Source organism: Cetorhinus maximus, chromosome 9 (genome assembly GCF_964194155.1).
Source record: "Cetorhinus maximus chromosome 9, sCetMax3.hap1.1, whole genome shotgun sequence".
NCBI lineage: Eukaryota > Metazoa > Chordata > Chondrichthyes > Lamniformes > Cetorhinidae > Cetorhinus > Cetorhinus maximus.
In genome coordinates, this window is record NC_135887.1 from 51400350 (window position 1) to 51661594 (window position 261245).

Genomic DNA, 261245 nt, shown 5'->3' on the forward strand with positions numbered 1-261245 from the left:
TGCTATAGTGAGGAATAATATAGGCACTGGAGAACAAGACGTAGAGTCAGTCTGGGTAGAAATAAGAAATAGCAAGGGAAAGAAGTCCCTGGTGGGAGTAATCTATAGGTCCCCAAACAGTAGTTCAGCAGTAGGGCACAGTATAAACCAGGAAATACTGGAAGCATGTAAGAAAGGCACGGCAATAATTATGGGTGATTTTAATATGCCTATAGACTGAGCTAATCAAATTGGCAAGCGTAGCCTCAAGGGAGAGTACATAGAATGTATTAGAAATTGTTTCTTGGAGAAATATGTTGTGGAACCAACCAGGGAGCAGGCTATTCTGGATTTGGTTTTGTGTAATGAGATGGGATTAATTAATGATCTCATAGTAAAGGATCCTGTAGGGAAGAGTGATCATAGCATGCTAGAATTTCAAGTACAGTTTGAGAGCGAGAAACCTGAGTTCCACACTAGTGTTCTGGAGATTAACAAAGGTAACTACATAAGCATGAGGGCAGATTTGGCCCTAGTGGACTGGGTAGGAAGACTACAAGGTAGGACAGTTGATGTACAGTAGCAGATATTTAAGGAGTTATTCAATTCCTCCCAACCAAAATATATTCCAAAGAGGGAGAAAGATGGTAAGAGGGGGAAAAAGCATCCATGGCTAAGCAAGGAAGTTAAAGATAACATAAAGGCAAAATCTAAGGCATACCAAATTGCAAAGGTCACTGGCAGGCTGGAAGATTGGGAAACTTTTAAAGGTCAACAAAGGGCTACAAAAAAAATAAATAAAAAGAGCAAAGGTAAATTCTGAAATAAAACTAGTGCAAAATGTAAAAACTGATAGCAAAAGCTTCCACAAGTATATAAAAGAAAAGAGAGTAGCTAAAGTGAATGTTTGTCCCTTGGAGGATGAGACTGGGGAGTTAATAGTGGGGAACGCAGAAATGGCAGAGACGCTTAATCAATATTTTGCCTCAGTTTTCACAGTGGAGTACACTAGTACCACCCAATAGTAAGAGGTAGTGCAGAGGGTATAGAGAAGGAGGAACTTAGAACAATCACCATCACTAGAGAAAAAGTACTGAGCAAACTATTGGAATTAAAGGGTGATAAGTCCCCAGGACCTGATGGCCTACATCCCAGGGTCTTAAAGGAAGTGGCAGCGGAGATAGTGGATGCATTGGCTATAATATTCCAAAATTCCCTGGATTCTGGAAAGGTTCCAGTGGATTGGAAAAATGCTAATATAATGCCCTTATTCAAAAAGGGGGGGGCGAGGCAGAAAGTAGGAGGCATTTGGAAAGTCAAAATGCAATCCATCAGAGTCAGCATGGTTTTATGAAGAGTAAATCATGCTTGACTAATTTGCTAGAGTTCTTTGAAGACGTGACAAGCAAAGTGGATAATGGGGACCCTGTAGATGTAGTATATCTGGACTTCCAGAAGGCCTTTGACAAGGCACAAAAGATTAATACAAAAGATAAGATCACATGGAGTTAGGGTAATATATTAGCTTGGATAGAGGATTGGCTAACCAACAGAAAGCAGAGGGTCGGGATAAATGGGTCTTCTTCTGGATGGCAAGCGTAACTGGTGGGATGCCACAGGGTTCAGTCTGTGGGCCCCAACTATTTACAATCTATATTAATGACTTGGATTCAGGGATAGAAGGTACTATAGCTAAATTTGCAGATGACACCAAAATAGGTAGGAAAGTAAGTTGCTATGAAGAAATAAGAAATTTACAAATGGATATGGACAGGATAGGTGGATGGGCCAAAATTTGGCAGATGGAGTTTAACCTGGATAAGTGTGAGGTTACCCATTTTGGTCGGAAGAATAAAAAGGAGACTTATTATTTAAATGGAGAGAAACTTCAGAATGCTTCAGTGCAGAGGGATCTGGGTGTCCTTGTGCATGAATCGCTGAAAGCTAGTATGCAGGTACAGCAGGTAATAAGGAAGGCAAATGGAATTTTGGCATTTATTGCTAAAGGAATAGAGTATAAAAATAGGGAGGTGTTGTTGCAACTGTACAAGGCATTGGTGAGACTGCACCTGGAGTACTGTGCTAGGTTTTGGTCCCCTTACTTGAGGATGGATGTAGTTGCATTGGAGGCTGTTCAGTGGAGGTTCACTAGATTGATCCCAGAGATGTGGGGCTTGTCTTATGAGGAGAGATTGAGCAGTTTAGGCCTAAACTCGCTAGAGTTTAGAAAGACAAGAGGAGATCTAATTGAGGTATATAAGATGCTAAAGGGGATAGACAAAGTAGACGTGGAGTGGATATTTCCCTTTGTGAGGCACTCTAGAATGAGAGGCCATAGTTTTAGGCTAAGGGGTGGTAGATTTAAATCGGAGATGAGGAGGAATTACTTTTCTCAAAGGGTCGTGAATCTGCGAAATTCACTACCTCAGAGTGCAGTGGATGCTGGGACGCTGAATAAATTTAAGGAGGAGATAGACAGATTTTTAATTAGTAATGGGTTGAAAGATTATGGGGAGAGGGCGGCAAATTGGAGTCGAGAACGAAATGAGATCAGCCATGATTGTATCGAATGGCGGGCAGGCTTGAGGGGCTGAATTGCCTACTCCTGCTCCTAGTTCTTATGCTCTTATGTAATGTTATTCCCATTGCTCTCATGACTGAACATGACACTGTTTCCCTTCTCAACCCACCCCCACCCCCTTTATGAGTTTCAGTGCGACCCATCCCTCATGTGCCACACTAACACACTCGCTCCCCTTTCCTATTCTAGAACCTATGTGCATCCCCTTCCATTTATACATGATGTGTCCCATCCACCCCCTTGTTTGTCAGTGTTTCAGTTTCCCTCACTGAGCTCCAGCTTCCGACCCCTCCGTCTCTCTGCTATCTTCCATCCTTCCCCCTCCTCCGCCCCAACCCTTCGCAATGCCTTCCTGCCCCTTTGCCGCCCTGTGTGTCCGTTATCCTCCCCTCTCCACCCCACTCCAGCCCAGTCGAAATGCTGGTCCCTGTCTGAACGTTCAGCCCTGCCTGAGTACCGCTGCACAATGGAGTCCTTCTGGACTACAGAGACACCCAACAGGAGCAGACCAACCCTACACCCTCAGCAGTGTTCCACTGGCATCGCAACGAGACCAGCGCAGCGCTGTGGCAGGCGGGCTATGAATGTTGCAATCACCTCGATGTCATGAGTGCGGTGAGGTCCAGCTGCTGCAGCCACTCTTTTTCAAACAAGATTCATCCGATGTGACTTCCTGCTGGCGTGACACATGATTGGACGGTGGCATGAAATTCCAGCAAGCAGCATATTTAATGAGCATTCATGAGATGGTAATGAATGCAAATGGCATTCACATCGCTTGTCATGAACCCACCATTGGGAGAATTGCAAGTTGTTTTCACACAGGCAGGATTCCAATTTTTTGGCTCCCACTACATTCTCTGATCCTACCGATCATGAAACTCACCACAGACAGGATGGGAAAATTCCACCCTTTGTGTGTAAAACATCTTATTTGCAGTGTTTAAAATGTCTGCTCCATGGTTCAACTCTGTCTTCCAACAATTTCCACAGTTTGTTTATCCTGAATCCGCACCCAGGGTTGACTAATCAAGCATAATGAGCATCAATAGTAAACGGACTCTCATAATCGAACACAGAACAATTGAACACTATGAAAGGCACAAGGATAGGGTTGTGGGGAAGGAAGTGGAGGATGTGGATGCTTACACCATCTGCAGCTTGTAAATCAGGAGAGATTGTGGGACGCAGCTAGGTGAGGTGTGAAGAGGAGGATTAGCGATGAGGATACCGTCATCTCCAATTGAGTCATCTCTGCCACTGGCCATGGCTTGAGTGATGATCACATCACCGTCTTCTCCACGAGGGTCAGAACATGTAGCTGTACTTGGGTAGAGAGTGATGGGAAATTGTGGTCAGATCGGTCAGGATGATATTTCTAACTGCCCAATGTTTTGCGCATTTTATCTGCTGCACTCCTGCCTAATTTTTGGAGGAAGAAAATTTCCCCCAAATCTCTGGGGACTATTTCAACTGTATAAATACCTCACACCAGAGACTCCCTCAGTGACTCCGCTGCTAAATACTCTGTTTAGCATGGAACTCAAATATATCAGGTCTGATCATTGCTCTGCACTAAGTTAGCTCATCTCACCAGAGGCACTTGGTACTGTAACTGGTCTCAACTCTCCTGGATCAAAGAGGAACTATGTCAGGTTTTCTGTTTCTAGCTGGAATGACCCTGGCTGGAAAATGTACATGTGTTGAGGTCAGGTCAGGACAGAATCTGGTTCAGCTGCAATGCTAAAACTGTGGGTAAATAGCCTTCCAACACTCACAGGTGCAGGAAAACTGATGTGTGTGCAATTCTATCCCAGTGAGAATTACTTCTGTCAGTGGACGGGAAATTTGGAAGGAAAAATAATACAAACCAAAAAATTACTTAAACAAGCTACCATATAATTAGCTCTAAGCTATCTCGTATGGGAATCACACTTTCACCCAATTCCCTATTTAACTATTGCGCCATTTCCTTTCCTTATTCTGCTTTTTCCATCAATTTATGCATGGTGTTCTTCTGGGTTTGCAATCTTTTGTCTATAATCCTCTCTCTATCCAGTCTCACACCCTCTTGCTTCCTCCCTTCTACATTTTTCCCTGATTTTAGTCAATATTAAACTCCCCTCATAATGCTCCATTCAAACATGGTCTCATATCACTGTGCCAAGTGAACACCCTGCTGTAAAATTGTAATAAGGGTCCATCACTTTTCTCTCCTGGTTTTATACAAGGTGTTAACAAAGACAGAATGAGACAGTTTCTAAAATTCCCACCCCTGCCCGGAGATCGTGGCTTGGTTGCTGATGGGCTGGCACAATGAGGGTAGCAGCTGACTGTGGGTGAAATCGTCCCAGATTTGCACTAAGTGTGGTAGTGGGTGGGTAAAACTATGTTTCACCCGCCGGCAGCGATGGCAGGTTTTCATGCCATTTCGCCCCAAACCCGCCGCATTACTTATGCATTCCCGGGGAACACGCCGTTTCCATGATGGGCGGGCTCTCATTCGCCCGCCCACCACACCATCACCTCACCACTTCATCACACCGGGCGCCATATTTAAAGTCCAGCCACGTGCACACATCTCAGTGCTTCCAGCCCAGACCTGCTGCAGGGAAGGTGTCCACAAGGGGCAAAAAGACTGCAGCCCCCAGGTTTAATGATGCATCACTGGAATGCCATTTGGATGCTGTGAAGGCCTGTTGTGATGTCCTCTACCCCCGCTCAGGCTACAGAGCAGGCAGAGGTATCACCAATCCAGCATGGCAGGTGGTGGCAATGGTGGTCAATGCCAATGCTGCACAGAAGAGGTTTGCCATCCAATGCAGGTAGAGGTTGAATCATCCCATCCGTGCAGCCAGGGTATGGCAACCATCTCATCGTTCTGAACTCACACACTCAAGCCCATCACACACTCACTAGCACCCCTCTCACTGCCAGCTCAAGGGACATCACCACCCATTCTCACACACACACCCTCACATCTCCATCTGGCCTCATCTCCTCCGGAGACTGCCTCCATTCTCACCATTTTGAGGCCACTTGCACAGATCAACATGTGCCCCCACACACACCCTGGGATACCCCCTTTCCCTAGTACAGCCCTCACCCTGCAGCTTCTCCCCTTGCCTGAGGCCACTTCTCCCCCTTCCCTAAGCAAGCCCTAGCCCTGCAGCTGTTGAAAAGCCACCCACATTTGGCTGATCTGGTAGGTAGAGACCTGCCCGTGAGCCCCCTAAAAGTGATGTGGTGCTGTCTGTGAATCCTGGTACTGATGACTGCGAGTGCTGCCCGAAGCAAGATAGACAAACAAACCTCGAAGTCCTGAGTGAAGTGCAGCCTGCCAGGTGCTGTTGTGAAACACGTTGGCGTGTTTTCCCGCCAATGTGGGCGGACGATCCAGCGGGGGGGACATTCCAGCAGGCAGGCCTAATAATGATATGCTGATGTATTACAATGAGGTTCCCGACGTCCGATGGCGGGAAACGCAGCACGCCATCGACAGGCTGAGCGGACGATTGCAAACTGGTTTCACACCGTTGTGAAACCGATCATACCATATTGTCCACCCATGTCACTGAACATACACTATGCTGGCGGGGGTGGTAAACCCCAGCCCGTGCCTTTCACCAGCAACACCACCAATGGTGCTTACCGTAACCCTGGTACGCAGGGTTGGTCAGTCTTTATCTCCCTTCTAATAATGACCCAGTAAGAGAACTCCCTGGAGTACATAGGAACATAAGAACACAACAAACAGGAGCAGGAGTAGGCCATTCGGCCCTTTGAGCCCCCTCTGCCATTCAATAAGATCATGGCTGATCTGACTGAGGCCTCAACTCCACTTTCCTGCCTGCCCCCCATAACCCTTGACTCCTGTGTCAATCAAAAATCTGTCTAACAGTAGGAGCTGTCCAAGAATGAGCGCCCCATTCATGCATACCATGGAGCCCATGGATCAAAAACAAATTTTAAATTCATGTATTACCATTAATCGGGGGGAAATGGTGGCATAGTGGTAATATCACTGGAATACTAATCCAGAGGCTCAGGTTAATGTTCTTGGGACACGGGTTCAAATCCCGCCATGGCAGCTGGTGGAATTTAAATCTAATTAATAAATCTGGAATACAAAGCTAGTCTCAGTAATGGTGATCATGACAGCGATCAGTGATGGTTGTAAAAACCCATCTGGTTCATTAATGTCCTTTAAGGAAGGAAATCTGCCATCCCTACCAGGTTTGGCCTATACGTGACTCCAGAGCAACAGCAATGTGGTTGACTCTTAACTGCTGTGAAAAAGCCTAGTAAGCCACTCAGCTCAAGGGCAATTGGGGATGGGCAACAAATGCTGGCCTTGCCAGCGACACCCACATCCCATGAGAGAATTAAAAAAAGGTTTGCATATATCTCAAGCTGCTGAGGCAACAGATCTTGTGGGTGTGGTTTTCGAACTTTCCCTTAGAGAACTGTCTGAAGCAGCAGAGAGATTTGCAGGCTGATAAACAGCTTGATAGGTCATTATGTGAAGGCACCCTCTACAATTTTAACTGTCTTAACAGCAGATCATAGTGGGACTGGGGAGTGGTTACTCCGTCTGGCTCTCTCCTCAAAGTTCTGTATCCATCCAAAATGTCTTAAAGTCACAAAAACCTCAGTGAACTCTGTGTTTCTCTGATTTTTGCTTCTTGTCCACGCTCGTGTGTCCCCCAACCCCCTGCCCCACACCTCATCACCCGTCCCCATTGGTCTCTATACAGTTCAGCTGTTCAGGCCTACAGCTCAGGGATTCTCTCTAAACCTCTCCACCTCAAATCTCCTTTAAGATGCAACTTTAAAACCTTCTGCCCTAACCAAGATGTTGGTCATCTGTCCTCAGGTCTGCTTCTTTGGATCGGTGTCAATTTCTGTTTGATTACACTCCTGTAAAGCACTCTGAGAGGATTTATTCCCTCCACCCTTTCAAATCTCCGTCATCACCTCCCTCCTCAAAACAAAACCTTTGACCCTCCATCATTGCAAACCATCGCCCGATCTCCAGCCTGCCTTTCCTCCCCAAAGTCCTTGAACGTGTGGTCGCTTTATAAATTGTGCCCATCTTTCCCGGAACTTTGAGGGTGTCCCGTCAGGTTTCCACCATTGTCATAGTACTGAAACAGCTCTTATCAAAGTCACAAATGACATCTTTTGTGAAGGTGACTGTGGTAAAGTTTCCCTCCTCATCCTTCCTGACTTGCTTGCAGCCTTCGATACAGTTGATCACATTTTTCCCTTTCAACACTCCACTGTCATCCAGCTGGGTGGGACTGCTCTCACCTGGCTCCATCCTTATCTATCCAGTCATAACCAAAGAATCACCTGCAATGGCTTCTCTTCCTGCTCCTGCACCGTTACCTCTGGTGCCCCCCCATTGATTTACCCTTGGCCCCTCCTATTTCTCATCTACATTCTGCCTCTCAGCAACATCATCCAATAACACAATGTAAGCTTCCACATGTGCACCAGCTGTACCTCACCACCTCATCTCTCAACCCATCCACCATCTCTGATTTGTCACATTGTTTACCCAACATCCGGTACTGGAGGAGCTAAAATGTCCTGCAGCTAAATATTGGGAAGACTGAAGCCATTGCCTTTGTTCCCTGGCACCAACTCTGTTACCTAGTTACCAACCACATCCCTGGCAAATGCCTGAGGGTGGACCAGACTGTTCGCAACCTTGGTGGCATATTTGACCTCTAGATAGGCTCCTGATCATTTATTCATTCCATCTCCAAGACCTTTTGCTTCCATCTTTGAAATATTGCCCACATTCACTCCTGTCTCAGCTCATCTGCTACTGAAACCTTCATCCATGTCATTGTAACCTCCAGACTTGACTATTCCAATGCTCTCCTGACCAGCCTCGCAGTCTACCTGCCATACACCTGGGGCTATCCAAAATGCTGTATGCCTGTTTCCTAAATCACACTAAATCTCATTCATCTAACACCCCAGTCCTTGCTGAGCTACATTGATTGCCAGTCAATTTTACAATTTTCATGCAAATGCTGAGAATGCTGGAAATCTGAAATAAAAACAGAAAATGCTGGGAAATACTCAGCAGGTCTGACAGCATCTCTGAAGAGAGAAACAGAGTTAACATTTCAAGCCAATGGTCAGATTCCAGGTTCTGACGAAAAGTCATTTCCTGAAAGGTTGACTCTGTTTCTCTCTCTACAGATTGCAATGATCCATGTGATGGAAAAAGCCTGCATTTTCTTTAGTGCAACGTCCCTTCAGGATCAAAGTGGGCTGGGGAATATTCTGAAAGAGAGTTAATTAGTTTCCTGATTATGACATCACTGGGTTCCAAGAAATGTTCGTGGACCTGAGGTTGCCATGGGGATGAACAGCTAAGAAGCCAAAGGTAAATAGAAAGCTAACTGCAGTGATGTTGGGTCAGCCACTGTTTTCTGTTTGGCACCCCAGAACACAGAATTTTTGTAAAGAGGAAAGAAGGGAGGTTCTCTCTGAACTGAACAGTTTCTGTTTGGCAGTCTTTGAACTGATCCTGGTGTTATAGCAGGTCTCTGAGGATTGAACTGACACTGTGTTATTGTATGCGTCTTATAGTTGGAAAGGGTAGAGTGCTGAAGGGCAATGGATTGTTAATTGTACAAGACCCATTGCTGCTGTTTTAGTGTTCCTAGAGCCCTCTAAATGATTGGGAAGGGAGTCTCTGGGGATTCTGTGCCATCAGATTTGTCATGACCCGAGTGAGAGAGGATTCATAGACAGATGCTTTGTTGGTGGTAACCATGTCCAGTGACTCTGGATGGAAAAATGCTGCTGATAAACACAACTTAAGGGCTGAAGTGATTGAGTGGGAAGTGAGAGATCGTACAAAGCAGAGGCCAAGTTGGAAAGACTGTGAGATTGTGCAAGATTCCACATTTGTGCAGGGAGTAATGCAAGTGCTTATAACTACATGAGATATATCTTTATGGTATTCATTTTTTAAAAGTGAAATTTAACTTTTTACTTGAAATATCCTTCACTTGTTAATTAATGTTTGAATTACATTGATTTTAGTTGGTTTGTTACAGTAAAAGTTTTAAAACATGAAATCTTATCCAGCAGTTATCTGTTCATTGGTGTCACGGGAATTCTTTTCTTTTTAAAAAGTTACCGGTCTCTATGCGGATCAAAATTAGATGCTGCCTGACCTGCTGAGTATTTACAGAATTTTCTGTTTTCTGTTAATGTTCTCATCCTTGTTTTCAAATCCCTCTATGGCATTGTTCCTCCTATCTCTGTAATCTCCTCCAGCCCCACAACCCTCTGAGATCTCCTCTAATTCCGGTCTCTTGTGTATTCCCAATCATAATTGCTCCACTATTGGTGGTCGTGCCTTTAGCTGCCAGGCTCCAGGCTCTGGAATTCCCTCCCTAAACATCTCCATCTCCCTAGCTCTCTCCTCTCCTTTAAGACATGCCTTAAAACTTACCCCTTTGACCAAGGTCATCGGTCCTTAAATCTCTTTATGCTGCTCAATATAAAATTTTGATAGTGCTCCTGTGAAGCACCTTGGGACATTTTACTGCATGAAAAGCTCTATATAAATGCACTTTATTGTTACCCACTTTGTGCAACTGCCTACGACAATTTTTACCTGTTATTACTTTAGAATGTGTAGCACCTAGAGCTGGCACATAATCACTGTTGGGTATGATCTCTTGATGGTAGGTCCCAACTTGAGCCAAGTACTCTCCAAAAATGAAAGAAGCATGCAAGAAAGGAATTTAAGATGTCTTGTTGCACAACCTAATGATCGGAGACCCATGGAAAGTAGTGCCCAGAGTGGTACTCTGAACATCAATCTCATTCAGAGGCTCGCATGAGAACTGAAACTCCCACATGGGCAGGGTCAAGAGCTTGCATCTTTTTATTCTTTCACAGATATGAGTGTCACTGGCTTGGTCAGCATTTATTGCCCATCCCTAATTGCCCTTGAGAAGGTGTTGGTGAGCTGCATCCTGAACAGCTGCAGTCCATATGGTGTAGGTACACCCACAGTGCTGTTAGGAAGGGAGTCCCAGGATTTTGACCCAACAACAGTGAAGGAATGTTGAGATATTTCCAAGTCAAGATGGTGAGTGGCTTGGAGGGGAACTTCCAGGTAGTGGTGTTCCCAGGCATCTGCTTCCCTTGTCCTTCTAGATGGTAGAGGTCATGAGTTTGGAAGGTGCTGTCGAAGGAGCCTTGGTGAGTTCCTTCAGTGCATCTTGTAGATGTTACACACTGCTGCTACTGTGTATCAGTAGTGGAGGGAGTGAATATTGAAAGTGGTGGATGGGGTGCTAATCAAGCATACTGTTTTGTGCAGGATGGTGTTGAGCTTCTTGTTGTTGGAGCTGCACTCATCCAGGCAAGTGGAGAGTATTCCATCACACTCCTGTCTTGTGCCTTCTAGATGGTGGACAGGCTTTGGGGAGTCAGGAGGTGAGTTACTTGCTGCAGAATCTCCAGCCTCTGAAGAAAAATCTTACATTTATAAAGCCCCCTATAAATCCTTGTGACATCCCAAAGAACTTCAAAGGCAATGAATTCTTTTTGGAAAGCAATCACTGTTGTGTTGCAGTTGCAGTTTGCAAATAAGATGTTTCACCCGAAAAAAACAGATCTAACTAGAGACCATATTAATTTAAAATCACACTTCACTCTTTGAATACTGATCTCCATTTGACAGTGACATGCTCACTTATCACACATACTTGGGGACAGTATAATAAACTACATGACAGATTACAATGACTGACATTATATGGGTAAATGTTTGCAGCTGTTGCGCATTTGCAACATCCAACACACAGCAATAAGGCAAATGACCAGTTAGTCTGCATCTGGTAGTTTTTGCATCTCAAAACAGGGAAAACAGTGTGAAGTAATGGATGGATTCTGCTATGCTTTCTTGTTCTCTTATGAGTCCCTGATGTTGGTAATAATCACACTTGAAGCTTGGAAAGATCAGGACCCTTTATGTTTAGGCTACATTTGCTACCAATGCTGTGCATGTACAGTTGTATGTTGATGGTAGGCCCAGGTTAGCGGCTGCAATCTTTATAGGGGGCAATGTGCAACAGGGCACATGCGCGTTCATCAATGTCCCAGGCAGCAGGGGGAGAGAATGTTGTGAATTTCTATCCTGGACTGACAAATGATGGATTTTTGAAACTCATTTTACAGGGGTTAGAAAGGAAGTAATTGCAGATAGGAAAGTAAATTCTTTTCCTTGTGGGATATTTTACTGCAGTCATGTTGGTCAGTGTTTCTAAACTCTGTCTCACTATCCTAGTAATGTAAGTGGATTGTAGGTTGCTGTGAGTGTTAGATGATATTGCCTCTCCTCATTCTTCCCACTTCTGCCACTCTGAGTTCCAGGCTACAGGCTCCGCCAGTGATGTCATTGGATCTCTGCGCACGCACAGACCAGTGCACATGTGCAGAGGGGTTTTGGTGGCCATCTTGCATGGTCATATTGCGTTGACAGGAGACACAGTGTTATGTTTAATATTACCATGCTACCTTGAAGGACCGGTTTGAACTGCTTCTTTTGCACATTTCATGAGTCAGTAGTGCAGCCCTGAAATGTGTTCCCCTGGAGTACTTACACATAACAATTAGTTCCAAGCTAATTAATTCCTAGCTCTTTACAGATGCTTACAGATAATACAACAATAAATAAGAGATTTGTAGGCTGATTAAAAACCTGATAGGCCCTGAAGTGAATGCTTCCTCCTTGGCCATTACCATCTTTATACCAGCTGATGGGGGAAGGGTTAGTCCTGCATGACAAGTGGGTTTTATGAGCTCTCCCAACCTGTTCAACAATGGGAAGTGGGGGGTCCGCCAAAATGCACCAGATGGACAGGATCCCGCTGGATGTGAAAAACAATAACATGCATTTATATAGCACCTTTAACATAGTCAAACATCCCAAGGGTTCACAGAAGTTTAATCAACAAGATTTGGCACCAAGCCACATAAGGAGATTTTAGGACAGACGATCAAAAGCTTGGTCAAAAAGGTAAGTTTTAATGAGAATCTTAAAGGATCCAGAAGTTAGAGCCAGTTCTCTGGTCCCCACTCACTTGGATTACCTGAAGTGGAATTTGAACTCCGCTACTCTGACTCGAGGGAGGGGGAAGCTATCACAAAGCCAAAGTTGGCTTGATCTGATTTTTGTGGAATTGACTGAGGCACAATTATCACAAAATCACTGAACTGTTACAGCACAGAAGGAGGCCTTTCAGCCCACCGTGTCTGTACCGGCTCTCCAAATGAGCAATTTACCTTGTCCCATTCCTCCACCTTCTCCCATAACCCTGCACATTCTTCCTTTTCAGTAATAATCTAATTCCCTTTTGAATGCTTTGATTGAACCTGCCTCCACCACACTCTCAGGCAATGCATTCCAAACCCTAACCACTCGCTGTGTGAAAAAGTTTCTCCTCATCTCACTTTTGCTTCTTTTTCCATTTACTTTACATCTGTGCCTTTTTGTTCTCTATCCTTTCACAAGTGGGAACAGTTTCTCCCTATCTACTTTGTCCAGATCCCTCATAATTTTGAACACCTCTATCAAATCTCCTCTCAGCCTTCTCTTCTTCAAGGAGAACAGTCCCAGCTCCTCCAATCTATCTTCGTAACTGAAGTTCCTCATCCCTGGAACCATTCTTGTGAATCTTTTCTGCAGTCTTTCCCATGCCTTCACATCCTTCCTAAAGTGCGGAGCCCAGAACAGGACACGATACTCCTGCAGAGGCCGAACTATTGCCTTACACAGGTTCAACACAACCTCCTTGCTCTTATATTCTATGCCCCTATAATAAAGTCAAAGTTACTGTATGCTTTATTAACTGTTCTCCCAACCTGTCCTGCCACCTTTGATGACTTAAGTACATATACACCCAGGTCCCTCTGCTCCTGCACCCCCATTAGAATTGTATCCTTTATTTTATGTTGTCCCTACATGTTCTTCATACCAAAACAAATCACTTCACATTTCCTTGCATTCAACTTCATCTGCCACCTGCCTGCCCATTCCACCAACTTGTCTATGTCCCTTAGAAGTTCTACACTACCTTCCTCACAGTTCACAATGCTTCCAAGTTTCGTATCATCTACAAATTTTGAAATTGAGCCCTATACACTAAGGTCTAGGTCATTAATATATATCAGGAAGAGCAAGAGTCCCAACACTGACCCCTGGGAATTCCACTACAAACCTTCCTCCAGCCTAAAAAACACCCACTACCCGCTATTCTCTGTTTCCTGTCACTCAGCCAATTTTGCAATCATTGTTGTCACTGTCCCTTTTATTCCATGAGCTCTAACTTTGTTCACAAGTCTGTCGTGCAGCACTGTATCTTTTTGGAAGTCCACATCAACAGCATTGCCCTCATCGAGCCTCTCTGTTATCTCTTCAAAAAAACTCCAGCAAATTAGTTAAACACGATTTTCCCTAAATCCATGCTGGTTTTTCTTAATTAACTTGTTTTTGCCCATGTGACTATTAATTTTGTCCTGATCGAATTATTGTTTCTAGAATTTTCTCCATCACCGAGGTTAAACTGACTGGCCTGCAGTTGCTGGGCTTATCTTTACACCCTTTTTTGAACAGGGGTGTAACATTTGCAATTTTTCAGTCCTCTGGCACCATCCCTGAGTCTAAGTAAGACTGGAAGATTATAGACAATGCTTCCGCAATTTCCACTCTCACTTCCCTCAGTATCCTTGGATGCATCTCATCTGGTCTTGGTGCTTTATCAACTTTAAGTATACCTTGACTGTGCCCGAACTATCGCTTCTCCTGAAGGTAGCCCATTGTTCAGCTATCATTTCTCCTGCCAACCTTTGATTCCCATTTATTCAGTCCTTATCCCATTGAAGTTGGATTTCTCCCAGGTAATTATTCTTACTCTGGATTGTTCCTTGTCCTTTTCCGTAGCCAATCTAAACCTTATGATACAATGATCATTCTTCCCCTATTGATATTTGATCCCCTTGGCCCACTTCATTTCCAAGAACCAGGTCTAACAGTGCCTCCTTTCTCATTGGACTGGAAACATACTGCTGTAGGAATTTTCCCTAAACACAGTTTAGGAACTCTTACCCCTCTCTGCCCTTTACACAACTACTTTCTGAGTCTATATTCGGATATTTAAAGTCCTCGATTATAACTACTCTATAATTCTTGCACCTCTCTGTAATTTCCTTGCAAATTTGTTCCTCTACATCCTCCCCACTAGTTGGTGGTCTGTAGGCTACACCAAGCAATGTAAATGCATCTTTTTTGTTCCTTAGCTCTAGCCAAATAGATTCTGCCTTTGAACCCTCTGGGACATCCTCCTTCTCCAGCACCACAATATACTCTCCTTAATCAATACCACCATGCCTCCCCCTTTTCTTCATTTCCTACCTTTCCTGAACACCTTGTATCCAGGAATATTCAACACCCAGTCCTGCCCTTCCTTGAGCCAGGTCTCTATTATAGCTACAACATCATATTTCTACATTGTCCCATCATCTTTCCAGATACACATTCATCTGTTTTATCCTCCATTTTTTTTTATACTCACTTGTGTGTGGTACTGGGAGTAATCTAGAGATTGCTACTTTTGAGGTCCTGCTTGCTAATTTCCTACCTAGCTCCCTAATTCTGTCTGCAGGACCACATCCCCCTTTCTTCCCATGTCAATCGTATCAATGTGGACCACAGCTGCTGGCTGTTCACCCTCCCCTCTTAGGGTACTCTGCAGTCACTCAATGACATCCTTGACCCTAGGGCCAGGAAGGCAACACGTCATCCTGGATTCACGTCTGCAGGTGCAGAAACACCTAGCTATTCCCCTATTGAGTCACCCATCATTACTGCTCTTCCAGTCTTCCTTGTACCCCACCCCAATCACCCAACACCCCACTCCACCCCACACAGCTGAGTCACCCTCGTGGTGCCATGGACTTGGCTCTGGCTGGACTCCCCAGATGAACCATCACTCTCATCAGTATTCAGAACTGAACACTGGTTGGAGAGTGGCATGTAGTCACAGGACTCCTGCACTACTGCCTATTCCTTTTTGATTGGTGGTGACCCATTCCCTCTCTCCCTGCATACTCTTAAGCTGTAGAGTGATTACATCTATAAACGTGCTGATCACAAAGCTCTCATCTTCATGAGTGCACCCCAGTGACAGCAGCTGCTGCTCAAGTTTTGAAACAGGGAGCTCAAGCAGCTGCAGCTGATGACACTTCCTGCACAAATGGCTTTTCAGGACTCGGGAAGTGTCCTGGAGTTCCCACATAGCACATTATATACATTCTAAAGGTTAGAGCTGCCCTGTCATTTCTCTATTTAATAGTTAACCTTCTACTGCTAATAAACCTTACCAATACTAATAATCCTTGCCAATACTAATACTAATAAACATTACTGCTATTAATAAACCTTACTAATACTGATAAATCCTATAATACTTAACACACCTTACTCATAGTAATGAACCTTAGCTAAAGGTAAAAGAGAAGACTCACCAGCTACTCACTTGTTACTTATTATTAATGCTTTAATGTTTTTAACCCGCCAGTTGTTTAGACTCAGTCCCTAAGGAGCAAGACACTATTCACCAGCCAATCAAGTTACGACTTTTGTGTGCTGTCATGGCTTGATTTTTTTAAACTCCCTCTTGATCTTTATGGCCCCAAAGTCTCCCCCTCAGTAGTATAGCTACTGCTAATAAAACCTTACTTTTGCTAATAGGTAACCAGAGTTTTGAAAGATAAACTAGAGAATACTCATCAGCCAATCAATTATGTTTTCCCTGTGACACCATACCTTGATTTTCTTTGGAGACCTCCTGTTGGTCTCATAGTGTCTCTCTTGCTCTGTTCATTGCTCATTTCGCTGCCATTTGCTCTCTCCGCTCCAGCTGGTCTCACAGTGACCAAAACCAGGTAGTCATTACCCATCTGTCTTTTCCTGTGTGATTTGGTGCCAGTCCGTAGTTTTTGCCACTTTTGGCTATTTTTTAAAAAAAATTTCATGAAACATGAGCATTGCTTGCAAGGGATGTTGCCCACCCCTAATTGCCCTTGAACTGAGTGGGTTGCTAGTCCATTTCAGAGGGTATTCATTTCATTGCTGTGGGCCTGATATCACACGTGGACAAGACCCAGTAAGAAGATTTCCTTCCCTAAAGGGGCATTAGGGAACAAGATAGACTTCACAACAAGCATTGTAACTACTGCATATTCTAGTTTTTTTAATATATTATTCAAACTCAAGTCCCAGCATTGTCATGGTGGGATTTGAACCCATGGCCCCAGAGCATTAGCCTAAACCACTGGATTACTAGTCCAGTGACATTACCACTACCCTACCTTCCCACCCTAGCAGGTTGATTATTTTGTCAAATCCCATAATAACTTTGGAGACCACTATTTTTTGTATTCCTTCATGGGATCTGGGCATCACTACCAAGGTTAGCATTTGTTGCCCATCCCTACTGGATATTAGTGAACCAGATGGGTTTTTACAACATGATGGTAGCTTCATATGGTGGGATTTTCCAGTCCCACCAGTGGACGACATCGTCGCGGGTGGGACAGGAAATTTGGAGGGGGGGGGGTGCCAAAAGTCATTGGCCGTTCCCCAAATTTTCCCGTCCCGTCCCACCCACGACGTTACCTGCCACTGGCTGGACCGGAAAATCCCGACCATGGTCACCAATACTGAGGCCAGCTTTCAATTCTAGACTTTTATCAATTAAGTTAATTTATTTGTCACCATGCAGCTGCCATGGTGGGTTGTGAACCTTTATGCCCCGGGCATTAAAATAAAAGCAAAATACTGCGGACGCTGGAAAGCTGAAATAAAAATCAGAAAGTGCTGGAAAAGCTCAGCGGGTCTGGCAGTGTATGTGGAGAGAGAAACAGAGTTAATGCTTCGAGTCGAGTATGACTCTTCTTCGGAACACCCAGGGTATTAGCCTGGACCTCTGGTTTACTAATCCAATGACATCACTACCACACCACCTTACCACCCTGAATATATCGGGAGGCCTCCCAGCTTCTCTTGGAATAGCGCCACGGGATCCTTAGTGTGCACCAGGGACGGGCAGAGGAGTCTGACTGGATTGTTATATTGGAGTATCCCATACATGACACTGGGACAAGGTGTGCCCTTTGACCTGTCATCATGCTCTACCTGATGGACTGGTAAAAAAAAACTCACCAGCCTCTGCGGTGGGCTGTTTTCAAATCTCCACTGTCCACCACCCCTCCCCTCCTGTTTCTACCTAGCTGTGAGGGAAATGGAGGTGCTGAAATACTGTTGAGCCCTCACTCCAACCCCAATCTAATTTGGTGGAAAATGAACCTGGCTGTTCCCACAGCAAACAGGCAGGAGCCTCATGATTATTTCTTAATGAAGGTCAGATCAGATACTTGCAATCCTTGACAGCCTTTTTGTTTCAGTCCGCCAGATAGCCACCAATTTGCTCCTGTCAAACATGAAGGGGGCCAAAGTCAGAAAGCAGCCGTACGCCATTAGCCACCTTGGCACTAAGCTCTGAAATTCTGTCCCTAAACTTTTCCACTTCTCCACTTCCCTCTCTGCCTTTGTGAACCTCCTTAAAATCCACAACTTTGACCCAGCTTTAGGTCACACCTCCTAATACCTTTCTTTCGCCTGGCATCCATTTTTGGCCATTAACTTTGTGAAGACTCTTGGGACATTCCTGTACGTTGTTCTTGTGGACATATAATGATGTGGTACTCATACCATGACATTTTGTTTGAATTCTGCTTCAATGAGAAGACAGCTGGCTCCTGAATGAGGATTAATACCTTTATTTATTTGTTCCAGCAATCATCCTGTGTAACTGTTCCTACATACATAGGTCTCTCTATCACCTCAATGAGTTCATTGAATTGAAAAAAACACTCAAAGCAGCACTTGCAACCGGGCCAATGAAGTAACCAAATCTAAAGTGATGTAAAGTGAAAGTAACACGTTTGCCTTTGAGTTAGAAGATCATGGGTTTCAGCTTCACTCCAGTGACTTGAGCACAAAATCCAGACTGATGCCCCAGTGCAGCCCTGAGGGATGAAGTGTTTAAACCAATAACAAGGGAGTTCTCCCAGTGTCCTGGCCAATGTTTACAAGAATGGTTCCAGAGATGAGAAACTTCAGTTATGAAGGTAGATTGGAGAAGTTGGGACTGTTCTTCTTAGAGGGGAGAAGGCTAAGAGGAGATTTGATTGAGGTATTCAAAATCATGAGGGGGCTGGACCGAGTAGATAATGAGGGCATGTAAAAAAGGCAGTACATTAATCATGGGTGACTTTAATCTTCATGTAGATTGGGAAAATCAAATTGGCAGAGGTAGCCACAAGCAAGAATTCATAGAGTGTATCCGAGACAGTTTCCTCGAACAATATGTTGTGGATCCAACCAGGGATCAGACTTTTGTGTAATGGTAATGTGGTAATGTGATCTGGTAATGTGTAATGAGGGCTTCAGCATAGAGGGAGTTGTTCGGGTCTGGCATGCACTGTCTCAAAGTGTGGTGGAGGCAGGTTCAATCCAGGAATTCAGGAGGGCATTAGATTATTTAAATAGAAACAATGTGCAGGGTTACAGGAAAAAAGGCAGGAGAATGGCGCTGAGTCATAATGCTCATTTGGCGAGCTGGTGCAGACACAATGGGTTGAATGGCCTCCTTCTGCACCATAACAATTCTGTGATTCTGAACTCTTACCCCTCAACCAATGTCGCAGAAACAGATTATCTGGTCTTTATCACACTGCTGTTTGTGGGAGCTTTCTGTGCACAAATTGGCTGTTCTGTTTCTTATCCTACAACAGTGACTACACTTCAAAAGGTCTTCATTGATTCTAAAGCACTTTGGGGTGTTCTAATGTTGTGAAAAGCGCTATAAAATCAAAATGCGATGAATGAGGGTGAGAGGAAACTTGTGTGGAGGGTAAACAATGACATAATACATTGGGCCAACTGGTCTGTTTCTGTGCTGGAATGTGTATGAGAGCTGGAATGAGCAGGTTTTATGTGTTGTGTGGCCACAAGAGAGAATCTAACCATCGCCCCTTGACAGTCAATGACATTACCATCGCTGAATCCCCCACTGTCAACATCCTGGGAGTCATTGACGTCAACATCCTAGGGGTTACCATTGACCAGAAGCTGAACTCAACTAGCCATATAAATACTGTGGCTACAAGTGCAGGCCAGAGGCTGGGAATCCTGCAGTAGGTAACTCACCTCCTGACTCCCCAAAGCCTGACCACCATCTATAAGGCACAGGTCAGGAGTGATGGAATACTCTCCACTTGTCTGGATGAGTGCAGCTCCCACAACACGCAAGAAACTTGACACCATCCAGGACAAAGCAGCCCTGCTTGATTGGCACCCCATCCACAAACATTCACTCCCTCCACCACCGACGCACAATGGCAGCAGAGTGTACCATCTACAAGATGCACTGCAGGAATTCACCAAGCCTTCTTAGACAACGCCTTCCAAACTCATGACCATAACCATCTAGAAGGACAAGGGCAGCAGACACATGGGAACACCACCACCGGGAAGTTCCCCTCCAAGCCACTCGCCATCCTGACATGGAAATATATTGCTGTTCCTTCACAGTCACTGGGTCAAAATCCTGGAACTCCCTCCCTAACAGCACTGTGGGTGTACCTACACCACATGAACTGCAGCGGTTCAAGAAGGCAGCTCACCATCACCTTCTCAAGGGCAATTAAGGATGGGCAATAAACGCTGGCCTAGCCAGTGACACCCACATCCCATGAATGAATAAAAAAAAACATAAGGCTCAAAAGGATGCATGCAGGACAGAGCCAGGGAGAGAAATCGCAAGCCCTGGTGCTTCTCCTGTTTCTGGGCCCCTAATTCCTCCTCCCCACTTTAACCCTTACCCTCAATCATGCATTATTATTTTTCCCCTTTCAAGATTCACCAATCAGTTCACCAAACAATCACAGGGAGGTCCTAGTAAAGTGATTACATGCATGTTGGCAATCTGGTTACAAATATCGTCTGATATAAATGCAGCATGCGTCATTAATGTTAAGAGCAGCAACGATATAATGCATTTTGTTAGTTTTTGTGCACTTTATAGGTGATCCCACCATGACCATTTAACAAACCACAGAATGGAAATTTTATTTTATCAGCATCGTGTAATATTGTTAATTTGATAGGAAAATATCCCATTAGCTATTTTTGTGCAGATGAGAACACTGATTTCAGTGACTGCCTCAGCCCCTATTAACATGTACTCACGTTAATGTTCTCATAAGAAGCTCCAAAATAGAGTGGATAATAGGCAAGTAGACAAAAGGACTATATTGAAGTTAATGGAAAAGACTCTTGAGAATCACGTGCAGTGTAAAACAGGGAACTGATTCACTGTGAGCCCATTATTCACTCCTGTCCTGGCAATCTCACCCCACAAATCCTACTCACAGTAAACTTTCATTAGCAACAAAATAAACAGAACTCCAGCCATAATTCCACCCTCTGTTCACAAGATAATTATGGATGACAAAGGCCGTCTAGCCCAGTTCATCTCATCTATCCAGGATGACATACGGACATGTGTATTAGAAGCAGCAGTAGGCCATTCAGCCCCTTGAGCCTGCTCTGCCATTTGATAACATTGCCTACATTATACCAGTGACAACAACACGAAAGTACTTACTTGGCTATAAAGTGATTTGAGACATTGTGAAAGGTGTTGTACAAGAAGATTCCCCAGTGGCTGCAGTATTGCGGGTGGAAGGCTGCTGACTCTCAGTGGAGGAGACTTTGGAGGACAACCTCGAGTAACTCTGGGCCTAGACGGCCAGGCTTCAGACAGTACCGACTCAGTTGCAGCATTCTGAGCTGATTGCCCGACAGGCAACAGCAAGAGCATTGGCAGAGTGGCAAAGATGGGAACAGGTATCTCACCACATGTGGATCCTGGCCTCTAAAATAAGTGGTGTCAGTCCCTGAGCTGGCGGCTGCGCGTGTAAGATCAAGTGATGGTGTCTCTTCATCTTCACTGTCTTCTTCCTCTTCATCTACTGACTGGGAAAGCTCCAGTTCCTCTGTATTTGAAATGAAAAAGGGACAAGGATTGTGTGTGGTGAGGAAGAAAGGGGGGAAATGTATGAAATGATTACATCATGTGCAGCTTATTTGTAGAGATTGTGGGATGAGGGAGAAGTGGGAAAAGAGGAGGACTAGGTAAACAGATTCCCGCATCATTGATTCCTCCATCCCCACCAATGGCCATGGACTCAGTGATGCCCCTTTCCATAATGGGCAGCACTAACTTTTCCATAGGGGGTTAAAGCAGACTGGAGTGCTTGTCCTCCTCTAGCTCTTTCTTTCTGCCTCCTGTTATGCGTCACCTTCCCCTCAAAGAAAGAGGGAAGTGCGAGCGAGTGTTCTGGAATCTGTTTCGGTGATTTGGCTGTCATGATTGAATAGCTACCAGTTTGCACAATCTTTGAGCTATGTACGAGGCTTGCTACAGTGCTCAGTGTGTGAGGATGAGGTAAAGCATACGATTTGAAGGATTAAGTACTGATTGATAGATATTATTGGTAAATTGGTGATGGGGTGTGATGAATTGAGCACGGGAAAAGGCCAGTGGGGCAGTTGGTATGATATGGCATTTGAAGAGTGGACTTACCTTGACATCTTGTGTCAGAACGTTAAACTACTTGTTGCACTGTATTCATTTTGTTGGAGTTACACTCCTGGCATTGACCTCTGCCACACCTACATCCCATTGCCCCTGAGCATGTCTGCAGGACATCCGCCTGCTCCCTGCAAATGCAGCCTACCCTGTTCTCTACGTCTTTCACATGTTCAAACACTCCTCAAAATATCATAGCGCAGGTTCACTTATCAAAGGAATCCCACAGCTTTGTACAGCCACAATGCCCATCCTTAACAGGTGAAGTCTGCCTTTAAAAAGTGACTATATCACATCCCTCTGCTGCTACCCTCTGCAGCCAATGAGTACAGGGGATTGTACTGGCTGCATACAGCAATGAACACAGGATTGTACTGTCTGCATACAGCAATGAACAAGATATTGTACTGGCTGCATACAGCAATGAACATGGGATTGCACTGCCTGTATAAAGCAATGAACATAGGATTGTATTGGCTGCATAGAGAAATGAACAAAGGGCTGTTCTGCCTGCATAAAACAATGAATACGGGATTATACTTCCTGTATGCAGCAATGAACACAGGATTGTACTGACTACTTACAGCAATGAATCTGGGATTGTAATGGTTGCATACAGCAATGAATACGGGATTGTACTGGCTGCATACAGCAATGAAGATGGGATTGCACTGGCTGCATACAGCAATGAAGCTGGGATTGTACTGGCTGCATACAGCAATGAAGATGGGATTGTACTGGCTGCATACAGCAATGTAGATGGGATTGCACTGGCTGCATACAGCAAAGAACACAGGATTGTACTGGCTGCATACAGCAATATACACAGTATTGCACTGGCTGCATACTGCAATGAATACGGGATTGTACTGGCTGCATACAGCAATGAATATGGGATTCTGCTGGCTGCTTACAGCAACAAACACAGGATTGTACTGTCTGCATGCAGCAGTGAACATGAGATTGTACTGGCTGCATACAGCAACAAAATCTGGATTGCACTGGCTGCATGCAACAATGACCACGGGATTCAACTGGTTGCATGCAGCAATGAACATGGGATCATACTGGCTACATACAGCAATGAGTAAGGGATTATACTGGCTGCATGCAGCAATGAACATGGGACTGTACTGGCTGTATGCAACAATGAACATGGGATTTTACTGGCTGCATACAGCAATGAACGCAGGGGATGAGATGGTACTGGCTGCATACAGCTATGAACATGGGGTTGTACTGCCTGCATACAGCAATGAACATGGGATTGTTCTGGCTTCATGCAGCAATGAACACGTGATTATACTGGCAGCATACAGCAATGAACGTATGGGATTGTACCGGCTGCATGCAGAAATGAACACAGGATTGTATTGGCTGCCTACAGCATTGAATACGGGATTGTAATGGCTGCATACAGCAATGAGTAAGGGATTATACTGGCTGCATGGAGCAGTGAACACAGGACTGTACAGGTGGTACGCAACAATGAACACCGGGTTGTTCTGGCTGCATGCAGCAATGAACACGGGGGATTTTACTGGCTGCACACAGCAATGAACATAGGATTGCACTGGCTGAATGCATCAATGATCATGGAATTATACTGGCTGCATGCAGCAATGAACATGGGACTGTATTGGCTGTATGCAACAATGAACATGGGATTTTACTCCTCTACATTGGAGAGACCAAACGCAAACTGGGCGACCGTTTTGCGGAACACCTGCGGTCTGTCCGCAAGAAAGACCCAAACCTCCCTGTCGCTTGCCATTTTAACACTCCACCCTGTTCTCTTGCCCACATGTCTGTCCTTGGCTTGCTGCATTGTTCCAGTGAAGCCCAACGCAAACTGGAGGAACAGCACCTCATCTTCCGACTAGGCACTTTACAGCCTTCTGGGCTGAATATTGAATTCAACAACTTTAGATCTTAAACTCCCCCTCCCCCCATCCCCACCCCGTTTCTTTCCCCCCACCACCCGCCTTTTTTTTCAATAATTTATATAGATTCTTCTTTCCCCACCTATTTCCATTATTTTTAAATCTAAAACTAAAACCTTTAGTCTTTCCACCCCACCCCCACTAGAGCTGTACTTTGAATATCCTGTCTTGCATTCTTAATTAGCACTTTTCTCAGACAAAGACCACCACCTTCAACACCTCTTTGACCCTTTTGTCTCTGACATCTTTTGATTATCTGCTCACACCACACCCTCAATGTGTCTCTTCCCCCCCACCCACCTTAAACCAATTTATATTTCTCCCTTGTTGAAACTATGCTTCAGTTCTGCTGAAGGGCCATGAGGGCTCGAAACGTTGACTGATTTCTTCTCCACCGATGCTGCCAGACTTGCTGAGTTTTTCCAGGTAATTCTGTTTTTATTTTGTTTTGGATTTCCAGCATCCGCAGTAGCTTTTAGCTTTTTGTTTTTATCCATGGGATTTTACTGGCTGCATGCAGCAATGAATTGGGGATTGTACTGGCTGCATACAGCAATGAACGCAGGACTCTACTGGCTGCATGCAGCAATGAACATGGGATTGTATTGGCTGCATACAGCAATGAACACGGGCAATTATACTGGCTGCATACAGCACTGAACACAGGATTGTACTGGCTGAATGCAGTAATGAAAATGGGATTGTAATGGCTGCAAGCACAACAAGCCATTGCATTAGCTGCATGCATCAATGAACACAGGGAATTTTACAGCCTGCATGCAACAATAAACATGGGGGATTCTACTGCCTGCATACATCAGTGAACACAGGGGATTGTACTGGTTGCATGTGGCAATGAATTTGGGATTGCACTGGTTGCATACAGCAATGCACACAGTATTGTTCTGGCTGCATACAGCAATGAACACCAGATTGTACTGACTGTATGCAGAAATGAATATGGGATTCTACTGGCTGCACACAGCAATGATCACAGGATTGTGATGGCTGCATACAGCATTGACCATGGGATTGTACAGGCTGCATACAGCAATGAACACAGTATTGTACTGGCTGCATACAGCAATGAACATGGGATTGTACTGGCTGCATACAGCAATGAACACAGGATTGTACTGGCTGCATACAGCAATGAACATGGGATTGTACTGGCTGCATACAGCAATGAACACAGGATTGTACTGGCTGCGAACAGCAATGAACATGGGATTGTGCTGGCTGCATACAGCAATGAACACGGGCCATTGTACTGGCTGCATGCAGCCATGAATTCTGGGCACAATACTGGCTACTTACAGCAAGAACACCAGGGATTGTACTGGCTGTATGCAGCAATAATCACAGTGGATTGTATTGGCTGCATACAGCAATGAACACGGTATTGTACTGGCTGCATACAGCAATGAATATGGGATTGTACTGGCTGCATTCATCAATGAACACGGGATTGTACTGGCTGCATACAGCAATGAATATGGGATTGTACTGGCTGCATACAGCAATGTACACAGGATTGTACTGGCTGCATACAGCAATGAATATGGGATTGTACTGGCTGCATTCATCAATGAACACGGGATTGTACTGGCTGCATACAGCAATGAATATGGGATTGTACTGGCTGCATACAGCAATGGACACGGGATTGTACTGGCCGCATACAGCAATGTACACAGGATTGTACTGGCTGCATACAGCAATGAACACAGGATTGTACTGGCTGCATACAGCAATGTACAAGGGAGTGTACTGGCTGCATACAGCAATGAACACGGGATTGTACTGGCTGCATACAGCAATGAACACGGGATTGTACTGGCTGCATACAGCAATGTACAAGGGAGTGTACTGGCTGCATACAGCAATGTACACGGGATTGTACTGGCTGCATACAGCAATGTACACGGGATTGTACTGGCTGCATACAGCAATGAACACGGGATTGTACTGGCTGCATACAGCAATGTACACGGGATTGTACTGGCTGCATACAGCAATGAACACGGGATTGTACTGGCTGCATACAGCAATGAACACGGGATTGTACTGGCTGCATACAGCAATGTACACAGGATTGTACTGGCTGCATACAGCAATGAATATGGGATTGTACTGGCGGCATACAGCAATGTACACGGGATTGTACTGGCTGCATACAGCAATGGACACGGGATTGTACTTGCTGCATACAGCAATGTACACAGGATTGTACTGGCTGCATACAGCAATGAACACGGGATTGTACTGGCTGCATACAGCAATGAACAAGGGAGTGTACTGGCTGCATACAGCAATGTACACGGGATTGTACTGGCTGCATACAGCAATGGACACGGGATTGTACTGGCTGCATACAGCAATGAACACAGGTTTGTACTGGCTGCATATTGCAATGAACACGGGATTGTACTGGCTGCATACAGCAATGAACACAGGATTGTACTGGCTGCAAGCAGCAAAGAACAGGGGATTGTACTGGCTGCATACAGCAATGAACAGGGGATTGTACTGGCTGCATACAGCAATGAACACGGGATTGTACTGGCTGCAAGCAGCAAAGAACAGGGGATTGTACTTCGATCAGCCATGATCGAAGGGCCAGGTGTATCCTATCCACTAAAAGCATTACAAATCCAATCCAGCCAATTACTACCCGATCAGTCTACTCTCAATCATCAGCAAAGAGATGGAAGGTGTTGTTGACAGTGCTGTGAAGCAGTACTTTCTCATCAATAACCTGCTCACCGATGCTCAGTTTGATTTTGGCATTCTGCTCCTGACCTCAGTACAGCCTTGGTCCAAACATGGTTTAAAGGGTTGAATTCACACAGTGAGTGAGTGACCACCCTTGACATCAAGACAGTATTTGACCAAGTGTGGCAGCAAGAAGCTTTAACAAAATTGATGTCAATGGGAATCAAGTCATACATTGCACAAAGGAAGATGGTTGTGGTTGTTGGACTCAGGCCCATCTCAGCCCCAGAATGTTGTTGCAGGAGTTCCTGAGGGTGTTGTCTTATAGGCCCAACCATTCTCAGCTATGTCATCAAAACGTTCCCTCCATCATAAGGTCAGAAGTGGGGATGTTCGCTGATGATTGCACAATGTTCAGCACCATTCGCGACTCCTCAGATCCTGAAACAACCCATGCCTGCTTGCAGCAAGACCTGAACGATCTTCAGACCTGGGCTGATAAATGGCAACTAATATTTACACAATACAAGTGTCAGGCGATGACCATCTCTAAGAAAAGACCATCTCAACTTGACACTCAATGACATTACCATCACTAAATCCCCACTATCAACATCCTGGGAGTTATCATTGATCATCAACCTAACTGGACCAGCCATATAAATACTATGACTACAAGAGCAGGTCAGATGTTGGGAATTCTGTGGCGAGTAACTCACCTCGTGACTCCCAAAGTCTGTCCACCATCTACAAAGCACAAGTCAGTAGTGGGATGGAATACTCTCCACTTACCTGGTTGAGCACAGCTCCAACAACACTCAAGAAACTCAACGCCATCCAGGATAAAGCAGCCCACTTTACTGGCACCCCATCCACCATCTGAAACATTTACTCCCTCCACCACTGATGCACAGTGGCAGGGCAATTAGGGATGGACAATAAATGCTGGCCTAGGCAGCAACACCCACATCCTGTAAATGAATATAAAATAAAATCCTCCCAGTCTTCAGTTGGCCTGGATCAGGAAAATTTGGTGACAAAGTAGAATGTGTTAACATTTGCTGTTTCAGCTCCACACTACAGTTATTTAGCTGTAAGGACTTTTGACTCTGGGAACTAAATCTTTGTGTATCAGAAGTTTTGGCTTTAATAGAAGCAAACAGCTCCTGTAGGAGCAATGTACACGATTGGTATGATTGATTTGTTTATTTATCTGGATATGCTGTGCACTGCATCTTGCGTCTACTGCACTCTGGAGTCTGTGTAATAAAGATACTTGGCACTTTTTTGAATGCCTCAAGATTCCTTGACACTTAGGATGTTCTCTGTTTCTCAGAGGCCTCTGCAGGTTGGACTTTGAGTTGTTACCACTAGAAGATCATATTTTTGGGGCTTTTCTGTAAGGATTATGTATTTGGTTTGCAGCAATTTTGAGTTAAATTTGAGCAAGTAGCAATCATTTTCCTTCTTGCTGCTATACACAATGGGGCCAGTTCAGTCCTTTACTTGCTGCCCAGCATAAGACTGGGCTCCTAGTTCCATTAAAGTGAATACCTGATTTTACAGCAACAGACCATTCAGCAAAACCAGTCCATGCTGGTCCTTGCTCCACACAATTCTACGCCATCAAGTCCTTTCAGCATAACCTTCTATTCCTTTCTCCCTCATGTACTTAGCTGGCTTCTACTTATATACATCTATACTACTCAACTCAACCACTGCCTGTGGTAGTGAGTTCCACATTCTAACCACTCCCTGTGTAAAGAACTTTCTCCTGATTTCCCTATTGGATTTATTTCTGGTGATATCGTGGTATTGCCACTGGACTAGTATTCCAGATACTCAGAGTATTGAGCTGGGGACGGGGGTTCAAATCCCACCACGACAGATGGTGTAACCTGAAGTCAATAAAAATCTGGAATTAAAAGTCTGATGATGACCATGAAACGATTGTCAAAGATAAACTCAACTGGTTCACTAATGCCCTTTATGGAAGGAAATCTGCTGTCCTTACCTGGTCTGGCCTACATGTGACTCCAGACCCACAGCAATGTGCTTGACTCTTAAATGTCCTCTGAACAAGAGCAATTAGGGATGGGCAATAAATGCTGTCTTAGCCAGCGCTGCCCACATCCCATAAATGAACAATAAAAAAATCTAAAAGATCTTTAACTTTAACCCTCCAGTGACCTCCTTGCTGGAGAAAAGAAGACAGTTTGTTCAATATTTCCTGAAACGAGAATCAGGCCAATCTACTAACACCCATTTTGCTCTCCACTCCCACTCCCTGAAGTTGATGTTTACACCCTTTTGTGTCAGTTATGTTATGATTGGTCCCTGGGTGATGTCTTCCAATTGGTTAACTTCCCAAATGGGATGCCAGTTTTGTTATGCTCCTGGGTGAGGAGGAGAGAGCTGGCTCCTCTTTATTCAACCCCCTTGGTTGGTCACAACAAGGTTAATTTAAAAGGGATCCCTTTCCTTGTGTTTACCTTTTCCCAGTCCAAATGTAGTTTTTAGAAGGAGCCAATTTGACCAGGCTTTCTTGAGTCAAATAAAGTAAACTTATTAGTTACTAAAATCCAAGAAAAAAAATAAAAGTGCAGCACACATACACAAAGATCAGAAATGAGAAGTTAAGATAAAAGTTTTTTAAAAATACAAATCAGCTTTTGGCTTGCCTGTGAGGCCTAGATGGCAGTTAGTTGCGGCCGTTAAGTTGGGCGATTCCGGTTGAGCTGACTTTGGTAGTTTCACAGTTATTTTGGAAACACTTGGTTCTGCAGGGTGGCTGAGAGGCTGTCCTATTTTCTTTAGATTGTGGCTTCTGCTGATCTTTGCCTCCAGCGACAGAGAGCGAGAGAGAGAGGGAGAGAGAGAGAGAGATCCTTTTGCCTGCAAAACTTTGCCTGCAAGACTTGTTCTTCTGCTTGGTGTCACACAGAGTCACACACCAACACACCAGCTTTTTAACCGATTTTTCCCTGGGTATTCTGGAGGGGAAAAACTATGACTTGCACCCAGACCATTTTCATCTCAGACCATTTACATACCCTGAGATACAAATCAACAGGAGGTAGATTTCAGATATTTGCTGAGATGTGCAAATCAGTCTTTTGTCTCTGCAACTACAAGAGATTAAATTTTGCATCTTTCCTATCTCCCTTTCAAGTGCCTCTGTTTGAAGAAGGCCATGACACCTTTCAGGTACAACATTCCATGTCCTCTCAGGGCCAGTATAATCCACATAGGAATGTTCCAGAAAGCTGTCACTTTACATTATCAGCCATCTTTTGCTTAGCATCCTTACTTGTATTTATTTTTTTAAAAACAGGTCTTCCTTAAAATGTTCAAATTGCCCATAGGTAATTGGTACCCATAGTCCACTGTCATAACAGTATAAAAATTGTTCTTAATTTCCACCCAACATGGGCCCGGTATTTGTTTGAATCTATTTAATGTGAGACACTTGACACTGGTACACTGATAACAGTGGAACATTTTGGATGTCTGGGCAACCAACTGTTTAGTTTTATAAATTGATCCAAAGAGACTGTCAGTGGAAAGCTAGAGGGCTTGGATTCATGGACAAAGGGATAAATTATCTTCTTGGCACCTTTAATCTTGCAATTTTTCACTATTTTTAGTGCTCTTGTGTAATCTACAGGATGCACTGCAAGAACTCACCAAGGCTTCCTAGACTTTTAATAAGTAAGAGCACGATAAATAGTGAAAGATTGCACTTTTTTGACACAAACATTCACCTCCCTCCACCACCAACGCACAGTGGCAGCAGTGTGTACCATATACAAGACGCACTGCAGGGATTCACCAAGACTCCTTCGTCAGCAACTTCCAAACCCACGACCACTACCATCTAGAAGGACAAGGGCAGCAGATAGATGGGAACACCACCACCTGCAAGTTCCCCTCCAAGCCACTCACCATCCTGACTTAGAAATAAATCGCTGTTCCTTCACTGTCGCTGGATTAAAATCCTGGAACTCTCTTCCTAACAGCACTGTGGGTGGACTGCAGCGATTCAAGAAGGCAGCTCACCATCACCTTCTCAAGGGTAACTAGGGATGGGCAATAAATGCTGGCCCAACCAGCAAAGCCCACACCTCGTGAATGAATTAAGAAAAACTTGTTTGGAATTTCTTACATTGTTGGGTTAACTCTTTCGAATGAATGACTGCGCTAATCACAAAATCATAGATTCATACAGCACAGATGGGTACCATTTTGGCCGGCTCTTTGAACAACTTGTCCAATTAGTCACACACTCCCTACTCTTTTTCCTGGCATTGTAAATGTATCCTTTCCAAGTGGTGACCCAATTCCCTTTTGAAAGTTACCACTGAATCTGCTTCTACCGCCCTTTCAGACAGTGCGTTCCTGATCGCAGTAACCTACTGTGCATAAGAAAGTCTCCTCATCTCCCCCCTGACTTCTTACTGATTATTTTAAATTTTGGTCCTCATAAGGAGAATTTATTTCTCTCAGAAGGTCATCAGTCTGTGGAATTCTCTTCGGAAGACAACACTGGGGAATGGGTCATTGAATATAGTGGAGGCTGAATTAGACAGGTTGTTGATCAACAAGGGAGTCGAGAGTTATGGGGGGGAAGACAGGAATGTGGAGTTGAGGCCACAATCAGGTCAGCCATGATCTTCTTGAATGGCGGAACAGGCTCAAGGGGCCGAATAGCCTACTCCTGCTCCTAACGATCGTGATCTTGTGTTCTCAGGTTACCAATTCTGCAACCAGTGGAAACAGATTTTCCTAACTTACTCTATCAAAATCCTTCATAATTTTGAACACTTTCATTAAATTTTCCATAGCTTTCTCTGCTCTCAGGAGAATAATTAGCTTCTCTATTCTCTCCATATGAAACATCTCAATTCTTATGGTTAGGGAGGACTTGTGTTAGGACTTGCCCTTTCTTTCCCACTTGTTGATTGATTGGAACAGGGTTTTTTGGAGTTTATAAGGATGAATGTATTAATTTAATAACGGCGCTTAAACAAACACATGCTGATTTCAAAGAAACTAGCCTGGCAGGCTTTCTTGAGTTTAAACAAAAGGGGTTAGTTTTTATTGAGCAAAAAACGCACCCAGGTAAAGATGTAAAGATATTTAAACAGGTAAACCCATGTCCTGACCTTTGCAACACACACAAACACACAAGCATGCAAAATTACAAGTTCTACAGTAAGAGGTTACTCTTTGGCCAAATTAAAATTTTCTGATAAAAGGCAAAAAAAAAATCAAGAGTTCACTGTTTATGAGTCCTTCACTGGTATCCGTGGCTGAGGCATAATTTTTTTCGCAGTAGTCTTGAAATTCCAGTGGAGTTGAGGCTGATGTAAACTGCAATTTCTGGAGATAGTCTTTTTAAAACCATAATCCGTCCTTTCCAAAAGTCAATGCAATCAGTTCTTTTTGATGGAATTTCTCCATCTCTGTGGTGGCTTCCCAAAAGGAACAGAGATAGGGTCTTGAATTTGAGCGAGGCAGGAGAAAGAGAGATAGTGTTACTGCTCCATTGACAGATTTCTTCCAGACTCTTGTTTTTAGCAGTTTGGGTGTTGTACAAAAAGTCATTTCAAAATGAGTGTTCTGTTCACAAGACCTCTCTCCTGGTTGTGATTTCAGAAGGGAATTGATTAGCTCATGTCTGGATAGACCTTGGTTATTGCTATGGCCTTGGTGTTTGAATTCTTTAATGTCTCAACCATTTACTCCTAAATGATCCATCCTCCATCTTGATGAGATAGGGAGAACACCTCATACATAGCCATTGTCCAGGTAAATTTTCTGTCTCCACTTGAAAGGTACTTTATAGAAATGCAAATGGTGGGAGCCAGTACAGGTTCAGTAAATCTTTGAAGTAATTCTTGACATCAGCAGTTGTGAAATTCCATAGGAGGTGGCCTTGGAACCTTCCAGAAACTGGCCAGCTTGTAATACCAGACATCAAGTGACCTATGGCAATCATCTTAAATCAGTGCCTGCTTTTTTTTTAAAGGCCCTTTTAAAGCAGATCAATATGTATTTGATCTGCTGACTCCATTAAATTTTATCTTCCACGTGTTTGCCCATTTCACGCATGCACACATCACATCATTGTGACACAATCCTGGTACAATTCTAATAAATGGCACCAGCACATTCTCCACATTGTTGACATCTTTTCTAAAGCTTGTTGTCCAGAATTGTACACACTACTCTAGCTAAGGCTTAACCCATGATTTATAAATTCTGCTTTTCTGATCTGCTTTTATTAAACCTTCCTGGCTCTGGTTCTTGTAAACAGAACACTTGTTTACAAAGCCAAGTATTCTGTTTGCTTTTTAACGGCTTTATCAACCTGCCCTGCCAACTTTAAAGATTCGTGTACACACACCCTCGGGTCTCTCTGTTCCTGTGCCCTCTTTAAAATTGTACTATTTAGTTTATATTACATCACACCTTTCCAAAATGCATTGCTTCACACTTCACCCCATGAAATTTCATCTGCCATGTGAGTGCCCATTTCAACATTACCTCCTGAAATCTGCTACTAGCTTCCTCGCTGTTTACTACCTTTCCAAGCTTAGCATCATTTGCAAACTTTGAAGTGATGCCCTGTATACCCAAGTTCAGGTTATTTTAGGATGTACCATTAAAAGCAGTGACTCTACTAACAATCCCTGGAGGACATCACCGCACACTTCCCTTCAGTCTGAAAAGCAACTCTCTGATTTTCCTGAAAGCAAAATATTGCGGATGTAGGAAATCTGAAATTAAAAAATCCTCTGCACTCTTTGTATTCAGCTTGGTTCTCAACTATATTGTGAACCTGAAATTTATCATAAGATTGCTTTTTTGTTTCATTATAATTCCAGTTCCTTTAATCATCCAGCCAGCTCCAGCTGTGGATGTCCTTCCACACTCCTTCTAGGACCATGTCTAGCCTGTACCTGAGCTATCTCCTCTTTGAAGGTCTCCCATTGTTTGTTTTTCAACTGTCAGTCTTTGTTTCCAATTCCCCTGGGCCAGGTTCCTTTTCAGCTCTTAGGAATTAACCATTCTATAGTAAGTATCTTCACATTGTGATTGTTCCTTGCCCTTAGTATAAGGGTTTGGCATGCATAGGGTTAACGTGGGACTGAGTACAGTATCGTCCACACAATGATGTAAGAAAACACATAACCTGCACCTAGGGGTCAGTCTAGTACTGGACAGAGCAGTGTGCACAAGCAAGCATGGAGACCGCTCCTAGCTTGAACCCTTTAGTGCATTATATGTACATAGTTCTTATAGTTAATCAATAAAAGTTAACCTACTTAAGACTACAAAGGCTTCATTAAGACCTACTGAACGATATCCAACATCCTACAACAGTCCTTTTCCATAAATATTCTGAACCTAATGTACAGGTGGCTATGGCTGCTAAATAGGCAGAAAAGCCACTGCTGCATGGAAGACATGGCCCTGAAACTGAAACACGTCTCTTCCCTCTTCATAAAACTGGTGAGAGAGCAATACAGGGCAGGATACTGGCTGGAGAGGTGAAACAATTCTCCACTTGCAAGATCCATGCACAGTTGTTCAAAACTTACAGCAATAACCCTGGGCGGAATTTTCCCAGATTCACCCTAAGTGTGGTAGCGGGCAGGTAAAATTTACCTGCCAGCCGTGATGGCAGGTATCGCATCGTTCCAAACCTGCCACATTATTTATGCACTCCGGGAAACATGCTGTTTCGATGGCGGGTGGGCTCTCATTCGCCAGCCCACCATCACCCTGCCGCTGCATCACGCCAGGTGTCATATTTAAAGTCCAGTCACAAGCACACATCTCAGTGCTTCCAGACCACAACTGCTGCATGGAAGACATGGCCCTGAAACTGAAGAAGACTGAAGACCCTAGGTTCAATGACGCGTACCTCGAGTGACTGCTGGATGCCATGGAGGCCCGCCAGGATGTCCTCTGCCCCCGCCCTGGCCGCAGGATGGGCAGCAACATCATTAACCTGGCTTGGCAGTGCCAACGCCCTTCAAAAGAGGAAAGCCACCCAGTGCCACAAGAAATGAATGATTTCCTATGTTCCGCCAGGGTAACTCACTCTTCTCACACTCTCAACTCACACACTCACAAACCCATCACACATCCACAGGGCCCTCACTCACTTTCGGTTCAAGGGACATCATCATTCACTTTCTCACATTCACCGTCATTGTCCTCATCCCGTCCATAGGACTATTCACCACCCACACAGATTCTCCATCTCTATTCATGCAGGACAAGCTGGCACACAGCAAGAGGGAGAGGTTGCAGACTGGTAGAGGAACGCCTGAAATCAAGGTCGTCACTGACTTTGAAAACAGAGCCATCCAGCTGGCCGGCGATGACCGGGACCCGTCCTGTGCTGATGGTGAGGTTGGCGCTGCTCTACCAAGTGAAGGTCTAGCAGTGCAACATCCATCAGACAACCATGCTGTGAGTGATGTGTCCTCTTTCACAGGCCACTGCCATACACTAATTATCTCTCCTTGCTTTCACAGGCACATCTGGGAAACAGCCGACAGAGTCCATGACCCAGGACCTCGAATCAAGTCCTGAAGAAACTTCTGAAGAGAAATCTGGAGGCACCCTCCCTGAAGTCCTGTCATAGCGCTCACCCACACCCTCCACCAGCACAGAGACACACACCTTGGTGGGAACTGGCTTTAGAGTAGCCTTGGGATCACAATCTGGTGAGCACATCCACAGCAGGTGGAGGCAGGAACTTCCCAGGATTCTGGCACTCAGAGGATTGCTGGAGGCCAGAATATTGCTGAGTCCGAGTCAGATGACGAGCTTCTGGACTTGGTCATGTCACAGTTGCTGGAGCTGCAAAGGCAAGCTCAGGAATATCAGGAAGGGATGTCCGCTGCACTCCTCAGATTGCAAGGCATGATGGAGGAGTCTGTCCACCTTCAGGCTGAGGTGATAGCGCCGGCATGCCAATGCGCCAAGATCAACACTGGTAGGATGGTGGCCGCCATGGAGCCCTTAGTCCAGGACACCACTTGTGCACTGCTGCGTGGGCTCAACTTCATCGCTGATGCCATAGTTGGCCTCCAACAGTGTGTATGCGAGAGGGGTGCTGGGCAGCTTGATCTCACTCCAGTTACCCCTACTCCTCAAGGAGTCAGCTTGGGGCCCTCGGGCACCCACAGAGAAGAGGATCAGCAGGTGCACACTCCAGGCCCATCCATCCAGGTGACTCTGAGAATGTCTGGCCCATCCGAATCCCGTCTTCCTGTAACCTCAGCAGCTCCAGCTCCACTGGCCAAGGGAGGTGCCACTGCCACACAGCAAGACCCTGAAAGCAGGCCGGTGCCCACCAAGTCTCGGCCCTCCAGAGGACGCCTGCCAAAGTCATCACAGACAGGGTGTAGCAGTCAGCTGGCTGCCTCCTCCTCCTCTGTGGATGTCCGGGGAGCAACAAGACGTAGCGGCAGAGTTAGGAAAGTTAAGGAGAATTAGTTGCACAGCCTGGGCACAGGTATTAACCACTTGTACATAATGTTCACTATTGTCAATAAACTCCCAAGAATGTCTCCCTGTCTATGGCTCCTTGCTCTGATGAGCAGTGTTCTTGTCACTCAGATGTGAAACCTTTCTGCACAAGATAAAAGCAGGTGTCTCAGTCCAGGCTTCTTCCCTGTGCTCTGTGCAGACTTCAGACCACAGTCCACAGTGATGGTCCAGCGTCACACTCCTGGAAACATTACTGATACCTGCACCTTGCGGTGCTGAGCATTGCTGCCAGAATGTAGTGGGCAGGCGCCACAGAGTTCCATCATTCTCTCAGTGTGCTCTCAGCACCTTTGTTATGGAACAGCTGATGGTAAATGCTGAGCTGCGCAATTCCCAAAGGGAAACTTGAAACAACTGTTTTGCAATTTGTATAAATTTCAAGATGTGTCCTTGAATTCAGTAGTAATAAGACCACCAAGTCTTACAGGTTTCTTACAAAACTAAATTAAACCTTTATTAATAGAAGAAATAATTTGAAGCACATGCACAGATCTACCAATTACTACTATGATAACTTCTAACTCCCCTAGTTAATCTAAATCCCAGTTACACTTTCATTAATGCAATAGTAAGACACATGGATTTTAAAAGACCCAGGCAAGAAACACGATACCCTGAACAATCCAATTCAAAGTGAGTTTTTTTAACTTCAGTTCTTTGTAGACAGCAGCTTGAGGCATAGATGCCGGAGGTTTTCACACTTGTTAGATCTCAGAATGCCTCCCCTTACACACAACCTTCATTCCTTTATGCACATTTACCCCTTTGAATGCAAATTCCCATTGTTTCATATCTTTGGATTTTACCTCTCTGGCAATAAAAATCTCTCATAGTACCAATTTTAGCAGTAATCTTTGGGAAAAATAAACACACTGGGCAGGATCTTCTGGCTGGCATGTGGGTGGCGGAGCCCGCACGCCAGCGCTTAAAATGTCACATGCTGATGTCGCACGAGCGTCCCGACATCAGCGCGTGGCGTTGCGATATTTTGGTCGGTGGGCGCGCTCAGCAGTGGGACGCACACCCGTCTTTAACTAAAGGCCTCGTTAAGGCCCTTAACTTGCCAATCGTCAATGATTTTGAGGGGCCCGTGCAAACTTCGGCTCGGCGCATGGGCCCAACGGGCAGGCGGGTAAGTGATTTTTTTTACAAATCTCAATCAGTGGCGGGATGAGGTTTGATAGCGGTTTTCAAAATGTTTAATAAAGTTTTTGTTTATTTTATTAACATGTCCCATCTCGTGTGACATTTTCACATGAGGGGGACATGTTAATGAATTTTTTATTGTTCTGTTTTTTATATTTGCCAGCCTTTCAGCGATCTCCCTGAGGCAACACTTTGCCTCAGGGACATGTGCGCTCTTTCATGCGCACGCGCAAAAGAGCGCACTCTGACAGTTGGGGAATCCCCCCCCCCGGCACAGGAAGCAGATAGCGCTTCCCGTTGGGCAGCACGCTAGGCGGGCCTTAATTTGCCCGCCCACTTAAAATGGCGGCAGGGCCGGTTTTGGCGGCGGCGATCGGCTGCCCGCCAACCGCCAAGCCGGTGGGGCCCACCCACCCATCATTAACTTCTCCTGGCTAGGTGCAATATTTCACTCCTCCTTTGAAACCAATCTAGTCTGGTTCATTTAAATATGCACATATCCCCTTTACACCTATGTCTACCTACTTAACATTTCAAACCTAGCTTATCTTCTGTTACATCAAAGCCTTCAGACCAGCTGCCTTTAATTCAATTAAGTCACAGAGACATAGACATAGACCCCACTATTATTCTACACTACAATAAATTCCAAGAACATTATGAGAATTATTATACCTTCCTGACATTCCCCTCCTTATTAAAAAAATGAACTGTCATAATTTAAAAAGATGGCTTCATTTTATGAACCTATCTTATATTACCTCCTATACTTATTACTCTATTACATTACCAGATGCATACATTAACATTGCAATATATATACAAATCCTTGCTATCAACAGAAATCATTCCAGTTCAGTATCCAGGTTTTTAAATGTCCAATTTTCCCTTTAAGCTTCAAACTCCAGGCATTGCATCTGCAAGCAGATTTTCTCATCCCGCTACATGCATAATCTGTAGATTAAATAGTTGTAGTAATAAACTCCACCTGAATAGCCTTGCACTTTTGTTTCGAAATTTGTCCAGAAACTTTAAAGAATTGTGGTCCGTATTAACAATTGTTTCTGACAAATTCTGTGCAACATAAATCTCAAAATGTTGCAACACTAACACCAGACCCAGAGTCTCCTTTTCAATCATTAAGTATTTTCTCTGTTGTACATTCAACTTCAGTGAAAAATATCCTATCGGTTTTTCAATTCCGGTGTCATCTTCTCGTAACAGTACGGCCCCAATGCCTATATCACACGCATCAATGTCCAAATTAAATTGTTTGGTGTAATTGAGTACTGCCAATCCTGGTGTCATAGTCAATGCAGTTTTCAAATTGTCAAACGCCTTCTGACACTCCAGTGTCCATTGAAACTTCTTGTTCTTTTTTAATCGTTCAGTCAATGGAGCAACCACACGGCTAAAATATGGCACAAATTTCTGATAAAACCCACTCATGCCCAAAAATCTCAAAACTTCTCATTATGTTGTAGTCACGGGGAAATCCACGATAGCCTTGACTTTCACATTTCTCAGAGCCACCTTACCATGTCCGATGGTATGGTCCAGATACATAACTGCGCTTTTGCAAATTCACTTTTAGCCCAGTTCACCACCAAATTAGCTTCTTGTAATCGAGTAAATAATTCTTCCAGATGGTGTAAATGCTCCTTCCACATCTGACTGAAAATTATCAAGTCGTCAATATTAAACAGCACAATTGCCCAGACCTGCAATTATTTTATTTGTCGGTCTTTGAAATGTTGCAGGTGCATTTTTCATACCAAACGGCATGACTTTAAACTGATTTAGTCCATCTCAAAAGCTGATATCTCCTTTGCTCTCTCCGATAATGGTACTTGCCAATGTCCTCTTAGCAAGTCAATATTTGTGAGAAATTTTGATTGTCCCACTTTCAATGTGGCATAGGATATGAATCTGCTTTTGTCACTGCATTCACCTTTTGATAGTCCTCACACAGTCTTTGTGTTCCATTCGGTTACGGTATGTACAATAGGCGAACTCCAGTTACTGCAACTAGACTCAATTATATCATTTTGAAGCATGGATTCGATTTTTTTCTGTACTTGTGATAAGTTTGCCCGATTTCATCTATAAGGATGTTGCCTTAGCGAAGATGAAACTTCTACACGTACATCATGTAGACCTAGCTTTGTCCTTCCCAACTTATTTGCACAAATAGAGCTGTGTGACCGCAATAGCTTCTCCAAATCACTTTGGCACTTGTCTGGAAGGTAACTCAATATTACATTTAAATTTTCAAGTACCCCCTCGTTATCCAGTTTGATTAGTGGAAAATCAATTTCAGAATCCTGCATTTCTACTTCTTTCTCATTATCTACCACCACTAATACCTCCTTTTGTTCCTCTTCCCTGTCAAAGTACTTTTTAAGCATATTTACATGTCACACCCTCTGCTTCTTTCTTCTATCTGGAGCATTTATTAAATAATTGACTTCACTCAGCCTCTTTTCAATCCTGTAAGGCCCACTAAACCTTGCCTTTAATGATTCACCCAGTACTTGTAACAAAATTAACACTTTTCCCCAGCAACTATACTACGATCTGTGGCTCACCTGTCTGCCTTCACTTTCACCACTAGCTGTGATACCTTTAAATCTTCCCTAGCCAACTCAAATGCTCTGTCCAATCTGTCTCTGAAGTTTGATACATAATCCAGGAGAGTAGTTTCTGAATTTTGACCCACCAATTTCTCATGAATCAATTCCGTTGTCCTCTCACCTCATGACCATAAACTAGTTCAAAAGGATTAAAACCAATTGATGCATTTGGAGTGTCCCTAATAGCAAACAACAAGAATGGAATTTCGCCAGCCTAATCCTGTGGATAATCCTGACTATACCCTCATCGTAGTTTTTAAAGTTTGATGCCAAAGCCCCTTGTCATTCAGGATGATAAGCTGTTGACTTAAACTGTTTTATCCCCAAACTGTTCATTACTTCCTTAAACAGCTGCGATATGAAATTTGAACACTGATCTGATTGTATTTCTTTAGGTAAACCATATCTTGTAAAAAAATTTAGTTAACTTTTCCACAATTTTCTTTGTTGTAATATTTCTCAAAGGTATTGCTTCAGGAAATCTGGTAGACACATCCATCATTGTCTGTAAGTGCTGATTTCCAATTTTAGTCTTAGGGAGGGGCCCTACACAATCAGTCATGACCCTGATAAAAGGTTCTTCGAATGCTAGAATGGGAATTAAAGGTGCCAGCGTAATCACTGCTTGTGGTTTCCCTATTACCTGACATGTGTGACAGAATTTGACTACATCCCTATGCAATCCAGGCCAAAAAATATTTTTGCATCTTTGCCTGTGTCTTTCTAATTCCCAAATGTCTTCCCATTGGAATTTCATGAGCTTCCTCAGAAGCTCATTTCTATATCCAAATGGTATTACAATGTGATGCACCTCCCTCCAGCTTTCATTTCTGAACTGAGATAAGGCCTCCATTTTCTCATTAAAACAATACCTTTAAGGTAATAACATTGTGGAATGCATTTTGCCACTGTTTCTGAGTAAGCTGTCTGATATAAATGTTGTATTTGCGAATCCTTTTTCTATAACTCCACGAACTACCTTGAGTTAAACACTTCGGCTGAATTGTCCTCTGTTCTTTCATCCTGAACAATGTTATCAAACACCGTGTCAGCTAATTATACTTCCACACCTTCCCTCTGCCTTTGAACTTCCTGTTCTTCTTGTTACAACCTATGAACCTGTGATCGCATTATCACACACTCCGGAAGCAATCCAGAATGCTCTCTCTGCAACATTTCTGTTGAAAACACTGCTACTGGCTGCTCAACTACCATAGGCATCACCCAAATCTGTGGTCCAGCTATATCATTACCCAAAATAAATTGAACCCCTGCAATGGGCATTTTTCCACTACTCCAACAATCACCTCACCTGCTTTCCACTTACTCTTTAAATTTACCTTCAATAATGGAATAGGTTCAGCATCTCTATGAACCATCACCTGTTCATGCAATACTCCCCCTGAACAACAAATGTTACTATCCCACAACATTAAGGATTAACTAACCCCTGTGTCTCTTAAAATTTTAACATCTTTACCTACTCCACACTGTACAGATGGAATAACTTTCTCTTCATATACAAAATCTTTAAACATTTTTGCAACCTGCTCCTTGGAATTCTCTTGGGTAAATTGTGAACACACTTCTTTACCTATCAATGATTCTTTCTATTTTACCTGTAACAAACCATTGCTTTTTCCTGTGCCTGAACCTCAGAACCCACAGAACTTTTACTTTCAGAACTTCTCTGCACCCCTATAATTCCAACAGATTTTCCCTGCAATTTCCAACACACAGGTTTCATGTGTCCAACTTTATTACAATGAAAATACCTCAATTTTCAAATGTCACTTCTACCCTCAGCGCCTTCCTTTTTATTCTGAGAAAAAGCTTCCTGCAAAATTCCACTTACTCTTTCTCTTCCATGACTACCCATAATCCTTTCACCTTCCCACTTTCTATCCTTTTCTGCTAAAGAAGGGTGACAAAAAAGGTTTAGCTCTATGAACTAACTCATACTCATCAGCTATCTCTGCTGCTTGTCTTACCGTTTGAACACTCTGTTCCTCCACATGAGTTCTCACTACCGAAGGAATTGAATCTTTAAATTCTTCCAAAAGAATTACTTCTCTAGGGGCTGCAAATGTTGTCTCTATTTTTAATGTCCGTATCCACTGGTCAAAATTACTTTGCTTTACTCTTTCAAACTCAATATAGGTTTGCCCAGGCTGTTTTCTTATATTCCTAAATTTCTGCCTGTATGCTCAGGAACCAACTTGTATGCATTCAAAATAACCTTTTTTACCACATCATAGTTCACGGACGTTTCTTCTGACAGTGAAGCATAAACTTCATGTGCTGTACCCACCAACCTGGATTGTAACAACAATGTCCAATTTTCCTGTGGCCATTTCATCTGTTTAGCCATCTTCTCAAATGAAGTAAAGAATGTTTCAAAATCCCTTTCCTCAAACTTTGGAAGAGCTCGTACAAATTTAAATATCTCCCCACTGGGTTTTAGGTTAAAGGCTTTTTCATCATGGGCTGAATTTTCCCCCCATCGGGAGGTTGTGAGGGGGCAGGCAGGCGAAAGCGCAAACCTGATCGGCGCTCCCGATCGGGTCCACGCCACCAGTTTATGTGGGCGGGCCAATTAAGGCCCACCCAGCGTGACACTTGCCTGGATGTGCTGAGTGCTCCCTGTGTGGGCGGGGGTGGGGGTGGGGGGTGGGGGGCGGATTCCCTGAGTCGGGGCCTGCGCACTTTCGCACATACGTGCGAAAGAACACAGAAATCTCCCTGAGGCACAGAGATGCCTCAGGGAGACCAGTTTAAGGTTTTAAAATTTAAGTAAAAAAAATAAAACTTTTAAAACATGTCCCCTCATGTGACAGTGTCATATGAGCTGGGACATGTCAATGAATTTTTAAAATAATTCTTATTGAATTTTAAAACACTTCATGAAACCGCATCCCGCCCATGGATGAGGTTTCATGAAAAATGCAAAGGCCGGCTGGGCTGTTCACCTGCTCACCAACCTTAACTGTTTTAATTAGTTTTTAACAGGCCTTAATAGGCCTTTGACCGTCCGGTGGGCACGCAGCCATCTTGGTTGCGTGTCCACCGAACTGAAAATCTAAATGACGCACGGTGACATCGGGACACCCACCCGACGTCACCGCGCGTCAATTTATGTGTCAGCGAGCAGGCCCCACCCCCTCTCACCGACTGGAAAATTCTTCCCTATATTACAACTCAAAACAAGTATACTCACCTTGCATCATTCTATTATGGATCACTCACCACCAGATCTCATTACAGCCTTGGTCCAAACATGGACAAAAGGGCTGAACTCCAGAGGTGAGATGAGAGTGACTGCCCTCAATGTCAAGGCAGCATTTGACCAAGTGTGGCATCAAGGAGCCCTAGCAAAACTGGATTCAATGGGAATCAGGGGGAAAACTCTCCGCTGGTTGGAATAATACCTAGCACAAAGGAAGATGGCTGTGGTGGTTGGAGATCAGTCATCTCAGCTCCAGGACATCACTGCAGGAGTTGCTCAGGGTAATGTCCTCGGCCCAACCATCTTCAGCTGCTTCATCAATGACCTTCCTTCCATCATAAGGTCAGAAGTGGGGATCTTCACTGATGATTGCCCATTGTGTAGTCCATTCACAACTCCTCAGATACTGAAGCTGTTCATGCCTGCATGCGCCTGGACAACATTCAGGCTTGGGCTGATAAACAGCAAGTGATATTCATGCCACACAAGTGCCAGGCAATGTTATCTCCAACAAGAAAGAATTTAACAATGTCCCCTTGATAACCAATGGTATTATCATCACTGAATCCCCAACCATCAGCATTCTGAGGGGAGGAGAGGAAGGTCACCATCAATATCCCGACTGTTTTTTTTTGTTGTGCGTATTCTGTTCTTTTCTGTGTGGTACCTTTAATTTTTTTTTATCTGGATGTGAATGCATTATATCTTAAAGGGATGTGAGAAATGCTGGCATAAGGGGTGGTTTCCCTTGGCTGAGAAATCTAGAATGGGAAGCACCGTCTCAGAATAAAGGGCCAATTGTTTAGGACTGAGATGAGGTGAAATGTTTTTCACACAAATGGTTGTGAATCTTTGAAATTCTCTACCCCAGAGGGTAATGGATGCTCCACTGAGTTCTTTAAGCCTCTAGCAAAACTGAAGTCAATGGGAATCAGGAGGAAAACTCTCCGCTGGTTGGAGTCATACCTAGCACAAAGGAAGATGGTTGTGCTTGTTGGAGGTCAATCATCTCAGTTCCAGGACATCGCTGCAGGAGTTCCTCAGGATAGTGTCCTAGGCCCAATCATCTTCAGCTGCTTCACCAATGACCTTCCTTCCATCATAAGGTCAGAAGATGTTCGCTGCTGATTGCACAACGTTCAGCACCATTCGCAATTCCTCAGGTACCGAAACAGTTCGTATCCAAATGCAGCAAGACCTGGACAATATCCAGGTTTGAACTGAAAAAAAAAAACAAAAAAAAAACAAAGAGCGACCTCACAGGGAAACCTTAAGTTCATTGATTGGTAAGTAACTGCTAGTTTGAACTACCTATTCTGAGTTGATTTTAGATTAAAGGTGACTACTGGGACCTAGGTTCGGAGGCCTAACACTTCAGCTTCAACTCAGCAGAGAGAGCGAGTTCCAGTTGATTTTAACAAGTGTATTTTGAATCTCTATTCTAACTTGCTTTCAGATTAAAAGTTAATAGGAGAAATATTTTACAAGTTGATAAACTAAAGACCAGTAGGAAATTTAAAAACAAATTGAAAAATTAATTAAATAAAATAGAGATGCAGGGCCAGGCGATGTGTTGTAGCTGCATGATGTGGGAGCTAGTGGACCCCATTGTAGTTCCTAGTGACCACATCTGTAGGAAATGTTGGCTGCCCAAGGAACTCCAGCTCAGAGTTGATGAGCTGGAGTCTGAGCTTCGGACACTGCGACACATCAGGGAGGGGGAGAGTTACCTGGACGCTGTGTTTCAGGAGACAGTCACACCCCTTAGATTAGCTACCTTAAATTCGGCCAGTGGTTAGGGACAGGAGGGTGTGACTATGAGTGAAGCAGGTAGAGGGATCCAGGAAGTAGCACTGCAGGAGCCTCAGCCCTTGCCCTTATCCAACAGGTTCGAGATTCTTGCTCCCTGTGTGGACGAGAGTGGGGACTGTAGGGAGGATGAGCAAACTGACCATAGCACTCCTTGGTACAGGGAGCCGTTCAAGTGGGGGGAGAAAAGAGAAATGTAGTTGCAATCAGAGATAGTATAGTTAGGGGAATAGATACTGTTCTCTGTAGCCAGGATTGAGCGTCCTGAAGGCTGTGTTGCCTACCTGGTGCCAGGGTTAAGGATATCTCACCTGGGTTGCAGAGGAACTTGGAGTTGGAGGGGAAAGATCCAGTTGTCGTGGTCCACGTAGGTACCAACGATGTAGGTATAATGAGGAAAGAGGTTCTGCTGAGCGAATACGAGCAGTAGGGGCTAAATAAAACAGCAGAACCAAAAAGGTAATAATCTCTGGATTACTACCTGAGCCACGAGCTAATTGGTACAGAGTCAATAAGATTAAAAAGGTAAATGCATGGCTCAAAGATTGGTGTGGGAGAAATGGGTTTGAATTCTTGGGACATTGGCACTAGTATTGGGGAAAGAGGGAGCTATTCCATTCAGACAGGCTCCACTTGAATCATGCTGGGACCAGTGTCCTGGCGAATCACATAACTAGGGTTGTAGATAGGGCTTTAAACTAAATAGTGGGGGGGAGGGTTCAGTTCCATGGAAATATAAAAAATCAAAATTTAAGGAGAGGGTCAGAGTGCAGGTTAGTGACGAGGCTGAATGTTACCAAAAAGTGAAAGGAAGGGACAAAGTGTGTGAACGCCATATTGCACCAAAGAATCATATAAGAGTTGGGAAAATTGACAAAAGGGCAAACTTAAAGGCTTTGAAACTGTTTGCACGAAGCATTCGGAATAAAACTGATGAGTTAACAGCGCAAATAGAGATAAATAGGTATGATTTGGTGGCGATTACTGAGACGTGGTTACAGGGAGAACAGGTTTGGCAGTTGAATATCCAAGGATACTCAGTGTTTCGGAAGGATAGGCAGGAAGGAAAAGGAGGTGGTGTAGCTTTGTTAGTAAAGGAAGAGATCAGGGCTATAGTGAGGAATAATATAAGCACTGGAGAACAAGATGTAGAGTCAGTCTGGGTAGAAATAAGAAATAGCAAGGGAAAGAAGTCCCTGGTGGGAGTAATCTATAGGTCCCCAAACAGTAGTTCAGTGGTAGGGCACAGCATAAACCAGGAAATACTGGGAGCATGTAAGAAAGGCACAGCAATAATCATGGATGATTTTAATATGCATATAGACTGGACTAATCAAATTGGCAAGAGTAGCCTCAAGGGAGAGTTCATAGAGTGTATTAGAGATTGTTTCTTGGAGCAATATGTTGTGGAACCAACCAGGGAGCAGGCTATTCTGGATTTGGTTTTGTGTAATGAGATGGGATTAATTAATGATCTCATAGTAAAGGATCCTGTAGGGAAGAGTGATCATAGCATGCTAGAATTTCAAGTTCAATTTGAGAGCGAGAAACTTGAGTCCCACACTAGTGTTCTGGAGTTAAACAAAGGTAACTACATAGGCATGAGGGCAGATTTTGCCCTACTGGACTGGGCAGGAAGACTACAAGGTAGGACAGTTGATGAACAGTAGCAGATATTTAAGCAGATATCCAATTCCTCCCAAGTCAAATATATTCCAAAGAGGAAGAAAGATGGTAAGAGGGGAAAAAAGCATCCATGGCTAAGCAAGGAAGTTAAAGATAACATAAAGGCAAAATCTAAGGCATACCAAATTGCAAAGGTCAGTAGCAGGCTGGAAGATTGGGAAACTTTCAAAGGTCAACAAAGGGTTACTAACAAAAATAATAAAAAGAGCAAAGGTAAATTATGAAAGTAACTAACGCAAAATGTAAAAGCTGATAGCAAAAGCTTCTACAAGTATATAAAAGGAAAGAGAGTAGCTAAAGTGAATGTTGGTTCCTTGGAGGATGAGACTGGGGAGTGAATACTGGGGAACACAGAAATGGCAGAGATGCTTAATCAATATTTTGCCTCAGTTTTCACGGTGGAGGACACTAGTACCACCCCAATAGTAACAGGTAATGCAGAGGGTATAGAGAAGGAGGAACTTAGAACAATCAACATCACTAGAGTAAAAGTACTGAGTGAACAATTGGGATTGAAGGGTGACAAGTCCCCAGGACCTGATGGCCTACATCCCAAGGTCTTAAAGGAAGTGGCAGCGGAGACACTGGATGCATTGGCTATAATGTTCCAAAATTCCCTGGATTCTGGAAAGGTTCCAGTAGATTCGAAAAATGCTAATATAATGCCCTTATTCAAAAAGGGTGGGGAGGCAGAAAGTAGGAAACTATAGACCAATTAGTTTAAAGTCTGTCGTTGTGAAATTGTTGGAATCCATTATTAAGGAAGTAGTAATGGGGCATTTGGAAAGTCAAAATGCAATCCATCAGAGTCAGCATGGTTTTGTGAAGAGTAAATCATGTTTGACTAATTTGCTATAATTCTTTGAAGATGTGACAAGCAAAGTGGATAATGGGGATCCTGTAGATGTAGTATATCTGGACTTCCAGAAGGCTTTTGATAAGGTGCTGCACAAAAGATTAATACATAAGATAAGATCACATGGAGTTAGGGGTAATATATTAGCTTGGATAGAGGATTGGCTAACCAACAGAAAGCAGAGGGTCGGGATAAATGGGTCTTCTTCTGGATGGCAAGCTGTAACTAGTGGGGTGCCACAGGGTTCGGTCCTTGGGCCCCAACTATTTACAATCTATATTAATGACTTGGATTCAGGGATAGCAGGTACTATAACTAAATTTGCAGATGACACCAAAACAGGTGGGAAAGTAAGTTGCAATGAAGAAATAAGAAATTTACAAATGGATATGGACAGGTTGGGTGAATGGGCCAAAATTTGGCAGATGGAGTTTAACATGGATAAGTGTGAGGTTATCCATTTTGGTTGAATAGAATAAAAAGAAGACTTATTATTTAAACGGAGAGAAACTTCAGAATGCTTCAGTGCAAAGGGATCTGGGTCTCCTCGAGCATGAATCGCTGAAAGCTAGTATGCAGGTACAGCAGGTAATAAGGAAGGCAAATGGAATTTTGGCATTTATTGCTAAAGTAAGAGAGTACAAAACTAGGGAAGTGTTGTTGCAACTGTACAAGGCATCGGTGAGACCGCACCTGGAGTACTGTGCAAAGTTTTGGTCCCTTTACTTGAGGAAGGCTGTAGTTGCATTGGAGGCTGTTCAGAGGAGGTTCACTAGGTTGATTCCTGAGATGTCTTATGAGGAGAGATTGAGCAGTTTAGGCCTATACTCGCTAGAGCTTAGAAGGATGTGAGGAGATCTAATTCAGGTATATGAGATGCTAAAGGGGATAGACATAGTAGATGTGGAGTGGATGTTTCCCCTTGTGGGGCATTCTAGAATGAGAGGCCATAGTTTTAGGCTAAGGGGTGGTAGTTTTAAATCAGAGATGAGGAGGAATTACTTTTCTCAAAGGGCCGTGAATCTGTGGAATTCACTACCTCAGAGTGCAGTGGATGCTGGGACGCTGAATAAATTTAAGGAGGAGATAGACAGATTTTTAATTAGTAATGGGTTGAAATATTATGGGGAGAGGGCGGGAAATTGGAGTTGAGGCCGAAATGAGATCAGCATGATCGTATTGAATGGCGGGGCAGGCTCGAGGGGCTGAATTGCCTACTCCTGCTCCTAGTTTTTATGTTCTTATGATAAGTGGCAAGTAACATTCACATCACACAAGTGCTAGGCAATGACCATCTCCAACAAAAGAGAATCTAACCGTTGCCCCATGACATTCAATGGCTGAATCCCCACTGTCAACACCCTGGTGGTTACCATTGACCAGAAACTGAACTGGACTAGCCATATAAATACTATGGCTACAAGAGCAGGTCAGAGGCTTGAAATTCTGCAGTGTGTAACTGACCTCCTGACTCCCCAATGCCTGTTCGTCCCCTACAAGGCACAAGTCAGGAGTGTGATGGAATACTCCCCATTTGCCTGGATGACTGCAGCTCCCACAACACTCAAGAAACTTGACACCATCCAGGACAAAGCAGCCCACTTGATTGGCATCACATCCACAAACATTCACTCCCTCCACTACCCTCGCACAGTAGCAGCAGTCTGTACCATCTACAAGGTGCACTGCAGGAACTCACCAAGGCTCCTTAGACAGCACTTTCCAAACCCACGGCCACTACCATCTAGAAGGACAAGGGTGGCAGGCACATGGGGACAGCAGGCCAGAATTTTCCGCTCACTGAGTGGGCACTCAGTGGACACAAATGATTGCGAAATGGGATGCGATGGCATAAGGAGGGCATCCCGATGTCATCGCGCCACCTCGCGATATTTCAGTCGGCGGGCACACCTGGAAGTTGAAAGCGTGCCCGCCAACAATTAAAGGGCCAAGTAAGGGAATTTAAAAGGCAATTAACAGCGAGTTTGAATGGCCCTTGCGCTTTTATGGTCAACGCGTTAGGAGATTGTCTTTGAGTGGTTTGGTGTTGGTTTATAGATAGTTTCGGGCATTTTTGTGTTGCTGGAGAACTCTCTGATTCCTTACGATTTGCAGAGGACTGCCTGCCAATAAGACCCTTTAGTGCAGATTATGGAAACATCAGCACAAAAATGGGGACTGTGTACTCTGCTGGAGGGACCTCCTCTGAAGAGGAGGAAAGGGCCAGAAGGGAGAGGAGGACAGCTGCCCCCACGCACTGCCCCAGAGTGGGACCTGTGGATCGAGAGGCGCAGGCAGAAGGGGTGGAGGGCCAGCAGGAAGTGTAAGGCAGAAGGGTCCAGAGAAGGGGGCCATTACCCAGCAGGCAGAGCCTACAGGCAGAAATCATGCTACCTGGACATGTGTGAGGTTCAGTGCCGAAGAAGGCCCTGCCTCTCCAGGGAGACTGTCAACTTCATAGGTGAGATGACCTGTCCCGAAATCACCTCCAGCTGTGAAGGTGGCCACCCTATGACAGTAGCTCTGAAGGTGACAGTGGCCCTGAACTTTTATGCCTCAGGTTCTTTCCAGGGCTCAGTTGGAGATCTACGTGGTATTTCCCAATCGTCTGTCCACTGCTGCATCAAGCCGGTCACTGACACACTGTTCCGAAGGGTCAGCACCTTCATCCACTTCAGGACCAATGAAGCCAGCCAGGCTGAGCGAGCCAGAGGCTTCGCTGTCAATAGAAAGGGATTCCGCACTCTCAATGCCTGGATTGTGTGTGACCACAAGACTCAGATGCTGCAGGCTTGTGCCCAGTATCCAGATAGCTGTCATGATGTCTACATCCTGCATCGCTTCCAGGTGCCAAAGGCTCTTTGTTGCTCCAGCTCACATGGAAGGCTGGCTTCTGTCTGACAAAGGCTATCTGCTGAAAAGGAGCTGATGATGCCGCTGAGGCACAAGGACTGCAGTCGAGGATAGCTATAATCGGAGTCATGCCTCCACAAGGGCAGTAATTAAGAGGAAGTCCCGACCTCAGAAACAAGCTTTACCGCCCTTCTTCTGTGTCACACACGATTCCCAGGACTCTTCCCTATCAATTGCATGAAGCTCACTAAGGCCATTGTACATAATGCGGAGGTCAAGTCACTGAATATACTTAAGAAGGAAATAGATAGATTTCTGGACTCTAAAGGTGTCAAGGGGTATGGGGAGAGTGCAGGAGTACAGTGTTGAGATAGAGGATCAGCTATGATCATACTGAATGGCAGAGCAGGCTTGAAGAGCTGAATGACCTGCTCCTGCTCCTATTTTCTAAGGTTCTATGTAAGGCAAAGATACAAATAGACCAATACACGCATGCCAAGGAAACATAAATTATTATGACAACCCCTTATGTAACCATAGTGACTTAAATTTCCACTTGCGAGTGCCCTGTCTTCCGCTCTTCCCTCGCTGGCAGCTGGATTGGAGGCAGACGCTGACTCTGATACCCCAAATGCTTTGATGAACTTGGCGGCTGTCCTCTGGTTGCCAAAGCCTGTGTAGGCCCCGTCTGGGCGGGAGGGACCAGCACCATGGCTGGGCACTCCTCTGTCGTCGCGGTCTCCTCAGATGTGACAGTCACTGATAGAGGGGTGGAGGAGCTGCTGCCATCATCCAGAGCGCCCTGAGAGGAGCCCGCAGATGTGAGCTGCAGCTCGTCCACCAACATGAGGCTGGTTTAAGCCCCCCTGCTCACGATTGATGGACAGGCAGCTAGCAGAGTCACTAGGTGCCTCACCCATCTCTCACACTGGCAGTGATCTCAGCCTAGTGTGTGGGCTTGCAGGCGTGAACGCAACACCAGAAAGCCCCGATTGAGTTCCTGGAGCTGCCTCTCCATGAGAGTTGCCACTGTCCCTATGGAGGAGGCTGTGTGTTCTGAGCTCTGTCTGGGCCAATGCAATGCACACGCTCCAAATGGACTCCTCCAACACAGACCATGGCACACAGACCCTCAGGGAACTCTGCCAGATCCTCTCATGCATCCCACTGGACATCCTGCACCCGCTGCCTGATGGATGATTCCAGAGGCTCATCATCTGCCTCGGGCTCAGCATCGTCCTGTTATCCAGCAATCCTCCGTCTGCCAGCACCCTGGGGACTCTCCGCCTCCTCCAGCTCCTCACACGAGTGTGAGGTGCCTTTGCCATTGTGCACTATCATCTGCTCCGAAACACTCATGCCCACCAACGTACCTGTACCTGCGCAGGTGCATGGTGCAGAGGGAGGATCTGACATGGGAACATCTGGCAGCTGCTCACCCGCGGAGATCGGGGAGGAGAGAGGGGTCCTCAGGGTCCTTTTGGAGCCACCTGAGGGAAGAAGCAAATATGTCAGCATCGACTATCATTACGAAGTCAGAGTGCAGACAGTCTGGTTTCTATTTGGAATGGACACCTGGCTGAGCAAATACTTTCAAATGGACGAGCGACGGGAATAACTACATTTCACATATCGTCTTACAACCGCATCCTCACATCCCTTATACATCCCTTATACCCTACACCAGTCTCTTCCCTTTCCATTGGAATCCTCACCCTCATCCGACACCCCTGCCTCTCTCCGGCTAGTGGACCTGGCTCCATGTTCACAGGCCATTTCCAGTGCCTGTTCCTCCGCCTGACTGAGGAGAAGAAGGTTTGGGATCTTCCCGCCGTCTGTCTTCACTCCACCGCATTGTGACTCCTCTTCTCCTGTGAGGGAAAAGTGCTTTCATTAGTAAGTCTCAACATGCCAGGACATTGCAGCTGCCCCCCCGCAATCCCCAACATAGACGAAGGTACAGTTGCCCATCACATTGTCGCACCTCACCCTGACATACATGCCAGCCATGGTCTGTAAAGGCACATGATTATTTGCCACATTGTGCTCTGCTTTTCACACTCGTGAGCACCAACAAGTGCTGCCATCCACAAAGACATGTACCCAAGGGTCCAACTGGAACCAGTACTCACCCTGGCAGAGTGCAGAAGGTCATTGAACCCTTTCCAACACTGGATCCAAGTTCCGCGAACTACATCATGGCTGCTAGCCAGGCCTACCACCTCTGTCCAGACTTTCTTCATCATGTGAGGTGGCCTCCTCTGACGTCCCTTGGCAGCAGGATGTCACTGGGTCACGACGGTCACTTACTGCCTCTAGCAAGACCCTAAGGCACTCTTCCGAAAAATGATAGGGGGTGGGGAGATTGGATCCAGGCATTCCCATCACGCCTGGCATGGGCTCCTGACAACGATGCCAACCCGGACACAGGAGCGGCACTCTCAATCAGGAGCAGCACTCTAAATCAGGAGCGGTCACCAAAAAATTTTGATTCCAGTACCAGCTCCTGAGGTTCTGAGCCCAGACTTCCAGCCTTCAGGGAGCTGCATGTAAATCCCCCATTGCACACTTCCTGTCCCCAGAGCCCACCCTCTTCCCACCCCCTGCCGGCAGCACTAAACCTCTTGCAGCGAGCCTTTCACACTGGTGACTATTGATTGGCCAGCCAGTGTGAAATTGGCTTCTGGAGCCGATCGCGGATGGGATCGGAATTCACATCCGCTCTGGTCCCACTGATCACGCTCACATGCCAGGCTGAAAATTCAGGCTCACCACCTGCAGGTTCCCCTTCAATACACTCACCATCCTGACTTGAAATATATTGCCGTTCCTTCACTGTCGCTGGGTCAAATCCTGGAACTCCCTCTCTAACAGCACTGAGGGTGTACCAACACCACATGGACTGCAGCGGTTCAAGAAGGCAGCTCACCACCACCTTCTCAAGGGCAATTAGGGATGGGTAATGAATGTTGGCCCAGCCAGCAATATTCACAAGCAAGAATGAATTTTCTAAAACATATTAGAATGGCATCATTATTACAATACTACCTCCAAGAGATTGGCTTTGATTTGCAGTTCAGTTCATGAGCTCTTTGTATCGGAGCTGGTGGCACTCGCCTCAGTCTCATGTGATATAGAAGTTAGCTTCTGTAAGTCCAGTGTCTTGGTCTCAAACATCCTTCCTGCAGCCCAGACTGACTGTTGGCCACCCTCTGTGTAAGGAAATGCTTCCTGACATCTGTCCATAGCTTTTTAACCTCAGCCCCATGTCCTGTGTCTGAATGTATTGTCTGTTGTTGTTAAGTGTTGTTAAGTATATTAATATCTCAGCAAAATTTCCCTAATACGTTGAAGCTTCCTGTAGAACAAGAGCAAAGCCATTAGAACTGACATTACTTTCTAAGTAAATTACATGTAAGGAGAGCTAACAGCAGTTCGGGCCTGATTTTCAATTCTCAACCCCACCCTCGTTGGAGAGGGATGGGCAGGGCCGCAGTAAAATTGGCAGTACTAAAATTGACAATAACTGCCCTGTTGCCGCCAATGACCGGGTTTCTGCCATCTTGGTAGGGATCTGGCTATGGGCGGTTCAGATGCCTGCTGGAAACTGGTAGCAGCTTCATCAGCCCATGGGGGTTGGTGTCCAACATTTCACAGGGCATCTATCCAATTTTGAATTACCAGTTGGGAGGAGAATGTGCTACGAATGGTCTGCCCTGTTGTAGTGGATTAAGCGACCTCACCAACAGTCCTTAAAAGGGCCACTGGAGGCTGTTCAACAACAAAACTGGTTAATGATAGAGGGCGAAAAATGGCTTTTATGTGATCAGGAGGAGCAGTTAAGCCCCACGATCCTATCTTCCCAATCCCAACACTTATTTGACCTGCACCAGCTGGACTCCATGGTGGATCCGTGGGATGTCTTGATCCTCTTGACCGATGTGCAAGTCCACAAGGAGATCTCGGGCCTCAGACAATTTCTATTGGTTAGTTGGTAGACTGACTCTGCCCATGTCATGCCTGATGGTCACATTAGTTGAAAATCGTCCACTAAGTGAGCCTGGTTTTTTTATTCTTTCATGGGATGTGGGCATTTCTGGCTGGGCCAACATTTATTACCCATCCCTAATTGCCCTTGAGAAGGTGGTGGTGAGCTGCCTTCTTGAACCGCTGCAGTCCATGTGGTGTAGGTACACCCACAGTGCTGTTAGGGAGGGAGTTCCAGGATTTTGATCCAGCGACAGTGAAGGAATGGCGATATATGTCCAAGTCAGGATGGTGAGTGACTTGAAGGGGAACTTCCAGCTGGTGGTGTTCCTGTGCACCTGCTGCCCTTGTCCTTCTGTGGAAGGTGCTTTCTAAAGAGCCTTGGTGAGTTCCGGCAGTGCACCTTGTAGATGGTACACACTGCTGCTACTGTGCGTCGGTGGTGGAGGGGTGAATGTTTGTGGATGTGGTGCCAATCATGTGGGCTGCTTTCTCCTGGATGGTGTTGAGCTTCTTGAGTGTTGTTGGAGCTGCACCCATCCAGGCAAGTGAGGAGTATTCCATCACACTCCTGACTTGTGCCTTGTAGATGGTGGACAGATTTGGGGAGTCAGGAGGTGAGTGACTCTCCACAGTATTCCCAGCCTCTGATCTGCTCTTGCAGCCACAGTATTTATATGGCTAGTCCAGTTCAGTTTCTGGTCCCTCTCACCTTCATGAGTTTATCCTTCAGCTCTCATGGGCAGGCTGAGTCCAGGGGTTTTGCTCATTGGGTGTGGTGTTGCCAATGTTCTGTAGCTTTTACATCATGCGTTCCAGTCTATGTTACAGGATTGTTATCTTTCTTCATCACTATAATGAAGAGGAGAATGGGAGCTCTTCCCAGTGTCTTATCCCTCATCCAAAATCACAAAACCAGATTATTGGTCATTATCATTTCGCTATTTGTGCGTCTTTGGGACTTTGTTTGCAAATTGGCTTTCACGTTTGCTACAACATTGACGACACTTCAAATATACTTAATTGGCTGTAAAGTGCTTTGAGACATCTGGTGATCATGAAAGGCACTACATAAATACAACTTCTTTCATCTCTGTCTTCAAACATCTCTGGGTTTGTAATTAATTTCTCTCATTGAATCATCTTTAGGATTAAAGCATATCAGTGGACAGGGGAATTTCTGAAGAAAACAGATTTTTTTTTTGGACAGGCCTTTGATGGCAGGTGATTCTACAAGTAAAGATTTGGAATCGTGACATTACATAACCTCGAATGACAAAAACCAGCGTGTCAGAGCTGGTTAATTACCTTGTGACTGATAACCCTCCGAAGAAAATGTACTTAAGTGATGCAGACAGAACAGGTCGTTATAAATAATGAAAGATTAATGTGTTAATCAATAAATTATTACTGAAGCTTAGTTATAGAATCAATGGACACCTGACCTACATAAGCTCCATGGACTGCAGAAACAGCAGAACAACTGGTTAATTCTAATGATGTACAGAAATGTAAAAGAGAATTCTACAGCAACGCAGCAATCAAAGGTTGACCCTATGTTGACCCAGAAGGTAATGTGATCATGCAAGTGCGCACAAGGACTGCAGCATTCTGAATACCCTGAAGGACAGTAAGGCAATCTCTGTCTCACAGATGACTGACGGGTGGGTAAAAGGACTACTCAAAACCACTCAATGCCACCTACCAAGAGGTTTTCGCAAAGGTTCGTGTGTGGAGGGTGCGGGGCAGCCTGCTTGGGAGAAGCGGACAATTCATCTCAGGAGAGGAATACCTGCCTCAGCTGCACCTCATTTCCTGTTGTCATGCGGCAGCGTCTATCGTGATTGGTGGAAAATTGCAACCTCTCCAAACACCCTCCTCCCCCTGCCATCCCATCGATGCCAGGGAAGATCAGAGTGTGGAGTCCAGTGACCTTGCGTAGAAACAAACCAGAGGGAAAAGTATTGGAACACGTTGAGGTGTATTCTGACCAAAGTACGAGTTAAGTAGCATACTATATGAATTGTTACTGAAGCTTTTTATCTGTTACTGGCCAGGTTTGGGGTCATTTTGTTAAAATGAGTTTTCCTGATACTATCCTTGGCCACAAGGGTTAGTGGGCAAACCCTGGAACCCTCCTCATGAATGCCATTCTGAAATCACCCACTAAGATGTGAACAGCAGCAAGTTCAGATCAATACCTCGCTGAGGCCCATCATCATTTCCAATGGCTTCTGGAGTCAGGAAGTCGCCATGTAAAGAATCATGGGCGTAAGTGTATGTTCTGCCTGCTGTGGCTCAGTGGTAGCACTCTGGCCTCTGAGTGACAAGGTTATAAATTCAAGCCCCAGTCCAGAGGCTTGAGCCCATAATGAATGCTGACACTCCAGTGCAGTACTGAGGGACTGCCACACTAACACAAAAACAGAATTACCTGGAAAAACTCAGCAGGTCTGGCAGCATCGGTGGAGAAGAAAAGAGTCGATGTTTCGAGTCCTCACGACCCTTCAACAGAACCGACTGCCACACTGTTGGGCAAGGATTTTCAGCTTGGTCTGCAGGCACATACCCAACACGCACGAGTGTGAAATAGCGCACGATGACGTTGGGCGAGCATCCCAACGCCATCGCACACTCAAGCGATATTTCCTTAACCCGCCAAGAATTGAGGGTTGTAAAGCCCATTAATTAATCAATTAAAGTGAGACTTCCCCTGCCCGTCCAACCTTACGGATGGCAGGTGGGCGAATTGGCCTAGCGGCCATTGCATTTTTTGCAAAACTTCATTCACAGGTGGGGTGAGGTTTTGAACAATGATTTTTAAAAAAAATAAAGATTTTTAAAACTCATTTTTAACATGTCCCTGCTCATGTGACAGAGTCACATGATCGGGGACATGTATTCCTTATTTTTGAATTCCTTATTTTTAATGTTAGAAATCTTCAGCTCCCTGAGGCAGCCCTGTGCCTTAAGGGAGCTTTTACTGAGCACACCCACCACACATGCACAAGCTTCTGTACTCGTGTTCCTCCTGCTTTTTCCAGCTTTTTGCACCACTTTCGGCTGACTGTTCCCGCCTGACAAGGAGAGTGGTGCCATTTTGCACCCCTTGAATTGCTTGTGAATCCCTTACAGCGCTTTCTATTGCCAGTGCTATTTCTAACGCTTTCTTAAAATCAAAACTCACTCCAGTCAGCAATTTTCACTGAACATTGTCTTCCTGCACACCACATGCTAAACAATCCCTGAGCATGTCATTCAAGGTTTCACCGAAATCACAATATTTCATTAGTTTTTTTTAATTTCACCACATAGGTAGCAATTGTCTCCCCCAGGGCTCTATTCCGTGAATTGAACCTGAACCTCTACATTGTGACTGAGGGTTTGGGTTGAAAATGTTCCTTAATGAGGTCTACTAATTCACTGAAAGTCTTTAAACTTTCACTAGGGGCCATCAAACTTCGAATTAAATTGTAGGCCTTGCTCCCACAAATACTCAGGAGAATCGCTCTCCTCTTATCCTCCCCCATGATTTTGTTTGCTTTAAAGAAGAACACAAGACATTCTATATATTGGGACCAATCAACTGTGGCTGGCTCAAAGAGATCGATTCTGCCTAACTGTGGCATTTCAGATGAGTATAGCTTCTTTTATTCTTAACAAACTCAGATACTCACAATCATTGGGCAAGGTACAGCACTGAATCTGATTTATCCTCGTCGCCAGTTTGTTATAGGGTTGATCTTCAGACAACTTTACTTAGTGGAAACATTTAACTTTATTTACAAGACAGCAGCAGCAATTACGTGTGGGCATCAAACTCCATAACTAAAGAAGAACTCTCCTGTAGAGGTTCCCCGCACTGCTAACCATTGGTTTACATAGGTCATGTGATCTTACGACACAGGATTATTCTTAAAGCTACAGCCCAACATTTCCCAAAATTATAATTACTGCACTTTCTTTCTTTACCAGTGCATACAGGGCTGCAGTGTATTTTTCCACTCATGTCATTGACATCAACATCCTGAGTGCTTACCATTGACCAGAAACTGAACTCAACTATATAAATACAGTGGCTACAAGAGCAGGTCAGAGGCTGGGAATCCTGTGGTGAGTCACTCACCTCCTGACTCCCCAAAGCCTGTCCACCACCTACAAGGCATAAGTCAGGAGTGTGATGGAATACTCCCCACTTGCCTGGATGAGTGCAGCTCCCACGACACCCAAGAAGCTTAACACCATCCAGGAAAAAGCAGCCCACTTGATTGGCACCACATCCACAAACATTCACGCCGTCTACCACTGACGCACAGTAGCAGCAATGTGTACCATCTACAAGATGCACTGCAGAACCTCACCAAGGCTCCTTAGACAGCACCTTCCAAACCCACAACTGCGACCATCTCGAAGGACAAGGGCAACAGACACATGGGAACACCATCACCTGGAAGTTCCCCTCCAAGCCACTCACCATCCTGACTTGGAAATATATCGCCGTTCCTTCACTGTCGTGGTTCAAAATCCTGGAACTCCCTCCCTAACAGCACTGTGGGTGTACCTACACCACATGGACTGCAGCAGTTCAAGAAGGCAGCTCACCATCACCTTCTCAAGGGCAACTAGGGATGGGCAATAAATGCTGGCCCAGCAGTGAAGCCCACATCCCGTGAATGAATTTTAGAAAACTATAAATGTACCATCCAGGGAGACATGGGGACTACATCAAATAGGCAAGAAACTTACCTATGTCGGCCGGGCAGGGCGGGAGCAGGCGCGGGCAGTCGCGGAGCCGATCACCACCTGTGATTGGCTGCACACCGCCATTTTGCACGGAGCTGCGTCAGGGAGATTAAGTTGATATTAAAACAATTAAATAAAGCTTTAAAAAGTTATCTAAACATGTCCCCTCATGTGGCTGTGTCACATGAGATGGGACATGTTTTTATATTTTGGGAAAAATTTTATTTATTTAATAAAACCTTCAGGAAACCTCATCCCGCCCATGGATGAGGTTTCCTGAAAAATGCAAAGGCCGCTTGGGCTCTTCGCCTGCCCGCCAGCCTTAAGGTTGGACAGGCAGTGTCGTTAATAAGCTTCATTACATTTTTAATGGCCTTAATAAGCTGTTGACAGCTCAGCGAGCGCGCAGCCGCCTCCGGTGCACGCCCGCCAAGTGAAAGATCTAAATGACGCGCGATGACATCGGGACGCACACCTGACATCATCTCGCGTCATTTTGCACGTCGGCGTGTCAGGCCTGCCCCCTGCTCACCAACGGCAGTATCCTGTCCATGGGGTATTTCTGTTACTCACAAAAGGAAAGAGACTTGATTTGAACTGAATCCTTTTTTATTTCTGGATACAATAGAGTTTGATTTAATCCTATCAAGCAGCAGCCAGTTAGAAGTTGCCATTGGTACTTTGGAAATTGGGCAGTCAGGTTGTAGGTGAAACTCAGTATAAAGATATGTAAGCTGCTTCACATGGAGACAAAAGATCCAGGAAAGGGCTAATAATCTGATGGAGAAAATAACGTGAACAGAAAACGAAAGGGATCGGAGGATCCTGTTTGATAATAAATTGAAGCTATTGTAACTCTGCTCAATGGCAGTCAGCAAAGCTAATCAGATGTCAGGATGTATTAAGAGGTCAACATTGAGCTGGGATGTGAGGTAACCCTGCCAGTTTTGAAATTATTGAGGCCGCACTTAGAATACTGTGTACAGTTCTGGTCACCACAGCACAAAAAGTATACTGCAGCTATTGAGAGGGTTCAGAAAGGAGCAACTCACAGGTCTGTGGTGTAAAATGCAGTATTTTATGGAAACTGAGGTGAATACATGACCCCTTTAAGAATAACACCGTATTGTAGTCCCATGCAAAGGATTACAGTTATATCTGATAGTGGCTTGAGTATTAAATCCAATTTTAGTAAAACCGTGTTAATTAAAATAAACCAAAAGCGGGATTATTTTCTTTGCATTTGTTGGGAAATTACTGAAATCTATTATCAAAGCCAGAGTAACTGAGCAGTTCTGAGCTGAGCTGAGAGGGTCAGCCTCAACTCGTGAGGGGTGGGTCATGTCCGGCTCATTTGGTTGAATTTTTTGCCATGTTACATTGTTAGATTATTCCAAAATGATTTAGGAGCTATATTGTCATGCACAGGTGTACATGTATATCCAGAATGCCACATCACTCATTACTGCTCTATAGTCAGTGTACCGAAGGAACAATGTATCATTCCGCCTCAGCACATGGTGAGATCTGGAGAAATATCCCCAATGTCAGCTTCGGTATTTGTGTCTAGAAGTGTGATTATTTCAAGCTTCTGGGAACCACAACACACAACAGGTCATTAGCTCGATGGATAGGGACAGTATAAAGATGTTGGACGGGATTTTCCACACCCGCCCGCTGCCAGGATCTTCCAGACCCGTCGTGAGTCAATGGGCGTCTGGCTGGGGCGCCATCTCGCCCGCATTGGGTTCCACCCACGACAGGGCCGAAAAGTCCCGGCCATTGTCCTTACGAATTTCCGGAAGGAATTTGATAACAATTTGAATAAGCGATTATTAGCAAAAGTAAAAGCACATCGAATTGGAGGTAACCTTGTAACATGGGTTGGTGATTGGTTGAGAGATAGGAGGTAAAGAGTTGCTGTGATAATAGGAACATGTTCTACCTGACAGGATGTGACTAATGGCATTCCCCAATGATCTGCAATGGAGGCTCAGTTATTCACCAAATATTTCAACATCCTGGACAAAGAAAGGGAGTGCCACCCATCTAAGTTGACAGGTGATCCTTAGTTAGGAGGCACAGTAATTTTTGTAGATAGTAGCTGGAAGTTACAGAAGGGTAGAGAAAAATATATGGCTGGAAGGGGTTTCAACACAGGGGAAAGTGAGGTCATCTGCTTTTGATCTCAGCAAGAGAAATCAAAATATTTTCTTAATGGTGAGAGACTAGGGGGTGAATTTTACGGGGTGGGGGATGCATATTGCTCGCCCCCCACCCCTCTTAGAAAAGCCAGTCTTGAGCTGAGCGAATTTAAACAGGCTCACCCACGCAGTGATAACGAGCTGAGAGTGGAACTCCCCACCCCCCCCTGGGAAAGGAAGTCCCGCCCTCAGGGGCTGTCAGCCGATCTGACTGGCGGGCAACTGAATATAGTCCCAACAGCGCCAGACTGCAGTGATGGCCACTGCTGGGACTGTATCGAGTCCTGAGGAGGAAGAACATGTCTGCATGGTGAATCTGGGGTTTTTGATCAAGAGGGACTCAGGGACCCTAGGGAGGTGGTGGAGAAAGGGGAGGAAAAGCTCCAGAGGCCAGGGGAGAGGCTCAAAGTGAGGGGTATCATTTTGTTGGGGGGGGTGGTGACCCCAATGGGCACAGGTACTTGCCTTCCTGCTTTTTAGCCCGAAGTCATGGAAGAATGGTCTGGCCTCCTTCTTTCCAGTCACATGTATTAACTGGCCAGTTAAGGCCTTAATAGTCCTAAGTGGGCTAGTCATTTTATGCGCCACTGCCTGCCGGTGGGGGGCTGTAAAACTCCCCCCTAGAAGTTGTGGAGGATCGAAGAGATTTAGGCCAAGCACTAAAAACGAGTGCACAGGTTCCAAAAATAACCAAAATGACGAATGTAATGTTGGTATGTTGGCCTTTTTTCTCAAGGGGACTGAAATACAGAAGTGAAGAAATGATGCATCAGTTGTACAGAACCTTATCTCTCATCTGGTTGGTCTCATCTAGAGTATAAGGTAATTTGAGATATCTGTCAAAAGAAGGTGAATATATTTACGTAGTAAGGTATTACGATCTAGAATGCACTATCTAAAAAGGTGGTGGAAGTTGATTCAATACTAACTTAAAAGGGAATTGATAAATACTCAAAGGAGAGAATTTACAGGGCTATGACAGAAGGTCAAGGGATTGGAAATAATTAAATATCTCTTTCAAAGAGCGGGGATTGTCGGAGCCTTCAACGCACTGACCCAATGAAAAGAGCTACAAGGATGAAAAGGCCACAGCCTCAGCCACAATCAGTCCTGCAGAGGCTGCCCGTGACCTTAACAGCTGTGGGCTGAGATTGGGCCTCCTGTGTCACTGTTTTTCCTGCCATCCTTTACTGCACAGCGAATGGGGAGGCAGTCTCTTGATTGGCCACCACCCATAAAGCTGCACCGGCTCTGGGGGGTGGGATATGTTAGAGAACAATGGGGTCCCAGAAATGGTCCGACTATCACGGGCAATAAGCACTATGATTCTATGGAATACAGTGTTCAAGTTTAGACACTGAACCTTTAGAAAGGATATATTAGCCTTAAGAAGGAAGCAAGGCAGATTCAACCTGAATGAAATCAGAACTCTAAGAGTTAAACAATGATGACAAATTGCACAAATGTGGCTTGTCTTTCCTCGAGCTTAGAAGTGTTAAGGGGTTATCTAATTGAAATGTGTAAGATGATTAATGGATTTGATAGGGTGGACACAGAGAAACTATTTACTTTGGTGGGCGAGTCCAGAATAAAAGGATACAATTTCGAGCAGGGTTGAATCATCCTGTTTCTGGTGCAGAACAAACAATGATTTCGCATCACCATCCAGTTGAAGGAGCAGAGGGTTTATTTGTTGATGTTGGAATGGAAAAAGAAAACACTTTTTCACACAAACGGTAGAGGAAATCTGGATTTCTCTCTCTCAAGATGCTGTTAATTAAAATGTTCAAGGTTGAGAGTGATTTTTGTTCGGTAAGGGTATCACAGGATTCTGGAGAAAAGGCAGGCGAAAGAGGGTGAGGGACGGATCGGCCATGATCTAACAGAATGGCGGGACAGGCTTGAGGGACTGAATGGTCGGCTCTTACAAAATGGAGATTTCTAATATAAACTATGCATCAACATTAAGGTGACCTTTTTATTAAGCACATACTCCGAGCAGCTACTTCAGGTTTTCATTAAATATTGCATATCACGAGTAAGGGAAGTCTCATCATTCATTTTTGTTTCATATTTAGGTGTGGAAATGTTAGGTGTGTGTTAATCCTATGTGCATGGTACCATTATTTCTTGGGCCCATTCCCTACTTCATGAACAACAACAGGTGGAGTTTTCAATCTGGAGACTAAGTGTGCTGGTAGGCAGGAAAGTCGGTGTGATTTCCGTTGGGCAGCAGGTTGGATTAATCTGGGCGAAGTTCTGCTTTTCAGCCCATTATTTATGCATCAACGAGGAGCTTGTTGAACCTCGTGGCGGGGCAGCCAGGGACTCGTCCAACCTGCCGTTACCTCAAGGGCTCAAACGTCCTAGCGCCATATTTAAATGGCACCCACACAGACTTTCACTCACTGCAGGCCAGGTGTGTTAAAATCTGCGTCTCCATGGCACCCAAACGTACCAAACCCTCCACTCTGTGGTTCAGCAAGGCCTCCCTGGGGATTGTTCTCCAGGCCGTCCAGGAGAAATGGGATTTTCTCTTTCCTCGTGATGGGAGCCAGAGGTCCTCCCACCTGACCACACCAGCCTGGAAGGAGGTCGCCAGGGCGGTCAGCACCAGTGGCCAACAGAAAAGAACCATTCTGCATCCCAGGAAAAGACTGAATGATCTGATGCGCTCCGTCAGGGTAAGTGAAAATTCTACTCACTCAAAAGCTCACACTCTCAGAAGGGCATCAGGCAGTCTAAGGGATAGAGGCCACATGATGTCACACACAACTGGCAGATGGGATGTCGGTACTGAATGTCTGCCGGCCACTTTAAGCTCATAATTTCATGTAAGTTCCTGCACAAATGGTGTCTTAATCCCTTATTGGGGAGGGCTCAGCAGACACAACAGGCATACGTGCACTGAACTGCTCTTTCATGCATAGTGCTCACAGCCAATCCATCTGCCTTTGTGCAGGACATGATCTCCCACAACAAGAGGGAGAGAGTGAAGACTGGAGGGCGTACCCCTGAGCTGAGGACACTCTCCTCCCACGAGGAACAGGCTGTAGAGCTCGCTGGACAGGATAGAGATCATTCCTGCACAGAAGGCGAGATCGGCCTCCCCCAACAACCCAGTGAGGGTGCATCCAGTATACATCAGCCACATGCGCTCAAAGACTGAGAGTGACCTGTTATGCTGGTGCCTGCCCAGTCAATCACTGATTATCTCTTCTCTCTATTCCAGCCACCAGCAAGATAACGCAGGGGAAGATGACAAGCAAGCACCTCAGCCCCAGCCCCCAGAACACTTCAGATGAGGAGGCAAAGGAAGCATCAGGGGAAGACCCACCACTGCATTTACCTGCACCCTCCACCAGCACAGATACACACATCTGGTGGGACCTAGTTCTAGAGTAGGCTCGAGTTCAATATCTGGTGATCACCTCACCGACACAGCCCACAGCAGGTGGAGGCAGTGACAACCGCAGTCTCTGACACTTGGAGGACTGCTGGAGACCAGGCCACTGCTGAGTCCAAGTCCAATGGTGAACCTCTTGAATCAGCCCTGAGAGAAATGTTGGAGATGCAGAAACAGGCTGGGGGCCATCAGGTATGAAGGATCGAGGAGTCCGTCCACGTTCTATCTAATGTCGTGGTATGTGAGTGCATCAAAGTCTCCATGGGAAAGGTGGCGACTGCCTTGGAGACCCAGGTCCAGCAGTTTCTGCCAGGTTTGCAGTCAGACCTGCACGCCATTGCTCTAGCCATGGGTGCGTTCCAGCAGTGGCTAGGCACGAAAGGACAGGGCACCCCAACCTCCCTCCGGGTGCCCCTTCTCCTTAAGGAGTCAGGGAGGAGCACCAGCCAGGCACCCTGGGGGCATCCACCAAGGACACTGCAAGAGTGTCCTGCCACTCCAAATCCCCTCTACCAGTGACCCCATCAACTCTAGCAGGTCAGGCCGAGGAGGGTGCACCTGCCCCAGAGCAGAAGACCCTTAGCACCAGAGGATGCCCGCCAAAGTCATCTCAGACAACAGGGAATAGCAGTCAGCAAGCTGCCTCCATCTCTGCTGCAGACATCAGGGCTGCACCCAGACGTAGTGGTAGGGTACGAAAAATTAAGTAGTTTGGAATGCACAATGGCAGCACGGGTGTTCATTCACTGGGTATATAATCTGCACTATTTTAAATATAGTTTGCATTTATCCCTCTCCAAGCCTCAGGTACTGAATAGCTACTCTATGTGATGTAAGGTCCTGCGTTCATTCAAGGGTCCAAAATGCCACCCCCCTCCATCTCCAATTATCTCCCATTTGGTACCTCAGTTCCATTAAGTCTCACTCAATCACATCACAGTGAATCGTCTTTCATTCCACATCTGCACTTCATATGAGAAAATGATGACTGGACAATGCAACTGTGACCCTTGGATCTCAGTCAGGCATTATTTGGCCTCAAGTTTAATGATTATCCTAATGATGCTGCACTGAACTCTGTTGTTTGTGGATGTCACAAATATTCGTTGCAACCAACGTTGGGGTCTTTTCTCCCGAGTGCACTTTGCAATGGCGTTTATTTATGACAGTGAGCTTTTGGTAAAAGTATTGTTCATCGTTGAGCACCTTAGCCTTTCATGCCTCCCTTTGTATGTTTACATCTCCGTGTTTAAGCCTGAAATGTTTTTCCTTTCTTAGTTCCCACTCTCCCCATGCATGACGTTGAATAATTGAAGTAGATTCCACTCGGTGACATTTGAAATGTCTGCTGGAATGGAATGAGTGTGCGATGTCAGAGGTGTGTGCTCATCCTGATGAAACCGTCTACTTACCTGTGAGGATCGCAATTTGCTCCTGGTGCTCCACAGAATCCTTCTGTAAAGGCACAGTACGCAACTGGATATGGAATTCATTGCATGACTGCACTCATTGACTTAGGGTAGATAGAAAGGATTGGCCTTTGTGAGATGGACAATGTTGAGGACTGTAACGCTATGAAAGCGATGCTTCAGCACATCTCCCAAGTGCTCAGCAGGATCTATGAAGGGAAGAAGTTATCTTTGACTGTTGTGTCAATACTGACCGGGCCACGTCCCTCCCAGATGCCAAGGCAATGCAGGACGTAGACTTGCCAGGCTTCCAACAAATGCAGGGTCATGAGCGTTTATCAATAATCACACAATGGTCCTGCTGAGCCACTCTCTGTGAGGACAATGTGAACAAACTCACAGCTTTGGACGCATGCTGTCGATTAACAGGTCACTGCTTCCTGATGTCTGATGGCTAATTGGAGCTCAGTAGTAAGATGAGGCCTCTGAATTATTCATCCATGAGAGCTGGTGATTAGAGAGATGGTACTGTCCAGATGTAGCACCTTCTTGTGATGGTCAAGCATTAACCATTGGCACGTTTTTCCTGTTAGCACCGCCTTGATAAGCTGCTGTCATATTGGTATAAGTGTATCCATGTGTACAATGACGTTTCAGCTGCTGAAAGGCTACCATGCCCACTGATCTGTTGACACCATGTTTGAAAGGACTGCACTATGTGTAGTTGCTTCAGGAGGTGCACTAGTCGAGTGCCAATCACAGTCCACAGCAGCCACATGTTCCTCAACAATGACTCTATCGTTGGGGCAGAAGGTGACTTATGCTGCCTTTGCAATCATTTTGAGGTTGATGACATATGTTGACAATAAAGGTTTTGTTTTGTCCTCTGCTTCAAAGCCTGAAGAGGACTTCAATCGTGAAAACTTGTCTTCAACTTATTTGTCTTGAAATCTTGCAGCTATGAGGTTGTCAGTGGCACATACCCCTGCAGTGGCATCCTCATCTGGCTTGTCTGCATCGTTGCCCTCTTCAGATTCATCCCCTTCCAAGTCCTCCTCATCCGAGTAGACGTCTAGCTCCTCCATGTCTCCCTCTGGCAACACATACCCACTTTGTAACGCTAGGTTGTGCAGAGCACAGCAAACAACGATGATGCGGGACACTGTTTATGGTGAGTATGGGAAAGCCCCGCCTGACGGTCCAACACATTGGAAACACACCTTTTAAGAGGCCAATAGTCTGCTCTATTAAGGACCTTGTGGCAGAATGTCCAGCATTGTACCTCTCCTCAGATGCACTCTGTGGATGACGAACAGGCATCATTAGCCATGTCTTCTAGAGGTACCCCTTATCACTGAGGAGCCAACCCTCTAAGCGCCAAGCGCCCTCAAATATCTCTGATACCTGGGAGTGACTCAAAATGTACAAGTGAGCTCCCTGGGTATGTAGCACAAAACACGCTGGATCTGCTTTCTGTGATCACAAATTAGCTGAATGTTTAGAGAGTGAAATCCTTTTCTATTAATGAATCTCACAGGTTTCTGCCAGGGAGCTCTCAAGGCCACGTGTGCAGTCGATGGTGCCCTGCACTTGTGGGAAGCCTGAGTTTACAGCAAATCCCACAGGTCTGACAGCCTGGCTTGCTTCACCCATGCAGAACTGCACGTAATGGTGCGTTTTACTGAAAAGGGCATCTGTCACCTCCTTATGCATCTGTGTGTTGCAGACTGTGAGATTCTGTGAAGGTTTCAGTGGAGCCCTGGAAGGATCTGCAGACAAAAAAGTTTGGTGCAGCGGTAAAGTTCAGAGCAATCAGCATTGGATGCCTTCCAAGTCCGTACGGCATGAGTTCCTAAAGGAGAATGTGGCAATTATGAGCCACCACATGCCTAGACAAGTGAAGCTGCCTGTGGTACTGTCTTTTACTCATCTCCATGTATGAACTGCGCCTACTGTAGACCCTTGGTCTAACGTCTTTGTGGATTTAGCCCCTTCCTCATCAACATCTGGGACGTCCTGGGGCTCCACTGGCTCTTGGTCCTCAGGGTGATGGTCTTCCCTGAGCTAAGCCAATAGGTCACAGGCCCTTCTCCTCATTCTCAACAAGGCTATCAAGAAGACAGCATTGCCTGCAGCCTATATTCTTCACTCCTCCTTCTATCTGAACAGATACAATTGAGCAATCAATGGTAGTTCCTGTTGAATGGTCTCCCTTCATACACAAGGCAGGAATCCAGTCTCCAGCCCTTGATTTCCCCTTAGTCTGTACATCGCATACCACGGCCACCCCTTGCAGGATGAGATCACCCTGGAGTACGACAGGTGGCAGAGCTTTCCCCTCAAATGTGACTCCACATTCACAACAAGGGTCTTCATTAGGGTCACAAAGTCCCCACAAAGCCACACTCAGCCTTGTGTTGGTTGTACTCCAGTGGCCTTGACAATAACTATCGATCCCCAGTCCTTGCACTTATGTCCTGACTGCAAACATGGTACCTTGAAAGCCATGACCAGTACATTGGGAACATGGAGACTTGTAGGGTCCATGTTGCCTCTGCACAGCATACATGGCCCTTGATTGTTTGACCCTACACCCATTCTGACATGTCTCTGTAAGGATCAGATGCCAATTAAGACCATAAACACCGCAGCACCGAAACTTAACGGATTCCTGCCCGAATGTTCACCATTAGTAAAGGAGCCAAGCTTGTTCATTGTTCATGAGACCCTCGAGTCCAGCGCTCAGCTGAGACATACTCTCCATGGTTTAAGCAGGTCATTTGTAGGGTGTCCCATCAATTGGCCAAGAATTGCTGTGTTGAACTCCTCCCACATGCTCAGAGACCCCACCCCTCCAGAAGTCTTTCACTACTGCAGTGTGTTCCTTGACCACCCTCAGTCCGGCCTCTGTCTCCCCCTCCCCTCTCATGTTCCGCACCCCCAACGCCCAGCCCTGGCTCCGTTTCGCCCCTCCTCACTGGTCTTGCCTCCTGTGCCCAGCCTTGGTGCAGCTTGTGCTTCAGGCACCGGAAATCTCACAGCTACAATCTTAAAGGAAGGTGAAAGCAGCATCCACTGACCTCCAAGTTATGGATGAACTGAAGCTCAGCAGGTTCACACCACTTATATAGCATCTGGAAACAGATTGTTCTAATTATCCACTGGCGAGACACTTAATTTGGAAATGTAATTCTGGCAAGTTGGCCTTTAAATGAGCATTCATGAAATGCAAATGAATGCAAATGTGGTTCCTGACATCGATTAGCAGGAAACTTGACCCATCTTTAACTCGCCATCAAAGTCGGGGGAACAAAATTCCAAATTAATTTCCCGCCAGCGGGAAACTGACTTTTTCCATCACATCAAATTTAGTGCCCGGCCTGTCATGACTCCCACTGCTGGGAGGATTGGAAAATTCCACCAAACAACTGGTCTTTATAAAGTATCTTTAATGTAGTTAACACTTTGAGGCTTCACAAGAGTGTTATCAAATAAAACCTGACACTGAATTACATAAGGAGATATTCGGTTATGATCCCCAGCTGAGGTTACCCCTGGACAAGCCTGATCCTAGAATGGAACCCAACTTGATAGATCCTAACTTTTATTTGTTTTTATAGATATTTGGAGAGTAGCTACTGAACAGAGTCACAGGAGTCAGCTGATGAACTTTTCACAAAAGAATAAAACATTTATTCAACAAGAAAAGATGAACTATATTACAAGACTCCTTCACCCACAACTATACCTTTACAGATATATACAGATTTGTAAGGTTAACACACGTTACAAAAGCTATCTTATACTTTAATGTACACAGTATGTACACAGTCCATGTAAACCTATAGCACCCTGTGGTCAGACGCACCACACTCTGAAATCAAGTAACAGGTGTCGTCTCAACCAGATGCTATGGATCTCTCTTCAAATCCCCCCCCACCAGACGCTTGTCACACCGTGATCCAACCAGTCTCACTGAATTCCGTCCTTCACAGGAGGGTTTCCAATCTCCACTCTCCAGGACCTCGCTTTGGAATCTTCTCCCAAACTGACGGTTTCTCTCAGACACCTTCCACAAGGGTTCACCTCCAGGGTCTCGAACTCTCCTTCTGATGTTCCTCTTCCCTGGGTCACCACATACATTCAAGCTGTCTTCCATGCACTCTCTCCCACCAACTCAGCCTTAATAGTGCACCACTGCTTCACATGCCCCTGGCAAAGAGTTACAGACCTTCAGTTGTCTTTTTGAACCTTCTTGCTTCTTGCAAGCTGTTCTCACTTTAAATCTGAACTTGGAGCCTTTCTCTCTGCCCCTCACTCTTCATTTAACAGGACCTTTTTCCCAGGATCCTGTCGTTCCTTTGACTACAAGGTCTCCTTTGGACTTTCCACTCTTCTGGATTTTTGGGGTTTCTCTTCACTTGGGACTTTTTTGTTCTTTTGGGAAATCTGCAGTTCCCTCTCCCAGTGCCCAGTGTCTCTGGGGTCCTGGTTTCAACTGAACTTAAAACTGCTGTTTCTTTAGTTCTGTGTGTATGTCTATGGGAGGAACCTCCCTAGCTGCCCCCCCCGACCCACCCGCCCGCCACCGTGCTAGGCAACAGCACTATTTTTTCTACTCTTTTGTGTTTACTATTAGTTTGTAAGTGTCCTAAACGTCTCATTAGAAATGCAAGCAGACTTTTAAAGTGAAACTAAAACTCCATTTGACCTTTCTTAACACAGAAATACAAATCAAAGTTAAACTTCAAAGCTAAAACTCATTTCTAACACCCACAAATACAAATATAACTTACTTAAACTTTCTCTATTTCCAAACAGGACAGGTAGCCAAAAGATTAGTCAAAGATCTCATTCAAACACACTCAGCGCCTGATTGAAGGATCCTGCTTTGGGAAGGGGATGCCTGCCAAGAGTCACCCCTTTGCTCTTGCTGCCAACCCTTCTCCCCCTCACTCCCAGCAACCCCCACCCGCGAGCCCCACCCTGCCATCACTCACCTGTGGCCTGAGATCCAGCGACATTACCAGGCCTTGGGTTGGTGTCATACTGGCAGCTGGTGGCGCTGCTGTTCAAAAGAGCTGCTGGCCTCTGGTTGGCCAGCAGCTCTCGGCCAGCAAAACTTCTGCCCCCAGGGTCTTTGATCCTACGGAAGGCATGTTGCTGTCCAGTTAAGTGCCTGAGTGGCACTTAATGTGGTGGGCCTTCCTAAAAAGAAGTGACGTGGGGCACTCACCTCCATTAAATCCAGCCCTGAGGATCTAGCCGGAGGCAAGGCTGCAAATGTTGGAGCCACATAATTCAGGCTGTGGAAGAGATCAATTCTGGAGGAGTGCAGAGATCTCAAAGGGTTGCTGGGTTGGAAAAGGTTGAAAAGATAGGGAGGGGCGAGGCCATGATTTGAACACAAGGATGAGAGTTTTAAAATTTTCCAAATTGGCAGCTCAGTGAGATGCCAGGGCTTTAAGGCTGCTTGACGTGACTCTGATTGGCAGGTAGGTGATTGCATGGTGCGGCCAGGTCATGTGACTGTCAAGAAGCTGATCCAGGTGATAGCAAAAGAATAGGCCACACCTGTTTTAAGATTACTGTGTGAGATGCATTCGATTTAATACAGCCAGAGTTTACCTGAAGACTGCTTAATATTAATACCTGAATATTATTAAAGATAGCACACACATTGTTAAAAAGCATTTATTTTCTTTTTAGTAAATTTACTTTGTTATTTTACGAATTCATTGTACGTATAAATGTACTTTCATACACACATATATACATACATATCTATAATGCAAGCCCATTGTACATTAAAGTGTACATTTACACCAATATTTTATATAGGTATTGTATGTATAGCTATATCTTCACACATCCATTTTATAAAACCTTTGTATACTAAGTATAACTCACATATACATCTTATGAAGGTGGACATTTTTATACATATTTTATGAAGCCATGTACATTTTGATTGCACAATGTTAGCAGCAGGAATAAAACAATAGAACCAAACTCCTTTGCTGCTTCTGAAATACAGATAAAAGATTTCACAATGCAGGACTGATCTGGGGATACATACCTGGATTCTCCTATTTATGTGATACGTTGCAGCAGATTGCAAAATATATTCTGCAAGCCATTTGTCACATTATAAATGTTGAAAGTGTTGAGATGAAGCAGGGTGAGAGGATGCTCATGTGCAGCATAAGCATCAGTGTAGACCAGTTAGACCATTGCTTCCCAAACATTCCCAAACGGTGTGATCCTATTTTAATGCCTCAGACTTCGTGTGACACCGGGATGAAAATTTAGGGGGTAGGAGAGCTGTTGAGCGAGGGTGGGGGGAGCAAGGAGTTCAGTGTGCCCCATGTTACCCTCCGTCACCCCCATCCCCCCTCCTTCACCATCTCCTCATTCTTCAATCCCTATCTCCCCCTCCTTCACCCCATCTTTCCCTTTCACCCCAGTCCCCCTTCACCCACCTTGACCCCCCCCACCATGTACCCCTCTTTCACCCCCAATGCTCCCTCTCCTTCACTCCCCATCTGCCCCTCCTTTATCCCTCTCCCCCTTCACCCCCCATCTCCCCCTCCTTCATTACCATCCACCTTCACCCCACCTCCCCCTCCTTCACCTATCCCTCTTTCTCCATCACCCCTATTTCCCCCTCCTTCACCCCCATCTCTCCCTCCTTCACCCCATCTCTCTCTCCTTCGCCTCCATCTCCCCCCTTCACCCCATCTCCCCTTAACTCCATCCCCCTCCTTTACCTCCATCTCCCTCTCCTTCAACCCCATCTCTCCTCCTTCACCTCCATCTCCCCTCCTTCACCCTTTTCCCCCCTCCTTCACTCCATTTCCCCTCCCTCACTGCCCAATTTCCCCCTTCACCCCCATCTCCCTCTCCTTCACCCCCCCATCTTCCCCTCCTTTGCCCCATCTCCCCTTCCTACACTTGATTCTCTCTCCTTCACCCCATCTGCCCCTCCTACACCCCCATCTCCTCCTCCTTCATTGCCATCTCTCCCTCCTTTACCCTCACCCCTTCCTATACTTGAATCTCTCCCTCCTTTACCCCTATCTCCCCCTCCTTTACCCCCATCCCCCCCTCCTTCACCCCTATCTCCCCCCTTCACCCCATCTCCCCCTCCTTTGCCCCCATCTCCCCCTCCTTCGCCCCCATCTCCCCCTCCTTTGCCCCCATCGCCCCCTCCTTCACCCCCATCTCCCCCTCCTTTGCTCCCATCTCCCCCTCCTTCGCCCTATCTCCCCCTCCTTCCCCCCATCTCCCCCTCCTTTACCCCCCATCTCCCCCTCCTTCACCCCCATCTCCCCCTCCTTCACCCCCATCTCCCCCTTTGAATGGAGTGATTTATCCATGCTATAAAATTCTGCAATTTAATTTGGCAAAATAAAGCTATTTATAATGAGACAGTTTTACGGTGAGATTTTTGATGATTTGTAAATTTAAGTTGAATCATAACAGTTTTCGCTGCATCCTCATTAAAGACCAGGCCCAGAATGACTAAACTCACCTCCCAAGCAGCCGCTAATGAGGAGAGACCTGAAGCCATCAGTCTGCCCTGGATTTGAACTCGTGTCACCAAGTCACGCCTGAATGAAATGCATTATCTAATCTCCTAAGAGTAATCCTGTTTATAAAATGCTACAGATCTGCATTCCTTATTGGAATAATCCTGGATTTCCCTCCCCTTTGTCTAGATATACATTCCCAACATTGTTCCTTAAAATAGTGACAGTTGCGTTGGATGTGGATTCAAACAATGGTCTGAATAATAAAATGGCATAAACAACGCCATCTCCAATGGAATAAAGAACCCCTTTGAACAAACAAATCTTAGCAACAAACTCCAAGATGAAGGCAATTCTAGAATTATGATAAAGATTTACAGTCTAACCTGGAACTTTTCGGGAATTAATAAAACCCTACTCGTTGACACAATGGATAAATCCATGCCCTGGAGCCTCAATGATTTGTGCAGAATTCACTGAGCTACCTGGGGACTGGTAGGGGCAGTTTCGGGTACTCTCGGGGTCTTTGGCTAGGGAGGGTTGAAATAAAAACACAGGCGGGCTTCCCGTTTGCAATCCAGTGAGCACGATTGGAAAGTGTAAGTGTTTGGTCATCAGGCAATGGTGGGAGCTGGTCCTGCAATGAAGCCAGTATACTGACTGTCTGACCCCAGACATGGGGAACAGCCACTTGGGGGAGGTACTGGAACAGGGACAGTGCCTAAAAGGCCATCAGCACCTCCTGTGGCAGGACGGAGGTGGTGCAGGGAGAGTGCGGGTTTTCAACTTTTGAGGTATTTGACCTGGTGGGCGATTCAGCCATTGCTGGATGGCCAAGTTTCAAAGTTAACCTACTTCAGCATGTTCTGGAGGAGACATTAAACTGAGGCTCCATCTGCTCTCTCAGCTGGACATAAAAGACCCCATAGCATCATTTCAAAGAAGAGCAGTGGAGATCTACCTGGTGTCCTGGCCAATATTAATCCCTCAACCAACCTCAGTAAAACAGATTATCTGGTCATCATCACATTGCTACCTGTGGAATCTTGCTGTGTGCAAATTGGTTGTTATGTTTCCTGCATTACAACAGTGATGACATTGCAAAAGTACTCACTGGCTGCAAAGCGCTTTGGGATGTGCTGAGAAGTTATTCCTGTTCATTGGAGGTAATGAGTTTTTGAAAAGGCTCCTTTCTGAGCTAGGAGGCAGTAAACAGTCCATTAGTGATGTCCATGGCTGAACATTTAGCACTGTGTTCTGCTCAAAGCACTTTCTTTTTCATGTGACAGCAAAAGACCTTGTTACCACTGGAAACAACTTTCAAAAGCAGAGGCAGTTGGCTACACACTAGGGTTGACTTGCTGTACGTACAAGCAAAGCGGAAGAGTGAGGAATGGAGACATAAAGGCTGCCTTCAAAAAGCCGCTGCTGGAAGTGCTGTTTTCTCTGGTGTAGAAAATGACCGCTACCAGTGTTTTTATTTACTTAAAATCTTATTGTTTGATGTTCCAGCCAATCACAAAATTGTCCTTTAGTCTAGCAGCCTGAATGACTTTATTCAACTCAACACCTCAGCCACAGGCATGGCAATGGAGTCTTAGCTTCCTTGGAAGGAGACAATGTCTGCTGGATCTGCAAAAGACGTAACAACAATCACAGTGATGTAACAGCAACCATGTAAAACAAATTAACCTGACTATCCCAGGACACTCACTTGACACGTCTCGCGGATTTCTGAGAGCCAGGAAATGTCTGGCTCAAAAGGTTGAAGCTTCATTTGAACACTAAAATAAGGCTTGAAAATCATGCTCACCATTTGCCAATGTTCATCATAAATAATGGACAGCAGGCATTGCAAAGTGTGTTTAAAAAAAGCATGGTGTGCAAACTGATTCAGTTACAAGATGGGCTGCTTTTCTGCACTTCTTGTTTTTTCTCACTCTCCACCAGCCCTGAGCCTCGATGTAAATTAAATTTTGCGCCCTACAATATTTCTAGCACTAGTGGGTTTCGCAATGGGAATTCCCCCAATGGGGGAAAATCCAAATATATGACATCAACGACATTACCCTTGTCTACTCTTTCCAATAACTTTTCAAAGAATTATTTAAAAATTATTTCACAGAATTGCATTTATTGCCCATCCCTAATTTCCCTTGAGAAGCTGGTGGTGAGCTGCCTTCTTCAATCGCTGCAGTCCATGTGGTGTAGGTACACCCACAGTGCTGTTAGGGAGGGAGTTCCAGGATTTTGACCCAGTGACAGTGAAGGAACGGCGATATATTTCCAAGTCAAGATGGTGAGTGGCTTGGAGGGGAACTTCCAGGTGGTGGTGCTCTCATACATCTGCACCCCTTGTCCTTCTAGATGGTAGAGGTCATGAGTTTGGAAGGTGCTGTCAAAGGAGCCTTGGTGTTGCTGCAGTGCATCTTGTAGATGGTACACACTGCTGCCAAAGTTCATCAAAGGTGGTGGGAGTGAATGTTTAAGGTGGTGGATGAGCTGCCAATCAAGCGGGTTGCTTTGTCCCGGATGGTGTCAAGCTTCTTGAGTGTTGTGGGAGCTGCACTCATCCAGGCAGGTGGAGAGTATTCCATCACACTCCTGACCTGTGCCTTGTAGATGGTGGATAAGCTCTGGGAAGTCAGGAGGTGAGTTATTCACCACAGAATTCCCAGTCTCTGACCTGCTCTTGTAGCCACAGTATTTATACAGCTAGTCCAGTTCAGTTTCTGGTCAATGGTAACCCCCAGGATGTTGATAGTGGGGGAATCAGCAATGGTAATGTCATTGAATGTCAAGGGGTGATGGCTGGATTCTCTCTTGTTGGAGATGGTCATTGCCTGGCACTTGTGTGGCGTGAATTTTACTTGCCACTTGTCAGCCCAAGCCTGGATATTGCCCTGTTCTTGCTGCATATGAACGCAGACTTCAGTATCTGAGGAGTTACGAATGGTGCTGAACGTTATGCAATCATCAGTGAACATCCCAACTTCTGACCTTATGATGGAAGGAAGGTCATTGATGAAAACAGTTGAAGATGTTTGGGCCTAGGACACTACCCTGAGGGACTCCTGCAGTGATGTCACGAGGCCTTTATCAGGTTAGTTAAGCACAACCTAGCCTTTTTAAATCTTTCGTTGATTATATTTTCTCTCTCTCGATGCTCTTCTATCACTTATTTTGCTCATAGATTTCAGTATATTTCCTATCACTGATGATAAGCTATAGACTATGATCTCCTGGTTTTGTTCCATCTCCTTTTGTTTATACAGAAACAACATTAGATGATCTCCAATCCTCTGGCAAACCCTTTCTTCTATGGAGCCTTTGTATACATAAACTAGAGCCTCCTCCGTGGTTTCCTTGAGTACACGTGGGTGTGAGCCAACAGGGATTTTCCTCTTTAGCTTTGATTCTTTGCCTATTATTTTCTCCCTTTCCATCTGGACTGCATTAATATTCTGTTAAACTCATCCTCTTTTGAAGTAACTATTTTGTCATCTTCTTTAGTATAAGCTAAGTAAAATAGGTTTTCAATACTTCTGCCATTACATGAGTTTATCTTGCTCATCTGTAGGTGACGCTAGCCTTACTATGATTTTTTTTTTCTAATTTCTGTCATCTTCCACCTTCTATAAACTTCAGCTTATCTAAGACTCTGCTGCCCATATCCTAACTCGATCCAAGTCCTGTTCTTACTGACCTGCGTTGACTCATAGACATTTACACAGCAGAAGGAGGCCATTCGGCCCATCGTGTCCACGATGTTCAGCAAAGATCTGACTACATTAATCCCATTTTCCAGCGCTTGGCCCATAGCCCCGGAGTTTATGACAATGCAAGTGAATATCTAAATACTTCTTAAATGTAACAAGAGTTTCTGACTCAACCACCCTTTCAGGCAGTGAGTTCCAGACTCCCAGCGCCCTGTGGGTGAAGAAATTTCTCCTCAACTCCCCTCTTAGCCTTATACCTCTTACCTTAAATCTATGCCCTCTGGTTATTGACCCCTCTAATAATGGAAGAAGTGCCTTCCTATCCACCATATCTATGTCCCTCATAATCTTATACACCTCTATTAGGTTCCCTCTCAACCTTCAGTGCTCCAAGGAAAATAACCCCAGCCTATCCAATCTTTCCTCATAGCTCAGACCCTCCAGCCCAGGCAGCATCCTGGTAAATCTCTTCTGTACCCTCTCCAGTGCAATCACATCCTATAATGTGGTGACCAGAACTGCACGTAGTACTCTAGTTGTGGCCTAACCAGCGTTTTATACAGCTCCAGCATAACCTCCCTGCTCTTGAATTCTACGCCTCAGCTAATAAAGGCAAGTAGCCCATATGCCTTCTTAACCACCTTATCTAACTGCCCTGCTACCTTCAGGGATCTGTGGATATGCACACCAAGGTCCCTCTGATCTTCAGTACTTTCCAGGGTCCTTTTCCGGGTTGAATTCCATTTGCTACTGCTCTGCCCAGCGGACCAGTCCATTGATATCCTGCTGCAGCTTACGGCTATCCTCCTCATTATTTACCACCCTACCAATTTTCATGTCATCCACAAACTTCTTGATCATACCCCCTACAATTAAGTCCAAATAACTTATGTACATAATTGGCTCCATTTTAAAATTCACATCCTTGTTTTCAAATCCCTCATGGCCTCACCCTCCCTGTCACTGTAATCTCTTCCAGCCCCATAACCCTCTGAGATTTCTGTGTTCCTCCAAGTCTAGCTCCTTTGCGCAGCCCCAATTTTAACTGCTCCACCATTAGCGGCCATGCTGTCAGCTGCCTAGGCCCTAATCTCGGGATTTCCTTCCCTAAACCTCTGCACCTCCTTTAAGTGGCTCCTCAAAACCTACCTCTTTTACCAAGCTTTTGGTTGCTTATCCCAATATCTTCTTTTGTGGTTTGGTATCAAATTTTGCTTGATAACTTTCCTGTGAAGCCCCTTCGGACTCTTTACTATGTAAAGGTGCTATATTAATGCAAGCTGTTGTTGTAGAATGCTTTATTATTTCTTTTTACATTCCTCGATAATTTGATTTTGTAATTTCTCTTTACCTTCCTCATGATTTCCTGCTCTCCTGTTTTCTCTATTCTCTTTTGTCCTCCTCTTCTTCAATATCTAAATACTTCTTATATTCCATTTTCCTTAATTCCTTATTCATCTTTGCTGTCCCATAATTAGCTTGCTTGTTTTTGGCTTTGAGTGGATTGCATTTTTCTTAAACTCTATTTGTCATCCAAGACTTCCCACTGTTTTTCTGTCTCTTTGTTTTTCAAGATTTTCTCCCAGTTTACCTTCTTTAGTGCTACCCTCATTTCCTCATAATGTGCATTCTTCCAATCTATTAGTTGAGTCCTTGTCCTCCTTACGTCACACTTAAGTTCTAATCTTGAACCTTAATATGTTATGATCACTACTACTAAAATGCTCTCCTACTCTTCTCCTATCTGTTCTGATAACTTACCCATTAGAAAATCCAACAGCGATTTTTATTCTCATTAGACTTCTTACACGGTGAGTGAGACGCTGTAAGAATTTATTTTTTCCTTTCGCTATTTCTTCCTGCCAGTTTATCTGGGGATAATTGAAATCTCACATGATCATCATTCTATGCCTAATACCTACTTTGTAGATTTTCTGACACATTTCTTCCTCCAATTGACTTCCACTACTTGCTGGACTGTATTATAACCATATTAGATTGATGGACCCCTGCCCATTTCAATCCATCTGGATCCTGTGTCTATTTTTACTGCTAGTTACGCCTTTTTTTAATTGCCAGTATGTTATCTTTAACTAGTACAGCTACCCTACTTAAATGTGTTATATCCTGCAATTTTAGTTGCCAATCTTCTTCTCTAAGTAATCATGTTTGCTATGTCTGGATCGTCTCAACAAAGTATTGCCTCCAATTCATACTCATACATCGCTGTATCAATAGTTTAAATTGTTATTATTCCAGTCACTGACCTTATCCAATCTCTGGACATTCAACTTATTCCTATTTTCTCCTTTAGTTTGTCCTTTACTCTCTTTTCCTGATTATTTTGATAGATTTTATATCATTTCTAGGAGTCCCCTCCTTCTTTGTTATTAATTTAAATTTTTATTTTCAACCCTAGTAATCCTTTCCGATAGGATCCTGGTCCCATCCCTGTTCAGGTGGAGCCCATCCCAAAGGTAGAGCTCCTTCCTGTCCGAGTCCTGGTGCCAGAATCCCAGGAAGTGGAGGTCTTCTTTCCCACACCACTCCTTTAGTCACGTGTTGACTTTCCTGTTATGTTTACTCTTCTGCCAATTTGAACATGGCTCGGGTAGTAATCCTGAGATTATTAGCCGTGTATTTCTGGTTTTGAATTTAACTTCAGCAGAACCTCTTTGCTAATCTTATACGTCATTGGTTCCGACTGGGAGTGCTACTGGACTCCTCCTCCTCTCCTTCTAGGTTCTTTCCCAGCTGTTTTAGGATGCCAATTACACTGATATCAGGTAGGCAACACACCCGGGCCTCTTGATCCTAACTGTAAAGAATACTATCTATCCCCATCTTACAGAATCCCTGTAACTGTAACCTTTCTACTCTGCACCACCTGCTCCATCAGCTCCATGGTGCCTTGGCCAATATTCTGGATCTCTTTCAACTGTCTTTCTCCTTGTCTTCACGGGCATTGAGTACTTTCTACCTGCTGGACCTCCTTCACTACATATAAGTTAATATAGACAGGGGGGAGCAACCATATGGAACAGAACAGTCTCGAAACGAGAAACATGATGAAGTAACCTTGAGTAAGATAAGAGGTGGGCTCTCCTGCCTAATGGCTTTGCATCAAGACTAACCAAGTGATACATTGCAGAACTGGACAAATCTGATTTGAGTCCGTTTATGAGCACACAGTGCTTGAGTAACATCATGAGCTGAACTCCATGGGATTCTCACGATCTCTGTTCTTAACTGTGAGAGGATGTCAGAAAGCCTAGAGTAAATGGCTGTCCTTAACCAGTTCTTTCAATTGCCTGCGGAAATTGCAGGTTCCTTTATCGAACCACTTGAGTGTGAACTGCACCATCTGGGAAAGTGTAGCCTAAAGTGCTGTTGTTTCCCTTTCCTCTTGTGTCACCAACCCACAGTTAACAATTGTGCCTCTGAACAGCAACCCCTGTGCTCTGGCAGCCAACAATCGCCTGTCTGGCCGGCTCAGCGAGACGGATCACGGGGCTTTAGCAGATGTCTATGTGGAAGGATGATTGCTGGCTTTCAAACCGTTAACCCAATTGTGTAAACACAAGGTTCATTGAGGAGATGGCAGGATTCAGATGGATTTCACCATGCGACGCTACCAAACATCCTCGACACTGCAAGGAATAATATTTTTACATGTCTCAAAACCAATAACTGCAGCAGGAAGAAGAAAAAGAGCTCGAACCACCGAGCATGTCAGTCAGTATCCGGGAGGGAGCGAACATGTTTATGTTTTGGGTGTGGACACTCTTATCAGTCCTGGAAAAATAAGAGGCAGAGGGTGAGAGTTTCAACACAAACTGAAGAATGGGGAACGTATGCATAAAGCGCTCACAAGCCCAGAGAGGAAACCCTTTCGCGTTATCAACAGTTTCCGGGAGTGGGACATGAACCCACAACCCTCTGATTCAAAGGCGAGGGTGCTATGAACTGAGCCACAGCTGACACCTCAAACTTTACTTTAACTCTTTCGAGTTATCAACAGATCGCATGTAACTCTTTCGAGTACAATCACAGTTCTTGGTTTTCCGGGAGTGGGACATGAACCCACAACCCTCTGATTCAAAGGCGAGGGTGCTATGAACTGAGCCACAGCTGACACCTCTGCCCAGAGAGGAAACTCTTTCGAGTTATCAACAGTCACAGATTGCAACTCTTTCGAGTACAATCACAGTTCTTGGTTTCCGGGAGTGGGACATGAACCCACAACCCTCTGATTCAAAGGCGAGGGTGCTATGACCCCAGAGAGGAAACTCTTTCGAGTTATCAACAGTCACAGATTGCAACTCTTTCGAGTACAATCACAGTTCTTGGTTTCCAGGAGTGGGACATGAACCCACAACCCTCTGATTCAAAGGCGAGGGTGCTATGAACTGAGCCACAGCTGACACCTCTGCCCAGAGAGGAAACTCTTTCGAGTTATCAACAGTCACAGATTGCAACTCTTTCAAGTACAATCACAGTTCTTGGTTTCCGGGAGTGGGACATGAACCCACAACCCTCTGATTCAAAGGCAAGGGTGCTATGACCCCAGAGAGGAAACTCTTTCGAGATATCAACAGTCACAGATTGCAACTCTTTCGAGTACAATCACAGTTCTTGGTTTCCAGGAGTGGGACATGAACCCACAACCCTCTGATTCAAAGGCGAGGGTGCTATGAACTGAGCCACAGCTGACACCTCTGCCCAGAGAGGGAACTCTTTCGAGTTATCAACAGTCACAGATTGCAACTCTTTCGAGTACAATCACAGTTCTTGGTTTCCGGGAGTGGGACATGAACCCACAACCCTCTGATTCAAAGGTGAGGGTGCTATGAACTGAGCCACAGCTGACACCTCCCCCCAGAGAGGAAACTCTTTCGAGTTATCAACAGTCACAGATTGCAACTCTTTCGAGTACAATCACAGTTCTTGGTTTCCAGGAGTGGACATGAACCCACAACCCTCTGATTCAAAGGCGAGGGTGCTATGACCCCAGAGAGGAAACTCTTTCGAGTTATCAACAGTCACAGATTGCAACTCTTTCGAGTACAATCACAGTTCTTGGTTTCCGGGAGTGGGACATGAACCCACAACCCTCTGATTCAAAGGCGAGGGTGCTATGACCCCAGAGAGGAAAAAATTCCTTCGAGTTATCAACAGTCACAGATTGCAACTCTTTCGAGTACAATCACAGTTCTTGGTTTCCGGGAGTGGGACATGAACCCACAACCCTCTGATTCAAAGGCGAGGGTGCTATGACCCCAGAGAGGAAATGTGAACAAAAGCATGTAAAGAGTTAACCATGTTTAGCTGCTTCATTAATGACCCTCCCCCCCATCATAAGGTCAGAAGTGGGGATGTTCACTGATGATTGCACGATGTTCAGCACCATTTGCGATTCCTCAGATACTGAAGCAGTCCATGTCCAAATGCAACAAGACCTGGACAATATCCAGGATTGGTCTGGTAACATTCGTGCCTCACAAGTGCCAGGCAATGACCATCTCCAACAAGATAGAATCTAACCACCCCCTGACATTCAATGACATTACCATCACTGAATCCCCTACTATCAACATCCTGGGGGTTACTATTGACCAGGAACTGAACTGGACTAGCTATAAATAGGGACATTTTGGGAAATTAGAAATCAGGGACATAATTTAAGAATAAGAGCTCTCCCTTTTAAGACAGAGATGAGGAATTTTTTTCCTCTCGGAGGGCCATTACAGTGTGGAATTCTCTTCCCCAGAAGCTAGTGGAAGCGGGGTCTTTAAATTAATTCAAGGCCGAGTTTGATGGATTTTTGTTAAACAAGGAGGCAAGGGTTATGGATGCAGACAGGAAAGTGGAGTTGAGATCACAATTAGATCAGCCATGGTCTTATTGAATGGCAGAGCAGGCTCGAGGGGCCAAATGGCCTATTCCTGCTCCTAAGTCCTATGTTCCTATGAGTAACTCACTTCCTGACTCTCCAAAGCCTGTCCACCATCGACAAGGCACAAGTGTGATGGAATACTCTCCACTTGCCTGGATGAGTGCAGCTCCCACAACACTCAAGAAGCTCGACACTGTCCAGGACAAAGCAGCCCGCATGAATGGCACTTCATCCACCACCTTCAACGCTTACTCCCTCCACTGTTGATGCACAGTGGCAGCAGTGTGTACCATCTACAAGATACACCAGTGATAAAGACGAATTGAGGTCAGAGAGGGACAGGGGACAGAATGGAAACAGTGGAGGAGGGAGTTGGGGAGTGGTTGGAGAGGGTGGGGTGGTGCAGAGGAAGGGGGATGAAGAGCATCAGAGGAGGGGCAGGGCAATGTTCCCTCAGGATGCATGTATGTGGAACGATAGAATTTTGTAATAAACAGATCACACACAAAAGCAAGCTCGAGCGGGGGAGGTGCAAAGCTGAATACAAAACCCTCACTACAAAAGCTCAAGTCGCTGGAGAGAGAGAGGCAGAGAGAGAGAGAGGGAGAGAGATAGAACAGGAAAAATGCAGCTGTGATTGGAGGACCTTCAAGTGTGGGAGAGAGGGAATCTGATTGGATGAGAAGCAAGGGCGCGAATAAGCGTAGCTTTGATTGGACAGGCAGCAAGGCCGAACTGGAGGGAGGAGCCACGTGTCCCGAAGTGAGAAGGCTGGAAAGTGACACCACCAGACAAAGTCTCAGAACTCCCATGATTGACTGAGCTTCAGGAGGTGAGAGTGCTCCAGATTTGCAGGTCAAGGGTTGTGGGACAGGAGGGAGAGACTTGGGAAAATACCCTGCTGGGTACAGCCCATGAGGAGAGGGGAGGGCAGGCTTGAACCAAATGAAGGTCGCACGGAGCAGATTAAGACTGAGATTCGGGAGTGCTCGGATCAACCTAATCCTGTTTCTGTACCAATGACAAATTTGGTTGGATTTACTTCCTCTCTATCCCGTGAGTATAATTGTATTCCCAGCTAACTGCAGTGACTGAGATCAGATAACCTGACCCAGACTGGCGACAGCACTGGGGCTTTGCTGGTCTGCTTTTGTCCTGTAACCTTCTTCATAGTTAAGCAGTTTTTAAGGAGTTCACCTTAACCTTTTTTCTCTCCAAAACAATGGCTTTATCCAAAAAGTGTAACAACTTCAGTTCTGTTCAATGAACCCAACAGAAACAATAAACCACAGACGTTGCATTCATGTTTTTTTCATATATTGTTCTAGCTCTCTCAAGCATTGCATTACAGAACCAAATAGCTGCCAGAAATCACTACTGATTTATCTATTTGTTACTTCTTATGCCAGACAACCGAAGACAATAAGCTTTATCAAGTTAAGAGTTGTTAAATTGAATGAGACATTTTCTCTTCAGATTGTACTTTTATTTTGCTTTGTTTTATGGGGCTGGGGTGTTGGTGGGGGCAAGGTAAATATTATTCCATTATTTAATGGCATTCTCCTCCCCCACTGCATATAGTCGAGAATCTTTAACAATTAATCTTCAAACATATGGCACATCAATCCCATCAGCAAGAAACAATGTTTTACTCAATACGAGAAGATGAAATATGGATGACATAAAGAATACTAGCTGTCATGAGCTCAATGAGTACAGTGCTTCTTGTACTCTGTCATTATTGGGAATTAAAGTAACATGGCCGCTTCCAGTCAGTGCCTCTTGGCACAGGTCACCTGACTCCAGCAAACCAGGTAGGATCTTTAGTGCATGATTGCATTTCAATCATTCATCCGTGCTGGCTCTCTGCAAGAACAGCTCAGCTAGTCTCACTCTCCCACCTTTTCCCTGCCACCTTGTCATTTTTTTCCCTTCAGATAACAATCCAATTCCCTTTGGAAAATGACGATTGAATCTGCCTTGGCCGCACTCTTAGACAGTGCAGCCCAGGTCCCAAGCAGTTGCTGCAGAAAAAAGTGCATGTTACCATTGGTTCCTTTGCCAATCACCTTGAATCAATGTCCTCTGGTTCTGGGCCCTTCTGCCAATGGGAGCAGTGTCTCTCTATCTACTCTGTCCAGACCCCTTGTTGTTTTGAACACCTCTATTGAATCTCTATTTAATCTTCTCTTCTCTAAGGAGAACAGCCCCCAGCTTCTCCAACCTGTCCACATAACTGAAGTCTCTCATCCCAGGAACTATTCTCATAAATTGTTTCTGTGCCCTCTCTAATGCCCACCAACAGCCTAATCTAAAGTGGGGAATGCCTATTATTGATTTGTCAGGAGTTTTGCAGGTTGCAGCATTGTTTGAGAAAGCACTGTGTTGCCCTGCACGCCTAGTGTAGCCATTCTATGAAAGAATTTGCATTTATGTAGCACCTTTTATTACTTCAGGGTGTCCCAAAGACAATTAAGTACTTTTCTTTATTCATGGGATGGGGCATCGCTGGTTAGGCCAACATTTATTGCCCATCCCTAACTGCCCTTCAGAAGGTGGTGGTGAGCTACCTTTTTGACAACTGAGTGGCTTGTTTGGCCACTTCAGAGGACAGTTAAGAGTGAACCATATCGCTGTGGTTCTGGAGTCACATGTAGTCAGAATCGGTAATTTATTATTCATAGGTTTTTTTGTTTCTATTGGCTGCACACATCCAAATATTACTTTGATTGGTGCACATAACAAAATTCATTCCACACATGGATGGCAAAAATCAGTGGGAACGTTGTCAGGGAAGGGGAAGGGACAACAATCTGGCTGCAGCGCCTGTCAGCAGCACTATTCAGAGGTTCAATCAGAGGCAGGAACAAACCCACATTCTCCCTTTCAGTCAGCAGCAGGTACCTGTTGAGGTACCTGTCCCTCTGTGCCACCCCTTCCCAAACTGTGGGTCACGAACCCCAATGGAGTAGCAGAGGTCACAAGTGGGATTGTGAGCTACCCCTCCAAGTGGCAGTGGCGACTGTGGAGAGGAGGCGACCCAGTCTGGAGGTCCCAAGTTGTGGGGAAGAGGAGCTACTGAGTGTGTATGTGTGTGAGTGAATGTGGGTGTGTGAGTGGATGTGTCTGTCTGTGTGTGTTGTGTTTGTGTGTGTCTGTGTGTGTGGTTGTGTGCGTGAGTGTGTGTGTTGTGTGTGTGGTTGTGTGCGTGTGTTGTATGTGTCTGTGTGTGTTTTGTGTGTGTGTCTGTGTATGCGCCTCTGTGTGTGTATGTGTGTGTTGTGTGTGTAAGTGAGTTTGTGCCTGTGCATGTGTCTGTGTGTGTGTGTGCATGTGTGTTGTGTGTGAGTGAGTGTGTGTATGCCTGTGTGTGTGTCTGTGTGTGTTGTGTGAGTGTGCGTGTATTTCTGTGAGTGTGTGTGTGTCTGTGTGTGTTTTGCATGTGCGTCTGTGTCTGTGTATGTTGTGTGTGAGTGAGTGAGCGTGTGCCTGTGTGTGTGTCTCTATGTCTGTGTGTGTGATGTGTGAGTGAGTGTGTGTGTATTTCAGTGAGTGTGTGTGTGTCTGTGTATGTGTCTCTGTGTGTGTCTGTGTGTGTGTTGTATGAGTGAGTATGTGTCTGTGTGTGTGTGTTGTGTGCGTGAGTGTGTTGTAAGTTTGTGTGTGTTTCTGTGTCTCTGTGCATATGTGTGTGTCTTGTGTGTGCGTGTGTGTTTGTGTCTGTTGTAAGTTTGTGTGTGTGTTTCCGTGTGTGTCTGTGTGTGTGTTGTGTGAATGAGTATGCGTTTGTGTGTATTTGTTGTGTGTGTGTGAGTGTGTGCATGTTTGTGTCTGTGTGCGTGAGTGTGTGTGTTGTGTGTGTGAGTGTTTGTGTATTTCTCTGTGTGTGTGAGTATGTGTCTGTGTGTGTATTTGTTGTGTGTGTATTTTGTGTGTGTGTGTGTCTGTGTGAGTGTGTGTTTTGTGTGTGTCTGTGTGCATCTCTGTGTATGCATGTGTGCCTGTGTGTGTTGTGTGTGAGTGAATGAATGTGTGCCTGTGTGTGTCTGTGTGCATGAGTGTATGTGTGTTTTGTGTGTGTCTGTGTGAGCGTCTGTGTGTGTGTGTGTGTGTGTGTCTGTGTGTGTTGTGTGTGAGTGTGTGCCTGTGTGTTGTGTGAATGAGTGTGTATTTCTGTGAGCATGTCTGCCTGTGTGTGTGTGTTGTGTGAGTATGTGTCTGTGTGTGTGTATTTGTTGTGTGTGTGTTTTGTGTGTGAGTGTGTGCCTGTGTGTGTGTCTGTGTGCGAGAGTGTGTGTGTTGTGTGTGTTTTGTGTGTGTGTCTATGTGTGCATCTCTGTGTGTGCATGTGTGTCTGTGTGTGTTGTGTGTGAGTGAGTGAATGTGTGCTTGTGTGTGTCTGTGTGCGTGAGTGTGTGTGTGTCTGTGTGTGTTTTATGTGTGTGTCTGTGTGAGCGTCTCTGTGTGTGCCTGTGTGTGTTGTGTGAGTGAGTGTTTGTGTATTTCTGTGAGTGTGTGTGTGCATGTTGTGTCTGTGTATGTGTGTCTGTGTATGTTGTGTGAGTGAGTATGTGTGTGTGTTGTGTGAGTGAGTGTGCGTGCCTGTGTGTGCGTGTTGTGTCTGTGTATGTGTGTCTCTGTATGTGTGTTCTGTGTGTGTTGTATGAGTTTGTGTGTCTCTGAGTATGTCTGTGTGTGTGTATGTTGTGTCTGTGTGTGTGTGTACCTGTGTGTGAGTTTGTGTGTGTATCTGTGTATGTGTGAGTTTGTGTGTATGTCTGTGTATGTTGTGTGAGTTTGTGTGTGTGTGTGCTGTGTGTGTGAGTGTGTGTCTGTGTGTGTGAGTATGTGTGTGTGTGTATGTGGTGCACGGTGTGTCTGTGTATGTGTGTCTGTCTGTGTGTGTGTGTTGTGTGAGTGAGTGTGTGTGTCTGTGTGTGAGTTTGTGTGTGTATCTGTGTGTGTGAGTTTGTGTGTGTATTGTGTGTGTCTGTGTGTGTGTCTATGTGTGTTGTGTCTGTGTATGTGTGTCTCTCTGTGTGTATGTGTGTGTGCTTGTGTGTTGTATAAGTTTGTGTGTGTGTGTCTGCGTGTCTCTCTGTGTGTGTGTCTGTGTATGCATGTGTGTGTTGTGTCTGTGTGAGTTTGTGTGTGTATCTGTGTGTGTATTTGTTTGTGTATCTGTGTGTGTGTTTGTGTGTGTTGTGTGAATTTGTGTGTGTGTTTCTCTGTGTGTGTGTGTGTGCGTGTTCTATCTGTGTGTGTGTGCCTATGTGTGCATGTGCGTGTTGTGTCTGTGTGTGTGTGTTTCTGTGTGTGTCTGTGTCTGTGTGCTTTGTGTGTGTGTCTGTGTGCGCGCGTGTGTGTTTGTGTATATGTCTGTGTGTGTGCCTGTGTGCGAGTTTGTGTGTGTGTGTGTGCCTGTGTGTGAGTTTGTGTGTGTGTGTGTTGTGTGTGAGTTTGTGAGAGTTTGTGTATGTGTGTGTGTGTGTGGTGGGTGGAGGGTTTGGTAGAGAGGCTGATTACAGTGGATCTTCAGGGGTTGTGGGCAGAGACTTCTGTCATCAGTGAGTATGGAAAGCTCGACTGAAAATGACACAAGTTCAAAAAATAATATTTTTACAAAATGCTTTAAAGCAGAGTTTCATATTTATATGATGTGTTATCATATGTTGATCTATAGTACATGAACATTAATAATTACAATACTGAACGTTACTAGCTGCTTTCTTGCTGTTTTGTTTTTTCTGGTGTTTGTGGTCACGTTAATTTTCAGCTGTTAAAATGGGGTCACATTGGAAAATAGTTTGGGAAGCGCCACACGATAGTCTTTCCCCACCTCCTTTTGCAGCCGGCTTCTCCCCATCCCTTTCTCTTGATGCATAGGAGCAAAGCAACTGCAATCTAGATGGAGACTAGACGCTGCTAATAACAGTTAATTATATTTAACCAAGTTTATCCTATCAATCAGTGCTTACAGAATGTGTTCACAGGATATTTCTGAAGCAGGGGAGACAATACTAGATGGAAGAGTACAATGTCATATTGGTGGGATATAGACCTGTTCCTTCCTTGTTGATAGGTCAATATTGCCCTGGTGTGAGAACAGAACAACAGTGGTTCAAAGAGAAGGCTCATCAACACCATCACCAAGGAACTAGGATGGGCAATAAATGACTTTGCCAGCAATACCCATAACAGGAACATGAAAGGATGCCATGCTACTCCTTAATGATTGACCTTCCCTCTTCACTCTTATTTTCCAGTTACAACTCATGCTTATTAAGAATTTAAACAAAGTCACTACTGATTTTTATTGTTATGTTTTTTGGTTTTGTCTGGCAAATATGAATCTACAAATCTCTGCAAACTGCAGGGTGGTGGAAAATGACCCTTAATATAAAATCTAGGCTTACACTCCAGTGTAATACCCAGAGAGTGCTGCACTGTCAGATGTGCTATATTTCAGCTGACATGTCAAACTAAGGCCCTGCCTGCCCTATCTGGCAGACATAAAAGATCCCATGGCACATTTTTGAAGAAAAACAAGGCAGTTCTCCCTGATGTCCTGGCCAATATTTAAAAAGAGATGATCTGGCTGTTATCACATTGCTGTATGTGGGATCTTGCAGTGTGCGAATTTTCTGCTGTATTTCCTGCAGTATAACAATCACAACACTTCAAAAGTACTTCATTGGCTGTGAACCGCTTTGGGATGACGTAAAAGGTGCTATAAAAATACAACTCTTCCTTTCAAACTCGGATAACCGCCTCTAGAACGGAAAAATAAATGACGCTTTTTTTGGTTGAAGGAGCTGTGGATAATGGGGCAGCTGATCACCACCAGCCCATGTGGTAACCATGCATGGTCCAACCCTGGAGACTCTCCCACCGGAACCCTCCAGCAGCTTGTATTGGGAGAGTGGCCCACTTCACCTTGCTGCTGAAGTAACAGTGTCGGAAAATGAGTGCAGCTTGAAAGCAGATATACAATTGCCTGGCTGATGTTTTGTTGTTGGGAAGATGAATTACGCGGATATTGGGATGTCAAACTCAGCAGGCAATTGTTCTATTGTAAGGGTCAACAGCTGGAAGTTAAACATTCCAGGAAGTGCAATTTTACTAGGGAGAAAGATGATTTTGTCACTGAATTTGTTCTCCTCTCTATTCATTTGCAAACCTAAAAGCGGTGCCTTGGTGAGGAGATCTGTATTAATTATAGTTTTGGGAAATGTAGGACTGTAGCTTTAAGAATAATTCTGTGTTGTAAGATCACATGATCTGTGTAAACCAATGTGTTAAAAAGCCTGAAGATCAACTCCATAACAAACTCGCAATGAGGATAAATCAGATCTGTTGCTGTACCTCGCCCAACGATTGTGAGTATCTAAGTTCGTTAAGAATAAAAGAAAATATACTCATCTGAAATGCCACAGTTTGGCAGAATTGATCACTTTGAGCCAGCCGCAGACAATTGGTCTCAATATATAGAATGTCTTGCATTCTTCTTTCAAGCAAATGAAATCACAGAGGAGGAAAAGAGGAGAGTGATTCTCCTGAGTATTTGTGGGAGCAAGACCTACAATTTAATTCGAAGCTTGATGGCCCCCAGTGCCCCAGATTCAAAGACTTTCAGTGAATTAGTGGACCTCGTTAAGGGACATTTTCAACCCGAGTCCTCAGTCACAACGCAGACTTTCAGGTTCAATTCAGGGAATAGAGCCCGAGGGGAAATCGTTGCTACCTACATGCAAAATTAAAACAACTAATAAAATATTGTGATTTCAGTGAAACCCTGGTGACATGCTCAGGGATTGTTTGGTATGTGGTGTGCAGGAAGATGCTATTCAGCAAAGATTGCTGGCTAAAGTGAATCTTGATTTTAAGAAAGCGTTAGAAATAGTGTTGGCAATGGAAAGTGCTGTAAGGGATTCACAAGTAATTCAAGGGGCGCAAAATGGCACCACTCTCCTAGTCGGGCGGGAACAGTCAGCCAAAAGTGGTGCAAAAAGTCGGGACACCGCTGCAAAGCGGGAACAGCTCCCGCTAACCGAAAAATGAGAGGAAATAGCTTAGCAACTAAATCGAAAATAACCTCCATCAACGTGGGAACAATCAATCTTCTAGCAATTGGCAATTTTAAAAAGTAGAATGTTATTTTTGTCACAGAAGTGGACACGTAATGAGATTTAAATAGGCCTCCAAACAACAAACAAAGTCCAATGAAGCCTATAGTGTAGAAGAGCCTGAAACAGCCAATTCTGACATTTATTCATTACTCAACATGAAAGTTGGGAAGACAGAGCCAATACTTATTACAGCGCAAGTGAATGGTAAACCTTTAAAAATGGAAGTAGACACAGGGGCTTTTACCACTGTAATAGGAGAACACATTTTCAGTTGTTTAAATAAAGGTGATCAACAATTTAATTTGGAACAAACATCTGCCAAGTTGAAAACATACACAGGTGATGAAATCCAAGTGCAACATATCACCAGAGTAACTGTTCATTATAGACACCAATCAGCACAACTACCAGTGGTGGTATTAGCAGGTAGAGGATCAAACCTCCTATGTCGAAATTGGTCGTGGGAAATTAACCTTGATTGGCCTGTGAGATTTCAAAAGGAAGCAGGAAGAGTTCCTGAGTTGGAAAAGGTACAAGGCAAGGCACTTCAGAAAGAGCCTGGAGAGTCCAAGGACCACAACTGGATGAAAAAGGAGTGTGTAGCCATTCAGCAACCTGAAGAAATGAAGACTGCGTTAAACAACGACATGGAAGAACAGCAGAAGAACCCCAAGGAGACTCTGCTGAATGACAGAATTCCAGAAGAAGCAAGTGAGCTTCGCAAAGGAAAACCTGTTGAAAGACCTTCACTCACTACAAGGATCCCTCAGGTCATAGTTTGTACCTCTGGAAAATTACAAAGAGAAACAGGAAGAATTTAACACCTCTTTGAACAAACTGAAGAACCAGTTGGCAGAGAAGACACAGAAATGTTCAAATTTCCAGGAGGAAGCCAACAGATACAAGAAGGAGACAGAAGAGCTGAAGAATCAGCTGAATGAAGCTAAAAGGCTTTAAAAGCAAAAGTCGTAGAACTTTCCAAGTTGTGAGTAGATAACGAAGTCATGGGTAGCTCAATTACTGAACTAAGACGAGTTGAGACTGGATTTGAGAGAAGTCTGGCTGACAGTGAAGTCAAAAAGAATGCCGAGACTAAACTCTGTGGTAGAAAGAAGACATATAGAAAGAGGATGCAGAATTACTAATAAGGCACCAACTTTAAAAAGAATCATACTGTGTGGGATTCAGCATTGCTCAACATTTTGATTTTGTGAATCATTCTAGAACTCTGGATCAGAGGCAAGCCATGACTGTGCTATTTGTTCACTTGCAGCTACCAGAATTACCATATACAAACACAGGTCAATCCAGTGATACAAGTGCCAGTTCGCACCATTTACTTACCCAGGAGTTCCAAAAATGCCTCCATCTTTTTACCTTCAGACAAGACTGAGACTAATACTTCCAAATTTGGAGGGGAAGGTGAAGAAAAGTCAAGGGTACCAAAAGCGACTCATGATTTGCATAGTCATGAACGAAGATTTACTGTTGGAGAAGCAGCATATGTAAAGAATTTCAGTGGAGGACTGAAGTGGTTACTGGGTAAAGTGAGATTTGTGACCGGACCATTGTCGAACCACGTGGAAGTGGAGGGCCAGATCACCTAAAGCATGTGGATCATTTAAGAAAAAGGGAGATACCCCAACAAAATGATATTCCACCTGTAACCATGGCTGAACCTATAGTTCCTGTTGAAGTTGCTCAACCAAGGACAGACATGCTCGATGACTCTGTCAGAGAGGAAGACACTGAACTGCAAGTGTCTAATGAGGTACCTGATGTTAATGCGGTTCTAGAGAATGTGTTTCCTACAAAAGAATCGGAAGTCGTGGAACTACGACGTTCCACACGGATCAGGAAACCACCTGAAAGACTGAACTTGTAATTTCATGACCTGCGTAAATATTGTAATGTCGTGAGATAAATATCCTTGTAAATACAAAATGTACAGAAAAGTTAAAGGGGAAGGAATGTAGTAATTATAGTTTTGGGAAATAAGGGACTGTACTTTAAGAATAATCCTGTGTTGTAAAATCACAAGATCAGTGTAAACCAATGGTCAGCAGTGCGGGGAACCTCTATAAGAGTGTTCTTCTTTAGTTATGGAGTTTGATGCCCACGTGTAGTTGCTGCTGCTGTCTTGTAAATAAAGTTAAATGTTTCCACTAAGAAAAGTTGTCTGAAGATCAACTCTACAACAAGACCATACAGCATTTTCCTTCACTCTGAAATGAGGTTGCCACTTGCTGAGTGTACAGCTTACATCTCCCATCCTGTTTCTCCATCAAAGGGTGACAAAGTGAGAGGAAGTTTCAGCTCACTATCATGGGTAAGATTGAACTGAAAGCCACATCTATTGACACTGCGAATGCAGAGGGCATACTCACCACACATGCAGTTGCAGTGCCTGTAACATCCGTGGTTGCTTCCAGCTAGGGTTGCCAGCCGTTATTAGATGTATGCAAAGCAAAAGCAAAATACTGCAGATGCTGGAAATCTGAATCAAACAGAAAATGCTGGAAAAACTCAGCAGGGCTAGCAGCATCTGTGGAGAGAGAAGCAGAGTTAACGTTAACGTAAATACGAACTTGAAACGTTAACTCTGTTTCTCTCTCCACAGATGCTGCCAGACCTACTGAGTTTTTCCAGCATTTTCTGTTTTTGTTATTAGATGTATTTCTGGAGGATTCAACACATGACTTGGCCCCACCCTCCAGCCATTAGTCGGCCAACACATCCATCCTTGTGACACACTGCCCTCCTACGCCAATTGGAAAGCAAAAAGACTCATTACCCAATTGGATGATGCTTGACTGTCAGCCAAAAAGCCTTTTTCACCCCATTTTCAATATTTTTATATCTGATAAAGAGAAATGTTCAAAGAAAATGACAAAAAAATATCTTTTTTAATGTCCTGGCGATTTTTCTCCAGGGTTGCACACAGCAGTGTCCAGGAGATTGATCTTCAATTCTTGGAGACTCCAAACTAACCCTGGAGGGTTGGCAGCCGTAGACTTCCAGCACCGAAGGTGATGCAGATCAAACTCAACCCAATAAAAAGACTGTTTTCACTGTCTTCCGCTCGCCACCCCACTCACTGCCTCACTCACTGCCCCATTCACCACCCCACTCTCCACCCCGCTGTGCCCCATGGTGAGAGGGGTGGCGAGAGGGGTCAGGAGCAGGGCACCAAGTGGGAGGCGAGCAGGCCGTGAGTGAGGTGGTAAGTGGGGCGTCAAGTGGGAGGCGAGCAAAGCAGCAAGCGAGGGGACTGCAAGCGGGGGGCAAGGGTTTAACGGACAATGGGCGCACAACAATGCGCCAGCGGTGGGAAGAACTGCGCATGCGGCAGTGGACGGAGAGGATGCTGAGTTTCTGTTCTAGTCCGGAGTCAGGGGATAGAGTGTTCACTCAGTGAGGGTGAATTTCCTCGGAGCTTCACTGGGGCATGTGGCACATAAACCCTACTTAAACTGCACTTACATCGTAGTTACGATGGAGATGAGGTGGGCAAAGAAACTTCGAGGAAGTTCACCCCTCAATGTGACAAAAGGCATTAATTTCATACCTGACTCCACCCCAACGCCCTCTTCACCCTGACTCAGATTTCACATCCCTCATTTTCTTTATCTCAGCATCTTCCAATTTCTCAGCTATTGACACGCACTTTATCTCTTTAATTCCTTACTGCCCTCTCCCATTATTTGACTGAGGTAATCCTGTTCTTCCACTCACGGTTCCTCTCCTAGTTAGTCTGGTCTCTTTTTGTTAGGATTCCCCTCCCCATTTTTTAAAAAATATAATCAAATGAGGGGGGGCGGGGGAGGTGATTTTAACCCTATCCTAACCAATGAAAACTGATGTTTAAAGCTGGCTAGGGGCATGCTAATGATAGCCTGGCCTTGATCCAGCTCACTTCAAATTTAACTGGCTTTTTCAAGCAGCAATAAGGATGCCTCATTGCCACCCCCTCACCCACCCCATCACACCCACCCCCTCGCCAAGGCATGTTTTAAATATGCAGATCGAAGCCCAGTGATATCATTGAAATCCAACTGCAATTTTAACAGTGGCCTGAGGGGGTGGGGGAGCTGTTGTGACTTTCCTGCCTGAAGAAGATACAGGAAAAGGGTGGGGGGGCAGGAGAGACTCGAACGTAGAATTCGTTTTGCTTAACTGGTGTGACCAAGAGGAAATTTAGGCCTCCTATGTCCTGGGTTCCCCCAAATTCCCTCCTATGAGAGCCCGTACCCCCGAAAACTCCCTCCCCTTGACTTACCCTGTTTACCAGTGGCCTGCCACCAGAAATTCTCTTCCTGCCAGTGAACCAGTGTCTGATCAACAACTGCTGGGCCTCCTATCTTCCACTCTCCAACAGCTCGTCCGAAACTCTGCTGCCCATATCCTGACTTGCACCAGATCCCATTCACCCGTCACCTCTGTGCTCACTGTCCTATACAGGCAACATTGCGATTTTAAAATCCTCATCCTTGTTTTCAAATCCCTCCATGCCCCCCCACCCCCCACCTCTGTAATCTTGTCTAGCTCCAACAAGCCTCTGAGATATCTGCACTCCTCTAATTCTGGCCTCTTCAGCATCACCGATTTTAATCGCTTCACCATTGGTGGCCATGCTATCAGCTGCTTGGGTCCCAGCTCTGGAATTCCCTCCCTAAACCTTTCCACCTTTTTCCTCCTTTATGATACTCCTTGCTGGAGCTGAACAAACTAATGAACTTCCCACCATTGGGAATTTTATGTCAACATTTACCATGGGGATTTTCCTATGTAATCAGAGACCGGTAACAGTGTAGTGATAAGTTTCACCCACTAGGTGGAGCAGTAGTCAGTCTCCCAATTTTACCAATTCCAGCTGTGCGCCATTTTCCTTTTCACCCTGTTTTCACAGCTAAGTCCTTTCCTTTCAAACTTATTCCTCTTTTCCTCTTTTATTTTGATTTATTCCCCTGATGTCCTGTTTTTCCTGCTCTTTCACTCACCCATATCTTCCCACCTGGGCCCATCCTGAAGCCTGCAGCCATTTCCTTCTTCAACTCCCCCACTGCTATAATTGCTTCTGCTGGCCTTGCCCCTATAAGTCTCCTGTGAGTGGTCATATCTGTCCCTTCATCTCCCACTGCCTGGCCTCCCTCCCCACAGCCTAGTTATTCAGGGTCCCACATCATTCTCCCAGGCTTTGCTTCCAATCCCTGACCTCTCTCGCCTTCTCTTCTTCATGGTCTTAACTTTAACTTCTGCCTTGGGCTCTAATTCCACCCCAAAACCTATCCATTTTGGTAGGTCCCAGTGGTAAACTACTCGCCTCCCACTCCCACCGTAACTGTCCCTCGCCCTTTCCCTCTCCTATCATTCCCATTCCAACCAGTCTGCTGCATCCACCCCCAGGGAATGGGTCCCATGCCCTGGATTCCTTCCGGCCGCTTTGGCCTGCTACCCAAAAGGTGCCCAGGGCCTGCCAGCTCAGGGTAGCAGCAAATTCCTGTTCATGCCCGTGGTTGCTTACTGCAATCAGTGGCCTTCCAGCGGAATAAATGAAAGAGAGACAGGCACCAAAAAATGACAGGGGAAAATACAAGTTAGAAACAATCATCTTGAGGTCCACTTGCGGTCACCAACTAGCTCAGCATCGCCCACCTCTCCTGGTGGGGCTCCCAGCCATCCACATCTGCAGCTCCTCTGATTGGACCAGCAGCCTCAGGAAGAGGGGAAAAAGCAACAGGAGTGCAAAGGGCGGAATATGCTGCTGATCATTTATTTTCAGGAGCCTGGATCATTTCTGGGTCTCAACCCCGAACGGGTCTGCAGTGCGCATTCCGACATGATCTTCTCACAGGCAACCTCCTAATTGGCCGCATCCACGTCCACTGTCCAATTAAGGATGGTGGGTGGGTTTCTGAGGCTGCAGGGCCAATCAGAGGTCAATCAGCTGCCGGCAGCACCACAAGGAGAGGTGGGTGACGCTGAGGCAGGTAAGGAACCACGAGGGTGCCTCAAGATGGAGGCTTCAGAAGCATGAACAAATGACAAAAATAAAGAGGCCCGAAGCCAGTAGGCCTCACACGAGTGGAGCAGAAACTTCTGGAAGACTCGCAGGTGTGGCCTTTTATTCCTGCATCCCCATTGTCTGGGCTGGAGCTCCCTGCTGGGCTCCACATTCAGCGTGGGAGTCCACTCCGACACTGGGATGATCCTGGCGGAGTCCTCACTGACCCCTCGTTTGGCACTTCATTGGCCTAAGCAGCTACCGTTGCTGCTGCTGTCCAGCCACCGCTGGCAAGATCGCCCTGAGGTGGGATCGCATCGAAGCACTGACCCAATGGCCGAACCTCCAATTTTGCTCCCCGCTCTGCCTTCAAACCCACCTCCACGGAATCGGAAAGATTCAACCCGCAAAAAGCAGGAGCAATGTTAACGTGACAGCAATGAGAGAGGTGAAAGGTGAGAAAATTTTGTCCCACTGGCCTATCAACAATGGCACACGAGATCTGCTCAGGTCTGTAGAAAACTGCAAGGTGTTGTATGCATTGTGCTGACATATCACGGAAACTAAAATCAACGGATTACGTTTGTGGTGCAGAGCTGATGTCAGGGAATCTGAGGACCCGTCATTAATTCAACATCTGTCATCACCTTGTCTGGAAAACCACGGGCTGCTCCAGGTGAGTCAATAAGCCATCAGCTCCACGTAAATGAGGTTGGAATAGCTTTGTCGAATTTTGTTGACAAGCCCCAAATTCACTGACAAAGAAATGATTATCGGCTTTGCATAAAGAGGAGTCTGCTGGGCCACAGTTTGATTTGAGCTGTTCAAACAATGTCTTTCTGAATGCTTCTTCACTAATACCCTTGGTTCAAATATTCCTTTCCAGCCCTATGTAATTTAGTTCCATTTTCTCATGTTCAAATATTCCTTTCCAGCCCTATGTAATTTAGTTCCATTTTCTCATGTTCAAATATTCCTTTCCAGCCCTGTGTAATTTAGTTCCATTTTCTCATATTTTCCTGTCACCACTGCCCTTGGCAGCCACTCGGCTGGAATGTTCTGGAATGGAGAATACCCTGTTCATTAGACTTGTTCCTGCGCCCGTCAGCAGAAAAATGCTCATCCCACAAAGTTTCCGCCAGTGCGAGCTGATAACAGCAAGGAAAAGGGGGGCAGGGTTTTTGGAGGCCGATGGGGTAGGAACTGAGGCGGGTGGACATTTAATTTCGCGCCACCAGTCAGCTGGGCACCATTGCACCTGCAAGCCATTTTTCAGGAAGGCCAGGGCGGGGACGGGACGGCTACCCTCTCACATGTGGCAGCTCGTCAACTGAGGTAACTAAGGAGCTAAATAAGGCCCCTCTCTCATGCCAACTAGAATTTTGCAGTTGGCATGCGGGTTCCACACAGTGGCTGAAAACAACCAGTTAACCAGCCTCCCAGCGATTAGGGAGGACATGCTTCATTGTGCTAGGGAACCCCCCAACACCCCGGTACCCGGGGTCATGTAGTCATTAGGCCACAGCAGCAGCCGCTGGTCACCCAGTGGAGGGGTTGCCCCTCATGGCCAGGCAGTTGTGGCCTTTTTTAAAATTACATTTTTTCACCTGGCATTCAGAGGGTGCCACCATGATGAGGCACCCTCTCTCTCTCCCACCTCAGCAAATGCTGCTGCTGATGTGTCATCACTGGAGGGCCTCCTATTGTCCCTCTAGTTTTGACAGCCTACCCTCCTTCCTCAATTGGATAGTGAGCCCGCCCTCTGGCCACTAATTGGCCAATCCTTGAAAAATCGTTGTTGGGTAACAACATGCCAGGCCCGCACATACGGGATCAAAACAAGGTGTGGGAAGGCCTGATTCGGGACGCAGGATTAAAGGCCAAGTTATGGAATAGTCCCAGAGGGTTGGTCACTCTGACATACACTGTTAGTTGCTAGACTTAACTTCCTACAACAAATATAAAGAACAATTACTGTGCAATTGCAACAACTTCATTAATTCATGGGACGAGTAAGCGCGAGATGCCATGTTCACGGAGCTAATAGCAAAGCAACAGAAATTATCCAACAACTCATGGCATTGACAAATTGTGGGGTATCTCCTCCTTCACCACTGGTTGCTGGCTTAGTTACATATTGACAATAGTATGCAGAACCCATTATTGTTTCAGAAGGTTCTGGAAGGAAAGCAGAGAAGGTTTTGCTAGGCCTCAGCCCAATTGTGACAGGCATCTCCACTAGGAAGCACTCTTATGGGCCCAGGATGTTGTATCTTCTTCTCCCAATGGTTGGCTTGGTGGTTTTATGCTGTTTGACACTTGGGGCCAAATTTTTCTATTGTTGGAGAGTCCTTGTGCTAACCCTAATCTTAAACTTAACCCTTCTTTTCCAAGTAGTCTTTTTGCAATCTATTCTCTTGGTCAAAGAAAGACTCTCTCCCCCCACACAGTATTTGGGGCCATTCCTGCTGTAGTCTCAGGCCTACCACATTGGTGCTGGGCAGGGACAAGGGTACTGGGGTAGGAAATGGGCCAAGAACCGAGCCCTGGCAACATGGATACAACATTGGCTGAGGCATAACTACAGAAAGTTGTGGTGAATAGTTCTTTTTCAGTCTGAAGATAGATATACAGAGGTGTGCCCCCCCCCCCAACACCGCATCCCCCTGCCCTGTCAGTGTCCATTACTAGAGCCACTGATCTTTCTGAGGTACATTAATGACTTGGACTTGGGGGCTCAGGGCACAATTTCAAAATGTGCAGATGACATGAAGCTTGGAAGAGCTGTGTGGATGATAATGATAGGCTTCAAGAGGACATAGATAGGCTGGTGGAATGGGCAGATGTGTGGAAGAAATTCAACATAGAAAATTGTGTGGTGATTGATTTTGGGAAGAATTTAGAGAGCCAATGCATGCTAAAAAGGTACAAGCTTAAAGGGGCTGCAAGAACAGAGAGACCTGAGTGTGTTTGTGTGCAAAGGTGACAGAACAAAGTAACAAAGTAATTAAAGCTTATGGGATCCTGGACTTTATACAAGATCCAGGAAATTCAGCGAAATCTATATAACATACAATTTCAGCTCCAGTTGGAGCGATGTGTCCAATTCTGGTCATACACATTTGGAAAAATTTTCTTTTATTCATTCATGGGATGTGGGCATCGCTGGCTGGGTCAGCATCTGTGCCCTCCCTAATTGCCCTTAAGAAAGTGTTGGATCGCTGCAGTCCATGTAGCGTAGGTACACCCAAAGTGCTGTTAGGGAGGGAGTTCCAGGATTTTGACCCAGCGACAGTCAAGGAACAGCAATATTTTGCCAAGACAGGATGGTGTGTTGCTTGGAGGGAAACTTGCAAATGGTGATGTTCCCATGCATCTGCTGCCTTTGTCCTTCTAGGTGATAGAAGTCACAGGTTTGGAAGGTGCTGTCAAAGGAGCCTTGGTGAGTTCCTGCAGTACATCTTGTAGATGGTACACACTGCTGCTACTGTACGTCAGTGGAGAGAGAGAGCGAATGTTGAAGGTGGTGAATGGGGTGCCAATCAAGTGGGCTGCTTTGTTTTGGATAGTGTTGAGCTTCTTGAGTGTTGTTGGGGCTGCCCTCATACAGGCAAGTGGGGAGTATTCCATCACACTCCTGACTTGTGCCTTGTAGATGGTGGACAGGCTTTGGGTAGTTGGGAACAACATTCCCTTTAGACTTTAGCTATTATGGATGGCTCGATCTTTTCAGTGTGCGATCACTCTAAATTATTTTGTGTGCTCACGCACACACATTATTTCTCACAGAAGTACAGGGTGGATGATCCATCTCCGCCTCCTCCCAAGGTCCCCAGCATCACAAATGCCAGTCTTCAGCCAATTCAATTCACTCCATGTGATATCAAGAATTGGCTGAAGGCACTGGATACTGCAAAGGCTTTGGGCCCTGACAAATCCAACCCGGTCAATTACCACCCCCTCAGTCTACTCTCGTTCATCAACAAAGTGATGGAAGGCGTCATCGACAGTGCTATCATGAGGCACTTACACAACAATAACCTGCTCACTGATGCTCAATTTGGGTTCCACCAGGGCTACTTGGCTCCAGACCTCACTACAGCCTCGGTCCAAATATGGGCAAAATTTACTTGCCACTACCAGTCCAAGCCTGGATATTGTCCAGGTCTTACTGCATTTGGACATGGACTGCATCAGTATCTGAGGAGCTGTGAATGGTGTTGAACATTGTGCAATCATCAGCGAACATCCCCACTTCTGACCTTATGATGGAAGGTTGGTCATTGATGAAGCAGCTGAAGATGGTTGGGCTGAGGACACTACCCTGAAGAACTCCTGCAGTGGTGTCCTGGAACTGAGATGATTGACCTCCAACAACCAAAACTATGTTCCCTTGTGCTAGGTATGACTCCAATCAGAGGAGAGTTCTCCCATAATTCCCAATGGCTTGAATTTTGCCAGGGCTCCTTGACGCCACACTCTGTCAAATATTGCCATGATGTCAAGAATGTCACTGTCACCTCACCTCTTGAGTTCAGCTTTTTTGTCCAGGTTTGGATGGTCTGGAGCTGAGTTGTCCTGGTGGACCCAAAATGAGCATCGGTAAGCAGGCTATGGGTGAGTAAGTTCCACTTGATAGCACTGTCGGCGACACCCCACCCCCAGCTCTTTACTGATGGCCAAGAGTAGGCTGATGGGGCTGGTTTGGATTTGGCCTACTTTTTGTGGATGTGTGCCAGCTGTAGTTCACTTGGTACACTCTTGCCTCTGAATCAGTAGGTTGTGGGTTCAAGACCCACCCCAGAAACTTCAGCACAAAAATCTAGGCCAAAACCCCAATTCAGTACTAAGGGAATGCTGCACTGTTGGAGATGCTGCCTTTCTCTCGGGTGGATGTAAAAGATCCCATGGCACTATTTCAAAGAAGAGCAGAGGAGTTATTCCTGTTGTCCTGGCTGATATGTATCCCTCAATCAACAACACAAAAACAGATTATCTTGTCTTTATCACATTGCTGTTTATGGGAGCTTGCTGTGCACACATTGGCAACTGTGTTTCCTACATTACAACAGCGACCACACTACAAAAGTACCTTGTTGATTGTAAAGTGCTTTGGGATATCCTGAGGTTGTGAAAGGAGTTATATAAATGTAAGTTTTATTTCTTTTTAAGTTTTGGAGAGGGTGCAGAAGAGATTTACTAGAATGGTTTTATGGATGAGAGGGATTATGTGGAGAGACTTGAGAAGCTGGGGTTGTTCTCGTTAGAGCAGAGAAGGCAAAGTGAAGATTTGATAGAGGTGTTTAAAATCATGAAGGGTTTAGACAGGGTAAATAAAGAGAAACAGTTTCCAATGGCTGAAAAGGCAATAACCAGGGGAGAACAGATTTAAGGTGATTGGAAAAAGAACTAGAGGTGGCATGAAGAAAGACTCTTTTATACAGTAAGTAGTTAGGGTTTGGAATGTACTGCCTGATAGATATAGATTCAGTAGCAGCCTTCATAAGGGAACTGGATAAATTACAGAGATATGGGCTAAGTGTGGAGGAGTGAGACAAACTGGACTGCTCTTCAATAGAGCTTGCACAATAGAGTCTCGATGGGGCAAATAGCCTTCGATCTTGTACTATTCAAACATTCTATGATTCATTTGCATACGGCAGGCAGGAGACAGACAACCAGTCCATACAGAGGTGGGGTGGGTGGGTAGGTGTCAGGGGTGGTGGTTTGGTGTGTTTGGGGGGGCTGGGGGTGAGGTAAAGAAATTCCAGCTATGGCAACAGTAGACCTCACTGTCCAATTTCTCTGAAGGTAAAAACAGTTCGGACCAGTACCCTTATTTCCCAGTTTTTACTGGTGTTCCAGTTTAAGGTATACAAGACCAGTTCGGACCAGTATTCTTATTTCTCAGTTTTTACTATTTTTTCCCTTCTGGGTTTTACCTCTTCTTCGCACAACCTTGCTCAAGCAGAGTGAATCAGTTTGAGCTCCACCTGTCCTGGGTTTGCTTTAATGGTCCGTTTGTTACTCAACACTTAAAGACTTTGCAAGTTGTGTTCTGATCAGGTTTCACAGAGTTTACATTCACTCTTCATTGGGTTTGTCTGTTCTTTTTTAAACATCTCATCATCATGTATAAAAATACTGGCAGCATTACAAAGTGCTAAGCGCGTGGAAACCTGACTGTCGGAATTAAGTTAATTGTCACCTTCTGTTGATGCACTAGTTTAGACAAACACTGATTAAAGGAGCCTACTGTGCCCTAAAATGGCACCATACAGAGAGTTTGTTTTGAATGTCATTCACATCCAAGTCAGCCATTTCTAGGGGCTTATTATTATAATTCATTCCTCATCTCTCCAACGACGGGTTAAAAATTTCAATTTCTCCCTCAGGTGCAGTGAATCACACCAGTATCTCACTCAACGGCTAAACTCTTTCAATTTACTATCACTTTGGGTCTTGTGGTGCTGTGGTTTGGCAGAGTTCTCCTGCTGGCTAATTGTGCAGCCTGGTTTAACTAGGCCACCCAGATTAGCCATGTTGCAGGTTCGATTCCAGTCTGTGCTGAGTTAGCTATTCGCAGCCAGCAGCAGTAGTTGTGCCTGCTGGATTATTCTGAGTCTCAGCAGCAGCCCAGTGCACCCACTGCTGTCTGTCCAGAGAAATCTCTCCCTGCTCGGAGTGTCATCCCATCTTAGTTCTAGCAGATCGCAATTCTCCACAGTTAAAGCAAAAACTTGCATTTATATAGAGCCTTTCAAGCCCACAGTATGTCCTAAAGTGCTTTACGGCCAATGAAGTACTTTCAAAGTGCAGTCACTGTTGTAATGTAGGAAAGATAGCAGCTAATTTGAGCAAGCTCCCACAAACAGCAATGTTCTCATGACCCGATCATGTTTTGGATGTTGGGTGAGAGATAAACACTGACCAAGGAGAACTACCCTGTTCTTCATTGAAATAATGCCAAAGGTTCTTTTACATCCATCCAAGAGGGCAGATAGGGCATGAGTTTAACGTCTCATCCTTAGATCACACCACCAACAGTCAGTCCCTCAGTATTGCATAGCCTAGGTTTTTGTGCTCGGGTCTATGGAATGGGTTTGAACCCACAATCTTCTGACTCAGAGGTGATAGTGCTACCCACAGAACCACAGCTGACACAGATGTTTATATTTCTAGTTGATGTTTATATTTGCCAGTCTTTAATAAACCTGCCTTGCCTTGGGGTGTTTCCATAACGAAAGGCATTTTTCCATGTCCAGGTTATTAGTCTGACTCACAAGCTCTCACCAGGGGAGTGCTGTCTTTAGTGGAGCCTTTAGTCTGGCTCCTATCTTCCAACTTGTTTGGCTTGGGTGACCCCACCAGGACTCATACTCCCGCCAGCATAGCTCCCAGGGTCAGAGAAGCATGCAAGCCCACCCACCGCATGGTGGGGTGGTGGTGGTTGCCAAGGATTCCTGTTGCTAGGTGCTATCCTGTTATCCCGGCTGGAAAATGGCCTTTTAGGCCAAGACCAGGTTTGGTTGTAATGCTCCCACAGTTGCGTCACCAACTGGGCTGTCAAGTTAAGGAAGGCTGCTTGGCAAGAGGCTGGAATGGCCATGAGCCCCAAGCTGTCAGAAGTTCAGAACCTTGAGAGCACGAGGAAACAAAGCAAAGCAGCTGAGGGGGAAAGGTCCTCCAGGTGCCCAACGGAACCTGGCAGCATTGATCAGCAGAATGTGACATGGCCCAAAATGCAAGGCAGCTGCCTCCGGAATCATACAATCATAGCATGGTTACAACACAGAAGAAGGCCATTTGGTCCATTGTGTCCATGCCAGCTCTCTGTGAGAGCAGATCAGCTAGTCCCACTTTGCTCCTACCCTGCAAAGCTTTTCTCTTCAGATAATTATCCAATTTAATCTGCCTCCACCACACTCTCAGGCAGTGAATTCCAGATTCTAACTACTCGCTGTGTAAAGAAGATTTTCCTCATATCGCCTCTGGTTCTTTTGCCAATCACTTTAAATTAGTGTTGCCTGGTTAACTTGAACTGTGGTGATGTGAGAGGTACAGCTAGGTAAGAGTGTGTGCGGGTGTATGTGAGTGTGAGAGAGATGGTGGGGAGTCACAACCTGTTTTGCTTCCAGTTCAACTTGGTCCCCAATATGAAACTAGTATTTTTTTCTTTATTCTTTCATGGGATGTGGGTGTTGCTGGCAAGGCCAGGATTTGTTGCCCATCCTAAAAGCTCTTGAACTGGGCCATTTCAAAGGGCATTTAAGAGTCAACCACATTCATGTGGATCTGGAGTCACGTGTTTGCCAGACCAGGTAAGGACGGCAGATTTCCTTCCTAAGGGACATCAGTGAACCAGTTGGGTTTTTACAACAATCCTACAGCTTCATGGTGACTTTTACTAATATCAGCTTTTTATTTCCAGAGTTTCTTTTTAAAGTTAATTTAAATTTTCAAACTGCCAAGATTGGGTTTGAGCTCTGGATTCATGCCTTCTAGATTATTAGTCCAGGAACATAACCTCAGGAACAAACACACTTCTGTGAACTTGGAACCATCCAAAATTTTAATTTGTTATGAATATTTATTTTGATCAGCAGTGGAGTCTCAGTATTAACCGGCAATGCTGATTACATTTCCCTGCCCCTTTGTTCATTCTTTTAGGGCATGTGGGCATCGCTGGCTAGGCCAGTATTTGTTGCCCATGCCTAATTGCCCTTGAGAAGGTGGTGGTGAGCTGCCTTCTTGAACTGCTGCAGCCAATGAGATGCTGTTAGGGAGGAAAAATCCATTACACGAGAAAAGTTGCGGGTTTCCATTCAGTAAAATCAGCCACTTCTCTCATAATACCAGCCTGTAAAGTCTTCTCCCTTCTCCCCATATTTCTCTCAATGCAGGAATACTGTCAAGAGTCAACAATCTAAATGTTCCCATGTGGTCCCCTTGTGGTCGTCATTGGAAAGAAATGAAGAACTTGCATTTCTATAATATTTTTCATGACCCTAGCACTTCACAGCCAATGATGTACTTTTGAAATGTGACACTGTTGTAACAGAGCAGCCAATCTATGCACAGCAAAATTTCACAAACAGCAACGAGATTGTGAACAAATAATCTGTTTCAGTGATGTTGATTGAGGTTGAGGAAGTTAGCCATGAAGAACTTCCTTGCTCTTCTTCAAATAGTGTCATAGGATCTTTCATATCTACCTGCGAGGGCAGGAAGGCCTCAGTTTAACATTTCATGCGAAAGATGGGACTTCTGGCAATGCAGTGTTCCCTCAGTGAAGCATTGAAATGTCATGCGGGGTTATGTTGTCAAGTCTCTAGAGAGGGACTCAAACCCACAACCTTGTGACTCAGAGGTGAGAATGTTACCCATTGGGTCCTGGCTGACACTCAGTGACAATATGCCTTTCATCAAGTGAAGCTTGCCTCTCGATAAAAGTGCTGCCAGCAGAAAAACTAAGCTGGTCCAACCAACAGTGGGTGCCTGGTTAGTTTGGTTATGCAAATGGGGAAGGCAGTCTTCCAACTTATGTGCCTGAACCAGTCTGCCAACAACATGGGTTTGGCATCAATGGTGTGTATGGTACCTGGCAGACTGGCAAAGTCAAACTCTAATTATGATCATGTGCCATCACTATGAGGATGTGTTAATGACTTCTATTCAAGTCTATGGCTATGGAATTTTCCAGTCGTTGGAAACAATTTAACAATGTCAAAGAGACATTAATTCGCCAACTGAAACAAAATGTTCTTTACATGATGATTCCCATCAAATAAATGCTTCATATTCTGCAGAATGTGTGAGGATTTAATTGATGCCAATGTTCTATTTAATTGAATGTGGGCACAGAATGCAATGCCATCTGCACTCTTTGTGCTCACTGAATCAGTATAATTAAACTGATTTCTCTCTCTGTCCAAACTACAAAGCTTATCTTCTACACAGCGGAGGAAGATGCAGTCAAGGGCTGGTCATTCACTTGGCGATTACCAATCATGGATTTTAAAGCAGTCAACCGGTATACAATACCAGATTAACAACTCCAAGCTTGATGAGTTCAATTGCTAATGGAAAGCTGTCACAGCAGCTATCAATAAAGGCTGCATCAATCAGTGAGTGTCTTTTTTAATTCTTTCACAGGATGTGGGCATCGCTGGCTAGGTCAACATTTGTTGCCCATCCCAAATTGCCCTTGAGAAGGTGGTGGTGAGCTGCCTTCTTGAGCTGCTGCAGTCCATGTGGTGTAGGTACACCCACAGTGCTGTTAGGGAAAGAGTTCCAGGATTTTGACCCAGCGACAGTGAAGGAACGACGATATATTTCCAAGTCAGTACGGTGAGTGACTTGGAGGGGAACTTGCAGATGGCGGTGTTCCCATGCATCTGCTGCCCTTGTCCTTCTAGATGGTAGAGGTCATGGGTTTGGAAGGTGCTGACGGAGGAGCCTTGGTGAGTTTCTGCAGTGCATCTTGTAGATGGTACACACTGCTGCCACTGTGCTCAGATGGTGGAGGGAGTGAATGTTTGTGGATGTGGTGCCAATCAAGCGGGTTGCTTTGTCCTGAATGGTGTTGAGCTTCTTGAGTACTGTTGGAGCTGCACTCATCCAGGCAAGTGGGGAGTATTCCATCACACTCCTGACTTGTGCCTTGTAGATGGTGGACAGGCTTTGGGGAGTCAGGAGGTGAGTTACTCCCCACAGGATTCCTAGCCTCTGACCTGCTCTTGCAGCCACAGTATTTATGTGGCTCGTCCAGTTCAATTGCTGGTCAATGGTAACCCAAGGATGTTTATAGTGAGGGATTCAGTGATGGTAATGCCATTGAATGTCAAGGGGCGATGGTTGGATCCTCTCCTGTTGGAGATGATCATTGCCTGGCATTTGAATGGTGCAAATATTACATGCCACTCATCAGCCAAGCCTGGATACTGTCCCGGTCTTGCTGCATATGGGCATGGACTGCATCAGTGTCTGAGGAGTCACGAATGGTGCTGAAAATTGTGCAATCATCGGCGAACATCCCCACTTCCGACTTTCTGATGAAGTGAAGTGTCAATGATAAATAGCTGTAACCAACTCTGGTTCATGTCAATGTCTTGTTGAATCACTTTTGAAAGAATTGAAAGACTGGCCAAATGCCTTTAACCCTTATCAAAGTGTAATGTTCATCAAGTTGAGGGATGTTAGTTCATGGGGAGGCCATCTTCCAGTGACAGCATGGAAAACTCCAGATCAGTGATCCCACAGGTTTAATTCATGCTTCGTACAACCACAAAGAGAGGCAAATATAAACATAATCTCAGATTTCCATGCAACAGCTGATAGAGAGAGGGGTTTTTCAGTCAAATGGTTTGAACAGGATATGGATCTCAGAGGCAAAAGGTCAGTACAATAACTCCTGCACCACCTATTGGGGCTTTTATACTCTCAGCTGTCATGTGAAATGATCCTCTGGGCTATGAGTGGCAGGAGGAAAACTGGATCAAAGTACAGTTATCTGGATTATTTTCTGCGTTTATGCTCTCAGCGTTCTGCATCTCATGTAAGAGCTGTGCACCATAATGTTAGGCAGGCAGTTTAAAGCAGCCCACCCAGATTACAGTCCAACAATTTTAATGTATCTAATTTTAATGGCTGAGACTACAGAGAGACTTAGGCAAGAGGGAAGGGCAGACTGGTGGCAGATATGGTTCAATGCAGAGAAATGTAAAGCTTCAAAGAGAAACAAGTGAACCTTAAATCATATTTGAAATGGACTAGAGGGTCCTTGCTATGCAGATATACGAACCATTAAAGGTGGCATTTTTTTTTCTTTATTCGGTTAAGGGATGTGTGCATCACTGGCAAGCCCAGCATTTGTTGCCCATCCCTAGGTGCCCCTTGAACTGAGTGCCTTGCTAAGGCCATTTCAGAGGATTAAGAGTCAACCACATTGCTGTGGGGTCTGGAGTTGCATGTAGGCCAGACCAGGGAAGGACAGCAGGTTTCTTTCTCTAAAGGACATGAGTGAACCAGATGGGTTTTTATAACAATTGATGATAGTTTCATGTCACCATTACTGAGACTAGCTTTCAATTCCTGATTTATTAACTGAATTTAAATTCCACCAGTTGCCATGGTAGGATTTGAACCTGTGTCCCCTGAGCATTAGTGGGCCTCTGGATTATTAGTCCAGTGATGTTACCACAACACCGCCTCCCCATTGTAAGTAGATAAATAAGTCTTATTTTTGTATAGAGACTATAAAGTACAAATGCAAGACCATAAAGTTGGAGTTCAAGAATTGGGTTTGGCTGCAGCATTGTAGGCAGTTTTGAGCATCTCATTATGGATACATGCATCTAGCCATAGTTTCCAAGGAGCAAAGGCATCTCATCTTTCTCCATCAGAGAAACATTTTGGACTACTCGTGGCTTGAGGTGCGCCACTCCATGATTACCATAGCCAGTATGGAGATTGAACCCATGCTGTTGGTGTCATTGTGCATCACACCCTAGCCATCTAGCCAACTGAGCTAACCAACCAACTCCACACCCCCCCCCCCCCCCCGCCATCTCATTACAGGAAGGAGATAATAGTAATGGAAAAAGAGCAACATAGATTCACTAGGCCCTTACCAGTTACATTTACAAAGGAAGGCTTGAGAAGTTAGGGTAAATACAAGGTAAATAATGGGAGATTGTTTTCCCTGGTGAGATAATAATGAAAGGGTACAAATTTGACATAATCATAAAGAATTAAAGGGGTGGGTGAGAAAAATCTATTTACAGAGTAGGATTACAATGAGGGATTTTCTGTGACAAACCTATTTTGAAGCAAAAGCCATAGCCTAGATTCTCTGGTTGGATTTATTTTAATGGCAGCTTCTTTAAGTGAATTAATATCAGTGTTAATACCACTGATCAGTGCATCAAGGCCCATTAATTCTTTTGAGAATCTCTTGACATCAAAGCAGCTGCAAGGACCTGAAGTAACACTAAAGTCAATGGGAATCTGGGAAAAATTCTCCAACGGTTGGACTCATACCTAGCACAAAGGAAGATGGCTGAGGATGTTGGAGACAAATCATCTCAGTCCCAGGACATCGCTGCAGGAATTCCTCACGATAGTGTCCCGGGCCCGATCATCTTTAGCTGCCTAATCAACAAACTTGTCTCCATCATAAGGTCAGAAATAAGGATTTTTGTTAATGATTGCACAGGGTTCGGTTTCATTTGCAATTCCTCAATCCATGCCCACATGCAGCCAGACCTGGACAACATTCAGGCTTGGGCTGATTGCAGCCACACAAGTGTCAGGCAGTGACCATCTCCAACTCTCCCCTTGACAGTCAATGGCAATATCATCACTGAATCCCACACCACCAACATCCTGGAGGTCATCATTGACCAAAAACTGAATAGCCCTATAAACACTACAAGAACAAGTTAGAGGCTGGGTATTCTGTGGTAAGTAACTCACCTCCTTACTTCCACCATCTACAAGAGGCAAGTCAGGAATGGTGATGGAATACTCTCCATTTGCCTGGATGGGTACAGCTGCAACACTCAAGAGGCTCAACAGTGCAGAACAAAGCAAACTGCTTGGGAGGCACTCCAGCCATTACCTTAAACATTCCCTCCACCATTGTACCATGACTGTAGTGAGCTCTATCTATGAGTTGCACTGCAGCAATTTTCCATGGTTTCTTCAACAGCTCCTTCCAAACCCGCGACCTTTACCACCTTGTAGGACAAGGGCAACATGGGAACACAACCACTTCTAAGTTCCCCTCCAAGTCACATACCATCTCCAATTAGATACATATTGCCATTTCTTCACTGTTGCTGGGGCAATATCCTGAAACTCTCTCCCTAACTGCACTGTGGGTGTACCTACACCATGTGGACTGCAGCAGTTCAAGGAGGTGGCTCACCACCACCTTCTCAAGGCCAGTTAGAGATGAACATTAGTTGTCAGCCCTGCCAGCAGCCCTCACATCCTGAAAACGAATCAAACAAAAATTGGCTAATTGTTTGAAAAGAGGAATATTAAAGGGTAGGGAAGAGAGCAGGAGAGTGGAGACACTTATCTATATTGAACTGCATTTGTCATCTATCTGCCCAGCCTATTTATGTTCTTCTATAATACTATGTGCAGTTTTGCTCATCTCACTTGAGGGAATTACTTGCATTGGATGCAGTTTAGAGAAAGTTCACTGGGCTTATTACTGGGATGAAGCAGTTGGCTTATGAGGAAAGGTTGAGCAGTTTGGGCCTGTGCTCGTTGGACTTTAGAAGAATGAGGTGATCTTATTGAAACATACAATATTCTGAGGGGCCTTGACAGGGTGGATGCTGAGAGGATGTTTCCCCTCATGGGGGAACTTGGAACTAGGAGGAACAGTTTAAAAATAAGGGGTCTTCAATTTAAGATGGAGATGAGGAGAAATTTGCATTTCTCTTCCCAGCGAGCAGCGGAGGCTGGGCCATTACATATGTTAAAGGTTGAGTGAGACAGATTTTTTATTGACAAGGGAGTCAAGAATTATGTGGGGCAGGCAGGAAAGTAAGGCCACAATCAGATCAGCTATGATCTATTGACTGGTAGAGCAGGCTCAAGGGACCAAATGTCCTTCTCCTGCTCCTATTTCTTATGTTCTTACGTTCTGTAGCCACAGGCTTGATGGGCCAAATGGGGTGTTTTGGCGTTGGCCATTTTGTGATTCAAACCACATCCTTCTACAAATCCAGCTTTGCAGCCTAGCAGCATGTTGCAATATGAAGCTCTTTTGATCCTACGACTTTTAATAAGTGTATTAGATTATTTATGTTGACTGAACCTCCCAGAAATAATATTTTAAATTACTCTAGAGAGAGAGAAGCACTAAAGTGCAGGTTTCTGTATACAGTATGTCTAACTCCATATAAATATTGTATCTATTTTATATAGTATATTTTATCTATTATAGACCAATGTAGAATATGTGCTTTAAAAGTATGAAATTCGTAAGCACCTCTCATGCACATTGCACATTCCGCCTGTTGGTAAATTAGAACATATTTCTTTCTTTCCCACTAGCAGAGGGTCAGTAACTAGAGGACACAGATTTCAGATAACTGGCAAAAGAACAAGAGAGGAGATGAGGAGAATTTTCTTTAGGCAGCGAGTTGTGGTGATCTGGAACGCGCTGCCTGAAAGAGCAGTGGGAGCAGATTCAATCGTAACTTGCAAAAGGGATAAATACTCGAAATGAAAAAAAAAATTGTAGGGACTTTAGCACTGAGGGAGTCCTGCACTGTTAAGGTACCGCCTTTCAAATGAGGCATTAAACTGTGACGACTGTCTGCCCTCTCAGGTGGAGTGAAAGATCCCAAGGCGCCATTTTGAAGAAAAGCAAAGGAGTTCTCGCCAATGTCCTGGCCAATATTTAACCCTCAGCCTTCATCACAAAAAACAGATAATCTGGCCGTTTGTCTTAATGCCATTTGTGGGAGCTTGCTGTGTGCAAATTGGCTGCTGTGTTTCGTACATTACAGCAGTGACTAAACTTTAAAAGTACTTCATTGGCTGTGAAGCACTTTGGGATGTCCTGTGGTCATGAAAGGCGCTATGTAAATGCAAACTCTTCCTTATCTCTCTTTCCCTGATATCCTTCTTAAAATGAAGTGTTTGGAACTACCCCTCACTCTCTGGGTTCAGCCTAACTAGTATCTTGTACAAACTCAAAATCACTGCCTTCTTTGCTAATATGTACCATGCCACCAACATCCCTCCTTGCTTTGCTGAGTGGACTATTTGTTTAAGTGCACAGGCCCCTTAAATTTTTATGCGTGGCCAACACATGTGGTAACTAAAGGGGCAGGATGCCAGTGAGAGCTGCCCTGCTCTTATTCGAATAGTCCGAAGGATCTCTTATGTCCACCTGAGTGGATAAATGAAGCCTCGGATTAATGTCGCAACCAAAGGATGGTACCTCAGACAATGCAGCACTCCCTCGGTACCTACCTCACTGTAGTGTCAGTCCAGATTTTGTGCTCAAGTTTTTGGAGTGGAACCTGAATCCAAAACCTTATGAGGTAAATCTGCCACCAACTGAGCTGCAGCAGGTGCCTAAAGGACATTTTATAATCAGGAATGGAAATTGGGAGATGTTTATGAAAACATTGATCCGAATCACTTGACAACCAGGGGAATGGAAAGGATGTAAGGAAGATTCAGTGGAATGATCCTGAAAATTAGAGGTTACAATCACATAGAGGTACATAGCAATTCCAGCAGGCCATTGTGGTTGACCAGTCTCTGAACTGTATCCTCACCCGATATACGCACCATGTTCCCATACCATTTTATATTCATTCACCAACCGCCTCTCTGATCTGCTCCTGAAGGTTGACATGGGTTTGAAAATGTAGGTCAACCAGTACAGGGCTGATGGGTGAACAGAACAGTGCAAGTCACAATACATGCAGCAGAGTTTCCAGAGGGTAGAAAGTAGGAGGCTCGCCAAGGGAGCATCGGAATAATTGTGTCTGCAGCTGACAAAAGCATGGATGAGGGTTTCAACAGCAGATAAACTAAAGCGGGTTGTGGACGGGTGACATTACAGAAGTGGAAGTGGGTAGTCCTGGTGATGGAGAGAGATAGAAAAGGCCTCTGGTTCCAGAGTGACAGCCAAAACGTACATGTGAATGGCCAAAATGAAAATTCAAATTAGGTAGGGCTGGAAAATGTTAGTATGGATATGTCCTGGTTGAAAATTAGAGTAGGGTGTTTTGTTTTATTCTTTCCGGGATGTGGGTTAGGCCAGCACTTATTGCCCATCCCTATTGCCCTTGAAAAGGTGGTGATGAGGTGCCTTATTGATCTACTGCAGTCCATGTGGTGTAGTTAGACCCACAGTGCTGTTCGGAAGGAATTTCCAGGATTTTGACCCAGCGACTGAAGGAATGGTGATATATTTCCATGTCAGGAAGGTGAGTGCCTTGGTGGGGGGAGCTTGCAGGTGGTGGTGTTCCCAGCTATTTGCTGCCCTTGTCCTTCTAGGTGTTGGAGGTTGCAGGTTTGGAAGGTGCTGTCTAAGGAGCTTTGGTATGTTGCTGGAGTGCATGTTGATGGTACACACTGCTGCCTGTGTGTGTCGGTGGTGGAGGAAGTGAATGGTTAAGGTGGTAGATTAGCTGCCAATCAAGCGGGCTGCTTTGTCCTGAATGGTGTGGAGCTTCTCGAGTGTTGTGGGAGCTGCACTCATCCAGGCAAGTGGACAGTATTCCATCACATCCTGACTTGTGCCTTGTAGACAATAACAAAGACCGTGGTGGAATGAAGCTGACTTGCGGATGGTTTGGTATCAGCTTAGAACATAAGTAAACTAATGACCAGGTTTGGGGACAAGTGTGGAGGACAATAGGGTTCAGGGCTGTGTGAGTGGCAGAGTATTGATGGGATATACTGCGAGAAAATATGGAAAATGGAAAGGGGAGTTAGTGTGGACACTGAACCTTGAGCCAAATATTAGGCCCAGCAGAAGTGAGGGTTGGCCTCAGTGATAAGCAGCACACATCAAAAGATCCAGTATACCAGGGGAGGGATGAAAGCAGTCCGAGACAAAAAGAAGCAGGCAGAATTCGGCAGGAGAAAGGTCAGTCGGCAGCAGTGGAACTGAATCCAGAGAAGTCTAATGTGAAAATCCCTGGTGGAGGAACAGAATAATAAGGAGGCAGCAGCAGGCATTAATGGGACTTGAGTCATATTGTTAAGATACACAGGTGAAGGGCATTGTCAGTTCATAGCACCCTCGCCTTTGAATCAGAGGGTTGTGGGTTCATGTCCCACTCCTGGAAACTAAGAACTGTGATTGTACTCAAAAGAGTTGCAATCTGTGGCTGTTGATAACTCGAAAGAGTATAAAGAGAAACTCTTGAAGTTTTCCATGACCGGTGGGCATTGCGGGGGCTGGAATGCATCATTATATCCCAAAACAATATCATAATTTAGTTCGGCAAGGTTCCTTTAATTTTTTTTCTTTAGTTACAGTTTAATTTTTTACAGTTGTTTTACTCGTAAGAATATAAAAGAGACTCTTGAGGCTTTCTGCAACCGGTGGGCATCATGGGGGCTGGGTGCATCATTGGCCCCCAAAGTGGCATTTTATTTTGATTTGATACTTTTCCTTTAAGACTTTTGTCTTAAATTTGTTAAATTGTTAATTTGCCCATTTATTAATGCGACTTGATCAAAAGAGGATAAAAAGAGACTGCTTCCACGACCGGTGGACACCGCGGGGGCTGGTGTGCTTCATCAGCCCCCAAAACAACATTTTAATTCAATTGTATAAGTTTACTTTAAAGTTTTGTCTTTTGTTACAGTGCCCCTTTAAGGGGCTGTCAATTTGTTTAATTGGTTTATTTTTTAATTAGTCCATTTTACCTGACTGACATGCCCAAAGAGTATTAAGGGAGAATGCCCGGCCAATGTAGCCATAAACAGATCCAGGCAGCGGGTGATTGAGGGGTTCATTTGTTCTGGCTGCCTGCCTGTCTTCTGAGGTTACATCCTCATCCGGGTGTCCTTGGAGAGGGAGCATGCTGTGTATGCCGATACGCTTGAGGCCTCCTGTGACCAGTGGGCGCCACGGGGACTGGAATGCATCATCTCGCCCTAACCCGCACCCCAAATATTATATTAATTTAAATAAGTTTCTTCTAAAGTTTTGATTTTTATTATAGTGCCCCTTTAAGGGGCTGTTAACTTGTTAAATTAACAAATTAACTTAAAGAAATGAACTTATTTGTTAATTAGTTTATTTGTGTTACTGGTATACTCAGAAGAGTATAATGAGAGACTGCTGGGACACGGGGGAGGGGTAGCAGGCAGAAGGCAGTGGGATCTAATGCTGCATTCTGTAAATAAACTGATTATCAAGAACTGGATTTGCATCTAGTTTGATAGTTCACCATCTAGCTTGGGATCCAATTAACAGCAGGTCAGAGACTAGAATGTAGGATTTGCAAGCAGATTAACAGCACAGTCCATCTAGATAGACTTCCACCATCACAGTGATCACATGATACAACAATGGAGTTGACTCTTAACTGCCCTCTGAAATGTTCAGTTCAAGGGCAGTTCAGGATGGGCAACAAATGCTGGCCTTGCCAGCGACGCCTACATCCCATAAAAGAATAAATAAAAAGGGGAGGTGTGCACTATCTGAGAGGGTTCAATCGAAGCATTCAAAAAGGAATTAGACTGTTATCTGAAAAGGAAGAATGTGCAGGGTTACAGGGAGAAGGCGGGAGAATGGCACAAGGTGAGTTGCTCATTCTGAGAGCTGGTGCAGACAAGATGGGCCGAATGGCCTCCCTCTGCACTGTAACAATTCTGTGATTCTGCGAACAAACCCGGGTATGACCTGAGGAGGACCTCAGTGGAGGAGAGTTTTAGGATTCAGTCACCTGATCCTCCAGTTAGCACATGTCATCAAGCCGGCCCAGGAGCAAACAGAATCTACAAAACAGCAGCAAAGTTCGACACCGTTATAAGATTTATGAAGTAATGGACTTCAACCCAGGGGAAAGTGGATATCTGGCCAGGACCCAGATAGCAGCAAAACAAAACTGAGAAAGCAGCAGATCACTGAATGACGGTCCAAAACTCAGCAGGTAACAACAGCAGGAGGGAGGATAGACTCTAGGCTAGAAATATTTACCTTAAAACTTAAAAGGTTATTCAAGATTATTGAGAAAAAGGAAGTTACAGGGATGTATGAGATTTTTGGAGTTATGAACAATACTTTCTGTTGGTTAGAAAATCTGTATCATGGGGACAGAGACTGACGACAGCTAATCACGTAAAGGGGGAAATGATAAGCAATGTTTTCACATAGGAGGCTACTTGAATGAGGAACTTATTACCAAAAGTAGCCATTACAGACTATAACATCATTTAAAATGGAATTGGGTGAGGATTTGAGGAGGAGAGGTATAAAAGGATTTGGTGAAAAGAGCAAGAAATGGGATTAAAGAGAACAACTTCAGTTGAAGAGCTAGCACCAGTGCAAAAAATTGGCCAAATGGCCTCCTTAACACAGTCATTTCTACGATTTAAAGGCTTACAAATATGATATGGTTGGTTCTCCGGCATGGGGATCGCAAAGTGCGATTACCCTGCACCCAATCGAGGTTACGCAGGCAGTATGGAAAATTTGGGCTGCTTTCCCATTGGAAAAGAGTCAAGAGGTCATGTTTCCGCATGGGGGCCATCAGGCAAACAAAATGGTGAAAGTATCCATAGAGGTCACTGCAAAGAGTTTGGCCCCAAGGACCTGGCTGCAGTGCTGCAAAGAGTTCAACAATCTCTCAAGAATGGTCAAGGTCAGTGAATGCATGTGCAAATGCCATCTCCTACCCACCGCACACCGCCAGCCTCACACACAGCTCAATGCATCACACCCTCACCACTCAGCCATCAGCAATCTCAGGCAATCAGAGATCATGCCTAATATTCATATACTCCTCCTCACCCTCACACACTGACCACTGCTGCCAGACTCTCACCCACATCCTACAGACTGCAGGATAAGGTGGCATATACGAGAAGGAAGTGGCAAAGAGCTAGCCAGGTCAAGCAATTCTCTGAATTATTGGCGCAGCAGTCACTGAGACCTTTGCAACCAGCATCACTGGAACCATCCAGGATGAGGGTGTGTTCCTGCACAAATCCTACTCCACCCTCATCCTGCAAACTGGTATGAAATGCAAGCTGCAGATGGTGTGGCCATTCACCTTTTGCTTTCCCCCACCAGCCCCCTTCCTTACCCCAAACCTCCCCCTGTGTCTTTTATGTTTTCAGATGCCCAAGAGCTGCTGCCTAGAAGTCAGTGCAGCCAGGGCTGAAGCACAAGAGCAAAAGCTGATGTCTATGGAAGAAGCAGCCACCAGCTCAAGTACTAGCACTGATGTATCCCCTTGTAGGGAAGACTAGGGGACACAGCTTAAAATTAAGAGGTCTCCCTTTTAAGACAGAGGTGAGGAGAATTTTTTGCTCTCAGAGGGTGTGAAATTCTCTTCCCCAGAAAGCAGTGGAGGCTGGGTCATTGAATAGATTCAAGGCTGAGTTGGATAGATTTTTGATAGACAAGGGAGTCAAGGGTTACAGGGGCAGACAGGAAAGTGAAGTTGAGACCACAATAAAATCAGCAATGATCTTATCAAATGGTGAAGGGTCGAATGGTCTACTCCTGCTCCTATGTTCCTACGTGTGCATTTTAGAGGTTATAATATAGGGTGGAACAGCATGTGCCCTCTGAGTGATCTCTTCACTTGTTACTGCTGGACCTGTATGCTAACTGTTTGATTCATGTACAAGGACACCCAGATCCCTCTGTACCACAGCATTCTGCAGTCTCTTGCCATTTGAATGATATTCTGATTTTCTATTCTTTCTAAGTGAAAAATCTTGTATTTTCCCACATTATACTCCATCTGCCAATTTTTACCTGCTAACTTTATCTATCTATTATCACTTGTAGGCTCTTTCTGTCCTCTTCACAACTTCCTTTCCTACCTATCTTTGTATTGTCAGCAATACACTCTGTCCCTTCAGAGTGATGATTAACACGGTCTGCACCAGAAGTGGATCCGCACCATTTTTAGCACTTCAGGGCTTCCGTAGAGCTGAAAACAGGCTGCGTTATAGAGCCCAATTTTCCATCCAAAGTGTCTAGAAGCTGATTTTCTTCTTTCTCAATGTCATAAGAGAGAGCAGCAGCTCCTACTCACATTCATGTTGAAGCCAGTATAAGGATACCAAGGAACATTAGAACAGGAGGAGGCAATTCAGCCCTTCGAGCTTGTACCAACATTCAATCAGATCATGGTTGATCTGTATCTTAACTCCATCTACCTAATGTCAATTTTATAAGCCTTAATACTCTTGCCGAATAAAAATCTATCAATCTCAGTTTGAAATTTTCAACTGAACCACAGCTTTTTGGTGGAGAGAGCTCCAGGTTTCCAGTGCCCTCTGTGTGAAGAAGTGTATCCTGCTATCATCCCGAATGGCTCTAATTGTAAGGTTATGTCCTCTTGCTCAATGGGAGTAGTTTTAAAAAATTTATTCATGGAATGTGGGCTTCACTGGCTGGGCCAGCATTTATTGCCCATCCCTAGTTGCCCTTAAGAAGGTGATGGTGAGTTGCCTTCTTGAACCACTGCAGTCCATGTGGTGTAGGTACACCCACAGTGCTGTTAGGGAGGGAGTTCCAGGATTTTGATCCAGCGACAGTGAAGGAACTGCGATATATTTCCAAGTCTGGATGGTGAATGACTTGAAGGAGGACTCCCAGGTGGTGGTGTCCCCATCTATCTGCTGCCCTTGTCCTTCTAGTTGGTAGTGGTCATGGGTTTGGAAGGTGCTGTCGAAGGGGGCTTGGTGAATTCCTGGTGTGCATCTTGTAGATGGTACACACTGCTGCTACTGTGCGTCAGTGGTGGAGGTAGTGAATGCTTGTGGGTGTGGTGCCAATCAAGCGGGCTGCTTTGCCCGGGACAGTGTCAAGCTTTTTGAGTGTTGTGGGAGCTGCACTAGTCAAGGCAAGTGGAGAGTACTTCATCACACTCCTGACTTGTGCCTTGTAGATAGTGGACAGACTTTGGAGAGTCAGGAGGTGAGTTACTCATCGCACGATTCCTAGCATCTGACCTGTTCTTGTGGCTACAGTATTTATATGGCTTGTCCAGTTCAGTTTCTGGTCAATCGTAACCCACAGGATGTTGATAGTGGGGGATTCAGTGATGGTAATGCCATTGACCATCAAGGGGCGATGGTTGGGTTCTCTCTTGTTGGAGATGGTCATTGCCTGACACTTGTGTGGCGTGAATGTTACTTGCCACTTGTTAGCCTATGCCTGGATATTGTCCAGGTCTTGCTGCATTTGGCCATGGACTGCTTCAGTATCTGAGGAGTCACGAATGGTGCTGAACATTGTGTAATCATCAGCAAACATCCCCACTTCTGACCTTATGGTGGAAGGAAGGTCATTGATGGAGCAGCTGAAGATGATTGGGCCAAGGACACTACCCTGAGGAACTCCTGCAGTGATGTCCTGGAGCTTAGATGACTGACCTCCAACAACCAAAGCCATCATCCTTTGTGCTAGGTATGACTCCAACCAACGGAGAGTTTTCCCCTTGATTCCCATTGACTCCAGTTTTGCTAGGGTTCCTTGATGCCACACTCGATCAAATGCAGTCTTGATGTCAAGGGCAGTCACTCTCACCTCACCTCGGGAGTTCAGCTCTTTTGTCCATGTCTGAACCAAGGCTGTAATGAGGTCAGGAGCTGAGTAGCCCTGGCAGAACCCAAAATGGGCATCAGTGAGCAGGTTATTGCTAAGTAGGTGCCGCCTGATCACACTGTTGATGACACCTTCCATTACTTTACTGATGATCGAGAGTAGACTGATGGGGCGGTAATTGGCCAAGTTGGATTTGTCCTGCTTTTTGTGTACAGGACATACCTGGGCAATTTTCCACATAGCCGGGTAGATGCCAGTGTTGTAGCTGTACTGGAACAGCTTGGCTAGCGGCGCAGCAAGTTCTGGAGCACAAGTCTTCAGGACTATTGCCGGAATATTGTCAGGGCCCATAGCCTTTGCACTATCTAGTACCTTCAGCCATTTCTTGATATCACATGGAATGAATCGAATTGGCTGAAGACTGGCATCTGTGATGCTGGGGACCTCCGGGGGAGTCCAAGATGGATCATCCATTCGGCACTTCTGGTTGAAAATTGTAGCAAATGCTTCAGTCTTATCTTTTGCACTGATCTGCTGAGCTCCTCCATCATTGAGGATGGGGATATTTGTGGAGCCTCTTCCTCCAGTGAATTGTTTAATTGTCCACCACCATTCACAACTGAATGTTTCAGGACTGCAGAGTTTAGATCTGATCCGTTGGTTGTGAGATCGCTTAGCTCTGTCTATGATCCGGTGCTTATGCTGTTTGGCACACAAGTAGTCCTATGTTATAGCTTCACCAGGTTGATACCTCATTTTTAGCTTTGCCTGGTGTTGCTCCTGGCATGCCCTCCTGCACTCTTCATTGAACCAGGGTTGATCTCCTGGCTTGATGGTAATGGTAGAGTGGGGGATATGCCGGGCCATGAGGTTACAGATTGTGTTCGAGTACAATTCTGCTGCTGCTGATGGCCCACAGCGCCTCATGAATGCCCAGTCTTGAGTTGCTAGATCGGTTCGAAATCTATCCCATTTAGCACGGTGGTAGTGCCACACAACATGTTGGAGGGTATCCTCAATTTGAAGGCAGGATTTCACCTCCACAAGGACTGTGCGGTGATCACTCCCACTGATACTGTCATGGACAGATGCATCTGCAGCAGGCAGGTTGATGAGGATGAGGTCAAGTATGTTTTCCTCTCTCATTGGTTCCTTCACCACCTGCCACAGACCCAGTCTAGCAGCTATGTCCTTTAGGACTTGGCCAGCTTGGTCAGTAGTGGTGCTACCATTGATGTCCCCCACCCAGAGTACATTCTGCGCCACCCTCAGTGCTTCCTCCAAGTGGTGTTCGACATGGAGGAGCACTGATTCATCAGCTCAGGGCAGTATGTGGTAATCAGTAGGAGGTTTCCTTGACCATGTTTGACCTGATGCCATCAGATTTCATGGGGTCCAGAGTCGATGTCGAGGACACCCAGGGCAACTCCCTCCTGACTGTATACCACTGTGCTGCCACCTATGCTGGGCCTGTCCTGCCGGTGGGACAGGACATACTCAGGGATGGTGGTGCCTGGGACATTATCTGTAAGATATGATTCCGTGAGGCTGACTATGTCAGTCTGTTGCTTGACTAGTCTGTGAGACAGCTCTCCCAATTTTGGCACTAGCCCCCAGATGTTAGTAAGGAGGACTTTGCTGGATCGACAGGGCTGAGATTGCCGCTGTCGTTTCCGGTGCCTAGGTCAATGTCAGGTGGTCCGTCCAGTTTCATTCCTTTTTTGTGACTTTGTAGTGGCTTGATACAACTGAGTGGCTTGCTAGGCCATTTCAGAGGGTGTTTAAGAGTCTGTGGGTCTGGAGTCACAAGTAGGCCAGACCAGGTCAGGATGGCAGATTTCCTTCCCTTAAGGACATTAGTGAACCAGATGGGTTTTTACAACATCTGCTGTGGCAGGATTCGAACCCAGATCTCCAGATAGTCCAGCGGCAATACCGACTACGCCATCACCTCCCCATGCTTTAATCATCTTAAAGCCTCAGTTAGATCACTCCGCAATCTGTTTTATTCAAGGAAAACGAGACCAGCCAAAAGCTTTTAATTTATTTGTTTGTGGGATGTGGGCGTCACCGGCTGGGCCAGCATTTATTGCCCATCCCTAATTGCCCTTGAGAAGGTGGTGGTGAGCTGCCTTCTTGAACCGCTGCAGTCCATATGGTGTAGGTACACCCACAGTGCTGTTAGGGAGGGTTCCAGGATTTTGACCCAGCAACAGTGAAGGAACGGCGATATATTTCCAAGTCGGGATGGTGAGTGACTTGGAGGGGAACTTCCAGGTGTTCGTGTTCCCATTCATCTGCTGCCCTTGTCCTTCCAGGTGATAGGAGTCACAGGTTTGGAAGGCGCTGCCTAAGGAGCCTTGGTGAGTTGGTGCAGTGCATCTTGTAGATGGTACACACTGCTGCCATGGTGCATCTGTAGTGGAGGGAGTGAATGTTTAAGGTGGAGAATGGGGTGCCAGTTAAGAGAGATGGATGGTGTCGACCTTCTTGAGTGTAGTTGGAGCTGCACTCATCCAGGCAAGTGGGGGGCATTCCATCACACTCCTGACTTATGCCTTGCAGATGGTGGACAGGCTTTGGAGAGTCAGGAGGTGAGTTACTTGCCGCAAGTTCCCTAGCCTCTGACCTGCTCTTGTAGCCACAGTATTTATATGGCTAGTCCAGTTCAATTCCTGATCAATGGTAACCTCTAGAATGTTGATACTGGAGGATTCAGTGATGGTATTGCCATTGAATGTCAAGGGGTGATGGTTAGACCCTCTCTTGTTAGAGATGATCATTGTCTTGGTCATGGCACTTATGTGGCACGAATGTTACTTGCAACTTATCAGCCCAAGCCTGGATGTTGTCCAGGTCTTGCTGCATTTGGACATTGGCTGCTTCAGTATCTGAGGAATTGCGAATGGTGCTGAACATTGTGCAATCATCAGCGAACATCTTCTGACCTTATGATGGATGGAAGGTCATTGATGAAGCAGCTGAAGATGGTTAGGCCTAGGACACTACCCTGAGGAACTCCAGCAGCGGTGTCCTGGGGCTGAGATGATTGACCTCTAACAATCATAACCGTCATCATACCCAACCTCATAATTTAACTCTTTTAACCCAGGTGAATCATTACCTTGAATTTTCTGTGTTGCTTTTATTCGGTCCTCCTCTAGATGGTTAGCAGTCCAAAGGAATAAGGCTCCTCCAACAACGGCAATGAAGGGGCATAGCAGGAAAGCATATTGCAGGCTTACAAACTTCCAATGGCTTGATGTTGGATGTGTCATCCGGATAGCATCGGAGATCTGTGTACAGGTGAATCACAATTAATCATCTTATGCACTAAGTGCTTTTCAGCTGTTTCTATTGAGGACTGGAAGTGCTCACTGCTGCCCCCTCAGTCTGGAGATCATCTGTTTTATCCAACTGTGGCAGCTCACCCTACACATGAGGGGTTGGATTTTATGGGGGGAGGTGGAGCAGGGCCCTTGCCCCCTGTGTCAAAGTTGGAGCTGAGCCTGCCCCCGCTTGGCCAGCTCACTACACAGCAATTAAACAGCTGTCTGACAGCTACTGGCCGATGAAATGGCTGGCAGCTTTCCGGTCCCAGTGGCCGCTGCTGGGAGTGCATGCAGTCCTCAAGTGCGATCATCGATGGAAGTGGATGTGAAGGAAAGGGTGGTGGGCGGGGTGGATGGGTGGTGGGTGGTATCACCGGGACTAGGCTGGAGTAAAGATGGGTAACTGTTGTTGAGGTGCAGATCAGCCATGGTGTGATTGAATTGCAGGCTCGAGGGGCTAAAAGGCCTCCTCCTGTTCCCAATGTTCCTTTACATATTGTTCAGTCAATCACTCCTCTACTTGTGCTCAGATGGTCACCAATTATTTTCGCAAAGCAATTTCTCCCCTCTGCCCCTACAGAGGAAGAGGTAAAGCTCTGTGGTCACCTGCACTCTCGGACTGGGACATAAGTACCTCCATCTGTTAAAGGAGCAGTGATCATACAGATTGTGATTCACAAGAAAGTCTGGGATTGAATTGTGCCACACACTTCAAACTCAACCAAAGACATGCTGGCTGCAAAGGCCTTTGCCTTCTTGTTTCTGGATTATTCCAAATGGCCATTGGCGACATCAGGTGAAAGTCAATCATCAGTACCTAATAAATCTTAGCTTATGTTAGCAGGGTATTGGATCAAGGCGGCAGTGTCAGAGTTGAGTATTATTCCATGGATACTCCCATTTTCCAGCCAGAATTACTGTCAGACATTAGGAGTGGCAACTTGCTACCTGACAGTGGAGCAGTTTTAGCTCTGGTTCAGTGGGTAGCACTCTCACCTCTAAGTCATGGGTTCAAATCCCACTCCAAGACTTGAACACAAAAACCAAGGCTGACACTCCAATGCAGTACTGAGGGAGTGCTGCACAGCTGGAGGTGCTATCTTTTCGATAGGACGTTAAATTGAAGTTGTGTCTCTCTCAGGTGGAGGACGAGATCTCTCTAGTGTCCCAATCAGTGTTTATTCCTCAAACAACAGGTTATTTGGTTGTTATGACATTGCTGTAGTGGGAGCTTGCTGTGCACAAATTGGCTGCCAAGTTTCCTACATTGCAAAGGTGACTATACTTCCAAAGTACTTCATTGGCTGTAAAGTGCTTTGGGATATCCTGAGGTTGTGAAAGGTGCTATATAAGTGCAAGTCTTTCTAATTGGCTGCCCTGGCTCAGCACAGACTGGGCGTTAAACTGGGAGCCTCTCACATACACCTCATCAGCATTCAAGCCATAACTCAAGATCATACTGCAGGTTGTCTTTGATGCATAGAATTAAAATGATCCTAAAGAAATACTTGCATTAATATTAACGTTGCACTTTTCTCAACCCAAAGACACCCCAAAACACTTTACAGCCACAGAAGTATTTTTGAAATAGTCTATGGAAGGCTTTGCAGGGAGCCTGACAGCTAATTTGTGCACAGCAAGCTCCCACAAACAGCAATGAAAATATTTGCAGATGTTTTACTGATGTTGATTGGGAGATTGGGGGAGGCGGTGGCACAGTGGTATTGTCACTCAACTAGTATCCCAGCATTACTAGGGTAATGATCTGGAGACCTGGGTTTGAATCCCACCACAGTGATGGTGAAATTTGAATCCAATAAAAATCTGGAATTAAAAGTCTGATGATGACCACGAAGCCATCGCCGATTGTCATAAAAACCCACCTGGTTCACTAATACCCTTTAGGGAAGGAAATCTGCCATCCTTACCTGGTCTGGCCTACATGTGACTTCAGACCCACAGCAATGGGGTTGACTCTTAAAATGCCCTCTGAACAAGGACAATTAGGGATGAGCAATAAATGCTGGCGTAGCCAATGAATCCCATGTCCCATGAACGAATGTACAAAAAAAAAAGATAAATATTGGTGGAATATTTATTGGATATTATATATAGGAGAACTCCCGTGCTCTTCTTTGAATAGTGTCATGGGAACTTTTACATCTACCTCAGGGCTGATTGAGCCTTGACAGATGGCACCTCCAAGAGCGCAACACTACCTGGCTGTAAAGAGCTTTGGGGCAGTCTTAGCTCATGAAAGGTGATATGTAAATACGTCTTCCTTTCCTCCTGATCAATGTTATCACCAGTCGGGTATGCCACTGAACTCCCATGTTGTACTCACTGGAACTGTGGTCTTGGTGAAAATTCTCCCAGGAAGGAATGTAGAGTGAGAAGCGAATGATACTTACACGACCGATGATGTAGGAGCTGCTGGCATCTCCCAGAAGGTGGCAGATGGTTATCTGTACTGCTTCTGCCATTGAGCGTCGGGTTGGGATAATAATGTACTGGGAATAAAATAAAACCACAAGTTAGAACTCTTGTTTCACAAATGCCCAGCTGAGTAGATACATTTGCATCGTACTGGGCCCAAGCATCCCTCTACTTCAGGAAGGTTTGAATTCAAGCTCGACTCTCTGAGTTGCCCTAACAGAGGGAGGTCTATCTCATCAGCTACACACATCAGGAAATTACGAGTGCGCTGCCCTGAATTTCTGTCCATGGACTGAAATTCCCAAGCAGGAGGTTCATGGATACGAGAGGCTCTAGCACTCATAAAAACATAGAATCTTTCAGCAGGAAGGAGGCCATTCAGCCCATTATGCCTGTGCTAGCCTTTTTAAGGAGCTGTCCAATCCACTCACTCCCCTGCTCTTTCCCTGTAGCTCTGAAAATTTCAAATCTTTATCTAATGTCTTAGTAAAGTTATTATTGAATCTGCTACAGACACTTTTTCAGACAGTGCATTTCAGATCAAAATAACTCACTACATAAAAGACATTCTCCCCCATTCCCTCTGGCTCTTTTGTCAATTATCTTTATTCTACATCCTTTGGTTACTGACCCTCCTGCCCATGGAAACAAAAGCAGGTTAGGGGCTGGGAATCCTGTGGCGAGTAATTCACCTCCCCCAAAGCCTGCCCACCATCTACAGGGCACGTCAGGAGTGTGATGGAATACTCTCCACTTGCCTGGACGAGTGCAGCTCCAACAACACTCAAGAAGCTTGACACCATCCAGGGCAAAGCAGTCCGCTTGATTGGCACCCCATCCACGAACATTCACTCCCGCCACCACCGGCACACAGTAGCAGCAGTGTGTGCCATCTACAAGATGCACTGCAGCAACTCACCAAGGCTCCTTTGACAGCACCTCCCAAACCCACAACCACTACCATCTAGAAGGACAAGGGCAGCAGATGCATTGGAACACCACCACCTGCAAGTTCCCCTTCAAGTCTGACTTGGAAATATATCGAAACTCCTCAGAATTTTTAATGCCTCTATTAATTCTCCGCTTAACATCTTCTGTACAGAGAAGAATCCCGGCTTCTCCAGTCTACGCTACACTGACATCTTGCCCAGTGAAATTCTGACTTGATCAGTTCCATATTCAGTAGTAGAAGATACTGATGTTTACTTGTCCATTCGTTGGAAGGAGGAATCCATAGAGATAACTGTCTATGGAGGCGGTTGCTCCATTGGGATGTATCGGAAATGAAGAATAAAGAAAAGCTAATGCATGAGACGAGATACATTGGAGCCCTCGTTAATGAGTACCATATGGAGGTGCTTTTGGTATGCAATCTGTCAAATCCCAAACACTCAAGAGATAGGAAGAAATTACTTTTTAGTAATTGGGCTGCTGATTGAAACATGGGAAATGTAAGGTACAGAAAGAGGCCATTCGGCCCATCGTGTCTGTCAGTCAAAATAAAAACCTATCAGCCTAATCCTGCTTTCCAGATCTTGGTCGGTTGGTTATGGGACTTCAAGTGTGTATCCAAGAGTTTCTTTTTAAATGTTTGCTGGTTTCTGTGACTACCACCCTTTCAGGCTGTGAGTTTCAGAACCCCATCACTTTCTGGGTGAACAAAATTCACCTCAACTCCCCTCTAATCCAGGAGTTCCCAAACTGTGGCAACAGTGGCAAGCTCTGAGGCAGCAATGGCAGCTGTGGAGCTCAGGCTGAGATTTGACAGCTGCGAGGCTCCTTTAAATGTTTGCGTTCTCCTTCTGTCATTGGGTGTGTCTGTTCTCTGAGGCCTGATCGCTGCTACAACCACTGCCTGTAAAAAGGTGAAACTTTGCTTTTTTCAGGGCAAATCCAGCAGTTTTAACACATCCCCCCTCCTCTCCCACCAACCAATCTAGTCAACAACAACACTTCCCCCCTATCCCAGATCAACCACTCACCCTTCCACACCTCACCCCCTACACCCTCCAATTTTCTCTCCGGGGTCATATGAAGTATAAGGCATTAAAATGAGGTCACAAAGGGAAAATGTTTGGGAGGCTCTGAGCTAATCCTTCCACCTTAAATCACTTTATATTTATGCCCCCTGGTTATTTCCTCTCTGCTAATGGAAATAGGTCCTTCCCATCCGCTCTATCCTGGTCCCGCATAATTTTATACACCTCAATTAAATCTCCTCTCAGCCTCCTCTGCTCCAAGGAAAACATCCTCTAATCTCTCCTCAGAGCTAAAATCCTCCTGCTCATCGAAAATCCAGATTGTACACCGTCAGAAGCCAATTACAATGACCAAAGAGGTCGGTGGTTTGGAATGGAATGCAAGTCTGGCACAGTGTTTACAAATGTTATGGAGATGAATAAGTAAGTACTTTGAAAGAAAAACAGAAACCCTTTGTACACCTTTACTGTGATGACTGTACTTCTGTCAGAATGGTTCGCCCATTCTGAATCTGATTATCCAATAGTGCAATACAGCATGTACATTTGTTTATTTAAGAGCAAAACTCTTTTTAAAATAGTTTCCTCCCTGAATTCTGGATCTTAACAATGAATCTGCTGACCATCTTTCTTGCTGTGGCCTTTAATATTGAATGGGTGTCAGTTTATTTTACTCATGAACTCAAGGCCTCTGGTTGGTCAATAGCATTAAAAGAACATGGCTGCCAAAGCCCAAGAAATCTAGGCTGGTTTCCATGGCCTCACAAGCATACAACCAATGGCAGACAGGAAAAGAGCTGCTGGCCCATCCAGCCTGTCCCACACAATCGTGATGCCTTGAGCATCTAGCTATACAGTCGTCACCAAGGTCAACTGATTTCTTGGGACAGGCAAAAAATAAGAGACTAAAAAGCCAGGCTAATTTGGGAAATTTCTCTCTGATCCCTTTAGATGATCAAAACTGGTCCATGGAGATCACCCTGTTAATTCCATGCAGTACAAGGGATTTTCACCAGCAACTTTAACATCCACTGCTTGGCTGCGAGTGGTAGAAATGTCAACGGTAAAACAAGAATATTTGAAACTTCTTTACAAACTAGCTCCTCAAAGGTAAAAGCAAAATACTGCAGGTGCTGGAGATCCGAAATAAAACAGAAAGTGCTGGGAAAAAACGCAGCAGGCTTGACAGCCCCTGTGGAGAGAGCAACAGGGTTAATGTTTCGAGTCCATATGACCCTTCCTCGAAACGTTAACTCTGTTTCTCTCTCCACAGGGGCTGTCAGACCTGCTAAGTTTTTTTCCCCAGCATTTTCTGTTTTTAATCAAAGGTAAACCCTACAATGCAAGAAGTACAGCTGTTGGCTGCACATGCAAGAGATTTGAAAATGTGGCTAGGCCAAGGAAGTAAAGTAACAACTTTACTGCATTTAAATTTCCTTCCCCTTACCCTGTAAGAAAACAAAAATTACTCTCCTGGATTCAGGGAGCAAATTAAACAGCTGAGAAACCATAGCCCAGAGGAATAAACAGGTTGCAGGAACAATAGGATTGCCTGGGATACTGACAGTCATGTTTTTAAGTGTGCAGAGCTGACAAGAGATATCCATGCACTAATTTGCTGTCCTCCACTTTAGTTTTGACCCAATTTGGGTATTGGCCATTGTATTCCATTAAGTATAGCAGATTGGGGTGCTGATTTAATTGTGGTGTTTAAGGTGATTATAGGAGTTTATAGTGCAGGTGGTGACGGTGTGTTACAGTTCACTCAGAGAGTCCAAAGCATATTGTAGTCTGGAGCCATGGACAATGATGGTAGAGGCTCCAACATTCTTTCCATCACATGATGGATTCTCCAGATGGATTATCCATCTCCACGATGGATCTCCTGCTCTTAGTACCTGCCATTGACATGTGTTTGTGGGATTTGTATGTTTATACTCAACCTGTTTGACCATGTTATGAACACATCATCCTTGGCCATCAAATCCTGGAGTGAGACTTGAACCCAGAGTCTCTGGCTTAGAGACAGGGGCACTACACACCGCACCACAAGAACCTGCCAAAGGGTAGGTAGAAATAACCTATTTCCACTGTTGGTGCATCCACAACAAGGGGCCATAACCTTACATTTAGATACCAGGAAGCACCATGGAAACCTGAAACTCTCTCCCTCAAAAGGTTGTTCAGGCTTGGGCCAATTAAAATTTTCAAAACTGGGTTTGATAGAATTTTGTTGGGCATGGGTATTAATGGATATGGAACCATGGAGCCTAAATGGAGTTGAGGTGCAGATCAGGCATGACCTAATGAAATGCCTGAACAAGCTCAAGGCTGAATGGTCTACTCTGGCTCTTATGCTTCAATTGCTGAAGTGGAATTGTAAAAAAAAAAGGACATGTGACCACTGGGGTTTCTTGGGAATCTGATGAGCCTTAACAAAGATTGAGAGACTCTTCAACAAAACAACAAATTGACTTAATAATTCCCATCTCAAGAGTGTTTGGAGTTTGCAAACTTAAAAACTTCTTCTCTCACATTCACCTCCACAGGTAGAATACCCTATCCAAAATACCTGTGGAATGAAAGAAACGTTATTAGTCACGAATCGGTTAATGGAACAGCAGTGAACTGGTGGCTGTGTCTTACCAAGAGAATGTCTGCAACGATTGCCCAATTCAAAGCAAGGAAGATCTCAGCCAAGAAGATAAAGAACTTTGGGAGAGAAAAAAAAATTACTCAGTGTGTCATCTTGAACTACTGTTAGACATTAGTCAGGAAGAAGACATGCAATTACCATGGAGTTGCCAGGAGGATGGCAATGATTACTATTGGCAGTCCCCAAATTATATGCCTACTCTTCAGCATGGTCATCAGTATTTGAATTAAGTGACGGGGAAACATGCAGTGTGATTGCTCTACTAGCTAAGTTGCTCATGAGCTGGTTGCAGCTTAGTCGTTCGAATGCTTCAGTATAAAAAGATTCAGCAGTAAACGCAGGGTAGGAGAGTAGTACACATGTCTGTAATAGAGTAGGAGAGGTCAGTGGAGGTGGCTGCACAACCCCACTTCAATGCTGGGAAAGGATACATATCAATAGCTGCGGAAAAGGTCAATGGCTCTGCATATTGTACACAGGGATGAGTACCATCCAGGAACACTGCATTCAAGATAGCACACTGACTGGTCCAGTTGTTAGATGAAGCAGACACTGCCTCAGCTAGCTGTATATGGGATGAGGATGGCACCTTGCCTGGGCAAATTGTATATGAGACTGCACACAGCTTGAGAGAGTTGTATATGGGATGACACCCTGTGTGGGTGAGTTGTAAATGAGACAGCACACTGCCTGGGCCAGTTGTATATGGGATAGAACACTGCCTGGGCCAATTGTATATGGGATAGAACACTGCCTGGGCCAGTTGTATATGGGATTACATTGCCTGGGCCAGTTGTATTTGGGATAGTACACTGCCTGGGCCAGTTGTATATGGGATTACATTGCCTGGGCCAGTTGTATTTGGGATAGTACACTGCCTGGGCCAGTTGTATATGGGATAGAACACTGCCTGGGCCAGTTGTATATGGGATAGAACACTGCCTGGGACAGTTGTATATGGGATAGAACACTGCCTGGGCCAGTTGTATATGGGATAATACACTGCCTGGGCCAGTTGTATATGGGATAATACACTGCCTTGGCCAGTTGTATATGGGATAATACACTGCCTGGGCCAGTTGTATATGGGATAGAACACTGCCTGGGCCAGTTGTATATGGGTTAGTACACTGCCTGGGCCAGTTGTATATGGGATAATACACTGCCTGGGCCAGTTGTATATGGGATAATACACTGCCTGGGCCAGTTGTATATGGGATAGAACACTGCCTGGGCCAGTTGTATATGGGATAGTACACTGCCTGGGCCAGTTGTATATGGGATAATACACTGCCTGGGCCAGTTGTATATGGGATAATACACTGCCTGGGCCAGTTGTATATGGGATAATACACTGCCTGGGCCAGTTGTACATGGGATAATGCACTGCCTGGGCCAGTTGTGTATGGGATGGCACACTGCCTAGTACAGTTATACATGGAATGGTACACTCCCTGGGCTAGTTGTATAAGGGATGGCATGCTGTCTGGGCCAGTAGGTATATGGAATGGCACACTGACTGGACCAGTTTTATATAGGATAGTATACCGCCTGGACCAGTTGTATATGGGATAGTGCACTTCCTGGGCCAGTTGTATTTGGAATGGCACCCAAGCCTAGACCAGTTGTATATGGAATGGCGCACTGACTGGACCAGTTGTATATGGGATAGTACACTGCCTGGGCTTGTTGTATATGGAGCGGTACACTGTCTGGGTTAGTTGTATATGGGATGGCATACTCCCTGGGCCAGTTGTATATAGAATGGCACGCTGTCTGGGCCAGTTATATATGGGATAGTACACTGCCAGGGCCTGTTGTATATGGGATAGTGCAGTGCCTGGGCCAGTTGTATATGGGAAAGTACACTGCCTGGGCTAGTTGCATATGGGATGGCATACTCCCTGGGCCAGTTGTATATGGAATGGCACAGTGCCTGGGCCAGTTGTTTATGGGATAGTACACAGCCTGGGCAAGTTGTATATGGGATAGTACACTGCCTGGGCCAGTTATATATGGGATGGTACACTGCCTGGGCAAGTTGTATATGGGACGGTACACTGCCTGGGCCAGTTATATATGGGATGGTACACTGCCTGGGCCAGTTGTATATAGGATAGTACTCGGCCTGGGCCAGTTATATATGGGATGGTACATTGCCTGGGCCAGTTGTATATGGGATGGTACACTGCCTGGGCCAGTTATATATGGGATGGTACACTGTCTGGGCCAGTTGTATATGGGCTAGAACACTGCCTGGGCCAGTTATATATGGGATAGAACACTGCCTGGGCCAGTTGTATATGGGATAGTACACTGCCTGGGCCAGTTGTATATGGGATAGTACACTGCCTGGGCCAGTTGTATATGGGATAGTACACTGCCTGGGCCAGTTATATATGGGATAGAACACTGCCTTGGCCAGTTGTATATGGGATAGTACACTGCCTGGCCCAGTTGTATATGGGATAGTACACTGCCTTGGCCAGTTGTATATGGGATAGAACACTGCCTGGGCCAGTTATATATGGGATAGTACACTGCCTGGGCCAGTTGTATATGGGATGGTACACTGCCTTGGCCAGTTGTATATGGGATAGTACACTGCCTGGGCCAGTTATATATGGGATGGTACACTGCCTGGGCCAGTTGTATATGGGATGGTACACTGCCTGGGCCAGTTGTAAATGGGATGGTACACTGCCTGGGCTAGTTATATATGGGATGGTACACTGCCTGGGCCAGTTATATATGGGATGCTCTGCCTAAAAGGCAGAGTGTGAACTTTAGCTTAGCTTCTTGGTTACTGAATGGTAATAGAAGCATTTAAAGTAAATATCCACACATGAAGTACCGTTATTTGCATTGATTGTGTGTCTGATGGTTTCTATTAAAATTAGTGCATGTGGCAGCCACACTTCTGTCCTGTCAGTAATTTCTAATGGACAACACTGGTTTATCTGAGTTTGTGTATCATAGTATTGTGTATTTTGTGTATAAGGTAGTGTGTTATAAAAGCCTGTGTATAAGACTGTGCATCATACAGCATTCATACAATTGTGTTTCCTTGTATATGGATCCATAGAGCAGGATTTTCCGGTTCCACGCACCGCGAGACCGAAAATTCCCAACCAAAGCCAACTGCTATCCGGCAAATTTTCGTCCCAGCTGTGACAATTCCCACAGCAGCGGGACTGGAAAATCCTGCCCATATAATTTTACAGCACATAAAACCCGCCATTCAGCCCATCATGTCTGTGGTGAGTATGGGTATCTATCAGTGAGTCACAAAGTATATACTCACTGGATGTGTGTGTACGTGCAGAGGGATGGCATAAGGAATTTAGATAGCACTGTTTGAAGAAGAGCAGGGGAGTTCTTCGCAACATTTATCCCTCAACCCACATCACTAAAACTGATTCTGTGGTAATTTATCTCATTGTTGTTTGTGGGTCCATGTTGTGTATAGATTGCTGTGTTTCTTCATTCTAATAGTGACAACAGAACAACATAGACACTGGGGTGTATAAGGACTTGGGTAATTAATTTATGAAGATCTGAGACAAACTATTTGAAGGGAAAGGTAGTTCTAGGGATAAATCACAATAATTTGCAAGAGGTACTCGTTTTTGAAGGTGCCTGCCTCTTTAAATAATACAATTTTCTTGCCAGAAATTGGTTAGATGGCATGTGTAAAGAATTTAATGTATAAGGGTAATTGCTGACAGGGCTTGCAAAATGTACTGATGTCCTGTCACACACAGAATGAACACTGCATGATAAAATACTTTGCTGTTATAACTCGAAGCTTTCACTGTATTTCCCTGCCAGTATTTTGTGCCTGTTTTGCTTTTATCAGATATAGTACAGCCATCTACTGGCTGGAAGATATATCGCCACCTTCACCAGCCATTCAGTCTCCGAAAAACAACAGCTTTCAATCGAGGTGTCGACTTGCCCAATCAGTGTGTGGCAGTCCTTCCCTCAGTGTCCATAGAGTGACCTTTGTAAAATTATGTAGCTAGGCCTTGGGCATAATCGTGGGCAAAGCTGAACCCCAAATCTTATCAAAATTTATCACCTTATAGTTGTTGACACTGAGAGATGATTTGCCTTCCATTTGTCCTTTGCTATTGGGAGGTAGCTACCATTAGAGACTGGAGGTGAGCACTGCCTCAGTAGGTTAGTGATCACACCTTATAATTAACAACTCTGGCTCCTGAGCTCTTCAGCTGCCCTATTTTCTATTCGATTGACTGAAATGACCTATATCACCTTTTCAGTTTCCACATATTCTCCTTATTTCTTCATAATGTATTCTGTCCTCCCTCTTTCTTCTTTTTTCTTTATTCTTTCATGGGCTGTGATCATCAATGGCAAGGCCAGCACTTGTTGCCCACCCTTAATTGCCCTGGAACTGCATGGCCTGCTTGGCCATTTCAGAGGGCAGTGAAAAGTCAACCACATTGCTGTGGGTCTGGAGTCGCATGTAGGCCAGACCAGGTGAGGACGGCAGATTTCCTTCCCTAAAGGACATTAATGAACCAGATGGGCTTTTACAACAATTGATGATTGTTGCCATGGTCACGATTGCTGAGAATAGCATTATATTCCAGATTTATTCATTTAATTTAAATTCCACCAGCTGCTGTGGTGGGATTTGAACTCATTTCACTAGGGCATTAAATAAAAACAGAAAGTGCTGGAAAAACTCAGCAGGTCTGGCAGTATCTGTGGAGAGAGAAACAAGAGTTAACGTTTCGAGTCCAATATGACTCTTCTTTGGAATCGCTTTCAAAGAAGTCCCGCATGGAGCAAAAACATTAATTTATTGTCTTCTATTGCCCTAAACTAGGCTTCAGCTAATCCTAACACATTTTAGTAACACATTCCTAGTAACAGTAATGGAGACCATTAACCAGATGGTTTGCTAATGTCCTTTAGGGAGGGAAATCTGCCATCTTACTTGGTCTGGCCTACATGTGACTCCAGGCCCACAGGTTGACTCTCAATTGTCCTCTGAATTGGCAGGTCAGAAAGCCACTCAGTTGTATCAAAATGCTAAAGGAGTTGAAGAAGGATAAAATCAGATGGACCACACAGGATCGACTTACAAACTGGATATGACCACAGCCAGCCCCACTGACCCTTCAAAGTCCTCCTCACTAACAGCTGGGGACTTATGCCAACACTGAGAGGGCTGACCCACAGACTAGTCAAGCAACGGCCTGAAATATCCATCGGCACAGAATCTAATCATTCAGCCAGCATTCCATTTGATTACAGTATCACCATTCCTGGGAATGTCCTGTCCCAGCAGCAAGGCAGATCCACCAGAGCTGGCATATAGCTGGGAGTGGTCTCAGAGTCCTCAACATTGACTCTGGAGCCCAAGAAGTCTCATGGCATCAGGTCAAACATGGAGAAAGAAATCTCCTGCTGGTTACCACCTAACGCCACCACCTTACCCCCACCCCCCTCAGTTGGTGAATCAGTGCTCCTCCATGTTGAACACCAACTGGAAGAAGCATTAAGGGTAGCAAGGGCACAGGGCTCTGGGTGGGAGACTTCAATGTCCATCACCAAGAGTGGTTCGGTAGCACCTCCACTAGTCGAGTCCTGAGTCCTGAAGGACATATTGCTCGACTGGCCCGGTCCCAAGTAAATGTAAAAGATGAGGGACATTATTTGAAGAAGAGTTGAGAAGCTCCCCCCCAGTGCCCTGGTCAATTTTTATACTTCAACCAACATCATTAAATCTGATTATCTAGTCATTATCACAATGGAATTTATGGGAGTTTGCTGTGTGTAACTTGTGTGCTGAGTTCCATACGTCACAATAGTGTCTACACGTCAAAAATTGGTTACAAAGTGCCTTGGGATGTCCTGAGACTGTGATAGGCACTATAGAAATGCAAGCTCTTTCTTATGAAAATGATGATTATCATTCGCCTGAAATTCTTCTAAGCATTTCTTTCACATCCTGTGATCTCCAAATTAACTTGTTCTTGACCAAGCATCGAAAGTATATCTGAGCAGTCCCCTGAGATGTTTGTCTATATCAAAGGTAATATACACATGCAAGTTGTTGAGAACATCACTGTAGTACTGTGGGTTAACATCTAGACTAACCCGGAGTAGTGTAAGGTAACAAGCAGGACTAATATCAGGATTAACTCAGAGTAGGGTAGGGTATTGGGAGGTCTTATGGTGCAGTGGTAGTATCCCTACCACTAGTCCAGAAGCTCTGGGTTTAAGTCCCACTTCAGGACTTGATAGCCATGGAAGATGGCTAAACAGGTTGATTATCAGCCTGTAAATCCTTCCAATACACCAGGTGATAAGAGTTGGAGAATTTCCTGGTCAGCCATGCTACAGAATGCAACAGTGAACCACTGCAATAATTTTGCAAGCATAATGACCAATCCAATGGAAGCCCATGGTTACCAATACTCTCTTAGGGCACTGTACCTGAAGGAGGAGAAGTGTAGGGTAACATCAGGGTGAACATAGAGAGTGTAGGGTAACATTAATACTTACATATGTCAGTGCAATGCTATGTTTGGCTAGCACAATAGCGAGGAAGAGGCAGGGGCTACTACTCAACATGCCAACTGCACAAATTAGAGGATCAGCTTGAGGAACTTTCTTTTTTAAGTGTTTTGAAATCACTGCTCCTATTGCAATCCCAACGATTCCTGTCACGCAGGTTATGGCTCCGAATATTAAACTGCAAAGTGAGAATGGAATATACAGATACTGCAGTGAGCACGGAACACACAGGTGTATCAGCAGCATAGGCCAATAAAACATCAATACAATCCAGCCTGTCTGTTAATGCTCAGAGTGTGCTGTGACATACAGCGTCAGATCTCTGCTGTCTGTTACATGCACTGCTTCTGCACCATTTCAAGGCATAACACTTCACCCTGCCTCCGTTTTCCTTCCCTACACTTCCAAATACTAATGTTGACCTGGAACTTGCTGCCAAAATAAGGGTGAATTAAAGATGCCCTGCTATTATTAAGTGCTAAAAGACCCAGTAATCTGCAGTGAGCAAGAGATAAACTGTGAGTTGGAAGTCACCACAAATCACTGGACAATATCTGTCACTCTGCTGTTAGCCTTGTGAAAACAGGATATCACCCTCTGTGATGACTTTTGACCAGGAAGTAGTACAGGAAGGAAAATTTGAAAGGGAATCAGTAATGGCTTTTAAGAATGTTCGAAAATTACTTTTAAGATAGTGTATCAATTGTAAAGGGATTAAATATAATTTTCTTGGATAGTAAGAAATACTGGTCCACGTGACCTGGTGACCCTTGACCTGGAAGCAGTAACAACAGGTCGGAAGTTAGGATATGGATGTCATGTGGCCAGGGACAAAGAAGCTCCAGCAGGGGATGACCAGAGAAGGCACATTTACAAAGAGCTGTGTGCGCGCAATACATTTAAAAAGGACAGAAAGCTGGAGACAGGGTATGGAGCAGAGATTGTGAATTGGACAATTCCACTGCTTCAGTTTTGCCAGAGACGACCAGAGCATGTAAGGAGGTTTATTAAAGGAGTCTCCGGTGAATCTGTGCCATCAAGACTGTCATGGACAGGAGGTTCTGCAGGTGTATAATGGATGACAACTGTCTCTGGCGCACTTGGAAGAGTAGAGCTACCATTGCAGGTGACTCGAGGACCAAATCTATTGAGTGCGAAAAGTGAGAGATCCTACGTTCTGGAGGCTGAGTTGCAAAGACGTGATGCCACATTTCTGCGGGGAGTGATACGCAGCTTGTAATCTTGTGTGATAGTCTTTTTTATATCTACTATTCCATGTGTAATTTATGGTTCGTAATGCCTGTAATTTGTCTGTTAACTCAGGTTTAATTTACATGGATTCTGATTTGGGTTAAAGTAAAAGTTGCAAAAACTGAAATCTTGTTGGTAATTTCTTCATTTGGGAGTTGTTTGGCAAACTTGGTTATTTTGGTTTAGAGATCCCCCACAGGGATCGTAACAATGTCAACCTTCCCGTGAATTTCAAGAAATTGTTGCACAGAGACTGTTAAAACAAGTTAAACTCACTGCAAGATACCTTGTTCCAGAATTTCTGGGCATTATGCAGAATTATTAGGCGAAAGGGGCCAACCTCAGGGAGAGCAGATGAATTGCTGAATCTTTCTTTTTAAATCGAGGCTCAGCATGAGTTTAAGGGATCCTTGTGAAGGATTAAGGTATAGAAGAGATGGGGTTGGTTTAAGTGGTTTAATTCTTGTCATTCGATGCCTAGGCCAATAATCTAGAGACAGGAACTCAAACCCTGCCGCGTGAGAATTTCAATTCATTTTTTTTTAATCTGGAAAAAAAATGTAAGAGCGACCATGCATCTATCAGATTATCATAAAAACCCAACTAGTTCACCAATGTCCTAAGGGAAGAAAACCTACTGTCCTTACCTACACGTAACTCCAGTCCCACAACAATGTGGTTGACTCTTAACTGCCCTCTGGCCTAGCAAATCTCTTGAGTATCTGGGGATGGAGATTAAATGGAAAAGAGGGAGAGGGTGAGATGCCAACTCAGCTAATCATCCTTTGACACTCACCCGCCAAGTACTACTACCCATATCATAATGGTCCTGGGGGTCAGCTGTGCTTGAGACAGTGGGTCAGAATCATGTGGTCAAAGGGATGGTGATTGAGCTTCCCGCTCAGGGTGAGCAGCATGGCAAGGCTGGCGCTCATTGTTCATGTTTAATTGCCTTTTTTAAAATTGGGTCTTCTTGAATCACTGCAGGTTGATAAGTCTGGGTGGTGTTGGCTAGCCCCATTTCCGAGGGCAGTTAAGAATCATCCTTGGCCTGCTGCAATGTTCCAGTGAAGCTCAACGCAAACTGGAGGAACAGCACTTCATCTTCCGACCAGGCACTTTACAGCCTTCTGGACTGAATATTGAGTTCAACAATTTTAGATCATGAACTTTCTCCTCCATCCCCATCCCCTTTCCGATCCCCCTTTTTCCAATAATTTATATATATTTTTCTTTTCCCACCTATTTCCATTATTTTTAAATGTATTTCCATCCATTGTTTTGTCTCTACCTTTTAGCCTATTTCGATCCCTTCCCCCCACCCCACCCCCTCTAGGGCTATCTGTATGTACCTTGCTCGTCCTGCTTTCTACCCTTAATGTCATCATTAGCACATTCTTTAGATAATATCACCACCTTCAACACCTCTTTGTCCTTTTGTCTATGACATCTTTTGGCAATCTCCACCTATCACTGGCCCTCTATCCAGCTCTACCTGTCCCACCCGCGCCCCCCCACCCACCCCCTTAAACCAGCTTCGAAATGTTAACTATGTTCCTCTCCGCAAATGCTGTCAGACCTGCTGAGTTTTTCCAGATATTTTTGTTTCTGTTTTGGATTTCCAGCATCCGCAGTTTTTTGCTTTTATATAAAAATCGTCCAAGTTGGCCCTGGAATGGAGTCACGTATATGGGTAACAACAGCAGGCTTCCATTAAGGGCATTAGGCAACAAGTTGGGTTTTTCATCCAGGCCTCTGGGTTACCAGTCTAGTCAGAAAACTTACATTATCCCTTAGTTCTGGTTAACTTAATGAGAAGTGGTGGGCACTTACCTGTCCTTTGAGCTGTCGGATGTATGGACAAGGGAGCCATTTATACCCCGTGCACGGAGCAGGAAGATGGGTGCCCAGAATCCCAGGGCACCAGTTGTGAACGTGACAGCTGTGGTGCCCAACGATGACAACACGAAACTCCAGCTGAAAGCCCAGATCAAGAGGAACAAATGAGTTTTATTGAGAGGTACTGATGGCATTTAAATCAGGCCACCCTCCCACCCAGCAAGCATTGCTGTAAACGTTAGACATTCCCACATCTCTTTGATCATTCACAGGCCCATCAAACACAGTAACTCCACAAGTCACAACCCTGTCAGTTATACCCAGACCAGGCTCACCCATGTCCTCCAATGGCAAGGACACTGGGCTGGATTTTACAGGCCCCGCCCCCACCCCCACCCCCACCCCTGCCAGGCTTGTTTTCGTTGAGGGGGAGGGGGGGGGGCACATAAACTATGATGGATGGCTAGCCCTCCACCTTCCTGCTCAACCCGACCCATTCCCCATAATACAGTAGCTGGACAAGTGCCAAAATCATCAGCCCCCCTACTATTTTTTTAAAATAATTAACGGGCAATTGAGCATGTTAACAAGCCGACTGACCAGAATGTTACACTGTGCATACCATAAAATGGTGGGCGTGGGCAGGCAGGTGAGGGTCAGGTGGCCGTTTTCTAAACTACTTTGTTGAAAAGGCAAGGAAGGAAGGGGGAAACATCATTTGTGGGGGCCATTGGTGCTTCTGGACAACCCTTCCCCAAGATCTTACCCCCCTCTTTGTTCCTCCCTGCCTGGCCTCCAAAACCCACCCTCCCCCCTAACCCCCTCTCTCAACCCCTTCCCTAGGCTCCCTGATCTCCCCCCCACTCCCCGTCCAAAACCCCAGATTTATTTGGGTCCAGACGCCATGGCCTACTTCATCCCAGGGCCTACTTACAATCCCAGAAACACCCAATAGTCACTTCTGGCACTGCTGGGATTGCTAGATCTGCCGGCCAATCAGATTAGCCAGCAGCTCTCGATGGCGAGACATCCTCCCAATGAGCAAGTCCAACTTTCACCTCCTCAAAGCCCTCCCGGAGCGAGTTATGGCCGTGGGGCAGCCATGTTGGACTTTGGTCGGTGCGGCACCAAAATTTCTTCTGGGGGGCGGGGACTGGGGGGAGGGGTGCACCACAGGTCCACCCCCTCCCCCTGTTAAATCTCGCCCAGTGACCTCACCTGCACGGGGCAGGTGGACATGAGATTGACTGGCTGCCCAATTTAGTCAGAAACTCTGCCACTCCCCCCGCCCCCCCCATTAATGGGAGGAGGGGTTTGTATCCCCGACTATCCTGTATCACTGGTTTTGGTGCGCGAAGTCCAAGATCAGGTCAGGCTGAGGCTCCCAGTTCAGAGTCGTCACCGTCACATGGCAGCCGGACCCAAAGCAGAGTCCAAGGAGATCGCGAGAGAGGTTGGGCCTGTTAAAGGAAACATCAGCCGGGCAGTCTGACCTCACCTTGTCCAGTGCAGGGGGATTCTGGCTATGGTTTCACTTTGAATATCAGTGAGTTATAGAATCATTACTAGTTACAGGGAGGATATTGGAACATTACACCATTACTATCAGTTATATATAGGCTATCAGTGAGTTAATGTATCACTGTTGATGGTGTGTTACCACTTTACTATTAGTTATCAGTGTAATGTCAGTGAGTTACCAGTGAGTTACTGGTGGAACGAAAGTTCCTCGCACCTCTGGTTTCCCCTCTGTGAATCACTCCCACACCTTCAGAATCCTCCCTCTCGTCTCCTCACTATATCCTCATGGCACCTCCTCCCTCCCCCATCTAAAAGGTCCACTTTCACCCACCTGGAGGCTGGTGTGCCTCAACTTAACCCATCAACCAAACTTCAACCTGTATACCACATCTCAACTCGTGTACTTTGACTCTATCTATGTACCGCTGTTCCCTTGGTGTGCCAGAATGCATGGTGAGTACCAAGATTGACTGGGTGTCTCCGCCTTCCCGCATATAGCAGGTCCAAGTGGAGCAGGAACTCCTGAGGTCAGAGGTTGCTGATCCTAACTCCGCCCTCCGATGACATTTACCTCTGAAGGGTTAGCTGGAGGATACGCCCCTTTACAGAAAATACCAGAAACTCCCCACAGCAGTGACCTAACACAGCCAGGGGTTTGCAGGGGTGGTGCTCCACTGGTCTCCCAACGCAGCACAGGATTTGGGGCTCCAGTTGCTAACTAAGCTATTTTACATATTTTTGCCAGATGTCCTGTGGCATTGCCCTGGGTGTTTGTGGATGCAGTGCTCCATGTGGCTGACAGTGAGGCACGGTGTATTATTCTGCTGCTAAGCTGCAGTTGTATTAAGCAGGACACCCCCCGTCCCTGCCCCCACAGGCCACAAATTCTTATGCCTGCAAATACAAGAACCTGAGGATGATAAGAGGCCAGTGCTGTTGTCAAAGTAAATTGGCTTATAAACCTCCAGTGCTCAGAAGAAATTGTTAACAACTTGTGATTTATATTAGCAGAAATGAGGGTTTCTGCAGCCCACTGATTGAGGCAGGAGCAGAGATGATGCTGATTATTGTAAAGGGTTAACTCTAACGATAGCTACTGCGCATGTGCCTAAGGAGCTGTGTCATAGCGATGTCACTCACTGAGAGAAGGTGAGTGAGAAGCACCTTAGAGAGGATCTGTAGTGATGTCCTGATGTTCTATAACATTGTAAATAGTTAGTGATGTCAATAAAGATATTTTGAATGAAAGACCATTGCCTCCAGCAAGATCTCTTCCAGAGTAAGAAGCCGAGGAGTCCCAAGAACAAGCCCGCGATAGCAGAATTATCACTAGGTCGCACTCCCTGCTCTTCCCTTAGAGCACCAGGAATGTTTCCCTCCCAAGTCTTTCTCCAGTTCTCTTTTGAAAGTTATTTTTGAATCTGCTTCAAACTGCATAAAAATCATTCTCATCTATCCTCTGGTTACCAACCCTCCATTTTCTCCTGTTTAACTCTATTACTGTACCTAGATTGCAACTTCAAAACTACAGCGTTAGCTATGAAGCTCTTAGGGGGTAACATGTTAGCATGGATGGAGGATAGGTTATCATCCATATAGGACATGTGTGATCAAGTCAGGAGGACGAATAGCAACAGGATCAAAATGGGAAAGAAATTAAATGTGTTATGCAGATGAAAAGTGGAAGTTTAGTGCCCTCTGCTGGACAGAGCTTTTCCAAAGATGGGAGCAGGTTTTCAGCTTCATTGGAGGACAAGCCCCAAGTGTAGATTTGCCCTGTCTGGCTGAAGACATTCCTGGAGGTTTAATCATGTGATGAATTGACCACATGACCATCAGACCATGTGATACCTGATCACATGCCATCCTATCATGTGACATTTGGTCTCATGATATTTTGATCACACAACTTCTACCAATTTATAAAGGTTGGGTTTGCTCTGGTTGAGTATTTTCTGAACGGGCCTGTGTCGGTAGGTGTTCCAAGAACCAGAGGCCTCCAGTGAGGAGGTGAAGGGGGACAAATAGAGGGTGAGAGAAAGAGGGGAGACTGAGCTGGGAGGAGAGGGGAGGCTGAGGTGAGGAGGAGGTGGGGGAAGACAAGTGGTTGGGAGGAAAGGCTGAGAACAAGGCAGATGACACCAAGTTGCAAGACCAGCAGCTGAGAACAGGGCATACTGGGGACAGGGGGTACATAAGAACTAGGAGCAGGAGTAGGCAATTCAGCCCCACCATTCAATACGATCATGGCTGATCTCATTTCGGCCTCAATCCAATTTCCTGCCCTCTCCCCATAACCTTTCAACCCGTCACTAATTAAAAATCTGTCTACCTCCTCCTTAAATTTATTCAGCGTCCCGGCATCCACTGCACTCTGAGCTTGTAAATTCCACAGATTCACGACCCTTTGAGAAAAGTAATTCCTCCTCATCTCTGATTTAAATCTACCCCCCTTAGCCTAAAACTATGGCCTCTCGGTCTAGAATGCCCCACAAGGGGAAACATCCGCTCCACGTCTACTTTGTCTATCCCCTTTAGCATCTTATATACCTCAATTAGATCTCCTCTCATCCTTCTAAACCCTAGCGAGTGTAGGCCTAAACTGTTCAATATCTCCTCATAACACAAGCCCCACTTCTCTGGAATCAATCTAGTGAACCTCCTCTGAACCGCCTCCAGTGCAACTACATCCTTCCTCAAGTAAGGGGACCAAAACTGTACACAGTACTCCAGGTGCGGTCTCACCAATGCCTTGTGCGGTTGCAACAACACTTTCCTATTTTTATATTCTCTTCCTTTAGCAATAAATGCCAAAATTCCATTTGCCTTCCTTATTACCCGCTGTACCTGCATACTAGCTTTTAGCAATTCATGCACGAGGACACCCAGATCCCTCTGCACTGAAGCATTCTGAAGTTTCTCTCCATTTAAATAATAAGTCTCCTTTTTATTCTTCCGACCAAAATGGGTAACCTCACACTTATCCACGTTAAACTCCATCTGCCAAATTTTGGCCCATTCACCTAACCTGTCCATATCCATTTGTAAATTTCTTATTTCTTTATTGCAACTTACTTTCCCACCTATTTTGGTGTCATCTGCAAATTTAGCTATAGTACCTTCTATCCCTGAATCCAAGTCATTAATATAGATTGTAAATAGTTGGGGCCCAAGGACCAAACCCTGTGGCACCCCACTAGTTACAGCTTGCCATCCAGAAAAAGGCCCATTTATCCCAACTCTCTGCTGTCTGTTGATTAGCCAATCCTCTATCCAAGCTAATATATTACCCCTAACTCCGTGTGATCTTATCTTTTGTATTAATCTTTTATGCGGTACATTATCAAAGGCCTTCTGGAAGCCCAGATATACTACATCTACAGGATCCCCATTATCCACTTCGCTTGTCACATCTTCAAAGAACTCTAGCAAATTAGTCAAACACGATTTACTCTTCATAAAACCATGCTGACTCTGATGGATTGCATTTTGACTTTCCAAATGCCCCATTACTACTTCCTTAATAATGGATTCCAACAATTTCCCAACGACAGATGTTAAACTAACTGGTCTATAGTTTCCTACTTTCTGCCTCCCCCCATTTTTGAATAAGGGAATATTTTTGAATATTAGCATTTTTCCAATCCACTGGAACCTTTCCAGAATCCAGGGAATTTTGGAATATTATAGCCAATGCATCCACTATCTCCGCTGCCACTTCCTTTAAGACCCTGGGATGTAGGCCATCAGGTCCTGGGGACTTGTCACCCTTTAATCCCAATAGTTTGCTCAGTACTTTTTCTCTAGTGATGGTGATTGTTCTAAGTTCCTCCTTCTCTATATCTTCTGCACCTCCTGTTACTATTGGGGTGGTACTAGTGTCCTCCACTGTGAAAACTGAGGCAAAATATCAATTAAGCGTCTCTGCCATTTCTGCGTTCCCCACTATTAACTCCCCAGTCTCGTCCTCCAAGGGACCAACGTTCATTTTAGCTACTCTCTTTCCTTTTATATACTTGTAGAAGCTTTTGCTATCAGTTTTTACATTTTGCGTTAGTTTTCTTTCATAATTTACCTTTGCTCTTTTTATTATTTTTTTAGTAACCCTTTGTTGATCTTTAAAAGTTTCCCAATCTTCCAGCCTGCCATTGACCTTTACAACAAAAACAAAAATAGCTGGAGAAACTCAGCAGGTCTGACAGCATCTGCGGAGAGGGATACAGTTAACATTTCGAGTCCGTATGACTCTTCATCAGAACTAAGGAAATATAGGAATGAGGTGAAATATAAGCTGGTTGAAGGGGGGTGGGACAGGTGAAGCTGGATAGAGGGCCAGTGATAGGTGGAGGCAAAGAAGAGATTGCCAAAGATGTCATAGACAAAAGGACAAAGGGGTGTTGACGGTGGTGATATTAGCTAAGGATATATGTGCTAATGGTGACCTTAAGGGTAGAAAGCAGGACGAGCAAGGTACAGATAGCCCTAGTGGGGGTGGGGTGGGGGGAAATGATAGAAATTAGACACAGGAGGCCATTCAGCCCCTTGTGCTGGTACTCTCTCCTGTAACCCTCTATATCACTTCTTTACAAATATATATCCATTCACTTCTCCATCTCAATAGTCACATATTAGGGAAGTATTCCACAGTCAAATAGCCCACACTTTAAGAACTTTCCTCCTCCCTTCCCCCTTCTTTCCTCCAATCGGAATCCTTGTTTTCCATCCCCTAGTTCCCCATTCGCCCACCAGTGGAAACAATCTTTCACTGTTTCCTCACAGTAAGGTCTCTGGGTTTCACTCAATCCTTTATTGGCTGCTCCTCTCTCAGTGCTGCTCCCACCCGCCACCTTCCTCCTGTTGCTGCTGTTCCCCAGCTCGGGGCAGGTGGGGGGTAATGCTAGGTCCCACACACACCCCAGACCCCAATCCCCTTCTCTTCCCCTCACCCTCCCATCCCCTAAAGCCCCATCACATCTCCTCCAAAACCTGAACCTCCAATCCCCAGTCTCAAGCCCTGGCCCCGCCCCAGTTTCAGAACTTCCCTAAACACTGACTCTCCCCCGATTCCCACTTCTCCTCCCCCTCCCCCTCCTGACTGTACGCCACACAGTTCCAACTCCCAACGGCGAGGGTCAGGTGGTGTCACGGGACAGCGGGTAGCGGTGTGGATTTGGGGTGTAGTTTGGTAAGAAACTAGTATTTTTGATCTGGGCTATTGGAGAAAGTGCGTGGGGAGGAACCCCCTGAATCTGGGAAAGTCTGGGTTGTTCCAGGAGGGTTCAGAACCCCAGGGCATCAGCTCAGCCCCAATCAGAGTCACTGTTACCCAACAGGGCAGAGCACAGGGTCTTTCCACATACAGGCAGCAGCCAATGACCGTGACATGATGAGTGGGCTGACCCAGGAGGAGAACGGGCTGCAAAGAAATGAGCCGAGGAAAACACGAGAGGGAGCGTGGGAGTGAGCATGAGAGAGAGAGAGAGCAAAGGAGACCACACAAAAGAGAGGGAGCGCAGGTGAGAGAGAGGGAGTGTGTGAGCGAGAGAGAGAAAGAGAGCATGCAAGAGAGGGAAAGCAGGTGCATGTGAGATAGGGGAGTGCACGAGAGAGAGGTGGGAGCAAGAGAGAGGGAGCATGCAAAAGAGGGAAAGGAGGAGAGTGCAAGAGGGGGGAGCGCACGAGGGAGAGGGAGAGCAGGTGGGAGAGAGGGAGAGCGCTTGTGAATGAGGGGGAGCGTGTGAGAGAAAGAGGGAGAACACATTCAAGAGTGAATGGGAGAAATTAGGAGAGAGAAAGTACACCAGTGATCAGAAAATAGACTCCTGAATGAAGACAATCAGAACACAAAGGAGAAAAGCTGACTGCACCTGGTATTCCCAAGCAGTATACCACAACCAAGCCTGAGCCGTTTTACTTCAGGTGGAATGAGATAAGATGTGCAGAGTGAGTCAGTGGGTGATAGCCTACTCGGGTTCTCTTTACTAAAAGACTTGCTGCCTTGAGCTTGTTCTTACGGTATCTCATCTCATTCTACTTTTCTTCCCCGTCTCAGCACCAAACCCTCCCTCTTGCCTTTATATAGCATGGGGAGAATGTGCAGCAAAGAGATGGTGAGAGGAAAGCGAGAGAGACAGTGTGTGTGCAGGAGTGAGCAGCTAAAAGGATGTTTGTTGCTTGATGAATGGCAGTGTGAGGGTGCAGAGGTTTGAGCAGCCCCTGGTGGCAGCAAAAGCCTACTGCACCTGGTATTCCCAGGCGGTCTCCCATCCAAGTACTAACCAGGCCTAAGTCTGCTTAGCTTCCGAGATCAGACGAGATCGGGCGTGTTCAGACTAGTATGGCCGTAGGCATTTGCTGACTGGCTTTCTGGCTACTTAAAGGCATATACACCACATATTCATTCTTTATAGCAGTTTGTAAAATTATTTTGCTTTTAAACATTTACATTTTCATTTTTATTTTCCTTTCTTCCCCACTTTACTCTCTTTCTCTCTCACACATTGCAAGCCCTGCCCACACCTTCATTGCCTTCCTTTAGCTTCAAAAGTACCTTTACTCTCACCAGACACTTACTCACTCACTCACCCGCTCACTCACTCTCACTCTCGCTCACACACTCACTCGCTCACACTCACTCACTCGCTCACACACACTCACTCATACACACACACTCACTCACTCACTCATACGCTTACGCACTGACGCACTCGCTCACTCGAACACACACAGACTCACACTAACTCGCTTGCTCACTTGCACACTCACACACACACTCACTCACACTTACTCACACAAAAACACTGCGCTCTCATCCCTCAAAATACAGACACTCGGGGAGTAGTCTTTTCTCCCAGCTACTCTTCCCAACTCTGCTTGCAGGCAATCTTGGATTCTCATCACGTGGGATATCTATTTCTCATCACGTGTAATATGTTCATATGACTTCTACAAATGTTGTTACCATCTATCCAGGAATGTTCTTTTCCCACTTCCCTAAGGAAGGATATACTGGCCTTAAAGGGAGAGCAACAAAGGTTCACCAGACTAATCCCTGGGAAGGCGGGACTGTCCTATGAGGTGACATTGAGGAAACCGGGCCTATATTCTCTAGACTTTCAAAGAATGAGAGCTGATCTCATTGAAGCGCACAAAATTCTTACAGGGCCCGACAGGGTAGGTGCAGAAAGGATATTTTCCCTGGCTGGGAGGTCTAGAACCAGGGGACACAATCTTAGAAATGGCAGCCCATTTAGGACTGAGATGAGGAGGAATTTCTTCAGTCAGAGGGTGGTGAATCTTTGGAATTCTCTACCCCAGAGGGCTGTGGAGGCTCAGTATGTTCAAAGCAGAGGTTAATAGATTGACACAAGGAATACAAGGATAGTGCAGGAAGATAGCATTGAGGGAGAGGATCAGTCATGATCTAGTTCAATGGGAGGACAGGCTCAAGGGGCCAAATGGCCTAATCCTGTTCCTATGTTCCTATTCCTGCCCACCTTTCAGCCAGGCATCCACTACAGCCACCAGACCATAAGATCATGTGGCAACGCTGTCAACCTTATTTTAACACACCTCGCAGTTACACACACACATTCTAACAACATGCTAGTTAATGTTGCTTTTCTCCTCCATCTAACTGCTGCTTATTGGCAGGGGAATGGGCACCAGCTTATAGCAGTAGAAAAGAGGTATAAAGTGCATAGAGCAGTGTGTTGGATGGTACTAGATAAGGGAATAGTTCCATACTGTATTGGATCGAAGCAGATTCAGAAGGACCATGACGAATGCAAACACAGGACTACAAAGCACGTGTCTATGCAAACACACAAAGTGTGGTGAGTACGGTTGATGAGCTACAAGCACCAATAGCCGTCTGAGAGTGTGATAGAGTGGCAATAATGGGAACATGGCTGAAAAATGGTTCCGAAGAGATAGGGAAGGAAAAAGGGAGGTGGGGTGGCAATACTGACCAGGGAAAACATTGTAGTATAGGAAAGAGGGGACATTCTTGAAGGGGCAAGGATAGAATCCATTTCGTAGAGTTGAGAAGTGATAAGAGTTTGATCATACTACTGGGGCGCTTTCTACAGCTCTCCAAACAGTCCGAGAGAGATACAGGAGCAAATCTGCAGGGAAAGCTGTGATATGGGGGACTTTAATTACCCAAATATTGGTTGGGATAATGTTAAAGGGTAAGGATGGGGAGGAATTTCAGGAAAATGCCCTTGATCAGTCTGTTCTCAGCTCATCTAGAAAGGAGGCATTGCTGGAACTGAGGTGGGCCAAGTGGACCTCATGCCTGTGGGGGAACACTTGGGTAACAGTGATCATTGCATCATAAAGTTTAGATTAGCAATGGAGAAGAGCAAGGGACAATCTATAGTAGAATGTCTAAATTAGAAAACAGCTAATTTAATTGAGGTAAGAAGGGATCGAGCCAGAGTAAAAAGGAAACAAAGACTGAAAGGAAAAACTGTGATGGGACAGTTTACTCTTTAAGCAACTCTTTAAGGAGAGTTGCTTCAGGTACCAGCTAGGTACATTCCAACAAGGGTGAAAGGTAGGTGAACCAAAGCCAGGATTCCTGGGATGATGAGGGGGATAGAGAATATAACAAAACAAAAATAGGTGTATAATCCCTGTGAGGTTAGGGTTAGAATTCTTCAAACAAGAACTAGGTCAAATAAAATAAGCTGAGGGGGTAAGTGGAGAGGAAAATGAGACTGGCAAGGAAAGAACAGAAAGGCAGCTAATATGAGAGGGAACCCAGAAATCTTCTACTGGCATATAAATGGTGAGCAGGTAATAAGAGGTAAAGTGGGTCCTATTATGGACAGAGGGGGTGATATAAGCTGAGAGGCGCCGGGCAGACTAATTAATGAGTTCTTTGTAATGGTGGTTTCTGAGGAAGAGGAATCTGACAAAATAACAGTAGCAGTGCAGCTGGTAGAGGCAATGGATGGGGTGAAAATTGAAAGGGAGATGTAGGAAAAGCTGGCTATGCTTAGAGCAGATAACTCAGCTGGTCCCGATGGTTTGTATCCCAGGTTGCGAAATGAAACTGGGGTGGAGATGAAGTGGAGAACATTGAGTGGAAGGGATTGCCTTAATCTTCCAATTCTCCCTCGGTCTGGGGGTAGTGCCAGAGGATTGCAGGGTCCCAAATGTGACACATGTAAGGACAGTCTTAGCAACGACAAGTTAGTTAATTTAACATCAGTGCTGACTAAGCTTTTAGGAACAACAATCAGGGGAAAAACAAGTAGGCATTTGGAGAGGTTTGAGTTAATTAAGGATAACCACTATGGATTTGTAAAAGGTAAAAGGATTGTGCTTGACTAATCTAATTGAACTTTTTGATGAAGTAACAGAGAAGTTTGATGAAGTTAAAGCAGTGGACGTTGTCTAGATGGATTTTTAAAAAGTGTTTGACAAATTACCACAAAAAAAGCTGGTTAATAAAACTGAGGTTCATGGAATAGGGGGCCCAATGCCTAATTGAATAATAACAAATTAGCTTAAGGACAGAAAGCAGCGAGCCATGGTAACTGGTCATTTTTCAGACTGGAGGATGGTAGACAGTCTTGTTCCCCAAGGGTCAGTGCTGGGACCTCTGCTTTTTTGCTCTATATAAATGGCTTCGATATTGGAATACAGAGTAAAATTTCAAAATTTGCCATTGATACCAAACTTGGAAGGGTGGCTAACAGTATGGATGATACCATGAGGGGCATGGACAGGGTGGATAGGGAGCAGCTGTTCCCCTTAGTTGAGGGGTCAGTCACAAGGGGGCATAAGTTCAAGGTGAAGGGCAGGAGGTTTAGGGGGGATGTGAGGAAAAACTTTTTTGCCTAGAGGGTGGTGACGGTCTGGAATGCACTGCCTGGGAGGGTGGTGGAGGGGGGTTGCCTCACATCCTTTAAAAAGTACCTGGATGAGCAGTTGGCATGTCATAACATTCAAGGCTATGGGCCAAGTGCTGGTAAATGGGATTAGGTAGGTAGGTCAGGTGTTTCTCACGTGTTGGTGCAGACTCGATTGGCTGAAGGGCCTCTTCTGCATTGTGATTCTGTGATAATCAACTGTAACAGCACATAGATAGTCCAGGAGGACAAGTGGCAGATGGAATTTAATACTGAGAGGTGTGAGGTGATGTATTTTGGCAGATTGGTTGTGGGGGGGGCGCAGTATAGACTTAATGGTACAATTCTAAAGTGGGACCTGGGGATTCATGTGCATTGATCCCTCAAGACATCAGGACAGATTGAGAGAGTTGCAAGCAAAACAAATGGAGTCGTGGGCTTCATAAATATTGAGTACAAAAGCAGGGAAGTTATGCTGAACGTTTATAAAGCTCTGGTTAGGCCCCGACTAGAGTATTGTGTCCAGTCTGGTCACCAAACTTTAGGGAGGATGTGAGGGTCCTTGAGAGGGTGAAGAGAGAGATTTGCCAGAATGATTCCAGAGATGAGGGACGTTAGCCACAAGGTTAGGTTGTTCTTCATGGAGTAAAGGAAATTGAGGGGAGATTTGATAGAGGTGCACAAGATTATGACAGGTTTAAACAAGGAAAAAACTGTTTCCATTAGCTGCTGTTACAAGGATCAGTGAACACAGATTTACAGTTTTGAACAAGAGATGCAGAGGGAGATATGAAGAAGAAATTTGAAACAGTGAGTGGTAATGACCTGCAACTCATGAGGATGGTGGATGTGGAGACAAAGATTTCAAAGGGAAATTGTATGGACACCTGAAACAAATAAACATGCCAGGCTACAGGGATAGAGAGGGAGAATGGGACTGACTGGATTGTTCCATGAAGAGCCAGCACGGTCTCGATGGGCCAAATGGCCTCCTTCTGTGCTGTAATGACTCTATGACTGTTTTCTGTTCTGCTGCTGGTTGCCCCTCCTTGTTTTCTATGCATCTCATCTCCCCTCTCGGCAGCTGAGTCCGGGACCCCCTCACCCAGTCTCTCTTTTATCTTCTCTGATTTTCATCACCAGCTTTCCCTCGCTCTGTCTCATCCTCTTCTCTACATGTAGCAGAAGGAAAATGTGCAGCAAGGAAATAATCACAGGAGTAAAAATAGAAAATGCTGGAAAAACTCAGCAGGTCTGGCAGCATCCGTGAGAGAGAAACAGAGTTAACGTTTTGAGTTTTGAGAAAACTGCAGCTGTGAGGAGAGGTTGGATAGGCTGGGGTTGTTTACCTTAGAACAGAGGAGGCTGAGGGGGACCTGACTGAGGTGTACAAAATTATGAGGGGCCTAGATAGAGTCGACAGGAAAGACTTGTTTCCCCTAGCGGAGAGGTCAATTACCAGGAGGCACAGATTTAAGGTGATTGGTGGAAGGATTAGAGGGAACATGAGGAAAAATTTCTTCACCCAGAGGATGGTGGGCCCTTGGAATTCACTGCCTGGTTTGGTGGTTGAGGCTGAGACACTCAACTCATTTAAAAGGCACCTGGATCTGCGTCTGAAGTGCTGTAACCTGCAAGGCTATGGACCAGCTGCTGGAAAGTGGGATTACAATAAGCGGCTAAATTCTTTTTTCTCTTCTTGGCTGGCGCAGAGACGATGGGCTGAATGGCCTACTTCCGCACTGTAAATTTGCATATTTCTATGGAGTCCGTATGACTCTTCTTCAGAGCTAAAGAGTAGAAAAGTGATGGATTTTATATTGTTTAAAAGGGAATAATCACAGGAAAGCGAGAGAGAGACAGTGTGTGTGCAGGAGTGAGCAGCTAAAAGGATGTTTGTTGCTTGATGAATGGCAGTGTGAGGGTGCAGAGGTTTGAGCAGCCTCTGGTGGCAGCAAAAGCCTACTGCACCTGGTATTCCCAGGCGGTCTCCCATCCAAGTACTAACCAGGCCTGAGTCTGCTTAGCTTCCGAGATCAGACGAGATCGGGCGTGTTCAGACTAGTATGGCCGTAGGCATTTGCTGACTGGCTTTCTGGCTACTTAAAGGCACTCACTCATTCATTCACACACTCACTCATTCACGCACACTCACTCACTGTCACTCTCATATACACTCACACTGACTCTCACACACTCACTCACATTTGCACACTCACTCACTCTCACTCACACTCCCACACTCACTCACTCACCCGCTCACTCACTCACACACTCACTCACACCCACTCTCACACACTCACCACTCACTCCTTCACTTGCACACTCACACTCGCTCATTCACTCACTCACTTGCTCACTCACTCACTAGCTCACTCGCTTGCTCACACACACTTACTCATGCACACACACTCACTCACACACTCGCTCACTCACACTCACACACTGACACAATCGCACACTTGAACATTCACACACACAGACTCACACTAGCTCACTCGCACACACACTCATTCACACAAAACCACTGCTCTCTCGTCCCTCAAGATACAGGGTGGTGAATCTTTGGAATTCTCTACCCCAGAGGGCTGTGGAGGCTCAGTATGTTCAAAGCAGAGGTTAATAGATTGACACAAGGGATACAAGGATAGTGCAGGAAGATAGCATTGAGGGAGAGGATCAGTCATGATCTAGTTCAATGGGGGGACAGGCTCGAGGGGCCAAATGGCCTAATCCTGTTCCTATGTTCCTATTCCTGCCCACCTTTCAGCCAGGCATCCAATACAGCCAACAGACCTTAGGATCATGTGGCAACGTTGTCAACCTTATTTTAACATGCCTCGCAGTTACAGACACACATTTTAACAACATGCTAGTCAGTGTTGCTTTTCTCCTCCATCTAACTGCTGCTTATTGGCAGGGAATGGGCACCAGCTTACATCAGTAGAAAAGAGCTATAAGATGCATAGAGCAGTGTGTTGGATGGTACTAGATAAGGGAATAGTTCCATACTGTATTGGATCGAAGCAGATTCAGAAGGACCATGACGAATGCAAACACAGGATTACAAAGCACGTGTCTATGCAAACACACAAAGTGTGGTGAGTACGGTTGATGAGCTACAAGCACCAATAGCCGTCTGGGAGTGTGATAGAGTGGCAATAATGGGAACATGGCTGAAAAATGGTTCCGAAGAGATAGGGAAGGAAAAAGGGAGGTGGGGTGGCAATACTGACCAGGGAAAACATGTCTAGTATAGGAAAGAGGGGACATTCTTGAAGGGGCAAGGATAGAATCCATTTCGTTGAGTTGAGAAGTGATTTGATCATACCACTGGGGCGCTTTCTACAGCTCTCCAAACAGTCTGAGAGAGATACAGGAGCAAATCTGCAGGGAAAGCTGTGATATGGGGGACTTTAATTACCCAAATATTGGTTGGGATAATGTTAAAGGGTAAGGATGGGGAGGAATTTCAGGAAAATGCCCTTGATCAGTCTGTTCTCGGCTCATCTAGAAAGGGGGCATTGCTGGAACTGAGGTGGGCCAAGTGGACCTCATGCCTGTGGGGGAACACTTGGGTAACAGTGATCATTGCATCATAAAGTTTAGATTAGCAATGGAGAAGAGCAAGGGACAATCTAAAGTAGAATGTCTTAATTGGAAAAAGCTAATTTAATTGGGGTAAGAAGGGATCGAGCCAGAGTAAAAAGGAAACAAAGACTGAAAGGAAAAACTGTGATGGGACAGTGATTGATCTTTAAGGAGAGATGCTTCAGGTACCAGCTAGGAACATTCCAACAAGGGTGAAAGGTAGGTGAACCAAAGCCAGGATTCCCTGGATGATGAGGGGGATGGAGAATATAACGAAACAAAAATAGGTATATGATCCCTGTGAGGTTAGGGATAGAATTCTTCAAACAAGAACTAGGTCAAATAAAATAAGTTGATGGGGTAAGTGGAGAGGAAAATGAGACTGGCAAGGAGAGAACAGAAAGGCAGCTAACATAGGAAATTGAGGGGAGATTTCATAGAGGTGCACAAGATTATGACAGGTTTAAACGGGCAGAAACTGTTTCCATTAGCTGATGTTACAAGGATCAGTGAACACAGATTTACAGTTTTGAGCAAGAGATGCAGAGGGAGATATGAAGAAGAAATTTGAAACAGTGAGTGGTAATGACCTGCAACTCATGAGGATGGTGGATGTGGAGACAAAGATTTCAAAGGGAAATTGTATGGACACCTGAAACAAATAAACATGCCAGGCTACAGGGATAGAGAGGAGAATGGGACTGACTGGATTGTTCCATGGAGAGCCGGCACGGACTCAATGGGCCAAATGGCCTCCTTCTGTGCTGTAATGACTCTATGACTGTTCTCTGTTCTGCTGCTGTTTGCCCCTCCTTGTTTTCTATGCATCTCATCTCTCCTCCTAGCTGCTGAGTCCAGGTCCCCCTCACTCAGTCTCTCTTTTATCTTCTCTGATTTTCATCTCCTGCTTTCCCTCGCTCTGTCTCATCCTCTTCTCTACATGTAGCAGAAGGAAAATGTGCAGCAATGAAATAATCACAGGAATAGAAAAACTGGCAGCATCCGTGAGAGAGAAACAGAGTTAACGTTTTGAGTTTTGAGAAAACTGCAGCTGTGAGGAGAGGTTGGATAGGCTGGGGTTGTTTTCCTTAGAACAGAGGAGGCTGAGGGGGACCTGATTGAGGTGTACAAAATTATGAGGGGCCTAGATAGAGTCGACAGGAAAGACTTGTTTCCCCTAGCGGAGAGGTCAATTACCAGGAGGCACAGATTTAAGGTGATTGGTGGAAGGATTAGAGGGAACATGAGGAAAAACTTCTTCACCCAGAGGATGGTGGGCCCTTGGAATTCATTGCCTGGTTTGGTGGTTGAGGCTGAGACACTCAACTCATTTAAAAGGCACCTGGATCTGCATCTGAAGTGCTGTAACCTGCAAGGCTAAGGATCAGCTGCTGGAAAGTGGGATTACAATAAGCAGCTAAATTCTTTTTTCTCTTCTTGGCTGGCGCAGAGACGATGGGCTGAATGGCCTCCTTCTGCACTGTAAATTTGCATATTTCTATGGAGTCCGTATGACTCTTCTTCAGAGCTAAAGAGCAGAAATGTGATGGATTTTATATTGTTTAAAAGGGAATAATCACAGGAAAGCGAGAGAGAGACAGCGTGTGTGCAGGAGTGAGCAGCTAAAAGGATGTTTGTTGCTTGATGAATGGCAGTGTGAGGGTGAAGAGGTTTGAGCAGCCTCTGGTGGCAGCAAAAGCCTACTGCACCTGGTATTCCCAGGCGGTCTCCCATCCAAGTACTAACCAGGCCTGAGTCTGCTTAGCTTCCGAGATCAGACGAGATCGGGCGTGTTCAGACTAGTATGGCCGTAGGCATTTACTGACTGGCTTTCTGGCTACTTAAAGGCATATACAACCACACATTCATTCTTTATAGCAGTTTGTAAAATTATTTTGCTTTTAAACATTTACATTTTCATTTTCATTTTCCTTTCTTCCCCACTTTACTCTCTTTCTCTCTCACACATTGCAAGCCCTGCCCACACCTTCATTGCCTTCCTTCAGCTTCAAACGTACCTTTACTCTCACCAGACACTTACTCACTCACTCACCCACTCACTCACTCACTCACTCTCGCTCACACACACTCACACATTCACTCACTCACTCACTCACTGATGGGAAACGTCTTAACTCATAAAATATGCTGATATATGGATGGAGAGATATTTGCAGCAAGTGATGGGAATAAAAGCCAATTTCTCAGAAGGAACAGTGAGTGGAATTTGCAAAAAAACCTGAATGTTTTATTTTACTGCCTCCCGCTGACATTTTAGGCGGGGAGGGATTATAACATGCAGCGCGTGGCCTGCACACCTCCTTCCCACCCATTCATGACCTATCTCCCATTTTACGAGGGACAATGGGGGGCAGCCTACTCTCCCTTCAGCCAATGGGGCCTTCAAGTGGCCAATTAATGTCTACTTCAGTGCCTTGTCCCACCCTCGCCGCTATTTTTCCCCTGGCAAGGGGAGGCCCATTCCAAGCGGGTAGCCAGGCAGCTTTTACTGCCTGGTGTCGGGCAAGGGGGGAAGGGAATCCTCCTTTGCAGATCCCCTGAGCCCATTGGAGGCATGCTCCCCACCCCCCCTCAAAGTTGTACCGCTCCCCCTCTCACTCCCCCCCCAAATGCTCCTCCCCGGCCTTGCAAACCCAGCCCCCGCCCCCATCATCCCCTTCACTGTGACCTGCCAACCTGGCTCCACCGATACCCCGGCCTCCATTAGCTCCTCTTCTTCAGGGCCTGTCTGTAGTCCCAGAAGTGGCCACCCATCGAACCTGGCGCTGATGGGAATACAGAGCTGCTGATCTATCTGATTGGCCAGCAGATCTCTAAGGCCAAACTTCCTCCCCAGATTGAGGCAGGAATGTCGCCCTGAGCCAATTAACACTTCTGCCACACATAAAATGCCTGCGGGGCAGTTAACTTTTTCATGGCTGAGCTCCGAACCAACTTTTCAGCCAGGGTTGTGGGTGGTCGGTGGGGAGGTTATAGGAACAGAGCGCCCCTCAAAATCCAGCCCGAAGTAACTCTGTCCTACTTTGGTCTGGTAGCTTTAAATTCAACATTCTTCATGAGAACCTCCCCAGAGCCACTTTCAACTCCTCCACTGTTGCTAACTTATCAGACTGCTTATCTGGCATCCAGTACTGAGTGAGCAGAAATTTCCTCTAATTAATTATTGGGAAGACTGAGGCCTTCGTCTTTGGTACTCGTTCCAAACTCCATCCCTAGCTACAGACTCCATCCCTCTCCCTGGTAACAGTCTGAGGTTAAGCCAGTCTGTTCACAACTTTGGTGTCACATTTGATCCCGAGATGAACTTTGACCTCATATTCGCACCATCAGTAAGACTACCTGTTTTCACCTCCGTAACGTCATGCCTTTGTACCTCTACTTGACAATTCCAACGCATTCCTGGCTGCTCTCCCACATTCTACTCCTCTGTAAACTTGAGGTCATCAAAAGCTCTGCTAACTCACACCTAATCCTGTTCCCCTATGACCCTGTGCTCACTGACCTACATTGGCTCCCAGTCAAGCAACATCTTGATTTTAAATTTCCCACCCTTGTTTTCAAATCCCTTCAGGATCTTCCCTCTCCCCATCTCTGTAATCTTCTCCAACTCAACAACCCTCTGAGATATCTGTGCTCCTCTAATTCTGGCATTCATGCATTCAACTCATGCATTCCCGATTATAATCGCTCCACCAATGGTTACGTGCCTTAAATTGCCTAGGCTCTTAGGAACGTGGAATTCCCTCCCTACACCTCTCCACCTCTCTACCTCACTTTCCACTTTTAAGACATTCCTTAAAACCTACCTCTTTGACCAATCTTTTGGTCATCTGACCTAATATCTCCTCATGTGGTTTGGTGTCATTCTTTGTTTTCTAATGTTCCTGTGAAGAATCTTGAGACGTTTCTTTACTTTAAAAGTACTATATATACTATAGTAGTTGCTGTTGAGAGTTTACAAAGCTCCCTATATAGGTTCAGTCTGTATCATTCCATAGATTGTGAGGTTTGTTATTGATGTCAAACCTGTTACAAGTGAGGCAATAAGTCAAACATACAAGATCAGCCTACATAGACTTTGCAACTAACTCATTTATGCCTGTTTTATGGATGAGGCCTTCAGTTATTAATTTCTAACACGCTGTGGCAGCCTGATGAGGAATATCAAAAGAGACAAATCTGGGAAGAATTTTTTGAGTGGAGTTGAATGAGACAAACTGAAATCTTTCCTTTGAAGGCAGGCAGATTTTAGCTGACCTCCATAGCTTGGAAGGGAAAAAGCAGGAAGTAGACTGAGCAGACAGGTGGCAAGTGCAGTTCAATTCAGGAAAATATGTAAAGCACTATATCTTTTGATTTTTGAACCTAGAAATGTAGAATGGAAATGCAAGGAAGTAATTCTCAACTTGTACAGGACTTTGCTTAGATGGCAGGTGGGCCTCCCATTATAGGAAGGAGATAAAGCAATGGGAAATAGTCAGTGTAGACTCACCGAAATGCAAGGGGGGTTTACAATTACAAATACTTGAAAAGTTAGAGCTTTTCAATGGATCTGAGAGGGTTAAGGGGTGACCTCATGGAGGTTTTCAAGATTATGAAGAATCCTAACAAGGTAAATAGTAACAAATTGCTTCCACTTCTGAGATAATAATAAACATGCACAGATTTAAGATCATAGAAAAACATAGAAAAATAGGAGCAGGAGTAAGCCATTCGGCCCTTCGAGCCTGCTCCGCCATTCAATATGATCATGGCTGATCCTCTATCTCAATGCCATACTCCCGCTCTCTCCCCATACCTCTTGACGCCTTTAGAGTCTAGAAATCTATTTCCTTCTTAAATATATTCAGTGACTTGGCCTCCACAGCCCTCTGTGGTAGAGAATTCCACAGGTTCACCACCCTCTGAGTGAAGAAGTTTCTCCTCATCGCAGTCCTACATGGCCTACCCGTATCCTGAGACTTTGACCCCTTGTTCTAGAAACCTCAGCCAGAGGAAACATCATCCCTGCATCCAGTCTGTCCATCCCTGTCAGAATTTTATATGTTTCCGTGAGATCCCCTCTCATTCTTCTAAACTCCAGTGAATACGGGTCTAGCTGGCCCAACCTCTCCTCATATGACAATCCTGCCATCCCAGGAATCAGTCTGGTAAACCTTTGCTGCACTCCCTCTATGGTAAGTGTAACCTTTCTTAGGTAAGGAGATCAAAACCACACACAATACTCCAGGTGTGGTCTCACCAAAGCCCTGTATACTGCAGTAAGGCATCCTTGTTCCTGTACTCAAGTCCTCTCACAATGAAGGCCAACATACCATTTGCCTTCCTAACTGCTTGCTGCACCTGCATGCTTACTTTCAGTGATTGGTGTACAAGGACACCCAGGTCCCAATCTATCATCATTTAAATAATACTCCGCCATTCTGTTTTTCCTACCAAAGTGGATAACTTTACACTTATCCACATTGTATTGTATCTGTCATGTATTTGCCCACTCACTCAACCTGTCTAAATCGCCTTGAAGCCTCTTAACATCCTTCTCACCACTCACATTCCCAATTAGTTTTGTGTCATCAGCAAACTTGGAAATATTACATTTGGTTCCCTCATCCAAATTATTGATGTATATTGTGAATAGCTAAGGCCCAAGCACTGATCCCTGTGGTACCCCACTAGTCACTGCCTGCCATTCTGAAAAAGACCCATTTTTTCCAACTCTCTGTTTCCTGTATGCTAACCAATTCTCAATCCATGCCAATACATTACCCCCAATCCCATGTGTTTTAATTTTACACACTAACCTCTTATGTGGGACTTCATCAAAAGCTTTCTGAAAATCTCAAAATTTAAAAAGGAGATTAGAACACTTCTTTATACAGAGGGTAGCTAGATTGTTGAATTCTTTGCTTGACACAGGGTCAATAAATATTTTTAAAGATTTAAAAGGGAAAAAGAGGAGCATTAAAGGATACGGGGAGAGCAGGAAAGTGGGATAGAAAAGAGTATTATAGGAGAGTGAGTTTAAAAAGAGGAGCTTTAAAGAGTGCAAGGAGTGAGCAGGAGAGTGGTATCAGATTAAATGGCTCATGTGGAGGAAAAGACTTAAAGAGATGGAAAAACTGGAATGTGCTGGAACATTCTATGATTCCAAGTTTGGCACCAGGCAGGGTGTCAAATGACAGCCAGAGTTTGTTGAATCCTGATCTAGCATAAGCAACAGCTGACTCCACCTGTTCCAATTCCTAGTCACTCACAGCAGCAGCAACAACAACTTGCATTCATATAGCGCCTTTCGCAGGGCAACAAAAACATCCAAGTCACCGACGAAAGCAGACATCAAAAACCTACTTTGTGCACAGGTATTTGAGATCCTCCCACCAGGAGGTTCTAGATTCGGGTGAGTCCGTGTGATTTTCTGAGGCTCCTCGGGGAGGGTTCGGAACAATGAAGACGAGGAAGAGAAAGATCACGAATCCCATACATGGGGTCACCTGTGGAATTGAGCAAATCGAGTGTGTTGATGACTTAAATATTGAAAGGGCAATCAGTGTCAATTGTTATTTTTCTACATTTACAGGTGAGGGAAGATGCTCCTGCGAAAAGTCTAAAGTCAAACCCGTTGGACAAATATCAAAATATTCCAAGGAGCTGCCTCAATTTACTGCTCAGCTGGTGACCTGGCAGAGCCCAGTTCACCGTACAGCAGCTATCACTAGACGGAGCAGCACCCTTCCTAGGCTAGGAGATTCTGTCTGTTGTTCCCACAAACCTAAAGAGGAGTCAAACCCCAGATACAGTCTATTCTCCTAATACACTGGAATGCCAAGGTTGGTGCCCAGGACAGGGGAACAATTCTCCTCAGATGCACGAGGTCTCATAGGGCAGAGGAGAGGCTCTTAGAAAAGTTTGCGTATAGCCTCACCTTTGAGAAGACAGTGTTGCAATAATGTGGGACTGGGGAAACCATACTACCCGCATGATGATGTAAAGGGAGTCACATGACTAGTAGTAGTCTGGTAGTAGTCTGAATGGAGATAGCTAATGGCTTGGACTGAAGAAGCCTCCTGTCATATATCTGCACATGGTTATGTTCTACAATAAGTAGTTACTGTTTGGTCTCCATGCCTCTGAATCTCTTCCTTAGATAACAACAACAAATGTGTGAGGCATTACTCAGACATGTACAGCACACTCCATGATACCTTGGTACATCAATAGCTACCTGTTCCATCTGACATGTGCTGACTGTGTTAGGACAGTGTCAGCACCAGATTATTCCATTAACCAACAGCTCAGTGTTAAACAGTTTCTAAAACTTGGATGGACTGCTGGATGGATTTGCAGAAGAGAAGGCAGACAAAGCTTCAACTCTCTACCTGGATGTGGGGGGGCACCTGTGAGATTACAGAATCCAATTCACATAACCAGTAGTTTCAGTATTGGTGTGACCCAGGGGCCATGTCACATAATTAGATATCTGGTCATTAGTTGGGATGTAAGGTCCACATACTGGAGAGTCTGGTGACACTAGACCTGAAAGAACTGAGAGAAGTGGCTTTGTGTGATAGAGTAAAATGGGCAAGAGCAAATCAACATTCTGCCTTATATCTCTCCTGATTTCTACAATTGACATTAATGAAAAGTAACAATCAGGAGAGAGATAATAAGTGCTGCCAATTTGCTATTTCCTATTTCACACTTACACACAAAGTCAACTTTCACACTGAGTTTCTACTTTAACTTTCCCTTCCTCACTGATGGTCTCATCATCTTCAGGAAAGGTAGGTTTGATTTAGGGTTTCTTTCTTGTGCTGAAGGTATTTTGTTTTATTTCACTGCGAGCAGTAATGGAACAACTGATATACCACAATGGTAAACATTGCAGTTGCACAATTGGTCTTACCCTCATTGACCAGTGCCAATCACCAGTCAGTTTCATTACACCAGATCCAAGCATGTAACCCAGGCCACTGCAACAGAACAAATAAGAGATGTTTAACACTCATAATATTTGAACAACGTAAACACCAAAGTTCATTCTGTATTCCAGACCACTAGCTGCCCAACTCAGAATTCTTCCACATTAAACCTCCCAGCAGAAATGATTTGTTCCAATGTCAGAGAACTGGTCTTAATCTAAATCAGAAGTAGTTAACTGATAAGTGTTTTTTAAAGTCTATGCCCATCAACGAATGCAGCCTCTTGGCCAATGATACCAGCCATGATAAATGTGACCATTACCCTTACAGTCTCTGAAAGTCACTGACCGTGGAGAACATTAATCAACCGAAGGAATCGACACTAAGCAAGAGCGTCGACAAGTCTTGTTGTAGAGCGCTCATTTCTTGTGTGAAAATGGAGCCCGCTGTAAATTTCTTACATACCCCATGGGGCCCTGGACTTCTACAAAGGACAGCTGACGCCTACATTTAACTGCACTCCTGAACGGTGTCAGCTTGTGGAAGGATTCATTGCTGTATGCTTTATTGAAAAGGGTAGTTTGTCAACTGAAGTCTACAAAAGCTATAATAGAGACATTAATTCATATGTAAAAAGTTGACTTTTATTGAAATGGAGAAAATTATCCAAAGGTGTGTGGATATTTTCTATTTATTCACATATCTGACTGGAGAGAACACAAGAACACAATAAATAGGAGCAGGAGTAGACCATATGACCCCTCGAGCCTGCTCTACCATTCAGTACCATCAGGGCTGATCTTGGGCTTCAACTCCAAAACTGGGTTAACGTCCAGTGTGGAGACAATCGGTGTGATTGTCCCCATTGTAAAAGGTAAATGAGTCTCTTTAGCCTCAGTGGCAGCTCACTTAGGAGACAATCCTCCAAAGATAAAACTTTGAGGAATATAATGAGAACCCAACTCAGCTACACTCTTCCCTAATGAACGACTGAAGAATCTGAAGAATTTGAGTTAGGACCTGGCCTCAAGAAGAACGCAGTAGACAGACAGGCTATCATCTTTCCAATGACATAGTTCATTATAAGTCACTGTTTTATAAGGAGGTGAGCATTGTACTACATAAGGCACAATGCATTATTGTGCCAGTGTTGATTTGTGTCCCTCTAAGGTCAGGAAGAGTAATTGTTGTTAAGTAAATGGAAGTTGAGTTCCACCAGAATTAATTTTTCTTTAGTCAGTGAACTTTGAAGATGTGAAGGTGCTTGCATAGGATATACAGCACAGAAATAGGCCATTCAGCCCAACCGGTCCATACCGGCTTTATGCTCCACTTGGGCCACCTCCCATCTTTCCTCATCTAAATCTACCATCGTAACCCTCTAGTCCCTTTTCCCCCTCATATGCTTGTCTAGTTTCCTCTTAAATATATCTGTCCTATTTGCTTCAACCACTCCTTGTGGTAGCGAGTTCCACATTCTCACCACTCTCCAGGTGAAAAAGATGGATTTCTTGGTGACTATCTTCTATTGATGGCCTCTAGTTATGTTCTTCTCCACAAGGGGAAACATTATTTTGTCAGTTTAGACTGCACATCAGCAGCACCCAGCAATATAAGGCTATTTTGAATAGCGTATCATATGTATGGGCGGAGGTGGGGCTGGGGTCCACTTCTGAGTTCAGGGCTAGGCACTCCCACAAAGAAAATCATGAAGCTCCATAATTGGAACAGCCCCCTTGTAAAGGCTGATTGTTGTTGTACCAGGGCTACCAACTTCAGAGCGAGTGATTGGCCAGCCAGGCCAGTACCAAATTACCCTTTGCCTCCTGTGCTGGTGGGCATCCAGAGTGGCATAGGCACCTATCAGCAACATTTTCATTTATGGAAACTGCTCCCCACCACCTCTGGTCACTTTGACTGGGTGAGAAATGCAACTTTGCAGTGAGCACTCTCCAGAAAGTTCTATGGCTCCATGTGTTGAAGATGATGGCTTAGCGGTAATGTTGCTGAACTAGTAATCCAGGGGCCAGGCCTAATGCTTGGGGGGGGGGGTGGGATTTGAATTCAATTAATAAATCTAGAATATAAAGCTAATTTCAGTAATAATGATCTTGAAGCTTTCACTATTGTTGAAGACAAACATTGGGTTTCCTAGTGCCCTTTAGGGAAGGAAATCTGCCATCCTTACCCAGTCTGGCCTACATGTGACTCCAGGTCCATACCAATGTGACTGATTCTTAATTGCCCTCTGAAATGGCCTAGCAAGCCATTCAATTCAATTTGGGATGGGCAACAACCCATGAAAGAATAAAGAAGGAAAAAAATCCAATGAGGTTATTTATCCCCAAAGAGACCAACATGCCTACTTCCCACCCATAAACCCATCTGTCTTACAGAGCACACAAACAGGGCAAAAGCCATCATTAATGCATGTACCTTCCAACTGGAATTGCAATGTAGAAGATAGAGATCATGAAGGTCCTTTTATCACCTACAAAGAGGTCGGCAATGATGGTGGGGGCGATGGTAGAGTAACTGGCTTCCCCGATGCCAACAAAGGCTCGGCACACAACCAGTGCCCAAAAGTGCTGAGGAAAAAATAATTGAAAAATAAATGATGGTTCAGCAGCGAAAGGCAAAAGATATACCAGCAAACATTCTTCAGTAGAGCAGGTTATTAACTGCATCAGTCAAATACAATGGGATACCATGTCATCCTTAACCCTTTGAAATGCTAAGTTTAAAGCCAGCCCAGTCCTCATGGTCTAATGTAAGATGAGCTGGAGAGTTTAATGGACATTAATTCACTGGACCAAATTATGTACAAATTGACACTAATCGGGCAATTGCATTCAGACTCTGAGGAACATGTCATTCTGGTACAACTTGGAGTGTTGTTTTCAGATGGTCCGTAAGGTCTCTTGATGGATCAGAGCGGAAGACGGTGCTTCTTCAAAAGCAACTTCCGAACCCGAGACCTCCATTGCCTAGAAGGACAAGAGCAGCCGACACATGGGAACACCAGCAGCTCCAAGCTCCCCTCCAAGCCACTCACTATCCTGACTTAGAATTATATTGCCGTTCTTTCACTGTCACTGGGTAAAATCCTGAAACTCGCTCCCTAACAGCACTGTGGGTGTACCTACACCACATGGACTGCAGCCGTTTAAAAAGGTGGCTCACCACCAGCTTCTGAAAGGCAACTTGGATGGGCAATAAATGCCAGCCTCACCAGTGATACCCGCATCCCCAGAATGCATGGGGGAGCAATAAGATTTTACTCTGCATGTAGTCAATGTATTCTATTCCTGAACATTGATCATCACAACATTCAAAAGCACAGCTCACTCATACATGTAAAACAACTTCACAATTGATTATCTTTAAATGCTACTTTGTGATATAAACTGGATTTAGAATTTCCATCTATTTAAGCTGTTCTATGGAATAACAATCATTAACTGTATTGGATGAAGTTCATGATTGCTGAGACCATGAAATACACTTGACGGCAGCTAACAGGTACAAAAAGGAATGATATAATTGGGAAATTTTAAATGACAGCGTGATTGATAAAATAGATATTTAATCCCTGCTTTCAGATGGCTTTTATGAACCACATTTACTCTGCCCTTCTGTTTCACAACTTTGCTAGACCCGGACTGTCAAATTAACCTTCAAATCTCTTCCAACCAATCAAAGTGTCCCTTTTTTTAAATGTGTTGTTGAAATGTTTCAGTGGAGCACATAAGAAGATATTGCCAGTTATGGTGTGTAGTAGTTCAGAACTGGTTACGCCAATTCTGATGCTTGTTCAATTGCCTTGGAAAGTTGGAGAGGAATTTCTCTGGAACCTTTCCTGAATTGGTCACATGCATTTTATCTCTTGCTGTTTTTGTCTCTCTCAGGAGTTGTTACTCCCAGTGAGGGAGCGTGTGCAAGGTTGCACCTTCTACTGAACTTTATAGGCCTCAATGTCTGCTCTTGGTCGTTGTGTTTTCTACATTGTAATAGTGATTACACTTCAAAAAAAGCACTCCATCAGCTGAAAAGTGCTTTGGAACATCCTGAGGTTGTGCAAGGTGCTATATAAATGCAAAGATAAAAGCAAAAACTGCGGATGCTGGAAATCCGAAACAAAAACAAAAATACCTGGAAAAACTCAGCAGGTCTGACAGCATCTGCAGGTGGAGATTGTCTCCACCTATCACTGGCCCTCTATCCAGCTCTACCTGTCTCCACCACCCCCCCCCCCCACCCCGCCCCATTTCACCTCTTTTCTATTTTCCCTTAGTTCTGGTGAAGAGTCATACGGACTCGAAACGTTAACTGTGTTCCTCTCCGCACATGCTTTCAGACCTGCAGAGTTTTTCCAGGTATTTTTGTTTTTGTGTTCTATATAAATGCAAGCCTTTCTTTCTCTATAATTCTTTAACAAACAGCTATCACAAAACAGAGGTTCCACCTGGCATCAACCTAGGCACCAGAAATGACAATGGCAAACTCAGCCCTGCAAAGTCCTTCTTACTAACATCTGGGGACTAGTGCCAAAATTGGGAGAGCTGTCTCACAGACTAGTCAAGCAACATAATGACATAGTCATCCTCATGGAATCATGCCTTATAGATAATGTCTCAGACACCACCATCACCATTCCTGGTGGCGGCGCAGTAGTATACAGTGGGGAAGGAGCTGCCCTCCCCAACATTGACTCTGGACTCCATCAAGTCTCATGGCATCAGGTCAAAGATGGGCAAGGAAACCACCTGCTGATTACCACATACCTGTGCACCTCCCGCCCCCACCACCCCCCCACCCCATCCCCTCTGTCAGCTGATGAATCAGTGCTCCTCCATGTTGAACACCACTTGGAGGAAGCACTGAGGGTGGCAAGGGTGGCAATGTGCTCTGGGTGGGGGACTTCAGTGTCCATCACCAAGAGTGGCTCGGTAGCACCAATACAGACGGAGCTGGCCGAGTCCTAAAGGACATAGCTGCTAAACTGGGTCTGCGGCAGGTGGTGAGAGAACCAACAAGAAGGAAAAACATACTTGACCCCATCCTCACCAACCTGCCTACCTCAGATGCATCTGTCCAGGACAGTATCGGTAGGAATGACCATCGCACAGTCCTTGTGGAGATGAAATCCAGTCTTCACACTGAAGATACCCTCCATCGTATTATGTGGCACTGCCACTGTGCTAAATGGGATAGATTTTGAACAAATCTAGCAACTCAAGACTGGGCAACCATGAGGCGCTGTGGGCCATCAGCAGCAGCAGAATTGTATTCAACCGCATTATGATCACTTTTTTCCCAGAGGATCTTTTACTATGAGATTACTAATTAACTCTGCCTCATTACACAAAGCTTTACCCCTAGTTGGTTCCACAACATACTGTTCCATGAAACTGTCAGGAAAGCATTCTACAAACTCATCTCCCAGAGAACCTTTTCCAAATGTATTTGTCCGGTCCATATTAAAATTAAAGTTCCCCATGACTATTACATTGACTATGTTACTAGCTCCAGCTACTTTTTGCTTAATGCTCTGTCCAAAGGTATAACTACTGTTTAGGAGCTTAGAAACTACTCCCACCAGCATTTTCTGACCCTTGCTATTCCTAATCTCCACCCACACTGATTCTACTTCCTGATCTTCTGAACCAAGATCCTTCCTTACTAAAGTCCTTATGTCATCCTTTACTATCAGGGCTACTCCTCCTCATTTTTCATTATGCCCATCTTTTGGAAATGTTGTGTACCTTGGAATACTTATTTCCCAACCTTGGTTGCCCTGTAAGCATGTCTCTGTAATGGTGATTAGATCTAAACCATTTGTCTTTATTTGTGCTGCTAGTTCATGTATCCTATTCTAAATGCTTTGTGCATTCAGAAAAGGAGCCTTTAGTTTTATTTTTTTAACCATTGTTCTTTGCATGGATCTTATTCGTTGATCGACCATTACCATTAAACTCTCTGTCCCTTCCTGTTCCACTCGACTCACCTTTACCCAAATCACTACACTGCTCTATTGTCCCAACTGTTTTCTTTAATTTCTAAATCTCTCTTCACCTTACCCCTCTTTAAGTACATTCTGTTCAGCTTCAAATATACATGTGCCCATTTTCTGCCCTGTCTCCAATTTATTGGTTAACATAGTGATACCTATAGACACTCTTACTTTTATATACAATAAGCAGACAGTTTTGAAAGTGAAGACTGGTTCAGACAGAGACGATAGGCACATAGGAATACCAAAGACTAGAATAGGAAGAATTCCATTCTCTAGCCCTAAGGTTGACAAAGACATCATTAAAATAACAGGAAATTAGCCTACAGACTGAGTGACGAATGATCCTGCCAGTGTCACGCCACACCAAATGAATATCCCGATGGACATGAGAATCTTCCTGTTGCACCGATCACCCAGGTAACCAAACAAAGGGGCCAATATCATGTAACTGCAGATAAAGACTGAACAAAACAGGCAAGTCAGTGATAAAACAGTCATTTCAACATCTGGACAGCAAATTCCAGATGAGTAGGGACACAGCAGCTGCACTGCATCATGTCCAAATATCTCACTATGGTTATAGATTAGGCTGTGGCTCAGATGTAGTGTTCCTGCCTCTGAATCAGATGGCTCTGGGTTCAAGTCCTACTCTCAAGACTTGAGATTACCCAGACTGATTTCTGGTGCAATTTTAGCGACATTTCCTTTCAGATGGGATATTGGATTGAGGCCCTATCCGCTCTCTCAGGTGGATGTAAAATATCTCAGGGCACCACTTGGAAGAAAAGCAGGGGCATTATCTCTCAAGCAGCATCACTAAAACAGGTGACCTTAGTTCTGTTTCTGGGAGCTTGCTGTGTGCAGATTAGTTATCTTGCTTCCCTTCATTACAATACACTTCAAGAAGGACATAATTGGCTGTAAAGCATTTTGGAACATCCTGAGGTTTTCTCAGGCGTTTTATTAATGAAAGTCTTTCTTTAATTCAATTCATAACAGTAGGCCACCATATACAACAGAAGGAGGCCATTCAGCCCATTGTCTCTATGCTGGAATAATTCAGAACTAACCTCACTGCTCCACTTTCTCTCCTTAACCGCACATTTTTCTTCCCTTTCAATCTTAATCCAAATTTTCATTAAAAGATGCAAAGGTCTATGCATTTACCATTTCATGAGGCAAACCAGTAACAAAGATAAGAAGACGTGTCATTGGTTTTGTTTTGCTGTTGTTTCCTACTTTCAAGATGGCCACCAGGGATCTCAGAACCAACGGTTATCATAGTATTCACAGGGCATCAGGAGGCTTAAAGGTGGGTACTGAGAGGAATTCTGAGAGAAAAATAAGCAACTGGGAGAATCGGAAAGGGAATCTGGCAACAAGAGAGAGATTGCAAGAGTCATTCCAGTCATATTAGGTGGAACTCAAAACCAAGAGAAACAAAGAGAGAAATGGCAAGATGAAGGACAAGAGAGAAAAGCATCTAACATGTCAAAACCGGTATGATTATATTCCAAGATAGCTGCTTCCAACACATAATAACAGTGTCGGATATCCTGGTGTAACAGGGTCACAGAACCAACAGAAACTCCAAACTACGCACATAACATGAGATGCATCCAAGGATACTGAGGGAAATGAGAGTGGAAATTGCAGAGGCACTGGCCATAGTTTTTCAGTCTTCCTTGCACTCCAGGTGTGGTGTTGGAGGACTAGAAAATTGCCAGGATTACACCCTTGTTCAAAAAAGGTGTAAAGGTAAGCCCAGCAGCTACAAGCCAGTCAGCTTAACTTGGGTGGTGGGGAAATTTCTAGAAACAATACTTAGGGATAAAAATAATACTTATATGGGCAAATGTAGGTTAATTAAGGAAAACCAGCATGGATTTCTTAAGGGAAAACCGTGTTTAATTAGCTTGCTTGAGTTTTTTGAAGATGCATTAAGAGGGTTGATGAGGGTAATGCCGTTGATGTGGTGTACATGGACTTTCAAAAGGCATTTGATAAAATGCCGCACAACAGATTTGTGAGCAAAGCTAGAGCTCATGGAATAAAAGGGACAGTAGCAACATGGATACGAAATTGGCTGAGTGACAGGAAACAGCGAGTAGTGGTTAATGGATGTTTGTTGGGCTGGAGGAAGGGTTGCAGTGGAGCTCCCCAGGGCTCAGTGTTGGGATTCTTGCTTTTTCTGATATATATTAATGACCTAAACCTTGGTGTACAGGGCACAATTTCAAAATTTGTAGATGATACGAAACTTGGAAGCATTGTGAACTGGGAGGAGGATCGTGTAGAACTTCAAAAGGACATAGGCAAGTTGGTGGAATGGGCAGGCAGATCAAGTTCAATGCAGAAAAATGTGAAGTGCTTCATTTTGGTAGGAAGAACATGGAGAGACAATATAAAATAAAGGGTATAACTCTAAAGGGGATTCAGGAGCAGAAAGACCTGGGTGTATATGTGCATAAGTCATTGAAGGTGGCAGGACAGGTTGAGAGATCAGTTAACAAAGCATACGGTATCACGGGGTTTATTAATAGGGGCATAGGGTGCAAGAGCAAGGAGGTTATGTTAAGCTTGTAAAAGTCACTAGTTCAGCCTCAGCTAAAGTACTGCATCCAGTTCTGGGCGTCGCACTTTGAGAAAGAGGTGAAGGCATTGGAGAGAGTGCAGAAAAGTTTCACGAGAATGGTTCCAGGGATGAAAACCTCCAGTTACAAAGATAGATTGGAGAGGTTAGGACTCTTTCCCTTGGAGAAGAGAAGGCTGAGAGGAGATTTGATAGCGGTGTTCAAAATCATGAGGGGTCTGGGCAGAGTAGACAGGGAGAAACTGTTCCTACTCATGAAAGGATTGAGACCGTGAGAACACAGATTTAAATTGGCAAAAGAAGCAAAGGCGATTTGAGGAGAAACTTTTTCACACTGCGAGTGGTTAGGATCTGGAATTAGATTGTTTTTTGAAAAGGAAGAATCCATCTGGTTTAAATACTGCAATGAAATGTGAGATGTTCACAAGGGTTATGGGGAGAAGGCCTCCTTCTGCACTGTAGCAATTCTGTGATTCTGTAATAACATTCCCTCCCTACAATAAAAATGGGGACGTTACAGAGAAACCACATAAACGTTCTCTTATTGCGTACACATTAATTATACAGACTCTATGATTCACAGGGGCGTTATGGAGGAATTAAAGGAACAGTATGCCTAAGGCAAAAACTACTGATAGAATCAGCCAATCTGAACAGTTTAGTACAACAAGCTCACTGCTGAGGCTACCAGTGACAAATCCTAGCAGATCTCTTGTGACATCGCTCATGGGATGCAGTGCTTTCTACACAGGAACGTAGGACACAGGAGCAGGAATAGGCCATTTGGCTCTTAGAGCCTGCTCTGACATTCAACAAGATCATTGCTGATCTAGTTGTGGCCTCAACACTTTCCTGTCTGTTCCCCATAACCCTTGACTCCCTTGTCTATCAAAAGTCTGTCTAATTCAGCCTTGAATATATTCAATGATCCAGGCTCCACTACTCACTCGGGAAGAGAATTCCACAGACTAACAACCCTCTGAGGGAAAAAAATTCTCCTCATCTCTGTCTTAAGAGGAAGACCTCTTATTCTTAAACTGTGTCCCCTTGTTCTAGGTTCCCCCACAAGAGGAAACATCCTCCCAGTATCCACCCTCAGGGTTTCAAGGCCTTGTACTGCTGCAGTAAAACTTCCCTTCTTTTATATTCCGTTCCCCTTACAATAAACACCAACACTCCATTTGCCTTCCTAATCACTCGCTGTACCTGCATACTAATGACAGGGGCATTGTAGTAGGCAATGCACAATGTATTATTCCGCCACTAAAACACAGCTGTGTTTAACCTGATCCTTGCTGGCCACAAACCCAGCTGCTGAAAATCCTAAGGTCGGTTGGCAGTTGACTGTTGTTGGCAGGATAGATTTTCAGGTTCTGAAGTACTCGTAAATTGTTGGCTCTGGATCAGAAGAAACCAGCATGAAAAAGCTGTCTCTCCTTTAAATCCCTTTAAATTTATTCACACTCAGAAGTGTGACAGATGTGGACTACTCAAACTTGAGGCTTTACGCATAGATGGCAAATGTGAAGCTTTGACATATTGATCCTCCAAACAGTAATACCACAGGGAAGGAAGGCTGTCGACCAGAATGTCCAACTCTGGCTCTATGCAGAGAAAGGCTATATTATATTCATTGCATCCATTCTACAGGTTTGTTCTTTAGTAAAGAGACAGGATATCAGACTGCCTCTTGCTTTTAGTCCTTCATTCTCTTTCTGTTGTACAAAATTCTTGTGTTTAGCCAGGTTAAAGCCATGGTTGCCCATGAATGGATTGTTTTTGATTTATTTTGCATACCTAGGGCCTGTAGTTCTAGGCTGACGCAAAGGCAAGGAAAATGCTCTGTAAATATCCCACGCCACACTCCTCGAACAAATTCCTATCAATTCCCTAAACATCCTTCACACCCCAGCCCCCAAGCATCTCATTAAATGTCAAATCAGCCTTGAGCAGCTAAATGGCCCATTCCAGTCCCTATGTTCCTGTTCCAAAACATTCCTCCTCCCCATTCCCTGCCCCTCCTCCAATTTTCCCAGCCCCTCTCCTCCCCATCCCCCTCGCCCCTCTCCTCCCCATCCCCCAGGACCCTCTCCTCCCCATTTCCATCACCCATTTCCTCTCATTCCTCAGTCCCTCTCCTACCCATTCCTCTCGCCCCATTCCCCCAGCCCCTCTCCTCCCCATTCTCCTCACCCGTCTCTTCTCATTCCCCTCGCCCCTCTCCTCTTGCTCCCCTCACCTCTCTCCTCCCCATTCCTTCAGCCCCTCTCCTCCCCATTCCCCAATCCCTCTCCTCCCCATTTCCTGAGCCCCTCTCATCCCCATTGCCCTCACCACTCTCCTCCCCATTCCTCGCCCGTCTGCTCTCCACCCCCAGCCCCCCTCCTCCCCACCCCCAGTCCCTCTCCTCTCTATTCCCTAAGCCACTCTCCTCCCCATTCCCCTTGCCCCTCTATTCCGCATTCCCCTTGCCCCTCTATTCCCCATTCTCCAAGCCCTCTCCCCCCCATTCCCTGAGCCCCTCCCGCCCCTATTGCCCTTGCCCCTCTCCTCCCCATAACCCTCTCCTCCCTATTCCCCTCACCTCACTCCTCCCCATTCCTTGGCCCCTCTGCTCTCCACTCCAGCCCCTCTCCTCCCCATTCCTTGGCCACTCTCCTCCCCATCCCCCAGTCCCTCTCGTTTCCATTCCCCTTGCCCCTCTGCTCTCCACTCCCAGTCCCTCTCCTCCCCACCCCCTGTCCCTCTCCTCCCCACCCCGAGACCCTCTCCTCCCCATTCCCCCAATCTTTGTCCTCCAACAATCTTCCTCCATGCCCCAATCTTTCTTTTGCCTTTCCAAAAGCACACTCCACCCCGCCCCCCATGCTGCAAATTACCCGCTCCTCATTCCCCCACAACCCCCTTAATATTTATACACTCTAACTTTCCCAGTCCAAAAATCCATTGTTCAGAAACGCTAGTTGTCTGGAAATATTTTGAGCAAACCCCCAACATGATCAGCATCGTTTTAGTTCAGGACTGTGGGAGCAGAAACATGCAAAATACAGTATTTGGATGAGAGAACAATTTTTATAACTGCTTTATGATGTTTTATCACTGTTTAATGTAAATATTTATATCTACGGTGTTTTCTGGTTCACACACTTGTGGCTGGGCATTCTAATGTCATTCTATAATCCAGAAAATTCCAAACTCCAGAAATGACTAGGCCCCGTGCATTCTGGACTGGAGAGGTTACTCTATTTATTTTAAATGCAAGGTTATATTGTTGTCTGAAGGATTATTAAGGAACAGCATAACACTGGCTGCAGTTATCATTGAATTCATGACCTGTCCCATATTCTAGGTCTCTGAAAGCTCTGCAAATAGATGCCCAGGAAGAGACCGGGGGGAGCAAGGGGAGGGAAGGGGAGTTGGAGAGAAAAATGGAAAGTTCCTTTTCTCACACTTACCAGTCTGCAGTAAACCAGCTGACGTGTCACTTATTTTAAAGTAGTCCTGAATCCCACTCAGCACACCTGCAAGAGAACAGTACAAACAGTGTGAATGCGCAGTGCAAAGATTAGAAATGTTACATCCATGGGCAGTGATATAGCCGTCAGGCAGGAACACAGTCATGGGGGCTGTGCTCCCAGTCTCACCATATAATTGTCCTGGAATGGCTTCTCTTCCCACACCCACATCATTACATTTGGAGCCCCCCCCCCCAACAGTGTCTTTGTTTGCCCTCCCCCACCCCTCACTTATTCGCCTACCATCTTCCCCTTGGCACCACAGTTGCCAGTGGGTCGGTGGTGGAGATTGGCAGCATGCGAACTGCATCAGAAGTGCTCACAAACCATTTCATAAACCTGCTCTAATAGGGGCATAGAGTACAAGAGCAGGGAGGTTATGATGAACTTATATAAGGCACTGGTTAGACTTCAGCTGGGGTATTGTGTGCTGTCTTCTCTTGTGTAAAGATAGAAGATCACAGAATACTGTGTACAGTTCTGGGCGCCACACTATAGGAAGGATGTGAATGCATTGGAGAGAGTGCAGAAGAGGTTTATGAGAATGGTTCCAGGGCTGAGACATTTCAGTTATGAGGAAAGATTGGAGAAGCTGGAATTGTTTTCCTTGGAGAGGAGAAGGCTAAGAGGAGACTTGATAGAAGTTTTCAAAATCATGAGGGGTCTGGACAGAGTGGATAGAGAGAAACTGTTCCCACTCGTAAACAGATGGAGAACTGCAGGGCACAGTTTTAAAGTGTTTTGCAAAAGAAGCAAATGTGAGGTGAGAAAAATCTTTTTCACACAGCGAATAGTTAAGGTTTGGAATTCCCTGCCTGGAAGTGTGGTGGAGGCAGGTTCAATTGAGGCATTCAAGAGGGCATCAGATGATTATTTAAATAGGAACAATGTGCAGGGTAACGGGGAAAAGGCAGGAAATTGGCACTGAGTTAAAATGCTCAGCGAGCCAGTGCAGACACAATGGGCTGAATGGCCTCCCTCTACACCGTAACAATTCCGTGATTCTGTGATCTTCTATCTTCACACAGGGGTAGACAGCGCACAACAGGCACGAGAGGGTGAAGCCTGGAGGGGGTATGCCTGATGTCTGCCCCCTCACACAGTATGAAGAGCGAGCTGCTGAACTGCAAGGGAGGACCGGGACCGTGCACGTGCTGACAGTGAGGTCGGCCTCCCCCAAGCATCCAGTGAGGAAGCTTAACCTCTGCACATCGAAACCTGGGGGTGAGGCTCTGTGCAATCTAGGAGGCAGCCCAAGCAGTTCTTCATTCTCTCCTCTTTCCATTACAGATGTGAACAGGGAGAGGGTGAGGCCAGACCTCGATCCCAAGTCTGAATCCAGCCCCAGCCCACAGAGGACCGAGGACGATGATCATGACCTCTCCCTGTAGAGCCATCACAGCAGTCACCTGCACCCTCCACCAGCCCAGAGACACTCATCTGGTTTAAGCTTGGGCTCACACTCTGGTGATCACCACACAGCTATGTGTCCGCAGCAGGAGGAGGTAGGGCCAGCCAAGGTCACCGGCACTTGGAGGACTGCTGGGGAAGAGGCTTCAGCTAAGTCCAAGTCTGATGATAAGCCTCTGGGAGTGGCCCTAAGCAAGGTGCTGGAGATGAAACAAGAGGCGGGGGAACATCAGGCAGAGGTGTCGGAAGACCTCAACAGAGTGGCACATGAGGTGGTGGAACCTGTTGCCTGATCTCTGATGAAGTAGAACCGACATGTGAGCACATCAAGGTCTCCATGGGGAGGGTAACAGATGCCATGGAGAACCTGGTCCAGCAGAACCCCCAGTTTCTGCTGGAGATGCGCACAGACCTGCACTCCATCACTGTAGCCATGGGCAAACTTTTGCAATGGCTACACGAGAGAAGAACAGGGCATCTCGACCTCCCTCCAGGTGCCTCTTTCCCTCATGGAATCAGGGATGGGCCTTCGGGCACCCAAAGGGAGGCGGAGTGTCAGGCGAACACCCCGGGGGCCTCCACTCAGGACTTTCCACGGGTGCCCAGGCGTTCCGAGGTCCTTCTGTCTGGGACCCCATCAGCTCCAGCCTCTGAGACCACTGAGGGTGCACCTGCCTCAGGGCAGGAAGCCCAGAGAAGGCTGGGGCCCTCCAGGCCTCAGGCCTCCAGAAAACGGCCGCCAAGGTCATCGGAGACAAGAGGGCGTAGTGGCAAGCAGGCTGCCTCCATCCCTGCTGCGGATGTCAGGGAAGCACCTGAACACAGTGGTAGGGTAAGGAAAATTAAGAAGTTTTAAGTCACTCTGGTAGCACGGGCGTACAAGCATTGTAAATAGTTGTTGCACCTTTGTAAATATATGTTTAATTGCACTTTACAGAGGTCTGCTGGGTTTTTATTGCGTCTGTTCGTGTTAATGCCCATGCGCTCCCCATTAACCCCGTTTCTAGGGGCCAACGCAGGCTGGGTCTATGTCCCCCTGAATCATGCCTGCACATGGTGGCATCGATCTTTGCAAAGCCCTTGCAAGCCCCTGTGCGAGAAGCCTCCCACGCTGTTCCCTTTCCCTCCACTGCTTAGTCTATAGAAACACCTTTCCCTTGGGGTTCCCCTTCAGTTGTCCAGTTGAGCTGACCTTCAGCTCCGCCCACCCGATGGCCCTCCTCCCAACCAGCGTTCCTTGAGCTGGACATCAGGGGAGTGCCTCAGCAGCAGGATGATGCACATTTCTTTGGGGGCAATTTAAAACGCATTCTACCCTCCACTGTAACCCACAGCCTCCTCATCAGCACCATTGACCTCCCTACTGTTACCTTTAACCTCCCAACCATCATCCTTGAACCTCGCACCCCCCCCATAACCCTACAGCCCATCACCATTCACCATTCACATGCCATCCCTCCCCAAAGAGCTCACCCCAGTCATGGTACCCATGCCCACCCTTATTCTGCCCAACCCTAGGATCCATATACACCTCCATGTCCCCTCCAACAACCCGAACCAGCCATTCCCCCACCACCGACAGACTCTCACCGTCCCACCCTACCACATCCCATTGCCTTCTTTAACAGTCACTGTTCCCTCCTACCACCAGTATCCTCAGTTTGCCCCCCAGGATTCCTCCACTGACCTCTCCCTCTGGACCCTCCCCCCCTCACTGTCATGGTCCTCTGCATTCCCCTCCTCACTGACCCTGCTTTCCCCAACCTCACTGTCCCTCACTTTCCCCTGTCACTGTCCCCCGCTTCCCCCCTCACTCTCCCCCGCTTGCCCCCCTCACTCTCCCCCGCTTGCCCCCTTCACTGTCCCCCACTTGCCTCCCTCACCATCCCCCACTCACTATCCCCCACTTCACCCCCTCACTGTCCCCCACTTCCCCCCCTCACTGTCCCCCGCTTCCCCCCCTCACTGTCCCCCGCTTCCCCCCCTCACCGTCCCCTGCTTTCACCTCCCTCACTATCCTCCATTTTCCCCCTCACTGCCCCCCGCTTCCCCCCTCACTGTCCCCCTCTTCCCCCCCCTTACTGTTCCCCGCTTCCCCCCCTCACTGTCCCCCGCTTCCACCCTCACTGTCCCCGCTTCCCTCCCTCACTTTCCCCCACTTCACCCCCCTCACTGTCCCCCGCTTCCCCCTCTCACTGTCCCCCACTTCCACCCCCTCACTGTCCCCCGCTTCCGCCCCTCACTGCCCCCCGCTTCCCCCCACACTGTCCCCCGCTTCCCCCCCTCACTGTCCCCCTCTTCCCCCCCCCGCTGTCCCCCGCTTCCCCCCCTCACTGTCCCCCGCTTCCCCCCCTCACTGTCCCCCTCTTCCCCCACCCTCACTGTCCCCCGCTTCCCCCCCTCACTGTCCCCCACTTTCACAGCCTCTGCACCGCTCCCCGGTCCCTTCCCCCTCCCAGCCCCGCAATGCATGGTTGCATCTGTCCCGGGCCATCCCACCCCCTCAGAATCCCCATCTCCCCATTCCGTGTTGTCTGCCCTCTCCACCCCCTCCCCGTGTTGCCTGCCCTCCCCCACCCTTGCACCTTCCACCAAGCGGACCAGCCTGCAATATGTAAATCCTTGACATCTGCACACCATGTTGGTCCAGTCATCTTTTGGACCGGTGTGAACTCCCATCGGCGGGGTGGATGATAGGCCAGGGTGGGGCGAAAATTCCATTCAGGTGCTCATTTCAATCCCCTTAATAATGTGCTAAATGGTTTCCCGATGGCCGTAGGCGGGAATGGCGACCTGCCGTTCCACCATGATGGTCGGGACCACAAGTTCCCGCCGTCTTCTCCCACTGTCGGGAAACTGATTTCCTCACTCACGTCGTCTTCTCCACCCCCACCCACCACGGACCCCGCCACTAGCAGGGTCAGAAAATTCCAGCTCAAATCTTCTCCATCGCACGGGGTTTTGATGGAGTATGTAAGGAGATGCTGTCTCCAGTGCCAGAAGGGTTGATAACCAGAGGACACGGACTCTAGCGCTTGAACACAAACATCAACGCTGACGCTCCAGTGTGGTACTGAGGGAGTGCTGCACTGTTGGAGGTGCCATATTTTGGATGAGACATTAAACCAAAGCTTTGGCAGCTTGGGTGGGTGTAAAAGATCCCATGACACTGTTTTGAAGAAGAGCAGGGAGTTCTCCCTGTGTCCCAGTCAATGTTTATGCCTCAATCAACGTCACAAAAAAACAGATTATTCTGTCATTATCACATAGCTGTTTGTGGGAGCTTGCTGTGTGCAAATTGGCTGCTGCATTTCCTACATTACAACAGTGGCTACACTTCAAAAAAAGCACGTTATTGGTTGTAAAGGACTTTGAGGGGTCTGGTGGTCATGACAAGCACCATATAAATGCAAGTCGACCTTCCTTTCTTTATTGAAGGTGATTGTCACATGAAGTGTGGCGACATATTTTCTTTACAGGGTGTTGTTATGATGTGGAATGGACCTCCTGAAGGGTGGAGGTCACAGCAATAACTTCCGAAAGTGAATTAAATAAAGGCAGAATCTTCAGGAGGCGATCGGGGTCTCACCTGCCAGCTAGAGAGTCGGTGAGAGGATGTGTTGCCTCTTTCTGGGAAGGCTCGCCACATCTTGTTCTATTCAGGCATTGGACCTGAATGTGGTGGGCCTTCCCCTGGGATCAAGTGGTGGGCCTTCCCCTGGGATCAAGGACCCCAAGTGCAGAAGTCCCACCTGCCAAGAGCTGCCAACCAATTAGAGGCCGGTAGTTCTAATGAACAGCAGCACCACCGGGGAGGCACTGCTACTGGTACGACACCCACCTGAGGCTTAGGATCATCACTAAATCACAGGCCGGAGGTGAGTGATGGCAGGAGGGAGGTCATCGGGTGGGTGGGTCACAGAGGAGGTAGCGGTCGGCAGAAAAGGAAGGGGGTGTCTCTCAGCAGCGCCTAACCCCGCCCTTCCCGATGCTGGTTCCCATGATTGGGCACTGAGTGTCTTTGAATGAGGAACCCAACACACCCCCCTCGCCTGGGAGCCAGCAAGCAGCCCCGCAAGGGTTTGGTTGTTGTGCTTCCCACATGGCGGAGAGAGGGAGCCCATAAAGCAGCGGGAGTTCAGAGAGAGAGAGCCCATAAAGCAGCGGGAGCTCGGAGGACGAGAGCCCATAAAGCAGCGGGAGTTCGGAGGGAGAGAGCCCATAAAGCAGCGGGAGTTCGGAGGGAGAGAGCCCATAAAGCAGCGGGAGCTCAGAGGGAGAGAGCCCGTAAAGCAGCGGGAGTTCAGAGAGAGAGAGCCCATAAAGCAGCGGGAGCTCAGAGAGAGAGAGAGCCCATAAAGCAGCAGGAGTTCGGTGGGAGAGAGCCCATAAAGCAGCGGGAGCTCGGATAGAGAGCCCATAAAGCAGCAGGAGTTTGGAGAGAGAGAGCCCATAAAGCAGCGGGAGTTCAGGGAGAGAGAGCGCCCACAAAGCAGTGGGAGTTTGGAGATTACTACCTGAAGAGAAAGAATGTGCATGGTTACAGGGATAAGACAGGGGAGTGGGTCTAGGTAGAATGCTCTTTCAGAGGGCCAGTGCAGACTCGACAGGCTGAATGGCCTCCTTCTGCACAGTAAAGATTATGTGATTCTGTGATTCTTGAACCACAGCAGTCCATGTGATGTAGGTACACCCACAGTGCTGTTAGTGGGGGCGGGCTGGGGGAGTTCCAGCATTTTGACCCAGCGACAGTGAAGGAATGGCAATATATTTTCAAGTCAGGATGGTGAGTGTCTTGGAAGGTGTAATAATGATGTACCGGACAGATTTCTTGCTCGAAACAGATAGCTTTATTACAGAGCTCATTTAGAAGCTACATGTTGAACCAGGCCCATGACTAGAATGCTCAGCCCCTAAGATTACCCGCACTTAGGGCTCATTCGTCAGTACAATCAGGTGAACCCTAAAGGCAGTAGGAAAGGTTATACCTACAATCACTACAGAAGGGAACTTCCAGGTGGTGGTGTTCCCATGTGTCTGCTGCCCTTGTCCATCTAGATGGTAGCGGTCGTGGGTTTGTCTAAGGAGCCTTGGTGAGTTCCAGCAGTGAATCTTGTAGATGGTACACACTACTGCCACTGTGCGTCGGTGGTGGAGGGAGTGAATGTTTGTGGATGTGGTGCCAATCAGGCTGGCTGCTTTGTGCTGGATGGTGTCAAGCTTCTTAAGTGTTGTGGGAGCTGCACTCATCCAAACAAGTGCAGAATATTCCATCACACTCCTGACCTGTGCCTTGTAGATAGTGGACGAGCACTTGGGAGTGAAGTGTTTTGTCACTTCTTATCAATTAAGAATACATACACAGCTATCTGCTTCTGAACTCCAACTTCCTGTACGAAAAACAGAAGGTTCCTTTATTCCTTATTCTCCACCAGAGGGCAATACATCCAGGACTTAGCATGCCCTACTAGCAGATTTTATATAACAAATCTTTTTAACTGAAATGTCCTTTTGCAAAAAAGCATAAACACTAAACACAAATATCACAGGGAGTCAGGAGGTGAGTTATTCTCCGCAGAATTCCCAGCCTCTGGTCTGCTCTTGTAACCACAGTATTTATATGGCTAGTCCAGTTCAGCTTCTGGTCAATGGTAACACCCAGGTTTTTGATAGTGGGGTTTCAGTGATGGTAATGCCATTGAATGTCAAGGGGCAATGGTTAGATTCTCTCTTGTTGGAGATGGTCATTACCTGGTACTTGTGTGGCACGAATGTTACTTGCCACTTGTCAGCCCAAGCCTGGATATTGTCCAGATCTTGCTGCATTTGGACATGGACTGCTTCAGCATCTGAGGAGTCGCAAATGGTGCTGAACACTGTGCAATCATCAGCGAACATCCCCACTTCTGACCTTATGGTAGAAGGAAGGTCATTGATGAAGCAGCTGAAGATGGTTGGGCCGAGAACAGTACCCTGAGGAACTCCTGCAATGATGTCCTGGAGCTGAGATGATTGACCTCCAACAACCACAACCATCTTCCTTTGTGCTAGGTATGACTCCAACCAGTGGAGAGTTTTCCCCCTGATTCCCATTGACTCCAGTTTTACATTTCTGTTATCAATTTGCCCCAGGCAGCCTTCAGGAAATTGTTTACAAAAGCCAACACTTCTTCTGGCCCCATAATCTTTTTACATCCCTTTCGTTTTCCCAGTAGCACTGGAAATGCTTGTCCATGTTTATTAAGGTTTCTCAGGCAAGCTGGCAGCTCAAGGCTTTAACTTGAGATCACATGTAAGCCCTATATTACTGCTAATGAACGACCCAACACTGTCAGCTAGCAGTACACAGAGAGCTGAGACAGCACACACATGATAACTGAATTTTGCTTACACACAGCTAATTTTTTCTAGTCACACAGATATTACAAAAAATGGCTAGGTTTCAGAGGGAAACATTCCCCCCCGCCCCCCCAACCGCCCCCCCTCCCCCCCATCGGAGGGAGCTGTCCGGGGACGGGCACGAACCCGATTGGCATGCGCACGAAAGAGCGCAGAAATCTCCCTGAGGCACAGAGGTGCCTAAGGGAGATCAGTTTGACATTTAAAACCTGAAATAATGCACTTAAAAATTTTTAAAGCATGTCCCCTCCATGTCAAAAAATTATTTTAAAAATTTTTTATTGAATTTTAAAGCCCTTCATGAAACCTCATCCGCCCCGTGGATGAGGTTTCATGAAAAATGTGAAGGCTGCGTAGGCTCTTTGCCTGCCCGCCAACCTTAAGGTTGGGCGAGCAGCTCATTTAACTGCTTTAATTAGTTTTTAACAGGCCTTAATAAGCCTTTGACAGTTCGGTGGGCACACAGCCCACTCAGCTGCACGCCCGCTGAACTGGAAATCTAAATGGCGCACCGTGACGTCAGGATGCCCACCTGATGTCAGTGCGCGTCATTTTATGCGCCGGCGAGCAGGCCCCGCCCCCACTTGCCAACCGGAGAATTCCGCCCAGAGATCCAGAACACCACAGATTTATACCACATTACCAGCTGCAGTCAGACTCAGACTGAAGTCTCATAAAGTGATCTGGAGCCTGGTGCCAAACTTGTACATAGGGCCGGCAATGCTCGGTGGATATATTCTTAAAGATTTCATTTCAACCACCTCCGCCTCCCCCCCCAACCCCGCCCCACCACCACCCCAGCCAACTTCCATCTCCAACATTTTTATCATGAATAAATGAAAGTGTTCAAAGAAAATGAAAAAAGACACAAGCTTTTTCATGTTGCTATGAATTTGAACCTGGGCTTTTTGCAGCAGTGTCCTGGGCATTCATTTTAATGCCTGGAGACCCCAGGGCAATCCTGAGGTTGTACTCAGATGTTTATCATTCCACAAGAAACTCCAACTTCTTTCCCAGCTCACTTTCACCCTGTAGAGTAATTCTCAAATATTTTCTTTGAATCTGCAGGGTTCATGTATTTACAGTTTTGAAAATAACCTCAAAGATTCTCCAAGTACCACAAAAATAATTAATCGGTAGATGGGATCTTTGCCACAGCAACATGGCTGACAAGGCCTCACATGTTGGGCAGGCAATTGCTTTGAAGGCATTATCTAGGAAGACAGGAGGGTCTGTGAAGGACTCACATGGGGTGGTCAAGTGTGCCAAGGGAAGGAAGTGGGGATTATAAGGGCAAATGTGCAAATTACCCAATTGTTAATGTGGTTTTGCCTTACCATTAGAGACCATCGCCCAGTTTAAAGAATATTTTCAAAATATGATTCAGGCACTTGCTAAATAACCCAGCTAAGGGACTCAACTTGTGAGTGTGGTATATGGTAGCACAGTGATTTTGAGTTCAAATCACACCAGAGCAAGTTATGAAACGTAACCCATTCATAGGCTCTGAAGCACTTTGCGATGTCCTCAAGTTGTCAAAGACACAACACAAATTTTCTTAAATTTGTGAGGGAGAAAAAATTGGCCATGGAACCCAGTTGATTCACTAATGTCCCTCAGGGAGGGGAATCAGTCAATTCTATCCATTCTGGTTTCTGTATGACTGCTGGCCACAATGCATGGTTAACAATTAGGGGTTAACTTTCTGTGAGGGTTCTCCTTATTGGCCAGCCGAAGGCCCACAAAATGGTGTAAACGTGTTTACTCTGGGGATTCTGTGGATCTTCCGCTGAAATCATGGTGAAAATTAGAACCTCTGCAGAAATTCAAGCCACTCACATTTCGAGTGATGAGAAACAGACATCATCCACATCTTGTGAACAGGAGAAATGCTCAATATAGCTCCAAAAAAGGAGGAAGTGAGAGTGAGATGTCAAAGAGAAGCCAGTAACAGTTTTATAATTGTGTAAGTGACTATAGCCACGCTTCCTAAAGGCAGTACAAACCTAGGAATGTATGCCACGATTTAATTTAATGCACTCAACAGATTCAATGATGTAAAATCGGGCGGGGTGTAAAGTGTGTGCCTGGCCCTTACTCGCTGAGTTAGGTTGCAATTAAAGAGTTTTATGGTCAGTTCACTACCTGCTCTAAACTCTGGTGTATTCCCTTGGTGAATTTTACAATGTGAACAGACAAATGGCCAGGCAGGGAAAGAGCAGCTGCTCCATTAAGCCTGACTCTTATCATGACGACCAGTCTAAATACCTCCTCCCTATCCCCCCCAAACTCAACCCTCCTCCCTCCCACCCACCTGCCTCCACCCCACCAACCCCCATCCTTCCCCACAGGAATGTAATTTTCAGGAGATTAAAACCATAAAAAACCAGGAACAAATCAGGAAAAAAAAATGTTGTAGAAAATTCTTCTGCAACACCCCCCCACCCCCCAACCCCCTCAGGCAATCAAAACAAGTCCAGGAGATCACATGGTCCAAATAACAGAGAAAGGATTGTATAAATTGCCAAAAGCACAAATGATAAATATCCACACAAGAATGCGACTTATGCATCTGTGATTGAGTATTTCACTTTGATAATTTGCTCCTTCCTTCTCGAATTGAGCCGCTCCCCAATCAGAATTCCTCCACCACACCTCATTTTCCAACTGAGAGGGCGAGCAGATGAGCTGCTCCTAAAGGCCTCTGCCAATGTCACTCTCTGCTCAGACGTGAGCTGGGTTCACCCCGCAGCTGAGATGGGAGGGCTACTGTGGGAGGAGTCACAGGTTTTCAACGAGCCAATGCAGGGCTGAATGGCCTCCTTTTGCATTGTAATGATACTGTGATATCAACAATGCAAGTCTCTGGTAGGCGGGATTGCTTAATCTAACACTTCCAGATCACAAACCATCGGATTCCACCCAGCATTCGATCTTCCCTAAATGGACAGTAAAAACAGATAGTCATTCAGTTCTTTCTTGCAATGTGCCCATCAGCATGGCAAGAATTGCTTTACATCTATCTTCTAACGTAGGTTGAGGTTCTAATCTAACAACGTGTTTAAATCCATTCTTCCGAGGACCAGGATGAAGCCTCCACTCAATTCTCTCATGTTCATTTCTAGAGTCTCCTTTCATAACATAGACCCAAGTCACAAAGTCAATCATATCATTACTTTCTTCAGTAAATCAATGTCCCTTTGAAAGCAGTGCACTCAAAACTGATGACAATATTCCACATGGCCTTACCAATGATCCATATGTGATATATCATATATTCATGTATACATAATATATATTATATAAATTATTAATGTCATTTGTTTTGAGTTACAGTTAAACATCATTGAGATTTTCCTTTTCTCTGCATTTTTGAGAAGCTCATTTCTCAGATGCAACCAAGAGATGAAAGGGATGGAAACTGGCTGAACATATCTGTTCCTTGCTCTCATGGCACTATTCCTGCATTTGTTGGGGGTTTCCATCTTCTGAACTGGGCCTGTAGCTTTAGTACAATCACTCGGTGACGAGGTGGGAGGGGCATTCCTGGTCTCTTGCCCCCATTCCGCTCATGAGACAGACATTCCACTCCCCCACCCCTGACAACCTCGCGCCCCCAGCCCCACTCCAAAGAAGTAGGGTGTTGGGCTTTGTGCCAAGACCCCTGTGGACCTGAAGGTCAAGGAGGTTCCTGACAGCACTCTGGCAAGTGGAAACCATTCACCAATCCACTCTCCAAGGGTTATCAAAGCCCCTGACACTGACTGACCCGCAGCTGCACTCCGCCCGTGGATACCAGCGCAAGGCCCAGCCAAGGGTCAGGGGTCAACATGTGACTGGAATGACCTTGGACCACAAACACTCAAGGCATGTCTTTCCTCAAAGGCAGTGTATAGCTCAGATATACACTGTCCCTTGCAGGACCCCAAGTGGAGAAAAGGAAGGGGGAAACTGCATTCACGTCGCTCTTCCTGTAACTACCTCTGTGGCTGTTACACACATTTATCCTGTGGTGCTCTTTTTCTCAAGGTATCTGAATTACTCTGAGTAATTCTCTCATTCCTCATTTCTTCAAAAGGAAAAACTTTACCCAAATAAAGCTTTTCTCCAAATAACAAATCAAACCAAGCAGTTATTGTTAGAGATCCTGGAATAATGTTCCAATTAAATGTTACTAATTCCTCCTGAGAAACATGGACACTGCACTTGTTCAGAGTGTGGGATCTGCCTCCAGCTCTGAGCAAAAATAATCAAAGGCTTTTAGGGCAGCCAAAAGTCTGAATTAAAGTCTGAAGATGATACCTGTACTCAAGACACACTTTGTGGTTGCTTAACCATTGTGTTGTGAAATGTCTTATTGAGAAAGTCTTTTTTCATAAACAATTTTGTTATTCTTTCATGGGATGTGAGCATGGCTGGCTAGGCCAGCATTTTTATTGCCCATCCCTAATTGCCCTTGAGGAGGTTGTGGTGAGCAGCCTTTTGAACCACTGCTGTCCATGTGGTGTATTATTTTGGACATGCTAAAACATTACTTTGAATATTAGAAATTAGCTATTAAAAAGTACTGGGTTGTTCTTTTCAAAAAATGCTTTTAGTACTTTCATCCTTTATTTTACTGGTATGGTCTCCTAATTGGTCATTCACAATTGGTTGTTTCCATAATCCTTCGTTCTTGGACTGATTGCTGAGCACTTTCCTCATGTTTAAGGGTTGAGGTGTCAGCTGTGGCTCAGTTCATAGCACCCTTGCCTTTGAATCAGAGGGTTGTGGGTTCATGTCCCACTCCTGGAAACCAAGAACTGTGATTGTACTCAAAAGAGTTCCAACCTGTGACTGTTGATAACTCGAAAGAGTTTCCTCATGTTTAATTTATACTTTCACCATCTGTTTCTTAACTGTCGATTTTCTGCTGTTTTAGTTTGGCCCAAACCATAAAGTGTGGTGAGAAAAGTATGACCATAGAAATGTGAGGGTGACATTGTCATGGTGAAATAGTGCCTTACAGCAAGTGCACAGGTACAAGAAGTTTAGTACTGCTCACAGAGAGTCGGGTATTGTTTAAGATCAGAGGCTTTACACTGCACTAAATAAAATTCTGAGGGGCATTCACTCCCTCTACTACTGACACTCAGTGGCAGTAGTGCACATCATCTACAAGATGCAGTGCAACTCACCAAGTTTCACTACGCAGCACCTTACAAACCTGCGACCTGTACCACCTCAAAGGACAAGGGCAACAGATGCATGGGGACTCCACCACCTGCAAGTTTCCCTCCAAGCCACACACCATCCTAACATGGAACTATATCACTGTCCACAGTTGCTGGGTGAAAACACTGGAACTCCCTCCCAAACAGCACGACTGGTGTACCTACAACCACAGGGACTGCAATAGCTAGTGATATGCAATTAATTCACGCCTTGCTAATGACACTCATAACCTAAAAGCCATTTTGAAAAGGCATTTCCTGACGCTTTTCTTGAGATCAGTCAGTTCTTTCCTTAAAACGAAGTGAGTGTATGTGCTGACTTATGCAATCTTTAAGAAACAGAATAATTTATATGTTTAAAAAAAAGAAAAGTGTGCTTATTTCTAGATATCAGAGACCAGAGGGAGGGAAGTCAAGACAAGCTGGCAATATTAGGAGGGTGTAGGGTTGCTGATGAATGATTCACATACTACCCAAATTTCCTCTTTGCAAATACTGATTGACCTGCTGTGTATATCCTGCAATCTCCAGTTCCATTGCAGAACTTCAGAACTTCCGCCAGGTTCATTTCTCAATAGTTTCAGTGATGGACATTAACTTTAAAACAAGAAAAAAAGCTGAGGCTATTCACTTCCATCTTAAAGTGTGTTTTGCATGGAAAGATTTTGGCCAGAAATTGAAGGGAAAAGTAATTCCCTTGCAGAGTGTTCCTCATGTCCCTTCATGCATCCGATTCTCCATTCTACATCAATGTTGTCCACTAAAAGTCACTGAATAGCAATATCGTTTCAGCCACATACATCAATTTTATTAGAAAACACCTCACACACATTCATACACTACAGGTCAATGTATGTCCTTCCATTGTACAACATGTACTGTAATAAAACATACCAATGTGCTTCATAGCAGAACCATAAAATAAAAACTAACAGCGAGCCACATAAGGAGATATTAGGGCAGATGACCAAAAGCTTGGTCAAAGAGGTAGGCTTTAAGGAGCATCTTAAAGGAGGAAAGCAAGGTAGAGGGAGGTGGAAAGGTGCAGAGTGGGAATTCTAGAGCTTAGGGCCTTGAGCTGAAGGTACAGCTACCAATGGTGGAGTGATTAAAATCAGGGGTTGTTAAGGGGCCAAAAGTAAAAGAGTGCAGGTATGTCAGAGGGTTGGGGGGCTGGAGGGGATTACAGAGATGGAGGGGGGGTGGGGCAACGCTATGGAACAATTTAAAAACAAGGATGAGAATTTTAAAATTGCTTAATCAGGAGTTAATGTAGATCAGCGAGCATGGGGGCTGATGATTGAATGGAATTTGGTGCAAGTTAGGACATGGGCAGCTGAGCTTTGGATGACCCATAAGGAGGTTAGAATGCGGGAGACCAGGCAGGAGTGTGTTGGAATGGTCAAGTCTAGAGGTAACAAAGTCATGGATGAGGGTTTCAGCAGCAGATAAGCTGAGGCTGCGATGGAGTCAGGCGATGTTATGGAGGTGGAAATAAGTAGTCTTTGTGATGGTGTGAGTGTGTATTTGAAAGCTCATCTTGGGGTCAGATATGATACCCAGATTACAGACAAACTGCTTTAATCTCAGACTATTGCCAAGGAGAGGCATGGAGTCTATGGCTAGGGAATGGAGTTTGGAGTGGGGACGGAAAACAATGGCCAAAAACATTCCAGGGTCACCCTGGAACAGTAAACAGTTTAGGCACATGAGAGCAGGATGTAAGAATGCTGATGCAGCAACACACACCGATGGCCAGCGGGACCTCCCCCTCGATTTTCCTGGAGACAGCTCATGAATAAATTGCCACTGGGTTGGCCTTCCTGTGCATGATGGCTACCGGCCCCCGAGAGCTGCAGGCCCAGACAGGGGGCTGGCAGCTCAGCAGCGCCATCAGGAACAGTGGCCACTGCTGAGAAAAGCAGGTGCCCTACAGCAGGTAAACTGAAGAAATGTTAAAAATAAACCTAACATTTAGGTTGATGGAGCGGAAATCCCCCTGAGCTAAGAGCTGGGGCTGCAGGGGCTGCCTTCCTGGTCACGGCCCCCCCACCCCGCAACCCCCCCCCACCGCCCAACTACCCGAGCTGAAGCTGGAAGGCCACTTTATTCAGCTGGCGACAGGAGGGCAATCCACTGTCACCAAAGTGCCAGTGGCCTGGTAAAATGGCCCCTAATAGGGCATTTGAATATTTAAATTTTCTTTCCAACTCCTGATGGCAGGAAGCCTATTGGAAGCTGATCCCGCCAATGGTAAAATTTCCTGACGACAGGACATGGTCAAGGAGCCAATCCAACACAGCTCCTCCCGATTTTATCACACCCCACCCCCTCCCCAAGCCACCCCCCAACCCCCCGACCGCCATGATCCCTTCTTGTGGAGGCCAGTAAAATTTACCCTGTTAACTCTGTTTCTCTCTCCAATGGTGAGCCAGAGCTCCTGAGAATTTCCAGTATTTCTGTTTTTCTACCTGACAGCCCATGCTTTATGTGGTCTGGCCAAATCTGGCGATGAGAAGCTAAACCAAACCCATTCAAGTCTGCTTCCCTATTGGACTTAAGGGAATGGAGATGTGGCTGTATTGGACAAATGGCCAGGGTAAGAGAGAGTAATGGTTTTCACATGAACTATGGTATGAAAGGTAGAGGTGAGGGTGTGGTTCAGGAAATCAATACTTGTCAAAATGTCCTGATAGATACAAGGGCCATAGGCTAGACAGTTGGGGTTTTGTAAATGCTGTTATAAGTGAACTGGGAGGGAGCTTTCCCCAGGACAGTCACAGAGAGAGGTAGGCTTTGGAGGGGGAAGGGAGGTGTGGGTGGAGTGCAATGCAACAAAATGACCTTATCTGTGATTGAGACATCAAGCAAACATCTAACACCATCAGTAGCCAAGGAAGTAAAGCGCTCAAAATACTCAAAAAAAACACTCCCACACTCTTCAACTCATCGTTTTTATCATCAAAGGCGCCACAAAGTTCACAAGTAAACAACAGATAACATCACACGGAGTTAGGGGTAATGTATTAGCTATTAGCTATAGAGGAATGGCTAAACAACAGAAAGCAGACAGTCGGGATAAATGGGTCTTTTTCTGGATGGCAAGCTGTAACTAGTGGGGTGCCACAGGGTTCTGTCCTTGGGCCCCAACTATTTACAATCTATATTAATGACTTGGATTCAGGGATAGAAGGTACCACAGCTAAATTTGCAAATGACACCAAAATAGGTGGGAAAGTAAGTTGTAATGAAATAAGAAATTTACAAATGGATATGGATAGGTTAGGTGAATGGGCCAAAATTTGGCAGATGGAGTTTAACGTGGATAAGTGTGAGGTTATCCATTTTGGTTGGAAGAATAAAAAGGCGACTTATTGTTTAAATGGAGAGAAACTTCAGAATGCTTCAGTGCAGAGGGATCTGGGTGTCCTCGTGCATGAAGCGCTGAAAGCTAGTATGCAGGTACAGCAGGTAATAAGGAAGGCAAATGGAATTTTGGCATTTATTGCTAAAGGAATAGAGTATAAAAATAGGAAAGCGTTGTTGCAGCCGTACAAGGCATTGGTGAGACCGCACCTGGAGTACTGTGCACAGTTTTGGTCCCCTTAGTTGAGGAAGGATGTAATTGCATTGGAGGCAGTTCAGAGGAGGTTCACTAGATTGATTCCAGAGATGCGGGCCTTGTCAATTCTGTCTCCTGGATTGCTCAATGCAATTAATTTTTAGTTCCTTTTGACTCCAGAACAATCCTGGAGGCTTTGTAGCCCTAGTTTAGATCAGTGTTTCCATTAGCTATTGGCCAGAGTCCAGATGTGGCTCGGAACATAGGAACAGGAGAAGGCCATTCAGCCCATCGAGCCTGCTCCACCTTGGGATGTGATGAAACCTTCAGGAGTTTGTCCAGCTGGAGTAGCAAACCTTACAGTACCTTTGGAGAACAATTGGATCATGACTGATCATCTATGCCAACACCACTTTCCTGTACTATCTCATTTCCCTTGATGTCATTAGTCTCCATAAAAACATAAGAACTAGGAACAGGAGTAGGCAATTCAGCCCCTGTCATGTCGCCGGAAAGCTGAGATTTTGCTTTTCGGGTGGGTCAGCCATTTTGAGACATCAGGGTCAAAGCGGGTTGGATCAACATTACTTTCACAGGTTGGGCCACAGGAGCCAGGGCATATAACGGAACAAATGTAGGAGCGTTCGAGTTAAAATCATTCAGAGAATGTGTGTACAAATCCCACCATGGCAGCTTGAGAATTTGAATGTAGCTTAATTTAAAACATCTGGAAATGAGATAGTAGGATCAATAAAAGTGAACATGAAGCTGTGGAATTGCCTGAAAACCTAACTGGACCATTCTTGCCCCTTTGGGAAAGAAACCTGCCGTCCTTACTGAGTCTGGTGTATGTGACTCCAGGCCCACAGCAATGTGGTTGGCTCTTAGTGGCCCTCTGAAGCAGCCAAGCGAGCCACATAATTGTATCAAACTGCTACTTGGATTGGAAATAAATGTTGGTCTTGCCAATGACACCCACATCCTGAAGTTGAAAAGAAATGCTAAAGATGCACTGCAGATTAATCAGAACCACACTAGCAGATTTGGTGGAACCCTTTGTCTCTTCAAACATATTATCTAATATTCTATTTTGCACCAGTTAATGCCCTTGAGTAGGCATTAGGTCAGTAGATCGCATGCCTAAACCTGTAAGGACATACCCAAATTTTAATCTGAATAATTATCCTCAGTCTTCAAGGTTGTTTGTTTGGCAGATCAGCTAGTTATTTCTAACCCCCTAAGAAATATTTTTCCTTAAATGTACAAGTGCAACCTTCGCTTAGTGGTAGCATTTGGAATGTTATGGGTTCAAGTCCTACTCTAGACAGCACTGGTGAGCGGAAACAAGAATTCTGTCTCTGAAATACTAAGTTGATATCCAGCAGGGTACTCAAATCCAATGGAAGAGGCGAGGTGACCCTCGCTACCAATCACATTCAGCTGGCCACCACAGTCAGGTTAACAGCTGTCAACACCAATCATTTAGTTTGGTCAATGCCAGAGATCCTTTAATGCTGAAGTAGTAAATAAAAGAAAGATTTCCATTTATAACGGCATCTTTCACAACCTTAGGATATTGTAAAACACTTTACAGCCAATTAAGCAACTTTGAACTGTAGTCACAGATGTAATTAGAAAATTCTGAAGCTAAGTGGGGCACAGCAAGCTCTCGCAAACAATAATGAAATGAATGATCAGATAACCTATTTTATTATGTTGGTTGAGGGATCAATTTTGGCCAGAACATCCATAGAAACTCCACAGCCTTTCTACAAATAGTTCCATGGGATTCTTTACTTCCCTGAATGCCTCAGTTGAATGTCTCATCTGAAAGACAGCACCCCCAAAAGAGCAGCACTCCCTCAGTATTGCACTGAAGTGTTAGCCTAGATTTTGTGCTGAATTTTCTACGGTGAGGCTCTAACCCATAACAGTCTGACTCGAGGCAAGGGTATGACCCACTGAGCTGCAGAGTCTACAATCCAAAGAGTAGCTCGTTCAAGAAGAAGAGACAGACTTAATGACACCAGCCCCAACTCTGCTTGGTACTGACGTCTCTTCATAAGTGAAAGCTTAAAAATGAGTGCTCCCAGCTCTATCCATGGTCCAAGGATGTGTCAGAATATCACTTATCAGGGTGGTTCACTTGCAATTGGTAAGTGCTTTTCTCAGGCACTCAGGCCAAGTGTGGAGCCCATAGGAGCCAGGAGAAAACCATCAAATCACAAAAAGTTGGTATACAGATGCAGCAAGTGGTTAGGAAGGCAAATGGAATGTTGGAGTTTATTGAAAGGGGAATGAAATATAAACGTAGGGAAATTGTGCTACAGTTGTGCAGGGAGACTACATCTGGAGTACAGTTGTGGTCACCTTACTTAAGAAGGGATATAATTACATTAGAAGCAGTTCAGAGATGGTTCACTTGACAGATTCCTGGGTTGAAGGAGTTATCTTATGAAGAAAGGTTGAACAGGTTGCATCCATTGGAGTTTAGACAAATGAGGTGATCTTATTAAAACATATAAGATCCGACAGAACTTGACAAGGTGGATGCTGAGAGGATGTTTCCCCTTATGGAAGAGACTGGAACTAGGAGACACCACTGAAAAATAAAGGGTCTTCCATTTAAGATAGAAATGAGGAGAATTTTTTTCTCTCAGAGAGCTGTTAGTCTGTGGAATTCTCTTCTCCAGAGAGCAGTGGAAGCTAGGTCATTGAGTAATATTCATGCTAGTTAGATAGATTCTTGATTGACAAGGGAGTCAAAGGATATTGCAGGTAGACAGGAAAGTAGAGTTGAAGCCACAATCATATCAGCCATGATCTTACTGAGTATCGGAGCAGGCGTGAGGGGCCGAATGACCTACTCCTGTTCCTAATGCATATGTTTGTATATTTATGTTCACATGTAAATTCTGACTAGTACAAATTGAAGGTGGCAAGGACCACCTTCATAGATGTGACCAAAAATGGCAATGACACCGCACTCTACCATGTTAAAAATAGCAGTGAGACACTGTAAGCATCTAACATGCACATTGTCAAACAAGGAGTAATTACTGGGCAGACCAGGCTTGTATCGGCTGGAGTTTAGAAGAGTAAGAGGTGACTTGACTGAAACATGTAGGGCAGGATTTTCAGGTCGTCGGGCGGGCCCGGGATGGCGGGGAAACAATCCGCCACGCGCAATTGGCTCCTGACCGCGATTTCACGCTGGCTGGCCAGCCAACGTGAAACATGCGCTGAAAAGCTCAGCGTTGCCGGGGTGGGGGCAGAAGGAGGGCGAGCGCTGAAATCTGCACGGGTGCAGGGGTGCGCGCACTGAAAGTTCCCTGAAGGCAGAGAGTTGCCTGAGGGAGCTGAAGAATTTTAAAAACAAAAATAAAGATTTTGAAAACCTGAAAAAGATGTCCCCACATAGGACTCCCTCACATGAACATAAACATAATAAAAAATTATGTCAAAGCATATTTTTAAAAATTGCTGTCGGAAACCTCATCCCGCCCATGGATGAGATTTCCTCAAAAATGCAAAGGCCGCCTGGATGGGCAGCAAAAAATCTGTCTTAATTAATACTTTAATGACCTTAATAGGTCTCTTAATTGTCGGCGGGCACGCTGCTGACTCTCACGTGCGCTCACTGACTGAAATATCTTGCCAGAGCGCGATGATGTCAGAATGCTCACCCGATATCATCGCACCCTATTTTATGCCTGATCCGCACACGTCCACCTGCGGGACATAAAATTCTGCCCGTAAGATCCTGAGAGGTCTTGACAGGGTGGATGTGGAGAGGATGTTTCCTCTTGTAGAAGAATCTAGAACTAGAGAGTCACTGTTTAAAAATAAGGGGTCGCCCATTTAAAACAGAGATGAGAAGAAATTATTTCACTCAGAGGGTCATGAGTCTTTGGAACTCTCTTCCTGAAAAGATGGTGAGAGCAGAGTCTTTGAATATTTTTAAGGCAGAGTTGGATGGATTCTTAGTAAGCAAGGGGGTGATAGGTTATCGGGGGCGGATGGGATGCAGTTTCAGGTTACTATCAGATCAGCCATGATCTTATTAAATGGTGGAGCAGGCTCGAGGGGCTAAATGGCCTACTCCTGCTCCTTGTTCGTATGTAGTTAAAAATTCATAGGTGTTTAAAGGCAACAGGTTTTTAAAGACAAGTAGAGAATTTTGGGGAGATAATAGAGCTACAATAGGCTGATTTCTGTGCTGTAAAATGCTATGGTTCTATGACTATATTGCTTAAAACCTTCTAGAAATTTCAAAACACAGCAGCTAATGAATAAATAACTGGTTAAATTGACCAATCGGCAGAAAATTTCTGAGGTCAATAATAAAATGAACATTTCATTTTGAAACAGTGTGAGAGTGCTGGCTGGAAGTTTTGCCCGGGTGAAAATTAAGATAAACTGAAGCTCGCAAGAAGGAGCTTGCGTCATGTAGAATGAGAGAGCAGGAAGAGGCCACTTCTGTAATCTCTGTCACGGTCGTGTGGTATTACAAGGCTCTTAAAGAGGACCTTAAAATTGTCTTTTTCCCCTTTAACCTGACCCAATACCAGCTCTAGCTAGCTGTGTGTACAGGAAGCTTATTGAATCACACAACCGTACAAAAAGAGGCTGTTTGATCCATTGTGCCTGAATCAGCTCTCTGAAAGAGCGATCCATGTAGTTCCCATATTCTACTGCCAATTCCCCATTCCCCTTCCAGTGTTTTACTTCCAACTATGTTTTCACTATTTCCACATTGGTGCTGTGCATCAATATTATTGGCAATTACATGGTTAAGGTTTAATGGCAAATAGATTATTAAACAGACGATGGGTATTTGTACAACTATAAATGGGGATAGCTGGGACACTGGTGGGGTGCAGGAGTGTTGAGTCTGTACTAAGTCAATAAACTCTCTCTTCGAGGAAAGACTCTGACTTAGTTTTGACTTCACCAATTAGCTTGGATCCGTAAAACACTGTGTACGCAAAAATACGCAGTATGGCTGGGAATGTCACTCGGATCAGGCCCTGATATGCCTAAACCAGCTTCTAAAGCTGGAAATCTGCTCCATTCCCTCAAGATATCCCACAAAATTGACACAGAAACAGACCATTCAGCCCAACTGGTCAAATTTCCAGTCAAAACTCCTTCCACCCAAATTCATCTAATCTTCTACCCTATTAATATTAATTTAAATTGAACAAGATCTCCTCCTCTCTCTCTCTCTCTCCTTGGTTCAAATTTCATGTCCCCTCACGCCTTTGTGAACTACTTTGGAATACTTATCCATATTAAAGGCATTATGTAAATCCAATTGTTGTAATTTCACTTCCTCACAGTGAGCAGAGTTCTGCTCACCAGAACCAGTGATCCCAAAACAGCTACGGGCCCTGGCGGTAAGCCAATAAAAAAGATTGAAGTTTTTTTTGGTACTGCCAAACAGAAAGCGCCAAATTCAATACCAAGACCCAAACCCAAAGAGCAACAAATTAGCTTTAGACCCCTCATCCCCAAATATTATTTCCATGTGGAAGGGCAGATAGAACCAAGATTCACCTGTGGCAGAACGCTGAGTCAGAGGGTAATTTGTTCAAGCACCCCTCCAGAAACATGAGAACATAATACAGGCTCACCCCTCACCATTGTCAGACCCACACGCCTCACCATTGTCAGACCCACACGCCTCACCATTGTCAGGCCCACACCCCTCACTATTGTCAGACCCACACCCCTCACTATTGTCAGATCCACACCCCTCACCATTGTCAGACCCACACCCGTCAACATTGTCTGACCCTCATTCCTCACGATTGTCAGACACACATCCCTCACCATTGTCAGACCCTCATCCCTCACTATTGTCAGACCCTCATCCCTCACTATTGTCAGACCCACACCCCTCACTCCTGTCAGACCCACATCCCTCACTATTGTCAGGCCTCATCCCTCACTATTGTCAGGCCCTCATCCCTCACTCCTGTCAGACCAACGTCCCTCACTATTGTCAGGCCTCATCCCTCACTATTGTCAGGCCCTCATCCCTCACTCCTGTCAGACCCACACCCCTCACTATTGCCAGACCCACACCCCTCACTATTGTCAGAGCCACACCCCTCACAAGTGTCAGGCCCTCATCCCTCACTATTGTCAGATCCACACCCCTCACTATTGTCAGGCACACACCCCTCACTATTGTCAGATCCGCACCCCTCACTATTGTCAGATCCACACCCCTCACTATTGTCAGGCCCTCATCCCTCACTATTGTTAGATCTACACCCCTCACTATTGTCAAATCCACACCCCTCACGATTGTCAGATCCAACCCCTCACTATTGTCAGATCCGCATTCCTCACTATTGTCAGATCCACAACCCTCACTATTGTCAGGCCCTCATCCCTCACTATTGTCAGATACACACCCCTCACTATTGTCAGAGCCACACCCCTCACTATTGTCAGGCGCTCATCCCTCACTATTGTCAGACCCACACCCCTCACCATTGCCAGACCCACACCTCTCACCATTATCAGACCCACACCCCTCACCATTGTCAGACACACACCCCTCACTCCTGTCAGACCCACATCCCTCACTATTGTCAGGCCTCATCCCTCACTATTGTCAGGCCCTCATCCCTCACTCCTGTCAGACCAACGTCCCTCACTATTGTCAGGCCTCATCCCTCACTATTGTCAGGCCCTCATCCCTCACTCCTGTCAGACCCACACCCCTCACTATTGCCAGACCAACACCCCTCACTATTGTCAGAGCCACACCCCTCACAAGTGTCAGGCCCTCATCCCTCACTATTGTCAGATCCACACCCCTCACTATTGTCAGGCACACACCCCTCACTATTGTCAGATCCACACCACTCACAATTGTCAGATCCACACCCCTCACAAGTGTCAGGCACTCATCCCGCACCATTGTCAGATCCACACCACTCACTATTGTCAGACCCACACCCCTCACCATTGTCAGATATACACACATCACTATTGTCAGATCCGCACCCCTCACTATTGACAGATCCACACCCCTCACTATTGTCAGATCCACACCCCTCACTATTGTCAGATCCACACCCCTCACTATTGTCAGGCCCTCATCCCTCACTATTGTTAGATCTACACCCCTCACTATTGTCAAATCCACACCCCTCACGATTGTCAGATCCAACCCCTCACTATTGTCAGATCCGCACTCCTCACTATTGTCAGATCCACAACCCTCACTATTGTCAGGCCCTCATCCCTCACTATTGTCAGATACACACCCCTCACTATTGTCAGAGCCACACCCCTCACTATTGTCAGGCGCTCATCCCTCACTATTGTCAGACCCACACCCCTCACCATTGCCAGACCCACACCTCTCACCATTATCAGACCCACACCCCTCACCATTGTCAGACACACACCCCTCACTATTGTAAAACCTCATCCCTCACTATTATCAGACCCAAATCCCTCACTATTGTCAGGCTCTCATCCCTCACTACTGTCAGATCTACACCCCTCACTACTATCAGATCCACACCCCTCACGATTGTCAGTTCCACGCCCCTCATTATTGTCAGACCCTCATCCCTCACCATTGTCAGACCCACACCCCTCACTATTGTCAGACCCTCATCTGTCACTATTGTCAGACCCACACCCCTCACAATTGTCAGAGCCACCACCCCTCACTATTGTCAGGCGCTCATCCCTCACTATTGTCAGATCTACACCCCTCACTACTATCAGATCCACACCCCTCACGATTGTCAGTTCCACGCCCCTCATTATTGTCAGACCCTCATCCCTCACCATTGTCAGACCCACACCCCTCACTATTGTCAGACCCTCATCTGTCACTATTGTCAGACCCTCATCACTCAACATTGTCAAGCCCACACCCCTCACTATTGTCCGATCCACACCCCTCACTATTGTCAGATCCGCACCCCTCACGATTGTCAGAACCACACCCCTCACCATTGTCAGGCCCACACCCCTCACAATTGTCAGGCCCTCATCCCTCACTATTGTCAGATCTACACCCCTCACTATTGTCAGATCCACACTCCTCACGATTGTCAGATGCACACCCCTCACAATTGTCAGGCCCTCATCCCTCACTATTGTCAGATCCACACCCCTCATGATTGTCAGATCCACACTCCTCACTATTGTCAGATCTGCACCTCTCACTATTGTCAGGCCCAAATCCCTCACTATTGTCAGATCCACACCCCTTACTATTGTCAGGCCCTCATCCCTCACTATTGTCAGATCTACACCACTCATTATAGTCAGATCCGTACCCCTCACAATTGTCAGATCCACACCCCTCACTATTGTCAGATCTGCACCCCTCACTATTGTCAGGCCCTCATCCCTCATTATTGTCTGATCCCCACCCCTCACTATTGTCAGGCTCTCATCCCTCACTATTCTCATATCCACACCCCTCACTATTGTGAGACCCTCATTCCTCACTATTGTCAGACCCACACGCCTCACCATTGTCAGACGCACCTCCCTCACAATTCCCAGACTCACACCCCTCACCATTGTCTGACCCTCATCCCTCACGATTGTCAGACCCACACCCCTCACTCCTAACAGACCCACATCCCTCACTATTGTAGGGCCTCATCCCTCACTATTGTCAGGCCCTCATCCCTCACTCCTGTCATACCCACGTCCCTCACTCATGTCAGGCCTCATCCCTCACTATTGTCAGGCCCTCATCCCTCACTATTGTCAGGCCCTCATCCCTCACTATTGTCAGGCCCACACCCCTCACTATTGTCAGATCCACACCACTCACAATTGTCAGACCCAAACACCTCACAAGTGTCAGGCCCTCATCCCTCACTATTGTTAGATCCACACCCCTCACTATTGTCAGGCCTACACCCCTCACTATTGTCAGATCCACACCACTCACAATTGTCAGACCCACACCCCTCACAAGTGTCAGGCCCTCATCCCTCACCATTGTCAGACCCACACCACTCACCATTGTCAGATCCACACCCCTCACCATTGTCAGACCCACACCCCTCACTATTGTCAGATCCACACCCCTCACTATTGGCAGATCCACACCCCTCACTATTGTCAGATCCACACCCCTCACTATTGTCAGATCCGCACCCCTCACTATTATCAGGTCCACGCCCCTCACTATAGTCAGACCCTCGTCCCTCACTATTGTCAGATCCACAACCCTCACTATTGTCAGAGCCACATCCCTCACTATTGTCAGATCCACACCCCTTACTATTGTCAGGCCCTCATCCCTCACTATTGTCAGATCTACACCACTCATTATATTCAGATCCGTACCCCTCACGATTGTCAGATCCACACCCCTCACTATTGTCAGGTCTGCACCCCTCACTATTGTGAGGCCCTCATCCCTCATTATTGTCTTATCCCCACCCCTCACTATTGTCAGGCTCTCATCCCTCACTATTCTCATATCCACACCCCTCACTATTGTGAGACCCTCATTCCTCACTATTGTCAGACCCACACCCCTCACCATTGTCAGACGCACCCCCCTCACAATTCCCAGACTCACACCCCTCACTATTGTCAGACCCACACCCCTCACTCCTAACTGACTCACATCCCTCACTATTGTCAGGCCTCATCCCTCACTATTGTCAGGCCCTCATCCCTCACTCCTGTCATACCCACGTCCCTCACTCATGTCAGGCCTCATCCCTCACTATTGTCAGGCCCTCATCCCTCACTATTGTCAGGCCCTCATCCCTCACTATTGTCAGGCCCACACCCCTCACTATTGTCAGATCCACACCACTCACAATTGTCAGACCCAAACCCCTCACAAGTGTCAGGCCCTCATCCCTCACTATTGTTAGATCCACACCCCTCATTATTGTCTGGCCCACACCCCTCACTATTGTCAGATCCACACCACTCACAATTGTCAGACCCACACCCCTCACAAGTGTCAGGCCCTCATCCCTCACCATTGTCAGACCCACACCACTCACCATTGTCAGATCCACACCCCTCACCATTGTCAGACCCACACCCCTCACTATTGTCAGATCCACACCCCTCACTATTGGCAGATCCACACCCCTCACTATTGTCAGATCCACACCCCTCACTATTGTCAGATCCGCACCCCTCACTATTATCAGGTCCACACCCGTCACTATTGTCAGACCCTCGTCCCTCACTATTGTCAGATCCACGACCCTCACTATTGTCAGAGCCACATCCCTCACTATTGTCAGAGCCACACCCCCCACTATTGTCAGACCCATACCCATCACCATTGTCAGGCGCACCCCCTTCACAATTGTAAAACTCACACCCCTCACCATTGTCTGACCCCCATCCCTCACTATTGTCAGATCTACACCCCTCACTATTGTCAGATCCACACCCCTCACCATTGTCTGACCCACACCACTCACTATTGTCAGACCCACATTCCTCACTATTGTCAGATCCACACCCATCACTATTGTCAGATCCGGACCCCTCACTATTGTTAGAACCTCATCCCTCACCATTGTGAGACCCTAACCCTTCACTATTGTCAGATCCGCACCCCTCACTACTGTCAGATCCACACCCCTCACTATTGTGAGACCCTCATTCCTCACTATTGTCAGATCTAAACCCTCACTATTGTGAGGCCCTCATCCCTCACTATTGTCAGATCTACACCCCTCACTATTGTGAGGCGTTCATCCCTCACTATTGTCAGATCTACTCCCTTCACTATTGTCAGACCCTCATCCCTCACGATTGTCAAACCCTCATCCCTCACCATTATCTGACCCACACCTCTCACTCCTGTCAGACCCACACCCCTCACTATTGTCAGATCCACACCACTCACTATTGTCAGACCCACAACCCTCATTATTGTCAACCCACACCCCTCACTCCTGTCAGACCCTGATCCCTCACTATTGTCAGACCCACACTCCTCACTATTGTCAGACCCACACCCCTCACTCCTGTCAGACCTTGATCCCTCACTATTGTCAGGCCCTCATCTCTCACTATTGTCAGGCCCTCATCGCTCACCATTGTCAGACCCACACCCCTCACTATTGTCAAACCCTCATCCCTCACTATTGTCAGACCCACACCCCTCACAATTGTCAGAGCCACCACCCCTCACTATTGTCAGGCGCTCATCCCTCACTATTGTCAGACCCACACCCCTCACCATTGCCAGACCCACACCTCTCACCATTATCAGACCCACACCCCTCACCATTGTCAGACCAACACCCCTCATCATTGTCAGATCCACACCCCTCACCACTGTCAGACCCACACCCCTCAGTATTGTCAGGCCCAATCCCCTGACCTATGCCAGACATACATCCTCAACATTGCCAGGCTTCCATTGTGACAAATGTCAAAATGGATGGGGTGCCAAGAGAGGGATGGGGAAGGTGGGACAGCTTAGGAAATTAGGAAAGGGCACAATCTCCATGAAAACAGTGCCCTGAAAAAGTACTTTCAGATACACATTGCAGTGATATAAACATCATCAAAACAAATCACCACTGCCTCCTGTAATGTAATTGAAATGGCATCTGTTATTCTGTATCTGCAAATGATGTTTTGCTAAACAGTTTCCAAAAACCTCTTCCTCTATATATAGCAGTAATAGTGTAAATCTTCAAATAATAATCTCTGGCACAATCCAGGTAGCTGCTAAATTGAAATATTCAGAAGCAAGGTAGTTGCATCATTAAACCATCGTTAATAAAAGTTTTTTTTTACTATAGCTCTGGTTAACAAGCTATAGAACATTTCAAAGTATATTCCACCCACGTCCTTACCTCAGGAGGGCAGTAGCAGCAATGTTGTGGGAACACCGCCTCCTGCAAGTTCCCCTCCAAGTCACACACCACCCTGACTAGGCCATTCCTTCATGGATGCTGAGTCAGTGACCTGGCATTTCTGTAGGAGCAACTTGATCACAAGGGTTGGTTCAACCACCACCTTCTCAAGACAGCCGGGCACAGGCAGTAAATGTGAACCTCCCAGCTTCGCCCACTTTTGAAGAATTATTTTTTTTAAAAGATTTTGAAGTTTCCAGGGCCATTCCTGAAAGATGTGATTGTGAAGGGATCGAGAACAAGAGGGCACACATTTAAAACAATTGCCAATGAGAAGTAAAAACAATATGAGAAAAATCGTTTTCAGACAACGAGTGGTTCGGGTCTGGAACGCACTGCCTGAGAGTGTGGTGGAGGCAGGTTCAATCGAGGCAGACTATTATCTGAAGAGGAGGAATGTGCAGGGTCACAGGGAGAAGAATTATACTAGGTGAATTGCTCATTCGGAGAGCTGGTGCAGACACAATGGGCCAAATGGCCTCATTTTGTACTGTAACAATTCTGTAATTCTGAAATGCAAATTATAAAAATGTATCTTACTCCTTTCCAGATTGTTGCCCCACCTGCCCTTGAACAGAATGTTGGGGGTGGGAGGTGCGTTGTGGAGAGGGGTAAGTGGAGGTTGAACTTGGGGCAACGGATGCTGCCATCACTTCTGGGAATACTAGTCCCTGTCAGTTTTGCCCCAGTTTTGGGGTAATGGTTTCAAGCAGAGGACAGTTTAATCGACCTGAAAGGGATAGGAGAGTGGCTGGGAAGCAACAGGAAATGGGCAAGCTCTCACCTGCAATGATAAAGCGATCCATGTAGTTTAGGAGGTTAATGAGAAACAGGATGAAGATCACGATGTAGGACCTGGTCGGGGATATGTAGAAGCGTCCGCTGTCGCTGAACTGGACATTGTCCGGCTCTGCTTCCGGTCTCCCCATTGACTGGTACTTGACTGTGGGGGAGCGATCCCTGGGCTGGGAGTCACTGTCACCTTCCATGTGCGTACTGCTTCGAGAGACAGGGTTTTGCTGGAAACACTTCGTTGGAAAGTTCTTGTAGTTCTGCTAAAGTAACGGAAGAAATCCCCCTAGCGACAAATCAAAAACCAGTGGACTGCACTGCTCTCTACAGCAGAGGTGCTGCAGGAACATAAACCTGCTCATTCGAAGGGTCCTTACCCCACTCAGTACCAGCCATATCTTTCTGTGACCAGTTTGATTTGTTTTAACAGGGCGAGTGCAGCAATTTCAGAAAACTGACCAGGAGGTGGGCAGCAGGGCTGTCAACTGTCAAACTGCCTTGTGAAGACTTTATCAAGCACCTTTTGTTCTTCAGTCCTTTCTTAGCTAAAGGCAAAATGGAAAATCCTGAAGATGCTGGCAATGTGAACCAAAATCAGAGGAAACCATGCAAAGGCCCATCAGGCCGGTCTGAACCTGTGCAGAGATACGTTGAGATGGCATATTAGGCAGAATTTGCTGGGCAAGTGATGATGAGTTTAATGCAATAGCCATCATCAACATCAAAACACCCCCTAATTTGTGATGAGGATACGCCATCCATTGTAAATTGCCGCAAATGGTTGAATGATTTGTGTCACTGCTCGCTATCCACCTCCTGGTCAGCTTTCTGAAATTGCTGCACTTGTCCTGTTAAAACAAATTAAATTGGCCACGGAAAGATATGGCTGGTATTTAGTGAGGTAAGGACCCTTTTAATGAGGAAGTTTATGTTCCTGCAATGCCATTCTCATTCCTACAGGTATAAATTGTTTGTAGCAGTTTAAAAAAAGCTTTCAAATGTTCTAATTTTTCTGGTACTTTTCCTTCCTGTCTCTTTCCTCTCTCTCTCTCTCCCCTAAACCAATCAGCCCTGACCTCTCTTTATTTCACTTTTTGTATCTATTTCAACTCCAAATTATTCTGATTCCTTCTCCATCCCTCTGTTTCTTTCCCTATTCTTAAATCTCATTGGGTTGGACAGCACACTGTTGTTCCCTTCTTTCCCCAGGGTTACAGATACCCCATTAACATAACATTGATTTCATCATGCTGCTATTGGCTGCACTTCCAGCAATTTGTGGCATAAAAAATGTTTGAGCGGAAGGATCAGGAAAAAGATCTAACAAACATGGCACACTGCAACTTGCCCATTTCAGCAAATTCTAGACCACTGGATGTAGACCCCTGGTCAGAACACAGAAGCCTTCAGAAGGCCCACACTAACATGGGCACACATATAGACAATGGTCACTGAACACAAATCAGGAGCAGAAACCCTGAATGTTTCTTGCAATTTCTACTCCAGGTGGAGAGGGGAGACCATTCAGCCCATCTTGGTTCAACTATTGAGATCAGCCCAACGTTCTTTCCATTAATGAATTACAAAGTTAGTTGAGGATGTAAGCTGTGAGGAGGAAAAAAGAGGTGTGAAAGAATATAGACAGGCTACATGAGTGGGCAAGAAGGTGGCAGATGGGATATAATGTGGGGAAGTGTGAGGTTATTCACATTGGTATTAATAATATTAGTGTAGGGGTAATGTTACTGGATTAATAATCCAGAAGCTTGCACAAATGCTCCAGAGAGATGCGTTCAAATCCCACCACAGCAGCAGATGAAATTAAAATTCAATAAAACTGGAATAAAGAGCTACTCTCAGTAATGGTGACCATGGAGCTACCAAATTATCATTAAAACCCATCTAGTTCACTGATGTCCTTTCGAGATGGAAATCTGCTGACCCTATGCAGTCTGGACTTCATGTGACTCCAGACTCACAGCAACATAATTGACTCTTAACTTCCCTCTGAAATGGCCTAGGAGGGCAGTAGGTTCTATCAAACCACTATAGAAAAGTTAAAAAGAATAAAACCGAATGGACCATCTGACATCAACTTCAGCATTGGAAATGATAAAGGCACATCCTAATTTGGAACCATATCACTGCATCTTAACTGTCACTGAGCCAAAAAGCTCGAATTCCCTTCCTAACAGCGCTGTGGGTGTTCCTACACCACATGGACTGCAGCGGTTCAAGAAGGTGGCTCACCAGAACCTTTTCAAAGGATTGGAAAAATGCTAATATAACGCCCTTATTCAAAAAGGGGCGGGAGGCAGAAAGTAGGAGACTATAGATTAGTTAGTTTAACATCTGTCATTGGGAAATTGTTGGAATCCATTATTAAGGAAGTAGTAATGGAGCATTTGGAAAGTCAAAATGCAATCCATCAGAGTCAGCATGGTTTTATGAACACTAAATCGTGTTTGACTAATTTGCTAGAGTTCTTTGAAGATGTGACAAGCAAGGTGGATAATAGAGATTCTATAGATGTAGTATATCTGGACTTCCAGAAAGCCTTTGATAAGGTGCCACACAAAAGATTAATATACAAGATAAGATCACACGGAGTTAGGGGTAATATATTAGCTTGGATAGAGGATTGGCTAACCAACAGACAGCAGAGAGTCGGAATAAATGGGTCTTTTTCTGGATGGCAAGCTGTAACTAGTGGGGTGCCACAGGGTTCTGGTCCTTGGGCCCCAACTATTTACAATCTATATTAATGACTTGGATTCAGGGATATAAGGTACTCTAGCTAAATTTGCAGATGACACCAAAATAGGTGGGAAAGTAAGTTGCAATGAAGAAATAAGAAATTTACAATTGGATATGGACAGGTTAGGTGAATGGGCCAAAATTTGGCAGATGGGATTTAACGTGGATAAGTGTGAGGTTATCCATTTTGGTTGGAAGAATAAAAAGGCGACTTATTATTTAAGTGGAGAGAAACTTCAGAATGCTTCAGTGCAGAGGGATCTGGGTGTCCTAGTGTATGAATCGCTGAAAGCTAGTATGCAGGTACGGCAGGTAATAAGGAAGGCAAATGGAATTTTGGCATTTATTGCTAAAGGAAGAGAGTATAAAAATAGGGAAGTGTTGTTGCAACTGTACAAGGCATTGGTGAGACCGCACCTGGTGTACTGTGCACAGTTTTGGTCCCCTTACTTGAGGAAGTATGTAGTTGCATTGGAGGCGGTTCAGAGGAGGTTCACTAGATTGATTCCAGAGATGCGGGGCTTGTCTTATGAGGAGAGATTGAGTAGTTTAGGCCCACACTCGCTAGAGTTTAGAAGGATGAGAGGAGATCTAATTGAGGTATACAAGATGCTAAAGGGGATAGACAAAGTAGACGTGGAGCGGATGTTCCCCTTGTTGGGCATTCTAGAATGAGAGGCCATAGTTTTAGGCTAAGGGGTGGTAGATTTAAATCAGAGATGAGGAGGAATTACTTTTCTCAAAGGGTCGCGAATCTGTGAAATTCACTACCTCAGAGTGCAGTGGGTACCGGGACGCTGAATAAATTTAAGGAGGAAGTGGACAGATGTTTAATTAGTAATGGGTTGAAAGGTTATGCAGAGAGCGGGAAATTGGAGTTGAGGCCGAAATGAGATCAGCATGATCGTACTGAATGGCAGGGCAGGCTTGAGGGGCTGAATTGCCTACTCCTGCTCGTGGTTCTTATGTTCTAAGTAGGGATGCTCACATCTCATGAAAGAATAACAAATAGAAAAGCAAAATTTTTTAAAAGGCATGAAACTTATAAATGTTGATGTTCGAAGAGACTTGGGTGTACTTGTATAACGAACACAAAAAGTTAACATGCAGGTACTGCAAACAATTAGGAAGGCAAACGAGGAGGAACAGTGGAATTGGAAGGGGGAGTTCAGAAATTATGTAATAATTTGGGCCATATTCTATTCATTATTACAATGTGTGTATCTCTGACAAGGCCAAGAATTATTTTTTAAAAAGATGGTGGTGAAGGTTCTCCTTCAACAGTTGTGGTCCATGTGGTGTAGATACTAGCATAGTGCTGTTAGAGGTCGAGCTCCAGAATTTAGACCCAGTAACACCGGCAACATGGAAAATTGCCCAGGTATGTCCTGTACACAAATAACAGGACAAATCCAACCCAGCCAATTACCACCCCATCAGTCTATGCTCCATCATCAGCAAAGTGGTGGAAGGGGTCATCAACAGTGCTATCAAATGGCACTTGCTTAGCAATAACCTGTTCACTGACACTCAGTTTGGATTCCACCATGGTCACTCAGCTTCTGACCTCATTACAGCCTTGGGTCAACCATGGACAAAAGAGCTGAGCTCCAGATGCGTGGTGAGAATGACAGCCCTTGACATCAAGGCAGCACTTGACTGAGTGTGGCATCAAGAAGCCCTAGCAAAACTGAATTCAATGGGAATCAGAGGAAAAACTCTCCTCTGGTTGGAGTCCTACCTAGCACAAAGGAAGATGGTTGTGGTTGTTGGAGGTCAATCATCTCAGTTCAAGAACATCGCTGCAGGAGTTCCTCAGGGTAGTGTCCTCCGCCCAACCATCTTCAGCTGCTCCATCAGAATCGTCAGAAGTGGGGACGTTTGCTAATGTTTACACATGTTCAGCACCATTCACGACTCCTCAGATACTGAAGCAGTCCATGTCCAAATGCAACAAGACCTGGACAATATCCAGGCTCAAGCTGACAAATAGCAAGTAACGTTTGTGCCACACAAGTGCCACGCAATGACCATCTCCAACAAGAGAGAATCTAATGGCATTACCATCGCTGAATCCCCAACTATCAACATCCTGGCGGTTACCATTGACCAGAAATTGAACTGGACTAGCTATATAAATACCATAGTTACAAGAGCAGGTCAGAGGCTGGGAATCGTGCAGTGAGTAACTCACCTCCTGACTCCCCAGAGCCTGTCCACCATCTACAAGCCACAAGTCAGGACTGTGATGGAATACTCCCTACTTGCCTGAGTGAGTGCAGCTCCCACAACACTCAAGAAGCTTGACACCTTCCAGGACAAAGCAGCCCACTTGACTGGCACCACATCCACAAACATTCACTCCCTCCACCACCGACGCACAGTGGCAGCAGTGTGTACCATCTACCAGATACACTGCAGAAACTCACAAAGGCTCCTTAGGCAGCACCTTCCAAACCCACAACCGCTACCATCTAGAAGGACAAGGGCAGCAGATAGATGGGAACACCACCACATGGAAGCTCCCCTTCAAGCCACTCACCATCCTGATTTGGAAATATATCGGCGTTCCTTCACTGGCGCTGGGTCAAAATCCTGGAACTCCCTCGCTAACAGCACTGTGAGTGTACCTATACCACAGGGACTGCAGTGGTTCAAGGAGGCAGCTCACCACCACCTTCTCAAGGGCAATTAGGGGTGAATAATAAATACTGGCCTAGCCAGCAATGTCCACATCCTGTAAAATGAATATTAAAGAATGGTGCTAAGGGTTCTCCTTGAACAATTGTAGTCTATGTGGTGTAGGTACCACCACAGTGCTGTTAGGGAGTGAATTCCAGAATTTGGACCCAGTAACAGTGAAGAAATAGCAATATATATCTAAGTCAGGATGGTATGTGACTTGAAGGAGAACTTGCAAGTGGTAGTGTTCCCATGCACCCATTGCCCTTGTGCTTCTAAGTGATAGACATCCTGGGTTTGGAAGGTGTTGTCAAAGGAGCCATGACAAGTTGATACAGTGCACCTTGTAGATGGTACACACAGCTGCCACTGTGCATCAGTGGTGGAGGGACTGAATGTTTAAGATGTTGGGTGGGATGCCAATCAAGCGGGCTGCTTTGTCCTAGATGGTGTCAAGCTTCTTGAATGTTGTTGTAGCTGCACTCATCCAGGCAAGTGGAGAGTGTTCCATCACACTCCTGACTTGTGCCTTGTAAGCAGTGGAGAGGTTTGGAAAGTTGGTGTTTGGCTCACTCACTGCAGAATTCCTAGTCTCTGACTCGTTGGAGGAGCCATTTATGTCATCGACTCAGTTAAGTTTCTGATCAGTGGTGACACCAGGAAATTAATGATGGGGGATTCAGTGATGGTAATGCCATTGAATGTAAAGATGGGTAAGTGGTAGAACAGTGGCCGGTGAAATTCGATGTGGAAATATAAGCGCAAAAAGCATAACAAAAGGAGGAAAGATTGACGACTTGCATGTTTTGTGAATAGTGGTGAAATAGCCATTGCTGAATTTGGAAGAGACCTAGGAATTTTAGTAGATTCAAAGATAAACATGTTCAACCAAAGCAGAATAGCAGTCAAAATGCTAATATCATGTTAAACTATATACCCAAAACAGTAGAGCTTACCTCAGAGTAAGCAATGACTAAACTCATCAAGCCACACCATGGCTCAGTTCTGTTTTATTTTATTCATTCATGAGGATGTGGGCTTCACTAACAAGACCAGCATTTGTTGCCAACCCTAATTGCCCTTGAATTGAATGGCTTGCTAGGCCATTTCAGATGGCAGTTAAGAGTCAACCACATTACTGTGGATCTGGAGTCACATGTAGGCCAGATCAGGTAAGGACAGCAGATTTCTTTCCCTAAAGGGTATTAGTGAACCAGATGGGTTTTTACAACAATCAATGACAGTTTCATGGTCACCATTATTGAGACTAGCTTTATATTCCAGATTTTATTAATTGAATTTAAATTCCACCAACTGCCGTGATGGAATTTGAACCCGTGTCCCCAGAGCATTAGCCTGAGTCTTTGGATTACTAGTCTAGTGTCATTAGCACTATGCTACCATCTCCCCATTGAAGTTTAACATGGAAATATAAGTGCAAAAAGCAACACAAAAGGAGGAAAGATAGATGACTTGCATGTTTTGTGAATGGTGAAATAGCTATTGATGAATTTGGAAGAGACCTAGGAACTTTAGCAGATTCAAAGGTAATCAACCAAAGCAGAATAGCAGTCAAAAAAGCTAATATCATTAAACTATACAACAAAAACCTCTACCGCCTTGTTACCAGGAAACAAAGAGAAGGTCAAGCACTGGGTCAATGCCAAGAAAAAGCATGAGGCTGACCCCCAGTGTCAGGATCCTGAGTTATGAAAGACAAGAGAGACTTGGGCTTTTACACCTGGAAGATGAGAGGTCATCTTTTAAAGTTTTATTAGATCCTTCAGGATATAGATAAATATGACTTTAAATTAAACTGTTGCATTACCAAAAGCATGTTAAAAGGGCACAGGTTCACATTATGGTAAAATGGTAATTTTATATGGATAGCAGCAAGATCTTCTTCATACAGAAAGTGATCAACCTGTGGAATAAACTTTCAGCTAGAGGAGGAAAAAGCCTGGAATTATTTAAGGAAAGGATGCTACAATATTGCTGAAAAAAGAAAGACACGTCTCTACTTGACAGTTAACTATCAGTCACCATCAGTGGTGCATTCTCCATAGCAACGCCACTTGCCATCCAATCAGCACTGTCTTCACATAAATTATTGTTTTCCCCCTTATATTGGTATTCTTGTGGGTGTCCTAATGAGTGCAATACGAAAAGCTTAGACATGTCTCTTTTTTCAGCAATACTCAAGTTCTGTATTACCAAACGACTATATGCTACAATATATTAGGATCTCTATTGATGGATGAAAGAAGATTGGCTGAATGAATTTTCTCATCCATAGCTCTCCTGTGAACTAGTAATAACAAAGCCTGATTGACTGTTCACTCATCTCATTGCTATTTGCTGGATCTTGCCATGTATAAATTTACTGCTATATTTGCATTTTTAGGGTAACAGACACAGTTGGTTCTACACAAACTGCTTTAAGTTGCTTCTGGGAAATGTTTACAAACTCCTATTCAATTATGGGGACTGGTTCAATGTTAACTTCATTAGGTTTGTCACTTTTTATTTGTATGATATACTAACTACTGAAATGTCTTTCCTCTACACTCTTTGTCAGAAACCCGGATTTCAATTGCCTGCAAGTCCACTCAGCAGAGACTCTTTGGATCTACAATCCAATCCTGTCTTTAAACACTGCACCTGTGTAAAAGACAGTATAAATCTGATGGTCTGTTATGGGCTGGCAGTAGAGTATATAAAAACACTTTGGAGATGAGATATATTTAACGTAATATTGCCAGTGTAGTTAACAATTATATAAATGGAAGGTAAAGGGGTATTTCTAATTAAGGTTTTTAATAATTAAAGGGTAGATAGAGGAAAACTATTTCCTCTGGTGGGAGAGTCCAGAGAAGGGAACACGATCTTCAAAACTAGAGTGAGGCTGTTCAGCAATGATTTCAGAAAGCACATCTTCAAAGGGTGGTGGGCATCTGGAACTGTCCCCAAAAATCTGTTGATGCTGTGTCACTTGAAAATTTCAAAGCTAAGATTGATATATTTTTGTTAGGCAATGTTATTAAAGGTTACAGAACCAAAGCAGATAAATTCAGTCAAGATACAGATCAGTCATAATCTAATTGAAAGGAGGATCAGCTTCGAGGTGCTGAATGACCTGCTTCTCTGTAGGGATAAGTTCCCTGCTCTCGCACACCTGCTGCAAAGTTTTGCCTGCCACATGTTTGTATCAGAAAATCATGTGCCTTCAGCCTGCAATTCTTTGTCCATTAATTATAACAGAGAAAACCCATGGGCCACATAGAGATTTCCTGATTCATGCTCCCAGATTGGCATGACTCCTCAATTTACCCTTGCTTGTTTTTAAAATAAGATTCTGGTGGTACAGCAAGCTGCCTTTCAGTTTCAAAGAGCTGACAGTCATGTTGTCAGTCGGAATAGGCCAAAGCTCAGGCAGAGGGCTGTAGAGCAGTGATCAATGTATTGCTTTCAATGTGCAAGTGCAATGTTCCACTTCCCTTCCAAGAAAATACCAAATGAAGCAAAGTGCTGACTGCGTTAGAAATTAAGATTGAGAAATAGTAAAAGAACTACATTTTATGCATTACACTACATTACGCTTATATTAATCCGCAGTATTTTGCTTTTATCTTTCGCTTATATTAAGTTCCACTTTATATTAAATTCTGTAATTAAATTGTAGAATTTCTAACCTCATAGATACATCCATGTTTCTTCTTTTCTAGACAGTAAATAGATAAAATAGTTTAAACTCCATCCTATCGTGCTGTGGAGACTTTTTGAATCCTGGTCTGTTGAATTAATAATATTGACTGTAAACCATGAGTGAAAATCATGAGGAGGTGATGAACTAGCCTTTTAACTAAACTTGAAAGCAAAACCATTGTACTGAGAGGTGGGAGATAAAGGGACTCCAGGGAAGTTGAGCTCATCCAACTATAATGTGTATATCGTTTGTGACTGCATCTTATGTCATCTCACTGCTGGTTATGCATAGATCTATAACATTTAATCTTTAATAAAACTTCAGGCGTTTGGCTGTGTCGAATTCACCTTGGCATATAGACAAGGTTTGCAGCCACTTACTATAATATTACAAAATCCACATTCCAAATAGTAGCATGTTGTTGGAAATGCAGTAGGTGAATTATATAAAACACTAGTGGATAGTTTTACTTAGGCCGGATTTCACATTCCTTATCTTAACCCCACTATTTTTAAAAATAATTAAGAACATAAAATAAGAATTCGTAGTAGGAATAGGCCATTTGACCCGTCAAGCCTGCTCCACCATTCAATAAGATCACGGCTGATCAGAATTTGGCCTTAACTCCTATCTCTTGCCTGCTTCCCCCATAAATTGCTAGCGGGCACTTATGCAGTCATGCTGCTGCATGAGCAGACTTCATTAAAAATTAGAGGGAGGGAAAGAACTGAGTTGTTTGCAATCACCAGGAAATTGTGCTGCAAATCTAGGTGCCATCCAAAGCTCGGTGAAAGCACCTTCATCTCTGAGTCAGAAGCTGTGCTTCAAACCCCATTCCAGGCTCTTGTAATGACAAGGGAATCAAGGGTTAACATAAGAAATAAGAAACAGTAGCAGGAGTAGGCCATTCAGCCCCTCGAATCTGCTCCACCATTCAATAAGATCATGGCTGATCTGTTGTGGCCTTAACTCCGTTTTCTTGCTTGCCCCCGTAACTCTTGATTTCCTTGTAGATCAAAAATTTGTCCATCACAGCCATGGATAAATGCAATGACCCAGCCTCCACTGCTATCTGGGAAAGGGTCGGGAAAGGGTCCAGAGAAGGTTCACGAGAATGATCCCAGGAATGAAAGGCTTAACATATGAGGAACGTTTGAGGACTCTAGGTCTATACTCGATGGAGTTTAGAAGGATGAGGGGGGATCTGATTGAAATTTACAGAATACTGAAAGGCCTGGATAGAGTGGACGTGGGGAAGATATTTCCATTAGTAGGAGAGACTAGGACCCGAGGGCACAGCCTCGGAGTAAAGGGAAGACCTTTTAGAACAGAGATGAGGAGAAACTTCTTTAGCCAGAGAGTGGTGAATCTATGGAATTCATTGCCACAGAAGGCTGTGGAGGCCAGGTCATTGAGTGTATTTAAGATCAAGATAGATAGGTTCTTGATTGGTAAGGGGATCAAAGGTTACAGGGAGAAGGCGGGAGAATGGGGTTGAGAAACTTATCAGCCATGATTGAATGGCGGAGCAGACTCGATGGGCCGAATGGCCTAATTTCTGCTCCTATGTCTTATGGTCTTAAAGATAGTTCCAAAGATTAACAAACCTTCTAAGAAAAGAAATTCCTCCTCATCTCTATTTTAAATGCAAGACCCCTTATTTTGTAACTGTGCCCCCTAGTTCTAGATACCCCCACAAGAGGAAACATCCTCTGAGCATCTACCCTGTTAAGCCCTCTCAAAATTTTATGTTTCAATAAGATCACCTCTCATTCTTCTAAACTCCAATGAGTATAGGCCCAGCCTGCTCAACCTTTCCTCATAAAATAACCCAGGGATCAGCCTGGTGAACCTTCTCTGAACTGCTTCAAATGCAAGTATATCTCTCCTTAAGTAAGGAGATCAAAACTGTACACAGTACTCCAGGTGTGGTCTCACCAATGCCCTGTACAGTTGTAGCAAATTGCTTCTGAAGTGGCTTAAAGGGGAAACAGTTTGCATTTATTCAACACCATTTGTCTTCAGGATATCCAAAAGCACTTTAATTTTAAATGTATTGCAGGGAAATGCAGAAGCCAATTTGTACACAGCAATACTGAACAATCAGTAATGAGATAAATGAACAATCTGTTTAACAGATGTTAGTTGAGGAATAACTGGGGAGGACTCCCTGCTCTTTTTTGAATAATGCCATGAAATCTTTCATCCCCATCTGAGAAGGTAGAGCCTCAGTTTATTGGCTCATCTGAAAGACAGCCCGTCTGACATTGCTGCACTCCCTCAGCATTGCACTGAAGTGGCAGCCCAGATTACAAGAGTCTGGAGTGGGGTTTGAAGCACAGCTTCTGACTCAGAGATGAAGGTGCTTTCATCGAGTTTTGGATCACATTTAGATTTGCAGCACAATTTCCTGGTGATTGCAAACAACTCAGTTCTTTTGCTCATTCTAATTTTTAATGAAGGCTGCTCATGCAGCAGTATGACTGCATACATGGCTGCTAGCAACAAAACATCAACGATTGAACAAATTATACTTTTTTTATCCAACATTCCTGCACAAGAACAAAGAGCAAAATACTGCAGATGCTGGAATTCTAAAATGAAAACAGAAAATGCCATTAAACGCTCAGCAGGTCAGGCTGCGCCTATGGAGAGAGGGAAAGGTGGGGTTATCATTGCAGGTCAAGAACCTTTTGTCAGCCCTTTTGTCAATAGGTATTCAAAATCATCAGGGGTCTGGACAGGGTAGATAGGAAGAAACTGTTCCCACCCATGAAAGGATTGAAAACAAGAGGGCACAGGTTTAAAGTAATTGGCAAAAGAAACATCAGGAAAAACCTTTTCATGCGGCATGTGGTTAGGGTCTGAATGCACTGCCTGAAAGTATGGTGGAGACAGGTTCAATCGAAGCATTTAAAAGGGAATTAGATTGTTATTTGACAAAAATGTGCAGGGTTACAGGGAGAAACAGCGGAATGGCACTAAGTGAATTGCTCATTTGGACAGTTGGTGCAAACATAATGGGCTGAATAGCCTTCTTCTGTACTGTAACAATTCTGCACATCAACCCTGTTTCTCTCTCCATAGGGCTGCCTGACTTGCTGAGTGATTACTAGCATTTTCTGTGTTTAGTCCTGCAGTAGAGCTTTACTTATGGTCACAGCACTTCTGTGCATACAATGACTTTTAGTGTGCATTACCTGCTTGAAACTATATAATTTATTCAATTTGCTGAAAAAAATCAGCAGAGCAGGATAAGAAGTCGGTGATAAGTACAGGGAGTGAAGTCAGGTGAGCAACATCGTGTTCCAGAGGCAGGAGGAAAAGACAAGCAAACCACCTCTTTGTTAATGGCACTATGATATCAGGTGACCTCTTATCATTCTCACACTCTACCCAAGTCCCACTTGAGCTGAAGTGGGACTTTAACTCCTTGAAATTAAGAGGCCTACCAAAGCTGACAACTTGACTTCAAACAACAGAGATGGACTTTCCTTATTCAAAGTGTCAGAGCAAGAAGCAGTCATACTGCCTTGACACAAAAAAATCTATTGAAAGAGAAGGTACCCCTCAGTTTATTTTTGTCTCCCCAAGACATGTGATCCACTCACTCATACAGTTTGCAGATAATTTCCTGGTAGAAAGCCATAAACTTTACAGGGAAAAAGGTTGGGTAAGAATTTTTACTCATAGTTACAAGTGCAGAACCTCCCGGTTCTGGCCAGGTGCCAAAGATATAAGAAATAAAATGCATTTATATAGCGCCTTTCACCATCAGGATGTCCAAAAGTACTCTACAGTCAATGAAGTAGTTTTGCAGTGGAATCGCTGTAACATTGTAATGTAGGAAATGCTGCAGCCATCTTACACACAGCAAAGTCCCTGTGTGAAATGAAAGATGACCATCTGTTCTTTACAATGTTGGTTGAAGGGTAAATATTGGCCAGGACACAGCAGAACACGCCCTTCCTCTTCTTCTAAATATTCTAAAGGGATCTTTTACATCCACTGAGAGGGCTGATGGGGTGTCAATTCAAAGCCTTATCTGATGGTTGGTAACACCAATAGATAGTACTGAGGAAATGCTGCACAAAGTGTCAGCCTAGATGTTGTGCTCAAGTCTCTGGGCTGGAAGTTGAACCTTCTGGCTCAGAAGTGAGAGTGCTATCATTGATCCATGGCTAAGGTGCAGACATTTGGCTTGTAATAAAGTCCTCACGTGTATGGCTTAAAATCTGAGTTTAAAAGGTTAGCTTGTGCGGAGGGAAATATATTTCCAAGTATACAATTATTTGAGACATGTGATAGGTTTAGCATCATTAGGAGGAAAAGGTGACTTTGGACATATGATCCCCAAGTAGCCCACCACTGAGGTTTTCCTTATGTCACATTTCAATGTTGTAGACTGATTTGTAATTCATCAACAACTCCATTATCCTGAGACTACCAGGATGGTAGAAGGTGAACCTGGTGGATCAAGGTTGCTTTGGCCTTTTAGTCCCTATGTAACTGCCAGCTTGGGGAAAGCTGGCCCGCTGCCGGTGAAACCTGGTCCACCGCTGGACGCCGGTGAAAGCTAGCCCATTGCCAAATGCCAGTGAAAGCTGACCCACTGCCAGACCCCAGTGAAATCTGGCCTGCTGCCAAATGCCAGTGAAAGCTGGCCTGCTGCCAAATGCCAGTGAAAGCTGGCCCAATGCTAAATGCCAGAGAAAGCTGGTCCAATGCTGAATGCCAGTAAAAGCTGGGCTGGACACTGGCGAAAGCTGGCCCAATGCTGAACGCCAGTAAAAGCTGGCCCAATGCTGAATGCCAGTAAAAGCTGGGCTGGACACTGGCGAAAGCTGGCTCAATGCTGAATGCCAGCGAAAGCTGGCCCAATGCTGAATGCCAGCGAAAGCTGGCCCAATGCTGAATGCCAGCGAAAGCTGGCCCAATGCTGAATGCCAGCAAAAGCTGGCCCAATGCTGAATGCCAGTAAAAGCTGGGCTGGACACTGGCGAAAGCTGGCCCAATGCTGAATGCCAGTAAAAACTGGCCCAATGCTGAATGCCAGTAAAAGCTGACTGGGCACTGGTGAAAGCTGGCCCAATGCTGAATGCCAGTGGAAGCTGACTGGGCACTGGTGAAAGCTGGCCCAATGCTGAATGCCAGTGAAAGCTGCCTGGACACTGGTGAAAGCTGGCCCAATGCTGAATGCCAGTGAAAGCTGACTGGGCACTGGTGAAAGCTGGCCCAATGCTGAATGCCAGTGAAAGCTGGCTGGGCACTGGTGAAAGCTGGCCCAATGCTGAATGCCAGTGAAAGCTGGCTGGACACTGGTGAAAGTTGGTCCAATGCTGAATGCCAGTAAAAGCTGACTGGGCACTGGTGAAAGCTGGCCCAATGCTGAATGCCAGTGTCCTGCAGTATGGCAGCAGCTGGCACTGAAGGGGAATGTCAGGCTGTGGCTGAGTGAGAGAATCCCAGGGGGTGGGGGCAGGGCTGCACCCTGGCAGCGAGGGGGCAGCTCTGGGCTGAGGCACAGCGGGATCAGACTCCAGCTTCCCAGGCAGCACAGGGCAGGCCGAGGATCCGGCACCGAGAACCACCATGAGCGCCGAGCCCTGCATTCAGTGATGGAGCCGGCTCCGCATCAGGTGAAGAGGCCGCGGCTGGAGGCCCGGGAGAGGCCGGGGCCCGGGGACGAGGCCTGGGAGAGGCCGGGGACCGGGGAGAGGCCGGGGGCCGGGGCCGAGGCCTGGGAGAGGCCGGGAGCGGGGGCCCGGGCCGAGGCTCGGGAGAGGCCGGGGGCCGGCGCCGAGGCTCGGGAGAGGCCGAGGGCCGGAGCCCGGCCGGGGCCCGGGACCCGGGAGAGGCCGGGGGCTGAGGCCGAGGACCGGGAGAGGCCGGGGGCCGAGGCCCGGGACCGCCAAGACGGCGCTTATTTCCACTCGTACTCGGATGTGTCGATCCATGAGGAGATGATCGCGGACTCGGCCCGGACCGGCTGTTACCGCCGGGCTCTGCAGCGGGGCTGCGGGCGGAGGGAGGCGGCTAGGCCCGGGCCGCAGCCTGGGCCTGGAGTTGGCCTGCTGCGGGGCCGGACGGTGCTGGACGTGGGCGCGGGCACGGGGATCCTCAGCGTCTTCTGCGCGCAGGCTGGAGCGGCGCGCGTGTACGCGGCGGAGGCGAGCGCGGTGATGGCGGAGCGCGCACTGGAGGTAGTCGAAGCCAATGGGCTGAGTGGCCGCATCGTGGTGCTGAGGGGCCGGGTGGAGGAGGCCAGGCTGCCCGAGAAGGTGGACGCCATCGTCAGCGAGTGGATGGGCTATGGCCTCATGTACGAGTCGATGCTCCGCAGTGTGCTCCACGCCCGGGACCGCTGGCTCAAACCGGGCGGCCTGCTCTTCCCCTGCCGGGCCGAGCTCTTCATCGCCCCGGTCAGCGACCCAGCCCTGCAGGAACGCCTGTCCTTCTGGGCCGGGGTCAAGGAGCAGCACGGAGTGGACATGGCCTGTATGGCCACCTTTGCCCGCCGCTGCCTCATGAACGACGAGATGGCGGTGGGCGCCCTGCACGGCGAGGACGTCCTGGCCCGGCCCTTCATGTTCGCCACCATCGACCTCTACACGGTCACTGAGCAACAGCTCGGGGGGCTGGGCGGCCTCTTCACCACCTCTTCATTCGGCATCGCCACCATGCACGCCTTCGCCATCTGGTTTTCCGTTATCTTCCCCACCTCTGCCTGCCCAGACGGTGCCGATGACAAGCATGCAACCAGTTCCAATGACAATGGGCCTCATGTATCCACTGCCTTTGCTTCCCATATGGTCAGTGCTCGCACTGCCAATGCCACTGGCAACATCCACTGTGCAGTCACAACCAATGGTGAAAACCCCCACTCATTTAATCCCAATGCTGATGACCGCGTGGCATTTGATGCTGATGAACTTGAACCCGTTGTCTTGTCCACTTCACCCTTTGCAGAGGAAACACATTGGAAACAGTCCTTGCTTTATCTGGACGAACCTGTCCAAGTATTCCAGGACACTGTGATAAAAGGAAAAATAACGTTAACTCCAGCAGAAGATAACCCACGACATCTCCGGGTAGCCTTGATTTACGAGATTGGAGATAGTGGGAAGCAAACAAAAATATTCAAAATGGGGGAGGATTTCTCCTCTTTTGAATGAAAAGACTCTATTGGTGCCTGCGCACATGTGGATTCTTCAGTGCCTGAACATTTCCACTGGACACTTTTTCACTGTTTGGTTTCCAGTTGTTTTCCAAACCGATTGCACTGACTCAGTTGCCCTTTGAAAGATTCATTGTGAGAAAACTGCCTTAACTCAATAAATCCATCCAGACAGCTAAGGAAGGAATAGTCAAGTAAAAAAACTTAGAACTCTGAAGTATCATTGATTTGCTGGATTGGAGATTATGGGACAAAAACAAAATAATTCAGAATGAAGGAAGGATTCCTGCTTTTGAATGAGTTGCTGTTCATGTATGTGTATTTTTGTTAATTTGATAATTTAATGGATAAGCTTGTTTTGGTTTGCCACTCCAGTGTATCCCATATTTTGATCTGTGTGAATTCTTGCGCTAGTTTCCTATTGCTTCTCACAGTAAATTGCTAGTTGCTTAAAGCTCAGAGGTGTGCTCAGCGCAAAGTAAATTGACTCTTGGTTGAAACAGATTCTGGTGACATTCATACAGACCAAGAGGTAACCAATTTTAATTCCTGTTCAGTGCTGCTTTAGCTGATCAATGTCAGCGTGTTGGCCTCAGTATCTTTGTGAAGGGAAAAATTAGCCATGTTTTATCTGAAATTAGGAAAGACAAGTCACTGTTTTGCAAGATCCTAAGTCAGTTGTGTCACAGGGTTTTTAATTGAAACATCAACTTTTATTTTTGAATGCTGACTGACTTGTGTGTTTGCAGTTTCTTTACTGATTCATTACCATGTACCACTGTGACATTCTAGCTTAGCCTGCAATTGATTTGAATAAAAATCAATAGATTTTCAATTAATTACAGTTTTAAGCTTCTCATAACTTATGAACCTTCTCTATGCTTTTTTGATCTAGCTTCTGAACAGCATATAAAATAATATAAAACCTCTCCGCTGCATGTGCTGTGAATGTGCTCTGATGGCAGTGATTCATGAATCAAGGTCTAAACCCTCAATAGTAATGCTGTTACAGAGTCAACTTACCATATCCAGCAGTATGTGTAGTTGTTGATGTATAAAGCAGGTCAAAGCAGTATGTGTCACTGCTAGTGTTTTGCATTGTACCAAATTCAATTGTAATTTGCATTTATTTGAATTCTTTGAATGAACACATACTATTTATTTATAAAGCATCAGAAGTTACTGTTTATTTTTCTTAATGGGTATTTGCTTAATTGTGTCTGCATTTTTATATTATGTATCACATAGAAGGTCCGAAGCACTATTTAAAGACAGGCAAGAATTTTCTACACCCCACCTAGTGTTCCTCCTTGGAACAATAATATTTTTAAAAATTCATTCATCTCACTTTCTGTGTATGGGAACTGCTGTACATAAATTGGCTGCTTTGTTTGCCTAAATACAGTGACTACACTTTAAAAGTAATTCTTCAAATGGCAATATTGGCTCAGCGGTAGCACTCTAGCCTCTGTGAGAGATGGTTGTCAGTTTAAGCACCATTCCAGAGACTTGAGCACATAATTTAGGCTGACACTTCAGTGCTGCACTGTCCATTATTCCTTAAACAGCATCACTAAACACAGATGACCCAGCCGTTTATCTCTTTGCTATCTGTGGGACCTTGCTGTACGTAAATTGGCCACTGCATTTTCCTACATAGCAACAGTGATTATGTTTCAAAAGTACTTCATCAGCTGAAAAGCACTTTGAACTCCATACCATTCTGGTCAGCACATTACAGGAAAGATGTGACTGCACTAGAGAGGGTGCAGAGGAGATTTACGAGGATGTTGCCAGGACTGGAAAATATTTGCAATGAGGAACAATTGGGTAGGCTGGGGTCGTTTTCCTTCAAACAGAGGATGCTGAGGGGTGACTTAATTGGGGTGCATAAAATTATGAGGTAAATAGGGATGACCTATTTAGCAGAGGGTCAAAAACTAGGGGCCATAGATTTAAAGTAATTAGTAGAAGGATTAGACGGGAAATGAGGAAACATTTTTTCACCCAGAGTATGGTTGCGACCTGGAACTCACTAGAAGAAAGGGTGGTAGAGACAGAGGGCGGAACTTTCCGTGCCCGTTGGTGTCGGGCATGTTCAGCATTGTGAGCAGAAAATGGCGAGAAGGTCAAAAATCGATTTCACAGCGTCGTGAAACCAGTTTGCAATCGTCCACTCTGCCCATAAATGGCAGACCACGTTTCCTGCCATCGTACATTGGGAACCTCATTGTAATACGTCTGCATATCATTATAAGGCCAGCTGCCAGAATCATTCCCCACCTACCCTGCTGGATCGTCCGCACACATCGGCAGGAAAACACACCAGTGCAGAACACATCTTGACAAGTGTGACATGCAAAAGTCTGGACTTACTGCCAGGGCCTTGCTCACATCGCGGACATCCGAGGAGCAGAAGATGCCAGAGCCTGACAGCAATGGCACACTGGAGGAATGTCAATGGCATGCTGGGTGGATTCTCATGGACATGGCTCCACTGCAAAGTATCCCATGGAAGGCAGAAAGTCACCATTGAGGGTCTGCTCACAACAGATGATGCTCAAGAATATGGAGAGGAAGGTCCAGCTGTGTTTGGGAGAGGAAGATGTACTGGGGGTGGGAGAGCAAGGTCTAGGATTAACTGGGAGAGGAAGAGGTGTCAGGGGGGTGAGGTTGGGAGAAATGAAGGTGTCGAGGTAGGAGGAAGGACTATGGGAGGAGGAAGTGTGTGGAGAGGTTGGGGGGAACGAGGATGTCGGAGGTGGTGAGGCTGGGGAGAATGAGGGTGTTGGGGTGGGTGAGGTGGGGGGTAGGGACAATGTGAGGAGGAGGAGGGTAACAGGGGAGAAGATGGCAACTGGGGAGGTAGGTGTAAGGGGAAGAGTTCGGAGGGGGGAAGGACTGTGGAGAGGTGAAGGATTCCAGGAGGAGAAAGGAAAAGAGTAAGTGTGGAGGAAGAAGTAAGGGTGCCTGAAGGAAGGACTAAGCGGGGGGTGGTGTCTGGGTTGGGGGAAAGGAGTTCCAAGGTGGGGGAAGAGCCTGGAGGGGGAGATGTCTAGGTGAACGTGAATCAATGGCTGCCTCCTGGGGAGCAAACTGAGGATGGGCATAGTAGGAGGGAATGGCCAAGGGCAGAGTGAGGCGGTAGGGTGGGAGCATGAGTGTGCGACGGTATGGGTAAATGGGATGGCGAGGGTGATTGGTGAGGTCTTGGAGGCAGACATGGACCCTGGAGTTGGGAAGGAGGAGGTCAGGGAGGTTAATGTGGATGGGGGTGGGATTTTTGGGAAGGAAGGGAATGTGCATGTTCACCTGGACATGCTGAAGGAAAAGGGTGGTGGCTGGTAGGTCATGGAGGGGAGGTGGAAGGTGATGCCAGAGGGGTCAACTGTGATGAGGCAAAGAAAATGGGTGGCTGGGGGAAGGGAAAGGACAGTGGAGCGCCAGAAAAACGTAGCAGGACCATGCTTGCCAAATCAAAAGCAAAACAAGAGCCGTGGTGGGTGAGATCAGGTGCTGCATGGGAGTATGATTAGTGGGCGGGCGGAAATGCAGGTCAGCTCAGATGGACAACTGAAAGTGAACCCCAGCAGGCAGCATTGAAAATGCTCGGGGCATTGAGGGGTGTGCGATGTGGGAAGGATCCATGTGTATGGGACTGTGCTTGCACAAGGCTCCGAAAGGCCCTGCCACACACACACTTCTCCCTCCAGAGTCACTCGTGGGCTGGCTGTGTGCTGTTGAAATGTTAGTTGGGGGGGGTGGGGTGCAATAGGAGGACTTGTGAAGCCTGTAAATGAAGCTGAAAGACACCATTACACATTATTCAGTGACATTGTAAAGTGACAAAATGTGTTCACCCGTGCAACCAACTGTGATCAGAATTTCTTAACTCTTGAATGCCTTAGACTTCTAGGTGCTGCCCTGACACCCACAGCAGGGGTGGAGACAGCCTGTGTAATGGTTGGCCCTGTTGCCTCCGATGGCTTCGACATGGATCCTCTGGAGAGCTGAGGCCTAGAGGGCTTCGGTTTGCTTTGGCTGTCCTCCTGTGGGCCAGCTGCTCCCTCTGCGGTGACAGAGGACGAGGTTGAGGAGCTCACAGGCTAAGGGGGCTCAGAGAGAGCGGACAGCTCCTCAGGTTCCTGTGTGGATGACCCAGGGGTGTCCAGCTGCCGCTCCTCCTCCTTCTGGGTGCCCAAGGGCCCCTGCCTGACTCCTTTAGGGGAAGGAGCACCCAGGAGGATGTTGAGGCTCCCCGTTTCCCTCTCGCATCTTCTTGCAGGAACTCACCCATTGTGCTGGACCAGAGTCTCCATGGTGTCTGCCATCCTCCCCTTGGAGACCTCCATATGCGCATATGTGGGCACCACTTCATCAAAGAGCAGGCGGGCCCACTCCTCTGACTTGCGTGCCACTCAGTTGAGGGCTTTCCACAGCTCTGTCGCCTTCTGCTGACTCTTGAGGATGAGTTGGAAGGCCAACTTCAGAAGATTTGAGCCTGATGGAGATGTGAGGGTGTGTGTGAGAGTTAGTGGTGTTGTCCCTTGAGGTGTGAGATCTGTGTGGATGTGTGATGGGTTTGTGAGTGTGAGTTGAGAGTGATGAGAAGAGTGAGTTACCCTGGCAGAACAGATGAGATCATTCATCATGTTGCAGCACTGGGTGGCTGTCCTCTTTTGCAGCGCATTGGTGCTGACCACCGCTGCCACTGACTCCCATTTAGTTATGTTGGTGCCCCTCCTGCGGCCAGAGCAGGGGTAGAGGACATCATAGCAGGCCTCCATGGTGTCCAAAAGGTGTTCCAGAGATGTGTCACTGAATCAGGAAGCTGCAGTTTTCTTGTCTTTTGGGGCCATGTCTTCTTTGCAGTAGTCCTGGGCTGGAAGTGCTGAGAAGCGTGCGCGAGGCTGCACTTTAAATATGGCACCCAGCGTGAGGAAGTGGTGAGGTGATGGCGTGGCGGGCGAATGACAGCCCTCCCGCCATTGAAATGGCGTGTTTCCTGGGAATGCATGATTAATGGGGTGGGTTTGGGGTGATGTGGTGCGAAAAACCACCATTGCTGCCAGCGGGAAAAACGGCTCTTTTTCCCGCTTGCTACCGCACTTAGTGCAAATCTGGGACAGTTCCGCTCAGAACCCTCACCACATTGAATGGGGAATAAAGGGATATGGGATCATGGGGTTAAAACTTCTGTTCATGTGAAGGATGAACTCTGGTACAGGCTGACTGGGTCAAACAGTTGTTTCTGTGTAAAATGCACCCTTTCAATTTTACTTTTTTCTCCTTGCATAGGCTACGTTTTACTGTGCTTCCTGTAACACTACGCAGTTGTTTGTAGTTGAATTGTCAATGCCAATACCAAATTAGGACCAGGAAAGCAAGTGGTTTGCACTTCTAAGTAACAGGCCACAAACTAGAAAAAAGTTTTACAAAAAGGCATTTTGCATCTGTGGCACCATTCACAACCCTAGGACATCTCACAACGCTTTACATGAAGCATTTTGAAGTGCATTTGTAGTTTATTGTAGGAAATGCAGCAGTCTCTGTGCGCACAGCAACATCTCATAAAGAACAACAAGATAATAACCATATCTGTCTCAATGATGTTTGTTGAGGGATAAATCTTAGTGAAGAAATTGGGTGGAGCTCCCTTGCCCTTCAGCTGGTGCAATGGGATCTTTTACCTTGACCTGTGACGGCAGATGGCTCCTCAATTTAATATTGCATCTGAAAGACAGCACCTTTGACAGTGCAGCACTCCCTCAGTACTGCACTGGAGTCCCAGCCTTGATTATGGACTCAAGTTTCTGGAGTGGGCCTTGAACCACAATCTCCTGACTCAGAGTGAGAGTGCTAACCTTGGACAAGGTGTTGTTTTTTTTAAAGACTCCCGTGTTCTTTAGATGAATACAAAGCAGAAGTCTGAATAGATAAATGTTACAATCCAAGTGGAGACCAATAATTTTTAAAAAGAAATTCAACCTTCCAATTATTCACTGAAAGGATGATGACAAGATTTAAGCTGTTTACTGTAACAGACTAAAAGCACTATTGACTAAACAATATTTTTGTAGGCAACTTATATTTTAAACCACAGAACAGAAGTTTTACCACAACCAAATAAGCCCACTAACAGATATACGTTACACTACCTATTAAGTAGACATTCAATTCTCCCAGAATCAGTCCAAAATGATTCTTAGCTCCCAGGGTTTGCTTCTGTTCATTTCCTTTCTCAGCCTGGGAACTTCTCACCCCAGAAGTGTCCTTCACAGTGAGAATATCACTGGAGATCCTCCCTCCAATGCAAGCTAGGTGAATCTTCCAGCTTCCTTTTAACTCCTCACGAATTTGGTCATTTCAATCCAAGCCTGAGCTTCCTCCCGCATTCCAGCACAGAAAATTTAGCCTCTCGCTGCTCTCTCTCTCTCTCCTGGACCCTGACAGACCTACCGTGTCTCTGAGTTTTCAGGGCTATCTTAGAAATCCTTCACCTCTCTAAGTCCATTTCCATTGGCAACATGAATCACATGAACCTTGTATCCAGATAGAGATGCTGATTGGTTGTCACTGGGGAAAGTGCGCTATAATATCAAGCCCCACTGTTCCCCGAGCCGTGACAAATGTGAAAAAGTTTGATCAAACCAGCAGATTTCCCCAATTCTACCTAACTGTTTCATTTAGGTTAACAGAATACGAGCACCAGGTTTGTAAACTTAATAAATAAATAATTGTTTATCGAACAAACTGTCATTAACCAGTGGCAAAAGAAAGAAATATGAGCTGCTAATTTCTAACTCTATAACCTAAACTCTATCCCTTCTTAAATCCCTAGACATGCACTTACAAGACACATAAGACACACAAAAACATGGATTTTAAGGGTGGGATAAAACAGTTCAATAGCACCAATTCTGGAGTACAACATTCAATGGGTTGATTTTGATTGATGTCTTCCAAATGCCTTTAGTTCTTATTGATGACATGAGGTGTCTTCCAGCACTTTCAGTATTTAATTCACTGGTTGAGCACTTGTCTTTCAGTGTCTCTAACAGTGATTTTCCCCTTTGCCTCTTGACAGGGGTTTTCAGAGAGAAAGCAGGTTATAGAGCTATGAGGAGAAAAAAAACAGCTAGCTATTATTATGGAATTACTGGAATCTTCCACACACAGGAGAAGGAGGCTTTAGGTCTTGTTCCTTTCAGGCTAGGAGCTATTCAGCTGCACTGCCCTCACATAAAACCTGGTCACCTGGTCAGGAGCCAATTAAAGTGCTTTTGTCAGGTAGCTCCTTTGGTCCAGGACTCCTTTCCAGCACCATCCTGTCTTTCATGGCACACTCTGTTCCAGGACTGCAACATTGTATATATCTCTCATCCTGTCCCAGTGGACATGTCTCTCAAAATGCAGCCATTGCAATCCCAATCCACAGTCTAACAGAAAGTAAAAAGATATGTTCTTTACAACAGTCCAACAGAAATAAAATTCTGTTCTGCCGAAGGGTCATGAAGACTCGAAACGTTAACTGATTTCTTCTCCACCGATGCTGCCAGACCTGCTGAGTTTTTCCAGGTAATTCTGTTTTTGTTTTGGATTTCCAGCATCCGCAGTAGCTTTTAGCTTTTTGTTTTTATAGAAATAAAATTATATGTTCCTTACAACGTCCTTGAGAGCCCAACTCTCACTCATCTTGAAAACAATGAATGGTTTAAAGCACAACTGTTTAGAAACTGACATTCTCAATACTTTTCTGGGACTTTGGAGACTCACAAGCTATCCACTGTTAGCACACAGGCTGCTGTCATTGACTCCAGCATAAACACCTTGCACCTTCTTCCCAGTAAAATAATCTCTAACAATCTAAGCATCTTGGCTTGCTGTCAGGCAGATGTCAGAACAGATCACATGACCCCCTTCAATTTACCTTAAATTAAAGAGACAGTCCCAAAACATAACCTCAATTGTAACGTAAGTGAGTGAATACTTTAACATCCAAAACACTTCTGCTGCACTTCAGGTATATACTTTGAGGATGCATTTTCCCCACAGTTACCTACTTCTCCACAGTACCTCTCCTGTTTACTCATCACTCAATGATGTTGATGGTGGCCCTGAAATCTGAGGCCAAGGTTGTCTAGCTACCTAACTGAATGACAGAGTACAGCAGTGGGAGAACACAGATCTAGGCTGTATTTTTTCTTTAGAAGCATAGAAACAGTGTAAATAAGCTTTTATTAAAAAAAATAAAATAATGAAACGCCTTACACCTATTCATTTTGACAATATTTCTAGAACTGTTATTCAGCTTCAAAAACAACTGAAAGTCCTATTTGAGGGAGAAGCTTGAAAGGCTGAAGGAGAAATAACTCAGTGGGGGAGAAGATTTCAGCATATTCCAAAACACTTTGGATATAATTGCATGAGAAACAGTTCAGAGAACGTTCACTCAACTGATACCTGGGATGGCGACTGGGTGGGGGTGGGGGCGGGTTACCTTATGAGGGAAGGTTGGACAGGGTGAGTCTGTATTCATTGGAGAATTAGAAAAATGAGAGATGATCTCACTGAAACATATAAGATCCCAAGGAGCCTTGACAAGGTGGATGCTGAAAGGATGTTCCCCCTGTTGGAGAGACTAGAACTAGGGACACAGCTTTAAAAAAGGGGCCTTGTATTTAAGATGGAGATGAGGAGAAATTTTTTCTCTCAGTGGGTTATTAGTATGTGGAATTCTCTTCCGCAGAGAGCAGTGAGCAGGCTCATTTAATATTTTAAAGGCTGGGTTAGATTCTTGATTGATAAGGGGAGCCAAAGGTTATAAGGGTAGACAGATAGTGGAGTTGAGACCACAATCAGATCAGCCATGATCTTATTGAATGGCGGAGCAGGATCAAGTCTCAAATGGCCTACTCCTGCTCCTAATTCATATGTTCTTACAGATATATTCATGCATCTAATGGAATATTTTTGAAGTGCAGTCGCTATTGTTCTATAAGCAAAAAGGATAGGGCTAGCACCCAATTTGGGATTTAAAATTGTGTTGACAGTGGGAGGAAGGGGAGTCTGAGAGGTATAAAGAGTTTCACTGTTTTGACCTCCTGAGAAAGGATGAATTAGAGTAGGAATCTTGATTCAATAAAGAAAATTAGATAGAATGTATAGCACAGAAACAGATCATTCAGGCCAACTATTCCATGCTGGTGTTTACGCTCCTCAAAAACATCCTCCTACTCTACTTCATCTAACCCTACCAGCATAGTCTTCTATTTCTTTCTCCCTCATGATTATCTAGATTTCCCTTAAATGCATCTATGCCATTCACCTCAACTACTCTATGTAGCCCTGAGAGGAAAGTTTATCAGATTTGCAGCAAAGTCGGCTGAAGTTCCTCCCATTGTTTATGTACTACATGTCCAATCCTCTGGATTACTAGTCCAGCAACATAGTTGCTCTGCGCCAATACCAGTAGTTGACAATTTCTTTTTATTATTTCACAGGATGTGGCCATTGCTGGTTAGACCAGCATTTATTGCCCATCCCTAATTGCCCTTGAGAAGGTGGTGGTGTGCTGGCTCCTTGAACTGCTGTAGTCCATGTGGTGCAGGTACACTCACAGTGCTGTTAGGGAGGGAGTTCCAGGATTTTGACCCAGCAAAAGTAAAGGAACAGCGATATATTTCCAAGTCAGGACGGTGTGTGACTTAGACGGGAACTTGCAGGTGGTGTATTCCCATGTATCTGCTGCCCTTGTCCTTCTAGATGGTAGTAGTCGTGGGTTTGGAAGGTGCTGTCTAAGAAGCCTGGGTGAGTTCCTGCAGTGTATCCTGTAGATGGTACATACTGCTGCTACTGTGCATTGGTGGTGGAGGGAGTGAATGTTTGTGAATGGGGTGCCAATCAAGCGGGCTGCTTTGCCCTGGATGGTGTCAAGCTTCTTGAGTGTTGTGGGAGCTGCACTCATCCAGGCAAATGGAGAGTATTCCATCACACTCCTGACTTGTGCCTTGTGGATTGTGGTCAGGCTTTAGGGAGTCAGGAGGTGAGTTACTCTCCACAGAATCCCAAGTTTCTGACCTGCTCTTGTAGCCACAGTATTTATATAGCTAGTCCAGTTCAGTTTCTGGTCAATGATAACACCCAGGATGTTGATAGATTTTAAAACACTCCACTATTTTGGTTCCCCGGTGAGTGGAGTTTCGGTGTGCAATGGCAGGATGTGGGTTTTAGCATGGTGAGACAAGCTTCCAAATGCAATGTGTTATCTCCCATGTGCAGTGAGTGCAGGCCATCAACTTCCTGTTGAGAGAGAGAAGGATGGGGGAAATCGGCAGGACAATAACTCTGGTCAAGTAACTCACTTTAGCAGCAAGTTCCACGTTCTACCCAAACCAAAGCCAATTTACAGAGAGTTGAGATATTGAAGAGAAATGTGTGGCACTAAAGGGGATGGCCACTGATGACTGCGCAATGGTCAGTACCATTCGCAGCTCCTCTGCAGCAGTTCAAAAGGCAGTTCACCACCATCTTCTCAAGGGCATCTAAGGATGGGCAACAAAAGCTGGCCTAGCCAGCAATGCCTACATTGCCATGAAAGAATTTTTTCAAAACACCTTTTATCAATAATAGAGATTCAGTCAGCTTACCTCTCACATTGTTTCTGTGCTGTCACTGGGTGTCAAAGGAACCATCTTATGTTCCAGCTTTTCTGTCATCTGAAAAGTTTGGAATTCTGCCCTTACCCCCAAGTCTAAGTCATTAATAAATATCAGGATAAGCAAAGGACCTAGTGCTAGCCCTAAGGCCCTGTATCCCTCCAGCCCCCCCAAAAATTGTTAACCTGTACACTGTTTCCTGTCACTCAGCCGACTTTGTATTCATGCCACCACAGTCCCGTTTATGCCTTGGGCTTCAACTTTACTGGCATTCCTCTTATGTGGCACCTCATCAAATGCCCTTCGGATGTCGATATACTCCACAGTGAAGAGATACCCTCTGTGGTACAGGCGGGCTGGTGATTATCATCCACAAAGTGGTATTTAAAGATTTAACCCTGCATTCTGGCTTTAACAGCCAGAGCATAGGTTCCTTGAGCTGTCTGAAACTTGCCAGGGGAAAGCATAGTGAGAGATTGATAGTGCTGTGAAATTGGCAGGCTAGGAAACCTTTAATACTGAACAATGACAGCTGCTTCCTTGCCTAAGTAAAAGGTTTTTGCTCACAGGACTTGTTCTGAGAGTTTGCTTTCACTGCTTTGGAGGTGATTTCCAACACTTTGAACATCATTTCTGTTATCTTGGACCTTTTGGATCTCGATCTACATTTCCTTGCTGTCAACCTTCTCAGCAGCATGGGAGCATTTTCTGCAGCTCTACCTTGGACTTCAGATGAGGGACAAGAGGAGCAACAGCAGCAACAGCACAAGCAGCAGGAGCAGCGGCCACCTTCTCCTCAGCCACTTGCCGCTCCACAGGATGGGGCGGGGGGGGTGAACATTTAGCTCCAATCTGAAGGAGGCGATACCCCTCCCATACACAATATTACACGCACGGGTCAGCTTTCTGGACATGAGTGAGCAAGAGCCTCTAAGGAGGCTCAGGCTTTCTCGGCAGGTCATTGCTGTCATCTGCAGCCTCCTAAAGCAAGGCCAGGTGGGCACATGTTGCCAGTGGCCATCAAGGTCACCACAGTCCTGGATTTCTTTACCTCTGGCTCTTTCCAGGGGTCTGCTGGTGACATCTGCCAGATTTCACAATCTATTGTGTGCAAGAACATATACCAGGTGGCCAATGCTTTGTTTGCCAGGATCTGCACTTACATTCACTTTACTACTGATGAGGCCGGTCAGAATGAGAGGGCCCTCTGATTTGCTGCAATGGCTGGATTCCCACAAGCCCAAAGAGTCTTATATTGCACCCATGTGGCAATCAAGACACCCTCTGAACCATCAGAATTCATCAATTGAATGGCATTCCTCTTGATAAATGTCCAGCTGGTAGGAGACCATCAAAAGATATTCATGTATGTCTGCACAAGATATCCTGAAAGCTGCCATGATGTTCTTCATCTGCAACAGTCACGTCTCCCACAGATCTTGGCACCTGCAATGCAGTCAGCAGATGACTCCTTCCCCTCTAAATACATGGCTGTTGACACCTGTGAGGAACCCGACAACTGATGAAAAGGAATTGTACAACCAGAGCCACAAGAATGATAATAAAGCAAGCCATTGGGTTGCTGAAGATACGATTCAGGTGCCTGAGCATATGTGGGGACATCCTTCAGTATGCACCAGCATGGGTGTCCCGAATGATAGAAGCCTGAACAATATGATGCGGCAGAGAGGACTGGAGCTACAGAGAAAGGAAAGTAATGACCAGTCTGCATCTTCAGAGGAGGAGGAAGAGGAGGAGTCTGATGTGACCAGTGTACCTTCAGCTGCTCACCTTGCTGACAGAGAAACCTGTGATGGACTGATACAGGCACGATTCAGCTAACCTGAGGTTGTGAAACTAATTGGCCAACAATACTGAACCCACTGAGTCCTCGTCTAACATAAAGCATTCCCATAATTAATAATCTTCCATCTCACTGACACCCTTTGCTCACCTTCTACCCTGGCCAAATCATTTTCCTCAAAGTTGATGGTCACTTGGCGCATAAGAGGCAACAATGGAGATGACAGGATAATGGAGATTTTAAATAAGGTTCATGGCTCATGAACATTGACAATAAAATTGACACAGTGACAGACTTGTAAACACCAAGTGATTTTCATTGTGAAACTACAAAGCTATTCTCTTCCTTTTCCTATTATTTTTACATGGTGCCACCCTTTGCCTTCAGCAAAGTTGGAGGCAGGCGGCTTGGTCCCCTGCTCTGACAGCTGAGGTACCTGTGACAGGCTTCCTCTGGTTATTGGAGTCCGTGAGGGTCCCAAAAAAAGATTACCCAACTTGCACCTGTGCAAAGGCAGACTCAACCGTTGGGTCAGGAGGCAGAACATGTGGCTCTGACCAAGGGGGGCAAGGAGCAAGGAGTGAGAATGCTTTGCAGCAGAGTCCGCTCTTCCATGTGCCTTTTCTGTATCTACCCTCTTGTGGCTTACTCACACCCCTTTGCTCGCCCAAAGCTGAAGAGCACTTGGCTGCACTTCAGCGAGGCAGAAAATGGCCAAGGTGATCTTTCCTCCACCCTATATAAGCTAGCAGACTGGGTATACAGGTCATTGGTATTGGGCCAGCATGCATTAGGTTGTCTGCTGTGTCTCATTCTCCATGTAGGTGGTCCATCTTTCCATAGAAATGGACACCAATGCAAAGGCCTGAGACGTCATGGCACTCAAGCTAGAGACAGACTCCTCCAACTCTCTCCAGTGGAGTACAATGACTCAAGCAATACCGACAGAACCTAACACATTTTCTTCTGCTGCTCCAGAATAGTCCTCTTCATGGGCAACCCCCTAGACTTAGCCTCTTCATTGAGCTGAGAAAGCGCTTGGAGTGTCCTGCACCCTCCAACGGGGATACTCCAGTTGCTGTCCCTGTCTCCAACAACAGCTACTGCTGCTCACTTGTGATGTGCAATTTGCAATGTGACAATCTAGCTACCTGCCTCAGAAGCCCCACCAAGGTGAGTGTATCTGAGCTGGTGAAAGGGCCACTTGAGTTGTGTGACATTGCTTCCTCAGAGTGTGTAGCCTCTTCCGAGGACTCTTCAAACTCCTCCTATGCCAGCTCACTTGAAGGGCCTGTGAGGGATGAAAGACATGATTTAGAACTGACAAAGCAAATGGTTCAAAGTCACCACAGTGCAGGTGTTCATATTTCAGTTAGTGGAGACATCGATTCAACATGAATGAGTGTTGTGTGCCATGTGGCTGTATGACATCTGTCAACAGCAATGTTCCCTCTAAGCTGCTCATCCACCCAGCAACCTAAAAATAAATGCGCGGGCTGCACACATGTCGGCACCTTTAAGTTATCACCCATGTGTGACCACAAAAATAAATTTTAAGGGGGCTGCGAATTTAAACAAAGACCTGCATGCTCCAAACAAAATGAGGGTATGCTGGTGGCCAGGTATCCGGGACACCCCTTTCTCTCCAACTCCAATGCACTTTACCAATCTCCATGGCCTCCTTCTCCACAGTGGTCACGTTGACGTTTATTGGTGGCCCACCCTCATTTCTCTGCCTCTCCCTGGAGTTGTGTACTCTCTTCTCCTGCAATGAGAGAGCTACAAGTGGGAGAAAGTGAGAGATGTACGTTCGAGAGGAAGGTAGGGAAATATTTTCAGAGGGGGACCATGAGGGATAGGTGTGAGGTGGCAATAAACTGAAGGTAAATGTTGGTGGTGGCTGTTCAGATGGGATAGTGGAGGTGCCTAGAGCGGGAGGAATGAGTGGAGCTGCAAGGTGTGTTGGCCTGAGGAGTGCTGTACAGGACAATGCTGGGCAAGTCAGGGTGAGGGGGATGTGCCTCACCTTTCCACTTCCAGCACTGTACCCAACTGTGAACTACCACACTCCTGCTGCAAACCACCTAAGTCCACTTCCAGCCATGCCTATTTGGCCTCTTCCTCTTGTCCAGAGGGAACAGTGTTTCCCTGCAGGCTTGAAGCATGACCTCCAGGGACGCCTCAGAACACTTTGAGTCTCCATCACTGCACTTGCTCCCTCCGTCGTGACATTTCTGTAATGGTTCCATTTTGAGCCCCCTCCCCCGCTCCTGGTTCCATTTAAATATTGAAGCTTTAGCTTGTCAGGTCCAGCTGTCACCACACCTGCAAAGCTCCATTGATCAGGAAACCCAGAAGCTGGGTGCTAATACCATGGCTGAATTAAAAAGCCAGCATGGCAAAGCCTGCTTCACTGTCTTTTGGGTTCCTAATCCCCTGCCGGCCTTCCCAGCCGTGAGCTGGTCTAAATGTTACAAATCTGCGCTGGGTAACTCAACAGCAAAGCAGTGGCTTTCAAGCTGGCCAATTCAATAGCTGAAGAGTAATTACAGTGTTCAGTGATTCAGAGTTTGTCTAATGAGCATCTACAGTTAGCTATTCACCATCTGTAAATGAATGTGCACAAGGGACACTAGAATAGCACCTCTGATGCCTGATGTAGTAGCACAGATTTCTGGAGCATGTGTTTGCCAATTGAGGCTTCATTATAGCTGGCACATGCCACAGCCATATGCAGGACAACTATATTTTTATCTGCTGTTTTGAAAAGGGTTGATGGTTCAGTCTTTCACTGTCTGAAATAGTAAGGTTTATGTTAGTTCCTGGAATTTTCCTGCACAGTAAGTGGCCGCATGGGGGTAGTTCCCCTCCTGTACAGACTGAGAGGGAAAATTAGAGAGAAGCTCAGTCAAATAGACCAGGAACATTGAATACCACGAGAATGGTTCAGGGTGTAATACAATTGGCCCAGGCTCCCTGGGTGAGAGTGAGGGAATGCTCTGCTCAGATCAGCCGGGGATGTAACACATTGCCGTAAAGGGGAATGGACAGCACCAAAGCTCGATAGCTAAAGATGCAGGGTGAGAAATTGTGATTGTTTGTGACCATATTTTCAGGGCTCCTGGTGCCTTTTGAGCTCCAAAATGGCATTTGCAGTGCAATGGCATACTTTGAGGGCAAATTCCACTAGATGCCATTTAGGGTGTTAGCGCACAAGATGAACGGCCCTTGAAAGTATGCTGAGCAGGCTGGTCATCAATCAGCATGCATGACTGGCCTGCTGCCAACAGTGCCGTTCTGCAGCTTAACTTTCCAGCCAACACCCTTGTTTTAACCTTGCACAGTTAACCATGCAAACAGCAACGTCTTGCAAAAGATAAGGCTGAAGCACTTGCAAGAACCTTCAGCCAGAAGTGCCAAGTGGATGATCCATCTCAGCCTCCTCTGGAGGTCCCCAGCATCACAGATGCCAGTCTTCAGTCAATTCGATTTACTCCGCGTGATATCAACAAAAGGCTCAAGTCACTGGATAGTGCAAAGGCTATGGGCCCTGACAATATTCCAGCAATAGTTCTAAAGACTTCTGCTCCGGAACTTGCCGCGCCCCTAGCCAAGCTGTACCAGTACAGCTACAGCACTGGCAATGTGGAAAATTGCCCAGATATGTACTGTCCACAAAAAGCAGGACAAATCCAACCCGGCCAATTACCGCCTCATCAGTGTACTCTCGATCATCAGTAAAGTGATGGAAGATGTCATCAACAGTGCTATCAAGCGAAACTTGCTTAGCAATAACCTGCTCACTGATGCTCAGTTTGGGTTCCACCAGGGCCACTCATCTCCTGACCTCATTACAGCCTTGGTTCAAACAAGCTGAACTCTGGAGGTGAGGTGAGAGCGACTGCCCAAGACATCAAGTACTTGGCCCTGTGTGGCATCAAGGTGCCCCAGCAAAACTGGAGTAAATGGGAATCGGGGGAAAACTCTCCGCTGGTTGGTGTCATACCTAGCACAAAGGAATATGGTTGTAGTTGTTGAAGGCCAATCATCTCAGCTCTAGGACATCACTGCAGGAATTCCTCAGGAGAGTGCCCTAGACCCAATCATCTTCAACTGCTTTATCAATGACCTTCCTTCCATCATAAGGTTAGAAGTGGGGATGTTCACTGATGATTGCATAATGTTCTTTGTGACTCCTCAGATACTAAAGCAGTCCATGTCCAAACGCAGCAAGACCTGGACAATATCCAGACTCGAGCTGACAAGTGGCAAGTAAAATTTGCATTACATAAGTGTCAGGCAATGACCATCTCCAACAAGAGAGAATCTAACCATTGCCCCTTGATGTTCAATGTGACTATCATTGCTGAATCCCCCACTATCAACACCCTGGGGGTTACCATTGACCAGAAGCTGAACTGGACTATCCGTATAAATACTGTGGCTACATGAGCAGGTCAAAGGCTGGGAATTCTGTGGCGAGTAACTCACCTCCTGACTCCCCAAAGCCTGTCCGCCATCTACAAAGCACAAGTCAGGAGTGTGATGGAATACTCTCCACTTGCCTGGATGAGTGCAGCTCCAACAACACTCAAGAAGCTTGACACCATCCAACACAAAGCAGCCGCTTGATTGACACCTCATCCACAAACATTCACTCCCTCCACCACCGACGCACAGTAGCAGCAGTGTGTATCATCTGCAAGATACACCAAACCTCCTTAGATACACCATCCAAAACCAAGACCTCAGCCACCTGGAAGGACAAGTTCACCAGACACATGGGAACACCAGCACTTGGAAGTTGCCCTCCAGGTCACTCACCATCCTGACTTGGAAATATATCGCCGTTCCTTCACTGTCGCTGGGTCAAATTCCTGGAACTCCACTCCCTAACAGCACTGTGGGTGTACCTACACCACATGGACTGCAGTGGTTCAAATGCGGCTCACCACCACCTTCTCAAGGGCAACTAGGGATGGGCAATAAATGCTGGCCTAGCCAGTGATGCCCACATCTCATGAATGAATTTTTTAAAATCCCTCACCAGTGTTATTTAAAGGAATCATCAACTACTTACAGGTCTGTTGTTTGTTTATTTTTTCTGTTTTTGCCGTAATTCTACGAGAGTTTGTTGTTTTGTATTCTTGTTTAACATTGCAAAAGTCTACAAGGAATGGTGTGGCAAGTGCTGAAGGAATTTTACTCACTTCAAGACTTTTGCACAAATCAGTTGCCAACAGACATGGGTACACCAGTAGGCATTCCCCTTAGAATGCACCATGATTTGGAGAATGAACAGAGGTCACATAGAGTAGGACAAACTGCTGGAAGACAGAGGAGGAGGAGAGGGAGAAAGGCTCTAAGCAGGAAGCCATATCTACCCAGGGTCTTCAGGGAGTAATTCTTCTACCTGAACCTCAGTGAGAGACACACACACACATACACACACACTCACACACTCAAACACAAAAACACAAACACACACACTCACACACATAGACACACACACATAAACGCACATACACACACATGCACTCACACACACACGCTCACACACACAAACACCACACATTCACACACATACTCATACAAACATACACACAAACGCACACACAAACATACACTCACACTAACACACGCACTCACTCACTCACACACACACTCACATGCACACAAACACACATACACACAAACGCATATGCACACACCCACACACTTACACTCACAGTCACACACACATGCACTCACACATGCATACACAGGCAAGCACATGCACACACATGCACTCACACACATGCGCGCACACACACAAACACACACACACATAAACACACACACTAACACATTCACTCACACACACACTCACGCACACACACACAAACACAAACTCACCCATACACGCACACATGCAAACACATATGCACACATGCACGCACTCACACATACACATACACAGATACACATACACACGCACACACCACACAAACACACATACAAACACACACTCGCATGCACACATGCACTCTCTCACACACACACTCACACAAACATACACACACACACGGGCACTCATGCACACACTCATATAAACAAACACATGCACACACAAGGACACATAAACACCCATACACACACGCAAACACACATACACACACATGCACTCACACACACACACATGCACATGCTCACACAAACAAACACCACACACACAAAAATACACACAAACGCACACACAAACACACACTCACACACTAACACATGCACTCACTCACACACACACTCACATGCACACAAACACACACACATGCAAACGTATATGCACACACCCACATACTTACACACACAGTCACACACACATGCATTCACACACGCATTCACACACGCACAAACAGGCAAGCACATGCACACACATGCACACACATGCACTCACACACACACACACTAACACATACACTCACTCACACACACACTCATTCAAACAAACACACAAACACAAACTCACCCATACACACACACATGCAAACACATATGCACACATGCATGCACTCACACACATACACAGACACACATACACACGCACACACACACACACGCACCACACAACCACACATACACACGCACACACACACACACGCACCACACAGACACACATACACATACACACGCACACACACACACACACGCACCACACAACCACACATACAAGCACACACTCACACGTGCACACACGCACTCTCAAACATACACACAAACATACACACAAACACATACTCACACACACACACACACACACACACACACACTCACACAAACATACACACTCACAAACACACACACAGGCGCTCATGCACACACTCATATAAACATACACACACAAAGACACACACAAACTCACTCACATGCACTCACACACACACGCACACATGCATACACAGACACACATACACAGGTGCACACACACACTCACACACACCCATGCACATGTACACACAAACACACACACACATACACACACACACACGGGGCAGGATTTTGAGTTCGGAATGCGAGCGCGGTTGTCGGGCCACAGAGTGACCAGTAAATGGCTCCCGACCACGATTTCAGGCTGGCAGGCCAATTAAGGCCCGCTGAGTGTGAATGGCAGCTCCCCAATGGTCGGGAAGGCAGGGGCGGGAGCCTGTCGGCCGCTGGGTCCAATGGCGACCTGTCAGCCGGTTTAAAACCCAGCACAGTCAAGCCCTGGAAGGCTGCCAGCCATGAAGACACCTTCAGTGTTATCAGCAGGAGATTAAAAGTTATGGACTCCAATGCAGTTGCGGACGCCAGGCTGGAGGCCAGGTCTGGTGGGCACTTGACCTCCCCAGTTTTCTGATGAGTGCCTCGCGGTCCTCCTAGAGGAGGTGGCTGCCAGGACGGACACCTTTGTCCCCAGGGATGGAAGGAGGAGGCCACTGCGCCTTACAAAAAGAGCTTGGGAGGAGCCGGCAGTGCTGATGATGTCGCACTGGGTCCAGTGCCGCAAAAGGTTTAACGAGCTGCTGCGCTCAGGAAAGGTGAGTACCGTGTTGGCATGGACGAGTGTGGTGAAGTGTTAAGGGCTGTCCATCCCCTCGTGGAGCTCAGGGGTGCTAGAGTCTGAGCGCCAACTGTCAATGACGCAAGAGCTGGCCAAGGGGGTGAGCTCTGGTTGCTTGGACTGAGTGCCTTGCGGCTTGAGGGCCACGACTCGGATGTGCCCTGCGAGGTGTTCCTCAGATGGGGTTGGCCAGGCTGCAATGGAGCTGCAGGTAGAGAGTGGACTAATCAATGCTCCTCTGTACTTTCAGGAGAAGATATCCCATAACAACGTTGAAAGGTCGCGGACTGGCGGAGGCCCGACGAACAACTTAATCCTAACCAGATACGAGCAGGACACCTTGGAGCTGGAGAGGCTGGAGTGTCACATGAAGGTAAGAGTGCAGTGCACAAAGGTGAGAGTTTCAGATGGTGCAAACGTGGGAGCCTCAAAACTGGATTCCCTATTGACCATTGAAGGACGATGGCACCATGATGCAGATCTTCATTGTCTCACCAGGGTGCCTGGCATGCACAGTGACAGTGTGATGACTTAAACTAATGATATGTTGTTGTTCCCCTTTAGTTTCACCACCGCGCATCAAATTGCAGGACCCCGAAGAGCCACCCCTGACGCCAGAGGATGGCTGGGCTTAACATGCACCTGTGTCACACCCGATCTCTGAACCAGGCACCAGCGCAGATGCCAGCACCTCAGTATCTTCAGCTAGAATGTCGGTGCACATGGGTGAGGGCACTTCACACTTGTTTGAGGTGTAGGCGGAGGCAGAGACTGCCCAGGGCGCCGGCAGTCGGAGGACTGCTGGAGACCAGGATGATGCTCAGTTGAAGACTGATGATGGGCCTCTGAAGACGTCCATTAGGCGGTAGATGCTGGATGTCCAGCGAGATGCGCAGGAGGATCTGGTAGAGATCCATGAGGGTTTGCATGCCATGGTCTCTGTTATTGAGGAGTCCATGTGGAGCATGAGCACTGCGTTGACCCTCATGGCTGAGTGCAATGCCTCCTCCATGGAGAGAGTGGTGAATCTCAGGGAGAGGCTGCTCCAAGGACAGAATCAGGGGTTCCCGGGATTGCGCTTGGACCTGCAAGCCCTCACACAGGTATTGACCTCAGGTGGTCAGTGTCCGTGTGGGAGATGGATGAGGCACCCAGTATCTCAGCTAGGTGCCTGTCCATCAATGATGAGCAGGGAGGTCCAGAGTGATCTCACGTTGGCGCACGAGCTGCCTGTCATCTCTGCGGGCTCCCCTTAGGGCGCTCTGGATGACGGCAGCAGCTCCTCCGCCCCTCTGCCAGTGACTGTGGAACCTGATGAAGCTGAGGCAGCTGGGGAGATGACAGCTGTAGCACTGGCCACTCCCTCCTAGGCGGGGCCTGCACAGGCTCCACTGGCCAAAGGACGACCGCCAAGGTCATCAAGGCCAACAACACAGCAGGGTCAGCAGGCTGTCTCCAATGTCGGTGCCAATGAGGGGGAAGCACCTAGATGTAGCACTCGCAAATGTAAGTTTAAGGCACCATGAGCACATGAGGGACTGGTCACTGGTGATCTTCTGTTGTGCAATGTTTTGCTTATTTTAACTGGTCTGGGGTTGAAGACCAGAGAAGATCCTGTTAATTTGTTTTGACTGTCAACATGAGATAAATTTTCTTTTGTCATAATGGCCTGAGTATGCTTCACCTTTTTTATTTAATGTGGTGCAGGGTACACCAGTGTGTAATGCTGGGACGTGGATGCCTCGAACCTTTATTGCACAGGCACTGACTGGACTTTGGGATCAAAATAAATGGTCATTTCAGACATCCGGGATGGAGGTGGCAGCCTTGGCATGAGGTGGTCATGCTTGTTTGGCAGCCTAGCTGAAGGAGAGTTGGATCAAGGCGCCCCTGGTGTCCTTGCCTCCCTGAAGGATACAGAGGTCTGTCTCCATATCCTCAGTGTTCTCTTCACCGTGCTCCTCTTCCGGCACCTTACTGGATTCATCATCTGTGACTTGTGCAGCTGTGCCAACATCCTCTTCCTCCAGTGGGTCACCCCTTGCCAGTACTAGATTGTGGTGAGCACAGCATGCAACCACCATCAGTGACACCCACTCTGAGGGTTATTGTAGTGTTCCCCCTGAACGGTCCAAGCATTGGAAGCGAGTCTTCAGGAGACCTATGGTCCTCTCTATCACCGCCCTTGTGGAGGCATGGCTCCTATTATAACGCTGCTCCGCCTCTGTTCTTGGGTGGCGGAGAGGCATCATGAGCCATCTTTTCAAGGGATAGCCCTTGTCACCCAGCAGCCATTCGTCCAGTTGGGCTGGAGCACTGAAGAGTCTCGGCACCTGGGAGTGTCTGAGGATGTAGGCGTCGTGGGAGCTGCCAGGGTACCTTGCACAGACTTGCAGAATCTGCATCCTATGGTCACACATTATCTGGACGTTCACAGAGTGGGATCCCTTCCTGTTGACGAAGGCACCCGGCTGACCAGCTGGCACATTGATGGCCACATGTGTGCACCCTGGACGCGGGGGAACCCAGCAATCGCTGCAAAGCCTCTGGCTCACTCAGTCTGGCCGACCTCATCTGTACAGAAATGAATGAAATTCAATACCTGCCTGAACAGGTCTCCTATCACCAGCTTGACGCAACTGTGGACAGCTGATTGGGAGACTCCACACAGACCCGCCACTGACCACTGGAAAGAGCTGGATGCATAGAAGTTGAGGGCCACTGAAACCTTCAGAGCCACTGGCATGGGGTGTCCACCCACACAGTCGGAGCTGATCTCAGGGCCAATCATCTGATAAATGGAGGTCACTGTCTCCCTTGAGAGGTGAAGCCTCCTTTGGCATTGCACGTCGGACATATTGAGGTAGCTGCATCGCCGTCTGTAAACCCTGGCAGCAGGATAATGGTGTCTTCTGCGCCCCTTCCACCTTTGACTACCTCCTGGCCCTGTACCCCCTGTGCCTGCGCCTCTCCTCCCACAGGTCGCTCCCCTGGAACCTGCATAGGGACACCTGGCCTCCTCTCCCTTCTGCCCCTCTCTTCCTCCTCAGAGGAGGTGCCTCCAGCGGAGACCACAATCCCTATTTCTAGGGTAAGGGAAGGCTGTCTGATACCTGGAAGGGTCCACACGATCTGAATTCTCCGGGGTCCTTGGAGACACCAAGGAGGCCTGAAACGAAGCATGGAAATGCTAAGAACGAAGCCCTGAACAGAGATGAAGCTGCCAAGTACCAATAAGTTACCAGCAGCAAACTATCTACCAAGCTGCTCACTACTCAGACTGGCAATGCTGCTGACCCTTTTTATCCCGCCAACGGATGACGTTTTTGAAATTGTCGGCTGGCCGCCTGCCTGTTTTGCCCATGCAATGAGTGCGAAATTGCACGGGCAACGAAAAATCGGCATCAATTGACTTTTTAATGGCCTTAGCTGGCCTCTTAATTAATAGTGGACATGGCTCCGACACCAGTGTGCACTCACCGACCGAAATATCGCTCAAGTGCGCGCTGACGCTGGGACACTCCAAGCGAAAATTCTGCCCATGCACTTTCGTGTGGTCTGCTGCATGTAGCACAAAAAAATCCTCCTTAACTATGTCAAACGCCACATCTCCAGCACATCCAATGTTCTGGATTTCCTGATGCTAAAATGCAGTGGGAATAAGATCATGTCAAGCCTGAATGACTCCTTTCTTGCAAAGGCAACTAGACAACTGGTACCTGAGTTAAAGCATAACGTTTGCTCCTCTGGAAGCACATTTTAATGAAATGCTTCTTTAAAAAAAGTAAGACAGATAAAATAACGCCACAAGAAAATGTTGCAGATTTTTTTCTGTACAATTTACGTGGGTAATGGTGTATAAATCATTAAACTGCAAACGATGGGTCAATGTTTCTAGCATTTTTTGTCCCCGTGTCCAGGATTTGCAGTTTGTTTCTAAGTCATTACTGGAATGGATTTATAGGTTAATTTATTTAACAGTGTGCTACTCATGTATTGTATAGTTAGTTATCAAACATCCTCACTTCTGACCTTATGATGGAAGGAAGGTCATTGATGAAGCAGCTGAAGGTGGTTGGACATTACCCTGAGGAACTCCTTTAGTGATGTCCTGGAGCTGAGATGACTGACCTCCAACAACCACAACCATCTTCCTTTGTGGTAGGTATGACTCCAACCAGCAGAGAGTATTCCCCCTGGTGTGGTGAATTGAGCAGTGCCTGATACTAGTGATGCAGTTGATGGGATATGGCAACAGAAGTTGCATTCATTGATTTTGATCACTTGTCATTGAGCTTCTTGCAGGTTTGCCAATCTTGATTCCTGGCATTGACCTCCACATCTATCTGCTCCCACAGTCTTTTGACCGTGCAGCTGGAGGACCTCTGCAGTACAGGACATCTCTCTTCCTTCCCACCTCCTCCACCAAGGCCTCCTGTGCAGTGTCTGAAAAATTTAGAGTCCGTTCTCTTCCCTGGGTTTCAGGTGTTTTAGTACTCTAATGGACATGGAAGTGCCATAGCTTGGCATGGGGGACAAGAGGAGACATAGGGATGTGTGGTGGGGGGGAGGCATACCTTGGTATGGGGGGTCATGAGAGGCAATAGGGTGTGGGTGAGGGGAATGAGGTGGCATGGATGGGGCATGGGGAGTGTATGGGGTGTGAAGGGTGAGGGGAGGAGTGCCATTCTGTTTTTATTATAACTATGATGAGCACCAAGGCAGGCCTTTTAAACAGCCCCCACACCCGGCAGCCCCTGTGGCTGCCCCCGATCTCTTCCCCTGGTCAGCTGGCCCGATCCCACCTCTTCCCCCGACAATGTAAATCCTTTCGCCTGAGGTTGGTGGGCCAAGCCAGGAATTTTCACAGCCCACCTTGAGAATGGAAACCCAGGTCATTAATCCTGGAGAAAATTAAGTGGAAAAATTGGCACTTGGAAAAATGTGGGTTAATAAAAGAAATGTGTGAAAGGCATGTTGTGTTCGACTAATTTACTGAGTTTTTTTTAATGAAGAGGGTGGACAAGGACAGTGCAGTTGATTGATTAATCAATGAATTAAGTCAATCTGAGTTAGGAAGTGACTCTCATTAATGGTAACCATGTGGCTACTAGATTCTCATAAAAATCCATCTAGTTCACTAATGTCCAATCGGAAGGAAATCCATAGAACTGCTACTCAGCAGGAGTTAACTTTTTCAGAAAATTCATGAAGAAAACAACTTTCACAAACAAATTGTTAATGAGTGGCACTTGCACATACCCAAGAGCAGTTTGATTTCAGCTGGAATACAGTGCTTGGCACGGGAGCCAGAGTGGAAAATGGTTGAAGAAGTAAAAAAAAATTGTCATGACTTTCGAAATTTTTGAATGCTGTAGGGGGAATTTTCCGTTCTGGAGACTAAGTCTGGTGGCATGTAGGAAAGTTGGCATGATTCCCACTGGACAGCGGGGCAGGTAAACACATACAAGCTTCAACTTTTCAGCTCATTAATTACGCATCTGCAAGAAGCTCGGTGAATCTTGTGGCGGGGTGGGCAGGAAGTTGCCCGCTCTGCCATTCCCTCATGGGGTTGAATGTCCTGGTGCGACATTTGAAGGGCACCTGGATAGACGTTCACTCATTACATGCCAGGCATTACTCCTACAGAGTCCTTGCAGCCACAGCTCATACTGGAGAAGCTGGCAGATGTGAGCAATCACATCCCGGGACATACGAGGGCACCTCCAGCATTGCCTTTCGCTCATCTCTAGATAAGATCACCGCCGGTGATACACCCATAATCGGGCCAATGCTCACCGTTGCAGTGATCCATGTTCACCAGCTCTTGACCTTATAGGGGCCCCGCTGCCTCTTGCTGCTCAAGCCCTTGCTGTTCCTGGCCCTGTGCCAACCTGCGATGGGGCCTCCTTCTCCTCATCTGGATGCCAAGACAGGGTTGCCTGCAGCCTGCATCATCGATGCCTCATTGGATGTGTGAAGAAATTGAAGTGATACATTAAGTTAGCATGTCCTTTATAGGGTTCTCTCCAATTCAACGCCAGCAGGCAAGTGCTAAGCCCTTCACATGGCCTCTGTCTAGATGTGGCATCCCCACCCCACCTCTTCCAGGTAAAGGACATCCTGGAGGACCAGAGATGGCTATTCCTCCCGTTCATACACGAATGCGTATGGAGACATTGCTCTTTGACCAGGATGATGAGAGCCATATGCAAGAAGCCTCAAGTGGACACTTTTCCACTTGTCTCCACTACCCTAGAGACTCTATAGCGACACCATTGTCTTGGCAGCATAGGAAGACTAACCGCATCCCTTGTCAACCATGACCATTCACCCGGGAGGATGGAGGTTTGGAGTCGCGAGTTGGCTGCCTTCCAGCAGCTGTGCTCCTTGGAGGTATTCCACCTCCCTCCCTTCATCCCTGCCTCTGACAGCGGCTGATGGCAATTAGCACAGAATAAACTGCAGCTCCACACCTTGCTGGGATCACGATGTTCTGAGATCCATGAGTCTGGAACAAACCTGCTGCAATGTTGGCTTCACCACAGAGAGGAGAACACAAATAAACATCTTTGACATCCAGCTGCCTCATGATTATTAGGGTGTCCCTTTAGTTGGCCACATGTGCTGACCTTGAACTCCAGCCTCCACCGAAAAACCCTCCCCCTTCTTCAAGGGATCTCACTGACTGACCAGCTGTGAGGTCAAGTTCAATTTGGCAAAATGGCACACCTCACCTTTCAAACTCACTCCACCATCTTCTACCCTCCCTCTGACACCACTAGCTTCCCCCATAGACCCACCCAATATCACCATTCCTCTCCCCTCTGTCATCCTTGAACATGCCCCGTTACCCTGGACCCTATCACAATCCACATCCACATACCTTTCCTCCCCTCAGAGCTGACATCTGTTACCATGCCCACCCTAACCCTGCCCCCTCCCATTATCCAAGCCATATGTCTTGTCCCCCTCTGTGACCCACCCGTTGAGACCTTCACCTACCAGATTCTCACGTTGGACCTGCCACCCTGTCATACTCCCACTCCGCCTTGATTATGACTGTTCCGTCCTATCACCAGAACCCTGAGTTCTCCCCCCAGGACCCCAGCATCAACACTGCTGACTCCACCCTCTAAGACACTCCTCCCCCCTCCCTTCCCCGGACATTCCCCCCATTTCCCTGGATACTCTCCCACCCTTCCTTAGAGATTACTCACTCACATCCCTGGTCACTCTCTCACCCTTCCCCCGTAAGCCTGCCTCCCCTGCCCAGCTTTATGTCCACCTTTCCACCCTACCCTGCTGCCTTCCAGCCTTCACCTGCCTCCCTTGTCTAGCCTTGGCATAGCATTTGCTAACAGTACTCAGGTAAAGTCATGCGAGGTGCCCGAGAAGGAGAAAGCAACATTTACGAACCTCAAAGTCATTGATGAAGTGAAGCTCAAGAGGTGTGCGCCATTTATATACAGTCGGGAAACAGACCATTCTAAATTCTTGCTGACGGAGCATTTAGTTGGAAGAGGGAACATAATTCTGGCGAGCTGGCCTTTTAACGAGCATTCATGAGATGGAAATGAATGCAAATGTGGTTCCCAACATCGATCAGCAGGAAACTCGACCCACCTTTAACTCACCGTCACAGCCGGGAGAACAAAATTCCAAACTAATTTCCCGCCGGCGGGAAACTGACTTTATCCATCACATCAAATTTAGTGCCCCGCCCGTCATGATTCCCGCTGCTGGGAGGAGTAGAAAATTCCACCCTGTGTTTTTTTTTTGTAGCCCATACAGATTCAAATTTTTTAAAGTAAAACTGGGCCACTGTGCAGACTGACTGAAATCATTGTAATATTTCTGTGGTTTCCACTTCTCTGTACAGTAATCTTAAATCAAAAGATAAATGAAGCACTTAAACTACAAAGATATGTCACTCCAGCAGTGTCAAAACTTCATGGATTTCCAATGAATTCTATCATGCAGTGTTCACGCCTTGAGCATAAAAGGAAGTAAAAAGCTTTGCATTTGTATAGCACCTTTCACAACCTCAGCATGGCCCAAAGTGCTTTAGGGAAAATGAAGTACTTTTGAAGTGTTGTAATATAGGAAATGTGGCAGCTAATTTGTGCACAGCAAGCTCCCACAAACAGCAATGTGTTAGCGACTAGATAGTCTGTTTTAGTGATGTTGGTTCAAGGATGAATATTGACCAGGATACAAAGAGAACTCTCCTGCTCTTCTTCCATAGATCTTCCCCATCCCCCTAACAGGGCAGACAGATCTTCAATATAATGCCTTATCTGAAAGACATCACCTCTGACAGTGAAGTACCCCCTCAGTTCTGCACTGTATGCTCACATCTCTAAAGAGCTTGAATCCACAACCGTCTAACTCAGAGGTAAATGAGCTAACAACTAAGCCACTACTGACACCATAAATAGCTGGCAGGCTAACATCATTGATAGTATCAGCATTAAAGGCTGCTGCTGCTAGAGGCCAGAACTAATGATTAAGAGTTGTCACACAGGACAGAAGCTTAGAAATGCAGAATATTCTTGAAAGGTATGAAGCTTGTAAATGTTGATGTTCAGAGAGACTTGGGTGTGCTCGTACAAGGAACACAGAAAGTTAGCATGCAGGTGCAGCAAACAATTAGGAAGGCAAATGGCACGTTAGCCTTTATTGCAAGTGGATTGGAGTACATGAGTAAAGAAGTTTACAACTGTACAGGATTTTGATGAGACCACACCTGGAGTACTGTGTGCAGTTTTGGTCTCCATATTTAAGGAAGGGTATACTTGCATTGGGGGCGGTTCAGCAAAAGTTCACTAGATTGGTCCCTGGGATGAGGGGGTTGTCCTATGATGAGAGGCTGAGTAAATTGGGCCTATATTCTCTGGAGTTTAGAAGAATGAGAGGCAATCTCATTGAAATATACAAGATTCTGAAGGAACTTAAAATGGTAAACGCTGAGAGATTGTTTCCACTGATCAGGAATCTAAAACAAGGGGGCACAGTTTCAGGATAAGGGGCCCATAATTTAGGACTGAGATACGGAGAAATTTCTTCATTCAAAGGGTTGCGAATCCTTGGAATTCTCTACCCCAGAGGGTTGTGAATGCTCCACCATTGAACATATTTAAGGCTGCGTTATGATGTGGCAGATGATGTGTGCCAGGTGGACCAAATCCACAAGAGAAACTTGGTTGCGCTATCACAACGGTTTTCCAATTTGTATTTATTACGAGAGGGTATGTGCACTGAATTCAGAAGTAATAAGTCGACCAAGACCTTTAGAGATTTAAAAAATTGAATTAAAATATTTATTAACAAAATAAAAGATTTCAAGTGGATACATAAAACTACAATTACTTACTACTATAACAACTCCTAAAATTACTAAGTAACCTGACCCCAGTTATGTCCCCTTTAAGGCAACAGTCCAAAACAGATTTTAGATTTAAAACAAAATCAGCAAGTTAACACAATACCCATTTGACAGTGGAATTCCAAATGGGTGTCTCCAACATCAATTACTTTACATAGCAGACTTATACACAAATGGCTGGAGGCTTCTTAAAGGCTGTTTCACACAGTCCTGTTAAATCTTACATGGCCTTCTCCCACATAGCCTTTCATTCTCCTTTATATATGTTTCTCTCTTTTTAATATGTAAAGTCTATTGTTCCACATGCCTTTGAAACTCTCTTCTTCATAATATAAAAACTTTTATGTTGCCAATATTGTCAGTAACCTTTGGGAAAAATAGACACATTCCTTAGCCTTGCTTATTTGGCTAGTTGTAAACAGGCTAACATCCCTTTAAAATCCAACAATCCCTTCATTTATCTAAAATGCAAATTCCCTTCACACCTTACATGCTAAGCCAGCATCCATGTTTACTCAATGGCATGTCAAGCACCTAGCTTCTTTTGATGTTTTCAAGCTTGCAGTCTATTTGACTCCAAATGTAATTAAATCACACAGACAGACCCAACTATACTTACTTCCATAAACCTAATTCACAATAAACCAGAAAAATATTATGAAAATTATTATACTTTCATCACAGTTGGGATAGACAGGTTTTTGGTCTCTCAGGGAATCAAGGTATATGGAGAGAGGGTGGGAAAGTGGAGTTGAAACTCAAGATCAGCCATGATTGTATTGAATGGCAGAGCAAGCTCAATGGACCATGTGCTCCACTTCTATTCTACTTCTTGAGTTCTTTTGGGTCCACCTTCAACTTGTGTGTGCCATATGGACCAAGCTTTATGTCCAGATGCAGTGACCATAAAGAGTCATTATGAAGTTGGGAATGAGTAGTGGAACTATATTGCTGTTCCCTCACTGTCGCTGGGTCAAAATCCTGGAACTCCCTTCCTAACAGCACCATGGTTGTTCCGACACTACGTGGACAATGGTTCAAGATGGCAGCTCACCATCACCTTCTCAAGGGCAATTGGGGATGGACAATAAATGATGACCTAGCCAGTGATACCCACATCCCATGAAAGAATAACAAAAGATAAAATCTGGCCAAGATAAAACTGAATGTAATGGCGGAAAGGGAAATGGAAAAAGTACTGGAACAGAAGCAAATGGTGGCTTGACTCACAAAAGGAACAGACTCCTGCATAGCACAATAAACTGTTATCCTGGCCAAAATTCAAGTGGCTGATGCTTTGGTTTCCTGTTGACAGATTTCAAACTATTAACTAATTCTAGAGAGTCCCAGCTAACGTCTGCTTCAAACAACACTTTACTGTTTCCTACTGTCTCGCTGAATTTATGGAGTGATTGGCTGAAGCATGTGGACTAGGAAAGTCCTAGTCAGGTGTCAGCATGTGATATTCTCAGTAATAGCCTCCTTTGTAAAGTGAAACTTCCACATGCCATAATCTTCCATTCTGCCTTAGATACAGGGGTGGTGTCAGAGGACTGGAGAATTTTACACCCTTGTTCAAAAAAGGGTAGGATAAGCCCAGCAACTACAGGCCAGTTAGTTCAGCCTCAGCAATGGAAAAGATTTGAGAAATGTTAATCCAGGACAAAATTAGCAGTCACCAATTTGGACAAATGAGGACTAATTAAAGCAAGCCAGACAGATTTGTTAAAGACAAATCATGTTTAACTAAGTTGATTGAGTTTTTTGATGTGGTAAGAGAGGGTTGATGAGGGTAATGCTGTTGATGGTTATATAAGAGATATATAGTGAGGCTACCCAGAGGTCAGTATGAGAATTTGTGGCAGATATAATTTAATGCAGAGTAGTGTGAAGTGCTGCATGTTTGAAGGAAGAACAAAGAGAGGCAATATAAAATAAAGGGGACTTGGACTTCCAAAAACTGTTTGATACAATGCACATGACAGATATGTCAGTAAAGTTAAAGCCCATGGAATAAAAGGTGCGGCAGCAGCATGGATACAAAGTTGCCGAGTGACAGGAAACAGAAAGTAGTGGTGAACAGTTGCTTTTCGGACTGGAGCAAGGCATATGGTGGGGTCCATAAGAGGTCAGTTCTAGGACTAATGCTGTTCATGATGTATATTAATGGCCTAGACTTGGGTGTGCGGGGCAAAATTACAAAATCTGCAGATGACACAAAACATGGAAGTATTGTGAACTGTCAGGAGGGCAGTGATAAACTTCTAGAGGACATGGGCAGGTTGGTAGAATGGACTGTCACATGGCAGATGTAATTTAATACAGAGAAGTGTGAAGTGCTGCACTTTTGAAGGAAGAACAAAGAGAGGCAATGGCTCGAATCTTCCGCAAAGCGGCAATCGTCGTCGATTGCCACACCGACTGTACGTTTCTGCACCCAATGCAGCTCTGCATTTCTGGCTGGGTCTTCTCAGCTCAGCTGCTGCAGAAATGTAGTACAGTCCATTGGAGAACTCCATCAGAGTGTTGTAGCATCGGGGGTAAATCTGGACACACACCCCTCCCCCTCCCCTCCTTCCCCCCACTGAGGTTATAGGTGGGTAGGGTGGTGGGTAGGGTGGTGAGTGGGTAGGGTGACAGGTGGGTAAGGTGGCAGGTGGGTGAAGTAGGTGGGTAGGTTGGTGGGGCAGTAGGCTGGTAGAGGGCAGGTGGGTAGGGTGAGAGGTGGGTGAGGTGGGTAGGTGGGTTGGGGTATAGCCAGGTTGGATCAGGCGGGATAATCAGGTCGGGGGCTAATCAGGTGTGGTTGGGTGGTAGGTTGGATCAGGAAGGGTAGTTAGCTCGGCCAAGGGGGTGGAGGTAGTCCGATCAGACCAGCGGATTGGTCAGGGGATTGGGGGGATGGGGTGTAGTTGGATCAGGGATTAGTCAGTTGGGCCAGGGGAGGTAATTGGGTGAGGGCGAAAAGTTGTCAAGGGTCAGCGTGAGTGATTGAGGGGCGTCAGTTCTATAGATACCCAGGATTAGACTAACATTTCCTGGGTGATTATTCAGGTACAGTAATTCCCACTGAGCTGTCTAAAGTCTCCAACTCTAGCTCAGAGTTGGAGACTTTTGTAGAGGAACAGGATAAATTGCCTGTTGGAAGCTCAAACTTCCCGGATAATTCCCACTGAGGTCAGCACGTCAGGACTTCTGCAGGGTCCACACATGCATCATGAGTTGTATGTATGATCTCTGATGATCCACAGACCAGAAGATCTGGGCCAATATAAAATAATGGGTACAATTCTAAAGGGGCTGCACAAACAAAGGGACATGGAGTATATGTGCACAAATCATTGCAAGTGACAGGGCAGGCTTAGAGTGTGGTTAATAAAGGGTATGGGATCCTGGGCTTTATAAATAGAGACATAGAGTGAAAAAACGAGGAGGTGAGCCTTTAGAAAACTAGTTTGGCCTCAACTGGTGTATTGTGTCCAATTCTGGGCACCACATTTTAGGAAGGATGTGAAGGCTTTAGAAAGGCTGCAGAAAAGATTTAAAGAGAATGATTCCAGGGATAAGGGAGTTCAGTTACATGGATAGATTGGAGAAGCTGGGACTATTCTCCTTGGAGAAGAAAAAGTTGGGATGGGATTTGATAGAAGGTTTTCAAAATCATGAGGGAGTAGACAGGGAGAAACTGTTCCCATTGGCGGAAGAATCAATGACCAGAGGACACAGATTTAAGGTGACTGGCAAAAGAACCAAGGTTTTCATACATCGAGTGGTTGGGACCAGAATGCATTGCCTGAAAGTGTGGAGAGGCAGATACAATAGTGCCTTTCAATTGGAAATTGAATTCTCCATTCCATTAACTTCAATAGGGAAGGGAATCAGGTGAGGATTATAATGGATAGGTCATACTACACTACCAGGCACTGTTAAATGACCCCCGTATAGTCACATTTTTGTTTGAATTGGTCACAATGTGTCAAGTCCCGCTTGCTTTGAGATGTGTGTGAGCTGTTGTGTGAAACTACAGTACTGTGACCTGCTGCTCGTGTCTACGAGTGGGTAATTTTACTGCTTGGCAGAAACTTGTCAGGATTAAATTAAACCTTTTTACACCCTGCCCCGATTTCCTTTCCATTGACTTCAGTCTCTCCCTTTATGTATATGTGAACTTGCAGCATTCAGGTACCTCGTGTGAGCTACACCCTTTGGTCTTGTTGCTTTCTTCAGTTAAGAGGCCACAAGGGCAACACATTAATACTTCAACAAGACACAACACCTTGAAACAACATGAGTAATCAGAAACATGTCCGATTGTTTCACAGAGTAGACAGGGAGAAACGGTTCCTATTGGTGGAAGGATCAAGAACAAGAGGGCACAGATTTAAGGTAATTGGCAAAAGAAACAACGGTGACACGAGGAAAAACTTCTTCAAGCAGCGAGTGGTTAAAATCTGGAACGCATTGCCTGAGAGTGTGGTGATGCAGATTCAACCGAGGCATTCAAGAGGGAATTGGATTATCATCTGAAAAGGAAGAATGTGCAGGGCTACGGGAAGAAGATGGGGGAGTGACACTGAGGTGAATTCACCTATGGAGAGCTGGCACAGACACTGTGAGCCGATTGGCCTCCTTTTGCACTGTAACAATTTTGCAACTCTGTTTATTGCAAGGCAGCCTTCCATTCAGAGGTGCCTTAATCTGGTACTGGATAGGATAATTCTCAGTCTTGTCTGCCTACTGCTGCGTTTCCCAAACAGTTGCAGTGTGTTTTACAGATGACCACCGGCCCTTTAATAGCTGCTGGCTATTAGCTGTTTTAAGCTGAATTAAGCAGCTTCTGCACTGCTTTCAGCAGGAAGCTGAGCAGCATTTACTGATAGCATGAGATGAAGCTGGCCTTCAGTTCTTAAAAGCAGTTTGTCCCTTTTAAAGGGAAGTTGCACTGAATGATAGGAGACTGCTGCTGAATACTATTGCTACAATTCTAAACAAGGAAAATGGAACCAGGGTAAAGAGACTCCAGGGTTACAGATACAACATTGGAGGCATTGGTAGCGGAAGTGGACAGGAGGAGAGATGCCATGGTCATGCAGGGGACCAGGAGGCCCTCAAGGACCACCCTCGGAAGGGATTGGGAAGCCAGGGAGTCAATTCCTGGCATCTGGACAATAGGAACTGGGAGCAGTGTCACAAGAAATCTGCAGCCTCCTGCAGTGAAAGTCAGCAGCCTTCCACCTGCCATGCTACAGACATTGGGGTGGCACTGTGTAGGAGCAGCAGGACAGAAACTAAGGAAATGTAGAAGGGTAAATAAGTCAATGTTGTTTATATAATTGGAAGTGTTGTTGGATAAAAGATGTTTTGTGGAGGTTTTTGTTGGTGGATTTTATTGTTGAATGTTAGTCAAGCAGACTTTGTGATGTGGATTCTGAAATGGATGTGACAGTGGGAAAAGGGGGGGGAGTCCACATTGAGATGGGGAAGTTTACTTCAAGTGAAACAGAGCCTCACAATCCGCTGCCTCTCGCTGTGTCTCATTTCACGGGATCTAAGTTGCCTCCTTACTGCCTCCTCACTTCCTCTTCCTCATCCTCCTAACTCTTTCCCCTCCTCCCACTTCTTCCTTTCCCTCCTTCTGCAACCTCCTCTCTCTCCTCCTCTTTCTCCTGTTCTTCCTCCTGTTGCTCCTGAGGTGGCCTCTGGATTGCAGGATGTGTTGGCTGTGCCCTCATAATGTCCATGTTCTGGAGGATGCTGCAAATCATCACAAACTGGGAGAGTCTCTCTGGCTCAAACTGCCAAGATCCCCCTGAGATCCCTAGGCAGCTGAAGGGTCATTCCAGAAGGCTGGTTTGCCTGCTTTATGATTTCACACCCATCCCTGGATTTTATTAAACACCTGCCCTGCTCACAAGTGGTGGGATGGTGGGAGGGGATCATCAACCACGTGTAGGAGGATGGCCCTTACCTATGACTCTGGGCCTTCTCGGAGTCCCGGAGAGAGGCAGAGAGAGAGACAGAGAGAGAGTGACAGAGACAGAGAGAGAGACAGAGAGAGAGTGACAGAGACAGAGACAGAGCGAGAGAAACAGAGAGAGAGAGGCAGAGAGAGAGACAGAGAGAGAGAGAAAGAGAGAGTGGGAGAGCGCGACAGGGAGAGACACAGAGAGAGACACACCGAGAGAGGGACAGGCAGAGACGGAGAAAGAGAGAAGGGGAGAGAGAGAATTAGAGAGAGGGGGAGAGAGACAAAGATAGAGAGACAGAGAGATTGAGACAGAGAGAGGGAGAGATTGAGAGAGACAGAGACAGTGAGAGAGAGAGACTGAGAGAGAGTCAGAAGCAGAGCGAGAGAGAGACAGACAGAGAGAGAGAGATAGACAGAGGGAGAGAGAGAGAGACAAAGATAGACAGAGAGAGAAAGAGAGAGAGACACACAAAGACAGAGAGAGGCTGACAGAGATAGAGAGGGATAGAGAGAGAGATACAGAGAAAGAGAGACAGAGAGAGAGAGACACAAAGACAGAGAGAGAGTGAGACAGAGACATAGAAAGAGAGACGGAGAGCGAGAGATTGACAGAGGGAGAGACAGAGATAGACGGAGAGAGTGAGACAGAGGGGGCACAGGGAGAGAGAGAGAGAGAGAGAGTGGGAGAGGGAGAAAGGCAGAGAGAGAAACGGACAGAGACAGAGAAAGAGATAGAGACAGAGAGAGAGAGAGACAGATGGAGAGAAAGAGAGAGATATAGACAGAGAGAGAAACAGGGAGAGAGATAGAGAGTGAGAGAGGCAGAGACATAGAACGAGAGACAGAGAGAGAGCAACAGACATACAGAGAGAGACAGAGAGAGGGATAGACAGAGAGAGTGAGACAGAGAGAGAGAGAGACAGAGAGAGAGAGGCAGAGAGAATGAGAGAGAAAGAGAGAGAGATAGAGAGAGACAGAAGCAGAGAGAGAGAGAGACAGGCAGGGAGAGATAGATAGAGAGAAAGAGACAGACAGAGAGAGGGAGAGAGAGAAAGAGACAGACAGAGAGGGAAAGAGAGAGAATAACAGACAGAGAGAGAGACTGACAGATATAGAGAGACAAGAGAAAGAGAGGGACAGAGGGAAAGAGAGACAGGGAGGGAGAGAGAGACAGAGGCAGAGACAGAGCAAGAGATAGAGACAGAGAGATAGGTGAGAGAGAGACGGAGAGAGTGAGAGGCAGATGGTGGAGAAGGAATACTGCTACAGGATGAAGGCATCATGGCTGCTTCCAGGCATTCACTGAGATGGATCCTTTGGTCTGATCGTTCACTAACAGCTCAATTATGGAATTGTAATCCTTGCATTTCCTGTAGGGGACATTGGGGTGCCTGTAGAGCCACACGTGTGCAGTTAATGGTGGCCTGCACCATCAGGAATCACAAACTATCCTGGCAGAGCCAAGTGCCCTTTCACCCTGCTCTTGCCTCCCGAGAGAGAAGAGGATGTAGTCCCCTTGCCTTGTGTATATGCCTCTATTGTTAATACTCAGATAGCCAGGTGGGTGAAGGATAGAACTGGAGCCTATTCTTTATACACTTACAAGCTTTTCTTTACAGAGACACACGTTACATATCGTATATTCCCAACCCCACCACCACAGTTTCAACCTACTCCTAATGCCCAATTAATAGGATACAATTAAAAATCCAATTAATATATAATCAGCATCCATCACATCCTGGATGCTGTGAGGAACTCATGTTGTGAGATATCCAGTGCTCCCTGGAAGGATCCAGAGGTGTAAAAGGTGAGGGTGATGGTGACCTTCATGGCCACTGGAGGGCCATCCTCACCTTGGTGTGAGGCTCCAAGTCGGGGTGAAGGAGATGTCAGAGCTCTGTGACCAGCTCCTTGGAAAATCTGAGCCTCCTCAGGCACTGGTCCTGACTCATCCCAATGAAGCAGTTTTCCTCCCGGAAGACCCGTGCTTGGTTAGGCCTTTGATGGAGGGCTCTCCTTCTGCTCCCTCCTTACAGAGCTTCCCCTCTTTGCCTCCTTCATCCCATCTCCTGGTCATGTTGCAAACCAAGCGGTATTGCAACAGCTGCCCCCCATTCCTGGGTCCAGTACTCTTCTGCCCTCCCTGACTGGAATCACCAATTGCCACAAAACACCAAGAACAGCTCACCAGAAACTCTGTCTGAACACGTCAATGAACAACACCTCACCTGCAACCTGCTGAGTGGCCCTTTAAATAACCCTAGTTCAGGACTGCACTTGTTTCTTCTTGTGCGATTAACGCATATGTTCACAGCATTCACGAACACACAGCAGACACAACTGTCGAAAGTGGCCATTGACATAACCCACATTCAGTAAGCGGCGTAACGTCTCACTCCACGTGATATCAAGGATTGGCTTACGCACTGGATAGAGCCTTGGGTCCTGACAACATCCTGGCCGTAGTACTGAGGACTTGTGCTCCAGAACTAGCCATGGCCCTAGCCAAGCTGTTCCAGTATAGCTACTGTTATATCTTCACACTTTAGACTCAAAATGCTAGAGATTCATCAAGTGTAGTTCTTGTATTACTTCATGTGGCTGGTAGACTGATAGACTGATTCATTGTTACTCAGCACATGGCTGCAGTGCAGCAGTAGGTGTCACACCCCAGGATATATATTCACAATTAATTCCACCTCTTTTTGAACAATATAACAGCTATAAAACTGGCATCCACGCAACAATGTGGAAAATTGTCCGGGTATGTCCTGTCCACAAAAAGCAGCACATATCCAATCTGGTCAGCCCCTTAGTCTACTCTCAATCATCGGCAAAGTGATGGAAGGTGTCATCAACAGTGCTATCAAGTAGCACCTACACAGCAAAAGCCTGCTTACCAGCACAAGGTTGGGTTCCGCCAGGGCCTCTTGGCTCCAGACTCATTACAGCTTCGGTCCAAACATGGACAAAAGAGCTGAATTCCAGAGGTGAGGTGAGAGTAACTGCCCTTGACATCAAGGCAACTTTTGACCGAGTGTGGCATCAAGGAACCCTGGCAAAATTGAAGTCAATTGGAATCGGGGGAAACTCTCTGGTGGTTGGAGTCATACCTAGCACAAAGGAAGATGATTGTTGTTGTTGGAGAGTCATCTCAGCCCCAGACATTACTATAGGAGTTCCTCAGGGCAGTGTCCTCGGCCCAACCCTCTTCAGCTGCTTCATCAATGACCTTCCCCCCATCATAAGGTCAGAAATGGGGATGTTTGCTGATGATTGCACAGTGTTCAGTTCCATTTGCAACTCTTCAGACACTGAAGCAGTCTGTGCCTACATGCAGGAAAACCTGGACAACATTCAGGCTTGGCCTGATAAGTCACAAGTAATATTTATGCCTCACAAATGCAAAACAATGGCCATTTCGAACAACAGAGAAGCTAACCATCTCCCCTTAACATTCAGTGCACCCCTTCCACCACATTAAACATGCATTTCCCCAGCCACCAGTGCACAGTGGCAGTAATGTGTACATCTACAAGATGAAATATGGCAGCTACTCAAGACTCATTTGGCAGCACCTTTCAATCTTGTGACCTCTACCACCTACAAGAGCAAGGGCAGCAGACACATGGGAACATCATCATCCATAAATTCCCCTCCAAGCCACACACCATCCTGACTAGGAAATATATCACCGTTCCTTCACTGTTGCTGGGTCAAAATCCTGGAACCCCGTCCCTAACAGCACTGCGAGTGTACCTACACCTCACAGACTGCAGCGGTTCAAAAAGGCAGCTCGCCACCACCTTCTCAAAGGCAATTCGGAATGGGCCAGCCAGCAACACCCACATCCCATGAACAAATAAGGAGAAAATAAGTGGCACCACATGATCCAAATTTGTGTCCTTGATCTTTGGTGAGCGACGTGTGACTCTGTTAAGTTCGTGAACCACTTTAAAAGAAGGGCGGTCCATTGGAATATATGACACATGTTTTTGTCACAAACAAAATGTAATAGAATCTTCCCTCAATGTTTAGTACAGAAAGCAGATTATAAAATGAACTGTAG

General features: G+C 45.7%; 2 protein-coding genes and 3 non-coding genes across 5 annotated transcripts; 1 reads left to right on the forward strand and 4 right to left on the reverse strand.

The window, feature by feature from the left end:
* Nucleotides 1–75505: 75505 nt before the first annotated feature.
* Nucleotides 75506–205678, reverse strand: LOC144684649 (protein spinster homolog 3-like). Its single transcript, XM_078548715.1, has 12 exons — nucleotides 205447–205678; nucleotides 176110–176175; nucleotides 170386–170522; nucleotides 166482–166633; nucleotides 164030–164096; nucleotides 162475–162617; nucleotides 141125–141268; nucleotides 138029–138218; nucleotides 131479–131544; nucleotides 126829–126927; nucleotides 124210–124381; nucleotides 75506–75679 (listed from the first exon to the last, which is right to left on the reverse strand). The coding sequence occupies exons 1-12, from the start codon at nucleotides 205649–205651 to the stop codon at nucleotides 75645–75647; spliced, it is 1476 nt and encodes a 491-aa protein (XP_078404841.1). The 5' UTR covers nucleotides 205652–205678; the 3' UTR covers nucleotides 75506–75644.
* Nucleotides 148882–149000, reverse strand: LOC144685086 (5S ribosomal RNA). The gene has a single exon (XR_013577609.1). It is a non-coding gene; the product is annotated as a 5S ribosomal RNA (ribosomal RNA).
* LOC144685135 (5S ribosomal RNA) lies at nucleotides 154474–154592 on the reverse strand. The gene has a single exon (XR_013577644.1). It is a non-coding gene; the product is annotated as a 5S ribosomal RNA (ribosomal RNA).
* On the reverse strand, nucleotides 157803–157921 carry LOC144685140 (5S ribosomal RNA). The gene has a single exon (XR_013577647.1). It is a non-coding gene; the product is annotated as a 5S ribosomal RNA (ribosomal RNA).
* Nucleotides 205679–220217: 14539 nt separating the features above from the next.
* On the forward strand, nucleotides 220218–222963 carry prmt6 (protein arginine methyltransferase 6). Its single transcript, XM_078548259.1, has one exon. It carries the CDS (start codon nucleotides 220218–220220, stop codon nucleotides 221772–221774), a length of 1557 nt encoding a protein of 518 aa, XP_078404385.1. The 3' UTR covers nucleotides 221775–222963.
* Nucleotides 222964–261245: the final 38282 nt, after the last annotated feature.

Excerpts from the sequence above, each read along its gene's own strand:
- prmt6 (XM_078548259.1), top strand. The coding sequence starts at position 220,218 with ATGGAGCCGGCTCCGCATCAGGTGAAGAGGCCGCGGCTGGAGGCCCGG.
- LOC144684649 (XM_078548715.1), bottom strand. The coding sequence starts at position 205,651 with ATGGAAGGTGACAGTGACTCCCAGCCCAGGGATCGCTCCCCCACAGTC. Across the intron at positions 162,618-164,029 it reads ATTGGCACTGGTCAATGAGG|GTGACCCCATGTATGGGATT; the intron begins GTAAGACCAATT and ends TCAATTCCACAG. Across the intron at positions 141,269-162,474 it reads CTCAAATACCTGTGCACAAA|CTGGAGTTTCGTGTTGTCAT; the intron begins GTAGGTTTTTGA and ends CTGGGCTTTCAG.